Here is a 255,175-nt window from a genome sequence, read left to right as displayed (position 1 = left end):
GCAGCACATTCGTCTCCCCAGATTGCAAAACTGATACAAAATCTCTTAGTGTCAGACTCATGCAAAGTGTACGGTTTCCGGTTTCACTGGGACAGCCAGGGTTTCTCAAGATTCCAGCCTGATCTGAATATGTCAGTACTTTTCTTACTGTTTGTGAAGCCACTGATCTTTCTATCCTTTTTGTTCTTCTCATGTATTTTTGTGTGAGATGCCCTCTACTGCATATGTGTGGAACATACTTGAGTGCTACTACTTTATTCATCTTTTTAATTGGATGTCCAGCATCTCCAAGTAATGGTTCAGCAATTTCCTCTCTGCTCATTTGACTCGACTTCAGTTTTATTTTCAGTTGTAGGATAAAAGGGGGCAGCTTGACAAAGGGGAAAGTACAACTTTAACACAGTGCCGTGGCATTAATATGATATCCGTCGACTGAAGTCTGTTAACATGCCCTCTCACATTATGCTACATTCTAACAATTTATTAAATGTTTCTTTATTGCTTTTAGAAGCAAACACAGGAGTTATACTACTCTTGTATTGCAGTTTTGAGTATGTGTACTTTCATCCTAATGAAGCTGCACTGCATTAGAAATGCTTTTCATGCTCTTGCTGGTTTTTTTGTTTACATCGATCCATTTTCTTTACCTCCCTTCCAACTAGGTTCACAGGTAAGCTGGAACTTCTCCCAGCTGACACTGGGTGAGCGGCATGTTTACCCTGGACAAATCTGTACATCCAGTATAGGTAAAGCACAGATAGACAGCCATGTGAGTTTGCATCCACGCTTACAGCCAACTGAAGATCACCAAGTAACCTAACATGAATCTCTTTGGACTGTGGGAGGAAAGTAGAGCACCTGAAAAAAATCCATGCAGGCACAGGGAGAACATGCAAAGTCCAAATAGTAGGTCCAGGAGAAGGATGACAAATGCTAAAAATCAGGGGTGGTCTCTCGCCCCACTGAAAATAACTTCTGGCATAATTCTGGCTGCGTGATGCTACCACTACCATGCTCGATAGTTGGTAAAGTGTTCTTAGGTTTGAAAACCCCACAAAATATATCTTGTGTCATTATGGACAAATAGCTCAATCTTTGTCTCGTCTAGTGTTCCAGCAGTTTCCATCTCATGGCTGGACTGAACCTTGGTGGTTCCTGGGTTGTTCTGGAACATCCTAACCAATTTTCTTTCATCTGAGGGTGACAGTTTGGGTTTTCTACCAGATCATCTAATTCAGATCTATAAGACTGGTCGAATATCCAGCCAGAATTATGCCAGAGGTTTGTTGATGGCTACCAAATACATCTGAAGTACAAGTAGCTAAGTGACATTTAACCAAATATTATTAAGTAATGTTAAGTAATATTTTCACCCTGTATGCATACTTTGTACCCTTTGTTGATTAGAAAAAATCCAAAGTAATTTCAAATGTGTGCACCCAATTCTAGTTTTTTAAACTTACCAAAGTCACTGTATGCTGTACAATCATTCCCCTCCAGAAAAAAAAAAATTCAAAGAAATCATTAAAAGCTCAGACTTACCCTGACATTCATCCCTATCACGATTGTAAGTAGACTTTTGACACAACTGTATATGTTTTTCATGAGTCAAGACTTGAGTTAATCCCTCACGTAAAAGGCAATGAACCAAAAACTGTATGTGAAGTTTTGTATGGTTTGAGGAGATTTTTGTTTTCTTTAATTACAGGCTCCTTTTTTTCTTGCTGTTTTTCTCCTTAGTTTGCCTCAGTAAGTCTTTCAGATTGTTTTGTATCGCTGATGCAGAGTAGAAGTGGCAGTGGGGGGGCAAACACTAGTTAATAGACCTGGAGAAGTGAGAGCCAGCATTTCCTCTGAGACGCCTGTCAACATCCACCTTCAGCCACCTGATATAAGAAGCAGGTCTGTGTGTGCTGTTTCGCTCCCTGAGGTGCTTTATCCGCCCTGATGAGGCGGGGGCAGAGCGCTGAAGGACCTGAAGATGATAGGTCTCAGTGGGGTTCATTAAGAAGCAGTATCCCTCTTCAGCAGCATCGTTTGTGTTTGTGGTAACATTTAGGTAAATGAGGTACAATATCCTTATTGTTCAGTGAAAGAGTTTTAATGAGAATGGATCACCTAATGGCTCACATGTATCAGCCTAATAGCTGTTGTGGTGCTTCATCCCATGAACTGTGTTTTGTTTTTAAAATTATCTTTGTGCACTTCGTGTGCCCTTTCCCTCAACTTCTTTGTCTGGTTGAAGCAAGCAACTTTCAAGGAATGCGAGGCAGCATCATGAGACACTGAATTCTCAGCGGGAAGCAGTGTGGAAAATATAAATAAAATCAGCTTGAAAACAAGCCCCCCGAGTTTCCCTGTGTAGGTGTATGAATTAAATAGGCGCTGACTCATTGTTACCTGTTCTCAGTTCTGTAAGCCAGGGGCTCAGAGGCACAGACATCGCAGCTGTGACACAGCACACGCTGTGTTTGTTCCAGCTGAGATCCTCTACATCAGTATGTCAAATGTCAAGAGGAAGAAGAGGGGGCTGAATGAGTCACTCCACCACCAACGCCATCCCCATCTCCCCCAGGATACAGCACGATATCTCTGTAGGACACAGCAGCAGTACATGGCAAAAAAAAAAAAGGCAATTTCTGCTTCATCCTCTTTGACTCCAGGGCACACTAAGTTCAGGAGGAGTAAAGGAACACCCTGCCAGCCCAGACGTTTTGAGGATGAAGGAGATTCCAATGCACACACCAAACAAAGGAGCCTTTAAATTGCTTTAATCCTCTCATTGATCAGTGGAGCATTAAAGTCTCAGTGTGGTCCAGACAGGGGCTGTAATGTGTGGAAATTAGGCTTTTATGCTCCTGCAGCACAGAGGAATTGTTTAGATCAATTGGCTCTGATGTAAAAGTGCATTTAGTGGAATTACTTTCCATTTTGACCGAGTCATGATGCAAAGCTGTACACTGCTGTGCTGTCACATTTAAAGCATCTCAGGCCTGCCTGTTTTTTTCTTTTTCTAGGCTTTTAGGCCACTGGATGCGCTCGTGACTGAACATGGTGAAAGATTATATACTGCTTGCTCTCTACCTCAGCTGGAAGTCACCACCGCTGAAGAGAGCAAGCTGTTATCAACCTACACTCTGTGCTTCATGCCTTTTATACTGGATGTACAGGAGGGGGAAGAAGGAACAGACAGGCTGAGCTGGGACTGTCAGAGGGCCTAATAACTAGGTGTCATGGCAACCAGATGGCAACACATGAGTTGTCAATTTCACAACTAATTTGCCGCTGTAACAGAGGAGAGTGTGTGGGGGATGATCTGTGCAAACAATGAAATATTTCTGTGCTGAACACGGGTTCATATTCTGACCTGCCCATATGAGCCATTAATCAAATCAAGTGTATTTATGTAGCATATTTTTTAAAACTGTAAATGTTATGGGACAGGCAGCCATGTGGAGAAAAAGAGAGAACAGGATAAAACATTTGAGATCGATATGTAAATAATATAAAGATGATGTAAAAAAACAAGACGGAAATTTTTTTTTTTTTTTTTTTTAAACATAATATTAACAAAATCAGCTAAAATTAAATGCTAAAATTACCACTAAGAACAATCAAAGGACAGTGGAAACATGTATGTTGTTTCATGCAAATCACAAGCATATACAGTACGTGGTTCTTTACTAACAAAAATAACTGGATCATTCTTCCTGCTATTTGTGTTTGGGTGATATCAGATAGTTCTGATATCTCTGTCTCAGCTGCAGAAACAAATTAAGTATCATAGACTATTTACGTACAATTTGGAGCTATTTTTATTTTTTAAAAAGTGTTTCTGGGTTTGTGGGCGTGTTGTGTACATGCTTCTGTGGAAGGCATCTCACCTGTGGGAGATCACCTAATCGGCACACCTGCTGTAGATGGAGGCTCGTCTGGGGCAGACTATTTAAGACTGAAGAAGCTCCTCAGTTGCTGCCAGATTGTTGGATCCATAAGGTACAGTACTCAGGCTTCAGCTCTGTGGGCAAATCCCTGTGCTATTCCCTGCTTTAATCCTTGTCTCTGCACAGACTCGGCCAGTTCCAGAAGATGTTTGTGCTAAGAAGTTTTTGTGTGTGTGTGTGTGTGTGTGTGTGCGCTTGCCCACAGACCCCTGACCCAGTATCTGAGGAGACCCTGGAGGAAAAACACCATTTCTCCCACTATTCAAATCTCCTTGTGATTAACCCACAATAAACACTGTTTCTTTTTCTCTCATCAGTATCCCGCAAACGAGTCCTTCTCTGCCCAGTTCATGACACTTACAGTAGGAGCTTAAACACTAGGTCACTGCATTGTTTATACACGAGCATTCCAACATAACATAATATAGGCTCACATGCATATTGTATGTTTACCCTTTGAAAAATGATTATAAAAAAGCATTTCTTTAGAAATGAAGCACACCTTCAACTTATTAATTCAGAAAGGTGCTCGTCTCTCCTCTCCTTCACTCCCAATGCTTTTTTATGACTTTATTGGATGCCATTAACTTTGTACCTTCTGTCTCCTGTGTTTTTTTTCTTACAGTCTCTAAAAATAATTCATAATAATAAGTCACTTTATTTGTACAGTTACAATGTGCTTTACAGTACACAGCAAAACAGATCAAAATCAAAAATCACAAACAGGAGAAACACAAAACAACAACAAACAAAAACATGGCACAGACTCTGGAACAGTGTGACAGGTGAAATAAATAAATACAGCAAAAATAAATAAATTGTTCTACAATAAAAATAAATAAGTGAACATGAAAAATGGTGGTGGTGGGAGCTAAAAACTGTTTTATTATTTATTTTTATTTTATTTTTTTTAAACTTTCAATAAAAAATAAGTTTTGAGGAGAGATTTAAAGTGAAACTTTTAAAGAGCTTGCTAACCTCAGTTCTTCTGGTAAAGAGCTCCACAGCTGTGGGGCTCTAACAGAGCATGCTCGATTTCCTTTTATAATGCTTCTGGCTGTGGGAACAGTTAGGAGGGTCTGACCTGAGGACAAGCAAGGCTCAGTTCATAAGGCATGACTACACCTATAATATAAGTAGAAGCAAGGCCATGTAAAGCTTTAAAAGTAATTAATAAAAGTTTAAAATCAATTCAGTATCATGGACTAATAGTTAGTCTGTGTAGTGTAGCAAGGATGAGAGTGATTTGGGCCTGTGTCTTTGAATTAGTCTGCTAGTTTGCAGAGTTTTAAGCAAATTGGAGATGGGAGATGGACTTTTGTTTGAGCTCTGAGTAGAGGGAATTATAATAGTCCAAACGTGATGATTTGAAGGTGTGGATGACCTCTTCAAGGTCCAGCTAAGAGGGAAAAATTTTGCCATTTGCAACATTTCATAATAGGAGAAAGCATGATTGTATAAGCTTGATAATATTAATTTGCAAGTCAAAATGACTCAACAGTTTAGTGTTGATGATGTCTAATAAACCGTTGGAGGAATTAACAGAGAAGATTTTCTTATCTAATTCTAATCTAATTCTATATGTTTTTCTTTTCTCTCTTCAGTGTCCCACAGACCAAACAGTCGCAGCAGATGGCTCTCCTTCCTGAGCCTCATTCGGCCGGAGGTCTTTTTCAGAGTTTTTTTTCTCCACTGTCACAATATGCATGCTTATAGGGGATTGTCTGTGGCTGTAAATAACAGAAAAGAATCCAGATCATGTTGTATGCTTAAAAAAATGGTAGTAAAGTTGTAAATGAACGGCTTCTACAGATTTTGCAGGTGTTTCTGCTGTTTGATCCACTCTTCACATGGTTTTTGTGTCTGTCTGGTAAGTGTATGTTATCTGCTATTATCCATGACTCCAAATGTTCTTAATTGTGCTTTTTCATGTTCAGATGTGCACTAATGCACACAATATATTAGTCTATTACGAAAGCTAAGTGCTATAAAGGCAATGAGTGATTCTCCAGCACTGTCACTTGGTGTAGGACCAATTTGTTCATGTAAATGGGGAGTCTTCTTCACACACTAAGGTTAAATATGGGGTTCCACAGGGTTCTGTGCTAGGACCAATTCTATCTACATTATACATGCTTCCCTTAGGCAGTATTATTAGAAAGCATTGCATCAAATTTCATTGTTATGCAGATGATACTCAGCTTTACCTATCAATGAAGCCAGATGACACACATTAATTATTTAAACTGCAGGAATTTCTTAAAGACATTAAGGCCTGGATGACCTCTAATTTCCTGCATCTAAAATCAGATAAAAATGAAATTCTTGTACTCCGCCCAAAAATCTTAGAAACATGGTGTCTAATTAGATACTTACTCTGGATGGCATTACTTTGGCCTCCAGTAACACTGTGAGAAATCTTGGAGTCATTTTTGACCAGGATATGTCCTTCAATGCACATATTAAACAAATATGTAGGACTGCTTTTTTGCATTTGCGCAATATTTCTAAAAATAGAAACATCCTTTCTCAGAGTGATGCTGAAAAGCTAATTCATGCATTTATTACTTCTAGGGTGGACTACTGTAATTCGTTATTATCAGGCTGTCCTAAAAGCTCCCTGAAAAGCCTTCAGCTGATCCAAAATACTGCAGCTAGAGTACTGACAGGGACTAGAAAGAGAGAGCAGATTTCTCCCATATTGGCTTCTCTTCATTGGCTCCCTGTTAAATCTAGAATAGAATTTAAAATCCTTCTCCTCACATACAAGGTCTTGAATAATCAGGCCCCATCTTATCTCAAAGACCTCATAGTCCCATATCACCCCAATAGAGCACTTTACTCTCAGACTGCTGGCTTACTTGTGGTTCCTCGGATACTTAAGAGTAGAATGGGAGGCAGAGCCTTCAGCTTTAAGGCCCCTCTTCTGTGGAACCAGCTTCCAGCTTGGATTCAGGAGACAGACACTCTCTCTATCTTTAAGATTAGGCTTAAAACTTTCCTTTTTGCTCAAGCTTATTGTTAGGGCTGGATCAGGTGACCCTGAACCTTAGTTATGCTGCTATAGGCCTAGGCTGCTTGGGGGTTCCCATAATGCACTGTTTCTTTTCATTCACCTTATTTACTTGAACCTTTTATACTCCACTCTGCATTTAATCATTAATTGTTATTAATCTCTGGCTCTCTTCCACAGCATGTCATTTTTCTCTTCCCTGAGCCTGGTTCTGCTGGAGGTTTCTTCCTGTTAAAAGGGAGTTTTTCCTTCCCACTGTCGCCAAGTGCTCATAGGGGGTCATTTTGACTGTTGTGTTTTCTGTGTATTACTGAATGGTCTTTACCCACAATACAAAGTGCCTTGAGGTGACTGTTTGTTGTGATTTGGGACTATATAAATTGAATTGAATTGAATTGAATTGAATTGAATTGAATTGAATTGAATTGAATTGAATTGAATTGAAGTGAAATTGAATTGAATTGAATTGAATTGAATTGAATTGAATTGAATTGAATTGAATTCAAATAAGGAGGACATGATGAAGACTGAGTAATCTCGGTGTGCATGCTTTGTGCTTTTTCTGAAATTTTCCCAGGGTTCAATCAATTAAAATATTAATTACATGGATTTATACAACAGCTGAAGGGATCTGTGTATTTCTAGACAAAATACTCACAAGTGGGAGTAAACACAGATATAAACACAGAGCAAGGAGAGAAAAAGAACATGTTAACATGATGAGACAAATGTGGGTCTGCTGGTGAAGATGCATAAATAAAATAAGATGTGAGATGAAAACAGTAGTGCATAAAATTGACAAAATATAGTGTGCAAATCTGGCAAAAAATATTTTTATGGGCCTGTGGTTAAATTTGGGCGCAGGCTCTCTCCTGTGTATTTCTGTACAGGGGATCATTTCTAGATTAATTCACTCAAGCAGAAATGGAACAGTAATAACATCTGTGTAATCCTGCTGCTTTTACACATTCACTGGCAGTTTTTTTTCTTTTTTTTTTTTTATCTGCCTGTTACCTGTTTTTTCCTTTTCTTCTTCTTCTTTAAATAGAACATGTGATGAGGCCCCCCGCCGCTGGCTTCCCTCTCTTGTAGAGGTGGAGAACTCAGTAGGAGCTGTGTGTAGAGGAGGAAGTCTCATTCCCGAGTCTTGGATAGACACTCTCTGAACAAAACAGATTTCCCTCCCTCTGCTTTATCAACTGTAAAAACTCCACGTGTCTCTTCAGTACAGACGCCAAGATTGAAAATGCCTCAAGATGAATGTGATTTTAACACATAATTCCAAAATAGCTTAATATTAAGATTCAGATTGAGATCAATAGGCTATAACTGCATTTGGTTTGAATGTAGTTCACAAAGCATTGCGAATTACAAAAGAATAATATTAGCTAGCTATTAAGATATGCCTTTTATGAGGAATTCACTTAATTTAATATTTCCTGCAAACTTACGAGAGCTGTAGGAGACAATTGTGTGTGCTAGATCAAAATAAACACAGATGTGGCTGATTTATGAAGATTTCTGCTCTAATGATATGAATCAAGTTGTTGTAATTGTGATTATGCATGTACAGTCTGCACATCCCTGTCACACACGCACACACACGCATGCACATATAAAGAGAGCATTATCTCTTTTTTTTTTTTTTCAGCAAAAACTGAAATAAAATTAAAGCAACTGGGGCATTTACTCCACTTTAAGCAGCACAGGCAGGGTTATTTTAAGCAACAGTAGTTAGTGCACTACACACAAATGTATGTGTGTGCATGTGTGTGTGTGTGCATGTGTTCATCCACACTAACTGGAACACTGGGAGTTGGAAAAATGTGAAAGTGTAGCTCTAATGACCTGGTATTCAAAGTTGGTGGGAAATGGTGACAGCGCAGGAGATGCTGCACAGAGCCTAAAATACATCTTCAGGGAAAGATATCGTGTGAAACTATTTTACTACTAGTTTGTACTGGAATACATTTCATACCAGCCTTCCCTATTTAATTATAAGGTTATTCCACTCTGTACCCCATACTTTAACAGACACTCTGTATATTAATTAATTAATGAAAAGGGACGCATGATTTTTCTCCCAGAATGTGCAGTGAACAGCAGCAGAGTGTGTAAACATATTAGATCTATTTCTTTAACAACATAGAAACTCTGGCTGAACATGAGCAAGTACCAGATGAGTTTCAAATATTTTTAGAACTGCATTTGGAAAGCTGACAGGGATTAACAGTAAAGCCTTACCTGCAAACACACAAGTTTTAACTTGTAACTATCAACTTTAACCCTAGAAGACTAAAGTCAGGTGATTTTCACCCATGAGAAAGTGATAGGGATAGTGTTCTAGGATTAGCTTGATACTAATATGAGGCTCATATGACAAGTACACAGCACAAGTCTTATGAAAGTGCCAGTATGTACAGCATACAACCTGTCGTGAATTATCTCTTAACTTCTGTGATGTGTCTTGGAGCTGTAACTACATCCAGTTCTGTGAAAAGAAAGTTTTCACAGGATTTGATGCAGTCCTTTGAAAAACATAGTACCCTCAATGATTCAGTAGTTTGTAGAACCAGCTGTTGCAGCAGTAATTGCTTTCGGTTCTCATACTGTGGTGGAGGAATTTTGGTCCACACTTCTTTACACATGATCTGTGTTTCAGTTTATTTATGCGTAGCTCTCTTAAAGTCCTGCCACAGCATTTCAGTCAGGTTGAGGTCTGGACTTTGGCTGGCCCACTGCAACTCTTTGATTTTCTTTCATTGTTGTAGATTTGCTGCTGTGCTCGGGATCATTGTCTTGTTCCATGACCCAATTTTGGCCAAGCTTTAGCTGTTGGACAGATGGCCTCACATTTGACTCTAGAATACTTTGGTATACAGAAGAGTTCATGGTCAACTCAATGACTGCAATGTGCCCAGGTCCTGTGGCTACAAAACCTCTGCCATCATGCTTGACAGCTGCTATGAGGTGTTTGTGCCAGTATTTTTGGGTTTTGCAAACACGGCACTGTGAATTATGGCCAAACATCTGCACTTTGGTCTCATCTGTCTAAAGGACATTGTTCGAGAGGTCTTGTGGTTTGTTTGCAACTTTGCAAAGCTAAGCTGTACTGCCATGTTCTTTTTAGAGAGGAGAGGCTTTCTCCTGGCAGCCCTTCAAAACAAGCAATATCTGTTCAGTTTTCTCCTAAATGTAAGAGGTAAATGGACTGATACCTGTATGGCACTTTTCTGCTCTGAGTTTTACTACAGGCTTCATTCACCGAACCAGACACACATTCATACAGCGCTTTATTCTGAGCGCCTTATCAAACATTCACACACACACTCACTCTGATATCGATCTGTATCTTGTCTGTATCAGGGGGAGGTCTGTAGGGTCTTGAGCTGTAGCTCTTGGGGATTTTTGCAATTTTTCTGAGCATTGCACAGTCTAACCTTGGGGTGAATTTACTGGGGTGTCCACTCCTCTGAAGAATGTGGTCTTGAATGCTCCACACCAGTAAAGCACCAAAACTTTTGCTTTCATAGAGGTGTTCACATTTGCTGATGATCAGTTAATCAAGTGCATTTAGTTATCAACACCTGGATGCTACTTATCCTCTTAATTCCTATAGAAGCATTACGGGTGAAGCTAGTTTTTTTTTTTGCAAAACTGCAAGGAGTCTTGTCTTTGTGTTTGGTGTCATGATAAACAAACTTTCCTTCTAATGTAGAACCACCTGTGACTGCATGTTTAAAATAATTCTGATTTAATATGCATCTGCTCATACATAATTTTTTTGTACAGCTGGTTAGGGATGCTGAAGGTGTTTGTGGCTATCAGTGTGTGGGAGTCTGCTTGTACTTGGACACTTTACTTGGTAGATGCGTTTTAAGCCAAAAGACCTTGATACAAGGTTGTCACATTGTGTTTATAAGCAAATTTTTGGCCCTTAATATATCCCAGTCAGTCTTTGACACCATTTGAACCCTTAAACCCAGAATGTCTGTCTGTCTTCTGGCATATTGATTTATTAGCTTTATTAGAAGTTAGTAAAATTAGAATTAGATAAATAAAAAAATTTAGATAAATATAAAGTGAACTGAATGAAGAACTGTCCTATAATGAATAGATGTTATGTAAAATTTCTGTGTGGTGTTTCCCCACCCTGCAGCGACCCGTATAAGTTGACTTAATGATTTCATTTACTATTATGTAACTGGATAAGCGATCACTAAGAACATGGCACCAAATCTTGATTGCTTACATAACTAATCCAAAGCAGCATTGTCTCTGGTCTGTTTTCGCTTTCTCACTTGTTTTCACACTCTCGCTGAAATCTTCATCTTTGCCTCAGTTCCAGCACCGTGCCTCCAGAGGGCCTCTGAAGCTGCCAAGACACCAAGTGTGTTTTCACCATCTTCAGTTCCACACACACACACAAAAGCGTAGGAGACTTCCCTTCCTGCCAATGAGAAGGTGGGCGAGCAGCAGACATGAAAAAAGGCAAGGAGAAAAAAAAAAACTGTTTCAGTCTTTCACCACAGTGCTTGTCTTTTATCTCTGTCCCTGGACTGAAATGCATACACAGAGGAGTGGGCGATGTGGAGGCATGGGTCCAAGCTACTGCCCCAGGCCACTCTGCATAAAAAAGAGAGGGAAGGAGGGCATACAAAGCAGTGAATGCTTGGCAATGATTACATAATGTGAGCAATTGACTGTTCACAAACTGACTGATTAAACAGAGACTTCTCTTAATCTGACTGATCTCTCATTGTCAGAGTCAGAAAATCACTTATAGCAGGCTTGTTAGTGTCATGGCTGGACACTTCAGTGATACTACTGGGTACAGTAGCATTTTCAACAGTGATAAGGCCAGATAGGTTATGATGAGGGTAGGCTTATATTGGGATGGCACAAAAACAAATGTTTTTGTTCCGCTTGGTAATTTGTAGGTTACACCATCAGTTTTTGTCAGTCGCTCTCAGCTTGAACTCCATTTTGAAGTACGTTATGAGGACTCATATAAAGTTAGTAGACTCATTGTGGGTGGCAGTGGCACAGTGGGCAGGTGCTCACCTTGCAACCAGAGGGCTGCTGGATCGAGTCCCTGTCTGAGCGCATGCTATCATTGTGTCCCTGGGCAAGACACTTAACCCACACTGGCTAAGTGTGAATGTGTTTGGTGGTGGTTGGAGGGGCTGTAGGACTGTCAGACTGCCCCAGGGCAGCTGTGGCTACATTAGTAGCTTACCACCACCAGGTATGATTGAGGTGTGAATGAATAGTGCATGAAATTGTAAAGCGTCTTTGGGTGTCCAGAAAAGCGCTATATAAGACTAATGCATTATTATAAGGCTTTTATGATGACTAAACAAATCTAAACTGTTGCTTAAGCCTTTTGTTTACAATTAATTGACTAATTAACAAACTTGACTGATTAAAATCATAATTGCCCCACGACCACCCTTTGGCTCCACCCCTACTCCACAAAGAAGTTAAAAATAACTAAAAATGTCCCTAAAGATATAAATAGCAGCCACTGACAGATGTAAAAGTTTGATAAAGAGATACCACTGACCAGAAAGAATAAAACTTAACCATAACCTGGTTGTGTTTGAGGAATCACACAGCTTTGCATATGTATCCAGATATCAGTTTTCTCCCATTCTGTCCATGGCTGCACAGTAAAAAAAAAAAAAAACATCCATCAAAATGCAAAACAATGTGCGTTTTAAAAAATGAAGGAATTTTCTGTATTTCTATTTATTTATTTACAGAGGTTTTTCTGCATTTTTTAACCACACATGGAATTTGACCATTTAGCATTTACAGGAACTACTGGTAGATAATTATCTGTATATTTTATTTTATTTTATTTTTTTTTTTTTACATATTCTTTTCTGACAGTCTGTAGCCTATTCAAAATTACAAATAGTAGCTATCCTTTGATAGTATTCAATATCAAAAAAAAAAATTAATGTTTAATTTCTTGTACATTTATTATACTGAAATAATATATTCATGTAGCCCCCCCCCCCCCCCCCCCCCCCCCCCATTTTAATGTTTAATGTTTTAAACACATTTTACAGATGTGTCAGCCTTCTTGAAAAATGTGCTCCAGTCTGGTTTTCCTAAGCTGTTCAGAAGTGTATTAGAAATGCAGATCTCATGCTGGATCACAGAGATGGAATAAATTCTGAACGTGGATAAAGGAAAATCAGCATGATAATTCCAAGTTAATGTCACTGCCATCTTTTCCCCGATGATGACAAAACTGGCCCTACAATTGATTTTTAGGTTTCCATTCTTACACACACTGCCATGCATACAGCGAAGAAAAAAAATGTTATTTTCAGAACTCAACATGTTCATGGTTATGGACTTTTGTAATCCTTCTGCCTATCACTTCATGGCAAACTCTTTATTGAGCCTCGGGATAAACGTCAGTGTCTTGGCTGGTTACATGGGCTGTGCAGGATACTGTGGTGGGCAAAAAGAGAACAGTGTCTTTTAGACTGCTGACCTTGAGCAAAACTAAGAATCTCTGGCAAACTCCAGAGGATGCTGTTGCACAGCTGACCTCTGTCCTTAGATCAGTGAGTCTCTAGTTCCAAAGATAACATGGGCTCTGAAATCCTTTCTAGGTGTTTCAGGTGAACAGACCACACACAGTACACACAACAAAATATTACCTGTTTCAGTACATGCAGATATTGCTCAAGACACCTTTGTTTTTAAGTGTTGCAGCTGTTTACTTTCACTATGATTTCTCTGGCAAAAAAAAAAAAAACTGGGCAGTCTATATCTTAAATTATACAATGATGTCTGAGGCCAGTACAGAAACAATACTTTCTAAACATGGAAGAAAACATTGACATAGTATGAAATATGATTTTGAACTATTTTAAAGTGGAAATACAAGGACAAAATACAACTGACACTGAAGTGGAAAAATAGCACAGCATATACCCATCAAACAGTAACCATCAGGGGACTTTCAGGGATCGCTCCCTGAAGAGCACATTCTAGGAATGTTCTAGGAACATTCCCTGAAGGTTATTTTTGTAGAAAACTTCAGGGAATATTCCCCATTAAAGTTTCTACAGAAGTAAACTGCAGTTCCCAAAGTAACTGATAGTGACTGTATTTGGTAACTATGGTTTCTGTAACTATAGTTACACTCTAGTGCCCCTATAGTTACACTATAGTACAACTATAATTACTCTATAGTAACATTATAATTACACTATAGTTACACTAAAATTACTCTATACATATTATAGAGTAATTATATGTATGTATATTCACATTATATACACATATACGCGTACTTATAGTGTAACTATGGTGTAATTTTAGTGCCACTATAGAGTAAATATAGTGTAATTATAGTGTATCTATAGAGTACTTAAATTGGCACAAAGCCACAAAGACCGTGACTAAAAGTATACATTTAAAGAGATTTCCTCAATATCATTAGTTACCAGTAGTTTGGTAATGCAAAAAAATATAATTTCAGTTAGTTTCAGTGATTTTTTATTATTATTTTTTTTTTGACTAACCATAATGTTTTTACTTGGCTGCCTTCGGTTTTTACACCTTAATTTTTTACTTTGGTTTTGTCACAGGTCATATGTCACAGGTCTTGGTATAAGCTTTTCCTTAAGTACAGTTCAGTGCTTCTCAGACCTCTAAGAATTAAACATCTTTAATCTTCTGGTAGCTCTCATCCACCTTTGATGTGGGGTACAAGTAGACATTGCTTCATTTTAACGGTTCAAAGCCAAAAATGTTGAATCCGTTTGTTTACGGTATGCGATTTTTTTTTTTTTACAGGTTCTGCCGCTGGGTGGTGCTGTTGCTCCTCGGTGTCCGGCTCCTGTTCAGAAGGTGGAGGTGCTGCTGCACCTCCTTCATTGTCTGAGTGATTTCAGCAGGAGTGGATCCGCCGCTCGGTTCACTGTAATCCCGTCTCTCCCCGGCTCACTTACTCAGTCGTCCGCCATGGCGACCGCAGGAATCCTCCTCTTCGGTGCAAGCTGCATCTAAAACTCATCAGGGATTCATTTTTCCCAATTTTTCCGGACGTGGATGTAGTCTTCCCCTTCAGCTGGGAAATACTTTTCGTGTGGACAAGCCCGCATTTCGAGAGAAGGGGTAAGAATCGTGCTGCCCGAGTCCTCTCTCACTGCGCTCTTGAAGGGAAGTGATTCAACTTGTTTGAGGAGATTAGGGTTAAGTCTTGGGAGTCTCTTTCTCGTGTTGTTTTGTGATGCTGGATTTCAAAGGAGGGAAATAACTATCACCCTGCGTGGAAAAACCTCATATGCTGCCAGGGACTGTCCTTTCTGTCCTGCAGTGTGGGTTGCATTGCACAGATATACCTTAGCTGTGTGTGTGCAGCAGCCGCCGCAGTCGTTGAGGTTTCGTTTTTCGAAGATGATTCATGCATGTCTGTGACATTTAAAAGATTAAGAAAAAAAAATGTTGCCGAGGTGTGTGCGTTTATTACCTGACCCTTAGTTTCCAGAGGGTGTCCAGGTGAGTGTGTGCAATGCATTAATGTCACATCTACTGTGCTGGCTGGTAATGTCCTGAGGATTACAGCAGCCTGCTCTATTAACCTACATTACATCTATGGTGTGACCACACTTCAGACTATGTGAGCTGAGTCTGCCATTGACTTTACCATTCCAGTCATTAGGGCTCTTTTGCACAGGTCTTGGTTACAAGTATCCAGTTGGCTGTCATTCCTTTCACTGAATGAACATATGTCACATTGCCAATAATACAGCGTGAACTTAGAGCTTTTCACGCAATGCCAGCCACACCCAGGTATCAGTGGCGTTTGCAAACCACAGAAGAAATTGAGCTCTTTTTTATTATTATTATTATTATTATTATTATTATGCAGCTTCTCTCAGATAGACAGTCCCCTGGCCATTCAGCTGTCATTAAAAGGATTCCAGCTGTGCAGTTGTGGACTTCATCTAGGAGCCCCTGTGTACCCCTGCGCACAGAGGAGCCACTGTTACAACCCTGGACTCTCAATAAGCCAGCAGTCACAGCTAAACATTGCAGGCTTGTGGGGAATTTCAAGCAAACAAGTTCAAAGGCAGGGTGGTTTACTCTGAGAAACACTCAGGGGTCTGCAAATGTCCCTTTTGGCATTGTATACTGGACGAGTACGCTTTGTGTCACATTCTAGCCCTGGGAACAAGGCCATCTGTACAACTGCCTGTTTTTGTGTTTGTTTGGGCCTGTGTTACCTATTCACAAAAGCACACAGACCTGGAGTCATAACTGGTTGATTCATGATGCTTGGTGCAGGGGAGGGTACGTGCTGACTGAAATAATCACAGTCTACTCTTTCACTGCCCTCTGTTTCACTGGTGCCTTGTTTGAAGAGTGTCTGGTTACGTGGCATGCATGTGCAGGGTCATGCAAGCCATGAATTTACAGAGTTGACTTGATACACTTGCCAATAATCAAGAGTAAGGGCCACCAAGTGGTGACGGCCCTTGGATCAAACGTCATAAAGGACTGGGTTTGATTTGGGAAAATATGCTCGTTTCCATTCATGGCCCCGGTGGCAGCTTTTAGGTCTGTTTTTGATCACCCCAAAGGAGTGAGCACTTTAACTGGAAAACAGCAACATCTGTCACCCACTGCTCCGTGATGACAGTGTACAAACAGGTGCAAATGAAACAACATGATCCCCAAAGTCACTGGCCTTATAGTGGGAGATTAACATAATCTGATCATACAAATAAGTTTATAACAGAACTCACAGATTAACCTTCCTGATTAATTGCATTATAGAGGGCGCTTTACTTTTGTTAGCCTTTGAGCACTGTTATTCTGGGCAGAATTGCCTCGGCAGCCTTAACAATCACTTGACAGAAAATTAGTTTCATATTCAATCAGTTGTTTCAAGTCATTCCTTAAGTAAAACTGCCTTTTCCCTGTTTTATGTTCTTTTAAATACTATCTGTTGTGTGTTGGTCATGTTTCACAATTTTCCATCGCTTAATCGACTGATTTTGCAATCAGCTAACGATTATTAATGAAAACAATAAAATAATTGTCGGTTGCAGGCCTACTAGTCATTAATCACAGCTCCAGGCTGCAGTCTCCAAGCTCAATCACCAGACAGACCATCATCACAGAATTTAGAGTATTCACTATCCTCGGCCTATATTCTGCACACACTCTACTGGATTACATTATCCACTCCTTTGAAATGCCTTATTCAGCTCTCAGCTTAAACTTGGCACCAGTCATTCACCTCTGCGGCGGCTGAACAACTGCCCACTGGCCTCGGTACTCTGACGAACCGCTCGGTGAGTTCTCAGGATGACATCAGCCTGCTGGAATGTGCAGTGAAGAGAGAATTAAGCAGGACAGCAGGGCCCTAAGGGGATCTGGCTGTAGATACATGGTGTGGGGGGGGTGGAGGGGTGGCCAGCTCAAGTGTCAACCCGAAATGAATCCATGACTTTGTCCAAAACATTCAACCATCTGGGAGAGTCATGGGCTGAGTGATACTGCAGAGTTTTCCCAGATTCTGTACCCCAGCTTTTTCGGTGTTGGATGTGAACCTCCGAAACTGGATGCTGTGGGTCGGTGGTTCCCAACATTTTCTGTCACACAGGCTTATTTCATTTTCATGATCCATTACTTTCAGCCATATTGTTCTAGCTGCCATTTCCTCGTTGTCTTATGTTAGTTTGTGACCCGATAAGCCATTCATCTGTTAGTTATGGGTGGCAAAGTGCCTGGTTGCATGGAGCTGGATGTTCTCCCTTTGCCTGAGTGTTTTTCCTCCCACAGGCCGAAGGCATGCATGTTATGTTAATTGGTGATTCTAAAGTTGTCCATAGGTGTGGCTGTGAGAGTGATCAGTTGTCTGTCTTTGTCTTAGCTGTGATTGGCTGGTGACCTGTCCAGGGTGTATCCCGTATCTTGCCCTATGATAACTGGGATAGTTTTCAGACACTGATTTGGATAAATGGAAAAAATGATTGGATGGATCTGCTACCTCTACTTTAAACCTCCAGTTTTTATTGATAACCTTTAGCTACTTATACTTGTTACTATTAGCTGTGTATCTTTAAACCCAATAGAATATAGTCACTGGATCTGCAGTGTTTTCTTTTCATTTCTGTTACCCCTTACACTCTCTGTTTACTCCACATTCACATTTCCTGCAGTGTCTTTACATGTCTGAGTTGCTGCCCCTGAGATCTGTTGAATCCCAAGTGTACATGTCTGTGTCTCTGTCCTTAATGCGCTGGTTTTAAAACTTTCTAAATGAATTGTCATTCTACTGACACTTTGATTTTACACTCTAGCCTCGTGATTCATTTGTCAAATCAAATTAGGGCTGCCTGATTTGTGCTTTGAAATCAAGAACTTGCCTCACACTTTTTTTTTTTTTTTATATTAATTGGGTCTCCCACTGGCAACAATTATCAGCCATTAGCAGCGAGTGCAAATACTGCATTTGCAATTACTCTGTTTTGTGTGACATGAAAGGTTGTGCAGCCTGTCCTCCGGGAACTGATGCAGCCGTTGGACTGTGTTGCACACACACCACTGATGCTGTGAGACAGGAGTTTTTCATTTTTGCCTTTAAATTTAATTTTTGCATTCATGTGACTGGCTGAATATGTTTTTCGGTGCCTGACTTCTGTCTTGCCCTTGGTGCAGGCTGGGCAGTGAGCAGTGCAGCACACCATGGCAGAGCCAGACCCAGACACAATCTCCTCTGGAGCAGGGCAGCGCCTTGGAGCCCCAGAGACCCTTGGCATCAGTACATTAGACCCCGGGCACAGACCCCCGGCCATGCCCCCTGGACGGCATGTCACCATCAGGGTTCGTATGCTGGATGACACGGAGGAGCTTTTTGACATCTCGGTGAGTTACTATCATTTTTCTTGTTGTTGAACGGGACTCTTCATTATTACACAGCGGCCGAGAAGCATTTCCCGATTCCAGCTGCAGTCTGGTAACAGGTTGGCATGGAAACTGCATGTTGAATGAAACTGGAGGGATCTTAGTAATATCAGGGTTCTTCCAGTTTATTGTGGGTTATTCAATTTTTGCTCGCTCTTTTCTAATCTCCCAAACGGGTTCAAATCTGCTCTCGTTATTATTGCACCACAATTACAGTAGGTAACAAATTTCCACTTTTGTCTTGTTTTGTTTAGGTTTTAACCTTTTTTCAAGCTGTCTTCTCTTCAAAAATTGCCTTTAAAAATGGTAAAAATGTTCAATTAAGAGAAAAATAGCAATAAATTGATGTAACAAAAATTCAGTTTGATTAAATCTTTCTTTAACTCAGAATTTCAAGAGTTTAGAAGAATTTGCTGGGGTTTCAAGAATCTTCTCAAATATTGCACAATTTTCAAACAAACCCCCCAAAAAACCCAAACAAAATCAGAGGTTGACAGGAATAATGGACATTTTCTGTTCTTTTACAATAAAAAAAAGTTAGAAAATAACACTTGCTTATCAAAGACTAACATTGTGTTACATTGTGTCATTCTTCTACTGCCAGGGTTCTCAAAGTGTGGCCCATGGGCCAAAGGTGGTACTTGGAAATATTTTATGTGGCCCTTGGATGGCAAGGAAAGGATGGATGAGTTTACATTCAGTTCACGTCATGCTAAAATATCGCAGCACAGAACGAGACCAAAGGACCAAAGTTGCTTAACGCTGACAAATACAACTGAGTTGTAAAAATCTGCCTCATTAATAATTAAAAAAACATAAACCACCAGATAAAATGACATACCAAAACTTTGCAAACACTGATTAAAAGTCTTCTAAAAGCATTTAGTGTGTGCGTTTTTCCTGTGCAGCCCTAAATCATATACTGGCCCCTACATTGGCCCTCAGTCATTGAAAGCTTGAGTACCCCTTAAAGCTCTTTCCTACATTGGTATGTTGATACTGTGTAAGAAGCACTTGTTTTTTTCTTTATTGTGCTCAAAGGCTAACAAAAGCAGACAAGACTGTATCTTACTTGTCTTATTTCAGCTGGAATTTGAATTCCATTCTTGACTTAAGGATTTAGGGGATTAACCTTCTAATCACATGGCTCTAAATTTGGACACAGTATGTGAATGCTTAAATTAGACACTAATTTTTAAGTACCTTCTACTATCTGCTTACAATGCTTGAAATGCAAAAAAAAAAAAAAAAAAAAAGATATGTTCACTGTGTAGAAATAGAATTTTTTTGACCATAAAGCAAATGATTTGCAGGTATTGGTCAAACTTTGTTATGATGAGTGTGGGCAGCACTGTATAGTAGTTTAAGTTTGTCACATGTCATATGTTCATAGCCAATAACCTATTTGTTCTTGTTTGCATTTTCCAAAGATTTCTGAACACTAAATGAAAAACTATATGTGATAAATTAAAATTTATGCACATTATCAGTAGAAATGGGCCTCAGGATAATGCCATTTGGCTTTGGGCTTATCCTTGGTATAAGCTGACAGTATAAATACAGTACAATATATACAATAACACAAACTATGTCCTTTAAGGCACTTAGAAGATGATACAATACATTTTAAAACCTCACTTTCCCACAGCTGGTGTTCTGGGTGTTCTTCTTAGGCTTTAATTTAATGGCAGAAACACAGAGTGGGGAAAGAGAAAATACTGGTATTTGTCTCTGGATAGAGTAGAAGAGCGAACTATATTCTGTGACCAGAAGCATTCCCTCCCAGAACAGTGGAGCGAGATGAGTAGATAGAGAAAAGTGGTGATGGAGGGAAACAGATACAGCAGCCGTCACAGAGGACCTGTTTAATGTGTATGAATGGGGCCCAGCACCGACGCTGCTGAGCTTTACTGACAGTTAGTGTGTGTGCGCTGCAGGGTGGATGTGTCCTTTTGGCTGTTTCCCAAGGCAGTGTGGGTAAACACAGTTCTTAAGGCAGTTCCCTGTGCATGACTCTTAATCTTTCTAGTGGTATCATATGTTCTTTCTAATACTTAAAGCTCAGTAGGGTCTCACTGTGAAATCCTGGTTAATTGCGCTCAATTTTTTTGTGTACTAATTTTTGTCATACTGGAACAGTCTATTTTTTTTTTACACTGGCCTTTAACATTTCAATCTCATCCAGCCAGTGATGCCTACATTTGATACAAGATAGAGCAGGAGAGAAAAGGATTTTCAGTCTGCTTCAGGGCTTGCAATCTGTGGAAAACCTGCAATGGGAAACTCTGCTTACGAAGGTGATATCAGCCTCAGTGTTTATTAAATTTTTTATGGAGTATTAATGTCCCAGAGCCGTGTTTAACACTGCTCTAACCGCCAAGGTGTGCACACACTGACACTGGATTTTCTGTGATGAACAAGAATATTAAACAGCTTTTTCTCTGGCTAAATTGTCTTCCTTTTCCCACTTTCTGTCACTTCAAAACCTGTAGACACAGAGATTTCCAAATAGTAGTGTTGAGTACCCTGCGAAATACTGTGTGCCACAAGAAATGCATGCTCTTCCAGTAAGTTAGCCTTTGCAGTGCCCTAAAATGTCTCTTATGATGTAGCTGAGTAGTCGCGGTGGTGAGTTTGCAACGTTGGGCTGAAGCTGTGAATCAGGGGAGGGTAACAAAAGGGTCTCACTAACAGAAAGCTTTATTCATGCTCAATTTAACACATGTTATATCCTTGATCTCAAGTCAGCACTTGAGATAAAAAGCTTTGTGGCCTCGATGTTGTTTTTGCCCCGAGGTGTCAACAGAGAAGATATTTATCTCAGTCGCTGGCTTGCATTTAGGGTGGAAAGATCTGTTATTAAAATAGATACATAAAAATATACACACACACTTCTAAAAACAAAAGGTTACATTATTTCTGAGAGCTGTTGCCATATACAAGGCTTTTGCACTAATCAGCCACAACATTAAAACCATTAAAGGTTAAGTCAGTAATATTGATTATCTCATTACAATGCAATGTTCTGCCAAGAAATCTTGGGTAATGGGGTTCATGTGGATGTTACTTTGACGTGTACCGCCTTTATAAAGGTTGGTACCGACCAAACACAACTCCTCTTACCAATGGCACTCCTTGATGGCAGCAGCCTCCCGCAGCGGGACAGTTTTCTCCACCCCACAGCAAAATTGGCTCACAAAGTGCTTGAGAAGTGTGACAAAGAGCCGAAGCCTCACTTGATCCAGCCTCCAGTCTCCCCACATCCCAATCAGATCAAGCATCCACTTGATCACGCCCGATTCATGGAGTCCCCATTCCATTCTCCAGAGGACTGAGGTGTCCTCACAGGACACCAAAGGTTTCAAGTCCATGGCTGAATGAGTGAGAGTGATTTAGCAGCATGAGGGAGAACTTTAAAACCTTAGAAAGGGGGCTTTGCTGTGGTTGAGGTACATGATAGAAATGTATTTTTAAAGCATGTTTAGTTGCCTGAACCGAGTTGCTTTCCTTCAGCAGTAATTACAGTTTGTTTCAACCAGTCACATCCCAAATATCTCTGAGATACAGAGGACATATGTCAACTTTGTACACACTGTGCTGATGATAATCTCTTCCCTGCAGCAATGAAGTGAGATAGCTGCATGGTCTACAAAACACATCTGTCAAGCAATTATCCAGTCTTTTATTTCACAACAGGAACATGCAGCATTGTTCAGGAAGAGGCAGCTCATCTTAGATGATTTTATTGTCAAAGAGACTCAGGGCAGAAATTTTTTATGCAGCTCTTTAAGAAAACATAAAACATCTAACCTCACCCTGTTACTGATACCGAAGGCTTCAGTTCCTGTTCCTCTGTTTGAGAGGGATATGTTTCCACCTCAGCAGGCAGAGTATCAGATGGTTGGGAAACAAAAAGGGGCCACAGAGCCTTCTCATGGGTTGCATACCATGCTGTGGCCTAGTTAGCACTCTGGCTGTGAACACTTGTGTTGATGCTGATGATGTCTGGCTGCAAAAACCTTCATAAATAACACAAATTCTGGTCCTTTTTTTTTTTTTTGTAAATTGAAAGATTGAAAATAAAATAGTTTTGCACCTGATCATTTTGTTGGTTTAGATTTCGTTGGGGCAGGAAGACAGACTGCCGTCTGCCTTGCCTTCCTCAGGCTAACATACGCTGACACTGTGTGTGCTGATGTTTTGATGCTTATGTTTGCTGATGGCTGGTGGAAGCTCTGCAGATTTTGTCCGTGAAGAGTGTGATTGTAGCATGCATTTAGGAGTTGACAAGTGGGGGATGGGATGATGAAGGCAGAGTGGAGGAGAGTTATGCTCATTCCTGTGAATGAATGAAGGAGTCCAGGTCCATTAGCCAAGCCTTGCTGGTAGAATACCATCAGGTACAACCTTACATGGAATACATCTGATCTGATTTTAATTTCAGCAAAACACAGCCGTTCAACATTAGAAATTCAGACACATACTCTCTCTCTCTCTCTATCTTATTGAACTCCTACTTCTGTTCTTCCTCTCTGACTATAATGAGCCACCGAGGACTGCAGTCTGTCCTCTCCTGCCTTCACTTTCTCCATTGCAGTCACAGCCCTGTGTAAAAGTCTACTTGCTGAGCAAAATCCTGAATTAATTAAATGCAAACCTTTTAATCTCTTGGCATTTTAATTTGTTTTCCATATGAGGTTTTTTTTTTTTACCAAGTACAGACTGCAAAATACTGCAATACTTTTGCTTTCTTAATTACTAATAAAATCAACAGCATACAGGTTTAAATTAAATCCCAGCGTGCTGCTTCTTCAAGCTAAGCATCCCACAGTTGCTGAATAGAAATGTTGTTCACATTCACAATCCCCCAGTGGATGAATGCTTCTGATGCTGATGATCCCCTGAATTTCACTTATTCTGTGAGTATGGGAACAGCTACTACAGACTGCCATTATGTTGGTATTATTTGCCAAATTGGTAGTAAGCTGGCCATTATCTGTATAATTTCAACCAGCTTGTTACAGGTGTAGTTCAGTATTGCTATGTGCAGATTACACTCACCAACCACTTCATTAGGTGCACCTTGCTAGTGCTGGGTTGGACCCCATTTTGCCTTCAGAGCTGCTTTAATTCTTCCTGGTATAGATTCAAAAAGGTGCTGGAAACATTCCACAGAGATTTTGGCCCATATTGACAGGGTGACTGTGATGTCACTGGTTTAGCTCCAACGCAGTGGAATGAACTTCCTATTTTTAGATCAGTTCAACCAATTCCATATTTCATTTTTTTTTTTTAAACCTGCCTGTATTGACTGGCTGTATAACATTTTATAATGACTTTGTATTGTTTTACCATAGCCTTCTGTATTATTCTCTTTCATTTTCATCTCCTCTCACTTTATATATATTTGAAATGTTTTAATGCTGCTTTCAGTTAAGGATCCTGTAACTCTGGTTTAGAAAGCTGCTATAGAAATGATATTTATTATTATTGTATTGTCTAATAGCTGTCAGACACTGGATCCTCATGACTTTGTGCACATTTTGAGCTGTCTGATGTTACTTTTGACACATACTGTCAGCCTTATTTTAGATCCTTCAAAGCCACAAGCTATTGTACATTAGCAGAAAATAAGAATGTGATGCAGAAAGTTCTCAAAATTGTTTTCTGAACATGGGATGTTGTTGACGTTGCTGCTGGTGGTGGTGGTGGTGGTGGTAGGGGGCTTCAGATGAGAATCTCAGGGGTGTTGATGTGCTCAGCATCAGTTTAGATTACAAATCAGTGGATAAAAATAAACATGTTAATGGGCACCCCACTGGTGTTCAGTGTTTCTCCTACCATTGTCTCAGGGTGGCAGCCTACCCCCACCCACCCCCACCCGGTGAAACTCCTTGCCTCAGATGAAGATAGAGGGGGATAAAAATGAATGAATGAACAGGAATAATAAAATAAAAATACCTGATTTATGTGCACTTGTTTCAGCGCAGTTTGTGACTCTCATTTTGAGATCATTTTTGGTTGCACTAGTTTCTCTCATGATTTGTGTGTGTGTGTGTGTGTGTGTGTGTGTGTGTGTGTGTGTGTGTGTGTGTGTGAGGGGGAGGGGGAGGGGGAGGGGCAACAAGAAAGATATAGCACAGCAGAAGACAAGATGGCAAATCTCGGTAGCTGTTATTGGTATGCTGCAGTGAAGGGGGGACTTGTTTGCAATCAACCTAAAGGAAACACTGATGCCACTACCTGATTATCATGATGCTGTCTGAGAGTCTTATCAGTCTAAGATATTCAATACACAACATTTTAAAGTTTACATAACTCGATTAGGATGCTGGATCCATTTCCCACAATTTTTTTTTTAGGTGTGATTTTAGTGAGAAATGACATAAAGTCACCAATAATCTGTCATTGACTAGATTTTTTTTTTTTTTTTGCTACCTTCGAATGCAACCGGCTATATCTAACTGATTTTGAGACCCAGAAAACTGATCTGTTGCTTGATGTGAGTCTCTCCCCATTCCCTTAAATGAAACTGCACAGAGGAAACCGGGGCAGCAGGGGCCACCCAGGCTAAAGAGGGCTTTAGAGCAAGACTCGCACACCAGTCCAGAGGGCTTAGCATCATCTGGCCCCTCTCCACTCTTTTCCCCATATGCTGTCACCCATTCATTGTGATGAGAAGCAATTAGAGCAGCTCTAGTGTGCCTTGTTGTCAGCTGAATGGCAATGAGGTCCTGACTTAATGAGCAGAAGCACGATGAAGGGCTTCTTTCAGCTCGGTCTTAAACAGCTTATGTATGGTTGTTCAGTGACTGACCAGCAGTGAGGACAAGTATCCACCTGTGGATCAACGCCCAGATGCATCTGGAGAGTCGTGTACCAGAGGTCCTTAAATAGCTACATTTTGAGTATGGATCTTAACATAAAGGAAGTAATTGCATTGGCAAATGCAGCACCTACCAATCAGTGTACTTTGACATTAAATTTGACATTCAATCCGCTGTCATTAGTGTACAATACGGTTGATTAATTGCATGAATCTGTGCAGTAGTTATGGTATTGTACTCACATTATGAAGAGAGGACACAGCACATACATTTTCCTAAATGTTTACTCTTTATTAAAAATGATAGTCATGGTAGTTTCAAAGTGGATATCTGGGACAAGACTTTGTTATGAATGTTGGTATGTTTTAAATGCGCTAATAAAAAGCTAAATGATGATTTCAAAATGGCATTTTGAAATCTATTTTTGCGCTCTACACAGAGAGCATTTTTTTTTAACCTGCATGCAACCAAAGCCTGCTGTGTGCTGTGCCGATATAAATGGACTGTAAGAGGACTACAAATGGAAACCATAAAACTTCTGGTACCAAGAATCTCGAACCTAATGGCTTATATACATTTGCTGCTATCTCTTTAAAGAAATTATGGTAATTGAATCATGCTGAGTTAGATACAAAGAAGCCCTAAAGCCTATACCACTGCTGCCAATTTCAGATGACAGATCAGGCACAGTGATGGAAATAAAATTAATCTGCATCTATTTTAAAACTGAATGAATTATTACAGTTATATTTTAAGCATATATGCCAGACATTTTGTAATTCTAGCCTCTCAAATATGTGAATTTGGTAAAAAAAAAAAAAGAAAAGAAAGCTGGTCAAACATAAAACATTTTAATGGCACCAGGTTATTGTGCAGTTTAGTAAAGTGTAATCAGTAATTTTATTCACTAAATTATTGCAGCGAAGCAGAACACTAGTCAGTGATGGAAATAATTGTGAGTTGCAGCCATTGCAGGTATTACTGGTGCAGTGCTATAGCTGGCAGTAACAGGTGTATACATACATTGCTAGAAACCTTGTGCTTGTTATTCTAATAACTAAAAATACATCAGCATATTATCTCTGAAGATTGTTTACAGTGTTGTAATAACATGCATAAATACTAACTGGGAAGAAAGCAAACAGCCTAGATTTCCAAGTCAAGCTCATTGTATTTATGCGAAGGGAGTCTCAAGAAATCTTCTGCAGCGCTGCGTTTGCGCGGCGGGACACGTCGACATCACTGAAATTCAACGTGCGTTTTATTTGCGCACGTAACACACGTTTCATGTTGTGTATTTTTAAACGTGGAGTATAAAGAAGGGCAGAGCTAAGAGAGGGGAAGACAGTCTAGTCTGGAAGCAGTGTGCTAAATCCTGTTACATTTGGAGCTGTGGTGGGGACACGGTCCGCTTCCCCCAGCCTCCTGGCGCTTTAGGGGGAGAACTGACAGAGGTGGTGGTTGAATGATTTGGGCACAGAGGATGATTTGGCACCAGTATTTTTTGATGAGCTGTCATTGGGTGAATGTGAATACAAATGGGATTTGATTGGCTGTTAGAGCATTCAGGGGAATGGGGCAGCAGCTATGATGCCCAAAGCAACAAATCCAACTCTCCCCTACCTTTTACACCATGTGAGTGAGTTTTCTAAATCCATTATTTTCACTCTCCTTTTGCTGATATGAGTCATGCATGAGTAAGAGCAAGATCGGTTTAAATTAACTGCGCTGTGACTCTAGCGTTCCTTTGGTCATTTTTTAGGTTTGTACAGTGTGCACGTACTGTGGCGAATGAAATTTAAGAGGAGAAAAGCGACAGAGAGACATGAGGCGATGGTGGCCATGGCAATCTCTCCATCCCCCAGTAGCGTGAGCTCGATCTGTACAGAGCTGCGAACGAGGGGACTCATTGAAGACAGTTTGCAAATAAATAGCACCACTCTGATTTTTATCTTGCATGTCACCTGAGAAAAGTGTTTGCAACCTGGCTGGGGAGACAATTAGAGCGAGGCCTTGATACCGCAAGGAGACTGGGAATCGCTTCCATCCAAGCATGTGATATTTGTCTGTTCTGGTAACATATTATATTTGTTCTCTTCTGGGAGCCTCAAAATAGAAACATTTCTTGTTTCTGTTCTTTAGCTCTGCTCTCCTGATAGCACTGCTTCAGCCAACTTTAATATGTTGTTATTCACTCTTAAAAAACACATGCAGCTGCCTCATGTGGCTCCCTGCCACAGAAAGGAATTATTTGTCATTTATCATCCCTCCCTCCGCTGCCAGAAAGCACCTCGCCGGCACAACTGTCGCGACCTTTGAGCTGCAGGGTGTATCCCCGCCGAGGTGTTGGTTTGGATCCCCCAGCTGATGTTCTTTCTGCGAACATACATCGAATTTCAACACTGTACGAGTTCTTGTTTGAAAGGGCACATGTAATCACGCCGGTCTATGTGTGGGGTTGCCATAGCTACGCAGAGAGGTGGATGAGGAGCGTCTGAGCTGGCTGCCGTGCTGCAGAGTTCTGTCTTCCACTGATATCTGTGCTCGGGAGGAGCGGGGGGGGGTCCATGCAGAGCATTAATGTGAGAGCTGTATGCTGGCATGGGGATTCACTGCTGCACATCATTTATGACTAACACATTCAGGAGACACAGCCCTCCACGCTGCGTGTTGTGAGTATGTGTGCAAGTCCCTTTTTTTGTATTCAAATCCCTTGACTTAAAATCTGACTCACAGTAAGTTTTGAGGTTTTATTAGCTCTTCTTCATTTCACTGCTGATTGACCCACTTTCCCTGAAAGATGGCATTGTGCTTAGGGTAGCAAGGATTTTTTTTTTTTTTGGGGGGGGGGGGGGGGGGGGGTCATATGCTCAGTGTCACCATAAAAAAAAAACATAAATGGAAGATTTGTGTGCCACCGTAGAGACGACGCACAATCTTCCATTTATTTAGTAGACGGCAGCGTGGTTTTAAGAGCTCAGACTTGCAGTGCGAAGATGAAAGCCTGCGTCTGATGTTCCACTGGTGGATGATACACACTGAAGATGGGGGCAAAAAAAAAATTTAAATAAGGGTAGCATGGTGTTCATGTGTCTTGCATCATTCTTGCACTAACTGACTGTTCTGCCAGGAAATATTCTCATGCTTTCCTCACGTGAACTCTGAACCCTCGGTTGCCTTTTTTCTCATGGCATGAAATTGAAATCCCACAGAGGGGTTGGGTGAGGGTGGCGGGGGCTGTTGTCCCAAGTACAGCCATCTTGCTCCCACACATCCTGAAATTTAATCAGGTCATGAAGGATGAGAGCCACAGGAGAAGAGCTACAGTGGGAATTTTCTGGTAACTGATGGCTAAGAATACTAATATGTTAAGAGACACACACTTTGATTCTTAAGGACAGAGGGTACTTTTATCAGATGAACATCAGGGATACCTTAAAAGATTGTGGAATAGTTCATTTAATTAAAATCCAGGCATCCAGAATGATACCATATAATGATTTGATGTAAAAAATAAAATAAAATCAGGACTATATTATACATCAACTACAACATCTGTGTTTACAGCTTTTTTATACTAACTTTCCATCCGTGGTTTTCAGACCAATCTGAGTCAGCTACACCACAGCCTGGTAGTCCACTGGCTACTCTGCTGACTCAGCCTCTCAGGACAACCAGTTTTCCAGGGCTTCAGGCATCGCCAGCATCCAGATAACGGATAACAGATATCATGGCCTAGACTTCCCATTTCTTGCCCTAGTTGTTGTTAACAAATGTAAATCAAATGAAAAAACTTTAAAAAAAAGTGAACTGTCATCAAACAGCAGCAGATGGTTTGGAAATTCAGTTTGAAAATTGGGGCCTCTTTTGTTGCCCACACAGTCTGTTTACCTGCATGTAGTCAAAGCCCACTCAAACAGGATTAGTCAGTAAAACTCCACAAACATAAACCAGAAAGCTTCTGATACAGAACATCTGTCCCTTGTCTACTGATTCTTCAGATTAGGTACACTGCAAGTGTTGCTGTCAAGCTGTATCTAACTGGGGCTTTATGCTTCAGTGGGAAATCCATGCCGTAGCAATGTCCTAACCGCAAACCCCTCTGAAACCCTGGGCCATAACCTACAGCATAACCTGATGTGCACCTCCCTAGAAATGTAACTGCATGTTGCATTGACGCAGCCCACAGCTACTGTGATTGGCCTCTTCAGTACTGTCAAATCCTCCCATGCATTTCCAGCTGCTTTTTTCCCACAGTTTTTGAATTCATCAATGAGATAATAACAATCATGATCTCAATATAAAGAATAATAATCATAGCATCAATATAAGGACTCACAAATGTCAGCAAATTCCTGCTGAAAGTATCAGAATAGACATGAAGGAAAAACTTCAGGGACAGATCCCCCCACACCTCTAGTGAACTTGCATGTGCACCCAAAGACCCATCCGTCCCAGAGAAAGACTATCAAACAGTTTTGTGCTTTTGATGACGTATGATGATGAAATACCAGAGCATCTACATCTTTAGTTTTACTTCAGAGGCAAAAAAAGTTGGGGAACAACTGAGCTGCATCAGTTTTTCAGATATGGTGGAATAACTGTGTGAAGTTATGCTTCTTCATCGCTAGCCAAAGCCTTCAAGGGTTTTACAGCTTGATGAATTTAACGCTGTAAAAAGAGACTAAGGGATTAGCGGGCAGCAGCTGGTCAATGGAAAATTAATCAGTACAGTTTTTATAATTACTTTGTTTTAGTCCCTATTGACAAAAAAAAAGTAAAATTGAATGTGCTGGTTGAAGCTTTGGAAAGGTGAATTGAAGCTTTTGTTTGTCATATTTGAGTGCATCATATCTGACTGGGTTTTGCATTTTTGGGTAAAACAAGTGACTTGAATAGATGATCTTTGCTACTGCAAATTTATAGCAAGTTTTTTTTTTTTTTTTTTAGTATATTTGGACATTTTGTCAACATAAACAGTTATTAATTAAGAAAGCTAATCTGTTTATTAATCAACAATGAAAGTAATTATCATCTTAGAAATATTTCTACCATTTTTCCTACGAGGTACACAGAAGGACTTGTATTACAGGAGCCTGTGCATGGCAAACATTTTTATTATATGTAACCTCTCAATTCCCTGTAAAGCGACATCAAACAGGCCAACTGTAAACAGAGCTATAGTTGTAGATTTCAATTAGCCACACGTTATCCATGCTATTCCTTGGAAGGACAGAGTAAAACAGCACAGAGCCACTGATGAAAGCTGTCACCAATGCTGTCATGTTGTGCCTGACGTTATTATGCTGCTCTGCATTCTATACTGTGCACAGGTGCTTTGGGAAAACTGATGCCTTTATAATAAGTCCTGTTCCTATGGTAACCAAGATGGATGTCTCTTTGTGGAGGATGGTCGTGTTTGTTTGGTTCGCGCAGTAGTGACGGCCGAGTCTGCTGATGTGACCGTTTGCCTGCTGTCAGTTTACAAAGAAAGGGCGAGGCGAATGCAAACATAATCTGCGATTTCCTTCGTCTCGTGACAGACTCATGAAGCGCGGGGGGGGCACTGTTCGACTGCACCTTTGATGGACTCTCCTTTAATTTACCTCTTGAACTGCTGTATCCCACTGACTGAGTAGCAGCAGGGTAGGTAGACATCACAGCACATGATGGGTGTGGTGGCTGTGCTGCTCTTAGTGAGCCCACACTCTTCCCTGTGATGTCCTTCTGGTCTCAGATAAAGGGTGAAACCCTCACGAGAGCTGGCTTGCGCCGGCTGCACAGCAGCTTCGCAACAGTAGTGCCCCTGTTCAATAAATTATGAATTTCTCATTGAGATTCTGAGGGCTAATTAACATGTCAGAACCGACTAGCAGTGTGATATCATGGGATTATCCATAGCCTCTCCGGGTGCTCTGGCTGTACCTCTGCTGCTCTCCTGCTGAAATCTTCTTATCAGTTAGAAAGAGCTGCAGCACATATGCTGCCCTTCTTTTCTCGTGTTATTTTCTGCAATGCTTGATGGGTAATTAAAACGAAAACTGCTGAAGGCTCTGCATTTGGTCAGTTGTGTGGCGCTGCCTGCAGTGAAGTCACTCCCGTGATGCACTTGCCTAACATGTTGCGTATGAGAATGCCTTTCAGCTGCACCTGAGTCTGCCTCCCGCAGCACCCTGGCTGTAATTGAATTTGGGGTCTCTTGAGTAAATAAAAGAAGCGTGTGGGAGGAAGGGATGGGTGAATGAAGCAGAGATTGAGTGCGGGACATCAGAGCGTGTGTGTGTGTGTGTGTGTGTGTGTGTGTGTGTGTGTGTGTGTGTGTGTGTGTGTGTGTGTGTGTGTGTGTGTGTGAGAGCAAGATAGAGAAAGAGGGAGAAGAGTGAACTATTAAACCAGAAGGCCCAGCTGTACTTTATGCCCACCGGAGAGTTTGTGCCATGACAGCACTGCCCTCCCTTACCCCTCGTTATTAAAGCGGAAACTGTTGCATAATCTACTTTGGAGACTAGCAAACCAGAAGTTACCATTTGTCCTGGAGAAACAGCACAGCCAAACGCAGAAGTTTTTTTTTCTTGGTTTTCCTCTTCTCTTTTAAGTGTGTTTGGGCTGCTTTGACCTTTAATTCAGCAGCTGTTGAGCTTTTCTCCGCCCGTCTCTTTTGTGAAGTGATGCGCGGAAGTCTAGCGCAAAAAAAAAAAAAGAATCAGAGATCTGTGATATCAGAGGATTTGTTCCAGGGGACATCTGCTCTCACACAGCCGTGGGGGGGGGGAGGGGGGGGGGGGGGGGGGGGGGTTGGCCTGTTCAGGGATCTTTAGGTCTTCAGAGTGCTCCTTTAGAGAACTTGTCATGGCAAGTGCTTGCAGAATAGCCAGTTTGAGTAGCCTTTTGTCAAAGCCAGAATGAAGCCTTCCTGTTTATGTCCTCATGAGCCACACAAGTCTCATAAGAAGGTCAGTGAGGTCCTGACACATTCTGTGTTTAAGTCACACATGGCACTTGACCTTATAGTAATAGATGCTTGTGTCGTGTTACAATGCACAGCATGATTATGTCATGTTATATGTTATGGTGTTTAGAGCCTTTATTGTGGGTTTTATTATCTGTAATTGGATGAATATTCTGTAGCTACTTGATAACTTTTAGAGGAGCAGAATCGGGGGATATTTTATCTTGTTTTGACGTTTCTCCGGAGACACAGGTCTTGTTGTACTGTGTGACTCACTTGCTTTATTTCATTCGAAGCCATTATGCAGTAATGTCATCTGGGTGCTCATTCACATAGGCTCGGTTGACCTCCTTTAGACAGAGAGGCAGCATGGAAGCATTTAGCCTGTTTAGTCAGAGAAATTGCACTTGAATGACCATAATGTAAGTAGGTGATTACACTCCACAGTCAGATGTGAACCATGGGGTTTGAATAAGACCAGCATTTGTAGCAAACGATGCCTAGTAAGCAAAGTAGTATGATAGCATAGTTTTGCAGAAATCATGAGCTCTTTTACAGCCTTTTTGTTGGTGATTACAAATATGGCATTCCTGCTTTGCTGAAGATGGCTGCAAAAGGTAGACAGAGAGCAAGAAGCTAATATACAAGCAAGTAATAGAAATAATTACACAGAGCACAGAACTTAATGGAACTACTTTAATTTAGGAGAAAAAAATAAATCTTCATTGTGCTGCAGTATGGTTCATAAAAAAGGTACTCCTTAATGCTGAAAGTAGGCAATGACAGATATTTTGTGTCTTTGTGTATTGTCGTACAACTTCAAGTTGGGACTTTGTGTAAAACATAAATAAAAACAGAATACGATAATTTGCAAATCCTTTTCAACCCATATTCAAATGAATACACTACAAAAACAAGATATTTAATGTTCAAACAGATAAACTTTGTATTTTTGCAAGTATTCACTCATTTTGAATTTGAGGCCTGCAACACGTTCCAAAAAAGTTGGGACAGGGGCATGTTTACCACTGTGTTACATCACCTTTCATTTTAACAACACTCAGTATGCATTTGAGAACTGAGGATACTAATTGTTGAAGCCTTGTATGTGGAATTCTTTCCCATTCTTGCTTGATGTACAGCTTCAGTTGCTCAACAGTCCGGGGTCTGCGTTGTCGTATTGTGTGCTTCACATTTTCAATGGGAGACAGGTCTGGACTGCAGGCAGGCCAGTCTAGTACCTGCACTTTTTTACTACGAAGCCATGCTGTTGTAACCCGTGCAGAATCCGGCTTGGCATTGTCTTGCTGAAATAAGCAGGGACGTCCCTGAAAAAGACGTTGCTTGGATGGCACCATATGTTGCTCCAAAACCTGTAGGTACCTTTCAGCATTAATGGTGCCTTCACAGATGTGCAAGTTACCCATGCCATGAGCACCAACACACCCCCATACCATCATGTTTTAAACAATGTCCCAACTTCATTGGAATTGGGGTTGTACAAACAAACAGAAGATCCAAAGAGCTTACGAAGGGGAAAAGGAAGAGCTGCATAGCTCTGATGGCTAATTCAGGAAGCCTTGCTAAATAACAAGTAAATAGCTTGTATGCATACACTGTCTGTAAGGGATTGTTGTCAAGTTACCGTCAGTATCGGCTTATATGCAGAATAGGGTCAAAGCGATGATAGGATTGTGTATTGATACATTCCCCACAGTTCCAGAACCAGACATTGTCAGTACTGTGCAAAAGTGTTGAGCCACCCTGTATATTTGCCTCCATTTGTTTCCATTTCTTTAGTGTGAAAGATAACACAGTTGGACCGGTCATTTGGCATATCACGGCATAGTATGGTGTGCGTCCTTAAAAAAGATGAAGAAACAAGAACAAGTGGGGGGCAAAAGAAGAAGGTGGCAAAAATAAATAAATAAATCTACTGCAGATAACAGTAAACTGTTTTTATGGCCACTGTTGGCAAATTGTGTCATGTATGAAGGTGGTGTTTGCATCAATGCACTGGAAAAATAATTTCACCAAGTGACTGGGTAACAGACTGACTCTTGACACATTTTTGAACCGCCACCAGAGTGAGGTTACCATGGATATCTTGTGCTCAGTTAAAAAATGAGCCAGCGCTGTGAGATTTAAAACCCTCGGTTGCTTTGAGTGCTAATCTAACTCAGCGAGACAAACCCCAGGCCCGCATTTAAACCTCACACACCTACGAGAGCTTGTGTTTTAAACCTCTTATTCACAGAAACACCTCTCATCCATTGTTTATGAATTGCTAAATTAGTCAGAGTGGGTTGCTTCACTCTCTAAAAACCCTTCAGCTCTGCCACTCTGAAACATGAGTCCATTGTGCACATTTCCTCAGGCAGATGTTGTAGTGCTGACCATACAGTCTACAAAAAAATGGTTTTGGGTGTTCTTGAAAAGCCATGAGCTGGGTGTAACATTTGCACCACTGTATTTTAACTTCCCTGATATGGTTGCAGTAATTATTGCATGGCAAAATAGTGTAAACCATGCCTCTAAAAGTAGAGCACATGTCACACCATGGAAAGATTGAACTGTCATCATTTTATAATTGCTTACCATTTGCTTAACCACAAGCCTCCCTTCTTCTGACTTTTTTTTTTCTCACATTGTAGGACTCACAGTTTTCTTGCCACGCTTATTGGTTATGCTCCATCTTCCAATTAGAAAAACAGGTATTCTGTAGTCCCAGCGACTCAACCAGCTGACACCAGCAACAGCTGCCTTCACTGAGCCTCTTTCTGCTCTTTCATTCATTTCCTGGCTTATTTCTCTGCTTGAGTTTCCAACATCCCTAAATGTGAGATTTTCCCTCAGGACTGCGTCCAAATTTGTCATCCTCAGGCGATAGCTGAAGGTTCATGCAGAGGGCAGAAGCTTTAAACTCTTGTTATTTTTAAATGGGCAGAGTAATGCAGCTCTGCAAAGTTTCTGAATCCAGTGCAGGTCTCCTAACACCATGCTTATTTTTTTTTCTCAATAATAAGTACAGCTGTTCACACAATTCAGTGTCAGCCCAAACAGAGGAAAAACACAACAAGAGCGCATGCAGCGAAACCTCTTTTTCTTTTTCTTCATCCCACTGGTGGTGTTGGTAACTGATTTAGCAGCTGCTGACTTCTTAAGGTCTGTTTCCAACATGGCACAAAGGAGGCACTCTGAAGGGCCTCCCCAGAGAACAGCAAACAATGATATGGCGCACTTCGTTTTATGCTGCATGAATCAGAAAAGATTCAGATAGCAGCGAGTCTTTGATTCTTGAGAGAACTAGCTTAAGCCGACAACAAGACTTTCTGTATTGGATGGATTGGTACAAGCATAAATGGCCTCCCAAGACAGCAAACCATGCAGTCCTTTTCTCAGGCCAGAGTTTATCCTGTGAGATCTTCTTGATAGATTGCCTCACCGTTTTGTGCAGACGTTTATGGCTCCATATTATGCAAAAAAAACCCAAAAAACTTATTGTCATCTCAAACCCACATCTGAAGTCCAGAAAAAAACTTCTAAAAGCATGTATCTCCTTGCATATCTATTGATCAGAAAGCTCTGCATGCATATGTAGGTATCTGTGTCTGTGTTACAAACACATACTTAACATCCAATAGCCATGGTGTATTTATAAACTGAGGGCAATTCCTTGGTTGTTAACCTTAATCCACATCCACGGGAAGTGAAGGTTTGGTCTGAGGCTCTTGTCACTACTTCTCTGTGTTCTCAGGTCATCTATATTCTGACCAGGAAATCCCAGCTGAATGGAAGCCAGGAGATGATTAGAGTTTCTGTGTGGATATATTAAAATCCTTAAATATGATCTTTTACATAGTGAGTTTTTTGGGCTCTGGTCATTCTTGGAGAGTTTTTTTTTTTAATTATTATTATAAACTAGTGAACCTGTGCTTTTAACCTGTTATATTGAACAAAATTAGACTGTCTGCCAGCACAGGTTGTGCAGCAGTGGATAAAACATGCATATTTCTTGGATAATATTGAAGTTTTGGAAGTCAGGTCACAGCAGCTGACTGATCAGGACATTTACCTGACTGCATCACAGGGCAGAGGGCTTCAGGATTTGCTGTGAGCTAAGACGTTTAGGGCTAATCTTGAGAAGGCCAGTTGATTGGCCTCATCAGTAAGGCAGCATGTGCAGCTGTCTTTATTTATTGCTGGTGGAGATTATGGGTAAAGGAAGGAGCATGCAGCAGGAGAATATTCCTCAGAGACCTGCCTGCTCCAGCCATGGGGAAAAAAAAAAAAACAAATCTCTTAAACACCACACAAGCTCCCAGGTCTCATCTTTTTCACCGTGAAGCCCACTCCAGAAAACCTGTGGTGGTCTGGATAGAGGTGGCGAGGCAGAAATCTGGTCTCTCAGACTTTGATTCAGTGTGTTGATGTTACACTCCAGGCAGCAGTTAGCTCCTACAGTGCCAAATCATGAGCACGGTGATGTGGTCAGGCTGTAAAAAAAAGAAAGAAAGCTTGGCTCTGGCACTGGGGGATTTGTTTTGCTACACATTAGAAGATGTGTGGAATGCGATTCTGTTGAAGCTGTATTTTATCAAAGTGATTTGAAAACTCAAAAGAGAAATGGACAGTCATATCTGGCTTTGACTCATCTAGTATTTTCAGAACCTGACAAAGCAAGTTTCCAACATTTCGGACAATGCCTTACTGCAGCAGAAATCAATACAGACTAGTCAACATTTTTCCAATCTTCTTTTGTTCCATTTTGGTGAGCCCCTGCGGATTGTATCCTCAGTTTCCTGTTCTTGGCTGGCAGGAGTGGCACCCGGTGTGGTCTTCTGCTACCGTAGTCCATCTGCTTCAAGGTTTGATGTGTTGTGCGTTCAGAGATGCTCTTTTACTACCTTGGTTGTAACAAGTGGTTATTTGAGTTACTGTTCTGTAATGCGCAGTTGAACAGCAGTACATGAGTGTATATGAGCTGTATTTATTTATTTTTTAAAAAGGATGTAGCCTCTTAACACTGAAATCTGCATTATTTCTATTGATTACTAAGGAGCAGCTTCTTCAGTGAGGCTATGGACTTATTTGCTAGTTTGAGGGCTTATATTATACACGATAAAGGTTCATTTGGTAAACTGTGGTCAAATTTAGACCAGTTAATCAGATCCACATCAAAACAGACAGGACATAGCCAGAATGCCAAACTCAATAACCTCACTAATCAGTGGATGGCTACTTCAATATTTTATATGCAGTTTATGGGTAAATATTATCATATTGTGAAAATGAGAATGAATGTCATTCTTAGTTTTTTTGTTTGTTTGTTTTGCTGCTTTTGCATTAGTATGTGTTAAAATAATTAATGTCTGCTGGTTGTGAATTCTGCCACACCAGGAGCTTCTTATTAATTATGCTTTTTGCTTTAATGACATCCCATATTATTCCTCCGTCACTTCTTTTTCTTGATCTCTGCAATACGCAGAGTACACAAGCAGACATCACAGTGATTATACAGATCACTGTGCTTCTGTTAGCAAGCTGCTGTTTATACATCCAGCGTGGCATTTTTACTTACAGCTAATTAGCATACTTTGGATATTCATTTTTCCAGAGTTGGTCCCATCTGATGGATTTGGATGCAGGTTTGAAGCTTGGTGAAGTATACCTGGCCTGTCTCAGAGCTGTGCGAGCCAGGGCCCAGATTGCTAAATCAACAGCTGTTTGTTCTGCTGTTCTGTTATTAATTTTCAGTTTTGCATGTTGTGTTATAGTCCCAGCAGTGCTCATACTTAAATTAGGAAAAATAAATATTGAACCAGTGTGTTTAGAAACAAACATCCAATATGCTCAATTGCAGATGTGCCTCGAAAATTTAGAGCTGAGAGGAAGTGTCACACACTGCGGAGATGTAAATGATCCTGGCGTGTAGTGGCTGAGTTTACTTGGACTAAGTGCATGAAACTGGACTGCAGCCCTGTTTTGGTTATGTTTGTTCCTGGCAGACTGTGTCAGATTGTGGGTTGCAGATTTTCCAGTTTGTTATGCAGAGAACTGATGAAGGTTTAATGGAGGATTTCTCTTTTTCTTTTTCTTTTTTTTCCTTGGTTTTGTGCCTCATGCTCTGATTTTTTAATCTATTACAGATTAATTTAGACCGTTATTACATCGCTGGGTCTCCAAAGCATCACAGGTAATCTAATTTAACTCCAGCCTGGTATGCAGCTATAGCTGGTGTTACCATAAACCTAACAGTTCATTTGATAATCTCCTTCACTCAGCTCTCTGGTGTATTCTGTAATAAGACCATCTGACGTAAAGGTCAGGCACGGCATGGCTGGTGCCAAACCATTAAGAATTACCTCTTTGACATGTTTTTGTATTGAGATTATATATATGAAAGGACTGTCTCATTCTCCTTCTCCTTCTTGGCCTGACCTTGTGGGAGTTATCGCTCACAGTTACACTTAATTAAGCTCCTAATTAACCTATTGATTGCCTGCTCACACTTACAGAGCTCTACAGTATTCACAGCTACATGAGAGAACACACAGTCTCTTAATTCTGCAGGTGGTGAGAATTATCTTTGCAGGAAAACTGTATTTACAGCTGTAGTTACACAATTCTAAGCCTGCATGTAATGACTATCTTGTGCATGCAAGTCTATATATGCATATCTTGACCTTATAACACTCATGCAGTTGTGTGGACAATTTTTGGGTGGGGGAACAAATGGATCTTGTGCTCATTCTTTTTAATTCTTATGATAATATGGTGACAGCACTTCAACATGAATTCTGTTCTTCAGTCTCCCTTTACTGAGCTAAGCTAAGTGTGGCGTTTCTGCCTAAATGTGAAGTGACGCATCCTCCCTCTGAGTGACAGTAATCCCCAGCTCTGAGGAGAGGTGGTGGAGAATACCCAGCATGGGTTCAGAATTTGAGGCACTCTGAAAGAGATTTGGGGAGCTGAAAAAAAAAAAAAGAGGCCAATCTTTTTAGTAATTCCAGCTGCTTTAAAAACCCCGCTTGCCCTCTTGCATATTTTAATTACACTCAGTGCTGTGCTGGATCAGTGTGAGTTTAACATAGTACCGTAGCTTTATCTTTGCAAAGCACGCTGGCATGCTTGTTGAATTTCTGCTGCTGCTTGTTTACTGTCTCCACTAACGATGCACACCCACAACTGTTTTGATTTGTGGTGCAGTGACTAACAGTGGGAGGTCTTTGCGCAGATGCACAGATATTCAGCAGTACAATGGTCACAACAGGACACTTAATTGTACTTTATGCAAAATCAATATGGTTCTTGCAGCCCCAACTCCTCGGAGGCTAGGCAGACAAAGTAATGAGGGGGGAAGTTCCAAGAGAGAAGGAGGAGGAGGAGGCGCTTGCTACCTCGGCAGCAGCCTCAACCTCTGTTTAATTCAGGGATTCAGGCATTATTTTCATGGTTGTCCTCTCCAGGCTCAGAGACCTGCCTCCTGTGACAGAATAACTCTGACAGCTATGACAGCCCAATCATCATTTTTATTTTATTTATGCTGATAATTTTCTTGGGAGTTTTGGAAATAAAAATCGGGGGGGGGGGGGGGGGGGGTTCAGGAGGTGAATTGATAGTTACATAATTTAACTACTGAATAACACAACAATACTTTCAGATGCTCTGTCACTGGATTCATGATAAGTGTTTCACATGCATTGAAATGGCGCAACATATGCTTGTTCACATATCTGTATGTGCTCTGAGAGCATGCAGGTAATTTGAGAGGATTATCAGTAGGTTTGCCTTCCTTCTTTCATCCCTTTGTCATCTCCCTGCTGTAGTCAAGTCACCCTGAGAACCTCTGCAGCACATGACCTGAATCTGAATGAGCTTCAGCTGCTGCTGACTTCTCTGCCCTACCCTTCCTTTACAGTACATATACAGTACATGTACCTGCTGATATACAACCCCGTCCACCTGTGCACGACACATATGCAATGATGCCCGCATGTGCAGGACAGTACTTTAAATAGTTTGTTTTTTTTAAGTGTGACAGAACCCATGGGAGTATGGGATGGGCAGTCTTGACGTGCGTGGAGCCTTCACAAATGTTTTCAATATCAGCGCATGAAGGATTCAGGATGGCAATGTGGCTGCCTGCTACTGTAAATAGTTTTGGTAATCTTAGCCCTGCCCCGAGCAGTGTTATCGAAAGAGCCGTGGTTCACTTAAAAGTCATTCCAGGGGTTTTCCACTTCTACTGCTGTGTCGTGTTAAGCAGAGGTTTGGACTGGGAAAAGTGCAGCTTCTGAACTCTGTTCCAGTCTGCAGAACTAATTCAATCAAGCGTGTTTTTGATATCACTTAAAAAGAAATCACCACTTTTTTATAGCACTAAGCCTGTTTGGGGCCTTATCAGATGAGCGCCGCAGATATTCTGAATCCCAAAACCAACCTTTTACCACTTGCTTATTCCTTTCTTTGGATCATACCATCTCTTTCATCCATGACCTTAGTCTGCTTCCTGTGACGTTGCTGAATGTCACAAGTGAAAACCTCCTGCTGACAGACTTTTGCTCTATTTTCTGTCAAGGTTTAACTGAACCAGCAGGGTCCAAGACACAAGAAAAGACAAAATAAACTAAGTCCCTCTCCAATAATGTCTGACCCCTCTGCTTGCCAGCATCATGCACTAACCAATATATTCAGCCAGACACAATTCCCTTTGTTTCTTCTGTCCATTTGGAGCCTCGAGGCACTGGCAGTCTGTTTGCCATCCATGGCACCCACCCCCACACCCCACACAAACCCAGGTCTGTCCAGCACAGCCTGGCCTAGCTTTTTGTGGGTGAAGTGGGCCATACGAACAACTCCTGCAGGGGAATAGTAGAGGGAACACAGAGCTACTTTATACCTGACCTTTATCTTCTCTTTTTGCTGACAAGAGCTTACTAACAAACGGTGCTAGGGGGCGGGGGGGTTGGTCTACCCTGAAGTGGAAACCCAGGCAGACATGTGTGTAGACATTGCTGTCATCTTTATTTAGCTGCATTCTGTCTGTTGGAGCATGTGGAGGTCAATGCAGTGATGCAGGCATACTTGCACTCATACACATGTAAACAATAGTAGCTTCCAATGAGCCTATGCCTAAGCCTGATGAACCCAGACAGAGTCTCCTGGCATGTCTTGTCTGGTCTGAGACTGCTGATTCAGAATGCATCGCCTCACATTGGGATTGACTGCTCCTAGGTAAACTGGCGCTGGTGTTTTTATAGATAGGGGCCATGAAAAGGGAGATTGGTGACATTTTCCTGGCGTTACAGATGATGAAAGAAATGTCAGGTCCTGATGATGATGTTTCCTAAGATTGTAACCTTTCTGCTGATGCAGAGGCGTATGGAGAGATTTGAGTAAGCTGCATTGTCAGAGGGAAGAAGTCACAGCTTTTTCTTTGTGTGATTGCTGTACTCTTTATCACTGGCATTTGTGTTTGTGCACAGTAGCTACTTTTTTAATGTATGGTTTGTCATCTAGAAGATATAAAAAAAAAAAAAACAGTCTTGCTGAAATGAATGGTTCAGTAAATTGACACAGTAAATTATATTTGGTCTTTACAGCTTCAATGACCTAAATTAAATTGAAGAGACAGGTCACTCCAAGATTAAATTTACATATTTTTCCTTTAGCCTGTAGTGCTCATTGCCCATCTAGATTGTTTTGGTGTGCGTTGCCCTGTTTTTGAGATATCAACTGTGGAAATCAGAGACTTCCCTTGAATCTAATGGAACATGATGACACTTGCCTTGTGGTGCTTCCAAGTGCCAAAAAATACACATATACAGAAGATAGTTCCTACATTAAAGTGCACACAACGGGGTTTGTAGATTTTTGTGTAACCTGGTTATGATTATTAGGAGACATTGCTTCTCAGTTTTTCACGTGTTTTTTTTTTTTTTTTTTTTTTTTTTTTTGCATGGAGCACCTTAAGGGAAGTGCCATCAGGTTCCATTGGTTTCAACAGGGGATGATATTTTCTAAAACTGATATCTTCAACACTGGGCATCTCACTCCTAAACAATCTGAATGGATAAGTAGCACCACAGGCTAGAGAAGAAAAAAAAATATTTTGAGGGAAACTGTCCCTTTAAATCAGCTGTTGTTTAGTCCAGACCAGACCATCTCTGCTAGTCAATAATTCAATTCAATTCAATTTTATTTATATAGTACCAATTCACAACAGTCGCTACAAGGTGCTTTATATAGTGAGCTACAGACCCTACAATATTAGAAAAAAAATAAACCCAACCAAGCCCATGATCCCTTATGAGCAAGCACTTGGCAACAGTGGGAAGGAAAACTCCCTTTTAACAGGAAGAAGCCTCCAGCAGAACCACTGAGGTGTCGTGAAAATCATTGTTCCCAGAGGATGGTAATTGACTTTTCTTCAGGACCCATTGAAGAACCAGGTAGTGCCAGCAAATGTAAGCTCTGCAACATGCTAAAAATAGCAAGTTTAATAAAGCTGCTGAAAGTGTTAGCATGTGTCACACACATCCACCCACCTGGCCATTTACCCGCAGTAATGTGGCACTCATGGTGTCCATTACCAGCCATCAATAAAGTATACTGTTGCATGATCTGTCATGTGGTGAATTAAGGCACCCTGGCCAAACATTGTGGGCCTACCAACACATCCCGTTAAATCTAAACAGATTCATTTTTTTTTTTTCTACTGGAGACATTTCGACACATCACAGTAGAAAACACACGGGTATCCATTTAGAAATGAAGAATTTCATTACCACTTCACTTGCAAGGTTTTATGCCGGCTCACTCTCACATTAGCATGATTTAGTGGTACACTTGAACAGAGCTATCATTTATTTTATTTGTGACACTTGAAATTTTCCTGTAATGAGAGGTCAGAATCTGCTGTGAATGAATCAGAAATCATGTGGTTTCAGTAGTAGTAAAATGATACATTTTCTCAGGTTAAACACTTTAGTATGTTCTATTACAAATAAAATATGAGTTTATGAGATTTGCCCATACTAGGCTCGCAAGCAGATGCTGCTTCCTTGGAAACCCATACGACGAAGCTCCCAGTGCAGTTTTTGTACTGATGTTAATGCCAGAGGAGGTTTGGAACTCTGCAATTATTGAGTCAGCAGAGCGTTGGCGACTTTTGAACACTTTGTGGCTGAGTTACTGTGGTTCCTAAATGCTTCCACTTTGCAATATTAACACTTACAGCTCATCATGGAATATCTATGTAGCTCTTTTGTGGCTAAAAAGGAGCAAATCCCTGCCTACAGGTTCCATAATCAAACAAGTGGAGGCTATTATAGTAGTATAGTAGTATTATGGAGGTTAAGGTTTGTGGGGGTGTTGAACTGTGTGGCATCATACTGTATTGTTTTCTAATTTTCTGTAAAGTCTTTCCCGCTCTGTCAACAAGGTTAGTAAATATTGCAAACACCTGCCAGCATAACACAGAATAATTAATCAGCAATTTCAGCATCCAGACTAATTGTAAAGGTGAATTTGCACCTTTCTTAAACAAAAAAAAAAAGAAAAAAAGGTTATATCCTATGAGGATTTATTACATGTATATTGTATTAAGGTATATTAGTTATAGACAGGTTTATTTAATAAACTGGCAAATACAGTTTTGCCAGGTTTCATTAATACATAGCTGCAATTAGGCTTTAGAGACTCTAGAGTGAGTACTGATTTACTAAGTGTCTTCCAAGTGCCTGCGCCATTACAGCTGTCATCTTTGAGTCTTGTGCATCATTAACAGCGGCCTTATTATTGTGCCGGCTGCAGCGGTGTCAAATGGCAGCGCTGCAACGCCAGTCTGCAGCAGCTGCATTTAATCAAGCACTGTCAAGCTTTAATCAGCCTCGGCCTTACCCATCTCTGCTTGGCTCGTGGTCATTTTTACCCCAACAGCAGATTTATTAGGCTGGATATGAGAGTGCTCCAGAGAGACAGAAACACTCTTCAACCTTCCCATTGCATCCAAGTCAGTTTGTCTGCTGTACGTGTTCCTGGAGCCTCCACAGAGCACATTTGTTCAGAAAACATGAGACAGACAGAATTTATTCAGGAGCTCATTTGCCTCTTTTAGGGTGTAATATGTGTGTGCGTGTGGGAGAGAGAAGGGCTGAAGCTCTTTCCCTCCAGCCTTCTTGTTGCCTCCTTCATCAGCTGTGTCACCATATGGAAAAAACTGGTTTCCATATGGTGGCAGAGGACACCCTCTGCACTGCCTGACTAAAAACAGTAGTGCTGCGCAGGACGGACAGACACACAGGGGAGTGGCTGATGTTGTGGGTGGGCACTTGTTTGGAGAAGACTTTGGATTTTGTTGCGAAAGTGTAAACCCTTTCACTAAGCCAGCGGAGCTTAAGTTTTCATTCTTTAAGCATTAACAGGAACACAGGCTGTGTCATTCTTTCTCTGTGAAACATTAGACAGATTTAAAGGCGGGTGAAACCCTTTAATAGAGTTCAGCTGTATGAAGGGAATTCATGTGATGCGCCTCTGTGAGTCACACTCCTTTTATGTAAAAAGTAGTGGAGAAACTGGTTCCTTGAAAGATACCCAGAGACATCCCTGGATCATTATCCAAACCAAGGGGAACTGCTACTACAAACACTCACATGCTGTAGTTGGGACATGCTCCGCTCTGGTGCAAAGCAGTCACGAGGAAGCAGCCAGGCAGAAATCCTCCTGCTGTGTGTGCCTGACAGAGCTCTGTCTCCTCAGGGTGCCTGCAACAAAAGTGGTTCAGTGGAAATCCCTGACTTTAATTTGACCTTACATGGGAAAGTTTCCCCTCCAAAGATGCGGTGGATTTCTTAGGCTTGTGTGTTGTCGCATTGCCAGGCAGTATGTGTGTAGCTTGGTCATTGTTCAAAGTGTTTGTGTGTGCTGCGAGCGCGGACAGCGGTGGTCGGGGAGACTCTGATACTGTATCAACCTCAAAGGCTGCTGAGCCATCATCACTGACAGCAATGACACTGAAAACACAGATCAAAGACGAGCTCTTGCCTCCCCTCTAGCTCCAGCAGGGAGGAAAGGGTTTTGTGACCAACTGAGCCTGTGAAAGCAAGAATAGAAGGAGGAAGCCTGGCAGAGGAATTTAGTCAGAAAAAGTGATCATCAACTTGGGTAACAGTCACTTGCTTGGGGATTGACAGGTCAACAAAGCAGAGCTCTTTTGAGCCTGAGTGCTCTTTTGTGTCAGTCTGCACAGACGTTTGGCTGGCTGTTTATATATGTAAGCATATAAAATACCAGAGTGTCCTTTGACTGCAATGCTGAGGACAAAAGTTGACTTTAAAACAGAAATAGCTACTGTTGCAGTGTTAAACTAACTCGAGTTCTTTTTCTTGTCCTTTTGTTCACAGCAAAAAGCCTCAGGCAAGGTGCTGTTTGACCTTGTGTGCTCCCACATGAATCTCATTGAGGGTGACTACTTTGGCTTGGAGTTTCAGAACCATCAAAAGATGATGGTGAGCGAATGAGAGTAAAATGGAAGCTCTGTTAAATGTGTAACTTTGCTTTACCTCCAAACATCTCCTTATTGACAGAGTTCTTCTTTCACAGGTTTGGTTAGACCATATCAAGCCCATTATCAAGCAGCTCAGACGTAAGTGCCTCAAAACACTGATCCAGATTCTTTCAAGAAATCTCTCTCAGTGGCTGTTTCATTGTTTGTCTGGAGAAACCCATCAAACCTGTGAGAAATATATCTCACTTGAAAGAGCTACTCTTCTGTGCATTTGATGCAGCTTCAAAGTCCAATAGCAGATCTTTTTGTGTTGTTACACAGGGCCGAAGCACACAATCCTGAGGTTTTCTGTGAAGTTCTTTCCCCCAGACCACGCCCAGCTACTGGAGGAGCTGACAAGGTGAGCTCTTCTCTATTTAATGATTCAATGTAACTCTCTTTATCCCCACAGCATGCATGTCTTTTACTTGGCAATGAAATGTGCATTTGTGTGTGTGTGTGTACACACATATACAGTACCAGTCAAAAGTTTGGAGATGCTCAATATTGACATCATGATTATTTGTCATGGTTGTTTATTGATTTTTGTGACTTGCCATAACATGTTCTGCCATTACTAAATGCCTAAATCAGAAACTGAAGGACAGTGGATATGAACTGCACCTTGATTGGCTGGTTCTGAAATTAGGTGTTAACTCTAAATTTTAATTTTTTTTTAAAGATATTATTATGCCTTTAATCAGGACTATATTTGTTTCTGTCCTGGACTCCATCCAGGAGAAGCAGCACTGACACACAGGGTTCAGGAAATTTCCAATAAATAACTTCACCCAGCTTATTCATTTCAGAATTTAAAATGTACTGTCGGGCCAGCTGACTCTGGTTCAGAGACAGTCCGTGTAACTTAAAGATGCTTTGTATTTGGTTAGAAATTTTCATTATTGTTTTGGTTGTCATGTTTGAATTCAGCAGGAGACTTGATACTGAGCTGGTCCAGAATTCCAGCGGTCGAAACCAACACACACACACACACACACACACACACACACACACACACACACACACACACACACACACACACACACCCCTCCTGTTGTATAATGTGAATGTTGTTTGTGTTTGGCCAGGTACCTGTTTGCCCTCCAGATCAAACAGGACCTTTCCTGTGGACGTCTGACATGCAATGACAGCAGTGCCGCTCTGATGGTCTCCTACATTATACAATGTAAGGAACAGAGGAACTGTTTCCTCATTAAGCTCAGGATAACAAAGCATTGACAGATGAGATACAGTCATGGTAAAAAAAATAACGTACACCCAGTGTCAATTCTAAGGTTTTACATATAAGGACATAATAAAAAAAATAATCTAGTCCTGACACACCACTGCAAATTGATTATCTGCGTATTACAGTGGATACCTTTTAGTTTGAGGCCTGTACATAACCTTGCAAAGCTGAGCTACAGAGCAGTCAAACATCAGGGTGCAACACCAGGAAATGCTGAGCATTTTCACAGCTGGACATTTGTCACCCACAATCTGTCATACAGTAGTGATCAAAGTGTTTTGTATCAATAAAACACCAAAGAAGGAAATAAATTCCTCTTAAGGTCTTCTTTAAGTATCCTATATTTACTTTTTCATTAATTATTTTTCAGTTGATTTGTCATCTATCCTTATTCATTTTTATCCTTCTTTTTTCCCTTTCTTCTCTTCCTTAAGCTGAGATTGGGGACTTTGAGGAGAGCCAGTGCCGGTCACATCTCCTCAACAACAACTACATCCCAGATCAAATGCCCCTCATTGACAAAATCATGGAGTTTCACTCAAAGAATATGTGAGTTGCTGTTGGCATCTTGATTCAAGGCTGTGTGGGGTGCACAGTTTGAAAATAAGGCAATTCCTTAGTTCCAGTCATAGTTTCTGTTTAACTCTGTTCATACGGTCACTGAAGGCATGGCTGAACTCAAATTATTCTTTCAACCCGTCAACAGGAAATGTTGTTTCAGACCTCATGCGTGTCCCACTGGGAACTTTTATTATAGAGGTGGCACATTCAGGAAAGCAGCCATTGAATGAAAGGGTCCTTTCTCAGAGAGCTGTGTATTTTATTATACATCAGCTTTGAAAAGGCGGTCTTTGTACGTTTTAGAGCTTCTGGCCAGAAGTGGATAAGTTTGTCTTCTGCTCCGTCAACAAAAAGGCTACTTTGCTCCAAAAACAGATCTGAAATCCTCCTTCAACACTCCTGCATGACTCACACGGCTGCTGTCGGCTGGTTCAGTAGGTTGAAAATGTGTTTTGTCAGACTACTCTGAGGTGTCTAATGCAGGAGGTTGTGAGAAGTGAAGCTGGTTATTGAACTTCTTTTTCTCACTTTTCTTTTGTAACTGCCACTTGTTTAGGGAGTGCTGTTCTGGGAATATGTTACTGGAAACTTTCCAAATGTCCTCACATGTTCCTCAAAATTCTCCCATCAGTGCATCGGTTTGAATACGTGCCAAGGCTTTGCAAACACTTGTCTCACCTCCGCATTACAGGGTGTCATGCCAGAGATGGGCATGCAGTGGGTGGCTGCAGCAACATGAAAGGAGCTCTATTACAGCAGACTGCTCCCTTTAACTTGCTCTTTTTTCCACCATAAGTCCTTCTTAGTTGATAACTGCAGTACTTCTGGCTGGGTGCCATGTAGGGTTAAATCACTTATTAATTACCACACACAGGAAACAGGAAGGCTTATCCACTGATAAGAAATAGGAAGGTTAGTTAGCATTTTCAGACCCTCCCAAACCTCATACCACTCCTCCAGAAACTCAGATAAGCTTGAGAAACTTGGATTCCACTTTAATTAGCTAGGCCCACACCATGGAAATAAGATTTACTTTTGTTTTAATTTACCTTTCCTACTCTAACAATAATTTACAAAAACATCTAGAAAACATTTTCTAAGGTAACAATTAATAATTTAGATTTTAAAGTTGGTGTTCCTGTGTATAAAACTCCACATGTTTGATTTGACAGATTTTTTACATCCTTCCCACCCAATGTCAAAGGGATTTTTGTGTCTCTTCCCGGGATTAAACTGAGGATCTTTTCACTAGTTAGGCAAATGTGTTAACCACTACACTATGCATCCATTCTATTTGTTTAATAAAAAAATATCTTAGTGAAAACTTGATGTGTTGGAAACATGGTCTGCATATAAAAGGTGAATGTTGCCTCTAGTTTTAAAAAGTATGGAAATAATCCAAACTGCCTTTAACCTGCATGCTTTGCAAAAAGGATGTCCAGTTGGGGAGGAGTCTTTGAGAAAATGAAGCTACTTCTCACTTGATGCATCAATAAACATTTTCCTTGTGAGTTCATGGACATGGCATATTTAGATATTTAGAATAAAATGGACAAAAAGCAGGGTTTGTTTTAGAGCCTGGCTAACTTCTAGACACATTGCTATGATATTTTATCTTCACAGTGTTCTCTGATTTCACCCCTTGATTTTATCATTGTCTTAAAAAAAAAAAAAACAAGATGCCAGTATCCTAAATGTTAAACTCTAAGCTTAATAACTGGTCTCTACAAACCAGTGATTTGTTTACAGTGATTATATCCATCTTTTATATACACTATGCAAAAAAATTAAAGGATCAATTTTTAATCAGAGTATAGCATCAAGTCAGTTAAACTTCTGGGATATTGATCTGATCAGTTAAGTAGCAGAGTGGGTTAATCAGTTTCAACTGCTTCGGTGTTAGTGAAATTATCAACAGGTGCACTAGACGGGCAACAATGGGACAACCCCCAAAACAGGAATGGTTTTACAGGTGAAGGCCACTGACATTTTTTCACTCCTTATCTTTTTTTTATGTTTTTTGACTAGTTTTGTATTTAGCTAGGGGGTCAGTGTCACTGCTGGTAGCATGAGGCAATACCTGGACCCTACAAAGGTTGCACAGGTGCCATCCTGGAGGTTTGTCTCAAGAGCACAGAGATTCCAGGAGACTGGCAGTTACTCTGGACAGGGCTGTAGAAGGCCCTTAACCCAGAAGGAACAGGATGAGCACTGCCAGAGCCCTATAAAATGAGCTCCGGCAGGCCACTGGTGTGAATGTCTCTGACCACACAATCAGAAACAGGCTTCATGTGGGTGGCCTGAGGACCTGACGTCCTTTAGTGGTCCCTGTGCTCACTGCCCATCACCATGGACCCCAATTGGCATTTGCCATAGAATACCAAAATTGGTAGATCCACCACTGGCGCCATGTGCTTTTCACAGATGACAGCAGGTTCACCCTGAGCACAGGTGGCAGACGTAAAAGGGTCTGAAAAGTTGTGGAGAATGTTATGCTTCTTGTGTTCAGCAACAGGCAGTATAACGTTCTCCATTCAGCATCATCCGTTTGGTGGTAGGTCAGTGATGGTCTGGGGAGACATATCAATGGAGGGATACACACACCTCTACAGGCTTGGCAACAGCACCTTGACTGCCATTAGGTATCAAGATGAAATCCTTGGACCCATTGTCAGACCCTACGCTGGTGCAGTGGGTCCTGGGTTCCTCCTGGTGCGCAAAAATGCCCGGCCTCATGTGGCAATAGTATGCAGGCAGTGCCTGGAGGATGAAGCCATTGATACCATTGGCTGCCCCCCACCCACGCTCGCATGACCTAAATCCAATAGAACACCTCTGGGACATTATGGTTCGTTTCATCCGACACTGCATGTCGATGATACCCCGGTCCAGATCTGGGAGGAGATCCCCCAGGACACCATCCATTGTCTCATTAGGAGCATGACCCTACATTGTCAGGCATGCATACAAGCACATGGGGGCCATACAAACTACTGAGTACCATTTTGAATTGCTACAATGAAATTTCGGCAAAATGGACTAACCTGCTGCATAATTTTTTTACTTTGATTTTTGGGATGTCTTTGAATTCAGCCCTCTGTAGGTTGATCATTTTCATTTCCATCAAACAATGTTGTATCCTTTTGTTCCTAACACATTACCCAGTCCTTATCAGTGTAGATATCAACATGATTTTTTTTTTCCATTGAGATCTGATGTATTTTCAAAGTGTTCCTTTAATTTTTTTGGAGCAGTATATATAGTCAGAACCAAAAAAATACCCAAGCTAAAGGATGAGGAATTTTTACCAGCAAGGGCCAAATGTTGATGGCGAGGTGACTGGGTCAGAGCTGCTCCAAAACAGGATGTTTTGTGTTCCCAGTTTGCAACTGTTAGTACTACCTACCAAAAAAAGACAACAGCAGGAGAGAAAGAATATATGAATGCAGGGCTCCAGAACTGCAGTGTCATTGTTTGTTGACAATAGTTGAGGTTTGTGACAGAGAAGAACAGACAGTACATGTTATTATTATTAGTTTATTAATGATATTGGTCTTTTTGTTTTGTCCTGAGATCTCTTTCCATTAAACACAATATAAAATATAACTTAAACTGTTTTGTTTTATACCATAGAGGTCAAACACCAGCAGAATCAGACTACCGCTTGCTAGAAGTGGCGCGCAGGCTGGAGATGTACGGGATTCGGCTCCACCCTGCCAAGGATCGTGAGGGAACAAAGTTAAGCCTGTCTGTGGCGCACACAGGTGTCCTGGTCTTCCAGGTTAGTCCAAAATCAGGGAAAGTCACCCCAAACATATTAAAAGCTTTGTGTGTGCCAACATGTCATCTGCATGGCACACATGTGAACATGTTTGAGGAAGTGACCAAAGACAAAATCTTTAGTCACTTCCTCAAACACGTTCACTTCCTCACTGGTGTTTCTTAGTTCACTTCATTGAATTCTGTTTTTCATCACTTCAGGGACACACAAAGATTAATGCCTTCAACTGGTCTAAAGTTCGAAAACTGAGCTTCAAGAGAAAACGTTTCCTCATTAAGCTGAGGCCAGATCTAAATGTAAGTGCCATTATAAGATAATGAAACCCTTCAGCTCACTGGTTGATGCTGTGTCTTAATGTCTTGATGTGTCTCCCAGAGTTCGTATCAGGACACTCTGGAGTTTCTAATGCCGAGCAGGGACTGCTGCAAAGTCTTCTGGAAGATCTGTGTTGAATATCACGCCTTCTTCCGCCTATTTGAAGAACCTAAGCCCAAGCCCAAGCCTGTACTCTTCTCACGAGGCTCCTCCTTCAGATTCAGGTAGCATTTGCATCACAAATTTCCTCTACCTATCAGGACTGCGAGAACACAGAGGTTTCTACCCATCACTTAACAGTCTACTAAGGCTCTTGCACAATATCTCATTATTACCTGTCTTGTACTTATCTCCGCAGTGGTCGAACTCAGAAGCAGGTGATTGAATATGTGAGAGAGTCTGAGTTTAAAAAGATCCCATTTGAAAGGTAAAGGCTGGAGATTTGTTTGAATTATTTGGTATAGGCGTGGCTGCTTACAGTTTATGACACTGACCTTTAATATCCTGTCTGCCAGAAAACACAGTCGGGTTCAGTACAACAGTCGGGCCCAACACAACAGTCGCCTGTCACCATTGCCTTCTCCAAGCCACCATGAAGTGCCAACAGACGTGAGTTTTTTAAGTGGAGAGTTAGCTGCATTCAGCACGTGTTGTGAATTTTAGTGAGGTCACTGTTTTGTTTTTTTACTTACCCAAAGAACACCTCCTTGTTGTCTCCTTATGAACATATACTTACATTGGTTTTTCACCAGGTGTTTCCTTTTTTAAAACTCTTCACGATATAAAAATGAATTAAATGATGTACAAAATATTTCACAATACTCTAGATGAGCATGTTTAGCGCTGTGCTGTATTGTCTCTTCTTATGAAACATGGGAGTTCAGTTGTTGTAATTTTGGGAGCCAAATCAATTCCCACTCATGCTTAACACTGGATTTCACCTACTCAACATTTCGGGCCCTCCTTTATTGTATTTTTTGGTTTCCTAATGTACAAAATGACATGATGAGTCATGCTCTTGTAATACACACAGAATGTGGTCTGACACTGATAAACAAATCCTTCCCTGGATAGCAGTATATATATATCCCCCAAAACTTGCATATCTTGTTTGGCATTGATAGTTCCTTCACAGATGTGCAAGCATGTGATGTATACTAAGGGCCACCATACCTAGACCTGGTCCCTTGATCTCCTCACCTTGAGACTAGGTTATGCCCTAAGAAGCACCCATGTTATACAGCTCTTTCCCAACATTGTCATCATAGCACCAAATGAAAGAGCATCTTTTGGAAGAATAGTCATCTCTCCAGTACAGTTCCAGAGACTTTGAGTATCATTAATCAAGAGCATTGAGGCTGTTCTGGTGACACATGGTAGCCCAACGCTTTACTAAGACACTTCATGTTGGTGTGTATTGTGTTATCCTTGTGCACGTATATGTGCATAGAAGATGCCAGCCTGCTCAGCGAAACAAAGCCACAGGGGTACTCCACAGTCAGTCGAGAACTCTGCAGGGTATTTTCAAGTCAGGCAGAATTTGTTATAAAAAAAAAATCCTTCCCTTCAGTTAGCAGTAATGAATACAATGAATAAAATGTGCTCTTTAAATTCTTTAACCCTATGTTTCTGTCTCGTACTGACAGAGTGGTGTTCCCGGGGACAGAACTGATTCTCCTCGGCGTCATTGGAAGGAGTCGGTCCTGGTGAGTGCAGAAGACCCATCAGCTTCACGGGTGAGGATGAGCCCCTTGCACCAGAGAAATGGCCATGAAGAGAGAACGGGGTCCGTATCCAGGACAGAGGAGACAAGGAGCCCAACACGACAGACCCACCCAGAACATCTGAATACAGGTCCAGCATCTAGGGCTGCTAAAGGCAGCAGCTTCTCCGTTCCATACATTGACTGCAGTGATATGAATGCTCAATATTACTTGGGCAGGCACCAGGCTAGTATGTCAGATCACAGCTATAGGGAACAGGGCATGCTCTGCCGGGGGTCTGGCTCTGGAGAGATAAATGGGGCTCTGCAGGCTCAACAGGAGCACTTTCTGGGTAGGATGGAGTATAGGGAATCTCCTTCTTCTTCTAGAGCATCATTCACTATGAGCCATGAGCGAGACCAGTCTCCCAAGCAGTCATGCAAAAAAGCCGACCAAAGTCCTGTTTATGGTGCTATTGGGGAGATAGGTGCCCGAGAGCGGCAGAGCAACAGCCCTGTGACATTTTCCCAAATGATGGGTTCAAGGAGTGTCACTGCCAGCCCTGTGATTGACGCTCTCCATCATGCACCTTCCCTCAGTCGCATTGACCAGAACGGCTACAGTTCCTCTCTGCTTAACTTTAACGATGGCAGATGCTCTCCCATCATGGGCCGATCGCCACGCTCACAAAAACTCCACAAAGCCCATCACCATTTTGACACAGACGCGGTCCAAGGGATGTCCTCTGCCGGGCAAGAATCACATCCTGTCCTCTCAAGGGCTGAGCGCATGGCTGCTCTTGAGCGCCGCATGGTGGCCAATGGGCTCACAGCACCAGGCAGGTCCCGGGCCAATTTGGGACAAAAAAAATTAGGATCAACTGGTGTCACGCAGTATGGAGCAGTTCAAATGAACGATGGCCTGAACACAAGCGGTTCAGAGTCCAGTGAGTCTGAGATGGAAAACAATAGGGGCAACTGCAGCAGCCCCTTGATGTTTGGTAATCCAGTAGAGACTAATTCTAATTCCCCCATACCCAGAAACACGTTTTCCTTTGGCAGCCTCCAGTTGGATGAGGAGGCAGGTGAGGATGCTTCCCATGCCTTCAGCGATGAGGATATCGGACAAATATTCAGCTGTTAAGTGTGCAAAAACATTTAAACCATCTGCGACTGAGAGTTAGAGGGGTTTGTTGGTCTGGGTCATAATGTAAGCAGGAAACTATTCAAATCTACACACTCCCGAGTTCATAGTGGTCACATTGAAGCACAGAACCAGTAGAAGCACTTTTAAAGGATAGTCTTTCTTGGATTATAAGAGGGTTGCCTGTGCATAACAGAATGCATCTGTTCAGGGTTTTCTTGCTTATTTCATGGAGGGGCTTTAATGTTCGGCCTCCCTGTTCTTTAATTATATTAACATGTCCGTTTGGACATACACGCGTGCCTTTTAAGGATTTCACACTCACAGGCTACTAATTAAAAGCTACAGCGACTACAGGGAATTTCAGTCAGTTTGAAACATGAGGCTGATCATAATGTTGTAGATTTTATTCTTTAGTCAGATGATGCCTTATAACTCCCTGTGGGGAAATCCACATTTTGTTCCATAATTGTCCGTAGACAAATCTAAGTATTTAAAGTTGGTTAAATTTTTTTAATGATTTCTGCATAAGACACTTTGTGCTTGGTACTAATCTTTTCTGGGGTCTGCTGGTGTATCATTTAGACAGTAATTGTGATACATTTACTTTTTATTGAGTGTTAATGCAGCACTGTTGTGAGAAGTTCAGTCTGAAGTGATGCTGATGTTGGATTTGAAACTAATCTATATGCAGTACCCACTACTCTAATAACTTGAAGCAAACTTTATGATTTATCTGTCACGTTTTATTCTCAAATGTTTTAGGAGTAGGGAATAAGTAGACCAGAGTGAGTTATGGCATCACTTATTGATGTGAGGAGTAGCTCCAAAGGATTAGCAGTGTCTTTGTCTGACAGGGTTAAACATAACCCTGTCGCAGTGGTATAGTTCAGTCACCCCACAACAGTTTGTGGCTTTTATGTCCACTGTTGATTTTCCCAGTCTGCTCTTGACTTGTGTTCAAGTATCTCTGGCAGTAATTTGGTCTCACCAAGCTGCAGTCTTCTTAACAAAAACGGCACTGCACTTTTATTTTCAGTCCCTTTTTTTTTTTTGCTTGTTTTTTTTGCACCTCTGTCTTTATGTTTATCTCTGTTTATTCTGTATAAGAAACTGTTGAGCTTTATTTTACATTTCTGTGTCATTTCTTTCTTTTTCTCTGTCCGTGAATGTCAGCATGAAAGTGTTGCATCCTGTCTGTTTTCTTTTCCAACACTGAACGCATGTCTACCTTTTCTGTAACTCACAATGTGTGGTGGGTTCCCTTTTCTGCAGTGATCCAGATAACGAGGTTGTAGGAGCTTGGGAATAGGCAGGGAAACAGAAGCAGGTTTTAGTATCGGTGAATGTGTGTGTGCACTGTATGTGTGAATGGCAGTTTAAGGGCAGCACATCAAAACGCACAGTGTCTTTGCTCATCTATCATGTCAGCTGATTCAGCGGTGCACCCAGAGATTTTTAGCGCTGACATTAAGAAGTATATCCGAAGTGAGATTTGGTGGCTTTACACTTCTGTCAGTACCTACTGAATTCAATAATAAATCAACATTAGCACTGAAATTTAAGGGATAGTGTTGGGATAATATTGATTTGGGAGTTACTGGATCACTGTAGCATTCGGGAGTCTTCTCTTGAACACAAAGCCCTCTGGAGTTATTGCATTAATATTTGCATCAACTCAAAGTCCCTGCTCCGTGGGCCAGGCTTGTGTGTGTGTTCTCACCCACTGGTGTCCTTGATGGTTTGTTTGCAATGCATGCTGTGATAAACCAGGACTGTGCTATGGCTCACATCCTGCTGTTCTGCTCTGGCTGCTCTCTGCATGTACTCTACTGTATGTACTGTACTGTACTGTACTGTGCTATTACTGTAATTTCAGTATTTTATAATATAGTGAAATTTGGAGAATGTGGTGTTAAATTAGATAGCAAGTCTTGGAAATCACAACAAACTCATTTTAAAAGAGTATAAATGTACAGTATTTTTTACTGTGTTACCTGATAAGTTAAATCTAATGTGAAATTGATTTGTATTTATGTAATAAATAATGTGAATTTCCTAATTAACCAATTTGTCATTTAGACGTTTTCTGGCTCGGCAGTAACAGAATGAGAACAGAAAGCTGTTTACTAAACTGTTCATAACACTATTTATTATTATAGGGAAGCATGAACGCATGAATTCACACTTTTTCTACATCTTTCTTCTGTCTGTCTTCTATTCATTCACTCACAGTGTTCTTGTAGATGCTCACTGGGCCTTTCTGTGCCGCTTTTCTCACAATTTTGAACTAACTGTGTGTTCAGCAGAGTCAATAAAGACAATAAAATAAGATTTTTCCAAATCTGCCTTTTTAAACCTTAGCAATTGCTGTATTTTCTAGAGTCTGTTCCCCCTTGTAGAAGTTAGAATTTTTCCCACTCTGCATCTCATTTGTAGCATTCCTCTAGATGTGTGTGTGTGTGTGTGTGTGTGTGTGCCTGAGTCACTCCTTCCCTCAGTTGTTCTTGTGCATTGAGCGAACTGCAGCCACCAGCTGCACTGCTCTGTGTTTGTGTAATTGCTGTTGTGTCTGTGCCAACACGCCAGAAGTCGGCAGAGAGAGGTGGGCAAGTTGCTGCTAAAACATAGTAAGTAAGCTGAGTGAATGCTGTCAGAACAGATGACGCTAAGTAAGCTGTTCATCTTGACCACTCTGCAGTATTTGTCTCAGCTTGTGTATTGGTTGACGTTGTATAAAAACTGCTAGCACTGTCTGGACTGTTGAGTGAGTCACGGCTGACTTCATTTTCTCTGGGCAGACCTCTTAGCTACACCTCAGTGTGTTTCATTGTGCGGCAGAAGAAGGCTGATTACGGGTCAGGCAGCATATAGAAATGATTAAAATAGTTTGGTTTAGCTCGTAAAGTCTTCTTTTAGGTAAAGATTGCGATGCTGGATAATGAATTGAATGCTGGAGAGTTTAATTAGTAGCAAAATGTCACCACAGCATCTGACGAAGTTGACATTTCTGTAGAGCAGAACGATTGTTTTCACTATCAAATAATCTGCTGATTGCGTTCCCGATTTATCAGTTGTGTGTTCAACAACTGTCAGAACATAGTGAAAAATGTCTTCATTTTTCACACACTTCAAGTTGTTCCTAATGTGCCGTTTCATCAGTCGAGCAGTCTAAAAAAGATTGAAAGCTTTATAATAACCTAACAGAGAGAAAAGCAACGAAACCTCATGTTTGAGAAGCTGGAAAGTGTGAATAGCATCTGAAACATTTGCTTAAAAAAAAAAACATTTTGATCATCTAAACTATTAGTTTTATTTAATTTGTGCAAATGCTCACAGGTCTGCTTTGTGTCGTCATGCATCATTTTCTCATCTTATTACGGTCACTGTGTGGTTTCATGCAGGTGTGGTTTCTAACAGTCCTCACCTGTCTGCATCCTCTGGACACTCCCACGGGATGGTCAACGGTCAGAAGTCGCTGGAGCTGTGCGGTCACAGTCCCGATGGCCGACTGCCTTCCCCGCTCACCAGCCCGTTGCTCAACGATGCCTGCAGTGTTCGCACTGATGATGAAGACGAGGTTCGAAGGAAGGTTTGTGACCAAGAGCCACTTCAATATGTTGCCTTGTTGTATCAGTTTGTTTTTATAAAGTTGCTGCTGAATATAGTAGTGGACCTAGATTATCTGTCCTGGAATGAATTTGTTGTACAGTTACTGGGTTAGACAGGGGTGCAGCTGATGAGGCACCAAACTCGCTCCTTGTCCTGTCACTGAGTTGTTCATGCACCCACTGTTGTGTTGCAGAGGTTTCCAACAGATCGAGCGTACTTCATCGCCAAGGAGCTGCTGACCACAGAACGGACGTATGTGAAGGACCTGGAGGTGGTGACCGTGGTAAGAGTCAAGTCACTCGCCTGCATGATGCTCTTCAGTGTGTTTTCTCCTGCGCCTGTCCTCTGGGGAGAAAACATTGATTATTCCGGTTAGCTGCTCCATCACAGAGCGCCCGCCAAAACATAGAGTCGGGCAGTGACACAGGAATATTTTGGCAGAATGCGATTTCATTTTTTATTCATTCCCCACGCTCGTTCTCTGAAATGCATTTATCTCTCTCGTTCAAGGCTGTGAATACTAAACTGTGTTTGTGTTTAAAGAGATAGATGGATTTAGCTTCATGTTCTCTCTGCCTATGACTCACTGTTTCAGCCTGCTCCTGTAGATTTCATTGCTGGGTACAAACAGGATATTAAATGTGCAGCACTGCTCCTTCAAATGCAATCAAGGAGGATGTTCTTATGAGGCTTGGACTGAAGCATTGCCGTTGTTTGAGTCGGCTCTCCTTTTACACTGGCAGCTTTGAAAGCTGCAGCTTTTCTTGTCTTGCAGTTTTCAGAGAAGCCTTTCACACATCTCATAAATATTTTGGGTGGGCTTGTGCCCTGATTTTTTTTTTTTTTTTTTTTCCGGCTGTATGTGTATGTGTGTCGTTTCTCTAACTCCTTCCCTTCTCGTACGCCGGTTAGTGCCGTTGCTGTTAAGGGTGAAGTCATCTGAGCAACAGCTGGCGCTTCGTCTCCAGCACTCGCTTTTCCTAAAACCCGCTTCCCTTTCCCATCACGTCAGCTAAATAAAGCTGTTTTCTGTTCGCTGTTCGCAAACACAAAACATGGAGCATTTGGTTTCACTCTCACTTAATGAAACATACAGCGTTAAGAATGGCTGCCTATTGATTCTTCTATTCATCCTCAGCTAATTAAGGGATTTGAAAGGAGTTACAAGGCTATTCATTACATGGTCACTTTATCTCTTCTTCTCAGCAAAAATCACTGTAGATCACTTGCTCACCCTTGGTATTATACAGTACCCTGGAAAAGTCTTGAGTTACTCCTCACATTGTTATATTTTGCAAGGAAAATGTGAAATGGGTGCAGGGATTTATTGAAACACATTCAAACATACATGGAAATACAGTATAAAAGGCAAAAACAGAGATTGTACAATCCTAAGAATCTTGAAAATGAATATTTGGTATGACCGCCTTTATGCTTCAACACAACCTAAACTCTTGGGCAAGCTTTCTTGTCATTTCTTTAAGTGGTCTTCAGGAATTCAAAGCTCTTCTTTGGCTGTTGGCGGCCTTTTGTTCTGTTCTCTGTCAATATGATCCCACACTGCTCCAATAATGTACTTACTAACATAAAATAGCATTCCTCTGAAAAGGTACAAGCACTGGACTGAAAATTAGTGAAAAAGCAGCCAATGTCCAAAGAAAAACTTTGAACAAAGCCTGAAGAACTACAGCTCATGACCACTTCTGTTTTCAAAGTGGTTCCTTACTTTGCTAGAAAGATTATCTTGGGTTATATTTATGTATTTTGTAGCTTTATCTTCAAAGGAAAGTTCTCTTCAAAATAAAATATACATGTTTTTTCATCTGCTTGACATGGGTAGATGCACGCTTTCATCTGCACAGTGACACAGTGGCCTTTGTGATTTTGAGGTGAACTGATCCTTTTATGCATAAACTATACTTCTCTTGTTAAATGGCTTGAAAGATCACTGTACGCATGTATCTGTGATGCCAGTCTTTCCAGAGTGCTGTGGGACAAGATGAGGCAACTCCGGACTCCCTGAAGGATGCAGTCTTCTCCGCCTTTGAGCCTCTGCACAAGTTCCACACGGGTTTTCTCAGGGAGGTGGAGCAGAGACTGGCACTGTGGTAAGACTCATTTCACATCCCGATATTCCCCGCAGGGTCAGGAACAAGCCCAGTGGTATGTCGGTGGTTATGGTCGAATTTAAAACAACTTCCTCCCCATTTTTAATGAGTTCTGCTGGCATCTACTGTAGCCCAAGAGGGTGACCCTGACCCTTTAGATGACCCAAGGAGCAACAATCTCCATGGCAACAGTCATGCTGCACCACAGCCGGCCTTTCTTGCTTGTGGGTGTATGCCGTCTAATCTCCTTAATGATTGAGCTTCTGATGATTGTGCATCTAGTGCACACCGAATTTCCCACAGACATGGAGAAAGTGAAAGCATAAAGCCCGTCAAGCTGTTAAAATTTATGGCCATTAACTGCAATCAGTTATTTTTATTTCAAAGTCTCCGGTATCTAGTCACACTTGTTAGAGCTCCAAATTAAAGCAGAAAGTGATATCGTGCTTTACTCTGCTGATAAGAACCACATTCAAATGCATATGCAAATTACCCAGCCCTACATGTGTCTTTTTTTTGCAGCTTTGCATATTCAAATATTGTAGTAGATATGGACCTTTGTTGTTGAGAACATGATTAGAAAGCCACCTATCTTAAGAGGGCATATTTTACAGAATGAGGTTTTTCCCCTAAATCCACTGCTAAAAAAGTTAATATTAAATTAATAACTAGTCTGAACAAGTCCAGTAATGGCAGTCCCATTCCTCATGAGTCCTGCATGGGGAATCTGATGCTCAAGGGAGACACCTGCTGGTGTATCTTAAAGTTTAAAGTGCCTATTCCAACTTCATTGGAATTTTTCTTGCATACAGTGAAGCTGATTAATCAGTGAGATTAAAGTGCTTTCATGTAGCTTAACCAGTTCATCCACTATCCATAGCAACAACAATAATATTTATTCATGTAGCTCAAAGTGAGGCAGATATTACAAAATGCTTTACACAGCAAAATAAATAAATAAAAAGAAACCAAATACAAATTTACACATGAACAGAGCGGCAAACACGCATAAATACGCAGGAATATTTAGCAAATTACCCGAAAGGGTTATAGAAAAAGGTTAATAAAATGCATTTTCAGAACTGCTAAAAACTGCTGCTGTCTTTCTCTTTTAAGGGAAGGACGCTCTAATGCACACATTAAAGGAGACTACCAGCGCATTGGAGACGTCCTGTTGAAGAACCTTCAGGGTTTGAAGGTGAGGTGTGACTCTGTGTAAAACTTCTACACATGTTTAATTAGAGAAAACCGTGACTGCTCATGTATAACAAATCCTACCCGTAGCCCCTGACAGCAAATCTGAACAAGCAGTCTGAAATCCTGCTGGAGCTTGAGAAGGCGTGCAAGGCGTCCCGAAGGTTGGAGACTCTCTGCAGAGACTTTGAGCTGCAAAAAGTCTGTTATGTCCCCCTTAATGTCTTCATTCTGCGGCCTCTGCACCGCCTCATTCACTACAAGCAGATCCTGGAGCGTCTCTGCAAACATTACCCAGCTACTCATGTGGACTTCAGGGACTGCAGAGGTGCTATACCGAGTTCACAGAAGCATATTTAAGTGTTTTGGTGTAACAGTGCATCGCTAATGATGTCTTACCTGTGGCTGGTCTGTAGCTGCTCTGGCTGATGTATCCGAGGTGGTGGATCAGCTTCAGGGAAGCCTAATCAAGATGGAGAATGTCCAGAAACTTCTGGAGCTGAAGAAGGATTTGATTGGCGTCGACAATCTCGTTGTTCCTGGTCGGGTGCGTTTGAAAGGAACAGGAGAGACGTTTTAAATATGTTTGTCCAACTTTCCTCATTTTCTATTTTATGACAAATGGTGCATGGTTTTCTTTCCTCAGGAGTTCATCAGGTTAGGCTGCCTCAGTAAACTGTCTGGGAAAGGCCTACAGCAGCGAATGTTTTTCCTGGTAACGTCCCACTTTCTTCACCTCACATCACTAATCAAATTATTTAGCTGACTGATCTCAGTAGAAATGATAATCGTGCTTTCATCCTGCCCAGCTATGCATTACTCAGATGGTGTTGGCAGATTTAGTGCAGCCACAAGGGTTCTCAAAGGGAAACATAACACATGTTGCTTTGAACTTTGATGGTCTTAGTGTTATACACGAATATTTGATTCGGTTGCATGAACGTGGAAAGAAGTATGCATGTGGTAAGGACAGTTAAGCATGTCAGTATTAATTATTTTGTGGTTTTTTTAATGCCACTGAGCTGTTAATGTCTTCTTACTTCTTTTAATTATATGTTTCTTGCTGCAGGAATTTTAACAACAGGCATACTCATTCTTTCCCCCTTCTCTGCCTCTCTTGCAATAGTTTAATGACGTCATTTTATACACAAGTCGAGGGATGACGGCCACCAATCAGTTCAAAGTGCACGGGCAGCTGCTGCTCCATGGCATGACAGTAAGTGCCGTTGTCTCTCAGATGAACACAGAGCATTGGAGCGGCTGTCACCAGTTTGTCATTACTGGAAACAAGCTGCTTCAAACAGCTCATTTAACATCTGCCCCCACTCTAACACACACACACAGTCACATACATATTTTCAGGACAGCCACACACACACTTCTCTCTCACTTCCTTTTCATCCACCCTCCCACCTTCTCTCCTTTTCTGTCTATTTTGGTCCTTGCTGTCCTAGATACTGCTGCTCTCTAATGTCTTTTCTGTGTCTCTGTGTTCTTCTTCCAGATCAGAGAGAGTGAGGATGAGTGGGGTGTACCTCATGCCTTCACACTGGTTGGACAACGACAGTCCGTAGTAGTGGCAGCAAGGTAAGATTGCCAACACATAGACACCTTGAACATAAAGTGCCAATTTTTTTTTTCTTTTACAAATACAAATAAGATAACAAATACAAGCATTCATAAAATGTACAGTCAACAACAATGTGAGTTCAGTACACTCTCATACTTTTCTTGCCCTTAAACATTTTGCTGATTCACTTTGCATCAATAAACATGGTTCATGTCTTGCTGTTGTTTAAAGGGAAAATTTGGCGGGACTAACCGGACTATTTCTGACCACCAGGCCCACCCTGCTGCGGCTTTGCGCTTGTTTTGTTCAGCACTCTATCCATTTCTGTTCTTTTCTCTCCAGTTCTTTGGTAGAGATGGAGAAGTGGATGGAGGACCTAAAGGTGGCGATAGAAATGGCAAAAACCAGCAACGGGCCTTCATCTGAGCTGCTGACCAGCAGCCTGACAGACAATAGTAAGTTAGCACAAAACCATGCGGGTGAATATGAAAACAAAACAGCAAATGTCAGAAAAGAGACGCACCGAGTGAAATCCCAGATACGTGCTGATTTTTGAAAGGTCTGACGCTGTCTGTGTTTTAGCACCTCTCCCCACCCTTCACCATCCTGCTCATTGTCTAGCAGTAACAACCTCCTGACTTTCCCAGAATGCCCGGAGGACTCCTCGATGGAGGCAGAGTCCGAGGACGACATGACAGCTCCCCACACGTCCCTGGAGAAGCCCACCCCTCACCGTGGTAACACCATGGTGCACGTGTGCTGGCACAGGAACACCAGTGTGTCCATGGTGGACTTTAGCATAGCTGTGGAGGTATCGGCCAAACTTCAGACCTGCCCCCCTCCTTTTGCCCCGCTGTTTTCTTTCTCTGTTTCTGAGTGTGTGCTGTATCTGAATTCACTTTGATGATCTCTCAGTGGGAACAGTATCCTCCTTTGCTTTACCAACACATTAGTTATTTCTTATTAACTAGTAATTCAACTGGAGATTAATTAATGAATAATTTCACGTTCTTTTGAAAACTTTACATTAAAGAGCATGATTTCTAGGGCTCACTTTTTTTCCCAGACTAAAATGTCACAACGCTTATTATGAAATCAGGAATGAGTCAAATCTGATTGGAATCAAATAATGAAAACAAAATCTGTTTGCTCTTGCAATAGGAAACGTGAACGAGTGGGCCAGTCTGTTTAAAGGTGCACTGTGACAAACAGAAGTTTGGTGTCACTTGCCAGAAGGCATTGTCTGTGTACTTGAGAGCTAATAATCTTGGTCAATGACTCAATTTCCTTCCACATTCCCCATCACTGCTCTTTAATGCTGGGTTTTTTCCCCTCATAACCATCTCTAGGGTTTACAGAAAATGGCCCCAAAAAAGAGAAAATATCCAATGAGCATTAGTTCTCTGGGTGAAAATTCCTTGTTGATGTCAGAGGTCGGAGGAAAATGGCCAGGCTGCTTCTAACTGATAGGAAGGCAACAGTAACTCAAATACAACCAAGAGATGCAGAAGAGCATCTCTGAACACACTGCATGTCAAACCTTGAAACAGATGAGCTACGGCAGCAGAAGCCCACAAAGGGTGTTACTTCTATCATCTGAGGCTACAATTCATACAGAGTTACCAAAATTGGACAGTGTGAAAAATGTTGGTCTGATGAGTCTTGATTTCTGCTGCAACATTTGGCTGTTGGGGTTAGAATTTCATCAATGTGAGCAGCAGTTATTTGATACATTTACTATAAAATTATGGATTACAGCTGCATTAAAATGTTTTAAGTTGTGCTAAGTTACTGCAAACATCTATGTGTCGGTGGAATAGTGTAAAACCAGTGACAGGCTGTGACGCTACCCGTGTACATGCATTTGCATGAAAGCAAACAACCTGAACCAGTGTTTCTGAAAACATGGCTCCACTGTACTGCTACTAGTCAACAGATTCTCCACATGGTGCTTTTAAACTGATCTGCTCCTTTTTGGGCATGGGGACTTTTTTATAGATTGAATTATTTTTACATGAAATACTGATTAGGTTTCTGTTTAATTTATTTACAGCTTCAGGGAGGTTACTGTTCTCACCTTTCCCTCCTTTGGCAGTAGTAGCCAATGTGATGTCGTAACCTAAACTCCAAACTGTGGCTTTCCTGGGTTGTTTTGTCCTTTTTTCTCTCTTTCTGGCACTTAAAATCTCTGACCGTCTATAAATAGAGAGAGAGCAGTACGTAGATGTGCTAAATGTCCTCATTTGCATTAACAGAACGGATCCTGTTTTGGGATGTAGCCTTCCTACAACCCAGCTGTGTCCTGATCTAGTTCTGCTCTTCCTCTGTAGTTGTAACAATGTCCTCTTCACAGCCTTGCCTGGACACACCGCCGGCCTGAGTGTTAACCCCTGCCACTGCATGCCTGTGTTTCACCTACTCAGTCTCTGTGTTTCTGTCCCTCCTTCCCTCCCTGTCTGTTTTTTCTCCCTCCCTGTCTCTCTCTTTCTTTCCTCCATACGTCTGTGCATTCCTCCGTGGTAGAGGAGCCTAGTCCAGTCAGTGAGAATAAGACCCCCCCGGTGGGGCCCCCGAGTGGCCAGGGACCAGTGCCTCTGTCTGTTATCTGCTGGTACCGTGTTCAGAGCCTCTCCTTTAGTGAATCCTGCAGGAGTCTAGAGGTAAAGGAGCCAGGCAGACAGGAGAGGCCCTGTGTTTATGTTTTATTTGAACTGTATCACAGGAAGCAAAATTTATAGAGAAGAGTGGAATTAAAGTTTTAGCAATAACTCATACTGACATAATGAAACTGATGGCAGGAGCACCATGATTAAACACTTTAATTAACTGTAAGGTATTGCAGTGGGACCAAAACTGCCTTTTTTTGCTTCCTGTCTTATAGTAATTCTTTTAAACCAGTGATTCCCAACTGAACATGCTGGAGCTAAATAGAAAGATTATGGAGTAGCCCAGCCAAAAGTTAGAAATTATTAAAAAATATTTAATATACTGTATTTATTTTCATACTAACCAACAAACCAAAAGGTACAACTGCAGCATCTGAACACTACATTCTTATCTTATCTCATTCGTAGTTCATAAAGAAACACAGGAGCACCTTGCCAGTGTGACAGCTAGACTTTTGAAACCTTCATCCAGTAATTCTGTCACACCCAAAAAATGTCACAGGTTCAAGAGTTTTTGCTTTCTGTAAAAATTCCTCTTGTTCTTACTGCTCACTGTGATTTTAAATGAATCCACAGTCCTTCCAGAGTTCAGTGTGTGTCACAGCTGGGTTTTAACAAGCTTATAAACAAGTCAAGTGAGCGTCGTCCAGGTTTTTAAACCTTTAGACTTTTTTTTTTTTGTAGGGTTTAAAGTGTCTTTGTGTTGCATTCACTCTTCTACAAACCTAAGAAAAAACACTAATACCGTGCAGGATAGAGCCACTGTAGGGCAGGTGTGGATGACCATTTCAGTGTGCTTGAATGAATATGTAGGAAGATGGAAGAGTTTGCTAACGCTACCATATTGATATTAGAACAATCAACTTGGATTCTTTTTTTGATTATTAATAAATGACAAGAACTGTGAGCTGTGGGGCGGGAAATTCTCCAACACAAAAAATGGGAATTATCGGATTGATCTGAAGTTCTCAGCTTGCAGAAGCTTCAAATTAGCTTCAGCTAAACTCTGGGGTATATTTCTGTACACAATCTGAACTTTGCACCCTGTTTCTTACATAACAGAAGCACGTTAGGACTGACTGTCAGTGTCAGTATGAACAGGAGGAATTATTATGTAGGCAAAAACAGCCTCAATGTGAGTCTGATTTTAAGATAAAAGTGAAATCATATCTTCTCTAGATATAGTTCATTTAAATGAATGCATTTGAGCGCAGTCTGTCATCTGTAGGATCATGATGCTAGATCAGATGAGGGTGGGAACCTGTACTTTTTAAAAATACTCTTTATACTACTTTTTTACAACTTTGTACTTTTCAAAAAAACTACAAAGTAGATTGATTGCATATTTGAAAGTACAGAATGCAATTAGCTTAGAAGTTAAATTTCATTAGTGTTGCACTAGAGATCTTACAGTGAGATATGGATCACTTTTATAGTGTCAGAATCAGGCTTGTTTTTTCCTCTTTGTAGAATCAGCTATCAGGAAACTTACTGAGGAAATTCAAGAACAGCAATGGCTGGCAGAAGCTCTGGGTGGTCTTCACCAACTTCAGCCTGTTTTTCTACAAGTCTCACCAGGTAATGAACAAACACTCGCAAACTCCTGCTGTTTGACTGTGACTGTGAGGAACATCACATATCGCTGTGAAATATCGAATGTGTGTGCCACATTTGAGGTGAATGCGCTTTCCTATACAGTTTTTCATCTCTGTGCTACAGAATATTGTGAGACGCATAATCACACTTTTAAACATTATAAAAAAAAAAAAAATGCTCCCTCTCTCTATTAAAGGCTCTTAAATTTTACAGCAAAAAGAGGATCTGTGCAAATTAATAAGGTTAAAAAAGTATAAAGGTGTTACCAAATAATGCAGTTACAGGCACACATGGATTTAGTGCAGACTTTTGTGAAGGTTTAATTGCATTAATATGGACGGGATTGAGTGAAATTTTGCCCAATCTTCTCTAGATATAGTTCATTTAAATGAATGCATTTGAGCACAATCTGTCATCTGTAGGATCAATCTAAATTCCTGATGTCAGCTAGTGTGTGTTTTATCTTTAATTCCTTTTTAAATTATTTACAGGATACGATTTTAATGTAAATTATTTTCCTTTGTTCCCCCTCTCTAGGATGATTACCCACTGGCCAGCCTGCCACTGCTTGGTTACTCAGTCACCGTCCCCTCCGAGTCTGAAAACATCCACAAGGACTATGTCTTCAAACTGCATTTCAAGTCCCACGTCTACTATTTCCGATCAGAGAGTGAATACACATTTGAGAGGTACAGAGCTTCGCTAAAAATGTCACCTTTTAAAAGTTTTGTTTCATCTCTGATGCTCAAGGACTGATTAAAAAAACCTTTTCTTTGCCCACAGGTGGATGGAGGTCATCCGCAGTGCTACGGTCCCCTCAAGTCGAGCCCGTGGTCTGAACGGCAAAGAGACCCATCCTTAATGAGTTGGCTCACCTCTGGTTCCATACCCAGTCTCCTTCGGGTGGCATCCGCCCATCCTGTCCCTCCTGGACTCTTTGTTTTTCTTTTCTACGCATATCTGGGACATTTGTACATGTGTCCATGCACATTTGGTGCTTTTTAATGCTTTAATGGTGACATGTCCGCTGGTTTAGACTGCATCAGAGACTGCATTTTTGGCATTTTTACTCTCAACTCTGAAACCTCTTTTTAAGGATGTCATTTTATACTGTTTTCTAATGGTCTGAACCACTTCCTCTAGTTCTGGTTCTACATTTTGCCATCGGTTGTTTTTAAATGCAGGAACACATTGATAATAGATATTCAGTATTCTTTCTTAGATGGTTAAATTCTCACTGCATTGTCATGAACATTTTGTCTACGTGTTCATTTTACTGAGAAACGGCTGCTTTGAAATGTCCTGCAGTTTCAGTGCCAAACTCTTTCTATCAACGTCCTGAACTTTTTAAATGGCTTTTTTTGTTACAGTGGGGATTATGAATGTCTCCGGTGTACCTTGAAATTTTAAATCATATCAAACAGGTCACCCTTTAACAGCTGATGCTCTGATCACACCTGGCCCAGGACAAAAGGAAAGAAATGAAAATATGAAATTATTTTGTCGTATTATTAACATAAACCTCGACACTGTGGCCAGGGGTGGCTGCCATCACCACTGATGCTGTTTTAAGTGAAGTAAATGTTCTATTTGCTGAGATTTGTTGTATGATTCCCATCAGAGTTTTGACATATATATATATATATATATATATATAAATATATATATACATACATATATATATATATATATACATACATATATATATATATATATATATATATATATATATATATATATATATATATATATATATATATATATATATATATATATATATATATATATATATATACATATAACATATATATATACATACATATATATATATATATATATATATATATATCTATATATATATATATATATATATATATATATATATATATATGAACTCTGAAGTTCCCATTCAGCTGTATGAGAAAAATGTGAGACATGCTCATAATCACTGCATTATGAAGGCAGAAGTGTAATTGAAAGCTTTAAGGATTATGTGTGAAACGAAATAGAAACTTTCAGTTCCAAGCGTCGTTGCCCTCACAAAACTAGGCTGCCTCCCCGTATAAATACAGATCTTTTTATGGGTCTGAATGAATGGAAATATGCATTTGACAGGGTTTTGCAGTGAAGTGTACGAGATGGAAAACCTCACTTCTGCATGGAGCTGCAGTGTTTTTCCCAGACAGCAGAGAGCTCTTTGGAAATGAAAGCAATAAAAAAAAAAAAATACTTAAACTTGGATTTTTTTGAGTTCTGTGTATTTTTTCTTGAAGCAAAGAGGCAGGAGTGATTTTCAGTCCGTATCAGGCGGCTGTGTGGGGTGTTTATGGCTGTGTTGGCCGTGGCCTGCAGATGGCATCACTGACCAAGGAAGTTTTCATAGTCAAGCCATCACTGCAGCATCTCTTCTGTGCTGCAGTCTTTGTGGTAAGGATACACTGCTATCACTGACTCCCAGCCAGGGCTAACAAATTCTCCAGAGTTAGCCTGGGGGGGAAAGTGTTTGAAAGATTAGCTCAACTGTTACTAAGTTGCCTTGAACAAGTTTGAACAGAAATGTTAACGATGAGCTTAAAGTAATGTCTAAGCAGTAGAGATGGGCAGCAAAGTAAATGCATATTTAAAATAAAAAAGTGGAGAAAGTGGCTGAAATGGCTTACAAAAAAGTGCTACCTGAATCTAAACTGTTTGGCAGGGTTTGGTGAATTGTTAGAACAAACATTATGGGTAACCTGAAACACGGTGGACAGACAGTTGAAAGAGGATGAAATTAAATACATAAATGTGGCTATTTAGCTTTAGTTATTAATAAATTAATAGCTAGAAGTTAAATTGTTAGTTAACAGTAAGGGTTAACAGTTTAAATAACTAGAGAAAAATAAATTGATAGACTGGAAGCTTAAGGTAGTGGGGGTAAAGTGAAAGTTATAGTTTCATATTTCTCTATTAGATTGTAGAGTTGTTTTGTTTTCAGTTAGTTTCCTGGGTGGATTTGCTTATTTAATAGTTTTAGTTTTACTCTTTTAAATTAATACAAGATGGGGGTATTTGTCAAAGGCAGGTTTAAGAAGTTTAAAATGATGATTACTATACCAACAACACTTTGTGGAGGGAGTTAACTTACAAAAAACGGTAAAAGTCCTTAATCCTAGATGTGCTGACAAACTTGACAGAAACTAAAACGAAACACACTTTAAACATTTTATTTTATTTTTTTATTTATAAGCACATGATATATTTTAGTTCGTTTTTTTTTTAAAGCTAGTCTTTTTTCAGTTAACTAAAATGCTTTTTCCTGGTTTTAGTTATTAGTTTACTTTTAGATAACCTGGGAACTGACCGGTTTAAAATGAGTTGAACAGATCTGAGAATAAGATCAGATGGGCAGTGGAGGTGTGCGACTCTCTTTAGCTAATAGAAGGCTTCTCTCTTCTCCCTGCCTTTTAGGAGTACTCTCCTAAGTAGTACATAAATTCAATCTTCCACAGTTTGTTACTGTCTAGTTTTTGAGGTAGTTTTGGAAAACTGGCCTTAAAACTGCTGATACTGTTTTGAAGGCCAGTTTTCGATGTCATAAAGGAGAAAGGTTGTGACACTCCAGAGGCTCGTTCGCCATGGTTGTGATTTTTGTGGTGATGGGAAAACATTGATCTACTCATTCATACTGTTACTGCATGCAGTCCAAAGTCCAGGCGTAGCAGTTTACACACAGCCAAGCGGTGGGCAGGACTTAAAGCCGGTGAGAGGCGGAGTGCGCAACGAGAAAACAGATTATACATCTGCTGCCTGGCGCTGGACGCCCAATGAAACACTACGCGAGGACACTTTATTGTGGCAACAATACATCCGATAGGAGAAGGCAGAGTTCCGGAGCAATGCGGCACGCGTTGATTTTTAAGAGCGAAAACTGAATCGAGGAATGGGAGCGTAACAGCGGCCGCACCACAACATGACCCAACTCCAAACTCGTGGTGGTGCGCGCTAGTGGCGATCGAAGACGCGGATAAGCCAATGATGAATTTCCTGTAAACTGTGTTGATAAAACGCGTGGATTGGACGGTAATTGATCCCAAGTGGCACGTAGTGATGGCCACTCCGGTGCATACGGAGACCAGGAAATTTACGCGGGGTCTGGGTAAACCTGGCACTGCGGCTGAACTCAGGCAAAGTGTCTCGGAAGTGGTGAGGACGTCGGTGCTGGTTGTAAGTACTCACCTTAACGACCCCTCCTTCTCTGTACCACTGTGCTCGGTGTAGCCAGTGTCTGTTAAAACTTTATGGAGAAGGGGGCGACCTGCTTTATTTTTATTATTATTATTTATTTTGTTACTTTTTTTTACGCACACTTTTAGGGAAGAAAGAACTGACTTCATATCAGTTGAGTAAAAGCAAGCTGCTTTTTAGGGTGAAATAATTAAAGTTTTAAATAGTCTTTAGTAGCCTGTTATTATAAACCATAATACAAGAAACCTTTGCAACTACTTCCTGTTTACATTTTACACAAAACTGTTGGAAGTTCATTATGGATGCTGGTACTCGTCTCAGAGTTCTTGAAATCCTTCACTTTCATTCTCACCCTGTTGACTTTAGACCAGCTGAGTTAGAGCACGTGAGCATTAAAGGGGGGATTTGTGGGAGTGGGAAAGGGTGATTTTTGAATGAATGAACAAATGAATGAAGGTGTGGGTGTCAGAAAAATGTAAACAGAGTCCCTTCTGTTTAGGGCATTTGACATTTATGTGGCAATTTTGACCCAATGAGCTTTCCAGTTGAAGCACATAATTACCAGTCCAAATATAGAAAAATGCATAGAATGGGTCATGGATAGAACTAAGAAAAATATGATTATCACATAAAAAACATGAGAGCATATGATGAATCAAATGACTACCCATTTAAATACAAGATTGGAATGCAACACACTAAGAGAAATGAAATGACAAAAACATAAAGAGTTTTGTATTTATAGGCTGGCTTTGCATAATACAAAATAAGCTTTTGCATGATGTTTGTAGCAAACATTTACACAAGAATGTTCATGTATGGTTCAGGTATGTATGGCACTCATTTAGCAGAGAGTCTGTAAAGAATCAGTGCATGTTCAAAGTCCTGTGGATTCAATGAGCGCATCACTTCACATGGTTGCATTGAGATGACATAATACGGCTTCACAAAGGAACGCATGAGGCTTCAATTTCAAGCTTCAGACACATACAAAGTGTCCAGTGACAGTGACAACATCTGGGTGACGAGGACCTGAAGCCTACCTGCTCAGTATCAGTTTTCCTCGGAGCTCAGGGAGGATAAAGGAGCGGACCCTTTTGTTGTGTCCGAGTGTGTTCGGTGTTTGGTGCTTCATCTGATTGTTCCAGCTTTCCTGGAAAAAAAAAAGCTGCTAGGCAACTGAAACGGATACCGTCCAGGCTTTCTGTCAGGGAAATGGAATCCTGAGTCACGATCCCAGACATTCAACCACACCTTCATATTATTTATTCATTCTCACTCTGGTGCACTGCCAGGGACGCCTAAGGGAGGAGAGCAGAACTGGATACAAGAATGCATGTTGGGAAATCAGCATACTCAAGGAGGACTGAAGTAACTTGTAGAAACTCTGCAGGGGATTTTGTTTTGCAGTTGCCTGAGCAGGCTTCCAGCAGGACTGTTAAAATGGGAGGGCAATGCCAGTTCACACAGCAAATTTATTGTGGATAATAAAGAACTTTAAATATAATTTCAAAAACTACCTGGCAGCCCTTAGACCCCAGTCCCTTCATGTGTGACCTTTAGTCATGACTATATGGCTGCAACTTTGTGTTCAAATGTTTGCTGAAGCTTCTCAGTGGGACAAGAATGTGACTGCATACAAGACCACTGTCCACGCAGCTTGTAATTAATTCCTCCATAAAACATGTAAATACCACAGAAGGAATGGATGGATCTGTTTTCAGGCGCATAAAGGAGAGCTTGTGGCATTCTGCTAGAAACCATAATGGCATTTTCAAGCATAAATGTTGCTGCATGTTTAAAAGCCTGTAAACACATTGTTTAGTACTTGCAAAACCGCCGATCATGAGTATTTGTCAGCTGTGTTTTGGACTCAAGTGTGCAAAGCTGAATCTTTCACTAACTCTGTGTTTTTGCTCAAGTGGAGAGCAGAAACACTTATAATACTCCAGAGCCCTCAGCTGAGCCATCCCCGTTTCTTCACACTTTAGGCATGCTAAGGACGTCATTAGCTTCATGATGGCTGTCACCATCTTTGAATTTATTTCACTAGTACTGCACTTTGATTTGGCATTGCCTCTCCATCTTTGTATTATGTAGAACTAGAGTATTATTGTCATTAATGGACTGGCTGCATTAATTTAGTATATCATAAATCAATGGCAAATTAATGGAAATGTTTAGTGTACACAGTGTATGAACCAACTAGGGGGGGCAGTTGTGTAAGTGTAATCAATAGTCCCAACTGCCTGTCGCCTAATGGTGATATACTCAGATCCTCAGTGTTCCTGCTATGTGCCTGACCCGAGGGAGCTGTACACCAGATGGGTGTCATTATGTGGGAGTGATGCTATTAGCCGTCTATGGCCGTTACATACACAGCTCACTCACTCTGCAACCAGAGGGGAAAGTGGAGCTGTCATTTAGGCTCTGCGAAGAGCAGCGTTACCATGTATTACTATCAGCAGATTACATATGTTGCTCTATAGCACAGTGGTTTGGCTTTAAATGTTGCAGATTTGATCAGTCTTATCTCCAGTTGTAGAAAAGAGATTCTTTTTCTTTTCTTTTTTTTTTTTTTTTAAAGAACAACCATTTCAGCAGCACTCCCTGTTTAAAGTCAACAACTTGGACAGTCCACATGCCTCTTAATCTGTTTGGCAGATAAACGGCTTTCCTATCATTTGTGGCTCATGCTCCTGTATCAAATGAGAAGCTACATTTTACATTGTCTTTGCTCAAGTTAAACATTGCCAGTAATGAGACCTTGTAAAGAAGATGCAGTGTTATAAGTAGCGAGGACAGCATTGACAACTCTCTTCCAAATGTGAATGAAAACTATACAATAACTTGTGCTTTTGTCAGCCCTGTGGGCCACACCTGCACACCTCTCCTCTTTAGTTTTTTTGAGAGTCTGTAAATTTTCCCAAGATGTGGAAATTCCAGAAATACCTCAGGTGGGTGTGTACTGTAAGTAGGCCTATTTTTCCACACAATGTAAGTGTGCCAGAGTTTTTTTTTTTTTGTCTTTTGAGCTTTTGCCAAGAAAAATTCATGTTCTCTCATGCAGTGTTGTTGGATTTGTTAGTCATGCCATTCACCAAAAAAATTTGTTTGAGCAGTTAGAACCATGATGAGACAAGTGAGTTTAAGGTTGAAGCTCCACAGTCACAAATCGACTCATTATCTGAGTTTGTCAAATCAGAAGAAAAGAAGGCAATCAGTCTGCTGTGTTTTGTCTCTTTGGAGCAGATGCTGGCTGTCACATAGGCTGTAGGTAGAGCCAGTCAGAAGATTACTGGGGCTGTCTATGTGTTGTGAGAGGCCTAAGCAGCTTGACCTGCCTGTCCCTGTTCTGTCTATCTCTATAAGGAGCGTTGGTATCGGAGTAAAAGTGTGCTTATCTGGTTCTGCTGCCATGTTGGTAAATGGTGCTCTGCGAAAACAAAACTCAGGGGTTTTAGAGATTGGAGAGCATATGGATCAATAATACATGAGACTGCTTTAGTAACCGCTGCACCTATTAAAGAGTCCCATTTGCCCCTGATTAGACAAGCTCAAAACTATCATGCTGTTTGGTGCTAAATTCCCCATTTCCTGTCAAACTTTATAAGACCATGGTTTATTTTTAGTTTCTATAAAGCAGAGATCACTTTGCTATCTCAGAGTTCAGAACATAGCGACATGTATAAATCTTACTAAAGTACTGCACGGTGAAGCTTGCTCTCATGAAGTCCATGATGGTCAGCTTTTGTTGAAATTTAAAGGTGTTAATAGAATTGTATGGCCATTGTGAAACTTTAGCTTTTGGTGATGTCGTATTTGTGCAGGTGTTCCAGTTATTTTGCACACACCACCTACAGAACTTCTACATAGGTCATTTAATAATAATGACTCACTTTTTGGACTCAGTTTTGGCTAAAGTTTCTATATAATTCCTGTGTTTTAGCTTTGTGGATAAAATGCATGATAAACTTTAAGCTACTAAGGGACTCTGTGGCGCTATTAGTCCCAGTTTCTGGCTATCAGCTTTATTTTCTTGTTGGTTTTTTTTTTTGGTTTTTTTTGTGTTTTCAAGAGAAAAGAAACACATCTGATGGTTCCAGGCCTGTGAATGTAGAAAGTTCCTTCCTGTCATTGTTTTAATTTAGTCAGTTGATTGGTTCCTGGACAAAGTCACTGATTATGCTAAGTGGCTACATTTTTCTGTATATTTTTCAGATTTTCTGGACATTTAATTTCTTGGGTAACATGGATCCAATCAGTGTCAGTAAAAAACAGGGGAAAATATCCCATATTTTCCCCTGTTTTCTTTTATACAGTCATACACTAAAGCCATTAAAGAGTTTGAGTTAATGCTCCAGATGTGTCAATATAACTTTCTGTACAGTATCTATGCAGGACTCAAAATTCCACAAAACCCAGATATAGGTAGTGATGCATGACTTGTGGAATGAAGGCTTTAAGAAAAGTGCGAAATAACAAAATAAAACACACCCATCAGGCTCACTGTGAAATTTGTCTGCTTGGATTTTGGCATGTCTCTTGGCAGTTGTGATTATAATCCAAACCAGATTTGCTACTCATGGCTTTTACAGTTAAGACTGGGAAGCTTGAGAATTCCTCAACTGAGCACACAAATTTTGGGGGATAATATAAAGCGTTCGGTCAAAAAAATGAAAGGATTTCCTCCATCCAGGCCAGGGCTACTCAGGTTAGTTCACATAAATATTGCAGTAGCAAAGCCAACTCAAATGATCCACAGTCCAGACAGACAGATTTTGTTCCAGTGCAAATGAAAACGAATTACATGTCATGCACATGAATTGACAGTGCACTTTAACCGCATGTCAAAGTAAGTGTTAAATATTAAGTTTGAGCCAGAAATGAATCCCAAGGTATCAACTGTGGTCACACCGTGAAATTACTTAATTGTTTCTTGGCTCAGTGTGAAAACGAGGAAAGTCATTACAGCTTTAAGAAATCAGTGTACTCTCTAACCTGTAATCTAGTGATTTTTGCTTCAGTGGCTGAAGCAAAATTCATGTCTGTATTGTGTATTGCATGTACACAGATCTCCATCTTTCATAAGTGAATAGCAGTTATTAGCACCATGAACTCAGTCTCCAAAATCCTTCATCCTGCCTAAGCAGGAAGTGCCCATGACTTCCTGTCCTTCATCTTTTGGTGGGAGAGGAGAGGCCTGACTTTTCCTAGATAGAGCAAGTTTCCTGTATTTGGGCTGAACAGAAGTGCTGGGGCAGGGCTCAGCGTTAAACCACCCACTCTGTCTGAGTGTTCTGCCTGATAGAGCAGAGCTGTTTTGGAGCACACAAGAGGTTACCATAACAGAAAGAGGCTGCTGGAGAGCCTTTCCAGTGGGTGTTTTCCTGTTAGCAAGAGCATGGCAGCTCTCTGGGACTTGTTTTACACTCTCCTCCTCAGAGCACAGGGACACCCCCCCCCCCCCCCCCCCCCCCATACAAATGGCCTCTTTGTAAACACCTCCATTATTCATAATGCATAAGGCAACGATGAAGGCATTCCTACTCAGCTGTTTCTATTTTTAAGTGTTTTTCCAGTTAAGTTGTGCAGCTGAGGTGAGTTTTTTTTTCTCCTCCTCTAAATGATGTCTGGATTTCTCCCATAATGACTCTGACAGTTTGTTTCTCTTAACCATCCACATGGAGATTAGCATGAAAGAAAAGACTTGCTGGGTGGTCGCTGTTATGGAAGCATATAACACTTATCTAAATCCTGATTTTTATACAGTTACAGCACATCTCCCTGAATCCCGCTTGCTTTCACATCTGACTGTTGAGACACTCATTCTGCTGCTATAGAGCCACATTTGCAGCCCATTATCAGCAACAGCTTGGCAATCAAGGAGAGTATTACCCTGCTTCCATCCTCCAGGCCATTAGAGTTGCTATTTTTGAGTTACCAGGGCACACACCTCAGTGCAGCTGCTGAAGACTATTTTCCCTCAGTCACCATTACGATCTTAATCCAGTTTGTCTTCCTGTTTTACACTGGCAGCAAATTTGCCATTCTCATCTCTAATCTAATAAGGAAAAGGATTTGAATGAACGAAACTGAGTTAGCTGTTTGTTTGTCATACAAACATCCAAAGGCTGTTTTGCGTCTTTTGCAGTGTGCAAATACACCTGAAAACAAGTGTCCACTCAGGGTGAATTGTAAAATCTAGAGCCATCATCCAGTTGAAGTTTTAATTTGTCCTGTACTGTAATTACCAAATATACCTTGAACGTACTGTCAGGCTAAACTAGGACAGTTAAACATATTAGCACTCCTGTGACTAATCCTGCAGCTCACATTACTCACTAGCATGCATATTCTTATTTTAGTATTTGCACTTAAAGTAATCTGTCCTTCTCTTTACTGTATACAGTTATCTTCTAAGAATAGCCCTACATTTCTAACAACAGTTTATTAGAATGCTTAGCCTCGGCTCCATCAGATCCTGAGAAGTAGTCTTTGTATAGTCTAACACACATGCATATGCCATTACAAACAAGCCTTTACATAGCTTAGCCCATACTAGAGTAAGTGAATGAGAAACTGTATCTGGTGTGTGGTTACTCCTGAGCCCACCATCACTTATTCATTAGTTTTGCAAGAGGCCAGGCAGAGCCGAGAGGCGATCCTAGTCCAGCCTAAACCCCCAAAGACAAAACTGTTGCTCTGCGCGCAGGCCTGCAGATTAAGCTCATTGGATTAAACCGTGAAAGCACGACAGCTCCCGTGACTATAGACTAACACATCCACGCTGGCTTATGGAAAATGTCTAGAAAGAGCAGACCCGTGACTGGCACATTTCATTTTAAGACACTCTGTTTTTCTTGTTAGGTGGATTTAGTTTCTATGCCCCTCATGGTTTGCCTAGAAAAGTTAGCTTCCCCTCCCATCCTTTTAATGCAGCTGACCATTAACTTGTAATTGTGGGAAGATGTCTGTTTTAGACTGGCACGAGGGCTAACACTCCTTTTTTTTTTTTTTTTTTTTTCTACCCAAAGGATTCCACTTTCTCCGTTTCTGAAAATTGAAATTAAAGCAAATGATTTGGAGACTTTTTAGTGTGGGGTTGACTTACATTTTAATCTATACTCCCTGACCTCTAGAAACATAAGGCTTTATAAACTTGTTGTAGTTTTATCAGTGGTAGCAGCCATGACTCTAGGAATGCAAAACTGTAAGTCCATCAGTCTGGAAGCCCATGCCTTTACTATCTTGATAACAGCTGATGGATTTCCATAAACTCTTGTATAGACATTAATGGTTTTCTCTAGCGCCACCTTGAGGTCAACATTTGTGGGTTTTAGTGCCACTTTTGGACTGATAACCACAGTAATAACTTATGGTAGCCTTTAGTCCATATAGTATGTTTACTTCCCAGTTTTGACTGTCTTCTGGCTCAGTTTTTACTCTCTATAAATTCCTGAAAAAAATACATTGTTCTAGCATCTAATGACTCCACTGTGTCCCAGCAAATAGCTGTTCTGTCTTCTGTTTGGTTCTGAGCAGGTAGACTACACCAGGTAAACAATGCTGTAATCCAAAATGTAATCCAGCTTACTGTTTGGCTGTCTGGGCCAATTTGTGGCCTGACAGCGAAACAGTAAGCTGAAACTCACTATACAACTCTATAATCTTGTGTCACTGTTTGTGTCATCTGATATATATCTATTTTTAAGTAATCCAGCATTTAAACTTTACATTATAATTACTTAAATAACAAGAAAACATTTACTTGTTGCTTTCATTTTGCACCTGTTTGTTTTATCGCTCATTATTGTGTGTGTGTGTGACTGATTTAGTGGCTTTAGTGTCAAGCAAAGAGCCCACTCTGTCAGTTAATCTTATGTGAACATCCTCGCTCTCCCAGTAACTGCAGTAACTGATCGCCCATTCATAGTCTCCGGACCCATCACCCTAGGATCACTGTGGTCAGATATTGTGTTTCACAAAGCGATGAATTAGCACACAATTAGCAAATACAAAAGTTAGATCTATAACCATATGAATTAACTATAAATGGAGAACACTAGCTTGTTATGGCCCTTACAATCCAATTTAAAATGCTGCATTTTTTTTTTTTTACTGGAGTAAAAATTATTATTGTTCCCTGCTGACGATGGATATTCCTGTGACGTGTGTGGGGAAAGTTCACAACATTCTTGCAATCAGACTACAGAGATGAAAGTGAAAGTTGCCTCTGATGTTAGAGTTCACCTGGGATTTCCCTGAAAATTGTTCTCACTCACGTGTCATCAGCTGGTTAAATGGATAAAGCTTAGAGGCACCTTTTGATGTAGTTAAAGTGAACCATTTCCAATGATTTTTCCCTCCCTCCTATAGTGCCTATTGTTAGCTTAATTAAACCAAGTCTAAATTCTCAGAATTTGCTCTTACAGCTTTGTACACTGTGCGGATGGGACCTGCCACAACCAGAGGGGATGAACTATAATGGCTTTTCACCAGGCCGGTTGCATAGCTGGCATTCCTCGTTCTGATGCACTGTAGGCTAGAGAGGCAAAGAAGGGGAGGGGCGCAACCTACAGGGGGCGGAGCAGGGGCAGGATGATTTTTTGGGCGTGGTTTTCACCTTACCTTTGATTTTTATTGAAACTCAATATTTCTTATCCACACGTTGAAATTGCAAGCAGGGGAAAGCAGCAAAACAGAACTGGAGACTCTCATCATGGTTATGGGCTCAGTATCACTTGGACTGTAGGAGATCATGATCATTCACTGTATTTTACGCTGCTTCATAGTCTAATGATTGGCTAACTGTCTTGCAGTATTACTAGTATATCTGCCACTAGTAAGCAGGCAGGCAGGGATCAGGCGACCACATGCTGACCACTGGAATGAATGCTGCAAGAGTTGTAATATGTATTAAAATGGTATATTGTTGTGTTTTTAATGTCTCAGTATGTTTTAAACGTAACCTAAATTAGAAGACTCCTCCAGGGCAATAAGCATGCCTACAAAGTGGGTCGTGAAAATCCAAAATATGCATATATTTAACAAAGTTAAGTTAAAAATTATATATATATATAAAAACGAGAATTTCCTCACATTTTAATGTGCAAAAAATAGGCCTGAAAGTGGGTGGATAAGCCTTTGATTTAAAAAAAAATAATAATTTGATGTATGCAGGTAAAAGTGTCAAAAATCTCAAATTTTAAAACAAAATTTTCAGGCAAACCAGAGGTGGCTGAGCAGAAAATGCTCTAAAAGTGTGCTGATCTGAGATTGGTTGACCTGACATGAACTGAGGTGGAGATGGGCGATGGATCATTATGTGGTTCCCACCTAGAGATTCGGCTCCTGCTAGCAGGTCACAAGCTGTGTCTGAGAGGTCGGGAGGTGATTAATGGGATTTGAAGTTTAAAAAAAAAAAAAGCTGGAACAGCCGTGGATAAACATCCACAGTGTGAGAAGCTTCCAACAAGACACAGTTTGGTGCAGTGTTTGTGTCAGTGTACACTTTCTGTCAAAGGCCAATCATTTCCATACAAAGTTTTGACAAACTGTTGGATGTAAAAGGAATATTAATGAGTTTCTGTAGTTTCCCCATTCAATAAAAACAAAATCCACATGAAACACTGAGTTCCTTTTTTTTTTTTTTTTCTTTCTCTCTCTTGTAAAGCTGACACAAGCCTATTGTGCTCTCTGTGCCCACAATAAACAAATGAGTTGTATTTTAAGTGACACATTCACTGAGGTTTGGGCCTTTATTCTTGAAAGGTCCTTCATCCTCTGTTATATCAGCTGACATTCAGAAAACTGAGAAGGAGGAAAGCTGCACAATAGCGTGAAATGAACGTCTTACACAGTAACCAGTCATGTGACTTTGATAATGTGTGTTTGGTTGTTTCTGTCAAAGCCTGCGTGCTCAGTAGAGACCCAGCTCTCCTCGAGGCTTTGTTTTTTGTTCACGCTTGTTTTTTCAGGGACTTAGCATTAGGAGGCTGGATTGTATTACGGAGTGTGCAGTATGCTGCCACATTGTACCTTGCATAGATGGAAAAATAAAGTTAGCTGCATGGTGTTATATGAATAAGCAGCAGTGTGGTCATGTGCATGATGGCATGTATGTAATCCTGGACCCTGCACAGTGCGCTGTCGACATTTAGAAGAGAGTTATGCAGTAAGAAGTGCCTTAAAACAGACACTGCTCGTGATGGTAAGCATTCAGCATTGCAGGATCACACTCCTGTTCTCCACTGTACACACTCCTGTGCAGATAAACAGCTCAGTATCCCTGACTTATCTTAATCTCCCATTAGACTCTCTACTGTTTCTTAAGACCAACAACAACATCCCCCAGTTGGAACACTGGGTTGAATTTTCTGCACCCATGTGACTAATTAGATTTTTCTAAAAACTTGTCATAAGCCTTAAATAACTAAAAAAAAAAAACTTTAAACATGGATGATGTATTCTAATTGCAGTTGCAGCCATTTATCCAGTTTTCCCAAGTGAATTCCAAGAGACTTGCAAAAATGTCAGATCCATCTTAGTTGCCAAGGCAGCCACACTGCTCAGTTTGTTATTAACCTGATCCACAAAGGAGGTTAAATCTCACAAAACACTAACAACAGAGAAATAAGCAGCAGCAAATAATGAGATTTGTTTGTCATGAGAGGTCCTGCTGTGTGTGTGTGTGTGTGTGTGTGTGTGTGTGTGTGTGTGTGTGTGTGTGTGTGTGTGTGTGTGTGTGTGTCTACTGCAAGATGAGAGATTTAGGGGGGCTGTTCCTAACACTGAAGGTAGCCTGTTTAAGACACACATTCAGGCTATGAGATAAAGTATTGAGCAATACTGACTGTCCTACTAAGGCTGTTTCTAAACTGGCCTGTATCTCATAACATGTGTTTCCTCTGTCAGGAAGGGTGGGGGCCTCTGAGTGGGGGTGTCAGTGAATAGCTTGATACAGGTGCCAGCAAATGTGAATACAACAGGAAATTGGCGGTGTGCCATTCCTGGCTTCCCAATCAAGTAGAGCAGGGCTGATTAAGCAATGATTGCCCCTGTTATAATTATATTCTCTTCTGGAACTCCAGTCCAAGTTTTATTGCATCCGTATACTGTGCACGATTATTATGTTGGTATACAAAAGATTTCAACTCACCTTAATTGCTATGTCAGCGATTTAAACAAAATTTGTTGGTTAATATGAATGTTTTGCTCTATATTTATAAGTTCATATTTCAATAAAGAGCCAGATAAGGAAGCTTTCTGGGGCTGAATGTAGGCTTGCTCATTGATTTGTTTCATGGAGCTGTATGCTCAGAGATGGTATAGATGGCATAGAGACATACCTGTGGCAAATCTTATATCCTCAAATGAGTTATATTTACCAACTCTGCATGCATGGTTGATGTATACTTGTTAATAAGTTATTTGGCAACCATGGAGCCACCATGTGTGCCAGTTCCTTGCAGCAGTTGTTTGTTGTTTGGCTCCCTGGGGAACTGTGTAGTACAGTAATATAGCTAAATCCAGTGCCACTTTAGTGGTGCAGGTGCACGGACATGCGTTCATCTCCTTCATCCTCTGTTTCCCTTGATTGTCAGCAGCACTCATTGAACCAGGCTCAAGAGGATTTCCACTGATTCCAAACAAAGAGCCAACTGGGATTAGTTGATCCTTAAGGGTTCCCAAACTCCTCCATTATCCCCGCCCTACCATCTCCCCGCTTTGTGTTGTCATCAAATTGTTACCAAACTGCAAAAGGCTGGCTTTTTATGAGTAGCATATATTAATGATTTGTACCTTATTTTTGTTTCCTCCCATTTACATTGTGTAACTCAGGCTTCTTTCGTGCCTTTGGTTCCAATTTCACATTAAATCTAGTCTCATGCCCCTTTGCAGCTTAAAGCATGTGACAACAAACCTGCCCCCCCGCTCACTACATTTCAGCCTCTCCCAGGGTACCATGTGTGAATTCCCTGGTATTCTTCTTATTTCTCGCACCTTAGACCTTCTACAACAAGACCTCACACAAAACACAAACATTCACTAACAGGCTTTAAGGGGATATTGGAAGTGTCAACACTCAGGGCTTAATCCATCCTAATCTTCTGATTGGCCATCCTGTAGGTGATGCTGTCATAGCTTGGTTCCATGTTCCATAGGAACAAAAGAGGGCCATGAGGCAGCCACAGCATGATGCAGAAGACTATAGCATACTGAAGTTGTGCTAATAGATCAGGTTGTAAGGGCTACCTGCGTCACTATTCTGTGTTGCCCACTGTTGAAAGTGACTAAGTAGCTATTTAATCTCCCCAGTCTAACTGGCTGAGGGATTTTTGAGAAAAAAAAATGGTACAGACCATCTGTTGGAGTTTTCCACCTAAGGCTGTATGAGGATATAATTAATAAGTTGCTCGAAACAGAAAGAAAAGCGCCTGGATTAATGATTAATTGCTATTTGGTCCCTTTTTTCAATTAATATGCCTTGTGTAATGCTTAAACTATGTGTTAATGAGTAGCGAGGACTGTGTTATCAAGAAACTGGCTAAACAAGTCTGTTAAGCTGTCTCTTAATCCAAACAAATGTGGTAGCTGGAAATATTTAGGTCTTGTTATATTTAAAAGTAAAACCATTACGATGACCACTTAGGGCACATACCACATGGTTGAAAATTCCCCAACAGTATAGAGCAAGATTCAACCTGAGGCCAACCAGACTACATGTTATTCTCCATAGTTCACATTTTCTGTCTGGATCTGCTGTGCACGCTCAATCTATAAATTAGCAAGTTTTAAATATACTTACATACTTTACAATAACAGCGTATCAGCGTCCTGAGGCACAGGAACCATGACCTGACTGAGATAATCTGAGCATTTACCCCTAAATGATACAAATTTTATAAAGTTTAACCTCAGGAACACATTCAGGATGCAGAGAGGAATGACACATTTAATGATCTGGAAACATTTAAAACAACAGTTGTGACAAAGTGTGTCTGTTTCTTCCTTTCATGGCCTTATGTCAGGCCAGCATGGGCATGTCTCAGGAGCAGACAGCTTTTAGCTTCCATAATATGTGTCAGAGCCTGACCTTGATGACAGCACTCCCTCTAAAATCTCCCTCACACCTGGGCACTGGCCGCTGACCTCCTGAGAGGTGTTTAAACTCTACATTCACAACAGTATGACATAACGGCATCAGCATTGTTTTACTCAGTATGAAATATGGTAGTCACTTTTCTACCTTAAACTGAAATAACCTGAACAAAAATCAGCCTCACTCTTAGTATCACACTAAACTTCAAACAATTCTACCTCATATTTTGATTTTAACAAGTTTTAGAGCTGTGTAAACACTGCAAAGGCAACATGTACATGGGTCACCTCTTCTTCCTGTGCTGGAAAAGATTTTCACTCTGCTGGAAATGATGGTTGTGTATCAAACAATGGCTGCTTTATTGTCCCAGTAGTCAGTGTGAGTGCATGCCATTTCCACCAAATCATTGTACAGCACAGCAGCAGTATAATCCCTCCATGCTTATTTAATAAAGGAAAATGATGTCATAATGCATAAGTAATGAATAACTGGTCAGTATTATTCACCAAAGGATTAAATCAAATTTGGTAAATATGTCTGAAGTGTAGTTTCATCCTTTGCCTGTAGGTGGCAGTGACATCTTTCATTCCCTGTTTTGGTTTACCTCTGAAGAGCTTCCTTTAGTGCCTTGTGTTTCTATGTGAGCACACAACTGGGAGATCACTATTTAATTGGCTGCTTACTGCCTTTCTCTGAAATGTAGTCATAAATTAAGTCACTATAAAAACTTTTTTTTTAATCACTAATGTACCTTTGTACTTGCTTTCTGGGATGTGATTCAGTCTTTCATCATTCATGTTGTAATAAAGACCAAAATAAACTGAAGGCAGCATAAACAGTGCTATTTTTTGCCAGAATTATTTTTGAATATGCAATGTGATCGATTGTGTAAGGCCTCGATAGTATAAGTAGCAAGAATTTGTAATAGGATTGTTCCATGTTGTGCTTTGTGAAGCCAAAACACTGTTGGAAGGACTAAGAGGATGACTGCAGGCCCTGCAGGGCTCTGGCACCGCTTCAGACCATCTCTGCTGGTGCTGCAGCAAAGGCTCTGGAAAGGCACTCACTGGTTGATTAGAAGCATACATTAATGATTAACTAAACCACTGCAGCAGCCACACTGCAGGTCCGACAGAGCTTCATGGCACTTGGGAGCGTGGATGAATGGCACGTGTGGTTGCAGCATATACTTATTCTGCGCCTGGTGGCTTGACTACAAAGTAAAGGAAGCGGTACCCCTCAGCAAAAAATGGGTCATTTTCTTCTCCAGGGATAAATAAATGATTCCCAAAATAACAAGAGGAAGGGGATGTGGCCTTCTTGTATTTATTTTGTACCATTTTAAGGGGGTGAGGATAACCTGGCTGTCAGCTACAGGTCAAAGAGAGACTTTGATTGAATCCATGTTGTAGTTAAATTTTTTTTTGTAAAAAGTTCTAATTACTAGAAGATGTGATACACTCCCCAGACAATGATTAAAGTCTCTCCTCTTGTCTTTAGTATTTTGGGGGTTGTAATGTAAACTTGGCATCTAAAAAGTAAAGTAGTGAGATTCCAGGCTTATCACTGTAGCCCACCCACATGTGTAACTGTAGGGCAGTACCCATGGCTAGCTTTGTAAACATAAACCCTTGAGAAACTGACTTTAATGTTTACATAGCACCCTTAATATTTCTTAATAGCACTTCTGGCTTCATCCTCCTCCAGTAAAATTTAACCTTTTCCATTTGTGTTGTAAAACTTTGGAGGAAGTAGGCATTACTTTGCCAGAATTTCCACAAAACTCTCCAGCTTTCAGGAGTTTGTTGAGCGATGTAGTTTGAAGAACAGCAGGGCAGCGAGAGGTGGCTTTGCTTTGACAGGGTCTACAGACACATCAGCAGGAAACAGCCACTTCCCTCTCAGGGTCCCTGGAGGGTTCCTGCTGGGAGGAGGTTTTTTTCTGCCCTGTCGTGCTGTATTTGTAGGTGATGTCACTGTGGTCCGCTACGTTGTGACCTCGCTGTGGACAAACACACATACTGAAACACACATACTCCTCCCTACACAGCTCCACAGCACACCCTGGGCATGGAAACATGGCCAGCTGTGGACTTGACCTTTTTTGGCTTGGGAAGCTCCTTAGATGAGATGCCAGTTCCTCCTGAACTCCCCTCTACTCCTCAGAGCCATGTGGGGACATTTTTGGCTTTGTTGCGTATAAGATGGTCCACTCTGAAGTGTGAAAGGCGAAACCCAAGTTTAGCCTTTGCTGTCCACATGTGCTGGCTTTGATGTTTTTTTGAATTCGACTCCACCCGGCACTAGCTGTTAACAGCTTGAAATGCCTGTATTAGTACAAATGGTGTTATTTTGGGGTGGGTTACTGTAGGCCAGTGATGGTGTCCACATGCAGCAGATGTTGAAGTGTGCTTGGTGAGTCCAGCTGGAGAACTGCAACAGTTGCTTACGAAATCTCTGAGGATATCAGTGAAGTGTTGAGTGCAACACTAAAAATAAATAAAGGCCACGTGATGTAACGCCACCACAGTCCTATACATGCATGCATTACATCAAATAGAAAGCTGTCTATACTGTCTGTTATTATAGGAATAGAGCTTTCATCCAAACCTGATTAGTTTGTATTTTAAAGGCTTGTTTTAAAAGAGAAAATTGCTGTTCTTTATAAAAAGTTTTATTTTAAAAAGTTATTCAATTCTGTTTCCTTTGATGACAATGATTTTTTTTTTTATTTCAGTTATTGTTGTAATTTTGTCAAAAATGGCAACTACAACCTAAAAAAATGTCCATAGAAATTATTGACAATAAAGAATTCAATAAAATGGCAAGAACACTATTATTCTGAACGCGTGTAGGCTGAAGCTTTAGTTTTTACAGCTACCCCCCTTTGCATATTATATATATTCTAAACTGCAACACTTTAATAGCACTGTTTTCAAGTGCACTTTGACATAATAGAAATTAGAGCTGCAAAAAAATTAATGCTTTAGATCATAAAATGCATTTTATTGCAAAGGGAATATAAAATATATTGTGTTTTCAGCCTTTTCTGTGTAAAGATTTGCTGCCTTTAACTGGTTTTATTGCATGATTGTAGCTTAGGAGTTGTTTGGCAGACAAAAGCTGTCACCTTAGGGTTTGGGATCATTGTAATTGACATTATTTAATTGTTTTCTGACATTTTAAAGACTTATTTGACCAGTAGCAGTATATTTTAGTAATATGTCATTATCAGTGTGATTTTGGTGGAGATTGATGTGGGAATGTGTAATAATCTTTCCAAATAACCATTCACGCTCAGATCCACAACTATAGCCGGTTTACAGTGACTGTTGTGTGCTTTGGGTGTAAATCCAAAACAGAAGGGACCTGTTGTGCTCATTTCCACTTCTATATTTTTATTCTTGCACTCCACTAGCGTAGCTTTGCAGGATTCACAGTTTAGAATAATCCCTATTTGTCTTGAACTGGGCCTTGGTTCATCCCCCTGGTTTATTTATCTGTAACAAACCCTTTTAGCTGTTTTAAGCCAACTTTCTTCTGTTTGCCAAACACAAGGTTTAACTAGCAGGTGGGAGGCTGCTGTGTTCACAGCCGTAGCTGTGTACCTGACATAACCATATAAGGACATCACTTTTTTTGACGTCATACAGATCCAAGAGTAGAAAACTGTGTCTGAAATTGAGCATTTACAGCAGTCTGAAGCCAGAGGTTTTATTTGAAACTTTGGCCATCTGGTAATCAGGTTCACTTCATATAAAGCAAGCAGCAACACTTAAAAATAGAACATGTTCAAGTTTACAATACCATGCCAGGAAGTATAGTCCACTGCAGGGAGAGAAGCCTTATTGTAACAACAACAGCAGCAGCAGTAATCAATGAAGCTCCACACAGCCAGCAGTGCCTCAGCCCAGCCCTTATCTCGTCTGGAGCTGCCTCACATTTGAGCAGAGTGGTGTAGCAGAGCTTCCACATACCACAGCGGATGTTCACACTTGAATATCCATGCACAGACACCCTCTCTAACCCCCACCCCCACCCCCCAACCTCAATTCACCCGCTTTGACTAGAACTCCAACTCATGTTTTAGTATGGCTGACACAGTCCAACTGTGTACTGCTGGAGGCTACAGGACCACTTCATTTGTGAGCTACAGATATGCACAGTACAGATGTCCTCTATGGTATAATATTGATTATATGAAGACGGTGTGTGCCACAGTGGGTTGGAGATGTGAAAGTAGAGGATATTTTTCTTACCAAGCAGCATTTTTTTTTTTTTTTTTTTTTTTTGAGGACTGGCAGTGGAAAGAAATACACCTACACCTAATGACCCAACAATCCCCCGTCTGACCTTAATAATTTATCACCTTTACACCACACTGTAATGTTTTTTTTTTTTTTTTTTTTTTTGGGGTGGGGGGGTATAGCTCAGTATAAAACTAGCTTTCATTGTGTCAGATCAGCTGGTCCGTTTTATAATGAATATATAAATTTAATATAGGATCCATGCAGACTACAGGCATGTAAGTCATCCATCTCAGGACTATGGTGCCAAGAACTTTTTTTTTTTTTTGCATGCCTTACTCCTCTCTCCCCCTGATTCAGATATTCATCTCTAAAAAATGTGCTGTGTGATGCACTACTAGTGGGACAACTTATAGTTTTTTCAACATTTTAAGAAATCCAAAATATTGTAGTACCCTCACGACAGGGTTGTTAGTGCCTCAACATATTGTTGCAGACATGCTCCTACATGCACAGGGGCAGAATATTTACAGCGACCAGCTGTCACACTTAAAACAATGTCTGCTTGTTGCTTGAGCAATACCTTACTCATACTGGTGTTCAGTAATAACAGGCAGTGATGACTGACAGATTTTAATAAGCATTCTTCAGTAGCAACAAACGTCTCCAAATAGAAACAAAGCTGCAAAAAGGAGATTTATGATGTTGCAGTTTCAATAGTTTTACAGCAGATTGCTTCTTGTTATACTATAAACTAAGCCTAAAATCCCTTTCTGCAGTGCCAGGGGGATGGAGATGGGATCAGACATGTGAGAAAAGGGATAAACCAAAAGAGGAAACGTATTTCCCAACAGATCAATGGGCATAATCATAGTCTCGTCTCCTGCCTCCCCTCAGTTTTTTTTTCTCTGTCTTCCCTTTCTCTCTCTCTCTCTCTCTCTCTTGCTGAATCCCCTCATCTAGGGGCTCAGCTGTTTTTCCCCCTGCAGCTCGTCTCATCCTGCGCTCGAATGTAGTTCAGTGTGTCAAGCACCACTGAAATATTAACACAGCAGCAAGCAGAAATGTGTGCACGCATTTATGGCTTAGTGCACCATCATGATGTAAGGGAGTATTTCACTTTCTCTAGATGTGGATGTACAGTATGTGATCATTTCGGTTAATGTAAACTGAGGAAAAGACGAATGTTTGTTACAGTTCAGCACTTACAGGTAATAGTATTAAAAAATATAGTGCCACAATGTTTTTCTGTTGAGAAAAGAATTAAGCATAATGAGCATAGCTGGAGCCAGGGGGACTAACAGTGTTTGTGTAGTTGTAGGATGTGCATGCCACTTTGACAAGTGGGATTTGTTTTTTTCTTTTTTTTTTTGACAGTTGACTTTGAGGTCTTAAGGGGCCTTTGAGTGTGACTTAGAGCTGCAGGAAGTGAACAGACAGGATAAATAAACCAAGGCAAACACTGCCCTGCTTCCTTGTCTTCCCCCTCCAATTCCTTATAATCAGGATGTAAAACATGGTCAAGCACAGGAGGCAGACTGCATATTTGTGTATGCTTTTAATGAAATTTTGTCCCAAAGATAACATAAGGTTGACATAAAATTGAAGATCTGCAAATATAAAAGCAGCAACATTTTGAGAGTGACCTAAAAAAAAAGAAAAGTAAAACTCCAAACTATATATAAATTTCTTTTTCAATATTTCAAAAACACATTTTTCCTGCTTTCATCTTCTGTCTTGTCGATCACAGTCCAGAGACATTTTAATCAAAGGCAGTTCTAGCAGATGAATCATTCCCTGACATTTCGAAAAGCCTGTGTCCGATCAAATTGTGTTGTTCCATTCCCAGTATATCTGTGTATTTGGCACAGCGGGCAGCTTGTGCTCAAGTGCAGCTAATCTTTTGTAGGGAAAGTGCTCCCTATTTGATGTCTTGGCCTAAAAGGTTTAAATCCTCCCACGTCCATGGTCTGTTTTGGAAATGGAGATTTTAGGAAGGCTTGAGTCGGGTCACTGGACATTTCAGTGTTTGTTTCAATTCATTTTGTGTGTGTTTATACAGAATTTCTGATCATATTTTCTGTTTATTTTGTATTTTTATTGCAAAATCTCTTGCTGACTACTGCATATTATATAGCATCCAGTTATTGTGATTCATGCACTTGTTTAGCCTGGGTTTTTCAGCTGAACTAAATAAGCATTCAGCCATATTGCTGCTTGCCTGACCATGGAATCAGACTCTCCCTCTGGATATGAAGCACTGCCTTTACTGTAACCCATTTATTTCACAATTACTTGTCTGAATCCCTAACAGAGTCCTATTTTTATGCAGTGAAAAATGAAATGGGTTAATTCGTTTTGGTATGTAAATGTGGAAATGAAAAGGGGGGAAAAAAAGGATTGGGAAGAATTTGGTAATTCAGAGTGGCTCAGAGGAGATCAAGCAAGTGACTGAATAAGTGAGACAGATGCACACACGAGCCTGCGTTGCACTGAAGCTCAGCATTGGTTGAAGCTGCACCAGAGCTCACACAGCATCCTTCACCCCCCACCACCACCATCCCTCGTTCTCTGCTCTACCTCACTCACTCACTCACTCACTCACTCACTCACTCACTCACTCACTCACAGTATCTCGCCTGCTGACTGAGGTATTTCTAAAAGCACAGACCGGGACAGCCTTGACTCTTCTGCGTGTCTGTGTATAAATTCTCCACCTATTCCTCTCCCTGGATTCTTTTTTCCATGGACTCTGATGCTCCGTCCGAGGGTGAGCAGCCGTGGATGTGCATGTCAGAGTAAGATCATGGACCAGAGCGAAGCAGGAGACATTCAAGAAAACTGGGTCACTGGCAGGCTCTCCTGACTGATGCCTGTTTGGACCTGGAGGGATGGGGTGCACCACAAGCACGGTTGTGTTTGATGGGCTGCGTACTGTCCTAGAGAGGAACTGTAGTGGCTACATCTGCAAGGAAGCGGCAGAGCCCGCTGGACCATCTGAGGCTGAGCGAGCACTGAGTCGGAGAGAGTCGCGTGTATTGCCAACACCAAGAACACTTAAGGTGTGTGTGTGTGTGTGTGTGTGTGTGTGTGTGTGTGTGTGTGTGTGTGTGTGTGTGTGTGTGTGTGAGAGTCTGTATCCGCACACGCGCTAACACAATATAGTAGCTGTTTTGGTTTTCCAACAAAAAAACAACAGAACTATTTGTGTATTCATGTTTACTTGAGCTAAAATGCACAAAAAAGTTTACATTATTGATTCATTTTTGTTTATGCACTAAAATGTTAAGTGCCCCAAGGCCACAGCAGCATCCTGATATTCAATGATTTGTCTATACATCCAATCCACACTTCATATTTTGATATGAAATAGGAAAAAAACAAAAAAAAAACCAAAACAGCACATCATCTTATTTTGAAAAGCAGGAAATTTAATGCTTAATTTTGTCTTTCAGTTAATTGGATCGTGGGTTTAGACAAATTTGCACATTGTAATGCAAGATCTCCGCGTGAATCCTTTCAGTACAATGGCTAATGCTGCTTTCAAAGTGGTGATTCTGTTCATTAAGACATCTAATAAAGCTCTGCCATCATAAAAGTAGTGGGCAGACATATAACTACTTCAAAATAATTTTAAAAAATGGAGAAAATCAGGAATTTCTCACATTAAATTTGTTGGATTCTTAGCAGATTGTCTAATGAATAACTATAATAATTTCAGCACTAGCTGAATATTCCTAAATTTCGTCAGAGGAAGTCCTTCCCTGATTTGCTCTGACAATAAGATATTGGAATGTAGGAAATGGCTAATGCAAATGAATCAGATGGTCGTAATCAAGAATTACTGCAACAAAGCTAAGTTTAATTTTATGGTCTTTATATTAGCACATTTATACTCAGCAATGACATAAGTAAAAAATCATTCCCTTTTTGAGTCATGTGAATATGCATCCATGACTATTACCAGTATAAAAAGTAGGGCAGGAGGAGGGCTGACTGTTGCCACTTGCTAAGCACTGCATGGGTTAAAGCCTCTGTGAGCAGAGATGGGGGTGAGGAGGGCAAGGAGGGACAGTAAGCCCTGTGTCTGCTGGAAATCAATCACCGCTCTTCAGCTGTGAACCGGCGGGCTTGGCAGAGTTTCTGCTGCTCCGTACCAGCTTGTCTTCTCTTTCTCATTTGTGTTTACTTACGTGTGTGTGTGTGTGTGTGTGTGAGAGAGAGAGAGAGATGTGTCCTCTCCGCTGCTGGTTCATCATATTCGCAGCAGAGAGCACAGTGACAGTGACAGGGAATTAGGTCAAGGGCACGGTTGCTTCTCTTGGCTCAGGGATGCTCTTATCATCCAGATGGGGTCAGTTAATCCTCTGTCAGCATTCATAGTCTTATAATCAATAGTTAAAATGTGTGCAAGGGAGGGCTGTGGTTTGATGGTTTTTGTGGGGTTTTTTTTTTTTTTTTTGGTCAGAAAGCAACAAGCTTTGAAACTCACAAAATGCAGTTATGTTGCCTGCTAATTAGCTGAAGCTAAATTCTTAAAAAAAAAAAAAAAGTACACCAACAAGTTCAGCAATGCTAAATATATCACTGCTAAAACTTAATGTACTTTTATTATCAGTAACCGTGGGTAAATATGTAAAGTAGCTGGCAGCTTAAAATATCACTTCCTCAAACTCAATGGATGGCATGCTAAGAAGCTGAAAAACATGATGAACAAGTGAAAGGTATCATGCTTTTTTTTTGATGATGGAAGGGACAGGACAAGTTTAAAGGTTTATTATTCTGATGACCTTTTAAGATAATATTGAATTTCATTAACGTTTCTTTACATTCATTTTCCTTCATTGGATAACTTTGTTTGCTGTAGAGAAAACACAATCACTCTAGCAGCCAGGCAACCTTTTGTTTGTATTGTGTTTAAAAAGTGTACTGTAGCAGTCAGTCATAATCTTTTACTCCCTTCTTAATTTCCGTATCAGTGCTGGCCTGTGCAGATGTTATCTTCATACAAAAATGTCTAAAACTAAGCAGGATGTTTGCTGCTTTGGGAACTATTTGCACCTTTTTAATCCATTAAGCCTGGTTATAAAAAGACACAAGCCATTATGCTTGCCCTTTTAATTCCTTCTGATTGCAGCAGGTTATCATTTCTGGGCCTTTTAAACATAGAGGTTAAGCCAAGCGCGCATTCCACTGCTTGCAGACAGAGACGAAGCTGTCTGTGGGAAGCTGATGTGCACACGTTGAATGGCCTGTTTTGCCTGTTTATTGCTCTGTTGATTCACTTGCTGATTACAACAGCTCAGCCTTTTCCTTCCTCATGACATTCTCATCTCAATCTCCGTCAAAGAAAAGTGACTGATTTTGAGATAATGCGACAATGTGTGCCCTGCTATACAATGGTAATTTTTTTTTCTTCTTGTTCTTGGGAAAGTCTTGCTATCAAGCGCTCGGTGCAGACAGTAACAGAAGCACTGAAGTGATGGCTGTTCAAAGAAAAATTGGTGAAAGATGATAGCACTTTTGTCCAAGTATGTTTTGGGAGTCCCACTTCCAACTTAAGAGCTGTGATGGTCTGTTTCCAATGACCTTTGCCTCATGGGTACTTGTTTATACATTCCTTGTGTTGGGGAGTTGAAATACCAAACAAATTGTTCAGATTAAGTCAAATCAATAGATTGAATTCCTGGACTTGAATCCTCTTTGATATTTCTCTGAAGGTTACCTTTGCGCCATCTTCATCCATCACATCCCTGATGAGACTGATCGGTCTCTTTGTAGCTTTCATGTTGGGCCTAATGTATTTGCAGTAAAACAACACCAGGCTTTGCACATCTGTTTTTCTTGGTGATTACTTCCTGCTTTCGAGTCAGCCTTACTTACGTTGTTGCTTTAAGGAGTGGTTTTAGACCTCACACCACCGATGCATGTGCTCAGTGTTTATGCTGCTCACTTGCTGACTGGTTCATGGGAATATTTTCTGCAGCACTCAGGCTCATGTGCTTTAAAGACATTCTGGCAACAGTAGTTTGATTTTCTCACAAATGTGAAAGCAGCTTTATTCATATTCAATACTGTTAGTTACATTTAAGGCTTGTTCATCAATAAAGCCATTTTGCTCTCAGTCTCTAATAGCCTCAAATACTGTAACAGTGATATGCTTCATTCCTGTAATGTAAAGTGAGGCTTTTTTTTTTATTTTTTATTTTCAAGCTCTGCTGTAGGAGACTCTTTAACTCATGATTACATCCTGTTATTTTCAATGCTATTGTTTCCCACATCCTACTACCATTGATGTTATTAACAGAGAGTACATGCACGGCCAGTGCAGCATTTTCATAACCTCTGTGCTAGTCAGAGTGCAGTGCTGTGCGGAGACCAAAAACAGAGCAGGGAGTGATGGGTGCTCGAGCTGCCGCTGTAGTGGGGCGGTGTGTTTTTGTTACATTCCTGGTTACACCCTGTTTTGCTTTAGCTCAACCGATGCTTGCATCAAACCTTTGTTGTGCAACTGAGAAGTCCAGTCATGGTCATGTCCAGGGTGGCAAGAAATCTACATCAAACCAGAGATGGGCAGCTGATGATTGTCCAGATATCATGTAACTGACACTTTAATATGCAATCTGACAACTGCCAACCTATATTGAGTCAGATCATGTAAAAGCAATGTAATAAAATATAATTTATATTATGTATAATGATACATAAATGGATTGCATCATTCGAGTCTTGTGCAAGATTAAGTGGCATATTGGACTTAAATTAATTCTGTCTGTCTCTCCTCCCAGTTCTGTCATGAAATGGTTCAATAATGACGCAAAACAAAACCAAACTAAATTCTAAATGTTTCCAGAGAACAAGAGCAATGCGTCATAGTGGATTAAAGTTCAAGAATGACATTTGGCCTGATTGTTTTCAGCACTGGCGTAACGAGTCTGATTTGTTAATTCAGTGTTGTTATACTTTTTAGTTTCAGGTCCACAGGTACGGCACAAAAAAGTTTAGTCAATAACGAACCATCTTCTTTTTGTACATTTATGCCATCATTTAATTTGCACTCACTGGAGGGCATATTACATTGCATTTGATCAGAATACACTTCCCAAAATATCCTTTTAGTGTTCTTCTGGCAACTTTAGTGTTTGTTCTGCTACTAAAAAGGCCTCAGCGGGCCTCCCTGCTTAGACCCAGTGCCAGCTTGCCCCAAAGAAATATGTTTGTAATTGTTTCCATGGAATTTGATTTAAGCACCGAGCCAAAAAATGTGAGTGCCGTGCCACGCCAACATGTCTTCAATAAGTCATATTGCTGCAAATAAGAGATATCTAAGAGAACTCACAAAGTCAAGCATCCACTGCTGATAATGGGGCGTTACTCTTTATCGGTGGGTGTTTTCAGTGTAGCGGGATGAATAGCCATACAAAATTAAATGTGTACTAAAAAAAAATGGAGCGTATGCTGTTGTTGCTATAGTGTTTAGATGGGCAAAATACTTTGTGGACTAAACTGTAAGTGAGTAAAGCTGTAGATGAATACAGTATAAATCAGAGCCTGTGATACAGTATAGACTTTTACTGGCTCCAGGATTGCAGTTGGAGGAGCAGGAGGAATGAACTGTACTGTAGAGTGGAGCCTGACCGATATAGGATTTTTAAGACCAATACTGATATCGATATTTGGTCATTTAAAAATCCAGTATAGTGTCTAAAAACAAAAAAAACAAAACAATTCTTCTTTTAGACACACAAAACATAAACAGATTTCACTACCATTTATGTGTAATTGTTTATTAGTTCTTACTAAGATAATATGGTGGTGCATTTTAAAAATAATGTTTCATTGTCACAAGTCGCAGATTACTCGTTTATGCTCTGCTGACTGCCCAGAATCAGCTGGTGGTTGTTTGTGATATTCCAAATAGACATTGCCAATAGGGAAGATCCTGGGTGCATTCTGGTGATTAAACTATATAACGTCAACACTCATGGTTGAAGGGTGTCAATCAATATATCGGTGATATAACTGTTGAGCTCTATTATAGAGGGCATCTAAACTGGTCCTCTGCTTATAATAAACACCCAAAACATAGCTCATGGGAAAAGTAGTTCCTGATTCTTTCACCAACATATACAATATTTACCTTTTGAAATGTGTCATTAAGGCATCCCAATCTGTATCCTGCATAACCAGCTTCATTATCTACTTTCGTTATTCAGGCCAATAAACATGCCATCAATATACTCTGACAAAACACCAGTCTGGTGCTTTTTCGGTGTAGGTTTTTTTTTTCTTCTTCTTCTTCTTTCCCGCTCTCAGTCGTGCCTTAACAGAAAGCTGCCCTCCAGTGTTTAGGTAAGAGTTAGTTAGGGCTAAGGTCAAGGTAAAGTGAAACTTTTAGCCAACAGCCATATACTGCGCCCTACTGTTCTTGTACACGTAAAAAGGAGGGATAGGCTAATGTAGTTAAAAAGTACTGAAAGAAATCCCCATAACACTTTGTAATGCCCACGCCTTTGGTCTTTCCTAATGTTTAACGTTCAGAACTTTAAAATATTCAGTGTAAACAATAAGGCTTCTATATTTTAGATAAACTAGAAATGACAAATTCTCATATTTCTCATATTTCAGCACACACACACACACACACACACACACACACACACACACACACACACACACACACACACACACACACACACACACACACACACACACATTTTCCCCTAGACCTTAAGGGTAATTATACTGTTCAGTCACACAGTGTTACATTTTACTGTTTGTTATAATAATCATCCCAACTAGTTGATTATTTTTGGTAATTCTTCATAAATTTTCTCTGTTTGTGAGACCTGTATTAAATAGACAACACCCCTCCACCCTGTTTCACCAGCCATGCCTTACATGGACATGATGCAATCAACTTTAACTCATAAGGATAAGTTACAGCAATAAACTTGCCTAGTCCCTGTTTAATATCCTGATATTGACTTAGACACAATTACCTATACCAGTGTGAGGCAGGGTTATTATAGTTAACGAAAACGAACGAAATAACGAAAACTGAAATTGAAAAAACATTGTCGTTAACTGAAATAAATAAAAACTATAATTAAAAGGAAAAAACGATAACTAATTAAAACTGAATTGTGAGTTTACAAAACTAACTAAAACTAACTGAAATTATCGATAAACTGACTTTCATTTTAAGCCTTGTGGATTGATATGAAATCATTGTTTCCGCTCTCGGAGTTTAAGCTGGGAGCGCCACAGGACAACTGTGTGAGTGCGCATGTGCGTGCGCTCACCGCGCTGGTCCGCAAAGTAATTGCTGCGGTCTGCAGAGAAAGCGGCAGAGTCCCGTATGGAGGTTCTTTGAGTACAAACACCTGCACACGACCACAAGGTAATACCACACACAATCCAGCTACACAAGCATAAATGCGGACATGAGGTCGGTAACTTCTGTAGGTTGTGTACAGAGGCCGCAAAGACCCTGCAGGTTTAATTAGCAGCATCTAACCAAGCTAGCTCCAAAACAGAAGCAGCTTCAGGTGGTGAGAACATCAGGATGCAGCTGGATTTGAGCTTTGACTCCTTCAAAGAGTTTGTTTTTGTTTAACACCACATGTAGGCGTTATTAATCTGCTGCACTGATGCTGAACTTTATTGTGGAGTTTATTGTAGAATTTATTGAGTTTGGGAGTTCATGTTTTTCTTTGTTTCTCCCTGTTGATGCTCATGTGTGTCCTTAATATTACACACATTTAGCATGTCTTGTGAACAGTTGGTTGTTGAATATATTTCTTTAAACTGTATCTTTTGTCAAGTTTTCATTACACAATAGTCACTTTTGCGCCTTGAATCTTACACCTGATCAGGTATGAAAATACTAAAACTAATACTGAAACTACCTAAAACTAAGCATGAAACCAAAAATAAAAACTAATAAAAACGAGCAAAACCACTCTGAAAACTAATTAAAACTAACTGAATTAGAGAAAAAAAAGTAAAAACTAACTAAAACTAAACTATAATGTAAAATCCAAAACTATTATAACCCTGGTGTGAGGCATGTAACCCTTTGAAGGGAGCAACTGCCTTCCCTTTTTCTCTCTTAACTGAAGCACATGCGTGAAACCGCAACATCCTCTCCTGTGGTGGTCCACCAGAGGAATCTGTAGGTTGGGCCCACTCCTGGGTGGGTTGACAGAGGCTGCTTCATGTTGGAATGCCCCTTGTGTCCTTGCATCAACAAGCAGCAAGACAGAAGTTGGACCCAATCTCATGTTTGTGATTACAGCTACTGTCTCAGTTGTAGTCGTGTATAATAAAAGCAGGCCAGCAATAAAAACTTAAGTGACTAATAACGCTCTCACATTGACTGACACAGAGTTGATTCATGACCTGTTCAGTCTGAGGAACACCTAAGGCTGAACAGGTCATGAATCATGAATTTTGAAGACAAAAGACGGTGAAGATTTGTAAATGTTGTTTCTGAAGCCCTGCTACAGTCTGATGGTTGCAGTCTAGGAGCTCATCAGTGAAAATTGATTCTAATTCTAATTAGGTTGTAGATGCCTTCATTCTGTATGTGTGCTTCACAGATCCTTAAGTGGTTTGTGTATGTGCCATTAAAGTGCCTCATTGTTGTGTCGGTCACTCTGAGCTTGTTGATAAATTTGAACCCAGCTCTTATTTCAGCTGTCCCACATAAGGCGTGGACGATGCCTGACCACAGTGTAATTCTTGAGGAATGTGTATCTTTTGTTTTCTTTTGTTAACCCTGTGTCGCTGTGCAGGTGGATAATGTGGGGTCATATAACTCCACTGTATGTATGTGGGTGGGTGAGAGGGTGTTTTACTCCCCCAGGCAGCACAGCTGAGTGTAGGAGGAGCCTTCTCCTCAGCTTGGGTGTGAGTCCACTGCATTCAGTCAGAGTAGTCGTAGCTTGGAGAGAGCTAGGGTCTGAGAGGGAGATATACAAACTTTTTCCAGTGCAAAGATTTTTCTCTACCTGATATGCTGGCTGTTGACTTCTCTTTGAGATCTGGCTTGGAAATATCTTACCACAAATTTTGACAATGCAAGGAAGAGCTAATAAAGCTCCAAAAAAGGAGCTGGTCATTGAGAGTCCTCAGCAGTACAAGAGGTTGGCTGCAGCTGAGCCTGAGGTAGATCCAGTGTCACAGGTGGTGGTAAGTCATTCAAGTATTTCACATGGAGACATGACTCTTTTTTTTTTTTTGTTTGTTTGTTTCTGTTTAAAAGGGCAGTGTTGGCATTTCAAAATTGCTCTGATCCACAAGAAAGCAAGTCATGCAAAGGTTAACCGCAGCCATAAAGTCCCAAAGCAGGTGTCATGTGAGCATTTGTGCAGGTTCATTGTCTCGCCTCTATTCATACACTCAATGGTGTCAACTCACATTTAAAATTTGCAGTGTTAGTACTTTACTATCACTTTGCTACCTGGACAAATGTGTCACACAGATCCCTCAACTTTGTTCTCAAAGATTCCTTTGGCTTGTAAAAAGTTTTATTTGGCTCAAAGTCGGCCCTTATGACTGTGATAATTTCCTGCCCTTCAGTGAAGGTGTCCAGCGGTCATGCCTCTGCAGAGTCATCCAGACAGTCAGTGGCAAGATTGAGAGGCACTACACATCACCATTGTTTCAGGCTGTGTGAGGGTGCAGTGATATGTAGGAGTGGAAGATGCAGATAAACAGCTGCCCGATCACTGTAGAGAGGGAGTGGAAGAGATGGCTTCATAAGTGTCTGTTTTCTTTGCTTGCAGGGATGGCTGCCTGTTTGCTGACTTGAGCATACAGCTGTTGAACATACAGCCTGCTGTTTTCTGTTCTGGTGTTACTTTTACATGTAGAAATCCAAAAAACATAACTGGAGTTTCAGTATTTTCTGACTGACAATGAAAAGTTACTGTTAATCTAGAAGATGTGTGTTTGTGTGTGTCAGCAGGTGATTTTTAAATACCTTCATAAGGGACTAATTTGACAGTAAATTTGGGGATATGGATTGACTGTTGTCAGCACTGTGGGTTGAGAGAATGACAGAGCTTTTGCTTATGAGTTTTCATTTTCTTACTCAGTGCTGAGTGCACTGTGTGGTTGACCACTTTGGGCCACTGACAAAGCAATGTGGAGGAGCCCAGAGGAGTTTAAAGGGAATCCGCAGCAGCTGAGTGGGTTCAGAAATCCATTACTGGTGAGAAAAGGGTTACCACCACTAAAATGGGGTCAAATCTTTCAGCAGCTGCTTTATTTAAATATAGTAATCGGCACATTTTTACTGTACAGCTTAGTCTACTTTGGGTATTTCTGGTATTTATTTATGGCATCTTTCTGCCTTTGATTTTTGACTTTATCAGCCTCTCACATTGTTGTGGTGGAATTTTGGACCACTCGTCTCCACAGCATTGCTTCAGTACATTGGGGTTTGCAGGTATTTGTTAATGCACAGCTCTCTTAAGGGTCCACCAGCATTTCAGTTGGGTTGAAGTCTGGACTTTGACTGCCAACACCTTGATTCTTTTTCTTTTTCAGCCATTCTGTTGTAGATTTGCTGCTGTGCTTTGGATCATTGTCCTGTGGATTGACCCAATTTCAGCCAAGCTTTAGCTGACAGACGCATGGCCTCACAGTTAACTCTAGGAAACTTTATTACACAGGAGAGTTCATGGTTTACTCAAGGACTGCAAGGTGCCCGGGTACTCCTTGACATTGTGTTAACACACAACTGAATGCTCCAGACCAGCAAAAGGGCCCAAACTCTGGCTTCATTAAGGTGCTCACACCTACAGATGATCAGTTAATCAAGTGCATTTGATTAGCACCTGGCTGCTACTTACTCTCTTAATTCCTATGGTAGCAGTAAGCGTGTACTTAGTTTGCATTTTTGCTTCATTTTGTTAAATAAATAATGACATGGTGCAAAATGTCATGTGTTGTTGTTCATCAGAGGTTGTATTTACCTAATTTTAAGATCTGCTACTGACCGCATTATTTTCATTGTCTCCTGATTACATAAAACCTCAGACTTGAAAGAGGGTGTACTTTTTTTTTCTTTTTCACATGACTGTAGGGTTGAAATTGGACTGAATCTTTTGCCTGCCCATCATCTTTTTTCTAAGATTGATCATATGTAAACATTGTCAGAATGTGCTTTTGTTCCTTTACACTTAAAGATTGGGAAATTGTAAAACTTTTTTTTTTTTGTTTGTTTGTTTCTTAATAGCTTATTGTGTATTCATTTTACTGTTCTGACTCACTTAAGATCACATTGGGCCTTTTGTTGCCCATTAAGTAAAATGACCTTGACACGTCTGCTGCTTAGTATCCAGGGTGTTTGGTTTAGTCACGTCTGATCCGTTGTTTTGTTTTTGGGGGGTTTTTTTCCCAGGTCATTGCTTAATAATGAGTGTAGGTGTGTAGTGTGTGTTTGCCTAATGTTCTTAAGATTTCAGTATCTAGTAAAGCCTGTCAGATTGTTTGTGGAGATATTGAGATTTTAGGATTTTAGGCATCAGATTAAGTGAGACATACACACATTTATCTTATTGTTCCATAAATTCTTTCCTGGCTTACCTGTCTGACATCCAGAAATCTCTGTATCCATCTCTTTTTCTCTCCCAAGGGGAACACAGTGTGTTGAAGTATTACTGCATAGAACTGTAGATACTTTTGTTTTTGTTTTTAAGAAAAAAAAAGCTTGTGAAGAAGAAGTTTGTCTGGTAATGTCACAACCTGATTCAACCGACAGACATGGTGGCACCATCTTTGCTCTGCTCTCTCCTATTCCTTCCAGGTCCTTGAAACTGATACAAGGTCCTGCCCCCTCTGTCCTCATTCTACTCTGTTATTAACAAAGGTTGTTAGCAACGTAGATTCAGGCAGGTCTACATGCATGACTCGCCCCATCTGAGATCATGCTAGTATTATCAATCCCAGATGTGGGATGTGGGAGTGAGCCGTGCTGTCGCTCAGTCCTGCAATCTGGTTATCTGTCACTGTTCATTTTTCACTTTTTGCTGGTTGTTAGATTTATCCTCCCATCCCAACATCTAAAAGCGTTGACAGCTTACTTTCTGTCTGGTGGCCACTGTATCTTACTGCAGCTTATAAGCTTTCCCCTTGGGAATGTAGTGGGTCAGCACTCTTAACATTACGCAGGCACTGTGGCAATATACCATAAATCCAAAATCTGCTCTTAAAAGCCAACTACAAAACAAAACAAAACATTTGCAGACTGATTTGTAGTAATAGACTCTTGTTGCCCAAAGTATGTGTCTTATGCTGTAGATAAGAACTGCAATGTCCTGTATGTAGTCAAGGTGGCGTGTAGTCTGATGTATGCCCTCATAAAGAGTTGAGCTCATCAAGACCCTCCTTACACTAAAAACGGATGCATTTTCTCTGGGCAGATGGAGCCCTGATTGACTCGTCACTACGCATCTAACAGACAGCACAGCTGGATTAATCAGTCACTTTAGAGCTTATTCTGTTAACTGTGTGCACTTTTCTCCTGCACACGCTTTGAGTACTTTGCTGTTAGCTGTGACTTACCAGTTTTGTTTCTGGGGTTTTTTTTTTCTTCTTTTTCTTGTATTTTGTTGCTTATTCAGCAAGATCACCTACTATAAAAGTCTAAGCATCATCATATAGGTTAACCAAAGACCAAATTTCCACGCGCCAAACTGTCTTTGTTTAAAAGTATTTTATTTGCTCTTACTGAATGTATTTGCACATGCTAGGCTTTTTATATCCTGTGCCACAAATAAGAAGTTGTTAGTCAGTAGTTTGCTAGCTTTATCTGATCTCTACATATGAAAACCACAATAGTAAAGTTCAGTTTTTTTTTACTTAGTTTCTAAACTAATTTATGCCTGTTATGAAGTTTAATTCGGTGGGTGAAAATTAAGTAATGAAGGTGTGAAAGTTGAAACACTGAATTATTTAATTGGCTTTTCCGATCTATCCAAGCCTAAGGGGTTAACATACCAACGGTAATACTGTACCTGATTTGTGTTTACACAGGTGTTTGTTGTATATCATTACTCATCTCTTTAATCTCTCTACTAAAGTCATGGATGGCTTCTTCTATGCCTTCATGTTAACTTTATTTTTTTCACAACTTTATTGTATTTCTGTTTCCTAGGTAAAACCAAAGGTGATCGAGCCGCTGGACTATGAAAATGTGCTGGTGCAGAGGAAGACGCAGATCCTTAGCGATGTCCTCAGGGACATGCTGCAGTTCCCCCTCGAGGACTTTGAGGTGAGTTTCGTACCTTCTCGCGTGCATTTTTAGGCAGAATCACCTCCATGCTTGAAGAAGTGGCGCAAAAGTCTTACTGTAGTAAATGTAGCTCTGGGATTAAGTTGGTGAGGAGCAGCTATGAAACTATGGAAAAGTTTGCAACTATGGAAAAGGTATGCATCCCCAGTGTTCTGGTTTCCATTGTTGCTACACACTTCTGGTGGAAAGTCAGGCAGACAGAATTTAATTTCTCTCCTGTGTATTGCTACTGAACACAGAAAATCACTGCAATTTACGGTTATCTGTGCAATTTACTCATCCACTTGCGTGTTTTCATTTTTATGTTTGTTTGAAGTCGTTTTTCCTTTGGACAAGATGTAGCCACTATTGTGATCATGGGTGTAGCCACTGACAAAGGCTTTCCTTTTGTTTATATCCTTCTATGCTGCAGCAAAAGATGGGTCAGGGGCCATCTGTTTAATTGGCTCATTCTGTGTCCTATGTTGTGACAGAGTAAGCGTTATCTCCAGCCACACTATGCAGGATGTACGTTCCCCTCACACTTTCCGTGCCGTGGCTGGAAAATCTAAAATGGAAATCTGGCCCAGAGCTGGTACTTCAGGAAATGACTTCTTTGAAGGATGTTAGTATATCCTCCAATCTAACTCTACCACTTTGTCTTAGATTGCTGTCAAAGCTTAATAGAGTCTGGGCTTTTAATATAACACTACTCCAGTGAGAGTCTTTTCTTTTTCTTTTTTTTAAAACCCTGATGATTTTAACATCTTTTATCTGGATGCCCGCATTGGCGGTTGGAGAATAATGTTATTATTTATTAGAGTTGCGAACAGTACATGTACACCTCAGGATCTACAGGTCATTCAGATTGCTGTGATACAAACAGTTACCGTCAGAAATCCATCTGTGTCGACATCCGTTCCTGTAACAGAGACTGTAAAACTGGAACATTTGGGATTGTTTTGGCATTGCATCAGGTATTGCCAGTAATTTCATGCTAGGGGAGTTGCTCTTTTTATTGACACTGTACCAGCTTCTGTGTGTTTAACAGTTGCGGTAAGAATAAAAGACAAAAATGTTATTTTGTGCATTTCTAATACCAGTACATGCCTACACCATAGTTTTATTTTCTAGGCAAACTGATCTAGTTAATCACACTGAGAAAATTATTTATTTTTTTTTTTTAAAGAGCTTATTTATACAAATATGGGACGTTTGTATGTTTCTATCTTCCATTGTCTAAAAACAGGAACTAGACACTGTCTAATCCCATTAATGTATAAAAATGAAATCATTTTTTGAGGGTCCCCTTCAGTCCAGGTAATATGATGGCATCATATATGTCTGGGTGGGTAATTAATTTTCCCAAGTGGCCACATGACAAACTGGGACTTGTTTAAAGGCTGCACTACCACCCCTGATATATATTATAATGTTCATATTTTGTGGATATAAATTAGGTAGTATTGCCATAAAATAAAAATAATACAATGTTTTCAAAGGTGCATAAATGGTCATTTTAGCTAGAGATGTAGTGAGTGCAATTTTCTTCTAAGAACTATCATTGAGATTATATACAAACAAAAACATTTTTTTCAATGCAAGATACTGTTTTCATAATAAAAGAAGTTATTAAACTTTTACAATTTTCCCCCAAACTGCAGTATGTTTGCAGGATCTTCTCTCATTCAACCAACTGAAAATAAAGTGCTCTGCTACTGGAAATTACAAATGAGTTACTGTACACCTGACATATCTTACCATACCAAATAAGAACAGGTGCAACAGATTTCTATAATAAAACAAATATCAGGTACTTATATCATTTTCTAACTTAAGCAGATAACAGGACATCAATGCTTTTCTCTTCTTCACCTGTCTCCATAATTTTCCTCGTAACTGCTTTGATTGTGTATTTGTGTATTATAGTAAGATTTTCTCTGCTGTAACAAAACTTAACCTCATTATGACTCCTAAACTTAGGTACATGCCAAATCGCAGATTTTGAGGGTGTCATGTTGGATGCCCAGCTCCCTTTGTCATCTCCTCTGCAACACATAAGTCTCCCATAGTCATGTTCATAGTGCATCTGTAAATGGCTTCAGCCTTTCATGTTTCTCCCTTCAAATACTGGTGCAAAATGCCCCAGGAACTGTGACATTTTAAGTCATTAGCATACAATTTATAGCTTTCTGACACAAATACATGCTCGGGAATACTGATATTTTATTTATTTACTTATTTTTAAAGAGCTTTAGCAGCCAAATGGCAACACGAGCACCATGTTTGTCATGGCAAATGTGGGCTATCTGTAAATGTGTTGTTGCCAACTGCAGGGATCCTAGCTTTGTGGTGAAATACAGTTTAACTTAGTGTTTGTTTAACCAAAAAAACAGCATGCTCTTGTGTGTCAATAGGTTATTGGTATTTTAGTAATTTCTTCATAGCATATTATATAATGATATGCTAATTAGTCATGCGCTCATATTGCTTTTATTAGTTTGGCATATAGCCCTATGAATACCTGCTAAATGCATGGTTGCTTAAGTGAAGAGTGAACTGCAAATACATCAGAATAAAGGATTTTATTTTTAGATCATGAGCTGGTCATGGTTAAGTCATCATGCTGTCATAAAAAGTTTTTTTTTTTTTTCCATTTCTTCTCAATAACCACCACTAAAATAACTGAAAGTCATTGCCTAAAACATTAGTTATGATCCAAGCTGTGTATTTTGGAGAAATATTACAACCATAACTAACACTTTTAGAAACAATCTAGTTTTTCAAATGCTTAATAAAGCTTTTTTTTTTTTTTGCTTTTTTTTAAATTAAAGAGAACTTGGTTTGATCTTGACATGTGAGAACAGCCTTCCCACAGACCTGCTAATATTGCTGGTTGGATGTGTAATGGGGACTTTGTCTATCTGGGGAAATAATTCCCTGTCACTGGTGTGTGGAGCGACAGCTTTAATGATTAGAATATAAATGTAAGCAGCAGGTCTGCTTAGTGTTTCTAACTTTGGGATTGACTCTGGATAAAGAAGCGGTTGTTATGGTTTGTAAGGCCTGGCAGCTGGGTGCTTAGAGGCAGCAGGACAGCCTTGTGGTTGACTTCTCATGCTCGTATAGCCTGCTGCTATGAACACGACATGCCAGCTTCTCACACAAACAGTACGTTGTCAGGGGCTGACAGGTGATTCTGACTGAGGAGGAAAAAAAAGCACACGAGGCACAGTGACTGATCTTAACATGTGTTTCTGCCTGTTCAGACAAGGTTGTTAATCAGCTTTCAATGTTTGTGGAGAGTTTTGTCAGTGTATAGCCAGTGTGTGTTATGCAGAAATCTCAGTCTGCATAAAGACACTGCTAAGGATACAGATCATGAGTCAAGGCTGAAATAGGCAGAAAGAGCTCCTCTATCTCTGAGTTATTTTTGTATAAATCCAGTTTTTGTCTGTTTCTCGGTATTGGAAACCCCTATTGTGTGTCTACCTTATCTTATTCCCTCTGGCTCATCAAAAGTCATGAGCTGTTCTTCTGTGAGGCGGTGTTTATATCAGCTCCATCTGCTTTTGATCGAGATACCTTCGGCATAATGGAGGGGTAGGTTGGATTGGTCTCTCTGTGTGAGGTTCCTGGAGAAATTGGTCCAGAATGAGTCTTCCTTTCCCTTCTCCTCAATTTGACATGTACTCTTTACCTAAGCCCCCCCATTCACTGTGAATCCTGCAGATCAGGGCGTTATTCTTGTTTCTTTTCCTTGCGGTCTCCCAAAAGTTATGGTAACGCCACACTGTATAGTATGATATTCTCTGTTTTTTGTCACTGTCAACCAGTCCACTGAAAACACATTTTGTAAGTACATTTTGTCTTCCATACCATGTCTATCGGACAGCTCGGCTGCAGGTTTGTTTCCACTGAAGGAGGAAATCTTAAGAACATTAAACAAATGTGGGGGGGTTCAATCTAGCTGAGAAACTGAGGACTCTGCATATGAATCAAAAGGTAGCCAAGCCCTGAAGCATTACTTCATTTTGTCTATTTTAATCTAAACAGGACTTTAAATGTACCTAATGAACAAGTAACTGAGACTATAAACTCATCAGAAAAAATTTTTTTTTTTCTCATTGGCTTGTATAAAGTCTGACTTAACTGAACAATGAGGAGGTTCACCTCTTACTGGCCATTACAAGGAATTCAGGTTTAAGGCATTACTGCACTGGTGTCATTTAGACCTGCTGTCCATCAGTGATTATGCACTGACTTTACCAAATACTTCAGCTCTGGCAGTATTTTGCGTTAGCAATCAGACACCCTACAATTAACTAAGAAATATTTTACCTACATCAGCATGAAAGCGAGCTTATATTTGTATGTAGCTGAAAGCATTGCTTTGCTTGTGTTCAGTCTTTTGGAGCTGCGGTGATGTAATCAAGTTCTTGCCTCCAGCTCAGCTAGAGAAAGAAGAATAATATTCTAGATAAAACGTTGATGGAGTCCTGTTGATGATGACTATCTCCCATCCTAATTTGGGACTTATTAAACCAGAGGATGTGACAAATCTCTGTGGCAACTTGTAGCCCATTTAAAGGCTTCTAGTTGCTTCTTACTTCCATGCCTGTTTATTTCTGCTGCTTTCAGTGCAAAGATTATAATCTCACCTACAGGAAACCTGGGTAGCAGACAGGAAGAGGGAGACTTAAAGTTCACAATTAGCTGTGTATGGAATTTGTTGACGTTAACACAGTATGGACTCGGTCTAACACCAGATGCAAGTTTATAGAGGGTAAGAAAGACAAAGGCAGCAAGTTAGTATTTGTGTTGTCTTGGTGTCGTTCCAGATATCCAGTTTTTTTTATGTGGGGGTGCTACCAACTTATTTTTTTTTCCCCCTAAACTGTGAAACCCCACATTTGTCTAATTATCATATCTTGTAGCTCTTTTTTTTTTTTAATTAAATTAGATGAACTGTATAATATTTTTGCATTCTTGCATTGAAGGAGGCAAACATAAACTCATCTTATTAGAAACTGAGCGATTCCTCCTAAAACCTGATGGAGACGTCACTGGTTTGGGGGATTTATTCAAGGAAACACTGAAGTGAACACCAGCTTTAAGAGTTTCTGTTCAGCCATCTTCCCATTAGAGGAGTGTTGATGAGTCAATGCAAGAATTTTGTCAAATCTGTTATAAAATCAACAGTGGCTGCTCTAACAAAACTCAGCAGCAAAGAGTTATTCTGTATGTATTCTGCTGACTAACCAATAAGTACAGTACTGAGTGGAAATCATACTAATAAAGCAAACCAACACAAATCCTGTATATGTGGGATTCTGACTCCAGCTTCTTATAACAACTGGGAAACTCATTTTCAGAAAGCTCAGTCATTTCCAACATAGTTTGCACCAAAGCAGGTTTTTTTCCTGGCTCAGAAAAGGCTTTTGTGGATTGACTCCCCCAGCCACTGAATGTATAAGAATATCCATTTTTCTTTTTTAAATCAGTGCAAAGCATTGCAAACGTAGTCAGGTGACTGCTGTTTGATTACATGCTCACAGGTTGTAAAAAATCATTTCCACATCTCTGCCAAGCATCTAATAAGATATGAAAGTCACAGCAATCAACCTGCTGCATTAGCACTGTCATATCGAGCATATTGGCTTGGGTTTTCTTACCTCTTAAATTTGCAACTTTACTAATCAACAAAAGTGGCCGTGTTGGACCTCAGTGTTGTTTAAATAAAATGTAAGGCTTTTTACTTTAATTAGACTATAAGGTCTTGGTTTTTTTGAGAATAAATGTTTCTGCTTGACACGTTTCCCACATTTTGTTTCAGTTTCAGTTTTGGTCATCCTTTGCGGTGTGTTGTAATCCCACAGTTGTGTTTATTTTGCTCATTAAAGATTTGCTTTGTTTTCACAGATTTCAACATTGAGGAGACATGGGAGAACCCTGTACCCCACGGTGCCTGAAAATGCAGAGCAGGAGGCTCAAAGTCTGTTTGTCCAAGAGGTGGGCTGATTTTTTTTTTTTTTTTTTGAGAGCGTATTGTCTGAATCAGTTTCTCACTGTGAGCCATGGGGAGCCTACAGGAAGACACTGTTTTCAGCTCATGTCAGAATAAAACAATTTAAGGCAAATACTGGAAATAATTGGAAGTGATAATACCAAAAAAACTAAACCACTGGCAGTGATAATGCATGAGATCTCTATCTGTTTGTCCACAAACTCCTCTTACACAATCAGGAGTTGAGCAGCCAAAACTGGCACAAAGGTACGTCAGACTGTAGGCCCCTGAAGGTTCTTATTTCTATCAGATATTATGACATCATCATGCTACCTAGCCTGTTTGTAGGTGGTTGCTAAAATGACCTATGTATGCATCTATAACACCTTATAAAAACATAGTGATTTTAATCTCATGACAATATCATGTAAGTTATATCCACAAAACTTGAATTGTGCCTAACATATTGCGATGCTATTGTTCAGGCACATAAAAATGGACTAAAATTTCAAACCAAATAATACTGTAGCATGGACATATAGTACTATATTGTAATGAGAGAGACTGCTTTTGTGCTTGTTGATATTAATCTTCAAAAAGGGATGTAAAGCACACAAATTCATTTTAATAAAACAAATGTTTCTAATATGCACAAAGCAAGAAGTACACTGAAAATGATTAACAAAGTGTATATGGTTAATGATAGACGCTGACTAAAGTTGGCATCAGTGCTTCAGGTTACCGAGTGCTTAGTGAAGTATAACAGTTATTAACTACAGAGACGCACTACAGTGACACTAATTTGACTCATTACCAAATTTATGGCCTAATATTAGCAGTTATGTTCGCTCTATGTTATATCTCATCAGGAAATCATTGTGGAGCCTCATTATAGATCATTATTGGAAGCCTCATGTCTATTTGTGCTGTGTTTTCTCAATACTATCTATTTATGACAGTAGACGCTGAAATTAAGTGTAATTAATTTGATAAGGTTATCGAGCTTCTGGTTATTTTCTGTCAGTTGTTACTATGGTGATGTCTGTCAGTGCTGGGCCTGGATTGTGTCTCGCTGTTGAATTTCATTTTGATTGTTTTCAAATCCAAAAGAGCAAAAGCCCAATAAGTTGTAAAATTTTATTAGGGAAAATCACAGGAAGTTCACCAGTTGCGATATTTTATTGAGGTAGGGCAAGATTAATTAAAAATATAATTATCAGTAACTTATAGTTTGTGCCGATTAAAATTATGATCATCCTGCTCTGGCAGATTGTGTCGGAGTCTTTTTAAGCCACACACCAGCTGACTGCCGACAGTTCACCTCTCAGGTCAAAGGTCGGCGTTTAGAGCGCCTTGTCTGAAGTCAAAATACTGACACCCAGTTAAGTGTTGTGACATCACCAGGGCAGCTGTGGAGATTAGCCCAGTGAGAGCCTCTCTCTGTTTCCGATTCGCCTCCTGATCAGGTTGCATTTCATCTCCCTGCAGGAGCAGTTCTTGTAAATGGCGTAAGTTTCTGTAGAACAGATACCAGTGACTGACTCTAACAATGAACAGATGTCTTCTTTCTTTCTAAGTAAAGGAGGACAGGGAAACACTCCCAATTTGTGTTGGTGGATTTTGGATTGTGGTGGAGTCACCATGCATACACTCCTTTTTTCTTCTTTTTTTTTTCCCCTCAAGGAGAAGCTTTGATTATTGCACAAAATAAATATTGTCAAAACACGTATGTCAGTGAGTTGACTGCTGAAACCTAAAGGTTGTAAGATTAGATGAGAAGTAGCTAACATCTTTGTGAAGCAGGCATTTGTCAGTTTAAGTTACTGAAATGGCGCAGCACCATTTACCCCTTTTAGTTCAACACTAAGTAAGCGAGGTGTTTCCAAATCTATTCAACCATTTCACCATCAGTTCTGATCAGAGACTGACCTCCTAAGCCTCAGATTCTTGTCAGATGGTCCAACAATTTCTTTAACTTTACCAAAATGATGATCCCTGTTATATCAGCTTCATGCAGTTATGTTAAAGTGAGAAAATAAGCCAGCGTCAGATGTTTATGGTCCTCCTAACCAATTGCTTACATAACTTTTTATATATATGCCTGAGTATAAACCTGTGCTCTACAAGATGGAAAGACATTTAGAGGTGATTGGATAGCACCTAGCTCACTTCAAGCCTTCACACAGCACTGAATTGCTGTCTCATAATAATATGTGGTCTGTAATTAATTTCTTTTGTCTCTTCAGTGCATTAAGACCTACAAGTCTGACTGGCATGTGGTCAACTATAAGTATGAAGAGTATTCTGGGGACTTTCGACAGCTTCCAAAGTAAGTCTGTAGATGAAATCCACAACTCTTCACTGCATTGCATTCATAGAGGTAATTTGTTAGTGTGCCACCACATTGTTGTGAAGCGTGAGTAAGAACACCTACACGATATAATACAGGGATGCCAGAGATTTTATACTAAGTCACGCAGGTGCTTAAAATGAAGGATCGCACAGACAAACTGTCACCTACAATGTTTCCTATAGCCGACAAAATATTCCCGTGACTTAATTACAAGGAAACACAGCATACAAATAACTCTTATTGTCGTTCAAACGACTGTTTCCTCTTCATGGTGCATTGGGCAATTTCTGAATGCGGCCAGTGTGGAAACCACCCTCATTGTTTAGAGATTGTGTCATCACCTCCAGCTTCTCCCATAAAGAAGTCCTATTTTATAGCCAGCGTGTTAGAAAATGAGCTGACAATGACCTTGATGGGTACAACTATTGCCAAGTGTTCTGTCACTTTACTGTATCTGGGGAAGCTGAAACAATGCAGCATGACGTGGGTCGCCTGTTAAAAACTTAACACTATTTTCAGTTTGAGTGATTCTTACTTTTGGCACCTGCTCATTTTCCAGCGAGCGGCGTATACGTTATGTTTCCATGAGCAGCCAAATGCTGATGCTGCCTCTCTTGAGAAAGCCTCAAAATGTAAAATTACTTATTATAAAAAAAAAAGAAAAAACATAATGAAAAAAAATTAGAATGATCTCATTCAAACCACTTCAGTCACACATGCTGGATAGATTAGCAAAGCCATGAAAGAGACATCCTAAGCTGCCTGGTGCTTCGTGCGTATATGAAAAACCTGCAGCCTTTTGTTGTGATGAATAGCTTCATTTGATATATCTCCCCTTGTGCTATTATAGTGTATTTGTTTTTCCAGCAAAGTGTCCAGGCCTGATAAATTGGCTGTCCATGTATTTGAAGTGGATGAGGATGTCGACAAAGATGAGGTGAGTTCTTTGTGAACAGTGTGACAGTGTGAAGAACCACCCTTTAATTACTTTTAGGTCCCTGGGTGCCTAAAATATCGTTGGGTTACATAACGTAATCCCTGGTTCTTTGATAACAGAGTGAGGTGTTTCACTATGGGAATCGCCTTGGCGTGACCAACTACGGAAGCTCCAATGACACCACGTCTGTCTGCGACAGACCTGCCAAGCCGTGCTCAGGGCCCCGCCCCTCCTACTATCACGGCTGACCAGCTCCTCCCTACTCATTCTAAGCAGATTTCTTTCCGTGCCCAAGCAAGGAGGGAAGTGATGGTGAAACACCTCACTCTGTTATCAAAGAACCAGGGATTACGTTATGTAACCCAACGTTCTTTTTCTAACTTCGTTCGGTGTTTCACTATGGGAGATATAGCCCACTCCCGGATTGCGCCAGCCCTCCCGAAGCTGTGCTCCAGTGCTGCCCAGGATCTCAGCTCAGACCTGAGGCACTAGACTCCAGGACTGCCTGAGCCAGGGATGACTGAGCGACATCCAGTCTATAAAACCGCACAAATGTGTGTGGTGTAGCCCAACTCGCTGCTGCACAGATATCCTGGACTGACACCCCTCTGAACAAAGCCCAGGATGTAGCCATGCCCCTAGTAGAATGAGCTCGAAGCCCCGATGGGGGCTGAGTACTCTTACAGCTATAGGCTAGAGTTATAGCCTCTACAATCCAATGAGACAGCCTCTGGCGGGACAAAGGCCTGCCCTTGTGGGGGTGGGCCCAGGAAACAAACAGCTGATCAGATTTCCTGAACCCAGCTGTTCTGTCCACATATGACCCCAAGGCCCGCACAGGGCACAATGTGTTAAGCCTGCGCTCCTCTACAGAGGAAAAAGGCGGGGGGTGAAATGCCAGTAGTTCTACTGTGGGGCACCTGTATGATGACTCTATCACCTTAGGGACAAAGGCTGGGTTTGGCCTCAGGCATGCTTTAGTAAGACCAGGGGCCAACTGTAAACAAGAGGGGTGAATGGACAAAGCCTGTAACTCACTAACTCGCTTGGCTGTAGTTAGAGCCAGCAGCAGAGCGGTTTTAAGTGAGAGAAATTTCAACCCTACAGCCTCGATTGGCTCGAAGGGGTGGTAGGAGAGTGCATCCAAAACCAGTGATAAATCCCATAATGGGACCAGTGGCCTTGAGACTGGGAGCTTACGGCGTGCCCCCTTCATGAAGCGACACACAAGAGGGTGCTGACCAATAGGTTTATCACCCAATCCCACATGGCAGGCTGAAATAGCTGCCAAATAGACCTTTATTGTGGAAAAAGCTTTCCCTCCGTCCAGCAAATCCTGAAGAAAACACAGCAACTCCACCACAGAGCACTGAAAAGGGATAACCTGCCTTTCATAGCACCATTCTTCAAAAACACGCCATTTACAACTGTAAAGAGAGCGTGTGGAGGAAGCTCTTGCATTCTGAATGGTGTCAATAACCTTCAGAGGCAGACCCGCAGCATTCAAATTCGACCTTTCACGGGCCAGGCCCACAGAGCCACCCGGTCTGGGTGAGGATGATATATCTCCCCTCGCGCCTGAGACAGAAGGTCCCGGCGGATGGGGAGCGGCCACGGTTCGCCCGCCAGGAGCTGAATTATTTCTGCTAACCAGTGTTTCGACGGCCACCGTGGCGCTATTAAAATTAGCGACAGCCCCTGATCTCTCACTCTGATTAGGGTTGGAGAGATAAGGCTGAGAGGCGGAAAGGCATATAGCAGTGTGTCTGGCCATGGGTGGGCCAGAGCGTCCATGCCCAGTGGGGCGACTGGGTCTGACAGGGAGAAAAACAGTGGGCAATGTGTGTTTTCCTGCGAGGCGAAGAGATCTACGGCAGCCCGGCCGTATTTCTGCCATATCTGCTCCACCACCTGCGGGTGAAGTCGCCAATCTCCGAACAACGGGTTCCCTCTGGACAGGAGGTCCGCCCCCCTGTTCAGAATACCCGGCACGTGAGTTGCCCGAAGGGAGAGGAATTTTGTGCTGCTCCACACAATTATTTCCCTGGCCAGTCTGTGCAACTGCAGGGAACGAGTACCACCCTGGCGGTTGATATAAGCAACTACTGTAGAGTTGTCTGTTTTCACCAAAACATGTCGACCCTGGAGATACGGCAGAAAATGCCTTAGAGCTAAGCGCACTGCGTGCAGCTCCAGTATGTTGATGTGAGCCCGAGAGAGCCTCCGAGACCAAACACCATTTACTGCCCTCCCCATCATGGTTGCGCCCCACCCTGACAGAGATGCATCTGTGGTCAGGGTCATCCTGGATGACACCGCGCCCAGAGGTACTCCCGCCGCAAGAGCTGCTGGGTTCCTCCAAGGTTGGAGAGCCGCTATACATGACGGTGTTATTTTTACACTGCGACCGAGATGGCGGTGAGGGCACAGACGTAGGGACGTGACCCAACGCTGAAAATCCCTCATCATAAGCAGCCCCAAATGCACCACATTTATTACCGAGGCCATAAGGCCGAGGAGGCGGAGACAGAGCCGGAAACGCACGACTTTCCCCACTTGAAAGAGGGAGAGGCACTGAGTGAAGGATGCGATCCTGCGCTCTGAAAGCGTGACACGATAAGATCTGGAATCTAAAATGAGCCCCAGATATTCCGTATACTGTGCGGGTTTCAAGCGGCTCTTTTCCAGGTTGATTTTGAAGCCGAGCTCCGTAAGGTGGTTTGCCACCACCCTGGAATCTCTGATCGCCTGCTCCCGCGATCGGGAGCATATCAGATAATCGTCTATGTAAGAGAATATTCTGATGCCGCTGTTCCTTAACGGAGACAGCGCTGCCTCCACACATTTGCTGAACACCCTTGGGGCTAATGATAGCCCGAATGGGATAGTCTGAAACTCGTATGCTGCGTTCTGATAGGCGAACCTGAGATATTTCCTGTGTGGAGGATAAATGGCGATGTGAAAATATGCGTCTGAGAGGTCGATTGTCACAAACCAATCGTCTGGGTGAACGGCCCGACAGAGCGCTTTGTGTGTGAGCATTCTGAACGTGTACTTTCTCAAGTGTTTGTTCAATACACGTAGATCTAAAATGGGCCGGAGAGAGGAACCCTCTTTTTTTGGAATGAGGAAATAGCGGGAGTAAAAGCCCTGCTGAGCCTCCTCGCTCGGGACCGCTCTGATCGCCTGTTTGCGTAACAGGGAAGCAATTTCGTCCTCCAATACGCTTGCTGACTCTCCCTTGGCCACTGAAATCAACTTTCCGTTGAATTTCGGTGGTTTCATTGCGAACTGAAGCCTGTATCCTTGGGAAATGGTGGCCATAACCCAGGGATGGACTGCGCATGCGCGCCATTGCTCCAGCCGCGCAGAGAGCGGGCCCATGAACACGTGTGACGTCACCTCTGCCTCCCGCATGGAGGTGTCCCCCTCGCGAAGAGCGCCAGCTCCCTCCGCAGGGAACGTAGTGACATGACAGTGACTTTCTTTCATTTTTTTCATTTTCTTTAAACTGGGGGGACATTCTGCCCTTGGCAAACTGCCTGGTTGCAGGAATGCACACTTTATTTCTTTTTGAACCCCCGAAACACAATGAAGTGTCTGAAAACTTTGGGCAGTGCTTGGTGACACTGATAGATTGCTTTGAAGTGAATAATGAAACCGGGGAAGTGCATGGTGACACTGCGACCTTTGACCCCACATCTCCTCTCTCTGAACTAGGTGTGGGAACCGAGAGAGGGCTCCTGATGAACTGGGAACCCCAGGAGCCTCTGAACCATGAACCCTGGGAGGTGTGGTTGCCTCTTCCAGCACCTTCCTCCTCTTTGAGGGAGGAGAGAGAGGTGATGCACAACGTTGCAGGCTTGCTAGGCTGAACGCTTCTTCTTCCCTTCCCCGGGGTGTGACGTTCGGTTCTTTGCAGCAGCTGCTGCAAAGGAGTGTTTGCCCCAAGGCCTTGGGTTTTCTGCCTTGACCTGGTGGGAAGGCTGCAGTCTTGCCGCTTGCCTCTGAACTTTAGCCCCACTCTGCCTACCCCTCACGGCTGCAGCTGCTGCTGCGAAGCCTACTCTAGGCACCTGGTGAGATTGTGGGTTCACTTTTCTGGGTAAGCAGAGATTGAAAGCTTCTCCCTCCTGCTTTCTGAGAGTGCTTGTCTCTCTCATTTTCTCCAAAGCTGGGCCAAAGAGACCCTTGGCTGGGTCATAGGCTGCATCCATGATTTCAGCCTTCTGAGTGTCTCCCAATCCTGACAGGTTTAGCCATAAAGCTCTCTCACCTGAGACTGCAAGACCCATTACACGCCCACAACCCTGGACTGCTCCCCTGGAGGAGCGTAGGATGAGATCGTTGACCACACAGATCTCATCCCAGAGGGCCGGGTTTGGAGACCCCGAGTCCAGTTGACGGCCCATGTCCTCTAAAATCTCTGCCTGATAAGCTGACAGCAGTGTAACCGCATTAAGGGAACACACCGACTGTGCTGAATATTTGTACATCCTTTGATAGATGGATGCGGTGAGGCGATCCATCTTACTGGGCAGAGAAATATTAGAAGAAGCTGAAACTGACCTGCGGTTAGGGTGAAGGTGATAAGCCACTGAAGGCTCAACTGCTGGGGGTCCGGTCAGCCCCAGCTCACCCATTCCTTGCATCTCCAGCTTAGAGCAGCCCTGGGTAGGAAGCTTGCTCGTAAAAGGGCTAGACCAATAGCGACTCATTTCTTTCATGCAAGCAGGCACTGCTGGCAGAAGCTGCTTTGCAGGTGGTGAGGCTGGAGGGAGCCTCTTGCCATCATACAGGTCACGTTCTGCCCCTTCAGCCGCCTGGGCTGCTGGCCATGTGATGCCCAGCTTGGCAGCAGCCCGTTTGCAAACATCATACAAGTTGCTGTCCACTGGGGGTACAGCTTCAGCCCCACTTGGGGGCCTGGACTGCTGGGCAGGGAAGGTGGAGTCATCCTCCTATTCCTCCATGTCTTCTAGGCCGAGGAGGTCGGAGTTGGCATCGCCATCCGCATCCTCATCCGCCGGCTCACCCTCAGTTGGGTCGAGGAGCCCCTCGAACAACTGGGGCATAACCGGGGACACTTACTCCATTATGTCCGCCCAGCTCGTTGTGGCTGTCGGCTGATGGATATCAATCGTAGCATTGTTGGCTGACAGACAGGGGTCCTGGCTGTTAGCCACTGCTACTCTCAACCTCCTTTCCAGGATTTTCTCTGGCATCAAGCCGCAATGAGAGCAACCTTGCGGGTCCGCCAGAGAAGTTTGAGCATGCTTAGCACCCATGCAAGCTATGCACATCGGATGAGAGTCCCTGCCCGAAATGGAAGCACCGCATGATGCGGGGCATGGGCGGGATGCAGCCTCTTTGGCCTTCGGTTCTGACCCTTTGGCGGGGGTAGGAGCCGTAGCCATCGTGGTCGGAAAGATGGTGAGACTGAGCTATACAAGGCTCGTCGTGACACGTTAGCCTGTTTGTAGCTAGCGCTAGCAACGGGGTTAAGTCCGAGCTAGTCGCCGTGAGAGTCAGCTCGTCGTGACACGTTAGCTGAGCTCTACCAGTTGATCCAGCTAACAAATTAATGCTAACTGAAACCTAACACTGTTTAGGGTCGGTTAGCAAATTAATGCTAGCCAGACCTAACACGGTACTGACCCGCTAACAAGCTAATGCTAGCCGGACACCGAAAAGCTCGCCGTGACGCGTTAGCCCAAGTTACACACACACACACAACGGCTACCCTGCTAATTAAACCCAGGTGACCGCTGAAGACAGCTCGCCACGACGCGGTCGCTGTCCAGGGTGTATAACTACCAGTACACTTCTTTCGAAGGACTTACTCAGCACAATCCAGACTGAAAACTGGAGAACTGCGTTCGGCGACGTACTCCTCTACGGGACGCCTGAGAACTGTTAAACAGCTAACCAAGCCAGCCTGGGCGCGCTGAGGGAGCCCGATGTAGTTTCTCACGGGAAGAAAGCGAGAATGAGTAGGGAGGAGCTGGTCAGCCGTGATAGTAGGAGGGGCGGGGCCCTGAGCACGGCTTGGCAGGTCTGTCGCAGACAGACGTGGTGTCATTGGAGCTTCCGTAGTTGGTCACGCCAAGGCGATTCCCATAGTGAAACACCGAACGAAGTTAGAAAAAGAACATCTACTATAACTTAAAAGGACACTTCTCTCCAAAATCAGATATGCATATTTCACCTCTGCCCTGCTTATTTAGCCATCAAAATCATTGTGAGTTGGAGGCATCTGCTGTAGAAATACTTAAATGAGCTAAATGGCACTTTCTTGTTGCATAAAACTCAGCAGCACAAGGTGTTATTCATAAATAATTCACTAACATGTTATGAGCAGTTTTATAGAGAAGCAACACTTGCCAGCCACTTCATTATGTACACCTGGTCAACTGCTCATTAACACAAATATGTAATCAGCCAGTCATATGGCGGCAACTCAGTGCATTTAGGCACGTGGACATACATGGTCAAGATGACCTGCTGAAGTTCAAACCGAGCAATGGGGGGAAAAGGCTGGTCTGAGTATTTCACAAACTGCTGATCTACTGGGATTTTCCCACACAACCATCTCTAGGGTTTACAGAGAATAGTCAGGAAAACAGAAAATATCCAGCGAGCGGCAGTTCTGTGGACAGAGGTCACAAGAGAATGGCCAGACTGCTTTGAGGTGATAGGAAGGAAACAGTAACTCAAATAACCACTCAATACAACCGAGATGCGCAGAGGAGCATCGCTGTCTGCACCAGGGTTATAATAGTTTTGGATTTTATATTATGTTTAGTTTCAGTTAGTTTTTACTTTTGTTTCTCTAATTCAGTTAGTTTTAATTCGTTTTCAGAGTGGTTTTGCTCGTTTTTATTAGTTTTTATTTTAGGTTTAACGCTTAGTTTTAGTTTAGTTTCGTTAGTTTCAGTATTAGTTTTAGTATTTTCATACTTTGTCAGGTGCACGATTCAATGCGCAAAAGTGACTATTGTGTAATAAAAACTCAAGATACCATAAAGAAATACATTCAACAACCAACAGTTCACAAGACAGAAGCACTACATGCTAAATGTGTAATAATTAGGACACACATGAACATCAACAGGGAGAAAGAAAGAAAAACATGAACTCCCAAACTCAATAAATTCTACAATAAACTCCAGTGTCAGTGCAGTAGATTAACAACACCTACATGTGGTGTTTGACAAAAACAAACTCTTTGAAGGAGTCAAAGGTCAAATCCAGCTGCACCCTGATGTTCTCCACCACCCGAAGCTGCTTCTGTTTTGGGGCTAGCTTGGTTAGATGCTCGCTGATTAGACTTGCAGGGTCTTTGCAGCCTCTGTACACAAGGAAGTGTCCGACCTCATGTCCGCATTTATGCTTGTGTAGCTGTGTGTGTTGTGTGTGTTAATTACCTTGTGCTGCGGTGCCAGCTGGGACTTTTTTTGGTCCTCGCTCTTTGTGCTCAGTTTTTTGGCTGCAAACATATTTGTCCCTGTTTTTCCATTTCCTCACGTCCATTCCGACAGCAGTCTCCCTCCAGGAATTTGCTGACATTTGTGAGGCCTTATATTGATGCTTTGATTATTATTCCTGATTGTTATTCTCTCACTGATAAAGTAGACGGAAACGCACAAGAACTGAACAGGTTCATCACAGCGTTGCGGCAGCGTGGACCCGCTCTGAACCCGATCGGTTCAGAGCGACTCTGCCGCTTTCTCGTGCACACGCACGCACACAGCTGCCCGACGGCGCTCCCAGCTTAAACTCGGAGAGCGGAAAAATTATCAATCCACAATAATTTCAGTTAGTTTTAATTAGTTTTTTAAACTCACAATAGAGTTTTGGTTAGTTATCGTTTTTTCCTTTTAATTGTAGTTTTTATTTATTTCAGTTAACGACAATGTTTTTTCAATTTCAGTTTTGTTATTTCGTTCGTTTTCGTTAACTATAATAACCCTGGTCTGCGACATAAAATCTTGAAGCAGGGCCAAACCCGTCACTATGGGCGGGCCCTAGGGGGCTGTGCCCGCCCACTGATACGCTTGGGCCCGCCCTGGCCCGTCCACCCAAGCCAGATCACTAATCAAGCTAATAATAGTGGTACCCCCCTGTTTTGTCCCTGAAGGCAAAAGGGAGTAACGTCACAAAAAAAATGCCTGTTGTCACAGATAGATGCACGCTTCTTTCTGCACGGTGACAGGGTTGCAAAGAACATAAGAAATAAACTAGTTCCTATACAAACTGCTCAAAGGAATTTTTGTGGACTTTTTTTGATAAACTGGATCACGGTTTTGAAAAAGAGAAATTTCTGCTGAGTTTTTATGCTTTGACCAAACAAGACAGTTGTCATTTAGTTCCATTATATTTAAGATGGTCCTTCAAATCCTGAAAAACTGAGTAACTGTAGACAGGAAAAAGTGGAAAAAAAAACTAGATGGATAAATAGCACCACATGCCAGAGGGGGGGGTACCTAAATTTGATTTGGGTGTGAACTGTTTCTATATGAGTTCATGTTGGTTGCAAGTTTTTTTGTACAGTTTCTTGATTCCTTTTCCTACTCTTGATGACATCAGCCTCACCCTCAAAAATATTGCATACTGTTAAATGTCTCTTATCCCCACTTTAGCCTTTCAAGTTTTTCTTGCAAGGGGATAAAAGGCATTTTTGTGTCTAATAGCTGAATTAACCGTAATTATAGTGTTGCGTTTGCACCACGTCTTTTTTCACATTGAAATTTCAGGGCTGTAGTGCAACATTTGGACCTTTTCATCCTCTGCTAATTCATGTATGACAGAGTGGGTGTGTAGTCTTGCACAGATTAAACAAGTGTTTGTTGTCTTTGGAATGGTTTGGAGTAGTCCACAACAAGGAGGTTCATAAGTCACCTGACAGACACTCACATTTTTTGGGAGTCTTCAAAGCAACAACGATAATATAGAGCTGTTGCTGATACAATTGTTATCTAAAACACTACAAGGTCACACTGCTTCATGGGATGTACGATGAAGATCCCGACCTGCTCTCCTCACGCAATAAGTCAAACTGTGCCTCCTATAGGCAAGAAAGCAAAGGAGCTGAAATCCAGTACGCAATCTTTAGGAAGGTTTCTGAAACTCAATCCTGTAGAAAGTCTTTTCCATTGTTAATAAAAAGAGCTTTGATTGAAAAAAGTGCAAAAATTATCCAGGATGGGAAACGGACAAGACCCAAATTACCCTTCATTTATCTCCCCTCACGACACGCACTACTGAGTCTTTTTAAACAGGGAAGTTCCTTGTATAGAAGAAAGAAACCGTTTAAAGTCTTCCTGTAAATTTTAAGAAATCTTTGTACTTGCTATAACTGTGCGATTAGATCACATTCAGTATTGACTGTGTAATGGGATGATCTTCCCTTTGTCTCACTGTAGATTTGTAGGGCAGCTTTTTGGTTTGGGCCCTTTTTTTTTTTTTTTTTTTCTTGGTCTGTCCTTGACAAAGTTTCCTCGGGCAAAGTGGAGTTCAGAGATCCTAAACTCAGTGACTTTTCTGCTTGTCTGCAGACCTGCAAATGTTGTCTAGACACTGACTAGTGGAAATGGGACTCTGAACCTTTCCAGGTGCTTTTCAGCTCACTCCACAAACTTCCACACTGAAAATATTATAATTCCAGCCAGCACTTTTAAAATCCCTTTTGCTTTATTGGGCTGAGAGAAGAAGCTGGACTCAGATGATAACATCTTGAAAGCCCATTCACTCTTCTCATTATAGTATCATTGTAGTTTTTCAAATTTGGAAAAATAGAACTGCAAATGATATGCAGGGTTGATATGAACCTGGACCAAACTATAGAGTTTGTCTCCATCTCCTTTTTCATCATTATTCCCTTAATTAGTTTATTTTTACAGATCATGAGAACAGTTATTACGTGAAAGGCGTGATCTCATACAAACCACCATAAATGTTTGAGATGACTGGGCCCATGTGTCAGGGATTTGCTATGAAAGCTGAGATTTATTTATTTATTTTAACAGTCATAGTTTGTTTTATGTTCTTCTGCCTGGTTGTTTGGACTGAGAAAGTCTTACATAGTGCTGGGATCTGTGTCATCTCAAACCACAAGATCAAAGGCTTTCTGCACAGCGAGACAGAGTTTTGGCAACGGGTGACATTATATTATTCTATGCTGCTTTACTGCAAAAATAAAGTCACATGAGCTTTTCTTTAAGCGAAATCAACGCGTGTGTGTGTGTGTGTGTGTGTGTGTGTGTGTGTGTGTGTGTGTGTGTGTGTGTGTGTGTGTGTGTGTGTGTGTGTGTGTGCGTGTGTGTGTGTGTGTGTGCGCGTGTGTGTGTGTGTGTGTGTGTGTGTGCGCGTGTGTGTGTGTGTGTGTGTGGCGGCAGTTCTGTGTTTATTTATTGAATCTTGTGGAAAAAAGGGGAAATGATTTCATTCCTTCATTGGTACACTTGAGTACATTTTAAGAAGAACTAGATTTTAAGTCTACATGAATCAAATTGTCTGATCTTGTGTCTTTGTCTCCTACAGGACACAGCCTCCTTAGGGTCCCAGAAAGGTGGAATCACTAAACAGGGCTGGCTGTATAAAGGAAACATGAACAGTGCTATCAGTGTCACCATGAGGGTAAGGTGGCCATCGAGACCGCATTAATATATTAAATGATTTTTTTTTTTTAATTAAGTGATTAATTTTTTCCCTCAACATTGATTTTTTTTCTTTAGTTTTTCTAATATCAGGATTTGCTTCTTTTCTTTGTCTTATATGATGGCACACAAAATGTTGATAAATTACAGACAATAATCAGTAGAAAAAATATTTAAAAAGCCACTGATTGCAGAGAACAACATTGTTTTGATCCAAAAGATAATAACTGACTTGTGTATTGTCCATATTGCACTCTGTATTGTGTAAAGTTAAGCAGCTAGGATTAAAACAAAGGCAGCGTATACTTTGTTATGAGAGTGTATATTTCTGTCTGGAGTCCGTCTTTTCTCATCTGCATCACTGTATTTCTCAGTTTTGAGAGAGAGTGCCAATTTGGAAAGCCAACATATGATTTTAGAGGATAGGGGTTTATGTTGGTTATAGTTCCTTTTAACAATTAGTGAGAAGGATGTTAGCTGTCTTAACGTCAGCTGTATTTTCATTGTGTTAGGAAGGTTCGACCTGCTGTTAGTGCTAGAACAGAAGAGCTGAAACTGAAGCAGTGAGTTTAAAGATGGTGTATATATGTACATTTTGACCTTATTTCAAATTCAGACTCAGATATACCATCTTTGTTGTTTGTTTCATTTTTAGGAAAGTTCACCTCATTTTACTCCTTCATGTTTTTCCCCCTTCATGTAACCACTCATTAAGGTTTACACCTGTTTTTGTTGCAGGCTGGTTTTTTATAACTGAAATCGTGACCCATTACTGTAAAACTCAGCAGTTATGGACAGTTTTAAAGACCTAATTCTTATTTCCTGTCTTTGCTTTTTTTTTTTTTTTAAGTCATTCAAGAGGAGGTATTTCCACCTAACCCAGCTTGGAGATGGCTCTTATAATTTAAACTTCTACAAAGATGAGAAGATCTCCAAAGAGCCCAAAGGAACTATTTTCTTGGACTCCTGTATGGGTGTGATTCAGGTACATTTAAAGTGATTACTTTCATGTCTTGCCTTAAGGCAGTGATTGCTAGACCTCACTGACCCCAGATGACCTGTTTGCCAAACCCTGTCTGCACATGGGGTCGCATGGCCCCTGATGGAAATTAAAGCACCATTTCCACAGAATAAACTGGCAGTATAACAATTTCCTCTTCACAGTTGTTCCCTGTATAAATGTATTTCTCAGCATTCAGGGTGAATCACAGGTAACAGGCAAAATTTGAACTGAAATGATTCAAACAGTGATCTGCTGCTGCTGAAAAGTGAGTCCGTGAGATCTTCTCTGCTCAGTTTCCATGAAACCTGAGCTCACTCTTCCCAAAGGTCGTGTTTTTCTGCTGACTTTTCTACTGACTATCAGCTGCTGAAACAAGGTGAATGCTGAGGTCTCAGTTCTGAGCACTTTCCCCGAGCCTCACAATCGATACCACGTGCTCACAGCTGAATGTAGGCCGACACGCACTGGCTGCATTATCATCTGTCTACAGCATCAACAGATGGAAAGAACCTGATTTTTACCTCTGAGACACCCAACTGGCTAGGTTGCTATCGTGTGTAAGCTGAGAAGAGCTTGCTAGATATTTGAATGCTTCAAGATGTGTGTGGGTTACAGTGGCTGTGCCATTCCTCAGGTTTGTTGAACCTCCACGTCACCCAGTTTTTAACCACAGACCCCTGTTCATTCCTAGTGAGACAGTTAAAATAAAATTGCAGCTCTTGGCTCAGTCCGGTCGGACACGCAGGTAGCACTGCCAGCTTTCTGAGTTAATTTTTAACATTAAAGAATCTCGGTTATTAAAAGGGATACCTTTTGAGGATTATATTTTTTTTTATCATTGTGTAATTGATGAGGACTACTGCAGTTTATTCTCAAGAACTGAGACCAATTTGGGACTGGATTATAAGTGAGTGATGAAGAACATTTAATTTGAAGGTTATCCTTTATTCTTATGCGTATATGATCTTACAGTCATGGGTTAATAATGAGGTCAGTGTATGTGCAAGTAATCCCTCAGGCTTCAGTACTGCTCTCAACATTCAGTTTAGGCATTTTTTTTTCTGCTCTTGGATCTTTATGATGTCATAGAGGAGTGGTATCCCTAATATGGTCACCTCATGCACACAGCTCTTGCTGTGAGAACAGCAGCTCCACCCTCTTATACAAACCTCCTGTTTGCGAATAGTAGCCAATCAGAAGAAAACTTGCTTAAGGGGGAGGGTGGGCTTAAAGAGAGTGGAGCTATAAGGGGTTGTTTCCTCACAGTGGATGAACTGAGTGGCTGCAAGGACAAATATAAGCAAAATAATGACCACAATAGGTCAACTTTATTGAAAATTATGACCAAACTGCCCCCCCCACACCCCCACACACACACACATACACTTTGTTTAATTATTTTAATTTCATCCAGATGAAGTTACTCCACTAGTAGAACTGCAGTTGTTTAATACTGCAACTGGGAGACGGTAGAGAGGGTTCATACTGAGCCTCAAGCTGCTCCTGCACTTTGTAAAGATGCCAACATACAGTCAAACACACAAAGCATTTGTCATATATCGAGTGACCAGCACTGTCTTTGTGATAACAACCAGCTAAAAAATGTAAATTGTTCTGTGACTCAATCTCCTAAAGGTTTTTTCTCCTCTCTTCTTTCTTAAAGTAAGGATACAGATATGATACTGTAAGAATAATTTTAAGGGATGTCCAGTAAATTTCCCTCAATTTATGTGTCGCTGTGTTGCCTAAGAAATTGAGTCGAGTCCTCCTACCTATGGTGATGATGCTGATTAAGTCTGTTTATCAGGACTCCAGCTTTATTTCTGTCCCAAACACCCCTCTCCATATTTACTTAGGCAATCTGCAGACATTCTCTCTCCCTTACAGTCACTCCCACTACATTGCAGGCAAGCTGCAGAGATACCCACCATAACACAATCCGCTGACTGTTGATAATAATTAAATTGCTTCTCCATTTCTCTCAAACAAATGCTTCTTGAGTAATTTATTAAAGTACCTAATAAGCATCAGACCTCCGATTGCTGAGTCATAGAAAAACTGCAGCTCAGTCTGCCCTCATTGGTTCTGAGTAGACTGTAATAAAATAACACTGAAGCCCAAATGAGGCAGTGGCGTCAGCCTTCGTGGCTGTTTTGAGGTCGTCACTGGCAGAGATGGGGGCTTTGTTACCCAGATGCAAATGCTTCATCCCTCCCTAGCTCACTTTCTTTCCATTTGCACACTGCAGTATTTAAATCTGGCTTTAGCTGCTCGCATCTTTATAAAACTGGGACTCATCTTTTTGCAGCTGAATAATGTTACTTTGCTAGACCAATATCATGATCAAATATTTACCAGATCTTTGTTTTTGAAGGTTTCAGCAGTAGAATACAATGAAGTGATGGTAAGGGTTGAATTAAAATGAAGTGAGGCACAGTTTAAATCATAAAGCTAAACATCTACTGCCTTGTGGTGCGCAGACAGTGGTCGAGTGTTATCTTTGGAGAGGGAGATAAAACATTTCTTCTGGCCTGCCATGCTCATGGTTGGATATTTGATTTTTAAAAGTGAATAAGTAAACTTCACAGTCAATCTTTCAGTCAATCCTCCCTTTTCAATTACAAGAAATCTTTTTTTTTTTTAATCATTTTGCTTTGCACTGTTAAATAAGTTTTCTTCTGCACTGTCTACAACTCTTTCTTTCCATTTTTTTTTTCCCATGATGTCTCTGCAGAACAACAAAGTTCGAAGGTTTGCTTTTGAGCTTAAGATGCAGGATAAGAGTACCTACCTGCTGGCTGCAGACAGCGAGGCGGAGATGGAGGACTGGATCAACACGCTCAATAAGATCTTGCACAGTAGCTTTGAAATCGCCATGCAGGAGAAGAGAAATGGAGACATTCATGATGGTATGTGTGTGTTTGTCTGGATTCCTCCACATGAAAGGGAGTCTTTATTTGTTATTATTCCTTTCAAGATACCTTCCTTATCCTGGGAAAAGTTATCGTGTGAAAACACGTGTGGATTAGGTTTTTATGCTTAGCCAGTTATTAATAAGGGAAACCTTCTCACTTATTCCACACAGTAAATCTTCTCATTATTATTTTATTTCCTCTGGAATACTATATGCAACTAGTTGTTTTAAAATGAGATCTTGTTTATTCACATCATCAACCAGTCCTGGCTCACTCCTCCTCAAATTTTTTTTCCTGGCCGTGTACATGTAGTATGTGGTGATGTGATACCAGACCACCCAAGCTTTTAATACTCACCTCCTGTCTCGCAGGAGGCTTAGCCATGGAGCAGCGAGGCTGAATGCCTCTGGATAAAACACTCCGCTAATCTTTCTAATTCCTCTGCTTTTATTAATCATCCTGTGCATGAGAGAAAAATGCTATTGCGCTTGAAAAGATCTGGAAGCTTTCTTTTAAATATGCCACTGAGACCTGCAGTAGCTCCATCTCAGTCCTGGCTGAATCCTGCACAGTTGAATTACAGTTTACTGAACTTTCACGTGTCAGTGAGCGATTAAGGAGGTTTTACAGCCCTAGGTGGCTTTTCTTAAGGTTTACATATTTTCCCTGCGCCCATTGTTTCTTGTATTTTCTTATAGATGATGATCTTGGAAAGTCAGACAGCTCCTCTGGCAGTATGGACAGCTTTCAGGTAGGTCCTACTTTCTCAGTTGGATGTACATACCTTCTTCCTACGGACATTAAACACAGACCCCACCCCCACCCCGTTCTTCTCATTCTATTAAGGATTATACTTAATATGACTTTTTTCTTTTAAGAGTGGGTTTTGTGCAAAATCCAAAGCACAGTTACTCTAAACCTATAGTCAGCAATATCCAATCTAAGATACCTAGCGGGGGGGATAAGCATTGGGAGTTTCAATGATTTTTGAGGATAGAATTGTCTGTGGTATTTAAGTGAAAAATTTGTTTGATGACTTGCAGGCTGCAAATATTTTTCCAATATTTCTGGTGGAGTTTTTTTTTTTTTTTTTTTTTTTTTAAAGAAAGTTTTTCTTGCTGTTATTGTGATGATGGTACGTAATAGTAAAGCCACATGTGCATGGAAACTGGTGGTAACATTTGGGCGGAGAACATTTCGAGAGGATACAGTCAGCTCCACTGAAATGTGTGCTAGTACCACCTGACTCTCGCCCCTGTCTGCACAGCGGGCCTGTAAAATGATGGAGTCTCACTTCCAAATTGGTGCGAGTGACAATTTGTGGTTCAGTTTAGGAAACACTTTTCTTCTCCACAGAGCACAAGAGATATAGAGTCTAGGATGAAGAATGAAACCAGATTAAAGCTGTTCACACTGGATCCGGACACACAGGTAATTAAATCACATTGACGTTCACTTGGTCCCATGTGGTGATAATAACCAACCCAGTTTGAACTATCTTTAGAAACTAGATTTCTCAGGAATAGAGCCAGACGTGAAGCAGTTTGAGGAGAAGTTTGGCAAGCGCGTTCTGGTGAACTGCAACGACCTCTCGGTTAATCTGCAAAGCTGTGTGGCCGAAAACGAGGAAGGGCCAACAACAAACGTAAGCCTGATCTTTTTTTTTTTTTGGTTTTTTTCTCTTTTTTTCCTGACCACAACAGGCCCTAAATAGCAGAAATATCATTATCCGCCTGACTAAGAACGGATGAGATGGTTTTGTTACAGCGGCCGGATGGACTTGTCTTATTATTTGTGCTGGTGAAGGACTCCTGTTGGCATAGCAACTAGGCTACAGTCTCAGAAATGGCAAACAATTTGTTTAATAAAGTCTGATGTCCTGCTGTCCCTCCCAGCAGAAACTGTCTATTAAAATTTCAACATGGTCCACGCACATGCAGAGCAAATGCTTCGAAGTGTGTTCACGCAGCTCCCTCCACTGAAATTTTGCAGTAATAGCTACCAGTTGTTTATTAGATATATGTGTGTTGTCAGTCCAGCTTCTTCTCTGATGCTAGCGCTCAATTTTATTTATAGGTAAGGTAACGTGACACCGGATTCAGCGTACTGGAGTGATACATTGTTAGTTTTACTACTGTAATGAAATGAAATATTACCGTGTTATTAGTAATGTTTATATTTTAATTATTTAATACTCCTTATTTTGTGTACACCAAAACAATGCACATCACATTCACTTTAGTACAATTAGTTGTTCAGGCATTTTGCTCACTTTCAGCTCTTCTGTTACAGCCATCATAGCAGACTGAACCCTCATAACACTGAATCCCAGATGCAGTAACTGTCAAGTTAACAGTTAACACTGACTAATCAGTGTTACACTGCTTTATAGTGTCTTGATTATGTTGACAGAATGTCCATAAAACACATTTAGTTTGACATGAAGTGAGAGTCAGGGTGATCTCTCTAATGAATAACTGCGGCTGTGCTCTTTCTCCAGGTGGAGCCATTCTATGTCACCCTGTCGCTTTTTGACATCCAGAATGGCAGAAAAATCTCCTCTGATTTCCATGTTGACCTAAACCACCCATCTGTCAGGGGTATGGTTCCCAATAACAGCAGTCAGTATATGAACGGGGGAAGCGATGCCCGGCCTGAGGGCCAGCGATTGATCCACGGGGTGCCAGAAGCAGCCATGCAGTATCCCAGACAGGTTCATAAATGCTTGAAATGCTTGTTTTTCTTCATCTTAATGACTGCAGTGGGGAAATCTACCAATACATATTCAAGTCTGTTCTAACATTTCAATTCATAGGTAGTGTTTTCAGTAACTTGCCCCCACCCGGATATCTTCCTGGTGGCCCGCATAGAGAAGGTGCTTCAGGGAGGTATCAACCACTGTGCCGAGCCATACATGAAGAGTTCAGACTCCACCAAGGTACTGGCCCATGTTCCCCTAGACTCAGCAGATTCCACCAAATTATTCCACATTATACAAAGATAATCATCCCAGTTTGTAATCGCTGACCAGTTGCACAGACACTCAACAAAAGCATTGACTTTGGCTCTGCAGATCTAGGTGCACACCCTGAGGTCAGAACAGTGGGTAGTAATGTGATTCAGTCCAGCATGTTGTTCGAAGGACTGAGTGTGTGTTTGTTTCCAAATGTGTGTGTACTCCGATTGAGACTGGCAGCTTGCTCAATATTGTTTCAGTGCTGAAAAAAATTGGGTCCAGCTTGTGTTTGTGTTGAAGCTCAAGTGTGTTCCTGTTTTCCACCAGGTGGCACAGAAGGTCCTGAGAAATGCCAAGCTGGCATGCAGCCGGTTGGGCCAGTATAGGATGCCTTTTGCCTGGGCAGCAAGGTACTTTTCCTCCTCTGTATGTTCTCTCTGTAAGTTTTACAACAAGACCACAACACATAGAGCCATAAACAAACTTCACTAGTGCTCAAGGAAGGATGCAATAGTGATTTAAATACCAAACCACAACCACACAGCAACATTAAACAACAAATTGTGCCTGAAAACAAAGCAATAAAAATGTTTTGCTCTACTTCAAATAATCAGCCGCACCCAAATATACATGTTTCCTCTGGCATGCGGTGCTATTTATCCATGCAGCGTGTTTTGATGCCAGTTGGCCAGTTTGGGGGATGCTGGTCATAGAAATGGTTAATAAATAAATCTACGACTAGACAGTATAAAAGATGGACGTAGCGACCGTGATGTTACCCATTGGTTTGAGACCCCAGGAAGAATAGCTTCTGCATTGCTGCAGCTGAGTGGGATCTTAGTAAACTAAACTAAACTTTTGTTTTTTTCTTCTGTCAACATCCGCAAGCCAAAAGCAGTGTGCATTTAGCACTACAGGTCACCCAAGAGGGGGTGCCATTATGCTGCTACTAGCATTAGTCTCTTGTCACAGATGGATGCTTCCTTCTGTTGAGTGATGCAGTTGGTGAGGTGTGTGTGTGTGGGTGGGGTGAGGGAAAACTGGCATCACTACAAACAGCTCCCACCAAAATGATCTTGATGAATAAAAATCACTACAGACCAGAGGAAGGATGTAATTTGATTTTTAAAGGGAAGTATCCCTTTGAGATTGAAGGATTTCTCTTTTTATATCAATTTAAACTAAATGTTTTTAATAAGCATTTTGAAAATGTGTCCCTCTTGTGATATATTACACACTCAAAATTTACTCAGTTAACCAAACCAAAATAAACAAATGAATGAATGAATATTGTGAATAATAGTTGCAGTCTAGTGTACTGCAGCTAGCTATCAGTGTTCTTTGCCCAATGAAATATAATCATCTCTTTTAAAAAAAAAAATGGAGCCACGTTTCTGACTTTTCTTCTTTGTTTCTTGCAGACCTTTGTTCAAAGATGCTTCAGGGGCTCTTGACAAAGGTGCTCGTTTCTCAGCTCTGTACAGACAAGACAGCAACAAACTGTCCAATGACGATATGCTCAAGCTGCTGGCTGATTTCAGGAAGTTAGTAATGTTTCTATGAGTGCACTTTGTGATAAACTGTCTGAGTAGTCTTCCAGATGCTCTGGAAGGAAAATGTTACCCTATAGGTTGCGCTTTGGCAAAATGCTGGTCTATTAGTGTATCAAATCAAATGTTTTCTCATAACTGTAAATGTGGTCATATACCTCTGGTCTAATTTCTTGGCCACCAGCCTGTTTCTTATTCAGCCTGTGGTAGATGATAGCAAAGGCTTAACTTCAGTTTATTTTCCTTTCCTCAGGCCAGAGAAGATGGCCAAGCTGCCTGTAATCCTAGGAAACCTCGATGTTACCATTGACAATGTAGCCCCAGACTTGTCAAGTAAGCCCTCTAAATTCACTCCATGAGGCCAATATAACAGATGAAAACTGCTCCTACTCAGACTAGGCAGGTTACATTGTCTGCAGGCTGTTTATTTGTTCTCCCTCTGTCTGTCCTGCTTCTCTGTATAGACTGTGTGAGCTCATCCTACATCCCTGTGAAGCAGTTTGATGTCAGCGAGAAGAGCAGCATCTTCTTTGAAGTGGAGGAGTTTGTGCCGTGCATTGCCAAATGTTCTCAGCCTTTTACCATCTACAACAATCACCTCTATGTCTACCCGAAGCACTTGAAATACGACAGCCAAAAGTCATTTGCAAAGGTATTTAGTTTATTATGCAGTGTTATTTTCTAAGTTTGTTGACACAGGAATACGGAAATATTAAATGCTTTGCTGCTCATATATAAAACAAAGGTTTCTCACAGATTTATGATATATGCACACTTTAGCCGTGCTTTGTGTTTGTCCTTAGGCTAGGAACATAGCTGTCTGCATTGAGTTCAGGGACTCAGATGAGGAAGAGGCTGTTGCACTTAAGGTAAAGTTAAATGCCTGCAGGAAAATATGCAGAAAAAAATCCCCCTAAGGATAATCCTGTCCGTCAGGCTTTAATGAGCTATCGTTATTATTTCTCAGTGCATCTACGGCCGGCCTGGAGGACCCTTGTTTACCAAAAATGCCTTTGCTTCAGTATTACATCACCAGCAAAATCCTGAATTCTACGATGAAGTGAGAACACTGTTCCTAACTTTTAAAAAGCATCCCTACTGCCTAACATTACTACATGAAAAAAATGTTTATTTGTCCTCCTGTGCTTTAGTTTAAGATTGAGTTGCCAACTCAGCTCCATGAGAAGCATCATCTTCTCTTCACCTTCTATCACGTCAGCTGCGATAGCAACAGCAAGGCCAGCACCAAAAAGAGAGAGCAGGTTGAGACGCAAGGTAAAATGCTGTCCTACAAAATAAAACTTGCACAGATATGCAAAATTCACGGTTGTATCATTTAAAAGTATCTGAATTTCTGCCGTTGTTTGTTTCTAGCACGAAGTGCAAAGCTCTTAGTTGATGATGTTCTACTCTCTCTGGTCTCAGTTGGTTACGCCTGGCTCCCCTTGCTGAAAGACGGTCGGGTGCTCATGAGTGAGAGTCAGATCCCTGTGGCTGCCAGCCTACCTGCCGGATACCTCAGCTGTCAGGAGGGTGCCAGCAAGGTGCAGTGCACGGGCTAATAAAATGTGGTCGCTTGGCTGCACTACTCACCATTCATGTTCTGTTGAAAACCAACTGAGGTTACACAGCACAAATATTACACTATTAAGTAGGATATGCTCTGTCCAGATTGCATGGTGGATGGGTGTTTATTGCTGCTAACACCCTTAACCAACACATTCAAGACTTATCGAGTGCCCATCTATGTACAGTATGTTCACACCCGCTTTATGCTGTCATTGCCCAGCAATGTGGAACTGAAAGAGGAGGAGGGCATCATATTTCCCTTTGGGTGATTTTTTTGTTTGTTTGTTTGTTTTTTTGTGGCTATTCAACTATTTTTATTGATGCAACACAATCCCCAAAGGAAAAAATATTCATTTCAAATTATATTAAGCAAAATCTCTGATAGTATTTTGACTCAGTTTAGAATACATTTGATTTTTTGACAGCATGTCTGGGGAATTAGCTTTGAGAGACCACAACCCACCCCTTGGTGGCATTAAAGAAGCATCATAGTGGCCAAAAAAAAGTACCACTAAATACAACTTTCTGTTGTTTCTTTGTTTTCTAATTTTACAGCATTTGGGTCCTGAAGTCAAATGGGTGGATGGAGGAAAACCCTTATTCAAAGTTTCCACCCACCTTGTTTCCACTGTCTACACTCAGGTTAGTTTTACACTCCTGATTCATCTGCATCCTAGCAGCTCGTTATTTCTTTTGTCTTTGTGCTCTTCATAGCAACAAAGGTTTCATGGAATAAACTCTTGTCTTCTGATCTTCTTTATGTTTCAGGATCAACATTTGCACAATTTTTTCCATTGCTGTCAAAGCATTGCATCAGGGGCCCAGGTGTCGGGAGGAGAACTGGTCAAATATCTGAAGGTAAATCAATTATTATAAGATTTAAGGGTTCTACTTAACTAGAATTCGTGAATCCTGTTATTAACATATAAATAGTATATTATATGTATATATTTCCCCATTATTTTGGGCCATCTATTTGTGTGTATGAAAGTGTGTATGCTGAAATGATTATGTGTCTGCATGTTAGAACATTTTTTATTCACACTTTGAAGCACTTTGTTAACTCTGTGTTTTCAAAAGTGCTATACAAATAAAGTTAATATCTGATTTGTGTTGTTGTTGCGAAGGAAATGCTTATTTTTGTTTGGTAGTAATGCAACACGTTGACGTGTCTTTAACATGACCACAGACTTTGCTGCTGTCATGTCAGTTAATTCAGTAGAAATGTCATTGCAGCTCGAGAAAACACACTATACTGACCAAAGTCTTGTCAACTGACTTCACTGAAGTGTTTGTATACACTGTAGAAATGAGTGCATACACCTTCCAAGGAGTCATAACCTGAGGAAATCTCACCAGTGTGATGTCTGAGACATATTAAATAACTACAAATAAAGTTTGGCATATTTTGACATTTGTCTGCATTGATTGTAGCAGATCTTCTCATTCTCAATAAAACCACAAACAATCACAGGCTGGTGCTGAATCACACAGAGATTAATGTTCTCTTTTGTGTGTGTATGTGTCTATATTGTGGCTTGCCAACAGCGCATTCTTCTGGACAGTTTGTGCAGAACTTGTTCGTTTCCCATTTTACTTACCTGCAGAGGCTAGGCTGATACCGCTAAATCTGGCAGAGGTCTTGATTTCTTTTCCATATTTTTCTGTGATACTTGTAGCTTAGTTATTGCCTTTTCCGTCACTGGCTGTCAGTCCATGGGAAACTCAGTTCTCTCTTCCCCTGGTGAACACTGACACAGAGAGCCACATTTGGTCCAGTACATCTCTTGGGCTATAATGTAAACAGAGCAGTGAACACAAACAATAGCCAGAGGGTCAAACAGCAGGTCAGCTGTGCCGACTGGCAGTCCGCCAAATTAGTTGGCAGGCTTGTGTTAGTTTCCTGTACACAGGCATTGATGCACCAGGATCTACACTCAGCCATGTTCCAGGCGCTGAAGCATACAGTGTGGCTGATTAGCACAGTTTTATCCACACATGTACTCCTGTTGTGAGTAGATTAGCTTCCCCAAAGGTGTTCTTTGTTAACCTTTTGTGCACATTTTACACAAAAAAGGTTTGTGAATAAACACCTCACCTTTGATGATGCTTTACCCTCAGAGTCTGCATGCCATGGAGAGTCATGTGATGATCAAGTTCCTGCCCACCATCCTCAATCAACTGTTCAGGGTTCTAACCAGTGCCACCCAAGAAGACGTGGCAGTCAATGTCACCAGGTAAGTGTCCCTTAAATGCTTCTTGTCCATGCAATTTATTGTTAATGAAATATCATATTTCAGTATTCATGTATATGAAACAATCTTGAAAGAAAGCAGCTTGTTGAGTGGCGATGACTGTTTCCCTAAATTACAGTCACCTGAAAATTCCTGATTTTAATGATGATTTTTGCCCAATGAAGACCGTCATTAATTTAATACAAGTGACAATGCAGGAGTTTTTGATCTGACACATCTAATGAAAAAAATTGTTTTTATTTTTATTTTATTAGTCAAACTTGAATTGAAGTAAATTTTTTGAGTGTTGCAAGGGCCGAATTTTAGTGTATAAACTGTTAATGAACTCAGTAACATGTCCTCACTGTCCTCGTTTCCTGTTAGAGTCATGATTCACGTTGTAGCGCAGTGCCACGAGGAAGGCTTGGAGCACTACCTTAGATCTTACGTGAAGGTAGCTTTAGCATGCCGCATCCATATTTATATATTATATTTTTGAGCTATATTTTATATAAATATGTTCACATATGAATTGATACGTCCATCTTCGCATGTGTCTGGTACAGTATGTCTTCAAGACCGAGCCACACACGTCCTCCACCACCCGAACGGTGCACGAGGAGTTGGCTAAAGCCATGACTGCAATCCTGAAGCCTTCCACTGATTTCCTCACAAGTAACAAGCTGCTCAAGGTAACATATTTATACTTATTTAAAGTACTATGTAAAATATTTATTATTTTACACAGGCTGTCCTCTAACTGATGATTGTCTGTTGTGCAGTACTCGTGGTATTTCTTTGAAGCCTTAGTCAAATCCATGGCTCAGTACTTGATTGAGAGCTGTAAAGTGAAGGTAAGTTTGCCACAGTGTGTGTGTGTGTGTGTGTGTGTGTGTGTTTGACTCCGAGGTGTCTGCTAATGCCCATTTTATTACAGTTTAGGTTCTTCACAGTAGTTTACAACATGCTGGGTCTTGTGGACAGCCGCAGCACCACAGTGGAAGTATTATGTATCCACAGTCTGTCCCACACTGCTGTGCAGTTTAATTGGCAGCATTTGTTCAAACCCCATAGGCAACCACATCCCTGTGTTTAACATCCACTAGTATAATGTATCTGTAGTTTGGAAACTCTTAGACTTTGTGTTGCTTAAAATACTGCTTCCCAGTGTTTCTCATCTCTAGTGCCCTCTCAGTCACAGGACTAAAGAAATAGTTTTAAACTGGAAAACTATATCGATATAGATATATAACCTATCTCAGTTTGTTGTTGGCTTTGATCTTTTTATGGAATTTATTTGTACGACATTTGTACGAACTTACCTGCTGCTCCTCCAGCTGACCAGGAACCAGCGCTTCTCTGCATCGTCCCATCATACTGTGGAGACCTTGGTCAACATGATCATGCCACACATCACTCAGAAATACAAAGACAACCTAGATGCAGCCCGGAATGCTAACCATAGCTTGGCAGTCTTCATTAAGGTCAGGAATTGCAACTGCAATGGCTTTCAAAGCACCATGTTTTTGGTATTTCATGACTAATTCACTGATATGCCTATTTATATTATTTATATGCTCTCTTTATTGTAGCGTTGTTTCAACCTGATGGACAGAGGCTTTATCTTCAAACAGATCAACAACTATAGCAACTGTTTCGTGCCTGGAGACCCAAAGGTGCACTGACAATACAACCAGCAGCAGCCTTTATAAAAAAAAAAAAAAAAAAAAACTTATTTATGAAACTTTAATTTAGACTTATGATGGCCTGATAGAGGACATTGAGGTGCTGTTGTGTTGTATTAAAGGTGGCTCTCTGGTTTTTGTTCATTCTAAATGCAGACGCTGTTTGAGTTCAAGTTTGAATTCCTGCGAGTTGTGTGTAACCACGAGCACTACGTCCCCTTAAACCTGCCCATGCCATTTGGAAAGGGAAGGATTTTGAGATTTCAAGGTGAGAAAGTCATACTATAACCATAATGCCAGCTAAAGTGTTTGTGTTAATATTCTTATGTTCCTGCGTATAAAACGCTTTACTGTTTATGGGCAACAGTACAAAAATAGTTTATGAACTGCCTTTTTTTTTTTTTTTTTTTAAGGTTTAAAACATACAAAATAGGGCAGTTTTACCCATAGGATCACACACTGCATTTCTAGTGAAACATCAACTAATACAGCTTTTTATAACTAATAATAATGTCATAAAATGGGTTTTCTTTTGCTTTTAAAGTCTTTTAATTTTTACAGAGTGTACTTTGTTTCTTTTGTGTTTTCCTCAATTAGCCTCATTAACTCCATGTAATACTGGTGATACTCCCGTAGGTAGGTGGAAGGTGTCGTGACCTCATTCCGATTATTTATCTGTGACCAGAAAGTTTCAAATTTTCCTCTAAAATCTGAACCTTGTCAGTTCTTTCCTACAGACTGGTTTATGTGGGATTTTAGCTTATGATTTTTTGTCAGACTGGACTTGTTATCATCATCTGGTGTGGGCAATTAGGTGTGCTTGTAGTTTCTTTGGTTTTTTTTTTCTGTCTTGAACTGGTTTGAGGGTTTATGACTATGATGAAAATACTGTTTGTTTGTTTGTTTTTTTCCCCATTTCCAAGAAACCAAATATCTTTTTAATCCTTGCATGCTTGAAATGCAGGTTTTAAGAAGGTAAAAGTGGAGAAACGTGGCTGAATAAAGTCATTTCTGGAATCTTTACGTGTGTGATTTGGGATTTCTTTACTTGTCTTAAATGCTGTTGGAAACCATTTGTGACCAGCTGCTGTTGTTCAGTCACTAGCTTTAATCATGTTTGTCTTTTCACAGCGACGTTTGCTGATGTAGAACAGCAGCTCAGTCACAGTGTGAATCTGTCAAACATGAAAGTTTAGGCTTTTCTGTTTTTCACTCAAATAAACTGTTTGATGATGTTTATAAGAAAATACACACAATATGGCCTATATGGGGGAAAAAATACCTCTTGTCTGCTCAGTTTTAATGCTGGCTGCAGTAGCTATACTCTCAAAATTTTCATATTTTTTCTGATCAATGTCTCTGTGTCAAATTAAGTGTGAAATTTGCTCCAATTGTGTGGGCTTTATTGTGACTTCTCCTATTTTTACATGCTTCATCTGCTTCTGTCATTCAGTCCTAATCTCCTCATCATCTTCTTTAAACCTACAGACCTCCAGCTGGATTACTCGCTGACTGATGACTTCTGTAAGAACCACTTCCTGGTCGGACTGCTGCTCAGGGAGGTCAGTGCAGCTCTGCAGGAGTTCAGGGAGATTCGTCAGATTGCCATCCAAGTACTGAAGAGCCTCATGATGAAGCATGCATTTGATGACCGCTATGCCTCAAAAGTAAGCAGTGTATTCACACCTCTGTCTCCGCCTTTATGTGTGTGTGTATATGTGATACTGAGACACTCCTTTGGATTGTTCATTATTTTTCAGAGCCAGCAGGCCAGGTTAGTCACCCTGTACTTGCCCTTGTTTGGTCTGCTCCAAGAAAACGTCAACAGGCTAAATGTGAAGGAAGTGTCCCCATTCACCGTCAACCACTGCACCAGTGTAAGGGAGCCACCTAGTGTGTTTTCTGAGTATTGACATCTTTTTGTGTTTAACATCTGTTCTCATATCTGATATGCTTGAAAACTTTACGGAAATTGAGTCTCATTAGACCAGGCAACATTTTTTCCCAATCTTCTATTGTCCAATTTTGGTAAGTCTGTGTGAATTGTAGCCTCAGTTTCCTGTTTGTAGCTGACAGAAGTTGCACCTAGTGTGGTCTTCTGCTGCTGTGGCCCATCTTCTTCAAGGTTGGACATTCAGAGGTGCTCTTCTGGATACCTTGGTTGTAACAAGTGGTTATTTGAGTTACTGTTGCCTTCCTTCCTTTCTGATCAAAGAACTGCTGATCATTGGGTATATTCTCTTTTTCAGCCCATTCGCTGTAAAGCCTAGAGATGGGAAAATCCCAGAAGATCAGCATTTTCTGAAAAATGTAGACCAGCCCGTCTGGCACCAACAACCAAGCCACGTTCAAAGTCACTTAAATCACCTTAATTCCGCATTCTAATGTTCAGTTTGAACTTCAGCTCGTCATCTTGACAGTGTCCACATGCCTAAATGCATTGAATTGTGATTGGCCGATTAGATATATATGTTAAGGAGTGGTTGAGCAGGTGTACCTAATAAAGTGGCTGGACTATATACAGCTTATTCTCTTTATTTAACTTTAAAAAACTTTATTAAAATCTTCAGACTATCTACTAAATCTGTCAAGAAATGAACTTTATATTTATCCATATACTGTATCCATGTGATGTTCCAGTAATATTATTTCTATTTTTTTCATATTCATTAAGGATTTAAACTGTGCAGTTTAAATTGTGGTTGCAGCCCTTTATTTGGGGTGAATTCCATCTCATACATGTTTAAACATTACTGGAGTGCTTCCAATAAAAACAGCTTTTTATTGTGGGCTTGATTCATTAAACTCTCCTATTTTTCATGCAGAATGGAAGAGATGATTCTCTCCTTACCAGCACTTTGATGACACCTCCCAGATCCAGCACCTTTTTGGACACCGGCTTCCACAAAGATGTTTTTGGAGTCATCTCTGGCACCAGTGAGTGTAGCACATTCTTTTCTTTAAGACATTTTTTTTTCTTTCCTTTTTTCAGATTATTGTATTTTTAGTCTATAAAAACATCTCATTGTTATTGTTTTTTACAGCTTCACCTCATGCAGCATCCACCCCCAACATTAACTCTGTGCGCCACGGAGGCTCTCGTGGATCACTCATCAGCACTGATTCTGGGAACAGCCTGCATGAGAGGAACAATGACAAGGGCAATTCTCTTGACAAGGTATATAACAGAAGGAACTTTGAGATTCCTGTAAAGTGTTTTTGTACGTTTATTAGAAATTTAATTTTGGTATGTGTATAACAGCCAATTCCCAATGGCTGTTTAGGCACATCAGATGTTCCCTTATTATGGGAAAAAATTGCCACAGAAAGTCACTCTTTGTTAACATTTGCCATTAACTCCCCACCTTCGCTGTATGGCTGGCCATGGCAGACAGACAAGTTAGTACGGAGACACTCTGTCAATGTCCTGCAATTTTTTACGGAGCCTGAGGAGTCCACGCTCTCCATGCGCTCTAAGCGTGTCACCATGGACTTCTCCCTGCTCACTGTCCCCTGCGTTCCAGAGGGTGCCCTGCAGTCCAGCAGTTCACTTCAAGTACAAAATGCCTCTGCCCTTCACACAGTCCCTCCTAGGAGTGTCCCATCTGGGAATGATTGTGTGTGCGTGCGTGCGTGCATGTGTTGATGCCCTAAACCCCAGCCCTTACTTTGCCAGGAGATTGTCAGGCTTTGTTCTGTTTATTCTCTGTTGCTATAAATCAGACGTGTTTTACCTCAGGGTCTCACGTCATTTGGCACTTTTCCTGTTCCAGATGGTGATAAGCATGCAAGCGTTTGATTTCCTCTCACTCGTGCTGTGTGTTTTCTTGTCTCTCTCTGATAAACAGCCTTAAACTAAATCTGAGAAGATTTAAACACAAAGGACTGGATTTTCGTTATGTTTCATCCAGTGTTAGAAAGGCTTTTATTTCTGGTGTGTAGCAGCTAGTTTATTTACCTCATAAAGGGGGCAAGAAGACACAAAAGTATTAGCAACTTAAGAATAACTCTCCTTTAGCTCAAGCTCAAAAAGTGTACCAAACTTTGAAGTTCACGTCAGCCTTTTCAGAAAACTAATTTTAGCCTTAAAGTTCTCCACTCTGCAAAACACCCTTTAAAAAAGCAAGAGCATCATGCTTTCCATGAAGTCATCCCCAGCTTGTTTTGTGGTCTAGACTAACTGCTGGCAGAGGAACGTGTTTGGTATATTGCCAACTTCTTGCTGTGGTAAAGCTGCTGCTCCACTGCTATGGTTCTGTTTTCTCCCTGCTTCATACCTCAGCTGGGGGAAAAAAAAGCCCTGCAACATCTGGATGAATGATTTCACTACAGTGTAGTTCCCTGGCCTTCAGTATTTATACAAGTATTTGGGCAATGACACAGTTTTTGTAGTTTTGCCTCTGCACACCTCCACAATCAAGATGTGATTAAAGTGCAGACAGTCATAGTTCCTCATTATTTCATGACAAAGTAAGCATATAAAAGATCTGGAGTGTTTAACTTGAATTTGGTACCTTTTCACTCGAACTCTCAATATTAGGTTACAAAGAGATGTTGATTCACATGAAGGAGGCTACTAGATTAGACTTTGCCACAAAACATCAAAAAGCCTGCTCAGTTCTGGAAAAAAAAATCTTTTGGAAATATGAAACTGGGATTAACTTGTATCTGAATGATGGAAAGAGAAAAGTGTGAAGAAGAGATAAACGGCTCACAGTGCGAAGCACAGCTTTCTTGTCTTGATCCCTTGCACAGAGCAAGTGAGCAGGACACCAATCTACTCCAGGCTTTGCAGTAATAGGCGAGAGCTAAAATCTCTGCAAAACAGTGCAGACCTTTGCTAGAAGTAGCAGTGCCGTGCTCTTTGCTCAGATTCACTCAAATGCTGCAAAACTGATCACACAGCACTTCAAAGTGCAAATGATAATGATCCAAAGCATACTGCAAAAACAATTCAAACGTCTATCAAGGCAAGTAAATAGGATATTCTTCAGTGGTCAAATCAGTATCTCTACCCTACAAAGCATGCTTTTTAGTTACTGAAGGCAAAACTGATTTCAGGGAGACCCACAAACAAGCAGCAACTGAAGGTGGCTGCACTAAAGGCACGACAGGGCATCTCAAAGGAGAAAACCCAGCATTTAGTGATGTCCATGAGCTCTAGAATTAAGACAGTCATTGACTGCAAGGGATTTTACATTAGAGTATAAAAAACAGTCCTTATATTTATTTGTTAGTTTGCCCAAGTACTGTTTAGCCTCTGAAAATGGGGGTTTATGTATAAAAGTGTCTGCAATTCCTAAATGGTAAATTCAATACTTTTGTTAGCACTTCAGTCACATCTTGATTGTTTACTTTAAAATCCACTGTGGTGGTATATAGAAAATCATATAATTGTCCAAATACTTATTATTCATGTATTATTCATGTGTTGTTTAGCAGAAATGTGTAGTTTCTTTTGCTTTATTTATTGCGGCACTAAAACTTAGTTTTCTTTGCTTTGATCAGTAAACACAAACAGCAAATCTCAGTCACACATCACAGGATCTTTCCTATATATACAAAAAAATTTTGGCAGCTCCCAAAGAGGTTTAAGCCAGCTGAGAAGAAGAAAATGCTCAGTTTGACAGGCCTCAAACAAACTGACTAGTTTTTCAAATGGTACTTTAAGAAGCTAGAAGAAAGACCTTGCTGGGATTATATTTTTTTTCTATCTGTGCCTGATTGTCCCATTTGTCCTTCAGAACCAACCTGCCTCAGCCCTGGGAAGCCCCCTGCTACGATGTGATAAACTGGACCAGGCAGAAATCAAGAGCCTCCTCATGTGTTTCCTCCATGTGCTCAAAAGCATGTCTGAGGGTAAACTCTCATCTCTATTACAGTTCCTGCTTTCCCAGCCCACAGTAAAATAAAACCGTCTCCACAGTGTCCATTTCTGTCTCTTCCAGATGCTCTGTTCACATACTGGAACAAGGCATCATCTGCTGATCTGATGGATTTCTTCACTTTAATAGAGTAAGACATCTAATACAGAATAACCAGCTATTAGAAGTATTGCTGAAAAACATATGGCAACTGATTTTATTTGTTTTGCTTTGTTTTTTTACCCCACCTACTTTCGACCTCTCAGAGTGTGCCTCCATCAGTTCAGATACATGGGAAAAAGATATATTGCAAGGTAATGTTGCTGTCAGGGATAAAGGATTTCAGGCTTCTCAACATCTTGCTTTTTATAAAAAGACAAATTTACATGAGTTGTCCATTAGGTTTTACACAGTTTATGAGGATGCAGCTATTTGTTGTGTGTATTTTAAATCATCCAGGCTAAGCCATCATATTTGTTACTGTTGAAGGGTGTGACTGTACTGTATGTTCAGCCCAGTTATTTTAATTTGATTTGATTCGAGTACACACACTGTACTTTAATCACTGTTGGGAACTGGCCTTGTCTCCCAGGGGGCTTTACGTATTCACTCTCTCTAACCTCCCACCACTGTTTCTGTCTCTGTTCACTGAAACGCTGGCAAGTTTAACATAACGAAATAAAACCTGGCTCCTGCCCTCTCCTGCTTGGGTAAGCCTAAAGGTGAAACCGAGAGTAATTGCATGGTAACTTCTCACCATCAAAAAAGTTGCAGTGCTTTGACAGTTTCGATGCTCTAAATTCACCGCCTCTCACATTCTTCCATGCATGGCTTCAGCTTAAACTTGGTGTATTAATGCTGCCAATTCTGCTTTGATTATTCTAAGTTTAATCTGCATGGCAGACATGCACTCACAACTTGACTTTAGCCTTTAAGGTCTCGGAAATTGAAATCACTCCCGGGGCATTTGAGCGCTAGTTGTAAAATGATGTATTATTCACCATAACCTGCAGCTTCATTAACTCATCCTGTTTCCTCATCAGGAACCAGGATGGGGCAGGACCTGTTGCACACGAGCGGAAGTCTCAGACTCTGCCTGTGTCCCGTAACAGGGCGGGAATGATGCATGCCCGCTTACAGCAGCTCAGCAGCCTGGATAACTCATACACATTTAACCACAGTAAGTGCCTCCATTCTGTACCTCTCATCAAACATTCTCCATCAGAGGAACCCCGCCCTCCTCATACCTCTCTTTCAACATCAGCATCATCTTCTTCCTCAAACTCTGTCCCAGCCTGCTGTCAAGCAGGGAATTCTTTAGAAGACATGTGTGCTCATTAAATTCAGGAAGCTGTTTGCGGCCTTCCATTGATTGCCATAAGGAGGTTAAGCTAGGTGGTGATCCTGTTTAAATGGCATTATTTAATAATAAGTTTCTTTGTGTTTTCAGTGTAAGAAAGATTTCAAGTATTCTTGGCATATCTGTAGACCATGGTAAGAATGTACCAGGATGTTAGGACGTTTGTTACTGGCTATATGTTCATTTGGTTGATTTTTAAGAGCATGCCTGTTTTAACAGAACATTTGCTTTCAAAACCTTCTCATCCTTTTGCCCAGCTCATCTGTTCTCAACCTTACATTTTTACATTTCACTCTGTGAAAGCAGTCCATATGAAATATGAAGGGTTTTATTCCAAAAGGTAAAAAAAAAAACAAAAAAAAGCATGAATTTCCTACAAAAACAAACAAAATCATCAGTACAGTTTGTAAAGGAGAAAAATATGCCTCCCCAAGTTGTCACAATTTTTCCTAAAAAAGTCTTAGCTTGTCAAATAATTTTGCCTTCAGTTTGGAATGAAACTCTTTTAGACAAAATGAAGCTTTCAGTCTTTGATGCAGCGGCTTTGCCTTTAACACTACATTTTTGACAGACATCACACAGTATAACATAGTGGTCACTTTGGAGAGGTTTTGTATTGAGTGTACTGGTGGTGATTGAAAGAACTACAGCCCGTTCTTGTATTCGTAGCCTACAGTCACTCAGATGCTGACGTGTTGAATCAGTCACTGCTGGAGGCCAACATTGCCACTGAAGTCTGCCTGACTGTCCTGGACACACTCAGTATCTTCATCATGAGTTTCAAGGTACCAAAGATGTTTAGTGAGGTTAATTATTTTGGCATAATTAACCTTGTTATTCCCCATTATTGCTTAATAAGGGCTTATTTTTTAAATCAGATGATCCTCTCCTACTCCACAGACACAGCTATGTGCTGACCATGGCCACAGTCCACTAATGAAGAAGGTGTTTGACGTCCACCTCTGCTTCCTGCGGATCAATCAGTCAGAAACGGCCCTCAAGCAGGTCTTCACTTCACTGCGCACCTTCATTTACAAGGTATGAAGGACTTACTTGCCTTATTTAATAATTCTCTATTTGTTAAGCCCGAATGACCACAGAAATTGATGACTGATTTTTGCCCTCTTAGTTCCCATGCACATTTTTTGAAGGGCGTGCAGACATGTGTGCTGCATTTTGCTATGAGATCTTGAAATGTTGCAACTCCAAGCTGAGCTCCATTCGCAGCGACGCAGCCCATCTGCTATATTTTCTCATGAAGAGCAACTTTGACTACACGGGTCGCAAGTCCTTTGTCAGAACACATTTACAGGTGAGATAGTTCTTCACAATAAAAGCTTTTATATCCATCTACTTTAATATTCTGGGATTTTAAAGATGCCAAAAGTTATTTTAGCACTTCAAACAGCATACTTTACATCATTTACTAGCATAAGGGGTCAGTTCCTTCTAACGTCAAGTATACATAATTTTCTTCTGGCCTGTATTTGCCTTCCCTTTTCTAACTGCTGATCTTTTGTTTTCTTTAGGTTGTGATTGCTGTCAGCCAACTGATAGCAGATGTCATTGGTATAGGAAGTACACGCTTCCAGCAGTCTCTGTCGATAATCAACAACTGTGCCAACAGTGATAAAACTATCAAGGTGAGAACCACATGTGCAACAGCTTTTAACTTCGTCCTGGCTCCATTTAAATAGGCAATTTAAAAAACATGCCTGGAATTAAACTAACCTAACAATGATGTAGCTCACATAAGTGTATCCTCTTCAACAGAACACAGCTTTCCCATCAGATGTGAAGGACCTGACCAAACGCATCAGAACAGTGTTGATGGCCACAGCACAGATGAAGGAGCATGAGAGAGATCCAGAGATGCTGGTGGACCTGCAGTACAGCCTCGCCAAGTCTTATGCCAGCACACCTGAGCTACGCAAGACCTGGCTTGACAGCATGGCCCGAATCCATGTGAAGAATGGAGACCTATCTGAGGTCTGTGATAAAACTCTGTATGGCTGAATGGGACTGGTTCTGATTTCTGTGTCTGATGTTAGGTCCAAGAATCTCAAACATCAGACCAGTACAGTCGTGGACACAATTCTTTGAGAATGACACAAGTATTGGTTCTCACAAATTTTGCTCTTTCAGTTTTTATGATGGCAATTTGCATATACTCCAGAATGTTACGAAGACTGATCAGATGAATTGTAATTAATTGCAAAGTTTAACCATGGTTACCTGCAAGGAAAACATGTGCAGTCATCATTTGCATAAAGAAGGGCTTCACAGGCAAAAATGTTGCTGCTAGTAAGATTACACCTAAATCAATCATTTATCAGATCATCAAGAGCTTCAAGGAGTGAGGTTCAGTTGTTGTGAAGAAGGCTTCAGGGCACCCAAGAAAGTCTAGCAAGCACCAGGTGATCAGTCATCTGCGGGATTGGGGTGCCACCGGTGCAGAGCTTGCTCAGGAACGGCAGCAGGCGGGTGTGAGTGCATAGAAAACATCAGGCATAGACTGACATTATGCAAAAAGTACATTGATTAGACTGCTGAGGACTGGGGTAAAGTCGTTTTCTCTGATGAAGCCCCTTTTCCATTGTTTGGGGCATCTGGAAAAATGATTGGATGGAGAAGAAAAGGTGAGTGCTACTGTCGTTCCTGTGTCATTCATGGGTGGGTTTGTTTCATAGTCAAGTGAGCTCACTCACTCACATTTATGCCTGAGAACACAGCCATAAATAATGACACCAACATCCTCTGAGAGCAGCTTCTCCTAACCATTCAAGAACAGTTTGGTGAAGAACAGTGCCTTTTCCAGCATGACAGCACCGTGCCTGAAGACGAAGTGATAACTAAGTGGCTCGAGGAGCAAAACATTTTAATTTGGTTCCATGGCCAGAAAACTCCCCAGACCTTAATCCCACTGAGAACAAGTGGTGGGTTGACAAACAAAACCCCACAAATTCTGACAAATTCAAATTATTGATTATGCTAAAATGGGTTACCATCAGTCAGGATTTGACCCAGAAGTTGATTGACAGCATGCCAGGGTGAGTTGCAGAGATCTTGAAAAAGAAGGACCAACACTGCAAATATGTAATTGTCAATGAAAGTCTTTGAAACTTGAAATGCTTTTAATTATACTTCAGCATAACACAGAAACATCTGACAAAAAGATCAAAAAAACAATGAAGCAGCAAACTACGTGAAAACCAATAACTGTGTCATTCTCAGAACTTTTGGCCATGACTGTATTGCAAACTGTCCTGTTTCCTGTGTGCTGCTCTTTCTAGTGATAACGGTTTGGAACATAATCGGTGCCGTTATCTACCCATGCTTATCTGACCGCAGTTGTTTTTACTGTTTGCAGGCAGCCATGTGCTATGTGCATGTTGCCGCGCTCGTGGCAGAATACCTGCGGAGAAAAGGTACTTCTGTATTCTCTGATGAAAATGTTTCTATTGCTTTACCAGACAGGAGGCCTGTTGTCATTGTTATTTTTTGTTTGTTTGTTTGTTTTTTAACATTGTCTGATCTTTTTGTCTGTGCAGGCATGTTCAAGCAGGGCTGCTCGGCATTTCGTGTCGTGACTCCAAACATCGATGAAGAAGCTGCAATGATGGAGGACGTCGGAATGCAGGATGTCCATTTTAATGAAGTACTTAGATCATTTGTGCTAATAATGCAAAAATGTAATGTTTAGTTTATTTTGATCTTTACTGTTCAAATGAACTAGCTAAGAATTAAAGTTTAAATCAGTGTTGTCAGCTAATTTTAGCTTATAGACTACATACTCCTCAGATTGACCTCAATAGGCCATAAACTGGCCTATTAAAAAAACGCCTCCAAACGCATTCTGAAAATGGTTTTAAAAAAACACATAAATAGATTTAGATATATTATGAAAAATGAGTTGAAGTTGCTGATATGTCCCACTCATTTCAAGAACAATACACTTCATAATAAGAATCAAATATTAACATTGGGAGATTTTCCCAGAATCATGACCCATCAGATTTACAGGAGGGAAGAGGCACTCTCACATACTCACATTTAAAGCTGCTATTATTTCTATTCTAAAGAATCAAAGAGGGAACCTGCTTTTTTTCAGTACGTCTTCAAAGTCTTTTTAAAGTCCATTTTGGTTGTGATAAAATGAACTGCTGATACCCAAACACTTTATGTAAGCATGTTTACCAACAGCTCTCCATCTCTGTTGTGCTCATCCCTCAGGATGTCTTAATGGAGCTTCTGGAGGAGTGCGCAGATGGGCTGTGGAAAGCTGAGCGTTACGAGCTCATCTCTGACATCTACAAGCTCATTATTCCCATTTATGAGAAGCGGAGGGACTTTGAGGTACAAATTCTCTCTCTTGTTTTATTCCTCCCACAACACCTCTCTTTGATTGAGGCTGAATGTAGACCAGAAGCATCTTTTAAATTCTGATTACATTGTATGACTCTGCACAGAAACTGGCTCACCTGTATGACACACTGCATCGAGCATACAGCAAGGTGACAGAGGTCATGCATACAGGCAAAAGGATGCTGGGAACGTACTTCAGAGTGGCTTTCTTTGGCCAGGTGGGTTCAACTCGTGCACAGTAGAAGCATATTCTGTTTTTTCTTTTACACACAGACCTCTTGTTTAATTATTATTTTCTCAACTATAACTCATTCGCACTTGATTTCACTAAAGAAAGCAGCTAATTTCTGTATGAAGCATGGGCCTGCTGAGGAGTCTTTTTTTGGGGGGGTATAATTATTATGTTGAAGAGCATGACCACGTGCTGTGGCGTTTTCAGGCCCACTCTAATACACCTCTCTGCTTTTTTTAATCCTCTTTGAAGGCAGCGGTAAGTTATGCAGTAGACGCCGTGAGCCCTTTTGAGCGGCCTGAGTCTGTGTGTGAGACATTGGTGTTGCTTTAATTCATTGCTCAGCCATAGTTTGCCGCTTCAAGTTACAGTAACAGGCTGCTGCTTCTGTTTGGGAGACTGTGTTGCATGGCACTCATTCACTCATTTCAGTGTTTATGCTTTTATGTTACAGGATATAGTTTGTCAAGTTTTAGTACGGACTCTTATTTTTGTAATTTCTTTTGTAAAGCTTTATGAATTATTTGTTTGGTGTGGTTGTTTCTGCCTATGTGTTTTGTTTTACTTTGTTTTGGTTTTTTTAGAATTAGATGGTATTACATTTCTTCACAGTATAGGTGTTTATGGAATAACAGTAATTTCATTTTTTTTTGTGTGTGTGTTGTCCACACCCCTCTAGCAGTACCAGTTTACTGACTCAGAGGCTGAGGTAAATCAATATGAAAGCCAACCTTTCAGTTGGAACTGCAGTGATGTTTTAGGCTGTGTTGTGTTCCTTTGCTAACGCAGTCAGTGCTGTTTCATGTGCATTTCTTATCTTTTAGCCCTTTAATTCCTTGTCTTTTCCAGCTTTAGTGTTGTCCTAATCTTAGTAGGAAACCGTTGAAGGGCTAATAGCTGAAACCTCACTGGCATGGATTCACCCACCTGTTCATCGGACTTTTTACCATTTACATTCAAGATAAATAACTAATACGCATTGACTGTGTGAAATTCATATACCCACATCAGTCCTTTGGTGTGTCTCACATCAATGACCCAAGACTGGCTTTTTTGTAGTTTTTGTCTTTGTGCTTGGACGTTATATAGAGGATTGTGATTTTTTTTTTTTTGTTTTGTTTTGTTTTATTTATTTATTTTTTTGGAGTCTGACAAACTGTCATTAAAAATAAATATGTAAATTAACTGCCATGATTGTAATGACTCCCACCCACAACCCATGAATGGTTTGATGTGGTATTATCTTAGTAGATTAACACTGTTTTGATTTTTATTCTCACCATTGAAAGTGTCTTGTATGTTTGTTTTTTAGGGCTTCTTTGAAGATGAAGATGGGAAGGAGTATATCTACAAAGAACCCAAATTCACCCCACTATCAGAGATCTCTCAGAGGCTTCTCAAGTTATACTCTGATAAGTTTGGTCAGGAGAATGTGAAGATGATTCAGGACTCTGGGCGGGTGAGACTCTCGTTAATTTACCATTTGGTTGGTTGGTTGGTTGGTTGGTTGGTTGGTTGGTTGCTCAGTCTGATACCATTTTTTTTTAAAACGCATGCATTCTTTGCAGATCAACCCCAAAGACCTGGACTCTAAGTATGCATACATCCAAGTGACACACGTGACTCCATACCTGGAGGAGAAGGAGTTGGCCGACAGGAAAACAGACTTTGAGAAGAGCCACAACATCCGTAGATTTGTGTTTGAGATGCCTTTCACCATTTCAGGCAAAAAGCAAGGCGGTGTGGAGGAGCAGTGCAAACGCAGGACTATACTTACCAGTAAATACCCTATTTACATTTATGTTGTAGTCCTCACTTTCAGTCTTCATGTTGTTTGTTCTTAGATCTTTAGAAGAAGTTAAAAGGTTCTGCTCATGATTAGTCAGCTGGTCTCTATGTGTAAAATAAGTCCACTTCCATGTACCTCTCAAACTATTGGCTCCCTTTTTCTATTAATGGTGTGTTGACACATGAGAGCATGCCTGTCTTGAACTACACACTGCATACGTAATTTCTGTCCATGAATGAAGATCTTAATTAGATTTTGAACATGTCAGCTCTTTGTCATGGACATTCCATAATTCTAATCATGGTTTTATTACAGTGCAGAAGATTCACATCTTCTTATCTTTATTATCTGGGAGCTTTCATAGGCTGTACAGATCTTTAGCTTGTTTGTACATCCATGCACAAACTTCTTCACCACTCTCATTGTGTTTCTTCCCTGCAGCCACACATTGTTTTCCATACGTAAAGAAACGCATTGCAGTGATGTATCAACACCACACCGATCTGAGCCCCATCGAGGTTGCCATCGACGAGATGAGCAAGAAGGTTGCTGAGATCAAACAGCTCTGCTCCTCCAGTGAGGTGGACATGATCCGTCTGCAGCTCAAACTGCAGGGCAGCATTAGTGTCCAGGTGCCTGCTTTAAATTCTGTCAAAACGTGAAAATATCTACACACACACACACACACACAACATAGTTATAACAAAAACATATACCTTGCATCCCTCTCTCAGGTAAATGCAGGACCTCTTGCATATGCCAGAGCTTTTCTGGATGATACGTGTGCCAAGAAGTATCCTGATAACAAGGTCAAACAGTTGAAAGAGGTCTTCAGGTGAGATGCCAGTGACTTATGGTGAATATGTGCAAAGACTGAACAGATCTCCCTTTTAACATAATTTAACACTTTTTTTTTTTTCTTTTTTTTTTGTGAGCAGGCATTTTGTGGAGGCGTGTGGCCACGGCTTAGGCATTAATGAACGACTCATCAAAGAAGACCAGCAGGAATACCACGATGATATGAAAGCCAACTACAGAGAACTAGCCAGAGAGCTGTCCATCATCATGCATGAGCAAGTAAGTATATTAGCTGTTGCTCAACCCAAGTAATAGTGTAATTACATTGAACATCGGTAATGCTACACCTCTAGTCTCACTCTGAAATGGGTTTTGGCAAGTAGACAGATAGCCATTTATTATATGATTGATGAAGTGATAATGGGCTCTTTGATAACATCATTCTCTGTTTTCTCTTTGTGCTGACATGAGCAGATTTGATGGTAATGAAAGAAGAACAAGTGTGCAATAAAGACAGAGTTGGTAATTGTTGGTTCGGTCACATGTCTGACAACTGTAGGATTTTTTTTCCATACTGAATGAACTCCTGACGATACAGAATTTATTGATGTGCACTCCATGTACACAACGTATTTTAGACATATTGAAATATAAACATTAATAAGTCATTGTCCTCTATTCTAGTTAGCCTAATGTTGCTTAATAATACAATTAGATTTTTTTTAAAAAGCTGGTAAGGCTAAGGTCCGTCTCTTGACCTTCAAAGTGCTCGCTAGATTGACAGTTATTTCATCAGATCACTATCTTATCTTTACATCCCTGCAATAAGTAAGAAATTATGTACACATAAATGTTCCCACATATGAGACACATCCACTGTCCATCAGAATAGCTGATCTTCCCAATGTAGGCTGCAAGTAGTGTGTATTTTTATGTTTGTCTATTCTGCTAATTATATTATCAATTAGTTGATTTCTTTTTTTTTAAGTCATCTGACCAGGAAATTATGAAATGTGTCCTTTTCACAGAGCAGAACCATTATTTGAGCTCTATTGCAGCAGTTTCAAAAATGTAAACTTAAAACACTCCTATTCTAACTATACTTGTTCCAGTAGCTGGCTATACCAACAATCACTTATTGGCTGTTTTCCTTCGGCTTGCTGATGTATTGTCTTGCATGTGTACACAATTTGTACCATGTGTATGCATGTGCATATATATGTCTACATTACGTGCATTTGTATGTGAATTAACAGTATGTACATGCCTCAGATTTGGAATGTGTGTGCTGTGAAAAATTAATTTTTGTCAGTTTTCCTTTTTCTTTTTGTACATACATGCACAAATTTGTCTTATGCTTTTAAATTCTTTTGTGTGTTTTGTGGATTGTTTGTTTTTTACCTGATTTTAGGCTTCATGTACGTGTTAATCTTCCTGACTGGGAACACCTTAAAGAAATATATTTTGAAAAATTTGCTTTCCCCCTTGAGAAATGCCTTTATATGTTTAGTTAATATGCAGCTACAGCTATGGCTCTGTTCAAAGCCAAGTAATAGCCTGATGTGTTCATTAGTGATCATTAGAACTGCTGATAGATTTTTTTTTTTTTTTTTTTAATCCTTTGGACTAAAGTAGCTGTCCCCCCATTCCCTGTTTTGTACCAAGCTAAGCTAATGGTGTTCTGGCTGTAGCTCTAGATTTACCATACAGACATGAGAGTAGAATCAGTGTCCTCATCAACTCTTAGCAAAAAAGCCAACTAGAGTACTTTTGAAAAATGAGCTTCATTTGCATTAACCGCTTGCTAAGACTCTCTGTTCTCCCCTATACACTCTTTTCTTTCCAGATCATTCCTGTGGAAGATGGCATGAAAAGCATTCTCCCAGACTCGCTTCACATCTTTAACGCCATCAGTGGCACACCAACCAGTGCCACCATCCAGGGCATTCCCAGCTCATCCTCTGTGGTTTGATGCCACCCTGGGTTAAACTCAGAGCTGCTTGTACTTGCCAACCCAGGCATGCCAGTGATGCCATATTATCACTCCAGAACTTAATTCTGTATCTCAGCCTAAAGAGAAACTGATGGAAGAACAGACAAGTCTCATTTTCTATTTTCTGTCTGGCCAGCGAAGTCCAATATGAGCAGGGCACTGGACCTGCTTAACATAGATAAGGGGGCATGGTGGCTGTGTGATGGGGGGAACTCTGAGACTTGGAGCAGCAAGAGACCCCCCCCCCCCCCCCACACACACACACACACACACACACACACAGCAGAGATGACAGGACACTTTGTTCATATTTTATGTACAGACATGATGCTTGATAAGACATCACCTGTCTTACCATTACCTGTTTCTACCTGAAAAGACTGAACAGTGTTTTCTTTAAAGACATTCCTGTTGGGATTTTTAATATGCGCCCACACTCTCCCAACAGTCCATTTTTGTTTATTTTGATAATGTTTCACATTGTTTTTATGGGCAATATTCCACTTTTATAAGTCACTGTATTGATGTCTTGATGAATGGCATATGCTGCATACATTAACACTCCTCTCCCTGTACATGAAGGTATATTTCTAGAAAAATCCAATTTTGGAATAAGGGCCTGCTATGACTTAACATTAGCATTCAACCTTAAATCACTTTGATGTCTTAGGATGGAAGAGTTTTAAAATATTTCAAGCCATTGCATACAAAAGGTATATTCCAATTTGTGTATTATTGTGTAAATAAAACAAGGAGTGTGTGCAATATTTGCAAAGTATCTTGCTGTGTGCAGCTCATACACTGTAAAGATTATGTTCACCTTCTTGCCAAAGTGATGCGGTGTGGGAAAAACACCTACTGTGGAAGTAATATGAAAATTTTACCATTTTATGTTGTAATGTTCCAAAAATTCTTTTATTTTGGCAGAAATGTTTTATTTTGTTTGTTTTTTTTAACTTTATTTAACACAAGTCACTGTTCTGCTGTAAACAAAGATGTTCCCTAATGCTTTTAAATAAAATACTCATTTTTCTGCACTTGCATCCATAAGTCCTTTTTTTTTTTTTTTTTTTTTTTTTTTTCTTCATTTTATGGTTTTATCACACTTGGTTTATTTGTGAAGTAACTGGGAACTAAACTTTATTAAGTCTCAGGGATCATTGCTGATTCCCTATCTACCATATTTCGTGTTCCCACCCATCATAAAAATAACGTAGCAGTGTGAAAAACCAATGAAGGGCAAATAAAAAGCAATATTACGGGAAGTCTCTGGAGCTTGAAAAAGGCGACTGGACTTCTTTTTGTTTCTTGAAGACGTTTCACCTCTCATCCGAAAGGCTTCTTCAGTTCTCAACCAAATGGTGGAGAGACCCCGGTATTTAAACCCCTGTGGGCGTAGTCCCCTGGAGGTGGTTATGACCCTCTATTGATCATGTGCTTGAACACATGTGCCCAGGTGTGAAGGGGGCGTGGGTCATATTTAATCAGTGGTTTCAGTTGAAACCAACTTAGGACTCCGCTCCATTGTTTCTTGTGGCCTATTGAGGTCACTGGAACAAAGGTGTGAATGGGGGTTGAGACGTCTGGGAAGGGAGCTCAGGACAGCACTGTAAGCGGGGGAAAGTTGGTGACGTAATCCACCTCCTCTGTTCAATGATGGTTGTTCACAGTGGACATAGATGGCTTCTTTCACTCCTCTTTCAAACCATCTGTTTTCCCTGTCCAAAATGTGAACATTGGCATCCTCAAAAGAGTGCCCTTTTTCCTTCAGATGCAGATGTACTGCTGAATCTTGTCCTGTCGAAGTGGCTCTTCTATGTTGTGCCATTCGTTTGTGAAGAGGCTGTTTGGTTTCACCAATGTAGAGGTCCGAGCACTCTTCACTGCACTGAACAGCATACACTACATCGCTGATCTTGTGTTTGGCGGGTTTGTCCTTGGGATGAACCAGTTTTTGTCTTAGGGTGTGACTTGGTTTGAAGTATACTGAGATGTCATGCTTGGAGAAAATTCTTCTGAGTTTCTCTGACAAGCCTGACACATATGGGATGACAATGTTGTTCCTCTTGTCCTTCCCATTCTCTGTAGTTTGTGTTTGGCCTTCATTCCTGTGCATCTTAGCTGATTTGATGAAGGCCCAGTTGGGGTAACCGCATGTTTTGAGGGCTTTCTTAATGTGTGTGTGTTCCTTATGCTTACCTTCTGCCTTAGAGGGAACACTTTCCGCACGGTGTTGTAGGGTCCTGATCACCCCAAGTTTGTGTTCCAGAGGGTGGTGGGAGTCAAAGAGGAGATACTGGTCTGTGTGTGTGGGCTTCCGGTAAACTTCAATGTTGAGGCTTCCATCTTCCTCGATAAGCACCGCACAGTCCAGGAATGGTAACTTGTTATCTCTGGTGTCCTCCCTGGTAAAACGTATGTATTTATCCACTGAGTTAATGTGACGAGTGAAGGCTTCTACTTCTTGGGTTTTGATTTTGACCCAGGTGTCATCTACATATCTGTACCAGTGGCTAGGTGCCATCCCTTTGAAAGAACCAAGAGCTTTACTCTTGGTTCTCATTAATGAATAGGCTATTAACTGAAAAGAATATATTCAGATGGAAGCCTTTTGCAATCACCATCATTTAAAATATTGTTAATCACTACTAATCATCAGTAATTGTTTATAACAGCTGCACTGATTACACAAAAACATTTATTTTCTCAATTATGTAACTCCCTGGGTAGTCCACATACTGTTGTATGCTTTAATTTTGGTGTGCTGTTAATCTTTTTATAAAATGCTGAAATAGACTGAGACTATACTGCTATTTTTTCACCACCAGAGCAAAGGGGTGTGTGGCTCCCCGCTCAGAATCTTCTTCATTGTTATGAATGAGTTCTGCAAAAGGTTCTCTTACTATGAAATGCGAAGTGAGAACATTTCATCCAAGAACCATGAATAATGTAACCTTGACACTGAACACAGACACATAGTGAAACTGAAGTAGCCTACTTAATCATCATATGACCCCCCATAGTCATCCCAGAAATGTTTGTGCCTCAACTTAATCAAATTTTTATTTTGTTGTTTCATGCACTACAGCAGTCTTATTAGCATAATTTAAGGTAACGTTCAAAATGATGTTTAACAGCCCTTGTCTTTGCTAATAGCCAAAGACAAGAGGCACAGCTGAGCATAACATTTGATGTGAAATAAGGAGGAGCCCTTTTCCCTGCCTGTCCACAGCTGTGCTGGTGGTGTACTTTAAGTACTTCTTGCGCTGGGATGAAGACTTGGCCACATCCATCTACCACACTTTGGTGCCTCTCTGCTACCTGACCCCCTGATGCTTTGGGCCACTGTGGCTGACTCCTAGCAGGGAAAGTTTAAGTGAGTGGCTAGATCAAGTTCCACTGATCTTTAATGTATGAAGACATTATTTTATTGTTTCAATATAGATCCATATTTCTTTGGGGGAGAATCTAAATCCGTACAGCTACGGCACTTACCTGACCACCATATTTTTCCACCACTCCATCAGAGAAAGAATGACATATTTAATTCTACTAAATTCATTAGAAACATACTCTTAGATACTGATAACTGTACGGAATACAAACGTCATTTAACCTAATACCTCTACACATACTAAATAGATAGGGTTTTTTCTTTTTCAGTGAATAAAACTTTTGTACTCAAATGCAGAATGTTTACTTATAACAGATTATAACTTTCACTCGAGTAAAGCATCTGTGTACATTCTCACTGCTCTGTTTTTCAATCTTCCTCACTCAGGACTATCATCTACCTGTCCATTGCCTATGCGATTGGACAGGTTGCAGTGGATAACATCACTGATTCGAACAGAGATGGGACACCAGAAAACATAACCTTTCATGTGTGGGTTTCTGTTCTTCAGCAGCTACAAATAACTGAGTCACAGTTATATATTTACAGGGCACCCTGCTCATACACTTCTTCTTCCTCACATTCAGTGTATTGTCCATGGTGGGTCTCTTCCCCATTGCTTTGGGCACCGGTGTGGCTTCCTTATGGTGGCGACCAGTTTAGTGAGACTGTTACTGTGTAATGTTTAACCTCTCTAAATATGTAATTGCAGCAGCCATACTTCAAATATTATATTGCTTGTAATCTATCCCCTCATTCCTCTTAGTTTCTGTGTAACACTCCACTATCAAACTCTGTGAGGCTGTACACAGACTCATCTTTGAGATAATTTGCAAAGTCAGCACTAACTTTCTCACAATGACAGCTCTGAAACTGATGTTGAACAGATACAATGATTACTATGTCCAGAATCCTATTTGAGTCTGTTAGCATGTTAAAACTTTCTAAATTCACACCAAACACAAAGTAAAGATGTGGCTGATGGGAATGCCGTTGCTTGTATTTTATCATGACTCATAGGATTGTGTCAAATTTGAGGTGGTGGTGGTGGTTAGTGATGGAAGTCCAGTTGATGTACATTTCAAATCGTGTTTTAAAATAAAGCAGTGGGCAGCATTACTACATATGTGGCTTCAGAAGAAAAAAAAGTCTAAGAAATCTGTGTCTGCTGGGTTTGACCACTACAAGTTTGAAAATTAAATTAATCTGAGGGAAAGACACAAGCTTTTCATGTATGTATATTATGCTTTTCACCTCTCCTTGAGGACCAAGTAGTATTACACATTTTTTTCTCAAACTGTGGGGCAGGCCCCACTGGTGGGGTGTGGTTGACCATGGGAAAAATATGAAATGAATCAAAAATTAAACTTGCACTCTTTTTTTAGTTAATAATACAAATAAAAGATAAAAAAAAAATATTTTCAGCTTTTGGTCACAGTGTTGAATTGCAGTGTGAGTAATGAAAGGCATCCGGCTTTTAACATTTTCCTTTTTACCATGTCTGATGATTTCAGAGGAGCGCAATACAAAATTGGTGGTTGAGTTACTATACTTGACCTGAGGGGCCCATGAATGTGTGCAACAACTTTCCATCAAACACTTTTTCATTTTTCTCAAGACTAAATCTCAGAGCCATGTAACGCTGAGAGGACAGGTCAGAAAGTCATTGGGTTGGTCCTGAATGAGTCATAAATGTCTGTTCCACCAATAATATTTAAATAGTAGAACACATAACCAGAACACTGGTGTCACCACTCATAGAGCTGTACTGCTTAGGCTGAAACCCTTTGGTTGCAGTTGCTGCCACACTCATTCATATTGTGAGTGTGGACAGATACGAATGCCACTGCAACTTGGCTGCTTTTCAAAGACTTGCAACAACAAGGCATGTGGTTTACACTAGTTTACACAGATATTCATCACTTTAATGCGCTGTTTGCAAAACACACATGTAGTTCATAACAAAATGTCACTGCCTTGTGTTTCTATACAAGAGAGACAAAGGAGAACTTTCTTTTCTGTATTCTACCTTTGCATCAATGGTGGGAGTCTCCTGTCAACTATTATCACTCCAATCCTGAGAAGTAGATATATAGTGCAGAATATGACATTCAAGAGCCATAAACATGTAGCAATGACAGTAATAAAAGTCTAACAATAATGCAGTAATGAGTTTAGATTGTAGTTGAATGAAGGTTGTTAGCCTTTATCTGCAGGTCAGGACTGTGGCATCTACAGTTCCCACAGCATTAATGGCGGCTGCATTTGGTATGTTTAAATTATTTAGACACTAATTCAAAACGTAAATCAAAAAGTAAAGGCTGGGTAAATAAACATCATTCTGAAATTAATGATTTGCCTGTGATGTTCCCTGACAATGGTGTTTATTGTTGGGAGTGGTTTGTACTACAAGGGTGAACCAGAGGGGAACATAATGCTGTATGTGTGTAAATGTACTGATATGTCATTTATATCAGCCTTTTCTACATTCATGTAATCAGCTATATATGCTATTATACCAACAGTGAAGCAAACAGTATGGACTGGGCAGGGGGAAAATATGGTGTAAGTTTTACAATGATTTAATGTCCCATAGCAAGAATGTTGTTTTGTTTATACTCAGCCTGCCTGTTTTATAGAAACTCCTAATTGCTCAAATCAGAATGGTGTTGAAAGTGTTCTTTTTATACATCCCACCGCCAGCGTTCTGGACCAAAAGGTACGTTAAATTCAGTTATTCATCTAAATGGCTACATCACCTGCTGCTAAGTGCAAATTTGAACTGTCATCTAATTCAAAGGGATCCAGATGGACGCTGCAAGCTAGCTCAATGGATGGACATTTTGCAAGTTTGGGGAATAAATTAGCAACTATAAATATTAATAATAATTGATCAAAATGGTATATTTGTTATAATATTTTCCTTATGTCTGCAGGGGTCTCTTGTTATACAGCCTAACCAAATGCAGGTAAGTTAAAGAAACTTTATCACGTTAGATTGAAATGACACACTGCATTTTATTTAAGACAATACTAACTATGTAATTTATATTTTTAAAAGTCTTTCAACCCCATCCTGATCCTGACTCTGGTGCCAATTATGGATAGCATAATATACCCTCTGATCAAGAAATGGGGCTTTAACTTATCATAGGTGAGAAATATCACGTACAGTTACACAAGCTGCATGGTTTATATGTTTAATAACCCTGTGACATTAATGAATAACTTTACAGGGCTATTAAAAGACACTGACAGTTTTGAGTTCTTGTGTTCAGAGTTCATCATTATAGAGCAGCTGTGTAGCTCCAAAAAATGTTTGAACATTTTTAGGAAAATGCACTTATTTTATTTCTTGTAAAATGGTAGATAACAATATTAAAATCAGCTTCATGTCTGGCAGCTACAATAGCAGAGATCTGCTGCCCTATAACCTGTACACTGGCCTGATACTCTTATAGGTTCTGAGAAAGTTGTGCAAAGACAAATCTTCCAAAGTTTAATCATTCATGACTCAGTGAATAACAACTGTCCTTTCTGAAATGTCGTGTCCTGTCAGATTATATATTAATTATTATTTCATAATAATTATATAACATCACAGAATTGCTTTTTTTTGTATGTGTAAGTTATATTCAAAAAAGTTAATTAATCCTTTCCGTGTGTTTCAAATTGAGTCTTCATGTCATTAGTTCTTATGACAAAAAAGCACCACTATCACACAGCAAAAAGCTGGAAAGTATCAGTTCTATAAGTATTCTTGTCATTGCAATGACAAACCTGACTGAGACAGAAAATATTCTATTATTTAAAGGGGTGTAGATTACCATTGCTTTTGGTAATATTTGGACAAAATATTTGGGGGTTATTTAAACATTGGAAAATAATTATTTTATTACTTTTTATCAGTGCCATACAGTAATGTAAGTAGCTCTCACCAGTTGGCTAGAAAGATCACTTAAAAACAAAAGATTGTATTTGCAGAGGACAACCAGATGCCAGAATTAGTACTCCAGTCCTACAACAGAGCCATACCACAACTGAAAGATGCATGCCAGTAAAACAGGGCTCTTCAAATGGCTGAATTACCTCCTCAGTATGCAGTCAAGTTCTCCAGAGTCCTGCTAATGATTTCTATATTTGACTCAGGTGTGTTGAAGCAGAGACACATCTAAAACCTGCAGGACAGAGGCTCTCGAGGCCTGGAGTTGAAGAGCCCTGCAGTAAAATATAGTAGATGTCAGTGGAATGTAAATGGTAAATGAACTAGTTCTTATATAGTGCTTTTCTACTCTAGCTGAGGACTCAAAGTGCTTTATACAACACATTTGCATTTACACACACATTCATACAAGCACTGTTTTCTACTTCAAAGTGCTTTCTATCTAACATTCACACTCCGACAGATGCATCGGAGAGCAACTTGGGGTTCAAGTCTCTTGTCTGAGGATACTGTGGCATGCAGACTGGAGCAGCTAGGAATCAAACCACAAACCAGAGCCACCCTGCAAATAGTTTAATAAAGTTTCAATGGGCTCTTTCATAAGCTCATCCAGAATTTGAACCTGCGACCCCGAAGCAAGAAACGTGCCCTCAGACCAATGAGCCTCATTGTGAGTTTCATGCCAGTTTAACAGCACCGTAAGGAGGTTTTGATTTTGATTTTTAAATACTTCGATATTGAAGTGTTGAGAATGACTAATAATAACAATACCCAATAACTTTTATACTTGGTAAAATTTCTGGACATTGCATCACAGACCTCTGTGGATTGGGGAAAAAAGACAAGAGAACTGAAAGAATCCCGTGTGGAGAAAAAAAATGAAGAAATATGAATTTAAAGGATTTAAAGTAAGAATTTAAACTAAAGTAAGAATTTATGGTAAAAGTAGAAAATATTATCAAGAACATATAGCCAAACATGAAAGGAAAGTGAAGTGTATCTATTATGTAGGATAAGGTACTCTGTATATTAGATTATACTGTATTATTCAAATACTGTTACTGATTCATTAATGGCAGTATTTTAATAGTGTAGCTACTTCAAGGAAAGCTTATTGAAAGTTGCCATTTTCAGCTAAATAGCATGTTTAGAAGCAGAAATGTCAGGTACATTTTTTAAGCATTAAGTGTAAAATGCTGGTATTTACCATTATAGTGAAATAAAGCAGAAGCTGACTTTACTGTAGTCTACTTACTTTGTATCCCTGCCTAGATTACGAACAATTTACAGTCAGGCATTCCAGCACATTGTAATGCCTACATCAAAGAATGCATAAATCTATATACATATGCATAAAAAAGTGTGATGTAAAAGAAAGAGAAAAGGCAGATTTTCAAATAAACATATTTTTGTAAATTTTGTAATTGTAATTTGTAAATTTTAGCTAATGACATGTATTTCTTATTTGTAATAATTTTCATACACTCAGAGGAATAACATCAATTAGAAACTATTTTAAAGATTGGACTGAATTGATGATTTTGTCTTTATGGATATGAAATGTTCCTTTATTACAAACTTTTTAGTAAAAAACAGAAGTAACAAAGAAGACACCAGCATCACGCATATTATAGAAATACAGAAACAGTACATTGAGTAAAAAAACAAAAGGACTGGGAGAAAAGGCAAGAGAATCACAATAAATTAACTTAAAGAAAGTTGCTAATATGGTTTGGCAGTGTGGCAGGCAAGGTGTAGACCCAACTGCAGACTCGGGAGACAGGCTTATACTCAGAAAAGGCAGCTTTATTACTGAACTGACTCATAAGGTGCATAAACAGGATGAGGCTTTACAAAACAAGTTATCCAGAGCACCAGGAAACTCAGGGATCAGCTCAAATGAACCGTCCGCCAGGGTACTTAGTGGGGTAGGTTAATTGGTAATTCTAAATTGCCCATAGATGTGAATGTGCGTGTGAATGGTTGTCTGTCTCTGTGTAAGCCCTTCGACAGACTGCCAACTTGTCCAGGGTGTACTTCATCTCCGCACCCTGTGGCAGCTGGGATAGGCTTCAAACCCTAATATGGATAAGTGGAAGAAAATGGATGGATGGAATGCCAGGGTATCATATATTAGAGTCATTCAGCATAAGATGGTGCAGTATTGTTTGTCAATAGAAGCAAGACAGAATATGTAAATGAGAGGGAGATAGGTGTAACAGCCAAGCTAGTGAAGGTAGATGAATTTCAATACCTGTGGTCAATGCACAAAAGAGGTGAAGAAGAGAGTGCAGGCAGGGTGGAGTGGGTTGAAGATGAAGAGTGATTTGTGGCAGAAGGACAGTAGCAAACGTGAAAGGGGAAATTTACAAGATGGCAGCGAGACCTACTATAATGTATGATTTGGAGACAGTGGCACGCACAAAAAGTCAGGAAGCGGAGCTGGAGGTGGCAGAGCTGAAGATGTTAAAATTTTCAGTGGGAGTGACCCGGCTGGACAAGATTAGAAATGAGTATATCAGAGGAACGGCCAAGGTTGAGCAGTTTGGAGACAACCTTAGAGAGGCTGATTTGGACATGTACAGGGGAGGATGGTTGAAAATATTGGACAATTTCTTTCTTATTTATATGGATTTTCCAAGAATAATATACAGTAAATGAAATATTACATCCGTGTTAACACGCCTTCTAAGTTTCTTCCCTAGAAAATTTCCACGCAGAAAAGTGAAAGGCACTATGGCGTGAACTTTCTGTCTCTTGTGACGTTTTTTGGTTTACGAATGACGACATGCGCGCGGTCTGCTGTGCCTCGCGCTGATTGGTCCTTCGCTAAACGAAAATGACATTAACCAAGATGGCGCCGGGCAACAGAGAAAAGTGATGAGAGAATAGAACAACAAGCGACTAAACTCTGCAACAGTGTGCATTTATCCACCCCGCGCGACTATTTCACACCACATCTGCATTCCTCTTACCGGGAAACTCTCAAACACGCGCGGAGAGGACATTGCGACGCAGTTATTTTGATAACTGTTTGTTAACGAGCTGCTAAAGTCGCTAGCCTACCTAACGCTTGCTAACGGTAACTGCGGAAGGCGAGTCAAGAGAAGGCAGGCAGGCAGCTCGAAGTAGGAGCCGATAAGTGAAACTGATTTTATTTTTGGTTAAAGAGACGTCGTCTTTTAATAAGTTAACCCGCCTTCCACAGTTTTCACCCCTGTCACTTAAAGCAGGGGGCTGATAGGAAGACAAGGTTACACCTCTGATAAGGAAAGCTGAAAAGACGAGGAAAGGCGTCATCTTTGCTGATTTGACGCCATGGCTCACTCCCCAATTCAGAGCGGACTGCCGGGGATTCAGGTAAATTAAATATTTTGTGCTGTATTTTATTATCTAACTTTCAGTGGCAAGTTAATTCGGTTAAAGGCCAGTCGGCATTTCACTTCTTTTCCTCTTTATTTTCAAGTCGGAAGTTTAGTAATGTGCATCCATGTGACGGTAACCTTTGCTTCCTAATAAACGCGCCTGCCGTGTTTACCAAAGTCCAGATTGTTTGATAGAATGTCATGATTGTATGTTTTTGTTATTTACCTGACTGGTCAAATAATGTGATCTTTATTTTGGTGAAGATAAAATCTAAAACCAGTATTGATTGCAGAGGTGATTCACAACCGTTTTTCTTAGATAACCTAGTGTCTGTGCCTCTGTTTAGATTCACCGACCATGCAAAACCAATGGATAACATACGACAAAGAAAGGAAGTTAACTCAAATCTTTAACAGGCTGGAATCAAAAAGTGTTTTGGTATTTCTTTAGATTAGTCTAATCTAATGATTGATTTAACCTAAAGTGGTGCTCTGGATTCACCTCAAGTTATTGAAGGATGTAAATTTCTAATGTTTTAGAGGAATTCACCTGTAATGCTCATTGGTTTTAGAAAACAGTAGAGAATACAGATACATAAATAGTCTATATAAATGTGAAGATTGGGGGGGGGGCTTTGAGGTACCTATCACAATTTTCCAGGCCAGGGTTACATTTTAAAACTTTGTTTTATCCAGCCATCAGTGCTGCAACAGTACCGAATTTATTGGTCGTGTTTGCTATTAAAATGGATCCTTATATTAGACATGCCTAAAGTTTCAAGGGGCTTTATAGGATTGGACAGGGATGAACTCGGGGCTGCACCAAAGCCCAGTTTAAACATAAATAAGTGAACTGTGAGTCATGCAGAGCTCCTCCAGGAGAATTAAAGAATAAAAACAAACTGGAGATGTTAGTGGATTTGGTAATGACCAATTATAATAATAATAGACCCCTTTAAAATTCAATAAACCTGAGATATTAATTCTCTCTTGTTTAAGAAACTGAAGCCCGAGAATGTGTGGACCTCTTGTCCCAATAGCTAAATAAATAAAACCATACAGTAGTCGTGAAAATAGTTGTCCTCTTATCAAACAGTTGATTGCTAGTCTAATCAGATTGCTTGTTTTTGCACATCAATGTAATGTCAGAGGAGAATAATTGTACATTTGTTGTGTGCTGAAAATACAATCCAAGAAATGAATAATAGTTTCAGCTGTAGTTTTTGGCAGCAGAGCTTTGATTAGTTCATCAATGTTTATATTTAATTGAAAACTTTTATGAAACATTAATTGTATTAATGTTGAACTTTATCAAATGAACTGACCACTGTATTGTTATGACTCTGTGTCCTGCTTAAATATAGTAAAGTAGGCCACACTAAAGTATTAAACTTTCCTGGGCTGCAGGATTACCTGATTGCACACAGTACAGCTCTATGAATTATGAGTGAATCATTAACATGTGCACAGACACAAACGCACACTAAAAGGTAATGGCAGATCTGTGCCATAGCTTCGCTTGGCTGGCAGTGAGCCTTTGCCCCTGAGGGTGTGGTGCTGCGGTGTGTGGATGACACTAAACTACACAGTTGTGTGGTGCAGCTGGGAGCGCATTAAACACATGCTTTTAGAGCGAGGTTCAGTCAGCTTTAGTTGTCGGAGTAAACCTGCTGACTGTGGATATGGCAAGTACATTCCCATGTGTAGTCTGTGGTCACAGGGCTCTTGTTGTTTTTCCCAATGTTTTTACAGAGGTCAGCCTCAACATTATGATTTTCACCTGGATGACTGATCACACCAATGTTATGATAGTATTTTGGTTGTGTTGTTTCTACTCTGTTTTGTTCTGCACTGCTTTGATTTGTTTATGAAGTCCAATTTCTATCAGATTCAGCAGCCGCCCTCTTTGCCAGAGTGCAGCTCTCTACTTCCCTTCCATAAAGGTTTGACCACCTTGTGTTAGCACTTTTACAAGAAATTATCATCCGAAGAACTGAAAAACAATAAATTGTGTGAACTTAGTGCTAAGTTACCTGACAACCTAAACATTTATGGCTTTAGTTAAGTAGTTTAGTAGTTAAAACAAGTCAAAGCTTCTGCAAAAACATATAAATATTTTTTTTGGATTCAATGCTACATTTTAGCTTCATAATATTTAGTTTAAGTTAGACTCAGATTGATCTTTTTTTTTTTTTTTTTTTCAATTTTCTGTGCCATCTTTGCTATGAAAAGTAAGGTAGTGCAAACTCTGTTTGGGTTAATGATTGCCGTGTATGAACGGAAATTGAACTGGCTGACTTGAAGACCATTATTGCCTCCCTGATGCTCCATGGGGAAATAAGCCATTTAGCTCAGTCAATAATTCAGGGTGTGTCCTTCAATTTCTGTTTAGCCTTTGTGGTGGAGGGGTCATTAAGCTTTTGTCAAATCTGTGTTGCACTGTCTTATGATGTAGGTGTAGCTCAAAGCCACAAATTTGACTTGATAAGTTTAAAAAGTCAACGCAGATTGACTTGATAAATTCAATCTGCATTTGGAGGTCAAAGTCAGGTTGGAAATTAAAGGTTTGCAAGCTTGTCAACAAAGGATAAAATGATTTGATAATGATGAAATGGATTCAACGTGTAGTCAGTCACCATGGTACGGTGACTAGAGAGCCGTGGAATGTCAGTGAAATTTAGAAACTTGCTGTGATGACAACTGGGGAAAAAGAAAAGAAAAATATTGGAGACAACAATGTTCAACTAAGCTCAACTTTAGGTAATACAATTGAAGCCACTGCCAGTGAGAATGAAGCATACTGTTGATGGACTTGTAACTGGATGGAAGGTCCACTAGCAACCAATTGGAGTGTGGACAGGGTTGTAGAAGCCAAGTTAATCTTTTAATCAATATCACAGCCAAAAAAGGCATGTTATTATTGATCAGTATTGGCTTTACTAAACCCAATTTTTCTTGTTATCTTTTCTAACACTGAACACTTTTCATGTCACCTGTCATACAGGTGGTAAGTATTCTGTAGTGTTTATGATCCTGTCCACATTTCATTTGCATTTTGGCTGTGCTGGATTGAAGAGGTTGCGTTAACCACTAAGCTGATATTAAGAAACACTGAGGAGGATGTCTACCTTCTGGCAGTGTAGTACTAAATAAGCAGAGTGCCCCTTTATTACAGATATATTTCATTGTAAAATGCACTTACCAGTCGCTTTATTTGGTGTACCTTGTTAGTACCAGTTTGGACCCCCTGTTGCCTTTAGAACTGCCTTAATTCTTCATGGCATAGATTCAACAAGGTGCTGGAAACATTTCTCAGAGATTTTGGTACATATTCACGTGACAGTATCACACATTTCCTGCAGTTTTGTCAGCTGCGCATCCACGATGTGAATCCTCTTCCACCACATCTCTAAGATGCTGTATTGGACTGAGATCTGGTGGCTATGGAAGCCATTTGAGTAAACTGAGCTCATTGTCATGTTCAGGAAAACAATCTAAAATTATTTGAGCTTTGTGACATAGTGCATTATCCTGCTGGAAGCAAGCATCAGAAGATGGGTACACTGTGGTTATAAAGGGATGGATATGGTCAGCAACAATGTTCAGGTAGGCTGTGGTGTTTAAACAGTACACAGTTGGTACTAAGCGGCTCAAACTATGCCAAGAAAATATCCCCACACTATACAACTACCACCTCCAGCCTGAATCACTGACACAAGGCAGGATGGATCCATGCTTTTATTTTGTTTGCGCCAAATTCTGACCTTACCTTCTGAATATCACAGCAGATATTGAGACTCATCAGACCAAGCAACATTTTTTCAGTCTTCTGTTGTACAATTTTGGTGAGCCTGTGTGAATTGTAGCCTTTTTTCTGCTATTAGCTGACAAGAGTGACACCCAGTGTGGTAGTGGGCTGTGAATGTGAGTGTGAATGGTTGTCAATCTCTGTGTTAGCCCTGCCACAGATTGGTAGCCTGTCCAGGGTGTACCCTGCTTCTCACCCAGTGACAGCTGGGATAGACTCCATCCCAACCACGACACTGTGTTTGGATAACCAGAAGAAAGTGGATGGATGGATGTTTATTTGTGAAACTTGAGCTTGTCAGTTTTCTGTGGTTATGTTACTTAAAATGCCCTCTTTTTCTCTCTCTTAACATCTTTTTCTCTGTCAATCAGAATTTCAAAGCTGATCCAGAGGAGCTTTTCACCAAGTTGGAGAGGATAGGCAAAGGCTCTTTTGGTGAAGTCTTTAAAGGCATCGACAATCGGACTCAGAAAGTTGTGGCCATTAAAATTATTGATCTGGAGGAAGCAGAGGATGAAATAGAAGATATTCAGCAGGAAATCACAGTTCTCAGCCAGTGTGACAGCCCTTTCATCACCAAGTATTTTGGTTCCTATCTCAAGGTAAGCTTTAATATCAGAAATAGTGTCATTGTGTGAACTTGTAAAAGTTCAAGATTGACATAATGGATTTGTTTATAGTGTAGTTCTTTGTAGCAAGTGAAGGCAATTTAGGTCAATAAATAATGCAAATAGGCAATGGAAGAAGTATTGTCTATGAGATCATGCAGATTGGTATAGAATAACTAGACTTGGACTGGCATTATAGTAGTGTATCCCTTGTAGGCTGTTTACAGTAAAGTTTGTAAGTACAAAGGCATATGTTGTGTTCTTGTAGCTCCTTATTGCATCTCAGTGAACTTGATATGATTATAATGTTAACATTGAATTTCAGATTTGGTGTTGGTATTTTATCTGTGGATTTAAAAAAAAAAGAGAGAAAGGGAAAAAAGTATTTTTCCTCTGTAGTTGTATTTACAGTATCATTGAAACACTGTATTTTGTAACTAAATAGATTTTCACACTAAATGGGGGGGTTGAGTGCCTCTCACAGCATTTACTGTGGTACTTAAGAGGAGAAAGGAGAGAAGTGGTCCATTAGCTCTAAGTATGTGACTGACTGAAGGAGAGAAGGCCAATATATGTGTAGTATATAAATGTGGAATTTATACTACATGTATGCATTTGTGTATACTAATACTGTTATGATTTGCTTACACAGAAAACATAATAGCTGCTTTCATCTGTCATCAATTTTGCATGTGTTCCAAAGAACAGTCTCAATTTAATCAGTCTAGCAGTCTACAAATCAGCAGCTGTCGAATAACAGGTCCTGACTTTATGCAATTTTTTTTAAATGAAATCTATTTTTTCTCCTGTTTATCTGTATAATTACAGAGAATTCTTAAATTGCTCAAAAACATAGGTGACCTACAGCTATATACTTAAAAGCAAAGGTGGAGCCCCCTACTTGATGGTGCTGCTGCTCTGTGACAGGCTGGCCAGGGTGTACCCTGCCTCTCACCCTGTGGCAGCTAGGATGGGTCCAGCCCCCTTGTGATCCTGAAAAAGGATAAGGATAATGGATATTTCAAACACAAACGTCTGGTGCTGCTGCATCTACAGAACATACATCAAGTGATGCATCAGAGGATTTGTACTAGATAGGACCTTCTAACAGTGTGTGTCAAGAATAAGCTTTAAAAATGAAAATAAATGGGTAGGCTCAGGACATTATATACTGTGAAGATTTATTTTTGTTTTACTGCACTGTATATACTAAGAAGGCTGTCCATGTAACATCTCTTGCTGTTTTAGGGAAGTGAGGAGGTCTTTCCCACTGGGATGTGGGGGAGTTGTACGTGGGTTTAGGAGGGAAAATGAGTAGAAACCATAAGAATGCATGCCTGTGTGTGCCTTATTCTAAGATTAACTTCAAGTTAGTTATTGTTGTCTGGTCAGCATTTCCCCCTGCTTATCAGCATAGTAGGCAGTAGAAGCAGGAGTGGATGTCACACTCAGCTGTTGCTACTTGCATCAAAAATCATACTCTTTGACGCAAACATGATCATTATGCTTTTTTATAATCAGTGTTAGTGTTTTAGACCTCCTGAAGTTATTATTAAGAGTTGATTGAAGATATATCATTAAGTCTTGATTTCCACTACAAAAAAGTCCACTCACAAATGAGGAATGCACTGAAACACTATTTTAATTGAATATCAGTAGGATCCTGACTTCAAAACCTGGATCAGATATCAGTGACAATGTGGTGATCTATTGTCCTGTCCATTCAGTACCTTTGTATGTTGTTTACAACACTACACATCAGCAGCAACACATCCGCTAGTGCAATGCAAAGCAAAAGCAAATCAAACGCTCCCTAAATAATTGCCAGACAGCGTGCCTGCATTATGCCAGTCACAGCTTTTCCCTTTATCCGTGATGTCAGTGGCACTGCAGTAAACAGACCGTCAAAACAAAAATCTAATGTCTGGCACAGCAGAAGGTAAAGAGCTTGTTCCTAGAAGTAGGTCACATTGCACAACATGGATATGAAAGCAATGTTTATGTGATAATTAAAAACAATTGTCACTAAAATCAATGGATAATCATGATAAATAATCATGTCAGTACTGATCAAAATAATCATAATCATTTTTGGCTGTGATCATACAGCTCTACTCCCACTGTCGTTATGTTACTGTAACACTTCATTCTAAGCTGTTACTGCAGTTAAATGTGTTGTTGCCCTCCCATGAACATTATTTCAGTTCATTTGTGTGTGTCACTTCCACATGTGACGTGTGGGGCAGAAAAATGAAGTGCAAGACTGAGAGGAGGAAAGGGGAAACTAGTGACTGTAATGAATTTCACACTGAGCTGAAATATGATGAGTGCAAATAAATTAGCTGAGTCATGAATTCAAGTGTAGGAAATCTAGCTTTCTAGCTAGCTAACTATAAAAAAAAAATTAGATTTAGTTACTTTGGTCCCATTGCCATTTATCATTTTGCTAATAAATACTGTAGCTATTTATCTATACACTTGGATGTATTTATCGTATTGTATTTATATGTAGTTGCCCTACACATAAAGATTGATTCCCTGTCTATTCTTTACATTTAACATGGGTATCAGATCAGTGCTTGATAACAGCAGATACCTGAAACCAAGGTATCTGTATTGGATCAGAACTAGAAAAAAAAACAAATTGTTTCATCAGGCTTAGAAATAATAACATAATAATGATCAGTAATAAACCAAGATGCTTCTTATAGTTTTAATCCAATGATGGGTGTGGGTGTTTCCATTGGTACCATGTAGATAAGAAATGCAGACTTGGGCTTTTGACACTCATGCTCTGTTACGGTGTAGAACTCTGAGTGTATGGCAAATATGTGGGTTCCATCTGTGAGGCAGTAGTAGCAACTGACAAGACATCTGCTGATGTGTAACATTAGGCAGATTGCATGTACTTGTAAGTGTAAGCGCTTAGCAAGCTGGAATGACATTTGAAAGTTCTTGTAGTTATATTTGGCTCTGTTTGCTGTGTAGCTAAACTACCATCACAGGTTATTTTTTGTGCAGTTGATGCAATTATTGCAGCTATTTCAAAGGCTTCTGAATACAGTTGTGTCAGAGAGCTGCAGTGTGTTTATTTTATTCAAAGTTCAAAATCCAGCAGCCAATCCAGCTATTAATGTAATAAAATTTAAAAGTTTGCATCATTATTAGCTTTAATTTGAATTATCTTGGTCTATCCATGTTCTCATACTTTAAACCAAAGTTAGATTCTCTTGAATTTCAATAAGTCAGTTCTGGCTGTTAAATTTAATTCTGTTTGGTGGTGTTGATTGGAAATCTCGAACCATATAAAGGACAAACAAGCCTGCGAATTTACAGTTAAAAAGAACAAACAAAACAAAGCAAAAACTGAGAGTACTAATGTCAACATGAGCCAAAGCAAGACTACTCACTTATAACGCAAATAAAGCCGATTGATCTTCCACCAATTACACTTGTCAAGATCTCACGATATATTGTACAGCAAGGGAATAGTTGGTTGTTATAGTCAGTATGTGGATGCAGGAAAAACAAGGGGTACAGACCTCATTACAAATTTAAGAAGAGACCGATATGGCGAGATAACTAGATAGAATCAGCCCCAAACTGTAAGGCTTGATGGGTACGTAACACAACACACCATTCGGTGGTACCTACAGACAGTGGCCTGAGGACAGCAAACTATGAACCTGCAGCAGGGGATGTGCTTAGAACACTTCTGATCCTTGGTGGGTACAGGACTTAAAGGATTTGCTACCAAAGACCCAGTCCCTAATACCACAAGACACTTTCAGAGGCCTGATAGAGCCCATGCTGTTGGCTCACACGAAGGACGAAGAGCATATTAGATAGGGATATGCTCAGAGTGTTTACTACTACATGCAGTTATTCCTGTTTTTAGAACAATGGAGTGAGTACTACTCTTTTCTGTCCATACCACATCTTTTAACACTGTCTGACTGAATTGTTTATTTTTCAGGGTACAAAATTATGGATTATTATGGAATATTTGGGTGGAGGATCAGCCCTTGATTTGGTAAGTCGTTATGAAAACTGAATAAATTGCCAGTCTGAGGCTGAACTAAACTTAAAGTATTTGTTATACAGAGCACTGTGACAATTCTCACAATACCAGCACAAGTCAAGAGTTTTCCATTCTTCTAGATGGAGCCAGGTCCACTGGATGAAACACAGATTGCCACCATCCTGAGGGAAATCCTGAAAGGGCTCGAGTATCTGCACTCTGAAAAGAAAATACACAGAGATATCAAAGGTCAGTCTGGTACAAAAATCGTCTTGTTTTAAAAAAAATATTTGGTCAGCACACCCTTTGTTGTCTTGCAAAAATTGAAGTGTGACTTTAATGTAATTTTTGCATCATATTTTGCCAGGAAATGATTTCTTTAAAAAAAGTACATTTCACAACTTCTAGCATCCGTTATGCCTTTTTTGTGTGTGTGTGTTGAGCCATAATCATATCCACACACAAGTCAGATCACTAATATTTGTCCATGTTCTACACTTGGGTGAAATCCTGTTTAGCTCTGTAAAGTACAACTTCTACAGCACCATGGATAATTATTTAATACTTAATGTTTAAGGTTGAGAGTAGTGCCAGTGGGAACTTTACACCTCAGTTTTTTTCCCCCTCTAGTGTTTTCAAAGCTTTTACTTTGAAGGCAAGCATTCTCCATTTCTGGTTAACATTGTACTTTTTCAAGTTTCACTACAGCTCAGAGAGTAAATGGTGAGTGTTTGCAGACAAGTTGGCAGTGTTTTCTTGTTCCTGCGGGATGATAAGTGTGGGTGTGCCCTTAAGTATTTGGGTATTGTGATGCATCTCACTATTTCTTTTTTTTCTTTTTCTTTTCTTTTCTTTTCACTGCTGTTTCAGCTGCCAACGTGTTGCTGTCAGAACAGGGTGATGTGAAGCTTGCAGACTTCGGAGTAGCGGGCCAGTTGACAGACACACAGATAAAAAGAAACACATTTGTAGGAACGCCCTTCTGGATGGCACCTGAAGTCATAAAGCAGTCAGCCTATGATTCAAAGGTCAGTATTATCTTATGTTGTCCTGTTATCACAGTCACATTTAAACTTAAGAACAGCTGTATTTTCTGTTAGAAAACCTAGCCCCGGCACAAGTTGAATGTCCATCAGTAGGCTTGTCATATCTTTGTATTTTTTATTTTTTTAAAGTATTGCTGACTAAAGATCATTTGGCAATACCTGCTTTAAACCCTGTTTTTAGAAGCTAATTATTTACATGGAATTGCTTCCAATTTGTTTTTCATTTTAGTGCTTTGTTGAACTTTGTTTTTGTCATCACTGCTTAGATTAGTTTTCCTGAGTAGAATTTCTTTTTTTTTTTTTTTTTGCATAACCACAACATGAGTCAGTGTGGCTTGTTAACACAGCTGCTATGCTACAGCTCTTTTTGCACAGTTTCCTCAAGTACACCCCTGTTAAGTCATTTCACAGAGGTTGCTGTCAAGATGTTTTTGTTTCTGCTATTTTAAAAACTGCTCTTTGGTCCTAAATATCTTTCTTTTTTAGGCAGACATCTGGTCATTAGGAATAACAGCAATAGAACTGGCTAAAGGAGAGCCACCCCACTCTGAGCTTCATCCTATGAAAGTTTTATTCCTCATCCCAAAGAACAATCCGCCAACACTGGAAGGAACCTACAGTAAACCACTTAAAGAATTTGTTGAAGCCTGTTTAAATAAGGAGCCTAGCTTTGTAAGTTTAAAAAAAAAAAATCATATTTTTGACTTTTTTACAGCTTGACCATGAAAAGAGGAAGAGGAAAGCCATTCTTTTAATCACTCTCAATGTTTTTATGCGTTTTCTATAGAGGCCAACTGCCAAAGAGTTGTTAAAGCATAAGTATATTGTAAGGCATGCCAAAAAGACAACCTATCTGACGGAGCTGATTGACAGATACAAGAGGTGGAAGTCGGAACAGTCTCGGGATGAATCGAGCTCTGAATCTGATGAGTAAGTTATCTAAACCAGCCTTATTCAGTTCAATGAGAGTGGAGATGCAAAGTCTATCAACTCTGGTCCACTGATGTTCCTAAAATCCTGTTTGACTGTAGGGAGTCAGATGGCCAGGCATCTGGAGGCAATGATGCTAGTAATGATGACTGGATTTTCAACACCATCAGGGAAAAGGACCTGAAAAAGGTCCAGAATGGTGCAGCACAGCCTTCTGAGTTAGGAACGAATCAAGTAAGACTGTATATTTTTACCCCTCTTGCAACAGACTTCATTCAGGGTCTCCCATATTCAGTTTTTCTAATTAAAATATCTTCTTTTTCCAGGTGGAGGAGAGTCCAAAGAGGCCTTTGTCACAAAGCTTATCAACAATCTTTTCTCCGTTGTTTTCAGAGGTAAAAGCATCACTTATCCCACATTAAAACAATCCTCATCACTGAATAGAATAGAATGAGTTGCTGAAGGTTGCTTGCAGTCACAAATTTGAAATTAGTCACAAAGAGGTGTATGGTGCTGCGCTGAAAACCACCTCGTGATTACTTTGGTCACTAGCAGATTGCCATGGCTATCAGTAGTTAACTACTACTACAAAGGCATTAACTACTCGTGAAGTGCAACCTACTCACCAAGTAGTCATGAAACTGAAAAGTGACACAAACTGGAAATGGAGACTGTTAGACTTGAAAATAAATAAAAGTTGCACCTTTTGAAACATGTTGATTGCAGTGGTAAGGCACAGCTTTTACTTTGAAGGCAAGCGTTCTCCATTTCCGGTTAACATTGTACTTTTTCAAGTTTCACTACAACTCAGAGAGTAAATGGTGAGTGTTTGCAGACAAGTTGGCATCTTTCATACAGTCTGCTAGCAAATAAGGCAATCACAAGGAGGTTGCAGCACCCTCTTTTCAGCAGATTTCACCTGGCAATAGTCAGCAACCTCTAGCAATGATTCGCTAGAGGTTGCTGAGAATCTACATTTCTCCTAGCGCCTGGAGGTTGTCAAGTGGTCGCCAACTGTTCTCTAGGCCTCTGTGACTGAGGCCTTCGGGGTGGAGCTAATCTACACACACAAAGCAGAGAAGTGATGCACGTTCTATGGTTTCAGACTCATGATATCCTGTGATGCAACACCTTTCTGCAGGATTATGTGAAAAATGGGTGTGTTTATGTGCCTTTAAACAGGAACAGCAGTGAAAATTTTAAACTGTTTTTTTTCCCTGAATTCACTTCTTTGTTCCTGCGATTGCTGCCTTTTCATTCACTCTCTAGCTCACTGAACCATCACTGAGCAGAGTTTACAAACTCCAGCTGACAAATCCTGCATAGTGTGCCTTTAAGTTGATGTTCAGTTGTATGATAGAGACTGCTGTTTTTTTTCTGTATTTAGTTCACGTTATGTCATCTAAAAGCTGTCACTATTACAGTTGAAACAGAAAGGCGAGACAAGTAACGGCAAGCCAGAAGCTGCAGAGGAGCTGCGAAAGGCCATCGTTCAGGCGGAAGAAACACACCCAGGAATCTGTGACTCCCTGGTGGCTGAATTAGTGCAGAGACTTCAGAGGTAAGTGAAGTTCATACCATTTAAAAGTTTGTGAATTTATATAATTACTTTTTAAATGGATTTCATGTTAAAGTGGGCTGTGTGGCAGGATGTAAGTCTGAAGGGCAGCTTAATTGTAAACCTGCTGGCTTCCAGTGACAGAGACAAAAGCTTTAATTCAGTTATGGTTTTCTATCTAGAAACTGTGAATGTATTTCAGGCTGGACACAAATGTTGGCCTAACAAACACCTAACAACATGGCATCATTAAAAATATGATACACTTAAAGTTAAGCGTTATTAGGGAAGAAATTGAAATAACTTTGATCCTGATTTTTCATGCAGCATGACTCTGCTTCTCCAGCATAAGAGTGAATCTTGAGAGCATGATACAGCTACGTGGTAAATGTTAAATATTAACATGGGACTGGTAAAAGTTTATGTAGCTCTGTGTACAGCTGAATCTGACAAGCTGAGTCTTAAATGGCCACTTTTCAGAAAGGAAACCCATACCCATCTGTGTTGTTATGCAGCAGTAAAAGCAAGGATATCTGTGTTTAATCCATCTACAGTTTGTTGGTGTGTAATATTTAGTCTTAACTCAAGGCCTGTAATTATCGACCTTTATCCTCCCTGATGTTTTTCAGGTTTTCTGTGCCACATGCAGCCCCCACTCACTGAGATGAGATAAGTCCAGCTCTGCTCTACTTTTCCACCCTTGTGGCAGCAGTCAGATCTTTTCCTCTGACCTCCACAGCCAGGATGAAGTCTCCCAGGAAGGTCTCCATCACTCATTTGCCTGAAGCAAATCCTGGCCTACTTAATGTCTGTTTATATGCTAGCACAGCACTAGAGGGTCCTATTCAATACAGTTAGTGGCCACTCAGTAAGCTGCCACCTGCTGTAGGATGTCCCTTCTTGATACCTCCTTCTCAACTGTTTTATTTTAAGAGCACATTAGCTATCTTTCTGGAAGGACTCTTTTTGATTTAGGTGTGCTTGTGGCTTTTTCCACATAGGTTTACACTCAGCATCCTTATGGAGAAAATACCTTGCTTAATTAATTGTGTGCATGTGGCTGTGTGAGAGATCCTGTGAAATGTGCAGTGAAGCATGGGTTTTGAAGCATTCTATTGAAAACTCAGGTATCCCGCTTTAAGTGGATTGGGTCTTCTGGGAGATGGAAAGAGCTCTGCAGGGTGGTTGTACAGACTTGTAAATAAGCTAATTTCTACAGTTTCTTGAAAGGTTAACGGAGCGTTTGGACCCACTGTGTTCAAATGGCCAAATGCAAAGTGTAGATAATGGCTGTGAGGTGAATATTTTTGAGAAACTTAAGAAGCCACAAGTGAGATTGCCTTGACTTTGTACTTGTTCTTTTGTATATCTGTCTTTGATTTCTCTCTCTAGTTGTAAACTTTTTAAGTACTGATCCAGTGAATGAAAATAGCTGCCCTCTATCATGGTTTACTATTGATTTGTGTACATTTCTTAATTCTCTTTGATTTCACTCTCTTTGGTGCGGCTGTAATAATGTTGGAGAATGTTAGAAAAAAAATAGTGGCTGGTTTATTGAAGCCCCAGCAGTTTGAACACTGGATGCTCGGTTTCCAGCCCTGATTCCATAAAGCCTCAAGTTGTGTTGGTTTGTTGGACTCTGCCTCATCCCGCTTTTTTTTTTTCTTTTTTTTTTGGTTTGTTTTTGTTTATTTGTTTGTTTTCACCATTTGATTGATGAACTGAGGTTTCGTCCATTCATTCCATTAACAGGGCAGTGCCATCATCTTGAGTTTATAAATCAGCAGACTTTGTTAGTCTTCCTAGGAGCTGCAGTGGTTACTATCCTCCTCAGTGTACCTACAGCTTTAATTGCACTTCGAGTATAAATGCCTTTGACTATAAACAAAGTAGCCATAAAACAGTAGCATGAGACTTACGGTATTTTGCAGGTATTCACTGTACCATCTGGGGCAAACAAAAGTCCACCACAAGTCTCACAGCTTGGACTTTGGAGTCAGTCATGCAGTGTAGTAATTGCCTGGCTGTATCTTTTTCATTTTTAACCTGTGGGAAGTTTTCTAGTTTGCTAGGCTTCTCACAGCGTAGATGACACTGCTCTCAGATGTACATACTAACATAAAGCCAAGCAGTGTTCAGAGACACTGCTACTATGTTTGACTCTAGTTTCAAAGGAATGTGCATGGTAGTGTAAAGCCTAATGGTTGGCCTGAGCAGTATGCGTTGTAGCATACTGCTGCAGGACTGAAGGAATGTCGAGTCGTGAACAGAGTTGAATCAGCCTTACAGTATTTGTGATGAATGGGATGAATAGGATCAGCTTTAAACTGTTAGATCTGTTGCTTTTGTTGTGATTTCTTCTTTATTTCTATATTCAGTGATACTTTAAAAGACAAATGATTTAAAGATCTAAAAGCATTTCTTTCATTTCTTGACAAAATAAGGTGCACAAGAACAAAATTACCCTGCATGTAGGTTGTCTAAAACTTGTCATCATTATAAATAAGAGCATTATTTTATTTTTTTTTAATCTTTGGGGTGAGAGAATCATTTTTTGCTGATGCAGTGTACACAATGCACACAGCAAGTTAAAGGAACAGTTTGACAACCTGGGAAATACTTTAATTTGTGGTGGAGAAAGATTAATATCATTCAAATACACATTTACTGCTGCTTTATTAGATATACAGTCCAATACAGCAGTTTTTTCCTTAAAGTCGACTTTTGTAATACTGTAATGTGAAGATATTTTTGCCACTCATCAGTTTTAGCCCTGATTTCATTGTCAGGGATGGTGTTGCACTGGACTGCATCTGTTTACAGGTGTTACTAGAGGAGAAGAGATTAGAATGCAGAACAGGAAAACGTTCCCTTTTAATTTTGAGCTCAAAAATGAAAATGTAACTGGAGGCACTTGCCTCTGTTGCACGGCACACTTTACCCTTATTTCAGCTTTACGTTAGCTTTCTATTGAAGGTAATCTGCCAGCGATCATATTTTGGGATTAATTTACATTGTTGCCAAAGCTCAACATTATGAGCATTGTAAAGACAGGGCAGTTGTATTGGACTGGTTAATATTGCATCGGTGTTCCTAATAAAATGGCCACTGAGTGCTTAGATAACGGGGAAAGCTTGTCAAACCACAGAAAAATGTTGTGCATTCAATCTATAATTTCTCTAAGTGTTAAACCTAGAATTCTGCAGTTCACCTGCTGTTAAGGTAAAGTTTAAAGTATTTTTGTGGCTTGTAGCTGCTGAAACTGATCAAACTGTCAGCTAGCTGTGGCTTCATATTCAGCTTTCTGACAAAAGAGCAGTATTGAAGTGTTCCCTGGATGTCAAGCTTATTCTATTAACTTGCAGATTTTGTCTTTTAAACAAAACCTTTCTTGCCCATTTCTCATGAAAACTATTTAATGCTTCCTTTCCACTTGGTGGTGTAGTTATGGTGGAAAACAGACTTAAATGAGTACAGTTCAAATATCTATCAGATGAATAAGTAGAAACATGACAACTTCACACTTCATTCAAGCTTTTCATTTGAATTGTGCCATTTATGCCCCGATCTGAGACAAATGCAATACAATTTGCACCTTTTTCATGATCTAGCATGGCTCTTTTTGTGTTGCAATGCATTGCTTTTAAAGATGTTACTCAGTGTTATGGCGTTACAATGGTTTTGTCTTTTTTTTTTTTTTTTTTTTTTCTCCCCTTTTGTGTGTTGTATGGCAATAAAGCAGTGTGATCAGCAGGAGTCATCTCTCAGCACAAGTAGGCACATACGTTTCTAAACTATTTTTATAACCCCAAAGAGCAGTATTATGTAATAGAAGGAGTAAAGTTGGGTTTTGTGATGTGTTTAGGTTTCAGTTAACACTGGATAGCAATCATTTAAAATGTACATTTCAGTTTGTGTGATTGTTTTTTTTTGTTTATTTTTTTGCTGACAGTTTCCAGTCCAGTATATGTGTTTGCTAATACAAGACAGTGCTGTTGGATTTCTTGGAATTAGTCAAATGTTTAAGGAAAAAAAATGTTAAGTGGAAAGTTGAATAGGTTTGCTCTTTACATTTTCCTGACTCAGACTGTAGTGCCTCTTCTTGCTGCTTGTGGTTCTGTAATTGAATTTCATTTTAACTTTTGTATAATGACCCACAAATTTATAAAAGTACGGCTACAGCATAAGGATTTCAATTGTTGCAGTTTGCACAAATTGAATGCTGCACGTTGATCAAAGCAAGTATGTTTTCTTCAGTTTGAATTTTAAAGATGGAAAATTACAATTGAGTGAAATTTCCTTTGCAACGTTATCAGAACGGAGATGATGATTCATCTTCAGACTATATAGGGATATAGAAAAACCAGAAACATTTCTGAATAAAACATTCCTTGAACTTCAGGCTGTGTAATTATTTATTGTATGATTACTATTGTTTCTTAATATAATGTATCTTCTCTTAAAGCTGCAGAGCTCCCAGCACCTATTACCTTTGGGTTAAAGTTCAAATTAAAAGCTCAGCTCAGTGATGTCAGTGTGCATCAAAATGATGCATGTGATGACACACCCCTAATTTAAGGCATTATTATTTTTTCAGAATTTGTATTACTGGTAACTGTATATAGAATGCAGCTGGTTTACAGTTTAAGATGTACTTGATGAAGTAAATGATAAATGATGGCTGTAACTTTATTTTACCAGCAACTTTTAAGTTCTGGCATAAATTTAATTTCCTGTTTCAATGATTGTGATTTGCATGTGTATGAAAGGAGCGGTAAAACCGAGGCAGCGTGCATGCGAGCATGTCTCGGCATTTTTAGGTGACCTTTCAAAAAAACCACATCAACGCAAACCATCTCCTCAAATACCTCACAGCAAGTTTTATTTATACATCCAAAAACAAAAGATCAAATTTCTCACACTATATACAGATATTACATACAGTGTTTGTACACATATTACATAATTTGTACACAAGAAAAATATACATAAAAATGTAAACCTTTGTATACAAAAAATACCTTAGACAAATTAAACAAGGACCAATAACAAAAGGTGACTAGATTAGCTCATCCTATCTTTAAAAACAGTAATACAGTACATTCAATGAGTATAGGAATTTGTCAGCCATCTCTGAATTCAAGCAGTTACATGTGCCTACGAGCCCTGTAAAATTTGTTCTACATGGTTGTCGGGGAGAGTGAACTGGTGGAGCGACTAATCTCATGCTATGTGGATACAGCAGTATTACCTCACGTATTTCAATCGCATTTTCACCCAACCCGATTCTTCCTCTTTTATCTCTAGGGGCACTGCTTCTGTTACTGACAACACTGCGGTCACTGAGAAGCCCAGCCGTCTCTGGTGGAGCTACAGGTTTACACTTGAGACTGTGTTTTCTCTTTGGAAAGGGGCGAGACAGAACTGGGCCTTCTCACAGCTGGAAACAAGAGTCCGGTGCAGGCTCAGAGCTGCTAATGATGGCGGCTGTTCATGTAATGAGCATCCAAGCAGGGGAGGAAAAAAAAAAAAAAAAAAAAGACATGAAACACCACCAGTCTCATCCACTCCTGTGCAAATCTAGGTTGAAAAAGTATGCTGATCTGTTCTTCTCCCCCATCTGATGCATATAATCTAGTATTTCTTACCACCAAGAAGCCAGTTACCATTATCTAATCATGATATTATTATTACGCTCTCACACAAAAGGGTTGCAGCCCTATGCATTCTCAAGACTTCTTCCTGGAATTTTAATAGCTATCAAAAAAGTATTCATCAGAATAAAAACAGAAAGACAGCATATGAACAAACATTGATCCCTCCAACAAAGAGAACTTAGAATCATTTTGATAGCCATTAAAAGCAAGAGACTCATTCTACACAGACACAGGTTCCACTGAATACATTGCAAATAACAATTTCAATCCATTGCTACTCAGTAATTCACCAACAAACCCCAAGATAGAGACTGCTATTCTATATACCTAATACTCAACAATGTCTGACAATCTCTCAAATGTCTAATATAATACCTATCAAAAGCCATGGTTGTACTGCTGTCAGGGTAGGGGGATGGTGGGAGAGGCTCTCAGGTGGCAGAGCTCTCTCTTTTTTTTTTTTTATGTTTTTCAGACACCAGCTGTTCATCATATGTCTTTGAAAGAAAAAAAAAAACATTGCTTTATAACTGAGTAAAAGAGACAGTGCTTTACTTCAGACGTGCAAAATACACCAATTGTGTTACATCTAGCTGATGGGTAAAAAATATAAATTTCCAACACCCAATCACCGCGTGAGCCTCCTCCGGGTAGCCTGGCCTGTCATATTAGTGCGAGCCCTGAAACTGAACTTATGTTATATGAGACATGCAAGCCACTAAAGACCATTGTACATGTGGACCAGAGAGCACCTTTGAGAGTAGACACTTAAAAGTCCCTGGATTGTGGCATTACCATTCTCACCGTAACACTGAAGCTAATTTATCAGCCTTAAAAATCCACTCAGAGAGAAGATGGCCTGACCTGATCACTCGCCTCTGACGGGAAACTGTTAAAGAGGCCAAAATATCTTCCTGATCCAGCCTGGATTCATCAGGTGAAGCTACATGTAATGAGACCAGTAAAATACCTCAAGATGCTAGAGTTATGTTAATGTATTTATTGCTTTAAGATACTATATTTATTTACCTTCAAGTGTCTACTAGGCCACTCAGAGTCCCACAACCAATGGTGAGGTCAGAGATTTTTGACGTCTGAGCAAACCAATAAATGAGCACATATACAATATACACAATATAAAAACAGCTGTTTAAAAGTATTTTGGTAAATTCATATGACTGTGAAATTGACTCAGTAAGATTCTATAGCATGATAACAGTTAAATAGCTTGAAACATAATGGATCACAAAAGTCTTTTGTTCTTCAGAGGGTGACAGAAGCAGTGTATGAAACAGGTGGGGAACGGGAAAAAAAAAAATGCAATGGCCATCTGAGCAAGGCAGGGTACAGCTGATCATTTTAAGACAGGACTTGAACTGGCAAAGCAAACAAAACTGACCACTGACTGAGGCTTCTATGAATTCTGAGCACTGTGACACAGATAATCTCTGCTTAGGTCCTTCTGCCAATTTTCACCCGTTTATAACATCCAACTGTAACCCCCTGCTGACGAAACCACAAGGCATCGAACACGTGGACTCACACTGACTTAAAATCTCAGACACCATCTGACTACACAAGGAACAAACAAAAATAGAAAATAGAGTAAAATCTGAGGTTGTGCAAATTCATTATCAAATAGTGCACTATAACCACATTGCACACATGTAGCAGATGAACAGGGGTGGTTAATCACAAGTCAGTCAACTGGATTGTAAGTGACTGTGAGTCCACAGACCATCGGTGCAGTCGCTGCATGCCGTCTGCTCTCATTTACTTTGCGTGAAGGGTGGTGTGGCGCTGTTGGCACTTGCAGCGGTGGCACTAACTATAGAGAAGCCAGCAGGGGGAGCCGTGGAGCTGTGGCTGGGCTGCACGTCTTTTGGGATGCCACTGTGGGAGGCCAACTGGTGGCCAAAGGCCGCGCTGAACTGAGGGAGCTGTTGCTTGGGCTGTGTGGAGGTCAAAAGATCGTGTGAGGAAGATGTGAGGGAAGGTGAGGGAGCAGGAGGAGTTGTTAGACCAGTCAAGCCACTCTGGGGCATCGCTGAGAGAGCAGCCATAGGCTGAAGTGTCACAGAGTGGGTGGTGGCAGGGGGAGTGGAAAGGGCGGTGGATATGAGATGACTTTCCGATCCGATGAGATTGCCAAATTGCGTAGGGTCAGTGAGGGGAAGAGGGAGATTGTTCCACGTGGAACGTGGTGGTCCTGGTACTCCACTGAGAGGGACTTCCAGGAGAAGGGGGGTGTCTGTCTGGAAAGAGCTGGCATGGGGAGAAGACATGTGGTCACTGTATGGGGACGGCACATGCTCACTGCTGTAGTGGCTGCCTTGGGGAGATGATGTGGGTGCGTCCGACTTGGTGAGAACATGGGATGAATGCGTCCGAGAAAACGTCCGCTCTGTTAGGGAGGTTTGAGTGAGCAGGGACGTGGTGGAGGGGGCCGCTGCAGAAGTAGATGAGGTCAGATTGGAGCACGGCGCTTGGCTCTGGTTAGCGGGCTGAGATGGAGGCGAAGGGGGAAAGTGATCTCCAGTAGACTGCAATAGATTGTCCGCCAGCTCGAGGCTGGTGAAGTTCTCGGTAGGGATGCGGCTGTTCAGCAGGTCTCCCATGCCCCCTGGTTGGACAGGACCAGGAAACACAGTCATGGCTCTGTGGTCCACTCCTTCAGCAGGGGCCAGGTCTCCCATGGAGCTTAGGCACACCAACGAGTCTGTGTAGGACCCCATAGCTTGCAGTGCACGTACCAACTCTTCAGCCTCCTCTGTGGTGGGCAGTAGGTCTCCATTTTTACCTGCACAAACATTTGAAAGATTATAAAATAAAAAAGATAAATCATAGACTAAGAGGGTCTTGCGCACATGAAATAAACAGTGGTGCACAAAAAATGAGCTACAAGACAACCTTCAAACAAGTCAAAGTCCTGCAGGTCATCAGGTAGTCTGGGTAACACATCGGAGAAATCCTCCTGGTTTAGCTCAAGGTCATTTGGAATGTCTGCCATGTCATTGGTGATATCATCAGGAAGCTCGTCTGTACTTAGGTCTGGAGTTGAAGGGCTCCTGAAACAAAGGTTAGAGGAAAAATACAACATGCCATTGTATGTGTAACATATGAGCTTGTCTTTCACGCTGAATCTCCACACGCTAAATTTCTAACAACAGTGCAGGGACGCAGCTGTGGCACACCTGATGCTGGCCTGTGAGGGCATCGTTAGGCTCGTTGAAGGCATTCCCAGGTTCCCCTGTGGCAACGCTGGAGGGATGGGTTTCTGAGGCCTCCGTGGGCCTCTCCTCCTCTTCTTCTTATGTTTTTTGGTGAGCGCCGGTGGTTTGGTCTTTTTACGTGGCTTTCGCTGTTGCTGCTGCTGGTGCTGCACCCGTCGGTTTCCGTCCCCACGCAGGAAGTTATCCTGTGCAGAAGGAAAGGAGCAAATAAAGAAAATCAGATCAAAATAAGGTTTCAAAAGTTCTTGTTTTCCCCCTGCATACAAGTCACATTTCTGCCACTATTTTTGCTCTTGTGTTAGTTTTTGATGAATCTTACATTTCCTACAGTGTTTACCCTTAAACACTGAACTCACCATCTTTTTGGCATGCTCTTCACAGAGAGGTGTCTGGTGCGTGATATCAAACACGGGGATGGAGCACTGCTGACCGTCTGCGAATTTGGCTGTGCAACTTGCAAAGAGCTGTTGGGAGCGATTCAACAGAATGTCTACAGAGAACAGTAAAGGAAAAAAAAAAAACAAAACAAAAACACGGTGCACTCCAGAGGGCCTGTGAACAAAATCCTACAGCACAGGCGCACACTGTATAGCTCACAGCATGTGATTTTAAGATAGCATGCACAACTGAGATTTATCAAATGCGGTAACACTTATAGTGACCAGCTGTACAAGAAAGCGATGGTGCAAAGGATACGCTGAAAGCAGTGTCGAGTGAAGGGCAGAGCTCTGTTGTGACAAGGCTGGCCCTTTGTGCTGCCAGTGCAGGTCCCTGTATCTGCGCCCTGCTGCCTTGGTGGAACCACACTGCAGACACAAACACATCCAGGACTAAGCAAACACTGACAAGTCACCATTCATTATGTTGTTTTCATTGAAAGTTACATTCCTAAAGGTGGAAAAAATAAGATTTGTGACTGCGTTAACCAATCTAAGGCCTACTAACCGTAATGTAAAACACAGCCCGACATAAACAGAAGTGACGGTTGTGAGAATACCTTGATGAGCTGCAAGAGGCACCACTCAACTCCTGGATCAGCTGGGCGGCACAGCTGGGGTTTTTACTGGCAGCGTGCAGCAAGGCTTTGCGGAAGGCATAACGGTATCTCTTCTGCCGGATACATGCCCTCTCCTGCCTGCACATGTGCTTGTATTTCTCCTGAAGGTACGAGCAAAGCCTAAACAGCCTTGTCCTCCGAGATGAGCCACTGTCATCTTCCAACCTACAAGAGAAACACACGATAATCATCATTATGTGAAGTTACCTGTTCCGCAACAGGGGTTAAGTATTAAGATACCAACCCATTCTGCGGTCTCCAAGAGCTCTGAAAAGGAGAAAATCTCTCTGTCTCGTCTTCATCATTATCATCATCAGCACTGTCCTCCGACCAGTCCAATCCTGGAAGAGAGCTTGTTAGAGAGGCTCGTCTATCTCCTTATAGCTACCTTTAAACAGTCTTTCAAAGTCATTATAAAAATCCACATGAATTTATAAACTATAAAATGTTTGATCACCTAGATGAGGAAAGAGGTCTCCATGCTCCCGTTGTCTCTTGGCACAGAGCTGCACCAGATGTTGCAACCTGGCAAGGCAGCTGGCAGAAGGTGAAAAGGCAGTGGGACGCATGATGACCACATGCCGCTGATTGTTACTGCCACTGTCCTTGCAACCGGCAGGCAAGTAAGTAGCAGTCAAAGGCATTTTCCTGCTGAGCGATGGCCCAGAATGTTGCACTGGACTGAGTGCTGCATTAGCGGGCAGCCCTGGAGGCAGAAAGTTGACCGTCTGAGGTGGTGGATTGCATAATAAACCCTGCTGCTGTCCTGGGATGATGAAGGAAGTCGTGCTGGAGTGCTGGGGCTGCTGGAGAAGACCTGGCTGCTGCCGTGGAAGATGACTATTGAGTGGCGAAGAGGGGTGGACACGGGGGACAGCGGAAGGACTAAAGTGCTCAGGAGGTGGTTGGAAGAGGTCTGTGTCATGGCAGAGTTTCTGGTTCAGCACCAGCTGACTCTGTATTTTCTTCTTGATGGCGCTGCCCTTACGAGGAGCGCCCACCTCCTCCCCATCTGTGTCATCCTCGTAAAAGGCAAAAGGGTCCAGGAGTTCCCCGTCAGGGAGGGGTAACAGGCGTGTACAGGGGGGAGATGGCGGTAGTTCATCTAGACCATTGGGAGCTTTCAGAACTAGAGAGGGCACAGTAATATTGAGAGCCACTGACTCCAGGTGAGCAGCCCGTGAGCGCATTTCCTCTAAAGCATCGTGTTTCTTTTTCCGCTCTTTCTTGGGGATAAAGCCGAGAACCTGCAGATGGCTGTTGCAGTATCTGCAAAACAGGAACACATTCTCAGTATACTGTGCAAGCCCATGAATGATTAGTTCTGTAAATCAAAGTAGAATCAATCATACATACCGGCGGTCCTCAGACTTGGGGATGGGGTTGGTACACCGCTGGCTGTTGTACTTGGCCACATACTCACATTGCTTGAAGGGAGCAGTCTTATCCTCCAGAACGTGCCGGATACAGAAAGCATAGCCATTGAGTCTGCGCTGTTTGCAGAGCTTTGGGCTGTAGGAGCACAACGGCTTATTGTCTACCTCTGAGAAGTGTATGTGTTTGCCTTCATACATCACGTGACTCTTGTCCTTGACAACATCAGCTGATGGGATAAAGGAAGGAAAAAACAATAATTACACCATAAGTACAGTGAGAAGCTAACTATGCACGCACATGCAGGATTAAGAGGTAGAGCAATAGCAATCTTCCATAAAAGGTAATATTTTCCTAATATAAATAAGCTGCATTATTGGCATAGTAAACATTGTTTTAAGTAAAACAAACAGAAACTATCTGCTTGTTCACGAAAAAAATACTTCTGTGTGCTGTGATTAATAAACGATATTTAAACACTTGAGAAAATTTCCATCTGGACATGTCTTTTAGGCCCTCTAATTTTGGGTGTCAAGATCTCTCACTGAGAAACAGGTGGCACACAGTATGTGATTTTCCTCCACAACTCATTTAATTACACGATGATACAATGGTAGTAAAACAGCGGGTTTGTCCGATCAAGTCAAAAACTCCAAAACACTAACTTGCCTGTGTATTAGCACTTCCGCAAGACTGACTGATACTCACTTAAAAAATATTTTATTTTTCTGACTCAAGAAAAAATTCTGACTGCTCGTTTAAAAGAGCGTAGCTAACGCTTCATAATAAACACACGGAGTGCCATAACTGTAACTCGGCACGCTTAATTATCGTGTCGCTCAGCTACTACCTTAAACTTTTGTTTTTAAGTTGGTATTGATAGTGCCACAGCTCTGACAGCTTAAGTGTCCACTGAACAGACACTAACATGTTGTAAACTTGTCCTTTTTTATTCAGGATGAGTTGCATTAACAACTATAGTGTAGAAGAACCGGACAGATAGCAAACAGAAAGTAATGTTAGTGTCCGGGGGAGCTAGCTTGCCACATTAGCTTGGAGCCGATAGACAGCTGTGAAACTTTATACTACGACGTAGTAAATATATCTAAGTATAACAGTTACCTCTGACCTAATCCAGAAAATATAACTTTATCCATCTTGTATCAAAAAACATATATTATCAAAATGACCAAACAAGAAAAGCTATATTAGCTTGTTAGCTTATAAAGCTAAAAACACAAATTAGTAGGCGGTAGCTAACCAGGAAACGGAAACATAAGCAAATTGCAACACTATAAAGGTTTATTTGCAGTTTAATTTATTTAGAAAAATGCAAAAATAATTATAATAAACTACAAATAAATAATCTCCCCTAGTCATGAGATTTTACGGTGTATAAACATGATACATTTATGGTCAAATACTTTCAAACAAAGGGTATACATACGAGGCTTACGGCCTGTTCCCGAAGGCCTCCGTAATAATCGATATGAATTATAGCGAACACCGTTACATAATGGGACATTAGCAGGTCACACTGCTTAAAAATGTAAACACTGCATTAATTTCCACATCTGCTTTAGGCACAAACTCATTTCGGCGCATCACAAGTTTTTCCATTAAATATGTCACGAATAAGAGGCCTCTTAGCTTCGATCGGACAGCGGTCTCTAGTAGAACCACTCGCCCAGTGAAGCCCGTGCAGAACGGGACACTTAGAAATCGAGGCCGAGGCTGTATACGATTTCACTTACCTTGAACTGGTATGGGCTCTGTATAGTATTCGCTCCAGACAGACGGCCGTAATGTCTATTAGAATCAGCTAGGCTATTTGCGCATCGATATTGGAGATCGGTTAGTAACGGCGATCTTCATCGAGCTCAGTTGATCTTGAAATAAGGACGCACGTAAATATAGGCTATCCAGAGCAAATTACAAGCAGTAGGTAGGCTGCTGTGGATTTTTGTTGGATCCACAGCGGACTCCTCACAGCACCACTACAGGCACTGCGGGGACATGACAACAGTCCGCTCAACAACAACAACCTCTCCTACCATATTGGAAATTCAACTTTGTTAAAAGCTCCTTCAGTGCACAACTATCATGTTAATTTCTTTATCAAACACTTTGTGTGAAGGGCTGTGTCGTGTACACATTCCCCGTTTAAAACAAACTGCATGGAAGCAGACTAAATCGGGGGTGTCCGGCGAAATGTTAGTGTGAAATCCACCTGGACCACGACTATCATCCTCCACATGAATGAGTTATCAGCTCTGCTGCCACACTGTTGCCGGCTTGTTCACTAATGATGGACCACGTGCCAGTGAAAATACCAGAGCTCCTGACTACTAAAGTTCAAGTGAGAATCATTTCAGACAGGAAAAGTGCCCTTCACTGCATCAACACATATTTTCAGTTTCTCCTTTTTTTTTTTTTATTTAAACAAAAATGCACAAACTTAAATAGGGTTAGACTTGCTACAGGTAACTGGTTTATTCATTTCCACCACATTTACAAAAACTACACTTTTCAATACTATAAACTTTAAATACTCCTAGGAAAAAATATTCTCAATTTTACAGAAAGACAAGGATAAAGATTTTAAATATTTGGTCATGCCTACAAAAATATGAGGATCACTGATAAAGGGAAACAAACTATCAGGTGAGCATCTCTGGATATTTGGCAAATCTAAGCTGACATCTTCACGCTGCCTACTGCACTTAAGACACATTTCTGCAAGTATATTAGGTCCATAATGTGAATATACTCTATAGTAAAATATCTATCCTCAAAAAAGTGCAATTATGTTTCTAGGAATGTGCAAATACAGGAATTGTGCGCATCATTTAAGAACTGGATGTCTATCCATTGTGTTTTAGCATATGGCTGGTTCATCCACAGCTTGCGCTCCCTCTGTGACGGCTTTCACACACTTCGCCATGGTCTGGGAGGCTCTGCTTATCGGATCTGTGGGTGAAAATTGAGGGCAGATTTAACGTTTTTGAACTACTGTGAAGATCAAAAAAGTGTTGTTTTTTAAAAAATTATATATATATATATATATATATATATATATATATATATATATATATATATATATATATATATATATATATATATATATATATATATATATATATATTAAAAAAATATATATATATATATATATAAATAAAAGAAACACTTTTGGACCTTCAATATTTGGTGCTATATCAAACTGAAGGGAATTCTTGCTTACAAAGTTAATGTTAAATTTACATGAATTAATTTAAAAAAGTGTCAAAGTCATGCAAGCATTAAAAGCTAATATTAAAACTCACTGGAACATGTGCTGTGGTTATAAATTTGTAATCACAGCAACAGAATATTTGGTATGTATGGTATGGTATGTATGGTATGGTATGGTATGGGTGAATATATTCTGCTATAAGCAGAAGCAAATTGTAATGGAAACTGTACACATTGCACTAAGTTTATTTACCCAGTTTTTAACATTAAAATCATTTCATGAAAACAGGGTTATTAGACGCTGCTCATCACTGCGTAACAATGAAAATGCAACCATTTATAAAGATTTTTAATCAGTATTGTGATTTTTTTTTTTTAAATTGGCCCAAGTCTCTCATATCTGTAATGAAAATTAATGGAAACAAACAATGTAAACTGTTGGTTTTAATGTCCCCTTGTGCCTTTTCCAAATTAATACCAGTTTGTCTGTAATGCCCTGAAAAGACCAAAATTGTCAGAATTGTCCAAATACTTATTCCAATCTGGAATTCAGCCAGAGGAGGAAGACGTGCTGGTGACCCACCTGTCATATAAAAGTCCTTCACAGTAAGCTGTGGAGGAACTAAAGGTTCAGTTAGGAGAGCCTGGTTCACTGCCTGAAACAGATAAGCCAGATATCATTATCATCATGAACCAACAGTGTGTCATAAACTGAGATAAAATAAATGTACAAACCTATATTTAAATCAAGCTTCTCTACAATCAGCTTGAAAACAATACAAAAAAAAACAAAAACAAAAAACACACACACTCGCTGGAAGATGAGATGATAACAGCTGACCTTAGACAGCTCATTAGCCTGCTTAAAATAGTTGGCCTCCTCAAAGTCATCGTATCGCACAAGATTTGGGGAAACCTCTGCCAGCCTATTACGCACTTCATCCAGAGTGTCATAGGGCAGAGTCACTCCAGCAAGCTTAAAAAGGGATGAAAACACACAGCATTTAGTCACATTTTTATTTGCTTGAGCCTTGTATGTTTATCCTGTGCTGTAGTTCACCTCGGATATGGCTCTGATGATCCTCCAGTCCTCTCTGGCTGCACCTGGAGGAGTCACTGCCACCTTGGTCTGCTGGGCACGGCCTTCGGTGTTCACGTAGGTGCCACATTTCTCAGTATATGCAGCTCCAGGAAGGATGATATCAGCCATTGGTGCACCGACATCGCCATGGTGACCTGGGCAGTTACAAAATAGAAAACTGCAGATAAGCAAGAACAAGTTTATTACTCCTCAACATGTATTCTTCAAGTCTCTAAGGGAATGGTTAACACTATTTTTCCAAAAGACTGTCCCTCATTTGATATTCTGATACACTGGGCATTTCCATATGGTAGATGTGCATAAGTTTTGAGCCACCCCTGGTTTCATTATATTTTGTTGATTTACCATGCAATACCATCTGCAAAGAGTGATCGGCAACTGCTTCATTTTTCAGCGTGCCGATGATTCCAAACACACTGCCAACACAGTAAAAACACACCTGGATATAAATTAAAAACACAATGGAACACTATCAGTCATGGATTGGTCTCCCCAGAGCCTGGATTTCACCAGTATTGAAGCAGTGTGGGATCATCTTGACAGAGAACGGGAAAAAAAGGCAGCCAACATCCAAGAGAGAGTTTTGAATGTCTTTCAAGAAGCCTGAAGACTACTTGAAAGCTGCCAGAGAGAGTTCAGGCTGTGTTGAAGAATAAAAGGTGGTCACACCAAATATTGACTTTCAAGTTAATTACTCTGTTTTTACCTTTTATACTGTAATTAAATTTTCACACATTTCAAACAATCACTGCTCCTGTTTCCCCATTTTCCTAGAAAAATTAAAGAAATGAGAGGTGGTTCAAGAGTTTAGCAAAGTACTGTATAACAACTGAGGTAGGTTGCGCAGACACCATCTGATCACTTAAGCCATTAAAGTTTCTTTAATAATCAGGCTCTTTGTCGCACCTATACACGTAGAAGATAATTTAAGGAATTATACAACCCATTTCAAAGCCATACTATAGCGGAAATGAGCCTTTTCTGCTATTCATACAGCTATCCATCCATTTTTTTAACCACTTATCTAATTCAGAATCACAGTGGTCCTGGAGCGTATCCCAGCTGTCATGGTGAACCCTGGACAAGTCAGCAGTCTATCATAAAGCTAACACAGAAAGACAGCCCACCATTCACGTACACATTCACACTTACGGCAAACTTAAAAATACAGAGTAATCTGCATGTCTCTGGGCTATGGGAGAATGCCGGTGGAAAGAACCCACACAGGCACAGGGACAACATGTAGGTCCATGGGTTGACTTCCTGTGATGGTGTTTGCATGCCCCCACAGCAACCTTGAACTGTATAAGCTTTTTTCCATTTTGCCAAAAAGCTGACCTTGATAGATTATCAAGCTATCCTTGGGGAGATCTTGGCGAGTGATGCAGCCAGCATCAGCCCCAAGTAGGAACAGAACTTTGGGTGGGTTCTTCCTGATGGCATCCACTCCTAGCTTGTATCCAAGATCAAGAGCAGCCACTTGACTAGCAACCCTAATGAGACAATAAAAAGGGCACAGTCATTAGTTAACACCCCTTTTCAACTGTACTGTTATTGAACGCTTTGTCAGTAATTTTTCCAAGCTTGTGACCTGTGAAGCACATTGAGAACCTTCCAGGTTTCCTCCACTCCACTGCTGACACGAGCATTTTGAGCAATGGCTGACACAGCAGCCATTATCGCAGCCCCATCCTCTCTCTGCAGGCAACTGCTGCCAACTACAACAACAGGATGCTTCGCTTTAGCCAAGACCTGCACCAGGATTATAAAACGCATGAAATTAGGAAGAGACATTCTAGAAGAGACATCGATGGCATTCATAAGGGAGGATGCTCAGTGTTACCTGGGAGAATGGGTGAATTCCTGAAGCAATTTCTTCAAGGATCTTGGCAGACTCACCAAGATGCTCATATGTGTAACTAAGGTCCACCTCCTTTCCCACCAGAGCCACATGTAACTCATTGTGTAGCCAGCTAAAGCAGAGACACCAATGTCATATAGAAAGGCAGGCATTTGTTGTCAGACCCATCGGGTAACCATTGTTAAACAGTCATGATTTACTTACCCTTTTCTGATCCGTGCATTAAACAAAGGAGCCTCATACCGGGGGTTAGTGCCGACTAGAAGTAACAAGTCAGCTTCTTCAATGCCAGCAATTCCAGTGTTAAGAAGATAGTTTGAACGCAGGTCAGATCTAGAAAAATCAAGTCAGTAAGAAAAAAAAAAACAAAAAAACTAACGTGTGTGTGTGTGTCAAACTGTTTCAGTTTTCTTTCTTTTTTTTTTTTCACCCTGCTCCAGCCATAGGGAATGTCTCCTCAGTGCACAGCTTGTCACTATTCAGACGGTTCAGCAAGTCTTTCAGGGAAATGAGAGCCTCTCCATCAACCAAACCTCCAACCACACCAGCAATGTCCTTTCCTTCAACTCCTTGCAACTGTCAAACAAAAACAGATGATTCAGGTATTCAGAATCAGTGTTTTAAATTGAAATCCACTGTTTTGATAGCAATATAATCACTGCAGTTCAATCAAGAATTGCGTACTGTTCCAGCAGCTCGAGTCAGCGCATCTTCCCAGGATGTGGGAACCAATTGCCCAGACTCGTTTTTCACCATGGGCTGAGTAAGCCTCTGTCTCTTAAGTCCATCATAAGCAAACCTGCAGAGTTGGGAGCAAAAAGGAGTTCAGCAATAATGTAAACACCATGCACAAACCTATGCCTATGACTTAAAGTCTGTGTGATCCAAAAGGAACCTGGTTTTGTCGGAGATCCACTCCTCGTTAATATCTTCATGAAGACGAGGCAGAATTCTCATCACCTCACCGCCACGAGTGCTCACCACGATGTTACTACCCACAGCATCAAGAACGTCAATGGATTCAGTCTTTCTGCAAAATAAATTAATTAATTAATTAAAAATTCAGACTCATGTATTTTTTTTCTTTTTTAAAGGAGAATACATGAATCTGAATATAATTTTTGGGCCCCTTAAAAGTTACACAAGATATAGAGGATAGCTCAGTGGGTGAGAAGGTGACTATATGCCACATGGCCAGAGTGCACCTGCCTGGGTTTGAGTCTGACCTGCAGCCCTTTACTATCTCCTTGTCACTCTCCCCATTTTCCTGTCTCTCTTCACTGTCCCACCTTCAAAATGCCCCGCCCCCCCCCTCGAAAAAAAAAATAAAAGTGTAAAAATGTAAAGCATAATTTAAAAACCTGGTCTCCCATGGGCGGGCAGTGAAAGCATATGGTTTAGATGTCAGGGCTCCCACTGGGCATATATCAATAATATTCCCAGATAACTCCGACATGAACATTTTCTCCACATAAGTCCCAATCTGCAGGTCGTTGCCTCTGCCGGTGGTGCCCAGGTCTTCCACACCTGCAATCTCACTGGCAAAGCTGAATAAGGAAAAGAATAAAGGCATTTTAATATTTCACATGAATACAGTAACTCAACTTTAAATATTAAAGCATGACTCACCGCACACAACGAGTGCACTGAATACAGCGAGTCATAATGGTTTTGATGAGGGGGCCAATGTTTTTATCTTCCACGGCTCTTTTGCCCTCCGTGAAGCGACTTCTATCACTGCCAAACTGCATGGACTGGTCCTTCACATGAAATTTCACTCAGTTACACTCAGTACTAGTCAATCACTAATGTCTAAATTCCAAACCACATAATATATGTTTTACACACAATCAAGACAATAATGAACACATCTACTGTGGTGGTGATCATCTGTGATTTACCTGTAAGTCACATTCACCTCCCTGATCACAAATTGGACAATCTAACGGGTGGTTAGCCAGCAGGAACTCCATCACCCCCTCTCTGTAAAAAAAAATTTTTAAGTAAAAGATTGCTTTCACGTAGGGGAATCCCAGCCAACCAAGTTAAAGAACCAGAAATACAAGTGACCAAATTTCAGTGTGAACTTTACAACACAAATATGTAGCAAAATGAGAAAATCTCAAAGGCTTTAATGACTTTCATTTAAGAGGTGGAATGTACCTGGCCCTCCGTGTTTTGTCAGAATTTGTCAAAATGTTCCAGCCTTTCATGACAGGCATAGCACAAGCTGCCACTGGCTAGATAATAAATTAAAAAGATTACATATTAATTAAGGTAGGTATACCCTTATCTCTACAAAACTGAGCAGAGAAACAAAAGACTAAGAGACATTCATGGCTTTCTAGAGTTGAAACATAACACATGTGAATCCCAAAAAGTACCTTAGGAACTTTTTCTATCTCCACAAGACACATGCGACAGTTTCCAGCAACTGACAAGCGCTCATGGTAGCAGAAGCGGGGAATTTGCATGCCTGCCTTCTCACATGCCTGTAACAGATAACAACAGTGCTGTTACGTATATCGAATTCTCCTACACTGCTGTAAAAAAATATCTGCCCTCTTCCCGATTTTAGTTTATTTCTTATTTGTCACACCTACCTGTTTCAGATCAAATTGGAATAAACAATTACAAAAGTAATTGTCTCCTAAACCTAATTAAGCATTTGTGACAACTGGCAACAAGTGTTTTATATCATTGTGGAGGAATTTTGGCCCACTATTCTTTTAAGTACTGTTTTAATTCACCTACATTGGAAGGTTTTCGAGCATGAACGGCCTGTTTAAGATCATGCCAAAGCATCTCAATCTGTTTTAAGTCTAGACTTTGACTAGGCCACTCCAAAACCATCATTTTGTTTTTGTTTTTTTAGCCATTTAAAGGTGGATTTGCTGATGTGTTTCAGGTCACTGTCCTGCCGCATAACCCAAGTGTGTTTGAGCTTCAGGCCACCTACTGCTGGCCAGACAGTCTCCTCAAGGATTTTCTGGTAAAGAGCAGAATTCATTGATCCATTATCATTACAGCAAGTCATCCATGTCCTGAAGCAGCAGAGCAGCCCCAGACCATCACACCACCACCGTCACCACGTTTGACTGCTGGTATGATGCTCTTTTTATGAAATGCTTTGTTAGTTTTCTGCCAGATGTAACGGGATGCAAAACCTTCAAAAAGTTCAACTTTTGTTTCGACAGCCCACAGAATATTTTCCTAAAGTCTTGGGGAGCATCAAGAGGTTTTTGTGTTCTTTTTGGTCAGCAGGGGTTTTCACACTGGAACTCTCCCTTGGATGCCATTTCTGCCCAGTCTCTTTCTTACTGTTGAATCGTGAACGCCGACTTTAACTGAGTTGTACGCTGGAGTCCCAAAGCCTTAGAAATGACTCTGTAATCCTTTCCAGACATGTCAGCATCGAGAAGAAACTGGTGGTGAGTCTGATAGTGTGTGATTTAACTGACCTGAAATGCCATCCGGAGGGTAACAGGTCAAACAAGAGATGGGTAGGACGTGAGGGGTCTCCTGTGATTGTGCTGATTCTCCTGAGGCAGCAGGTTCTGGATATGTGCTCCAGGGAGTGCAGAGGGTAGTCAATGATCTTTTGGGCACTGTTATCCTCTGCACTGACTTCTTGTTCTCAGCTGTGGAGCTTACATACCATATGCCCAGACAGTGAGTCAGTACATTTTCCACAGAGGAGCAATAGAAGGCCAGCAGCAACTTCTTGTCCAGATGTTTTTTTCTGAGGACACGGAGGAAGTGAAGCCGCTGCTGAGTCTTCTTCACTAGGGCCTTGGTGTTTTGAGTCCAGAAGAGATCAGCTGAGATGTGGGTACCAAGGAACCTGAAGGTGGTGACAATTTCCACATGTTCACCATTTATTTCAAAGAGGGGGTTCTTGTTGACGCTTCATGAAGTCCATAATAAGTTCTTTGGGTTTTAGAACATTCAGTGTCAGGTTGTTCAGGAAGCACCAATGGGACAGTTTTTCTACTCTATATGTCGTCTCAGTCCCATCTGAAATTAGCCCAACCACGGTGATGTCATCTGCATATTCAATGATGATGTTGGTTGGGTGAGTTGGAGTGCAGCCATATGTATAAAGGGTGTACAGTAGACTACTGAGCACACAGCCCTAAGGGAAAACAGTGCTGAGTGTGAGTGAGGAAGTGTTCTATCCAGATGCAGGTGGGAAGGGGGGTCTGCAGTTTGGTGGTTAAAATCTCCTGAATAATTGTGTTAAATGTGGACCGCTTCACTCTATAGGCAAACTGATGGGGCCAAAGCAGAGAAGCAGTCCCTGATGTGCTTGTAGACCAGTCGCTCTAGGCACTTTATGACTACAGATGTGAGGGCTATGGGGCTGTAGTTGTTGAGGCTGTCATTGATGGGTTTTTTTCTGGGTGGGTGGGAGGGATGGTGGAGGCCTTCAAACAGGTTGGTGAGCTTGGTAAGGATCCCTGCCAACTGGTCTGCACATGCTTTGACCATCTGGGATGCTGTCAGGTCCAGAAGCTTTCCTGGAGTTCACTGCTCTCAAATGTTTCCTCACCTCATGTTCCTGGAGAGAGAGAGGAGGGGTGCTGGGAGCTTTGGAGAGCTGGTGGGTCCAGGTATGTGGTGGTCTCTTACCAGGCAAAGAAGTTGTTATGCTCCTTTGCCAGGAAGCTGCTTCTTCCTCCATAGGATGTGGGGCACTGGCCTCTGTAGTTTAAGGCCTGGATACCTCGCCACATCCCTGGCTAGTGAAACTGATCTCAGCTTTCCAAAAAATATCGTTAATCACAGGTAATTCATCATTTAATAAGGGGGGAGGGGCAATTACTTTTTCACATAGGGCCAGGTAGGTTTGGATAGCTTTTTTTTCCCTATAAATGAAATCCTTATTTATAAAAAAAAAAACGCATTGTGTATTTACTCAGGTTATTTTTGTTTAATATGAAAATTTGTTTAATAATCTGAAATATTTAAGTGTGACAAATATGCGAATAAAGAAAAACAAATCAGGAAGGGGCAAATACTTTTTCAAAGCACTGTAGATCTTGAATTTTAGCGATCTTATGAAGTTTACTGCTATTACCTGCAACACAGTAGTTCCTGGCTCCACCATAACAGGCTTCCCATCCACAAACACCTCCAGAAGATTACTGGCTGCTGCTGCTGTTGCAGTAGATGCAGCACGAGCTTCAGGCACACACAGAACATTTTACTGCAAAATTTCCCCTTTAAAAGGACTGGTAATGTACACATTACGTCATTTATCATATATATCACTACAAGTACTTCATAATGACAGCATAGTGACACTCATTGGTTAAACTGTGCCAATAACAGCCTGGCACCAAATGTGGTAGCTGGGAGCTCTATAATCCTGTCTATAATCCATTAGTGGTCAAAGTAACATGGGTGACAGACATTAAAATATTTATTTCTCGGAGACAACTGTCAGAAATGGCAATTATGAAGAAATAAAACACCCGTTGTACTTAAAATTGCTGGTGAAAGTTGCATAATGTTACCATTGTGAGATACAGTCGCGCCTCCTTTGTTAATAGCTGCTGGAAAGAGACTGCGGCTCGCAACAGGCAAACGCAACATGCTGGACGAGAGGCAGAAACAGAACACAACGTTAGCTCCAGTGACAGATTTTCCAGGTTCTCACGACGCTTTAAGGTGTTTAATGCGGGTGTCTGATCTATAAACCTCAGCTAAGTTAGCACCCATGCAGCCCTTCCAAAACAAAAACTGAAGTAAGCTAGCTAGCTGATGCGCCACATTTGAAAAACAAAACATGAATATACCATTTGACGCAAACTGTAAGAGACCCCGCATGTGCAAGTAAATACTTAGTATTAATGCTTAATATTCTGGATATAAAAATATTACAAATGTTATGAAATGTGGCACTACTACTACAGGTAACGTTATACTGCCTAATTGCACAAAGCTAACGATAATAACCGTGTTAGCGCGTGAAAATTGGCCTCATATTGTTATAAAGTGATATTGCGTGAGGCGATATTTTAACATTTATGACGTTAAATCAAATTAATGCGTCCCTGTTACATTGAGCCAGATGTAACGCGGTCCGCTACAAACACAAACATGAACTGAAATCCTGCAGACCAACAGTGCCCCTGCATTCACATCTAATAAAATCATTTGTTTTTAATTGTTTGCGGGGACCGATTACTTACCCTACCAGCTTCTGTCCTCATGAGACTGCCTGCGCCGCAGATTGCGCACCGTCAATTCTGCTGCGTCACGGATTAAGTAATCCTCTAATCCAAACAACAGGGCTACTTTTATGTAAGTACCGGCTCATCTAATAGTATAGATATTGATCAACAGTACTAATTAATGTAAACCCTGTCCTTAGCAGATACGCATCTTATCTACAGCAGTTTGTGACCGTCTCTGATGTGGCTCAGTGGCAGTCCCCCCCCCCCCCCCCTCAGGTCTAGTCTCAGTTTTGGAGACCTGGGTGATATTCAGCCACTTCAAAGAGCACATTTACGTAGAGAAGAAGAAGAAAAAAGGATCTCTGGGGTCAAAAGTCGACTGTAATTAAAGTGGCACCGACTGGAGAACATTTAAAAAAATTGGTAGCTTCCTGTTCATTTATTCCCACAGATGTAAAACAGCATCCTTGCAGTTAGCGGATGGAAACAGTTATATAATCCTCACAAGTCAGAGTTCACCCGAAAGAAAAAAAACAGGAAATTGCTGAATTTGTAAATAGACCCTCAAGGAAGTGGATAGGAAATGCATGTCTGGTTTTAAGCCAGTGTCATCCAAACTTTATAGGACTAGATAAATCCTCCAGGCAATCTTGTCTGAGTGTGCATAGAAAATCCTTCTCTTAATATTAAATCAAGTTAAAAAAAAAAAGATGCTCAAAGTACAGTCAGGTTCAGAAGAACACATTTATTTAGATATATACTATTTATTTAAAATATATTAGGATAAACATGTTTATACAGCTCTTAACCAGCTTTAAGATTCTTAAGATACATTAATACATGATTCTAGCAGTCGATATGAAACTATAAAGACAAAATAATTTTATGTTACAGACTAGAGTCAGATACATGTATCTTTTGTCATCCCTAAGTCCCAAAGCATTGCTGAAAGACAAAAGTGGCTAAATATCATATAAATATGTATTTTCTTTGCTCATGAGCTGTGAGATATAATATTTCATGATTTATTACATAAAATAGTCATAACAGTCATCCATCACAATATTCCCCTGCCCAGGGAGGCACCTAGAAATTGCTTGATTATTGTAAGCAGCAGTCCAACCATCACTGGTCAGTTCCTGTTTGCTGGAACCAGATACTTCATGGTGTGTTTGTTTTGCGATTTATTTAAATGATTAGTAACCAAAATAATTGCAGATTGATTTTCTGTTGAACAGCTTAACAGTTTTAATTTCATCTGCCTGTTTCTCTGTAGATAACTAGGCTTATGTAAAGTAGATGGAAAGATACTGGCTCCGTGTTTATGTTCCATTTTCCATTATCCATGAAGCGTAATTGTCAGTTGAAGTTGGCTTGACTTTGCCCAAATGAAACAACATGGGAAAATCTTAACAACTGCAATAACCCTCCACATTTATGCTAAAGTAATAAAATTTTTTCATGGACAGCTTCACAAGTCTGGGGACGGGAGCTATCACAGTGCTGATGACTCCACGGGCTCGTCGGGAACACCGTCCTGACGAACTCCTGTCACAGACTCTATCTCAGTGGCAGAGATCGACTGGCTGAACTCCCTGAGTGAACTCTTAGTTATGTCCAGACAGCCATGCTTCAGGATATGGCGAACTTTTTTGCTCAGGAACATGTACAGCAGGGGATTTATACAACTGTTAAAAAAGCCTAAGCTGGTGGCTAAAGGAAAGCCAGCTCTCAGTAGGTTATGCAGGTAAACTTGGGAGTGTATGGTTAACTCCATCAAGCTAAAAGTATGAAAAGGTGCCCAGCACAAAAAGAAGGCCAAGATTACTGCAGTGACTGTTTTGGAGAAGCTAGACCAGTGAAATGAACCCCCAGATTGTTTCGTTTTCACTATCAGAAGTATGCCTGTCACACTTATAGCTGTAAATGGCAGAAGAAATCCCACAGTAGTACGGAGAGTCACTATTGTGATGTGTCTCATGGCTATTATATGTGTGTCGTGTGTGTGGAAGTTGTTGAAGCACACCACCTTGTCACCTAAGGCTATCGTGTCCCGAAAGATCAGAGCGGGACAGCTCAAGGTGGCAGCTATTACCCAAATATTGCTGCATACAATCCAGGCACGTCCTACAGTGCGATACTTCTGACACCAGGTAAGATGGACAAGAGAAACATACCTGTCTATACTGAGCACGGTGACAAACAGCACACTGGCATACATGTTCATACCAGACACAAATGAGTTAATCTTACACATGGCCACACCAAAGTCCCAGTGGAAGTCCCGCAGAATGTAATCAATGTAGAAGGGCAAGAAGAGCACAAATACAAAATCAGCCATGGCAAGATTGAGCAGCCACACGCTGTTGACTGTCTTTTTGCTTTTAAATGCCATCACCCAAATGACAGTTCCATTACCAATCACGCCAAGTATAAAAGAAATAATGTAGATAACTACGGAGAAAATGTGCATAGGTTCTGTCTGCCTGTGCTCAACTTTAATATCATCAATGTCACCATAGTCTAAGTATTCGTAGGTGTAGTTATAGTCTTCGCTGGGGTCAACCATTGCTGCAGGGATGGTACAGCTGGAACGTCTGTGCTGGGTTTATCTGTGAGAAGAAAAAATTCATAATAGGGTGCATTCCTGCAAGATGATCTGTAAGCAAACTGCTTATCCTGTAACACATGTTCTCACCTCACACTCTTTGTGACTTTGCCAGGCTGCTCTCACAGAAAATACAGATGTGTGCCTTGTCTCTCTTTTCCGGTCGTTTAATTCCTGTGTTGAAGTTAGAGCTGGGTGTGTCCTGAGAAAGCCTGGAACACTATGTCAACATCATTTAGATCAACAATTGGACAGTGAGATGCTTCACAAATGAAGCAGAAATAATCTCAGTGTAAACAAGCTGCAAAAAAAAAAATAGCGTTTTTAATCAACTACATGCAGCTATCAACTATTTAGTCTCATCACCAAGGTCAGAATAGAGCAATAAATTAACCATAAATAAGTAGGCTGAGGTGAATCCTCATTTTATTGGGCTAGAAAACAAAAGATTCTTATTTACTCATTAATAAAATGAAAAGAGAGCACCTAAAACACAGTATTAGAATAAACGATGAGACAATGATTGCATGGTTAAAAAGCTGTGCGTAAAATCAGTTGCCTTAAGAAAAAATACGGACAAATTTTCACAATTAGAAGACAAAGTAATGCTGAACTAATTGCAACAGAAACTGTAAAAACAGCTAAATAATAACAAGCGGACAGTATAAACTGGACGAACTAAACTACCAAGAGTTGAAACTACGCAGTCAAAGTGTTGAAAGCAGATCGCAAAAGAGCTCCAACCTGCTGCATCAGCTTACCAATCTGAGTAAACAGTAACCGCTTATAAACTTTAAGAAATATCCAAGCTGCGACTAGGACGTATCAGTCTCTAATACAATCAGTGCCACATACACACTATTGGCATACTTGAGGGGAGGAATAGAGTGTGTGTGTTTTTTGTTTTTTTGTTTTTTTCTGTAGGATTTAAAGCAGAGAGTGGGTCGCTTACCAAAAAGTGCAGTCCTCCCAGTTTGGATCAAACAAACCCGCTGCTCCCGGGTAAAAGTGGCTGCCGCTGTCTTAGCCTTTTAGCTCCGTTTTGCAGGGCCTTGTTCTTGACTTCCCACTAGTATGCATCTACTGTTTCCATCCAGACTAAACTCCGTTACTCCAGAGAGGGGTTAAGAGGTGGAGTGGGTGCGCCTGGTTGACGCGTCGAAGAGGGAAGAAAGGTTATTGGTCAGTGCACGGAAAGCAGAATGCATTCATTCAACGAAACCGTGCCTGCTCCCGAAGTGCTGCAGAGCCAACCACTGCACCCCACCCCAGGGGATGCACGGAAAAGTTTTGAATGTTTCAGATTTTTATTTTCTGTCAGTGATTTCTTTTCCTCGCAAACTCGCAGTGGGCGCTTACTCAGACAAAATCTCCAGACTGTAGGCAGCTTCTTCCTTCTGCTTTTTATTTGCAAATTATCGCTCTCTTTCTTATAGTGAAAAAGGAACAGCCAGAGGGTTTTTTTTTTAAATTTATTTTAAATCAAGCTTGATTTTCAAAAGCCAGATTTTGATCCACTTTTTAAAGCCATGTAAAGTATAACTAAAAAAAAGTAACACTGCACATCCATGAACATATCAGGCGTACACCTACACACATCATAAATCTGCAGCTCTTTAATGTCTTTCATTAGCTGTTTTCCAGTACACACCCACAGCTACATGTACACAGTTTCTAAACTATGCTGACATAACTCAGCTGTTTCTTGTTTTGGTTTTTTTTCCTGATTAAAGCTCCTCCAGCAACACAACAAATCAGAGACTCCAGTACTTCTGTAAAATTAACCCAAAGCACAAGAATAAAGTTAAGGTATGTGCTCAAGATGTCAAGGAATAAAGTTGCTTAATACTGCCACCATTCGTCCTCATAGTTTTTTAATGCAGTTTTTACTGAGTCTGACCAGTTTTTATCTATAATACCAAAAGACTATGAATCACCATATTTTCCAAACTCTAAGATAAAATGCAGATTTATTCTTCAAAATGTATTTAAAAATTAAAGCCTCAAGCTGCAGTAACCCCAATGAGATCATTAGGGGTTATTTTGTCAAGCTTAACTTCCTCCACAGATGCAAAAGACATTTTGCATAATTATTGTATGTGATGGGTGGCTAACTCCAGTGTGGTGCCACACACATCCTCCTCTCCAAGCTTCTTGACTTTACTTCGTGCCTCATATTTGCTGTATTTGCTCTGAGCATTAGAAACTGAAGTAAATATGTGCTTCAACAATGTCTGATGTAATTACAGAGGGGAAAACAGGCTGTTTACATACATAAATACAGCCGGCATGTGTGCCTAAATCACAAATTATAGTGAAAAATAGGCACATTTCTGTGTTGCAGTCTATAATCAGTGGTGCCACAATACTCTCTGTGGGCTGAGATGTTGAAACATGTTGGACTCATGGCTACACTCCAATTAGTAAGTTCACCACATGTTCTCTATCAGCTGTCCAGCACAAAACATGTTGTCTCATCACGCACTATAACTTTTTTATGTGTTGGGCATTTACACCCTTTAGCATTATCTCATAAATCCTTATATCCCAAACAAGAAGGGAATCACATAAAAGTGCCAACATTTTAACCAGCTGATCTTTGTAGAAGAGAAATGAGTTGCTATTGTTCAAATTTAATATAATTAATAATAAGATTTAACTGGAAAAGACCTCACATGGACACTACTGCTTGTCTCATCAGATAGCCACAGAGTTTCATATTAAGCTTAACCCCAAAGTGACCATGTTACTCCTCTGTTGACCATTCAGCCCTGAGGGGGGAGCTGTCACATCCTACAATAGCTCTCCGTGCAATGATGGAGGCTTACAATCAAACCTCAAAGTCACATCATGTTCTGCTTTTAGTCCACAGGCACCATGATGCCAACATATTATCTCAGAAACAGATAAACAACAGAGGGGTGACTAACTTTTGAGGAAACTTATAAGAGCTGTCGTCATCCCTGACGCATGTTTTGGTTCAGACCTTGTTTCAATTCCTTATTTTCATTATTAATTCTAAAAAATAAAAAAACAAATGCTGATGATCATTTCCGTCACCCATGTTGAAATTTAAATAGCTTATTTTGTCAGACCAGTGGTCCAAACCAAATATTACTGTACAATCTGCTTACATGTAGAATTAAGGAAAAACTCTTTAGATGGGTTAGCAGCTCACCTTGTTGGTACAATGATGGACAAAACTCCTGGTTTTTAATTCAGAATTGTTTCAGAGGAATACTTTACATACTTCACATCAATAACATGTGAAAAAGAAAATAAATATGTAGGATTTGTGCAGCTTTTATGGCTGGGATCCATGACCGAACATCCAAAAATAGAAATTTGCCTGCTTTTACGGAAGAATGTATGGGTGTACATAATAAAATTACAAATGGGTTGATTCCATTAATGTGTTTCTCTTTCAGGTGCTTGTTTTTTTTGTGTAATGGCTCACTGTCGTGGTGCACTAGGACACTTGAACATGTGCTATGTCTATTATGACATATTGTAATATCTTTCATGAAGGCATATTATTAGCATGTACAGTCACAGAAAGTTTTCACAGGACTTTATGCAGTCCTGCGGAAAACCAAGTACACCTCATGATTCAGTACCTTGCAGAACCACCTTTAGCAGCGATAACTTGAACTAATTGCTTTCTGTCTGTGTTTATCAGTCTCTCACATTATTGTGGAGGAATTTTGGCCCACTCTTCTTTACAGCATTGCTTAAGCTCATTGAGGTTTGTGGGCATTTGTTTTTGCACAATTGTCTTAAGGCCCCTCTGTAGGATTTCATTCGGGCTGATGTCTGCACTTTGGGTCATTGCAACATTTGGATTCTTTTCTTTTTGTCAGTGTGTTGTAGATTTGCTGCTGTGCTTGGGATCATTGTCCTGTTACATGACCCAGTTTCAACCACTTTAACTGTTGGACAGATGGCCACACATTTGACTCTAGAATAGTTTGGTATACAGAGGAGTTCATGGTCAGTCAGTGACTGCAAGGTGCCCAGGTCCTGTGGCTGCATGACAAGCCTAAAGCCCAAACTGCTCCACCATGGTACTTGACAGTCAGTGACTGCAAGGTGTTTATGCTGATATGCTGTGTTTGGTTTTGTCCAAATGTGGCACTCTTGGTTATAAACATCTCCACCTTGGTCTTATCTGTCCAGAGCACATTCTTTCAGAAGTCTTGTGGTTTGCTCAGATGCTGCTGTGCTACCACATTCTTTTTAGAGAGAAGAAGCTTTCTCCTGGTAACCCTTCCAAACCAGCCACACTTGTTCAGTCTTTTTCTAAATGTATTTTCATGAACTTTAAAATTTAACATGCTAAGTAAGGCCTGTAAAATCAGTAGCGGAATAAGCTGTTTGGCATCAGCAGAGAAGATTTGGCAAGTTTATCAGGGGCGCAGCCTATACGCTCAACTGTGCTGCTTAACTCACAAATGCATTTTCCTTACAAAGGTGGCACCATATAAGGGGAAATAAACAGGCTTTCCAACAGTGTAGGATTTATTGCCAAGTTGATCATCAACTATACTAACATAGTATACTTAAAGTATGGGTGCATGCAATAATTTTTTGTCTGGTCAAAGGGGTGGATAAATTTGTTCTAACCTTGGGGCAAAAATTTGCTTTTGGACCTCAGTTGTGAATGTACAGACTATATTAGGGCAGCTTTATTACCCACCACAGAGGCCAGAGTTACTGGAATACTACCTGGCCCCAGGTTTTCTGTGCATCTGTACTGACTCAGGTAAAAATATTCAGGAAAATGCATCATGTGAGCATCATAAAAATTAAAATATTACGGATGTGAGAACTAGGTTTTGACTCAAGGCACCTTTACATAACAGGTACAAATTATATAATGAATAGTAATGATTAAAGAGCAATTAGAGCATGCAAGTGAAATTTGGGGCCTTTTGGGATCGGGCTCTAGTAATAGGGCCTGGTTTACGCTGCTGATAACGCCGCCTCTGCTGTGGAGCAGTTTTACAATATGGCTCTGCTAAATGATCTCAGTACTTTCTGCAACAGCAGACACAATAGTCTGACGTTGCCTTTAATTAGAAAACCACTTAAACTAAACTTAAAAATAGTAGCATGGTTCTTGTATCCTGTTATTGTTTACTACAGTGGTTAGAAGTGCCTACATAATTGGAATAACAAAACAGGCGATTATGTATTAATTATTATATTATATTATATTATATTATATTATATTATATTATATTATATTATATTATATTATATTATATTATATTATATTATATTATATTATATTATATTATATTATATTATATTATATTATATTATATTATATTAAAGTATCGTATTTCAGTGGTAATATTTAACATGAACCACCAGTCACTTCCTATGTGTCTTTGGTTGTGTCTGTGGTGAGAAAGGACATTTGAGATCATCGAGGAGGAGCAGGAACCTGCTGGTTGACTTCCAGTAGCTGCCTCCTGGCCACCGCCTTCTTTCAGTTCCCCCTCCTTTCCTCCCTCTTCTTCCCTCCTCCTCCTCCTCAGCCGCTACTGCAGCAGCAAAGCCCGGTGTCTCCTGCATCCATGAAGAGATCCCCCCTGCACGGCACCTCCCCCGCCACGATGGGCTGCGAGCTATTAACTGCGTTGATGTGTTGATATTGAGATATTTCAGTTATCAAATATGAATCATGCATTTGATATTTCTGGCCACTTTGCTCGTCAGCATCCTTTTGCTCTGGCTTCATCCATCACTAGCTTCATTCGGTACGTATTGCTACAGCCTGCTGGCTTTTTGTCACTTTAATGTAATTGCATACGCCTTCCGCTCGCTGCTTTGTGTTGAAATATTGTTTGATGATGTACTTTGGGTCTATGATAGCGTTCCTCAGAAACCACCGGGAATTATTATATTTAATATGCTGCGTCTTTAACATGATGGTGCATGAGGGCAGACTACAGCATCTCAGCACCTTTTGTTCAGCAAGTAAAAACATAGTGCGCTCTGTTACGGGTGTTTACTACATTTGGATTAAGAGTGACACTGACTCTATATTTGTTCAAGCGGACCATATTATCAGGCACACTGGATTAAATGAGCACAGCATTTATCTGGTGCAGTTTTCACTTTGGCAGTAACCCCATCAAAAGTGGTTTTCGTTTAAATGAGGCAGTTTAAAGTCGGTATTCTAAATCAGTGTAATTGGAGGTTGGTATTTGTTTTGCTTTTGCATGTAATCACTGCAAGTGAACTGTGTCATAATATATATATATATATATATATATATATAATATATAATATATATGTCATAATATATATATATATATATATATATATATATATATATATATATATATATATATATATATATATATATATATATATATATATATATATATGTACTGTGGAAAATCCCTTGCAGAGCCTCAAGGAGTAGAGGACAAGGTTGAGAGGGACGCAGTGTCGGCTCTGCTGAAGCAACAGGCAACTGCAGCACCCACCACAGACAACACAACACACCATGCAGTAGAGCATGTGATCACCTACCCCTCTCGGTTGATCTACTACCTAAATGAGGACTCAGAGAGTACCTACCATGACCTGAACACTTATGTCAAGAACCAAGTTACAGAGGGCCAGGTAGGTGGATGAGGGATGGAAGAGGATGACTGATGCTTGCATAGCTTTGATTTTGCAAAAAGCTTGAAAGATGTATGGTCAAAGGCTGTAGTACATATTATTGCTTGCGTTAAATCGCATTCCAGTATTGTACAGTTTACTGTACAAAGTCAGACAAAGCAAAGATTAAAGTCAAAATAGGCCCATGTAGCATAGTTTGTGGTTCTTCAGCAACTGGAATGATGCCAAAGCGAGCATGCTGAAAGAAGCATTTCTTCTCGTCTACCCACTGTACATTACCATCCGTCATTTATAAAGCACATCTGTTATTTGTGCATTCTGCTGTAAATGAAGTTGAAGGCAGACCCTAGAGGATTTTGGCTCTGTAGACACTGCTATAATCTTATTGTTTTGTGAGCTACTGTTATCTGCAGTGACTACTCTTTTCTCATCTACAGGCAGTCCACCTAGCCCAAGTTAGCTTCCAGTTAGAGGCATTTGGCTCCAGATTTGTTCTGGATCTGTCGCTTAACAAGTAAGTCCTCATCTAACGTTAGCTATTCATTTTACTTAAATTGGTCTGTTTTATTGATTATAGGCTCATTTCTGTGAAACTCAAAGATGTGTAAGAATTGTGATTATTTGACTGTAAAATGCTGATCCGTTATTTTGTGCAAGTTCTCGTTTTTCCCAAAATCTCTCCAAGGGAGGTGATAAGTGCAAATTTAGCATGACACAAAGAGGCATTGCAGCTATTTATGGGAAATACACCAGATGTTTACAACATGGCAAAGCGTATTTGTTGTCAAGGTCATCTCGACAAAAGTGACAAAATAGTTGAAAACAGCAGAATGTCAGTATCTTCATGCATAAGAGAGAGCAGCATCCATAAATCCACACTGACACTCTTCACTCTATTAATATTATACTGAATACTATGTGGTGCTGTGTATAATACAATTAAGACAATGACAGAAAAACTCTGATGCAGGCTGTTATTTCCTACTGTAGAGCTTTTACTAGTTTGAGAACAGATCTGCTTCATACAGATTGTGGTATGGGAAGAGTTGGACTACAATAAAATAAAAATAAGTTGTTGCATTGAGGTGAGAAACCATGATTGTGCTCATGGAAGTAAAATATAAAAGCCTGTGTAAGACTCAAACAGAACATAGGAGCACCGCACTACGTATTTTTGATGACACAGCACAAAGCAGACGTTTAGTGAACCTGAACAAAGTCGACTCAAACAAAGACATGAAGTGAGAATGGTGACGTTTTGTTTCCTATCACTAGCTGACTCTTGTTTGTAAATGATATGTATTATGTGTCAGATCAGTGCTTAATGCGGCATCAATTGAAGATAATGTAATCAGGGAAACTGTGGGTCAGCATGTTGGTTTCTAAGTGCTGAGAGCAATGTCAGCTCAGCTGCCAGACTAATTTTAACTGAAGGATTTTGGACAACCAACATCTCTATATTTAATTAATCTTAATAAGCTTGGATCAAAATGAGAAGGGAGATGGCTGCTCTGTGTTCTGCCATTGCTGTCCCATTCAGAGCACTCTGAACACTCAGGCTACTTCCTGCATGAAGTAGCCTGGTGTACATATATGAAAGTTTAATGTGCAGGGGCATGGGGGCTAAAAATTAAGATTGGATTTCAGATCCTTTAATCAATTTAAAATATGATAGTTTTATGTTTTTTTTATAATGTGCTTGGATATTCAGTGTCTAGCTGATGATAACAGATTACAGTTGTTAACATGCAGTAATGAAGGGAATGTTGGAGCTTTTGCTTTGTAGTGGCTTGAATATAATCGTAGTGCCAACATGAAGGCTGATAAAGTGCAGACTTCTGCATATTGCAGCAGTCTGGAGCAATTAGTGTTTGTCTTGAGAGGACTGTTTGTTGTGATTTGGCGCTATATAAATAAAATCGAATTGAATTATTGGCCAAATGTACAACTCCAGAAATCTGTTGTACTCTGTGGTTTTGGAGATCATATGTCAGTTTTGGGATATCTTTGGAGTGTCTGATATTCCTCTCTTCATTTATTTCGTGCGAGGTTTATCTGAAATGAAAAATGCATCGCTTCTTAAATCTCGCGCATTTACTTGTAGCGTATGTCAAGTGGCAGAAAGGCCTGTCACTCGGTTCAGGAATCACCACAAAGTACGACAGAAAATCTCACCAGCAGCGAAGAGGCCGGCACGTGTGACCTTGATTCCCAGCTGTTTGCTTGTGGGTTATCTATGAGATGCTTTTTTTGTGTGTGAGAACTGGGGTTTGAATTCTGCTTAGTGTTGTAGCTGCAGCAGTACTGATCTAAATATAGAGAGGTCTGCACCCTGCTAGTGGATGCTGCTTTATCTGCTCACCTCTTAACCATACCTGGGCTTGCAAGCTACTGAGAAGATGATTTAAGAAAACTAGCATAAGTCTTACTTTGAAAGAAACTGGATCGTTTTAAAATACAATAGTTAACTGTCAATAGACACAATAATGGCTTTCTCCGGGAGATTTTCTTCCTGTTTCTCTCCATATAGTAAGACTCAGAGCAGATTATTGCCTTGCACGAACAGCATGACAGTGCCATGTGCCGCTACAGGATTTCAGCGTTACATTTGATCTGGTGCCAGACGTGAGAACCTCCTGCAGCTTCTTGGTCCTCTCTCTCTGCTTCACCTCTTTCTGCCTTTCATATGCTGCTGCCTTTCCTGCTGCATTGTGGCACTCCATCTCCTGTGAACTGAGAGACCTTGGGGCAGAACTCCCTTCTCACGGTCTCCACACGCAACCATGGCTTGCAGACATTTACCCTTCCACACTCAGCTATGTTACCAGGCAGCCAGCCACGCACACACAGCCGTATTAACACCGATACACTCTGGTGTGGCCCACTCTTCTCGCCCTGCCTCATCTGTCAAGCTATAAATAGCCCTTCACTCAGGAATCTCTCAAAGACTCTGCTCGTGCCTTGGCTCTCCTCTCATAATGGTGCACTTCCTGTTCGCATGCTCCTAAGCATCACTCAAAAAATATCACGCTGCTCGTGTCCCAATACAGAGCCATTACTTCCATTTTTATCATTTTTTTTTCCTGCTGCGACACAGCTATATATTCAGAGAGCAGGATGTTTCCGAGAGCAGGTTACTCAGAAAAAAAACAAAACAAAAAATGCAGTTGTGGCAGAAATGATCTCTTGAAGTCAGCTAACAGACCGAGTGCGTGAGGGATGCTGACTCAGGAAGCCGCTGAAAGGACTGTTGTGTTCAAGGTGAAGTCTTACACTAATTTATCGCATTAGGATTTTCCATTTCGGTTCAATTTTGTCAAATCTGATCGAGAAGCCATCAAAGGTAGCTTCATTTGCTTTTTTTTTTTTTTTTTTTTTTTTTTTTTAGATTTGGAAACTTTGCTTTATTTGAGAGCTTCTATTATGTTGTGGGCTTACAGTGAGATTTTTGACCAAATCCAGTTTGATTTTGCGCATCTCCTGCAGGGTTAGTTAATTATCCCCAGGGTATCTGCATCATAATTTTTCCTGAGGGCAGACAACATTTAACATCTCCACTGCACTTTTGAGATGCCAGGGGAGTGTTTGCGCAGCCTAATGCGGGCCCGGTGGTGATGAGTGTTCTTGTTTAAACGCCAACCAAAGCACTACTCACTCACCACTAGTTTAAAACCACAATATGTGAGTCAGAAAAAGCAAAGCGAGACAGGCAGACTCCTGCATGTTTTTTTTCTTTTTTTTTTTTTTACTGCATCACCTCATTTTACTGTAACTAACTGCAATCTCTGCTTTCATCAGTGACTTGCTGTCTTCAAATTATGTTGAGATCCACTATGAAGGAGGGAAACCTGTTATGTCAAAGGTAATTACACATATTTTTTATCTTATTTACTGTGATGGGGCTTTGTTGTTGACAAACAAGCTGTGTAAACTTGCTGTTATTTTATAGATAGATAGATAGATAGATAGATAGATAGATAGATAGATAGATAGATAGATAGATAGATAGATAGATAGATAGATAGATAGATAGATAGATAGATAGATAGATAGATAGATAGAGCTTGAGATGAGAGCTGTTTCCTCCTGCTGCTGATTCAGACAGAGAGCTGGGGCTGGGCATGCTGTAGCTGAATCAGCAGGGTTTTGCTCCCCTGCAGCCTCCTGCTGGAGCTCTGGTCACATGATGAGAGAGAGAGAGAGAGAAAGTGCTCTGCAGTATCAGTGCAGGATGGGATGGGTGAAGTGTGTGTGAGGGAGAGGAAAAGAGAGAGAGTGAAAGAGAGAGAAAGATGGGGTCCTCTGCGCACCCGGGGTCTGACAGCTGAGTCACAAATAGTGCCAGCACCCACCTTGCAGTGTATTAACTTCACCTCTTAACAAGCATAGATTGAGCCCCCCTGCAGGACTGAGCTGCAAATAAGCCAAAACCGACATCTGTGACACAAGCTGTTACCCTTTTAGGACTGCTGGAAAATTCAAACACATCGACAGTTTTACACCGCCGTGTGGATGTACACACGACTCTGTGCGTTATGTTGCTGCTAAAGCTGCTTTGCTGCGATGCTGCTTTAGTACTGTGTCTTCTTCCCTCAGGGCGGTGAGCACTGTTACTACCACGGCCAGGTGAGAGGGAACGATAACTCCCACGCAGCCTTATCTACCTGTAACGGTTTGCAGTAAGTGAACATCAGATTTCTGTGAAATCCTCGCCGTGTTCAGAATATCTCTGGATATATTCATCTCTGCTCCTTAGCTCCTATTGACTTATTATTGACTGGTGTCTCTCCCTTTCATTCTCCCTCTGCCTGGCAGTGGGATGTTTGACGATGGAGTCCATGTGTATCTAATTGAGCCCTTACAACAGACCCATTCAAGTGTAAGTTATTCCTCTTGCAGAGGAGCAAATTGTGCATCAAACAAACGTTCTCTGACACCTCTGATGTGCACACATACTTTATGCTTTTCCTGCTTTTACGTTTTCAGTTGAGAATATCTTGCCAGGTTGCCCCTGTTTTTAAAGGAAAGGGAAGACATAATGAGTAAAGGCTGGCCAGTGTGTCGTCATATGTTTTTGTATAGTAGTTCCACAATTCTGTATTATTTAAATAGTTGGATTTCATGATGAAGCAAAAACAAATATTTTGTATTTTCATTGTATGCTAACCATTAGTTTGTCAAGCAGTGATTTAAAAAAGTGATTATTCTGTCCTGGCTCTGGTCCATACCAATTTATCCTGTTACATTCAGAGGAACAACATAAGGTGTGACTCTGATAAAGACAGGATGTTCAGTGATTTGCAGCACTGTTTTCTTCTGTCAGTATGTTGCATGCAGTGCTCAAAATGTTCGTTTTCATGTTATTGTAAGTGGATTTTGCTGCATTGTTGGAGGGGAAAAATGGCTTTTTATGCACTTTACATGCAAACGTAAGTGCTCTTGTTCTTTACAAAACTGGAACACTTTGTGCTCTTGAAATCAGCATCTCAAGAGCACTCACTGTGACACATAACAGCAGTTAATGTCAGAGAAGTACTGCAGCAGGCATTCAGTGTCAGTCTAAAAATGTTTTATTTGTGCAATTATTTATTGTTGCATTTACTTTTGAAAATTCTCGATAAAGTCATTTACAATTCTTTTTTGCATGAATGTTTGGTTTTAATGAGCTGAATAAACTCTGCCTGCTCTCCCCTTTTCTTTTTTCTTCTTTTTTTTTTTTGTAATTTGTTTGCCTGACTGCTACAGGATGCAGCTGCAAGGCCTCACAAACTAAAAAGAACAGCCACCACTTTGTGGCATGATGATTCAGAGGAGCAGGGTAAGATGCCTGTCATCAATCTTTTCACATAACTGTCTCTATCAGTCCTCCGCCCCTGACCAGCACCACACTTCCCTTGACCTCTTGATCCTGACATTGTCTTCCCTATGTTAAGCACAAAGGATGCAGGGAAGGCCCAGAGAGGCTGCTGTCTGAGAAAACATGTACACAATTAACATGATTGGATTTTACAGCATTAATATTGTGAAATGGACTCAGTGTCAATAACTTTACTTGCATGAATCACAAGCGCTTGTGTCCCTTCCATTTTGCCAAGTTTCACAGCTCCACTCATCTTTTGCCCTTCATGGGAAATTTTGATACTCAGTGTTGGAATTTCTGGGAAAATGTCAACTGCATAACTGATTTCTTTCAAAACAAGTCTGCACAGATGTAAACTGAGTCTGTTGTGGTGTCACTCTTTCCTTGTGTGTATTTGCAGTGGAAGAGGAGGAGCAGCTCTTCTCGGAGCTGGATGAACTATCCTGGCTGAAGCGCAGGAAAAAGCGAGCAGTAAGTCTCTGATCTCACCTCTCTCTGAAGTAATGCAACAACTTTAGTTCACTCACCCTGGTTGCATTTCGCAGTTTACAATAAAAACACCCACAGTAGTTTACAAGGTCAAACCTGTGGTGATACTCCAAATTATATGCTTGGACCTGCCTGGTCATTGCTGTTTTGTTTTGCAGACGCCTCGCAGTGTATTTGAGGAGATGAAGTATTTAGAAGTCATGATTGTCAGTGACCACAGTATGGTGCGTAAAAATCTCTCCTTTTTCCTCATTTGATGCTATAGAACTGGTATTTTATTATATACAGCAGGAGACTCTTTAATATTTCAGACCTGAGCCAACTCCCTCCCACAAGAGGGAGCAGCGAGCACCACTGAATGTTACACACTGTACATCAGAGTGCGCTATTTTTTCCCCCTTTTCTGTTTGCAGTTTAAACGACACAAGAACAAGCAGCACACAAGGAACTTTGCCAAGTCAGTAGTTAATCTTGTGGATGGTGTGAGTAAGCTTTTTACTTATCCTTTGAGCAAACTGGAGTGGATGCTTTTTTATAAACCTCTTTAGGAATATAAAAGAAAGACCTGCTCAGAGTTCAGCAGCATCTCTTGCTTTATAAAATAACATGTCTCTTGACTTTTAATCAGCATGTCTAACTTCACTCAGCTAGTATTACCCCTAAAGCAACACATGGATTAGCACAATGTAATCAAGGTCCCTAGCATCACAAACTGGATAGGATTTGATTTTGTCCAGTACTAAATGTTTTGTGATCATCTAGCTGGAGTATGTGTAACATTTCTTTCACCCTCATGTACAATCTGCATTTGATGCTTAAACCAAAATGGTAAACACTGTCACAGGACTGAAATGCGAGACTCCAGCCAGACAGAATGATGAAAAGCAAACCTTTTATTTTGTTGACTTCATAGCTCAATAACTAAATCCAAGGAAACCGCAGAGAACCTGGGTAAACAGCAAACACACGTCCAGGGAAGACAAAGACTAAGTGAAGGCAAAGCACTGTACACTCACCAGTCACTTTGTTAGATATACCTGTTCAACTACTTGTTAATGCAAATATCTAATCAGCCAATCACATACATTTAGGCATGTAGACATGGTCAAGATGACCTGCTGGATGCAAGATGACGGTCTGGTCTGAGTATTTCAGAAACTGCTGATCTGCTGGGATTTTCTACACAATCTCTAGGGTTTAAAGAGAAATTGTCCAAAAAAAAAAAAAAAGAGAGATAGCAACCTTTCTCTTGGCAGGAATGCCTTGTCAGTACCAGAGGTCTGCAGAGACTGGCCACACTTCTTTGAGCTGATAAAAAGGCAAGAGTAACTCAAATAACTACTCGTTACCACCAAGGGATGCAGAAGAGCATCTCTAGACATAAATTTGGCATGAATATTTTCTTGTTACATTTTGGGCCTCTGAGCATCATTTGAACCCTACAGCCTTCCTGAGGATCATTGGTGACCATGTCCATCCTTTTATGGCCACAGTGTACCCATCTTCTGATGGTTGCTTCCAGCAGCATAACATGAAATCAAATTAATCTCAAACTTGTTTCTTGAACATAGCATTGAGTTCACTGTACTCAAATGGCCCCCACAGTCACCATATCTCAATCCAACAGTGTACCGTTGGGATGCGGTGGAATGGGAGATTCACATCATGGATGTGCAGTCAACAAATCTGCAGCAACTGTGTGATGCTATCATGTCAATATAGTGTAAATGGAATGAGGAATATTTCCAGCACAATGTGGAATCTATGCCATGAAGAATTCTGAAGGTAAAAAGGGCATCCAATCCAATACTAGCAAGGTGTACCTAATAAAGTGTCTGGTGAGTCTATATATACACAGCCTGAGGGTGAATTTGGAACAGGAGGGAAGTGAAACATGGATGAAAGTACAAGATAATCACAGGGGAGGAAGTAAAAATCAAAGGAAGACACAAGAGACAACTAACAAATTAAAACAGGAAATAGCCCAAAAGATAACTCCTGAGCACAGAGATAAGAAACTCATTCTCTAGCTAGTCTTAAGCTTAAATACCTCAAGACAGCATCCAGAACACAAGGAAACATAAATACTAAAAGGTTTCTGTGTTTATTTTATGTAAACACAAAAGCTGGAGATTCAGTAATATTAAAAAAGGATTAAACTCACTATAGAAAAAAATAACAAAATCAAAGCGGAAATCCAAAACTCAACATGGGAAGATAAGAATCAAAACTTTAAATACAAGAGTAACAGAGAAAGCTAAACATACACCCAAACTCAAATAAATAACTATAGGCATAATGGCTAAACATCAGCATTACCCCTGTATGTCTGTGCTCTGTGCATGCGTGTAAATACTCCCCCTTATTCCTCGCCGCTCCTATTATTCTACATTCACTCATCTGTCCTCCTCAGACAATTCAGATTCAAATTCACACGCGGCGCTCCTCTCCTCTTCCTCTGCTGTCTCTCTCTGCCTCGCTCGCTCTCTGTTTTTCTTTACTGCTCCCATTCATCGCTTCTAACGGCAGGTCTTCAAAGAGCAACTGCATACACGTGTGGTGCTTGTTGCTGTGGAGATCTGGACAGACAAGGATCACATCCCCATAAGCGTCAAGCCGCTGGAATTGCTGCGTGATTTCTCCAAGTACCGGCAGCAAAGCATCAAGCACCATGCCGATTCTGTGCAGCTGTTCTCGTACGTTCTCCAGTCAAACAAAATCTTTTTTTTCTTTATCACATTTAGTACCTGAACAGATAGTTTGGGATGGTCTCTGTTGTTTTTGATTTGCTCTGCTGGAAGTGTAATTTGTTGGCTTGCCTGTACTTGAAGCAGGACTCTTGCTTTGTTCAGCTTTTTAGACTGACCTGATCCTCTGCAGCATTTTTACCTGTAATCCTCCATCTCCATCACTCTTGCAGAAATGCGACCTTCCACTACCGCAGAAGCAGCACTGCGTACTTTGGAGGCATGTGTTCTGTGAGCCGTGGCGTAGGCGTCAATGAGGTCAGATTTACTATCACACATCCAGAATTGCTCTGTGCAGGTAGATTACGTGGTGAATAATCTTGCGTCACTGTTGTGCCAACAGTACGGCACCACCTGGTCCATGGTAGCGTCTCTTTCCCAGAGCCTGGCACAGAATCTGGGCATCCAGTGGGACCCGGCATCCAAGAGAAGTATACGTGAAATTCATTTGTTAACATACAGCTAGTATAAGTAAGGTAGGGATGACAAGCCCTTCCACCAAAGTAAAATCACTATGACTAATAACATGAATAAGTGGGATTAAATTTTTTCAAATTTACACATTTTTCTTTATCAAATGGCCATAAGTTTAAAAATGTATCTATAATATTTTTAGTTTTATTGAAAACCCTGTGATCCCTAAACTCGCTTCAGGCTTTTCTCTGCCATCTTTTTAGCATGCTGGGCACCCAAAATTGTAATCCTTGTATGTGAATTGTTTCTAAAAGAGATGAAAGGGTTGTCTGATATTTTAGGGTAAGAGATTACAAAATTACTTTTATAGCTCTCCTGTAAAACCAAAAGGTGTTTTATTATTGGAACAAACTGTCTCCTTACAACCCTGTTGCCAGAAGTGACAGCTGAAAAGATGGACTGACTGTATTTGGAAAAGCGGTCCAAAAGTAGACCGAGCTATGTCCGTTTGAAGCAGAATTCATGCCATCAGATTTGAGATCACTGTGCTTAATGAGGCAGAGTCATCAAACAGCTGCCAGGTTAGAAACTGCAAGCTGGAAAAAATGCTAACCATCCGCAAAAGTCTATTTGTGGTCCCAAAGCTGCCCAAGAGCATGTCAGTGTAAAATAAAGTGAGGGGATTTTTCTTTGTTCAGCAGAAAACTAGATATCAGGGACTAAATCCACTGATTAAGGTTGCTTCTCTTTGAAAAGACACAAGTTTTAAAAAAAAAAAAAGTCATGTTTATTTTGTTTACTCTTAAGTCTTTATTTAAGATCAAATTTGTCTCGTTTCTTACTCTCTCCATGTCTCTTTCTGTGGTCTTTCTGTCCTCTCTGCCCTGTTTCCAGAGGAATGTGGCTGTGCTAACCAGTGGACTGGCTGCATAATGGAGGACACTGGGTGAGATCCAACAAACCCCTGAAGCACACTAACACGCACACATTCATTCACATGGCGGAGCAATTACAGATGCTCGTTCGTGTGCACTCAGTAATGTAGTAATCAGTACTTGTTCAGTTTTTTTCATTGTTGCTCATTATTAATTAACTCTGAATGACCATTTTTAACCACGTATTCAGTCAGTATACAAATAAGAAAATGAACAAGTTGCACCCAGTTTAGTCAGGCTGCTGTCGAGCACAGTTATATCAATAATAAGCAACTCTTTCTTAATCAAAGTCAGATGCTATATGTGAAAGGTAGGTGTAGCCATCACGGTGTCCCCCCATTGGTTACTGAGGTTCCCAATGAGATTTTTACTGTCACCATCTTGTTGCTTTGAAACTGGGTGTGATGAGAAACAGGTAGATCTGACTGAGGAACTGAGGAACAAGCATATTAATACTATAGTGACATATCAGTGACAAGGTAAAGGAAGCATACCTGTTTTATCATCCTATATGACTCCATTTGACACTGTAATTTAAAACATGAATATCATGTTCTATTCAGTGCAATTTGAAATTAGCAGTAGAGAGCATAAACACACCAGTAGCAGGGTCATTTTGCTTGTTTCGCCCACAAATTTTTTCAAAGTCCGTAAGTCAAAATTTCAGGTTATTAATTCAAGATAGAGTCCGACTTACTCAGAATTAGTCAGTAATTTGAAACTTTGAGATAATAACTTGAAATTTCGCCTTAGCTCTGGCAGGCAATTTTATTTATTTATTTTTTCATTAGATTTCAGTAGATTTTTATGCATTTCTATAGATTTATTTTTACAATCAGAGGAGTCGCCTCCTTCTGGCCAAGAAAAAGAATGCAGGATAATTCTCTGCACTGGCTTTACTTTTCAGACTCTGAACACTATGTTGCCAAAAGTATTCACTCAACCATCCAAATCACTGAATTCAGGTGTTCCAATCACTTCCATGGCCATAGGTATATAAACCAAGCACCGAGGCATGCAGACTGCTTCTATAAACATTTGTGAAAGAATGGGTCGCTCTCAGGAGCTCAGTGAATTTCAAATGGTGTCACGATAGTATGCCACCTGTGCAACAAGTCCAGTCGTGAAATTTTCTTGCTAAATATTCCACAGTCTACTGTTAGTGGTATTATAACAAAGTAGAAGCAATTGGGAGCTACATAAACTCAGCCATGAATGGCTAGGCCATTTAAAATCACAGAGTGGGGCCAGTGGATGCTGAGTGTGCAGAGGTTGCTACAGACCTCCAAATTCCATGTGACCCTCAGATTAGCTCAAGAACAGTGTTTAGAAAGGGGGGATTATGGTGTTGGGTTATTTTTCAGGAGTTGGGCTCGGGCCCTTGGTTCCAGTGAAAGGAACTCTTAATGTTTCAGCATACCAAGACATTTTGGACAATTTCATGCTCCCAACATTGTGGGAACAGTTTGGGGATGGCCCCTTCCTGTTCCAACATGACTGCACACCTGTGCACAAAGCAGGTCCATAAAGACATGGATGAGCCAGTTTGGTGTAGAAGAACTTGACTGGCCTGCACAGAGTCCTGACCGCAACCTGATACAACACCTTTGGGATGAATTAGAGTGGAGACTGTGAGCCAGGCCTTCTGATCCAACATCAGTGTCTGACCTCACAAATTCACTTCTGGAAGAATGGCCAAAGCTTCCCGTAAACATACTCCTAAACCTCATGAAAAGCCTTCCCAGAAGAGATGAAGCTGCTATAACTGCAAAGGGTGGGATGTCACTCAAGTTCATATGCGTGTGAAGCCAGATGAATATATTTGGCAACATAGTGTACTTCTGTCCTGTCTGGTTGGACTGAATATTGATGAATATCACTGTCTTCTCTCCCCTTGCAGAGTCCAGCACCCACAAAAATTCTCCAAATGCAGCATTTCAGACTACAAGGAATTCCTCCTGAAAGGTGGAGGCTCTTGCTTGTTTAACAGGCCAACCAAGGTTAGTGGGTCCACAGTTCTACCCCTCCTCTTGACATGTCAAACTGTCATAAATCACACAGGCTAATTATACATCGTCTTGTCCTCTTTTGACAGCTGTTCGAAGTAGCAAATTGTGGGAATGGATTTGTAGAAGTGGGAGAAGAGTGTGACTGTGGACTGAGAACAGTGAGCATCTTTTTTGCTTCAGCACCTCACGCCCGTTTGCCGTCTTCTCTTTATTCAGATGGGTGAAACATGTTTCCCTTTGTTTCTTTAGGACTGCCAACAGGAATGCTGCAAGAAGTGCTCCCTCGCCAATGGGGCACACTGCAGTGATGGGCCATGCTGCAATAAAACATGTCTGGTACAAGCTCAGTGCTTTCTTTAAGCTCTGAAACACTAGTTAGTAATCTCTAAATCCTAATGCTCTTTTTTTATTCTCCTTTTCTTGCCAGTTCTATCCACGAGGCTACAGCTGCCGCTATGCTGTGAACGACTGTGACATCTCAGAGACCTGCTCTGGGGACTCTGGACAGGTGATCTTATGGTTCATTTAGTTTTAAATAGTTTTAAATAGTTCATTAATTGTATGTTAAACACAAATTGGTTGGTTAAAAAGAAAGGTTGGTCTTTTTGTGATTTTACAGTGCCCTCCCAACCTTCATAAACAGGATGGCTATCTCTGCCAAGTAAACCAGGTAAGAAATGGGGATTTTTTTTTTTTTTATTTTGGTCCCAACACTAGCTCTCATGCACTAGAGCTTTCTGAATTTATTTGATTTTTTGTCACTGTCTGAAGGGCCGCTGCTACAATGGAGAGTGCAAGACCAGAGAGAACCAGTGCAAATACATCTGGGGCTCAAGTAAGATTAATACTCCTCTGGTTTGAGCGTGGGAGTGTCAGATTCTATGTAACAAGAGGCAGTGTGGAGCTCATCCCTCTTTTCGTTTCAGAGGCTGGAGGCTCTGAGAAGTTCTGCTATGAGAAGCTGAACACGGAGGGCACAGATAAGGGAAACTGTGGAAAAGATGGGGAAAAATGGATCCAGTGTAGCAAACAGTGAGTGCACAATGACAACAGTATGGTATATTCATTGAGTACGTGATCGTAGTTCTGCATTTCTAACCTCTTAAAAGCACCCAAAAGCTTCTTATTATAAATCCTTCCAACAAAAAACTGGACAGTTCTTTCTTTCTAAACTGATCAGCCAACATTCACACTCGCTTTGTGCAGCCAGGTGAGGTGAGGAAGTTTTACTGTCAACATCCTTACAGGTCCCCTTAACAGGATGTTAAGCAGTCGTATCCTGTTATGTGGAATTTCAGCATCAGGTTTCTCAATAATTTGCAGCCATCCAACAGAGGGCACCAAAGGACACTATTTAAAAGGATCATTGCCGTCAAAATCCAGGAATGTATTTTTAAAAATCGGATACATTACTTAATTTCCCAGTGAAACCACCTCAGCACACGCACCAACATGTTTTCTGTCTTCCTATTTTTTCATGATTTTGTATGTTTCTCTTGCCCTCCACTGGGACGGGATGGTATAAATCAAGTCAGTTTACACTGCCCGGCCAAAAAAAGTGACACACTCTAATATTTAACTGTACCACCTTTAGCGCTGATGACACCACACATTTGCCATGGCATTGTTTCAATAAGCTTATGCAATTTCACAACATTCATTCCCCTTCATTTTTCACCAAGATCTTGTTTTGATGATTGCAGAGTCGAGCCACCACTTAAAGTTTTCTCCAGCACATCCCAAGTATTCTCAAAAGGGTTAGTGGCTAGACTGGGGTGGCCAACCCATGTGTGAAAATGATATCCCATGCTCTTTGAACCACTCTTTCATAGTTTGAGTTAAATAAATCTTGGCATTGTCATTTTTGGAATATGTCTGTGCTATCAGGAAAGAAAAAACATCCATTGTGGAAAAACCCTGGTCATTCAGTATGTTCACGTAGCCAGATGACCTGATTTTCAGGCGCATAACATTGCAGAACCTAGACTCCAACCAAGCGAAGCAGCCAAAGATCAAAACATCTCCCCTGCAGGTAGTAGGCATGATAGGTGCATCACTTCATCCACCTCTCTTCTTGCCATGATGCCCCCATCACTCTGGAACAGACCACATGCCTTTTCACATTGCTCCAGAGTCCAATCTTTATTCTCCCTAGTAAACTGAAGCCCTTTTTTTTTTGATTACCCTCACTGATAAGTGGTTTTCTTAATGCTATGCAGCTGTTTATTCCCAATACCTTACATTCCTTTTGCATTTTGTATGTGGAAATGCTCTTACTTTCACTGCTAAAAAGCTGTGAGTTCTACTGTTGATTTTTCTTTTTTTAAAGATTTGATTTCATCAAATATTTAACTGATCTATCATCATGATCATTCAAGATTTTTTTTTCTGACCATACTTTGTTCGCCACTGTCTTTCCAGGTTTTACATGAGGACAGTTCTCAGCCCAGTTTTAGTAGATTTAGAAATCTCCTTAGCTGTTTTCTTTGCTTGATACAGACCGATAATTTGCACCTTCAGAAACGGAGTAACATCTTTCCAACAACCACGGCACGTTTTCTGATGTGGTCATTAAGAAACGAGAAGCTACTCACTGCATTAGTTAGGGTTAATTAAATGACCTGTTACCAGCTGCAGTAATTAATCACTGAAGTAATTATCCAGTGGAAGGCTCTTACCTATTTGCTTAGTTAAATCCAAGTGGTGACTTTTTCCGACCAGGCAGTGCACTTATAAAGCAAATGTAAAGGTAACCAATGTGATTTTAAAGTACCATTGAATATTTAAAACTACTCTAAATATTAACAGATTAAATGAACGTTATTATCACAAGGCTTCACATCTTTCCAGATGTTGTTTTGGACTGAATTTATATACTATTTTCTGATCTTTGTGTGGGATGGTGGAATGTAATTGGGTCTCCAGATTTTAACTACAGTAACAGATGGTGCAGAAGTAGAAATTACATTGTTAGACCAGGTGGAAGAGTGCTGACTTTAATCATTTTTGGTTACTTATCTCTTTACAGTGACGTGTTCTGTGGTTACCTTTTGTGTACCAACGTTGGGCGTATCCCCCGCATTGGAACGATGAAAGGAGACCTTACCCCCACCTCCTTCAACCACCAAGGGAACGTGATACAGTGCACGTAAACATGTTTACTTTATTATAATGCCTGGGGGCTCATTACTCATATGGATTAGAAAAAAACTATATAGTAAAAGTTTGTGTTTTATATGTATTGTAATGGGCCATTTTCGCATAAAACATGAATCTTTCCAGTATGGGTACCTACAGGCAGTACCCCCTTTGTGGCTTCATTTTCTTGTGAGACTTCCTCTCGCCTCACCTCTGTTCCATCTATTCCCTCAGTGGTGCCCACATCCTTTTGGATGATGAAACCGATTTAGGCTACGTGGAGGATGGGACTCCCTGTGGGCCGTCAATGATGTGCCTTGACCGCAAGTGTCTGCCCATCCAGTCACTTAACATGAGCACCTGCCTCACTGGACCTAATGGACAGGTGTGCTCTGGCCATGGGGTGAGTATTTATGCACACTTACGTACAATTTACTCTTTGCTCACTGGACTTCTGGCAAGTTTTGGGGGGGTGTTTATTCACTCACTTTTGGAAGGTTGGCAAGTATGACACATTCAATGATGAAGCCACCTAGGACTGCTGTTATTATCATGCATGCAGCATCTGTTGTGCTTCATTTATGCTGCATCAAATTCGGTAGAGCTGCGGAGGTTTTACACCAGCTTTGATAAAAGAAATTGCTTACTGATTCATGGTTAAAGGCTGTTTGTGTTCTAACTTGCAGTTTCTGTTCCACAAACACCAGTATTTGCTCTTTGTTTATTAAATCTCACTCTGGAGGAATGAGAAGGATAAGGAGGCTTATTGCATTTCAAATGCCCTTGGTTGTTTTTTTTTTTTTTTTTTTTCAGTAGAAAAACTCAAACAAAAGCCTCAGGCTTAAGGGAAATATGCAACTGACAATCCTTTATTCAGGTGTCAACACAAACTGGAAACTGGGGAAAACCTCCAGGCTTTTATGGAAATGTCAAATACCGTTTGCACCAGTCAGCCGATTCAGCTTTCATTTAGTTTTTTTTTGTTTTTGTTTTTTTTTTGAGGGAAGGTTGCAAAATAAAACTTTTTCAAATACTTCCATCCATTTTCTTAACTGCTTATGTTATTCGGGGTCACGGGGTTGGGCTGGAGCCTACCCCAGCTGTCTTTTCAAACTCTAAATGCACTTCATTTCATTCGTCGGCCCAGCATGTGCGAGTACCATTTCTGAGCTGATATCTGTCCTGTGTCCTGCGGTAGAAACTGGCACCCTGGCACTGCCACAACTAAATGAGATGCAGAGTTTATTAATATGTAATGATGATAATCATAGTCTTTTCTGTAAGGGACATAATACTTATATATATTTCCTGCATTACAGTTAAGTGTTTGATATTTGATTTTGTTAAAATACTGAAAATAATGGCAATAAAAAGGGACTCTAAAGCATGATTTGCTCTATGCTGTACTGAGACATACACCTTCCCAGAAATATAACTTCATGTTGTGGTGATGCAGACCTCAACAACTGTGGACCTATCACAGTTGTTGAGGTCCAGTAATGATTTAATGTGTAAATACAGTATATGATTATTATATCATTAGCGCGAGGACGGTGGTAAAGGACTATAATAAAAGTCTAATCTCTTCCCTGCGCGTCAGTAAAATCAGCTGTTTTTCAAAATTTATTATCTCCAAGTTCAACATCATTTGCTCAGTTTCCCTCTTGATGACAGTGCAGTGCAGACACACCAGTGCGCACAGATTGGCGTCGCCCACTACAGCGTAGATTCTTCAGGGAGTCAGTGCAGCACTGTAAATGAAGCTTAAGATGTTTCTTAAAGATCTTTTTTTCCCAACTGAGTTCTCCTCAGGTGGGTGTAGCTCCCTAGGAAATTACACATTGGTTGATTTTCTTCAAGAGTCCCAGTAAGCCAGTCAGATGAAAACTAGCTTACATAAATTAAATACATTTTTAACAGCACCTGCATGTTCCTTGCTGACACTCACACTGGCTTGGATTACGGGAGTAACTGAATAAAACAGAGCTACTGTGTTTTTCCCTATGATACCTCAACATGTCTGCTTGATTTTATATTTCACTGGCTTCTCCTATTGTTGTGTACGTCAACCAGATAGTTTTGTGTAATTGTTTTTGCAAAGCTGGAAAAAAAAAAACAAAATGTAAAAAAAATATCCGGAGCTGAATTGTTAAAAAATCTAATCCTGGAGATAAAGAAACACCTTAGCTGCTGCATCCTTACTTAAGGCTCTTCCATTCCACTTATCTGTTGCTGTCTGACCTGTACAGGTGTGCAACAATGAAGCCACATGCACCTGTGACACCACCTGGGCCGGGACAGACTGTAGCATGCCTGACCCGCCTAAAGAGCGTGATGATCCTCCAATAGAAGAACCCAAGGGTCGGTTTCCAGCCTTTCTACTCCTGCCATAAACCATCTAAAATGAATATGTCCACTCTTTTAATTTAGCCCAGATTCATTGATCATATGTAAAATGTATATGCTGTTCTGCAGTATTACAGTGCTGCTCTCAGTCACACTGCTAGATCTGAGTCAGTGCAGATTCCTGAGTTTCACAGGTCTACTGAGGGCATAAAAACTTTCATTGTAGGAGAATGTAAAAGCAGTGTAAGATTTGTTTGCTCTGATGATGCTTTGACCACAGGAGGAGAGGGCAGGTGCTTAAGGGGGGAAGTGGTCACTTCATCCATGACTCTGAAGCAGAAGCCTGCTATTTGTTTTTGACAGGGTGGTAATAATGCTCCTTTTCCCCTCTGCACAGTGAGCGTGGCCACTAACAGGCTGATAGGGGCAGTAGCAGGGACCATTCTGGCCCTGGGGGTGATTTTTGGAGGCACAGGGTGGGGAATAGAGTAAGCATCTTTAACCCTTTCACAGCTCTTCCTCTCATAGTGGTGCCTCAGTGTGCGGGCGGTCTCGTGAGCCGGCCTGAGCCCGTGTGTGCGTCCCGGTGGCTTTGTGTCTTCTTGTGTGTTGGTGATGACCATATAATTGTCATGTGATTGGATGTTTTCAGTGTCGTGTGATTGATTGATGGATCTCCCCTCCCTCCCTCCCTCCTTCCTCTCTTTCTCCTGTCACTTCCTGTTGTTCCCCATTACTACAAGCCTCTTTCTTCATCCTCCCTCTTCCTCTTCCTAGTTCCTTTCCTTTCTCTTATTCTTAGTCGTTATGTGGTTGCTCCTGTGATCCTCTCCTTTCTGGGGCATGTGGGGCATTTAGATGAAAACAGTCCTGAGAAGTGTCCAGTTAGTATCCTGGCTTGTCAGTCAGTGGTAGGCTGTGTGGTGACTGGGACCCCTAAAAACATTTTGTACTGCTCACACTGCAGATCACATGTACATATCACCTGTAAACCTTTACAGTGATGGATACCCAGGGTCTACACAACCTCAACAGGCAAACCACTGATAATCACTACCTCAACTGACACCAGATCAATGTAAATATTCCCAGGGTGTTTGCTTGATTACATTCTCTTTATACACTAAAGGGGGTTGAAAAGCATGCAAAAATACATTCTCAGATTCATTTTACTGTAATAGTATACTTATGGTATGTTTTCTGTTCCATGTGAAATCATCATTGCATAGCTAAATGTTATTAATACAGTAAATGGGTATAGGAACTCATGTCTTTTTCCCCATAACCCTTTACAGGTCCTAGTGCCACCAATCTAATAATAGGCTCCATCGCCGGAGCCATCCTTGTGGCTGCCATAGTGCTGGGGGGGACTGGATGGGGCTTTAAGTAAGCAACACGCCGCATGCCTCTCCTGCTCTAACTCTAGCATCCCTGCTGCTTCTAGACACCAGGGTTTGAGCTCCTGCTACAGAATACAGATCCCGGGGTGGACAGCACACAAGCATATTACACTTAGGCTCACATTGAGGAGGAGACATGCAAAACACATGTGGATGTGGATGATGTTCAGGAGTTTGATACTGTATGAGTAAATGGGATTTTGAGAAACGCTGGGGGTGTCTGTGCGTCTGTAGCAGAACCTCAAACTGATTAGACGGGCAGAGCTGAATGGTTGACATGCATTTTGTAGTAAAGTACCTGATAATAGAGGGGACAGAATACTTATAACAGCTAAGAGGTTAAAAAAAAAGTTTGTTTATACTTATATTGCAAAAATTAATCCCCTTTAAAATCTTAAGATAGGCCATATAATGTCATTTTTGTGGCTAGGAAATCTACATACCGCTGATTAGCCTGCTGTCTTGAGCACCAGGGGTGTTACGCATCCTAATCTAAACAGACCTAAAGACTAAAATAAGAAATACAATCCTGCAGCCACCAAAGCATGCAAGATAGCATCATGGTTGTCACTAAAACAGAAAAAAAGAAAGAAAATCGAATAAGAAACAAAACTTTTCTGCATGTTGACTTGTTGATTTGGAGGAGGTCAGTTCATTGCACAAAGGCTGAGCCAAACCCAGTGATGTGGTCCGAGGGTTGTTGTGCTCTCATCACTTCTGTGATGTTTTTATTTTCTCACTCCGTCACTCTTTGAGGCTGAGGCTTTATAAAGGAGTGGTGAGAACAACACACACACACACACACACACACACACGCACACACACACACACACACACACACACACACACACACACACACACACACAGAGAGAGAGAGAGACAGAGACAGAGAGAAGCCAGGACCTTTTTGTTGTCTGCAGCCTTTGTGCCATGGCTGGCCACACCCACCTGGATAGCCGAGCTCCGCCATAGAGCAGAGCAGGACTCTCGGACCCGCCCACACCAGCTGCCATTGCTGCCTGCTTCACAGACCTGGTACAGACACGGCGCATTGCACTGCATGAACCACGCACAGCAATAGTGCCACCTTCAACTGGCCTACTATTGGAACAGGTGCATGACAGAGTGATAGAAGCCCCACAGCAAGCCACAGTACGGGGAGGTTATGCATCACTCCTGTTGTTGTATTCATTGTTGTCCCACTGTTGTGGTAGTAGTTCCTGTTGCTGCTGCTGCCGCTGTGATCGTTGTTTCTGTGCTCGTCTCCTCTCTTCCTCCACTATAGCGTATACTTTATGTTAGCTCTTTCCTCCCAGATGGTTGTTTTGAGTGAAACTAATGTGTTTCCCATCAATACTGGTAATGACACATCTCCTACACCTCACCTTGTAAACTGATGTTGCACGAACAAGCCAATCAGCACATCTGCAAGAAGGCAACAGAGTATATTTATATTCATAAAACCTTAAAAAATGATCTAATCAGACTTTATTGTTATTATTGTTATTTTATTGATTGTTTTTTTCACATTTAGTCAGTGTTGCAAATAATGACAATAAAGAAAGCATAAAAATGTGAAGTGGATTAGATCCTAGATTAAAAAAACAACAACATGATGTTTTCACATTGCTGATACTATAGATCTCAGGTTTGTGACTATAAATACCTCTGACTGTCTCTTTGCAGTCAAGGCTGAGCCGGCCAACATGGACCAGCCTATCCTCACTTCAGTGTCCTCGGCGTTTGATCCTGAAGCCCTGAGAGTGCACATTTGGAACATTTTTGTCAGGCAGACTTACCCTGCGTTTGAAATCCCATACTATGTGTGACTAAAAAAAAAAAACAGTAGGCGTTAGCTTTTAAGATGCACTACATATTGCCTTTAAGTCACTTCCTGGGAGTCATTTGAAGATGTGTAGCCATGGTAACCTATGAGTACAAATTTAAAAAGCATATTGCTCCTAGCAAAGTGAAACCTTATATTTAAACACTTATATTCAAGAGTTATTGACGTTAGATGTCAGCTCACCCATCAGCAATGTAGCAACTACTGCACTGTCAGGTGGAATATTTATCCCGGTTACCCAAAATAGCATGCACCTCACATGCTCTTGGATACTATTTAAGCCTACCAAATAATATGTAAGTATGGGATTTCAGACATAGGCTTAAATAGAACATTTAAGCTCAATTGCAACTAACAGCATTTCCTTAATGGTTGTGGTTGCCTGTCCAAGTTGCAGTAGCTGTGTTACATACACGATTATAGCAAATGCTGACTTCTGTTTCTTATCTCCTCATCAAGAAATGTGAAGAAACGGCGTTACGACCCCAATGCCACAGCCATTTAACCCAAGGAGAAGATGGCAATCACAGACAGACTGCTCCAAGGCTTCCTTAGTTGGCTACCTGACAGCTGGACTGCACTTACTGCTGCTGATTTTTTGGCATTAGATTTACTTGAAAAAGACATAGTGGACATTTTAACAAATTTCCATTGTAGTGACATTATAAATGCAGCCTTTTCAACTCCACCTCACCCACTCCCACCCCTCCACCCTGATCTCTAGAGTGACAGAGCTCCCTTTTCCATCCTTTAGTGCCAGTGCACAGGCGTTAAGGCGGAATCCACACCACTCTCTCACCTGGCATGATTATTGACACAAAGCGTGCTGCTTGCTGCCCCCCTCCCCTCCCCTTCGGCATGAAGAGCCCTCTCTGCAGGGCTCTGCATGGCTACCAAAGCTATGAATATATTGCAAAAAAAAGAAAAAAAAGAAGAAAGAAAACACAAAGAAGACAAAAGAAGTGCAGGAGAAAGCCTCGTTAAAAACCAAACCCAGTGGAAAGCCTGTTAAAAGCCCTGTAGTTCATGATTAGGGGCTGCAGAAGATTATGGAAGCTTCATGTAAGGACCTATAAGGGCAGTGCAGACCACGTAGTGAATGCGCACACGCACACACAACTGTACATATTTAAGGAGATCAGGGTTGGAATTGACAGCATATTTTACAAGGACATCAATTGCATTTGTTTTTTATCTTAACATATTGTATAGCGGGTGTTTTTGGTAATGTTATTAAAACAAAAAACAAACAACCTGAGACTATGATTTGGGCCAAAATTGTTGGAGAAGAAATCAAAAGTTAGATTCGAGGACAGAGCAGCTGCGGTGTCGAGGAGAAGCACGTCATTTCCAGAGAGATTCAGACTGTGATCCGATTTCCCCCCCTTGAAATATCTTCAATGGTGACTCAAAAGCCAAAGAACCAATCACCTGAACATGTGGATGTTGTTGCACACAGAGCACTTTCCCCTCTGTCTGCAGCCAGTGGTGCCTCTCATGCTGAGGGCATGAAGTCTGTCCATGCAGGCGCTCACGTGTCCGGCCAGGTCTCACTTAACAGTCCTCATTAACACCCACTATACTGGCTTAAGCCTTTTGCTCTCATAAACTCTTAGTAGAAATCAAGTTCAGCTCTACAGGTAATGCTGCATGCAAATCACTATAGTGGGCTTATAATTCTATATGGGAGTCCCCAAAATCTGCAAGGAAAATATGCTACAAAAGATAGGTGCATGTCAACAACAAAAACATTTAACTTTTATTTACTATGCAAAGAGAGATATTGCACAAAAGTATGGGTATTAGTGATATCAGTGTAGACATGGATTTACGAAAGAAAAAAAAAACCTCTGCTAATCAGCTAATCTTTTGTATTTGGCCACTTCTACGTCTCCTTTCATTTCGCTTCAATGTACTCAAACTGTGGATGGACAAATAAAGAAATAAATAAAATAACTGAATCAATATTTCCGAGGAAAAGCGAGAGAGCACCCTTTTACATTTGTGGAACTGAAAATAATTTTTGTGTTTTTCATTCAGACTGATATTTTTAATCACATACACACACACACACACACATATGCACACACTCTGTATGGTGCCTGTACATATTGAGGCCTGAACAGTTTCCTTGTGCAGGGCTATCATTTTCCAGTCCAGCTGATTGTTGGTGTATTCCAGGTGCTGCCATAGCACTGGCATCGTTGTAATCCTCCATGTTAATCATTGTCTGGTGTCCCTCTCTCACTGCATTATGTACAGTTGGACTGAATAATAAACTACAGACAAATTTTATCCAAGTGTCCATCTTTTTTCTTTTTTTTCCTCCTGTTAAATCCTCAAGGAGCTGACATTAACTTGTCATTATTTACGACCCACTTTGCGGAGCTGATCTTTTCTATAAAGTGAAGACCACACAGATTTGGTCTGAGTGTTATAACATTAAAGTTGTGTTATAAAGCACAGGCACAGGAGTTACTGCAGTAATACTGCGCTGCTTAGGGGAATATTCACATTTTAAGATTTTATGTAGCATTTTCTTTGTTGATGAGAATTACGTGAAAGAACTGACATCTCATATGTTCACGTCATGATTTTTTTCCCCACTCCATCAGTTCACAGCATCTGTTTAAAAAAGTGCACAGAAAACAGCACTAGCTGGCAATTAATAACCCACATGGGAATATAAGACTGTAAGGCAGGGGTGGGCAATTCATTTTCCCAAGTGGCCACAATTAAGGCCTAATTGTAACATCTACTCTTAACAGTAGCAGTTTAAATATAATATATATAATATATTCTTAACTTTGGCTTTTAATATTATCCCCACAAAGGCACATATAGGCATAAATTACTCTCCCCTCTCCTTTTGTGTTTGCCTGGTTTCAGACTGAGAGCTTAAGTGGTTGATTTCCATCCTTTATTTAATGGAGACAGCTTAGGAGACAGAATAGGGGTGAGATAGGGGATACAGAAAAAGGCATGGAGCACAATCAAACTCGAGGCGCCTTTTCTGGTAGCCTTTCTGTGCCAATGTCAGTTACTGGGGTGCATCAGGCTACTTTTGTGGCTTTTGTGCCATCTCTTCACAACAACAAAAAATGAATTTCATTTTAAGTTAGAAAAGCTTTAATAGGTTTCTGCACATGTTCAGATCATTGTGCACATTCAAAACATGACAAATGACCTGAATCTAGTTTTCAGCCTGTTTCAGTGACATACAGTAGGTTGAAAACTAGAAGGTCAGACAGCATTACCTTAGGTTTAGTTAGCTATTTTACAGCAGCACCTAAGAATTTGAAATACAGAGGAAAAATGCTAATATGGCACCTGCACATCCCTTTTCGTTCTGGCTTACTCATGGTTATCAATCAATTCATTTCATTACTTGTATTAACTCATAATTTGCATTTCTAATTTTGCAGTGAACAACACTGAATAAAAATACCAACCCTAAAAGGAGGCATTATAAAGTTTTTCAAAATAAAAGCCCCTCCTTCTTTCAGCATTTAATTTTCTAATTAAAACTACACACTGCGCCAGGTTATCAGTTTTATCACTGAACCTTGAACCCTTCAAAACAGGCTGAGGAGCACAGGTAATTATTGTAGGGTCTTTACCTTACAATATAAAGTGCCTTGAGGCGACTGTTTGTTGTGATTTGGTGCTATATAAATAAAATTGATCTCATGTAAGGCTTGTAAGAGACCAAGCAGTCAAAGGATATGCAGGTACAGGTGTGATGCTCAAAAGGTGGGGTTTATTGTGCTCAGAAATAGAAAAAAATATTTCAAAAATGAAAAAATTATATTTCTAAGGAACAAATTGGCCCATAAAAAAGCCAACTAAACAGAATACTACTCAAATATTCTGCTTAACAAGACCTTAACTGAACAAACTGCTTGAATCTAATGAGGGAAAACTCGATCTCTACACTAGTGGAACAAACTATTTTAAATGCAAACAGGGGGAACTATTGGGTCAGTGACTAAACGAAATGCAAAGAAACTCCTACCGTCACATCAGTTGGTTTGATCTGCTTGTTAGGCCCATGTATTTAGAGGAGCTCCATGCTCAGGTCCCCATCTTTTAATCAATCTGGGCAGTTAATTCAAGTGATAGTGCCAAAGGTAATTAATACAACTTGTATAACTCAGTGGCTAAATAAAAGTGTATGTCATCAACCCTAAAGTGTGTTTAAACAAATTACCAAAAACTGTGCACTATGTAACTCCAGTGACTGCCATTTAACTTAAAAGTGGTAACAAATTAAGAGAGTGAAAGCTTAAATCTGTCTCTGGTATCTATGGGTGGCAAAAGTGGAAAAATATTACCTAATTGTTCCAACTGTGTGGTTGTGGATATGGTTCACAGGGTCCCATCACTTACATAAGACTGTGGTCAGAAGTTCACATCCACTCATGGGTGTGAATGTCATGGTAATTTTGAGCTTTTATGATTTCTTTAATTTTTTTTTCTTTCCCAGGGTGGAATGATTGTACAGCATACATCTTTAACTACTTAAAAAAAAACAAGAATTAGGAGCATAAGTAATCCACATGGGGCCAAAAGTATACATACAGGCTTGAATATAGACATACTCACTTAGATGTTTCTTAAGGATCTACAGCGTCATAACTTGCCAAGGCCTGTTAGCTTCTTGTTAGTGACTGACAGGTAACCAGGTTGTTTATGAAGGAAGACACCTGAAACACTTTAATTAAAAAAGTAAGACATTTAATGTATTAAAGAATCAGAAAAAATACACACGTGGCCATCTCTGAGCCCGTGTTCCTGTCTAACCACAACATCTTTATACTGCCTGTTATCTAAACATAAACAATCTCTGGACACTATGAGTTGTTCTTTGTCATTCAGTCTTGTTCAAGCTGGTTTTTCATGACCCAGATTCCTCTCAGTCATAAGCACATCTTCCATCTTAATTTACTGGAGTTTACCTTTAAACATTTGTCCTTTTAGTCATTGAGTAAAAAATAATCCCTAACATGATCATGATTGGCTACAACTAGTAGTTTCTTTGCCAGCATAAAACGGATCTGTTTATAGCACTCATTAGATTGGGGGGGGGATCCTCAGAACAATGGGAAAATCCAGGGAACTTGGTGAAGATCTAAAAAGTGTAGATTTACAGAAGCTGGAACAGCCTCCTGGAGCCATTTCCAAATAAGTGCAAATTCCAAGATCATCTGTTCAACCAATTGTACATGAATACAAATTATTTGGATGTGTCACCACTCTGCCAAGGTCTGGAAGAAGACTAAAACTGTCACACTCCAATTACAGAAAATTGGGTAGGAGGTTAGAAACAAATCAGAACCATCAAGGCTCAAGCCTGCCATGTGTATGTAAATATTTGAGACTGTGGATTAGAGAGAAGCCAAAGTTCAAACTTGTCCTATGTTTGTTTAGGCATTAGTCTGCTTTACAATCATTCCACCCTGGAAAAAGAACATTTCAAAGAAATCATTAAAAGGTCAAAATTCCCATGACATTCATGCCCATGAGTGGATGACTTTTGCTCAAATGTTTCACAATTTCACATGAGATTGGTTGAGTCCAAAAGACTGATTTTTGTTTTGTAAGGCACAAGAGTCTAAAATGCTGGAATACTTAAACATGCTTGGCTTCAAAGCTTTGTGCCTGAGATGACCATCTCAGAGAGGTCCCCTCTCTGAAAGTCTGAAACTGAGATTTTTGTCTCACTTGTACATTTTCTGACCTTGTGACTGACCATGTTTAATCAGTATCTGTCTCTCCTAACTTATGAAAATGAGAGCATAATGTGTCCCCTTCCCCATCCAGGCAAGATTAAGCCAAAAAGCACTTTCTTACCAGCCATTTTGTTAGGTACGCATGTTCAAATGCTTAAAACATATGTAATCAGCCAATCACATAGCAACTTGATGCATTTGGACACGTAGCCATGGTCAAGACAACCTGAAATTCAAACTGAACATTAGTGAGGAATTTTTTAATTTTTATTTTATTTTATGTATTTATTATTTTTTGGGTCAAACCTTGAAGCAGATGGGCTACAGCAGCAGAAGACAACACCAGGTGGGACTCCAGTCAGCTAATAGGAAACTAAGGCTACAGTTCACAGTAGACTGGAAAAACATTGCCTGGTCTGCATCTCAATTTCTGCTCCAGAATTGGATGGCAGGGATCTGGAGACAAGAATCATCTAGCCTTTTATCAATGGTTCAGGCTGCTGCTGGTGTAATGGTGTGGTGGATACCTTCTTGGCACAGTCTGGGCCCCTTGGTACAAATTTTAAATGCCACAGCCTACCTGAGTGCTGTTGCTGGTCATGTCCATTCCTTCATGACACTGTACCCATTTTCTGATGGCTGCTTCCAGCAGGATAATGTGCTATGCCACAAAGTTCAAATCATCTCAAACTTGTTTCTTGAACATGAGTTCACTGTACTCAAATGGCCTACAGTCACCAGATCTCAATCCATTGGTGCACCTTTGGGATGTGGCGACATGGGAGCTTTTTATCATGGCTGTGCTGTCTGCAGCAACTGACAGATCAATCTCAAATAAATAGAATGAGGAATGTTTCCAGCACCTTGTTGAATCTATGCTATGAAGAATTAAGGCAGTTCTAAAGGAAGAAGGGGGTCCAAACCAGTACAAGGTGTACCTCCTAAATCTGTTACTGTTAATTTAGCTACTTGCATAGAAGCATTGGTCATACTGCTCTGTATGATCCATGCTGGTGTGTGTTCAATTTTACATAATGCCAAATCACAACAGTCACTTAAAGGTGCTTTTATATAAGGTAAAAACCCAACAATCCGATGAACCCTATGAATAAGCTTGGTGACAGTGGGAAGGAAAAACTCCCTTTTAACTGAAATCTCCAGCAGGGCCAGGCTCAGGTAGTGGAAGCCGTCTACTGTGATTGGTTGAGGGTTAGGGGAGGGAGACAGGACAAAAGACATGCTGTGGAAGAGGGCCAGGAATAAACAATAACTGATTGTGGTGTATAAACGGGGTGAAAACATGACTGAAGAACATTCAGTACATCATGGGAAGACCCCAGCAGCCTAGGCCTATTACAGCATGACTAAAGGAGGGTTCACTGTCATCTGATTCAGCCCTAACCATAAGCTTGATCAAAAGGTAAGTTTTAAGCCTGAGCTTAAAAGCAGAGAAGGCTTTGTTCACCCAAATTCAGACTAGGAGCTGGTTCCACAGAAGGCCCTGAAAGCTGAAGGCTCTGCCTCCCAGGCTACTTCTAAGTGGTTCTAGGAACCACAAGTAAGTCGGCAGTCTGAGTGAAGTGCTCTATTGGGGTGATGAAGTGCTGAGATCTAGAAGATAAAATGGGGCCTGATTATTCAAGACCTTGTATGTGAAGGATTTTAAATTCAGTTCTGGATTCAACAGGGAGCCAGTGGGAGAAATGTACTTTCTATTCCCTGCCAGTACTCTCACTGCAGCATTTTCTGACTCAATTGAAGGCTTTTCAGGGAGCTTTTAGGAAATCCTGATGGTAATGAATTACAATAGTCTAACCTAGAAATAAATTCATGAACTAGTTTTTCAGCATCACTGAGATGTTTCTAATTTTAGAGTGCACAAATGTAAAAAGCAGTCCTACATATGTTTAATATGTGAACTGAAGGACATATTTGGATCAAATTATTATTATTTTTTTTATATTAACAGTTTAGTTAAGGTTAAAGGAATACTCGGCTCAACAGAGCTCTGACTCAAGCTCTGACTTGTTCACTGCCTGTTTTCATGACTCATAATTTCTGGTGTAGTAACTTCCACTCTACTGCATCTCTTCCTGTGTAGAAGCATCCTAACAATGAGTATGAACATGAAAGTGGTATTTGTTTAAAAGTTATAATTTAGCCTTTGCATTAAAACTGTAAAGTCTACTTTACGTTATCAAAAGGATGAATGAGTAAGAAACCCACCCAGTACATTTAGTGCTGGCTTCTCACTGTGAAAGTAATTGCATTTGAGATCAGGTATGCGTGTGACATTTCAGTAAAAGCATAGAAATACAACTTGTTCGCCACTCCTGATGACTGGTCGTCAAGTTTTTATATTTTCTTTAAACGTTGACAGAAGCTGCCAAGTTTCTGAGGTCTGGTTGTTCATGTTTTTTGCTTATTATCTTGAATTAAAGTTCTACAATATGCAAAATATTCTCCATTCTTTGTATTACTGTGATTCTGCAGCAGCTGGACATAAAGTAAGCCACAGCTTCCCATAGCCATGATCCTAACAGCAGCACCAAGATCTGAAGTCCTTGTAGTAAATTGCCTGTTTTCCCTGCTACTGTTATCGTAAACTCTGTGAATGTGTCTCCACACAGCCAGATCAGTCCTTTCATTACACCATTACAGCATGTGTGCATTAAACGTAACCTTAACTGAATGAGCTTTCGTTTTTTTTTTTTAAATGGCATTTCATCAGTTGGCTTCCTCCCACAGGTTTTTCATATTTATAGGAATATTGGTGAATAACACAATCTATAAAACTACGCAATAAAGAAACAATTTAGAAATCTTAAGCGCCCATGCTTCCTTGAAAGTCATCAAGCATGAAAGTCACTGATAACTTAAGCAAGTTTCTTAATGTTAAACGGCCATTGTTCAGCTGCAGAAAAGATGATTTTTAAAGTGATAATTGTGACAAGCATTAGACTCGCACAGCACGCGAAGGAGGGAGTTACTGACGTCACTTAAGACCAACCTGATATTTATCAAATCCACATCAACATTTAGTCTTGGAAATCAGCCCAGCTTAAGTGGTAAGTACAATATTTCACTTAAAAATGACGATGTTTAGATTTGAATTTTTATGCATGTTAAAGCCTTAAAGTATTTTGCCTGCTTGGCCTAGGATTTGAAGAGGTTGTCTTTATTAAAACTGAGTAGAAAATAATAATGGGGACTAAAGGCTTTAATTTCACAAATGCTATGGAAAAAGGTTCTTTGTAATTCATGCATCACAGTGTGAATTGGGCATTTTAATTATGTGAATTGGGATTTTTTTTTTTTTTTTGCAACTCATGCATCACCTTAAGTATAGCTTTTTAGGGAAATAACTTAAGTATTTTTCTTTGAAGAAAATGTTTGAATGGTATTAAAAATAGCAGAACAGCTAATCTGTTTATAATCCTTCAAAAAGACATGTCGTCACAAATATCTTTACCGAAGCCATAAACTAGATTTTATATTAATCTTAAACCATTTCAGTAGCCTTATTCCAGTGTACAATGCATATCAATTTGACAATCTAGTTAATTTGATTAAAATACAACTTGGCTGTTTCAGCTCCCTAAAGTATACAAATTCACTGTTCTATTTACCTGGTTTCCATTTTAATTGCTTGGTTATGTCTTATATAACTGTTATATGGAAAACTCAGAGATCAGGGCTTTTATTAGCATTTTCAGTATTCTTACATCACAACAGTGAGTCAAAAGTACTCCGGTACACGCAAATAAAACAAAGCTAGCAGTGGCACTCCAAGGTTGTGCATGTTTATGACAGTAAATTTCAGCTTGTCCTTAGGCCAGATTTCTGGTCTGTAAATGGACAGATCCTTTCTCCACTGCCCGTGAGTCCACCTCAACAGTCTCAGATAAAACTTTTGCAGTACAGACTTGTAACTTTCTAGGACACATGTTGGGCAACAATGTGCACTCTGTGTACCAGGTTTTTGGAGAATGTGTTCTTTAAACAATATCTGTATGGTATCCAGCAACATCTCCAGGATTGTCTCCTCCCAGGTCCCAGCACACTACTGAAGAAAAGTAGGTTTTGATTAATGTATGCATAACTGGTGAGCCAATTACTGCCCCTAGCACTATTCTCTAAACCATCTCTTCCCCTGCAGCTGAGCTACTTTCACCATAATTCACTTATTTGTTATGAGTTATTTTCTTCTTCTAACCAAGATCAGTATGCCGTATCTGTTGATATTCAAAATGTGAGATCTCAACTAATGCAACAGCTACTGTGCTCTTTGCAGATGGTCCCAGTGCTAAATAACATAGGCGTGGCCACAGTGTTCATACTGGCATGCATGTGTGCCCTGCCACTGCAAGGTCAGAAGCCGGGTCAGGTGGACCCCCTGACAGCCCATCGAGCCAATCCGCAGTGCTGGGAGTCCTCCTCGGCTCTGCTGCTGGAAATGCGCTCTCCGAGGATTGCTGACACAGTGCCAGCCTTTTGGGACCTCATGGAGTCCCTCAAGTCATCAAACAACAGCAAACACAATGCACTGTTCTGGGACCTGGCCCAAGTCTTCTGGGACATCTATCTAGACTGCATCGTGTCCAGGAGTCACGGCCTGGGGCGGAGACACGTCACTGCAGTCCAGTCCCTTATTACTGACAGTAAGTACTCAACCACACTTATTTGTGTCTGCAAGGAAATCAGTGGGATCATTTAGGTTTTTACCCATTTATACCTTAAACTGCAAATGTACCTGAGAACTGGTGCCCCTTTTAGGACAGAGTATACCCCTCCAAGTGTGGGCCCCCCCCACTGACTACATTTTGTATGAAGGTTAAATGAGCTTCGCTAACCTTTTAAAATTGATATAGCTGTAGCTATACACCTCTGCTTCATTCAGATGTAGGAATTTTATAAAACCCCTGCGTCTGCGAGACTCGCTTACATGTTCTCTCGCTAGATGATGTGGGAGACAGCAGTGGTCCAGACAGCCAAATGTGTGCTGTTCAGCAGGAAGAGACAACCCAGGTAATCGGAAGATTCACAGTGGGGGTGCTCTGTGTGAAATGACAGTGTGTGGAACCTGTAAGATAGTAGCTGTGTGGTAGGTTAGTGTCTTTCACAGTGATGCTGCTTTTTACACAAGGTGTCACCCCCCCCCCCCCCCCCCCACCCCACCCCGCTTCTCTTTTTCCAACTGTGTGCTGTGCATGTAGTGCACTTGTCCTCTGAGGCAAGGCCACTGACAATGAGACAGAGGTGGTGCCAGTAGGGATGGCAAGAAAGCTGGGACTCATCCTGGATAACAAATCATCCTGTGACATGAGTCATAGCTAACCCCTGTGGTGTGTTGTGTGTGTTTTTTTTTTTTTTAATAAAATCAGCTGGATTCCTCTTTTCCTGATCTTCTGGGCATCTTGATACCGTGTTGCAGCTCCTGCATCTGACTTTTCCAGCTGGTATTCAACCTTTCCAAATCTTCCCACACCTGTTCTCTACTAGACAATGACTCTCTGCGGCTGCCTTTTCTCCTCCTGGGGCACAAAAGAACTTTCCGTTTCCAAGCCATGTTTCAGAACTGCATCCTAGCCTGGTTGCTGCTTGTCTTTAACTTTTCTGTTGTGGCACTTTAGCTGTTTAATGAAGCCTCAAATCTGGAGCCAGAGTTGCTGCATGTCTTCCACTGAAGTCTTAAAAACGCTTTCTGACCAAAATGTGACTTTTTTTGGTCACCCCATGAATGTTGTAACATGCTTAGCCTTTTTTCTTTGTCTTTTAGAGTCCTTCAGATTCAACAGCTCAGGAGCAAAGTCCCACGCGTGGCTCCGTGTGCGAGTGAGACGCAGAGGGCAAATCAAGACCCTGAAGACAGACCCAAAATAAAACCCACAACTACTAGGAGAATTACAGATATTTCTAATTACATTTTTAATGATTGTTTCCTGGTAGAAACCACATTTCACGAATGCTTACAAGTAGTTAAAGGACAGTCACATTCTCACAGGGTTTTACTTGCATGTAAAAGTATTCTGATTGAGGTGAGGTTTCATCACTTTATTAGGACACTGAGGTTTATAAAACAGTTTGCTAAGAAAATTAAGCAAAGCTACCATGAAATTTTTACCCTTGTTTTAATAATTTCATCCTGTTTTTAAATCCCATCTTTGCATAAATCATGTTATGATTATGCTGTTTTAATTTCTTTTTTGATTAAGAGGGAATTAAATATTTGAATCATATGTATTTCTGACATAAACCTGCAGATGACGCCAGGTTTATATTAAGAGTTGTGGTTTTCTGTGTGGGCTGTCTCTTTTTTCAGAACAGTAGTACCAGTTTGTTCAGTTGAAGTACAAATTTGTCTCACTACTGTGAGTTGTAATTCCTTGAATGTCCAAATAAATGAGTCAGCAAACAAAAATGAGCTGCATCTTAATTGCACAGAAAGGCAACAGTGATCTACATGTAAGCTGAATTTCTCAAATTCAGACCATAACTTGCTTTACAACACAGTTGGATGGTATTTAATCTGCTGATCATTTCACCAGGCCCAAAACCTTTTTTGGGAAACATTTAGGAAAATTGTGAACATGGGGGAGGGGGGGGGTCCACATTAGATAATTACTATGTTTTGGATATATATATATATATATAAAATAAATTTAAAAAAAAAAGGTTCTTGGAGACCTGGATTTCAAATGAGTGTGCCTGTAAAGCACTTCTGTTAAATAAAATTGACTTAACATCTTTTGGGGGGGGGGGGGGGGGGGGGGGGGGGTCTAATTTTATTAGAAAATGAAAGCTCTTTAAAAGAGCAGGCACACAGGTTTCTTGTCTAATGGGATTAAAAGACAGCTTGTGAGCTGACCCTAAGCACAGTGTGTAAATGAACACTTGATCACATCTGATATTTGTGACCATAATATTTTTAAAGTAGAACAGACGGGCAGCTTTTCAGTCAAAATTATTAAACTTCCTCATCAGGTGGCGCGGTGCCAACCAGCAGTGCGTGAGTTTTCCAACGTGGGCTGGGTCAGATTAACTGGTCATTCTAATGGTTGTCTGTCACGGGCACAGAGGGTGTACCCTGCCTCTCGCCCTATGACAGCTGGGATAGGCTTCGGAAGAAAACGCGTGGATGAAGTGTCAGGGATTTGCCCAGACATGTTTTCAGGTCAGGCTTGCACAGTAGTGATGCCCAATCAATGCCAGGTACGTCACACAGGTAGTTGTTGTAAGGCTAGGTTAATTTGGCAGTACTTGCACTTTACACTCATCCCACTGAGTGGAAACTGCTTTCTATAGTCTCACCTTTACTGTATATTAACTCCCCTCCGCGTAGCGTATAAATGACGCGGACTTTCTGTTTCACTTTAGATTTCGGCCTTCTCCTCTGGACGTTTTTCGCTTGGAAATTATGTTGACATAAACGACCAGTATCATCATCATCCTCCAGACGAGCTGACAACACGTGTCCAGTCCATTGGGACTTTGAGATTGGTGCCGTGAGTTATCTTGAAGTATGTTAAAGTGATAATGAAATGCAATTTACGGGACATTTCCCGGGAGCCTAAACGAAACGGAAACTTTGTAGGGTGCGCTGTGGGACGCGTTAACCGTCCTGGGTGGTAGCCTGAAATTTTCATATCTAACTTAAGAATACAACAAACTGCATTTTATCGAATTGTCACCATGTAATGGTCAGATAGGGGAGATTGGGGTAAGATGAGTCACTTTTTTGCTTTTTTGGTTCTACAGACAAAATTAAATGACACAGGAGTCCAATGAAAACATCAATTCTTAATTTGGATTGTTGTCTAATAAATGAAATTATAACAATGAGACTATAACAAACAGCTCTGGAAATATCACCAAAAAAAAAAAAGTGCTCCAGTGGCTCAGTTTGCCCCGGGCACGGGGTAAGATGAACCAGTTCACAGGGTAAAGTGAGCCATCTGTTTTTTCCAGTATTAAAACAGGCAAAAAAAAAAAATATTTTTTTTTTTTCAAAAATTTTAATTTAGGTTACCTAAAACAACACAAAACCAGCTGGGTATGGTTTGATTTTCTTTACCACTGATAAGCAATAACTTTAAGGTGAGGGTATAAATGGTGTACGTTTTCAAAATTGTTCGATTTTCGTTTAGGAATCAGAAAACAAAAATTGGAAAATTGCTCGTTTCCCAATTACCGAGTGCTTTAAAAATTAAATTCTGAATTTTGAAAATCCAGTATGGAAATCTTATTTCTCATTTTGTGGAGAATTTTATACATTCTTAGCATAATATCTCTTCTGCAATGTGGAAAAATATGGCTGACAGTTATTGGCTTGTGGCAGGGGTAAGTTGAACCAGTGGTTCAATTGCCTTCAATGGCCTTTGGCTCACTTTCCCCCATAGTAGCCATTTTGAACAAAATGGTCTAGTTTAGCTAATAAGGCTAATCTGTAACAAAATGACTGACATGGTTTTGTAGCTTGGAATCCATCAATATATACCATGGATAACAATACTTTAAAATAAATTTATCTTGATATAATTTTCATTAACCATGAAATGCTAAAAATGTACTTTGACAAACAAAAATTGGTTATTTGTGGAAAAAAAATCTTACCAATTGTCACATGTACTCCGCCCTTTTTCAGTATGATTGAAATGATGGCTGCCACCTCTAAGTAAGGTCACATGACCCTAGACAAGCGTGGTTGCTAATATACAGAGGGTGGGTCATCTTACCCACTGGCTCATCTTACCCCACTCTCCCCTGCATTGTTTCCAACTCTCTGGTAACAGGTTTTTTGTTTTCAGTAGGGATGCACCCATAGACTGGTGTACTGAATCTGATAGTTTAGCTGTTATCCAATTATGACACTCTTATACTGCGTCACTTCGCTCAAAATATTAACGTTACTATTTGTGAGTCATTTCTCCAAAGAGAAAGAAGGGGCAGTTTGCTAAACGGGCACAGGCTACACACGTCACACCAGAGAAACCTGAAATCTGAGCGAATCTCATATTTTGCTCTAAATACAGGAAATGGATTTCCAAACTTTGTTGCTGAACATAAGCAAGGCACTGTCTAAAGATGAGGTGAAAGCCTGGGTCTTTCTTTGCACTGACCTCCTGGGCCAAAAGTCACAATCAGTGGAAACGGCCAGTGAGCTCTTCTCCTGTCTGATGAAACAAGACTACCTCTCACCTGAGAACCCACAGCTCTTGACTGACCTCCTGCTCACTATTGAACGCCATGCCCTCGTCCGGGACCTTGGTCTTAAACCATATACAGCAAGGAGTCTCATCTCTCCCTACAGGTATGCTGTCCTGTCCACATTTTCTTTCATATTGTTTAGTGTGTCTGAATTAGATCCACATTGGAAAGTTGATTTTTAAACTGCAAAATATTCCTATAATGCAGGGACCTAACAAAGAAAACATTTATGCTGTTTTCCTGTAATTCCAGGAAGCTGCTGTACAGCCTGTCTGAAGACATTACTGACAGTGAGCTGAGAGAAGTCAAGTTCTTGTTAGAGAAGATGCTCCCACGTAGAAAACGGGAAGAACATATCGTAAGAGCTCTTTCAGAATTTCAGTATGAAGACATGTTTGTGAAAATCTTGTAAAGGCAAAATTTTACGTGGCCAAGCTTGATTAAAATGTGGTAAATGTAGCCTATAATATTTTAGTCTAGTCCTGCAGTGTAATGATGTTTTATGTACCTGTAGAAGGTAATTTATTTACATGTTACACATCTTCAGAGAGAGACCGCATCGCCTGCCATATGCTGTCACACAATTTCCTTTGATCAGAAAGACTCATCACAAACTCACATAGCACCACAAATTCAGCACGCACACTTCAGTTTTCCATCAGTGCAAAGATCTTGTCTCATTTTCAGACTACACTGGAAGTCTTCCTGGAGATGGAGCGCAAGGACCTCCTTAGTGAAAGTGACCTAAGGAAGCTGGAGTTCATAATTGGGGAGGTGTGTCCCATGCTGAATAATAAGATCAACCAGTTTAAAGCACTGCGAGGTAAGCTACTTGCGATGACAAATGTAGACAGCAGGTTTATGATCAGACGGTTTAAATCCGAATTCCACAGGACCTGTCAGGAAGCAGGGCAGACGAGCTGAAGCAGGAATAGAATTTAAAAACTGGGCCAGCAGATCAGGAAGCAGCAGGGCTGTTAAGTCATTCAAGGTGACCTACAGTACTACAGTAATTTTCCAGAGACTGGTCAAATCAGTTTTGCTTAGGCCTCAGTCACACAGGCCTAAAGTCTGGTCAGCAACCTCAATCATGTTGAACCTGTATTAACTTCCAGCGAGGGGATTTTGTGAAGAGACAACAAGCACATACATATACTGCAAAGCAGAAAATGAGGAAGAAAATATGTAGATGATGGCGGCTATCTCGCTGCACATAATTGAGATTTCAGTTTCATTTCATTCTAATATTTGATCTGTTTGCACTTCCCTTAAATATTACGGACACAACACAAAAATTGTTGTATAAACTAGTCAAGCTGTTGGAATTTGCAGGGGGAAAAGTTTAGCAGACATCAGAGATGTTTTGTTTTTCCCGTCTTGTCTGCAGGTAAGAGGAGCTGACAAGTGTCGCTGTAATGCAAACGATGTGTCAGCAAGTCGCAGCTGGAAAATGACAATCACTCATTTTAATGTCGTCCTACGGCTAAGGAAAACGCAAAAGAAGTTATTTTAAAAGGCTGGGTCCCACTGATATAGATATTTGTTGCAAGCAAATATCTATATCAGTGTTTTACAGAAAGGTTCGACATTGATTCTTGCAACCTGTAAATAAATCCTTCTGTTATCACTGCTCCCCCTGGTGGATACATAATACATTACCACAAATTATCGTAAATGCTGCTTAGGGGCGTTACAACTCAAGGTCCACATCTCATTATGGTCAAGGATCGGTCGAGGATTCGCCATGGGCCTGTCGAGGACCAGCTGGCCATTTTAAGTGGCTGTATCTGTACAAATCACCATCAAAAGCTTTTCTGGGAAAAATCTGGTGGGAGTCCTTAATCAAACCACTTGTTCGGCAAGCTCTAACGTAAAGAAATGCAAACTTTGTAGCTGCTTCCATTCACTGCTGTTTGTTTTGAACAGTGAAAAATCTTCAGTAAAGCTACAGAAGGTAAAATAAACGCATATGTATGCAGATGAAGTGTTAACTCAGTCTGGCTCGATGCTTAAATTAGGCAGCTTGCTGAAAGCTGATGGCAGCCATCCCACTTTGTATTGCAGTGATACCTGCAGCAAGGGGGTGAGGATAAAGGGGGGCATGGGGTGTACTAGACCATATTTATTTCAAGGTTCTAGTAATATTTTGCAGATTTAGTTAATATACACACATTCAAAATGGACAAATTCCAGACTATTTCTCTCAACTTCTTCCTAAATACAGCCTTTTTTTTTTTTTTGCAGGCTCAGAATTTATTAACTTTTCCTCGTACTAGTTTAAAGATTTAGAGGGGGCAGAACCCCTTCAGTCTGACATCAAGTCTCTGGAACAGTCCACCACTTCAGCTATGTTTAGTTGACTTTGTGGACTCCTTCAAGAAGCAATTAAACTTTCCTGTTTAACCAGACCTTCTGTTGAGATTCTTTATTACTGTTTTTTATTTGTATTTTTTTAAATTCATTTTTATTCTGTTGTAACGTGTTTTTTGTTATCCACTGTGCTTTTTACTGCTTTTTACTTAGTTTGTTATACAATGCTTTGTGGCATCATGCATGTGTAAAGCGCTCTATAAATAAATGAACAATAGCCTCATAGCCATAGAGAGCCTTAGAGCCAAATTAGTAGTGTTTGTGTCACTTCTTATCAGGGTTAACTACCACTCCTTAGTGCGGAGTGGCCCGTTTGGACATTCAAATATAATTGTTGCCTCTCTTTTTTTCCTCCCCTGTAATTATTACCCTTCCTTGATGCATCCATCTGTCCTATAGTGGGAACTGATGCTACATCAGCTCAAGAAAACAAGGCCCCTTCTGATATGCCGATGTCTCGGGCTACAAGTATTGAGGTGTGTATGATTTATTTCTTAGATATGCAATATGCTTAAATCTTATTCACTGCTTAGGGCTGTGGTATCTCACTTTTGGGCTGCAGTCTTGTGTTGGGATGATCCTTTACTTTGTGTACGTAGTTATCATTTACAAATGTAACCTGTGGATGAAATACAAATTTCCAAGTAAGGCACTGGATCCTGTATTGCCTGTAATATGTGTCATGGATTTATCTCTGCAGGATTTGGGAACATATCCTATGACTTCTGAAAAGAGGGGCATCTGTTTAATTGTTAACAACTACGACTTCAGTAAATCCACAGTGCCTCTAAAGCTACGGGGGGGAACTGATGTTGATGAGAGTAAGCTAAAATTTGAATTGATTTTTATGCTTGATAAAGGCTCCATGTTTCCTAGTTCTGCACTAAGTCAGGACACACTCACTGTGTGCATGTATTTACATCTGTTTTTTTTCCAGAACGTTTGGAGAGTGTGTTTCAGTGGCTCGGCTTTGAGGTGGAGAACCACCATGACTGTGATGGGAATAAGATGCTGTCTGTGTTTAGGGAGCTCAGCAGAAGAGACCACAGTCAGATGGACTGCGTAGTATGCTGTGTTCTCAGCCACGGAGTGGAAGGAAGCGTGTATGGTGTGGATGGATCCAGTGTCAAGATCAGTTGTTTGACAGACCCCTTCAATGGATTAAAATGCCCCTCATTAGCAGGCAAGCCTAAGCTGTTCTTCATCCAGGCCTGCCAGGGGATCAATGAGCAGAATGCCGTCTACATCGAATCTGATAGCCCTGCATACAGCTTTCTTTGCAGTGATGCTGTAGCAACTAAAGACGGCATCCCATCTAGTGCAGATTTCCTGCTGGGAATGGCCACAGTTCCGTCTTTTGTCTCCTTCAGAGACAAAATCAGAGGCACCTGGTTTATTCAGTCTTTGTGCCAAAACCTTGTTCAGATGGTGCCCAGGTTAGTGAAGCAAAATGGCAAATATACTAAAATAATGTACTGTTTTCTCAGTGAAAAGGAATTTATTCACAGAAATGCTGTGCATTTTTGCTAACCTCGTCTCTCACCCTGTGTCTTGTTTCTCCCAGGGAGTGTGATCTTATGTCTGTCCTGACAAAAGTGAATGCGGATGTTAGCCAGAAGAGTGATGAGTCTGGTCGAAGAAAGCAGATGCCTCAACCAGCCTTCTCACTCAGGAAGAAAGTGGTCTTTCCAATCCCCAAGGTCCCTCCTCCAAGTCTGTAGCACTAAAAACAGTGTGCCGTCTCACAGCTGATGATCCTGGTACCTGTCTCACATGCACTGTTTACACTGCACGATTTCAAACATGCATCTGCATCAGTGCTTCTGTCTTACTATTTACAAAGCACTGAAAAATTATTGACTTTTACATGATTTTTTTTTTTTTTTTTTTTAATTGTTTGTCATATTGAACTCTATGAAAAAATTTTCACACATCAGAAATTTCAGAAAAAAATGGGTTTAGCGTGAGGGGGTTTACAAAGTCATTAAAAAGTGCTTCCATAATACCTTTACAGGCAGAAGAGGGGGAGAAAAGCTGAAGAAGGAAGAGGACTTGGTGAATTAAGGCCTATCAAAGGAATTTGCGTACTTATTTGACCATAACTAACAGTATGGTCTGCCCAGCTGTGGATCCTGCAGGCAATTTCACGTGTTTCAGTGGTGAATGGAAATGGACCCTTAGCACAAAGCATTAAAAAAAGCTGATTTGTAAATGGCACCCTGGGAAGTTTCTAGCAGACCTTGGTTTAAGAGCTCATTACTCAGGTGGAAAAAGGGCTTTGCATACAGCTCACATTTTCTCCAATCTTTTGTTTTTTGGACTATTTACTCCCTTTTGATGGATGAATCAGGGTTATGTTTTTGTGTTTCTCTGCACTTGTGTACATTTTTGTCAGCTGTATATTAAAGCTCATTTGTATTTTTCCAGCCTGTCTCTTTAAGTTCTGCATTTTTAAATGTGTAACATGTAATTAAAATTTTGGCTTCATTTGATTTTAGAGTTTGCAAGTTTACAAGTTGATAAAGTAAACCTGGCTAAACAAATGGGACAAATATTAGTCTACAATTAAGGAAATGGTAGATTTTTTACATATATATAGTCTGTGAGGAGTGAAGGTATGTCACCTCTCATTCCACCAGGCTTGCACATTAGTTTGAAACTTAAAGCTCAGTTGTCTTAAAGCTCTGGATGTTGGTATGTTTCCTTACACCAGAAGGCTTTTCTTGATTTAAACGTATTAAGTGGATTTCTGTATTACCATCCTTTTGTAGAACCACTTGATTGCGTAGGGTTGTGGTCTTGCACAAGACCACGTCTTGAGATTCAGTTCAGACAGATGTCCCGACTTTTTCCTTTAGAGTTTGCAGGTATATGTATTTCATGGCTCTTTTAATGATGGTGAGCTGTCCAGGGTTGTATAAAGCAAAATAGACCCAAACCATGACAGTGTCACCACTGTGTTACATAGATGAGATAAGGTTGTTTAGAATGCTTTTCCCCCCTCCTCCTCCAAGCAAACCACTTATCATTTACACCACTAAATGTTATTTTGGATTCATGCATCTATGAAAAATTGTTCAAACAGCCTTCTGGCATATCCATGTAGAAAGCAGGCCTTTTCTTTTGGGTTGGCTTTTTTCTTGCACAACAAGATCAACAAATAAAAAAATGACCAAGGAAAAACAAAGTGTGCCTCGGTGGCTCAGTGATGGAGCAGGCGACCATATGCATACGCCACGCTGCAGCGCAGGCGGCACAGGATCAAGTCCTGGCCCGTCGTCAGCTTGCTCGCATGTCCTCCTGTATCCTTCCCCAGTTTCCTGTCTCCCTCCACCCCCAATAAAAGCCACTGTGGCCAAAAAAGTAAAAAAAGAAACACCAGCAACTGAGAAATTTCTACTGTGACTGTTGCATTATGTTTAATTGCATCGTACACACAACATGGGAACAGAGTACAACAACCTCTAATCTATAGCCAGGCTTTTTTCCAGGCAAAAAAATTGTCACAATAAAAATAATTATGATTTACATCTATTTTAAAGTAGTTCTAATACAACAAAATATGAAAAACCTGAATGTATGAAAACATTCTTAATGCATGTTACCTAGTTTTGATTTATGCTGTTTTAAAAGCCTTGCTTTTTGTGTTTTTATTCTGTCATACCAGCTAACAAAGACATTGTTTATTTATATATTCACATATTTAATCGTATATCCATTTATATCTACCAATCCAGTCTTATTACTACTACAGTATTTTTGTTTTTGTTGTTGTTGTTGGATGTTTAATTTCACAACTTTAGCATTTCCTAAAAAATTTATCTATTTAATTTAATCTAAAAAAAACTGACTGTCCCCTCAATAGGTACGACTCACCAGTAGGCGGCGGTAAACGTTTAAGCTCACACACCCTGACCTGCGTTTGACCCGGATGTTGATTTGATGTTAAACTGGTAATTTCGCCGGCGAAACTACAATGAGGAGTTGCTAGCATTTATAGGCCACTTAATATTCCTAAGCGAATCATTACTAGATGTCCAGAAAAATATCTCATCGTGGTGTTTAACAGGTGTTTTGCCCAGAGCAGAGTCTTTAACCAGCTGCAGACATGTCTCAATCACCAGCAGAGAAAACTAGCGGCGAAACCAGGTCAGTGTTTTTATACTAGTCCGGCATTTAGAGGTAATGGGGTACAATAATAAACCAAAACGCTTACGTGTGTAGTTCATGTCGAATAATAACGTGGTCAAAGAAAAATGCGTATTACGGTGTATCAGCTAGTAGCGGCAGCTGGAGCTGTCGAATATTTTGTCTTATTTATAATTACGCGTTGTTTTCCCCGATAATCTTTTAAATAAAGTTTCAGAAAACAGTGAAAAATATCTGCAATGCTTTTCCCACAGCTGTCCACTTTAACTGCTCTCACATATATGGCAAAGAAAATCCTCACAGTCTCACATCTGACAAGGTGGAAACCAACACTGGATGAAAAGGAGACGACCTCCTCCTCCTCCGAGAGAGAGAGACGGCACCCAGTACTCCTGTTGTAATCAATGGCAGAATTAAGTAATAACAAAGATGGTAGTAGACGGATAACTTCCACCTTTTAGGTGATTTTTACCATCCATCCATCCATCCATCCATCCACGAGGAGTAGGAATGATACCCTTTGCTTTTGGTTCTGCCTTAATTTTTTGTGGTGTTGAGATCTGGTGACCAGATTTTGGTCTATATCGATATGATGGTGTAACACAGTTGTTCCAGATTTATTGGCTGCACATTCATGATGCGAATCTCCACATCCCAAATGTTTTAGCATGACAGATGAAGCCCCTTTCCTTACAGGCTATTGACAGAGAGACTGATACTCACTTTTTCGAATGTAGCTTAGAGTCTGAGAAGCTGGTTTGTTAATTTATGTGGGTCATAGTAAAAGCCTCTATTGTATTGGGAAATTTACAAGTGTGTATTTATGTGTGAGCAAGGAAAAGTAGATGTTTATTTTAAGCAATATGTGCCAGAATCATCATCATCGTCATGTTCTTTTGGCTGCTCCCTTTAGGGGTCGCCACAGCGGATCATCTGCCTCCATCTCACCCTATCCCTAGCATCCAACCCTGTCACACCAACCGTCTGCATGTCCTCCTTCACTACATCTATGGATCTTCTCTGTGCTCTTCCTCATTTCATTCTGCCTAGCAGCTCCATGTTCAACATCCTTCTTCCAATAATATTCACTATCCCTCCTCTGCACATGTCTGAACCATCTCAGCCTTGCCTCTCTAATTTTGCCTCGAAGCAATACCTGGTGTTGCTTGACAGTAAAAGCAAGTTAATGGACAAATTCTGTTGAGCAGCAAGGTCAGGTTTATCATTTGTGGCTGGTTGTTTATTCACATGCACAAAGACAGTTTTTATTTTTCAATGCCATCTCTGTATTTTTAACACTATAAATTGGAGGAAATTCTGTATTAGAGAAGAACATAAATGACTCAGTGCTCAAGTCCTTGAGCATTATAATGCAGGTCAGTCTTGATAGAGTGCTTTATTAATCTGAGAGGGAAATAGTGTAGTTGCACTAGTCACGTCACAGTCATCACAAAAGAGAAAAACTATAAAAAAAAATGAATAAATGATATAGACTAGAACCCGACTGATATCGGATTTTTAAGACAGACTTTTTTCTTTCACACATGAAACATGAACAGATTTTCCTAATTGTTATGTGTAGCTATTTATTAGTCCTTACTAAGATAAGATGACAATACACTTTAAAAAGAAAGTTTTATTGTCATTGTTTATTGGGTTACTTGTTTATGCTCTGCCCAACTCCGCTCGGATCCTCTGATTGTGGCGCTTGTGTTGCCAACAGGGAAGAGGACAAACTATGTAACATCAACACTCATACCATGGTTTGAAGGATGTTTCTCCTGTCTGGTCTTTGCTTTTGAAATTGTTTTTTACTTTACTTTTTAAATGATCACTTATTGGCTGTTATAAATGCTGACACTGATATATTTGGCAAAGAGCTAATATCGGCCGATGTATCAGTTGGGCTCTAATATAGAATATAAAAAGGCAGTGCACAGAGTGTAGCCTCAGACATAATAGATACAATTAAATCACTGAGACACAGATTAGACTGCGTCACACTGAAAGGAACCTCTCCATTTATTGAAGGCGGACTTACCATACCCACTGTTAAGTAT

At 40.6% G+C, this 255,175-nt stretch overlaps 11 protein-coding genes across 25 annotated transcripts in view; 8 read left to right on the top strand and 3 right to left on the bottom strand.

Annotated features, from left to right (window-relative positions):
* The first annotated feature begins 14,868 nt into the window (after positions 1–14,868).
* Positions 14,869–69,350, top strand: LOC115800438 (FERM, ARHGEF and pleckstrin domain-containing protein 1-like). The gene is made up of 27 exons (XM_030757800.1): positions 14,869–15,102; positions 18,658–18,864; positions 46,086–46,190; positions 46,285–46,327; positions 46,511–46,589; positions 47,317–47,414; positions 47,912–48,026; positions 51,672–51,819; positions 52,020–52,115; positions 52,195–52,358; positions 52,493–52,561; positions 52,650–52,743; positions 53,781–53,988; positions 58,385–58,572; positions 58,786–58,875; positions 60,567–60,700; positions 61,817–61,898; positions 61,985–62,222; positions 62,311–62,441; positions 62,541–62,609; positions 63,021–63,110; positions 63,399–63,481; positions 63,807–63,919; positions 64,112–64,275; positions 67,601–67,708; positions 68,264–68,415; positions 68,510–69,350. Exons 2-27 carry the CDS (start codon positions 18,685–18,687, stop codon positions 68,586–68,588), a joined length of 3,120 nt encoding a protein of 1,039 aa, XP_030613660.1. The 5' UTR covers positions 14,869–15,102; positions 18,658–18,684; the 3' UTR covers positions 68,589–69,350.
* Positions 69,351–71,509: 2,159 nt separating this feature from the next.
* On the top strand, positions 71,510–155,893 carry LOC115800792 (dedicator of cytokinesis protein 9). 10 transcript variants are annotated; one of them, XM_030758312.1, is made up of 56 exons: positions 71,510–71,929; positions 104,472–104,588; positions 110,511–110,600; positions 112,842–112,924; positions 113,816–113,885; positions 124,428–124,523; positions 125,394–125,528; positions 128,281–128,455; positions 129,160–129,212; positions 129,818–129,892; positions 129,966–130,106; positions 130,962–131,174; positions 131,277–131,399; positions 131,745–131,827; positions 132,839–132,961; positions 133,221–133,300; positions 133,432–133,619; positions 133,771–133,836; positions 133,935–134,027; positions 134,119–134,242; positions 134,393–134,511; positions 135,092–135,178; positions 135,305–135,394; positions 136,658–136,773; positions 137,155–137,224; positions 137,337–137,462; positions 137,553–137,624; positions 138,108–138,254; positions 138,363–138,446; positions 138,612–138,723; positions 139,053–139,091; positions 139,944–140,122; positions 140,216–140,332; positions 141,281–141,392; positions 141,500–141,633; positions 144,200–144,314; positions 144,404–144,470; positions 144,586–144,633; positions 145,363–145,499; positions 146,349–146,464; positions 146,580–146,717; positions 146,809–146,991; positions 147,209–147,322; positions 147,453–147,668; positions 149,050–149,107; positions 149,231–149,337; positions 149,913–150,035; positions 150,149–150,262; positions 150,529–150,534; positions 150,956–150,985; positions 151,589–151,735; positions 151,845–152,055; positions 152,507–152,697; positions 152,800–152,900; positions 153,004–153,142; positions 154,710–155,893. In XM_030758312.1, the coding sequence occupies exons 1-56, from the start codon at positions 71,813–71,815 to the stop codon at positions 154,833–154,835; spliced, it is 6,336 nt and encodes a 2,111-aa protein (XP_030614172.1). In that variant the 5' UTR covers positions 71,510–71,812; the 3' UTR covers positions 154,836–155,893. The 10 variants fall into 10 exon arrangements, with proteins under 10 accessions (XP_030614172.1, XP_030614176.1, XP_030614177.1 ...); XM_030758309.1 differs by lacking the exon at positions 71,510–71,929 and adding an exon at positions 92,194–92,364; XM_030758317.1 differs by lacking the exon at positions 139,053–139,091 and having other exon boundaries at positions 71,511–71,929.
* On the top strand, positions 155,433–161,543 carry LOC115800698 (solute carrier family 15 member 1). The gene is given in 15 exon segments (XM_075074463.1): positions 155,433–155,438; positions 157,685–157,772; positions 158,089–158,186; positions 158,189–158,232; positions 158,638–158,742; positions 158,838–158,892; positions 158,894–158,926; positions 160,247–160,334; positions 160,467–160,487; positions 160,566–160,743; positions 160,776–160,815; positions 160,890–160,973; positions 161,051–161,095; positions 161,187–161,219; positions 161,529–161,543. Coding segments are annotated over 15 exon segments (933 nt in total).
* A 3,499-nt stretch (positions 161,544–165,042) lies between these two features.
* Positions 165,043–181,930, top strand: stk24a (serine/threonine kinase 24a (STE20 homolog, yeast)). The gene is made up of 11 exons (XM_030758329.1): positions 165,043–165,553; positions 169,738–169,968; positions 173,951–174,007; positions 174,136–174,244; positions 174,866–175,023; positions 175,528–175,713; positions 175,829–175,971; positions 176,073–176,205; positions 176,298–176,366; positions 177,396–177,532; positions 178,159–181,930. Exons 1-11 carry the CDS (start codon positions 165,512–165,514, stop codon positions 178,190–178,192), a joined length of 1,299 nt encoding a protein of 432 aa, XP_030614189.1. The 5' UTR covers positions 165,043–165,511; the 3' UTR covers positions 178,193–181,930.
* A 456-nt stretch (positions 181,931–182,386) lies between these two features.
* Positions 182,387–190,880, bottom strand: ino80da (INO80 complex subunit Da). The gene is made up of 10 exons (XM_030758496.1): positions 190,605–190,880; positions 188,833–189,079; positions 187,934–188,745; positions 187,721–187,817; positions 187,417–187,641; positions 187,116–187,225; positions 186,776–186,909; positions 186,381–186,604; positions 186,097–186,254; positions 182,387–185,986 (listed from the first exon to the last, which is right to left on the bottom strand). The coding sequence occupies exons 2-10, from the start codon at positions 189,048–189,050 to the stop codon at positions 184,956–184,958; spliced, it is 3,009 nt and encodes a 1,002-aa protein (XP_030614356.1). The 5' UTR covers positions 189,051–189,079; positions 190,605–190,880; the 3' UTR covers positions 182,387–184,955.
* A 433-nt stretch (positions 190,881–191,313) lies between these two features.
* Positions 191,314–201,491, bottom strand: LOC115800535 (NADH-ubiquinone oxidoreductase 75 kDa subunit, mitochondrial). 2 transcript variants are annotated; one of them, XM_030757962.1, is made up of 19 exons: positions 201,242–201,491; positions 200,564–200,643; positions 200,125–200,228; positions 197,429–197,536; positions 197,208–197,284; positions 196,946–197,027; positions 196,674–196,804; positions 196,406–196,591; positions 195,940–196,074; positions 195,729–195,843; positions 195,475–195,620; positions 195,249–195,377; positions 195,027–195,156; positions 194,775–194,935; positions 194,522–194,676; positions 193,142–193,317; positions 192,923–193,057; positions 192,665–192,737; positions 191,314–191,820 (listed from the first exon to the last, which is right to left on the bottom strand). In XM_030757962.1, the coding sequence occupies exons 2-19, from the start codon at positions 200,640–200,642 to the stop codon at positions 191,729–191,731; spliced, it is 2,214 nt and encodes a 737-aa protein (XP_030613822.1). In that variant the 5' UTR covers position 200,643; positions 201,242–201,491; the 3' UTR covers positions 191,314–191,728. The 2 variants fall into 2 exon arrangements, with proteins under 2 accessions (XP_030613822.1, XP_030613823.1); XM_030757963.1 differs by lacking the exon at positions 200,564–200,643.
* A 460-nt stretch (positions 201,492–201,951) lies between these two features.
* On the bottom strand, positions 201,952–205,054 carry cmklr2 (chemerin chemokine-like receptor 2). The gene is made up of 3 exons (XM_030757360.1): positions 204,787–205,054; positions 203,925–204,054; positions 201,952–203,838 (listed from the first exon to the last, which is right to left on the bottom strand). Exon 3 carries the CDS (start codon positions 203,793–203,795, stop codon positions 202,722–202,724), a length of 1,074 nt encoding a protein of 357 aa, XP_030613220.1. The 5' UTR covers positions 203,796–203,838; positions 203,925–204,054; positions 204,787–205,054; the 3' UTR covers positions 201,952–202,721.
* Positions 205,055–209,364: 4,310 nt separating this feature from the next.
* On the top strand, positions 209,365–233,952 carry adam23b (ADAM metallopeptidase domain 23b). 4 transcript variants are annotated; one of them, XM_030758349.1, is made up of 26 exons: positions 209,365–209,599; positions 210,256–210,473; positions 210,911–210,987; positions 214,272–214,335; positions 215,070–215,152; positions 215,289–215,352; positions 216,219–216,291; positions 216,734–216,804; positions 216,981–217,046; positions 217,236–217,304; positions 219,352–219,518; positions 219,743–219,827; positions 219,913–220,000; positions 220,878–220,929; positions 222,819–222,918; positions 223,014–223,085; positions 223,177–223,263; positions 223,355–223,435; positions 223,547–223,597; positions 223,699–223,762; positions 223,854–223,959; positions 225,956–226,075; positions 226,300–226,468; positions 228,315–228,426; positions 229,707–229,797; positions 232,117–233,952. In XM_030758349.1, exons 1-26 carry the CDS (start codon positions 209,524–209,526, stop codon positions 232,160–232,162), a joined length of 2,352 nt encoding a protein of 783 aa, XP_030614209.1. In that variant the 5' UTR covers positions 209,365–209,523; the 3' UTR covers positions 232,163–233,952. The 4 variants fall into 4 exon arrangements, with proteins under 4 accessions (XP_030614209.1, XP_030614210.1, XP_030614208.1 ...); XM_030758350.1 differs by lacking the exon at positions 229,707–229,797 and adding an exon at positions 228,809–228,899; XM_030758348.1 differs by lacking the exon at positions 232,117–233,952 and adding an exon at positions 230,732–231,210.
* A 7,785-nt stretch (positions 233,953–241,737) lies between these two features.
* LOC115800697 (protein FAM237A) lies at positions 241,738–243,272 on the top strand. Its single transcript, XM_030758196.1, has 2 exons — positions 241,738–242,050; positions 243,169–243,272. The coding sequence occupies exons 1-2, from the start codon at positions 241,738–241,740 to the stop codon at positions 243,270–243,272; spliced, it is 417 nt and encodes a 138-aa protein (XP_030614056.1).
* A 1,404-nt stretch (positions 243,273–244,676) lies between these two features.
* casp10 (caspase 10, apoptosis-related cysteine peptidase) lies at positions 244,677–251,344 on the top strand. Of its 2 annotated transcripts, none has more exons than XM_030758324.1 (9): positions 244,677–244,894; positions 246,422–246,699; positions 246,849–246,954; positions 247,284–247,419; positions 249,366–249,442; positions 249,667–249,787; positions 249,904–250,402; positions 250,531–250,726; positions 250,981–251,344. In XM_030758324.1, the coding sequence occupies exons 2-8, from the start codon at positions 246,425–246,427 to the stop codon at positions 250,685–250,687; spliced, it is 1,371 nt and encodes a 456-aa protein (XP_030614184.1). In that variant the 5' UTR covers positions 244,677–244,894; positions 246,422–246,424; the 3' UTR covers positions 250,688–250,726; positions 250,981–251,344. The 2 variants fall into 2 exon arrangements, with proteins under 2 accessions (XP_030614184.1, XP_030614183.1); XM_030758323.1 differs by having other exon boundaries at positions 244,677–244,909.
* Positions 251,345–252,885: 1,541 nt separating this feature from the next.
* The window catches only part of prkra (protein kinase, interferon-inducible double stranded RNA dependent activator), a 7,369-nt gene continuing 5,079 nt past the window's right edge, over positions 252,886–255,175 (top strand). The window contains exon 1 of the mRNA XM_030757348.1: positions 252,886–253,115. Within this exon, the coding sequence (XP_030613208.1) occupies positions 253,075–253,115 (41 nt within the window). The 5' untranslated portion in view covers positions 252,886–253,074. The remainder of the gene's footprint in view (positions 253,116–255,175) is intronic.

This window comes from Archocentrus centrarchus, chromosome 21 (assembly GCF_007364275.1).
Source record: "Archocentrus centrarchus isolate MPI-CPG fArcCen1 chromosome 21, fArcCen1, whole genome shotgun sequence".
NCBI lineage: Eukaryota > Metazoa > Chordata > Actinopteri > Cichliformes > Cichlidae > Archocentrus > Archocentrus centrarchus.
Note: the sequence above shows the minus strand (reverse complement) of the source record. Positions and strands in the feature narration are given on the sequence as shown.

What these genes read in the sequence shown, in the direction of transcription:
- LOC115800438 (XM_030757800.1), top strand. Translation starts at nt 18,685, where the DNA reads ATGGCAGAGCCAGACCCAGACACAATCTCCTCTGGAGCAGGGCAGCGC. An exon ending in CCCAGAACATCTGAATACAG is followed by an intron (nt 53,989 to 58,384) that starts GTCCAGCATCTA and finishes GGTTTCATGCAG; the next exon opens with GTGTGGTTTCTAACAGTCCT. An exon ending in TCCGTAGTAGTGGCAGCAAG is followed by an intron (nt 63,482 to 63,806) that starts GTAAGATTGCCA and finishes TTTTCTCTCCAG; the next exon opens with TTCTTTGGTAGAGATGGAGA.
- LOC115800792 (XM_030758308.1), top strand. Translation starts at nt 92,194, where the DNA reads ATGGGGTGCACCACAAGCACGGTTGTGTTTGATGGGCTGCGTACTGTC. An exon ending in AGAGTTCAGACTCCACCAAG is followed by an intron (nt 131,400 to 131,744) that starts GTACTGGCCCAT and finishes GTTTTCCACCAG; the next exon opens with GTGGCACAGAAGGTCCTGAG. An exon ending in TCTTCATCATGAGTTTCAAG is followed by an intron (nt 146,465 to 146,579) that starts GTACCAAAGATG and finishes CCTACTCCACAG; the next exon opens with ACACAGCTATGTGCTGACCA.
- stk24a (XM_030758329.1), top strand. Translation starts at nt 165,512, where the DNA reads ATGGCTCACTCCCCAATTCAGAGCGGACTGCCGGGGATTCAG. An exon ending in TAAATAAGGAGCCTAGCTTT is followed by an intron (nt 175,714 to 175,828) that starts GTAAGTTTAAAA and finishes CGTTTTCTATAG; the next exon opens with AGGCCAACTGCCAAAGAGTT. An exon ending in TCGAGCTCTGAATCTGATGA is followed by an intron (nt 175,972 to 176,072) that starts GTAAGTTATCTA and finishes GTTTGACTGTAG; the next exon opens with GGAGTCAGATGGCCAGGCAT.
- ino80da (XM_030758496.1), bottom strand. Translation starts at nt 189,050, where the DNA reads ATGTATGAAGGCAAACACATACACTTCTCAGAGGTAGACAATAAGCCG. An exon ending in GCCTCTTGCAGCTCATCAAG is followed by an intron (nt 187,226 to 187,416) that starts GTATTCTCACAA and finishes TTGTGTCTGCAG; the next exon opens with TGTGGTTCCACCAAGGCAGC. An exon ending in AAGAGCATGCCAAAAAGATG is followed by an intron (nt 186,605 to 186,775) that starts GTGAGTTCAGTG and finishes CCTTCTGCACAG; the next exon opens with GATAACTTCCTGCGTGGGGA.
- LOC115800535 (XM_030757962.1), bottom strand. Translation starts at nt 200,642, where the DNA reads ATGTTGCGTTTGCCTGTTGCGAGCCGCAGTCTCTTTCCAGCAGCTATT. An exon ending in CAGGAACTACTGTGTTGCAG is followed by an intron (nt 197,537 to 200,124) that starts GTAATAGCAGTA and finishes TATCTGTTACAG; the next exon opens with GCATGTGAGAAGGCAGGCAT. An exon ending in GAAGGACTTTTATATGACAG is followed by an intron (nt 191,821 to 192,664) that starts GTGGGTCACCAG and finishes TTTCACCCACAG; the next exon opens with ATCCGATAAGCAGAGCCTCC.
- cmklr2 (XM_030757360.1), bottom strand. Translation starts at nt 203,795, where the DNA reads ATGGTTGACCCCAGCGAAGACTATAACTACACCTACGAATACTTAGAC.
- adam23b (XM_030758348.1), top strand. Translation starts at nt 209,524, where the DNA reads ATGCATTTGATATTTCTGGCCACTTTGCTCGTCAGCATCCTTTTGCTC. An exon ending in TGATGATTCAGAGGAGCAGG is followed by an intron (nt 216,292 to 216,733) that starts GTAAGATGCCTG and finishes GTGTATTTGCAG; the next exon opens with TGGAAGAGGAGGAGCAGCTC. An exon ending in GTGGCGTAGGCGTCAATGAG is followed by an intron (nt 219,828 to 219,912) that starts GTCAGATTTACT and finishes TTGTGCCAACAG; the next exon opens with TACGGCACCACCTGGTCCAT.
- LOC115800697 (XM_030758196.1), top strand. Translation starts at nt 241,738, where the DNA reads ATGTGTGCCCTGCCACTGCAAGGTCAGAAGCCGGGTCAGGTGGACCCC. An exon ending in CCAGTCCCTTATTACTGACA is followed by an intron (nt 242,051 to 243,168) that starts GTAAGTACTCAA and finishes TTTGTCTTTTAG; the next exon opens with AGTCCTTCAGATTCAACAGC.
- casp10 (XM_030758324.1), top strand. Translation starts at nt 246,425, where the DNA reads ATGGATTTCCAAACTTTGTTGCTGAACATAAGCAAGGCACTGTCTAAA. An exon ending in AGTCTCATCTCTCCCTACAG is followed by an intron (nt 246,700 to 246,848) that starts GTATGCTGTCCT and finishes CTGTAATTCCAG; the next exon opens with GAAGCTGCTGTACAGCCTGT. An exon ending in CTCGGGCTACAAGTATTGAG is followed by an intron (nt 249,443 to 249,666) that starts GTGTGTATGATT and finishes TTATCTCTGCAG; the next exon opens with GATTTGGGAACATATCCTAT.